General features: G+C 38.2%; 6 protein-coding genes, 4 long non-coding RNA genes and 6 pseudogenes across 16 annotated transcripts; 6 read left to right on the top strand and 10 right to left on the bottom strand.

The window, feature by feature from the left end:
* The first annotated feature begins 91,940 nt into the window (after nt 1-91,940).
* Nucleotides 91,941-94,599, top strand: LOC147476421 (uncharacterized; annotated as a pseudogene).
* A 2,683-nt stretch (nt 94,600-97,282) lies between these two features.
* Nucleotides 97,283-102,616, bottom strand: LOC147476420 (importin subunit alpha-1a-like; annotated as a pseudogene).
* Nucleotides 102,617-105,357: 2,741 nt separating this feature from the next.
* LOC147476417 (cinnamoyl-CoA reductase 1-like) lies at nt 105,358-148,162 on the bottom strand (annotated as a pseudogene).
* LOC147476419 (bifunctional aspartate aminotransferase and glutamate/aspartate-prephenate aminotransferase pseudogene) lies at nt 105,567-106,430 on the bottom strand (annotated as a pseudogene).
* Nucleotides 128,561-130,340, bottom strand: LOC147476418 (copper-transporting ATPase PAA2, chloroplastic-like). The gene is made up of 4 exons (XM_086583362.1): nt 130,211-130,340; nt 129,597-129,690; nt 128,731-128,824; nt 128,561-128,629 (listed from the first exon to the last, which is right to left on the bottom strand). Exons 1-4 carry the CDS (start codon nt 130,338-130,340, stop codon nt 128,561-128,563), a joined length of 387 nt encoding a protein of 128 aa, XP_086439488.1.
* Nucleotides 148,163-148,803: 641 nt separating the features above from the next.
* Nucleotides 148,804-200,833, top strand: LOC147476416 (4-coumarate--CoA ligase-like 9). The gene is made up of 9 exons (XM_086585722.1): nt 148,804-148,832; nt 149,105-149,207; nt 149,740-150,343; nt 154,867-155,309; nt 176,646-176,832; nt 177,253-177,398; nt 177,494-177,515; nt 187,822-187,867; nt 200,682-200,833. The coding sequence occupies exons 1-9, from the start codon at nt 148,804-148,806 to the stop codon at nt 200,800-200,802; spliced, it is 1,701 nt and encodes a 566-aa protein (XP_086441848.1). The 3' UTR covers nt 200,803-200,833.
* A 3,137-nt stretch (nt 200,834-203,970) lies between these two features.
* LOC147476415 (uncharacterized) lies at nt 203,971-205,326 on the bottom strand (annotated as a pseudogene).
* Nucleotides 205,327-209,215: 3,889 nt separating this feature from the next.
* Nucleotides 209,216-212,583, bottom strand: LOC147476414 (uncharacterized). Of its 3 annotated transcripts, XR_015208834.1 has the most exons (7): nt 211,366-211,403; nt 211,197-211,253; nt 210,983-211,042; nt 210,164-210,223; nt 210,018-210,067; nt 209,777-209,904; nt 209,216-209,386 (listed from the first exon to the last, which is right to left on the bottom strand). It is a non-coding gene; the product is annotated as an uncharacterized LOC147476414 (long non-coding RNA). The 3 variants fall into 3 exon arrangements; XR_015208832.1 differs by lacking the exons at nt 211,197-211,253; nt 211,366-211,403 and adding an exon at nt 212,484-212,583; XR_015208833.1 differs by lacking the exon at nt 211,366-211,403 and having other exon boundaries at nt 211,197-211,305.
* A 10,183-nt stretch (nt 212,584-222,766) lies between these two features.
* On the top strand, nt 222,767-223,258 carry LOC147476413 (uncharacterized). The gene has a single exon (XM_086585721.1). It carries the CDS (start codon nt 222,767-222,769, stop codon nt 223,256-223,258), a length of 492 nt encoding a protein of 163 aa, XP_086441847.1.
* An 807-nt stretch (nt 223,259-224,065) lies between these two features.
* LOC147476412 (uncharacterized) lies at nt 224,066-224,719 on the top strand. The gene is made up of 2 exons (XM_086585720.1): nt 224,066-224,194; nt 224,384-224,719. Exons 1-2 carry the CDS (start codon nt 224,066-224,068, stop codon nt 224,717-224,719), a joined length of 465 nt encoding a protein of 154 aa, XP_086441846.1.
* Nucleotides 224,720-226,966: 2,247 nt separating this feature from the next.
* Nucleotides 226,967-232,198, bottom strand: LOC147476411 (uncharacterized). 3 transcript variants are annotated; one of them, XR_015208773.1, is made up of 6 exons: nt 232,130-232,198; nt 231,581-231,701; nt 230,403-230,578; nt 229,658-229,901; nt 228,268-228,409; nt 226,967-227,287 (listed from the first exon to the last, which is right to left on the bottom strand). It is a non-coding gene; the product is annotated as an uncharacterized LOC147476411 (long non-coding RNA). The 3 variants fall into 3 exon arrangements; XR_015208772.1 differs by having other exon boundaries at nt 230,403-230,575; XR_015208774.1 differs by having other exon boundaries at nt 228,268-228,381; nt 230,403-230,575.
* A 13,503-nt stretch (nt 232,199-245,701) lies between these two features.
* Nucleotides 245,702-246,204, top strand: LOC147476410 (uncharacterized). The gene is made up of 3 exons (XR_015207580.1): nt 245,702-245,798; nt 245,908-245,975; nt 246,119-246,204. It is a non-coding gene; the product is annotated as an uncharacterized LOC147476410 (long non-coding RNA).
* A 19,536-nt stretch (nt 246,205-265,740) lies between these two features.
* LOC147476409 (cytochrome P450 76A2-like) lies at nt 265,741-267,006 on the top strand. Its single transcript, XM_086584504.1, has 2 exons — nt 265,741-266,111; nt 266,277-267,006. Exons 1-2 carry the CDS (start codon nt 265,743-265,745, stop codon nt 266,856-266,858), a joined length of 951 nt encoding a protein of 316 aa, XP_086440630.1. The 5' UTR covers nt 265,741-265,742; the 3' UTR covers nt 266,859-267,006.
* A 1,238-nt stretch (nt 267,007-268,244) lies between these two features.
* Nucleotides 268,245-273,537, bottom strand: LOC147476408 (cytochrome P450 76A2 pseudogene; annotated as a pseudogene). The gene is made up of 3 exons (XR_015209765.1): nt 273,419-273,537; nt 269,205-270,203; nt 268,245-269,016 (listed from the first exon to the last, which is right to left on the bottom strand). The product of XR_015209765.1 is annotated as a cytochrome P450 76A2 pseudogene (transcript).
* A 5,482-nt stretch (nt 273,538-279,019) lies between these two features.
* Nucleotides 279,020-287,861, bottom strand: LOC147476406 (ent-copalyl diphosphate synthase 1-like). 2 transcript variants are annotated; one of them, XM_086582620.1, is made up of 14 exons: nt 287,662-287,861; nt 284,093-284,178; nt 283,707-284,007; nt 283,443-283,626; nt 282,120-282,334; nt 281,917-282,037; nt 281,700-281,812; nt 281,382-281,608; nt 281,171-281,286; nt 280,874-280,972; nt 280,557-280,793; nt 280,349-280,472; nt 280,066-280,266; nt 279,020-279,539 (listed from the first exon to the last, which is right to left on the bottom strand). In XM_086582620.1, exons 1-14 carry the CDS (start codon nt 287,756-287,758, stop codon nt 279,318-279,320), a joined length of 2,343 nt encoding a protein of 780 aa, XP_086438746.1. In that variant the 5' UTR covers nt 287,759-287,861; the 3' UTR covers nt 279,020-279,317. The 2 variants fall into 2 exon arrangements, with proteins under 2 accessions (XP_086438746.1, XP_086438745.1); XM_086582619.1 differs by having other exon boundaries at nt 279,020-279,551; nt 287,662-287,859.
* LOC147476407 (uncharacterized) lies at nt 284,665-286,293 on the bottom strand. The gene is made up of 2 exons (XR_015207698.1): nt 286,256-286,293; nt 284,665-285,752 (listed from the first exon to the last, which is right to left on the bottom strand). It is a non-coding gene; the product is annotated as an uncharacterized LOC147476407 (long non-coding RNA).
* Nucleotides 287,862-288,358: the final 497 nt, after the last annotated feature.

Raw genomic sequence — 288,358 nt, 5'->3', positions numbered from 1 at the left:
GATAAATTAGAATAAGTGACCAAAAATGGAGTTCTAACTAATCTCGTTTTGCTGAGTGCGATTGCATTGACCATATGCAACAAGGCCTTAAACCACTAAGAATTCCCTAGTGAACGAGTTATAGCCTCATGAGAGATTTTCAGTGAAGGTACTCACAAACTTCATCTATACTACAATGACTGAGAAATAAAACTATTGTTTCCGTATTTATTCTCAAATATCTATATATCTCACTAGCAATGAATACAGAATAATCAAGTCGAAACCTAAACTAATATATGCATAATAATCAATCATCTACGAATAAACATATATACAATGAGTAATGCTATGTAATGCACTAACAGGTCCGTTTCTGAAACTTTGGAATAGCATCCTTAAGTAGGTCCTCACATAAATGTCAAGACAAAAACACTCTGATTTTTCCGCTCAAGTTTCGCTACTCCAGTGTACAGTGGGCACATTTTACCTTACAATCTCAATGACACACAAGGAAGCCGAAGTCGATCAAAAACATCTTCCACTTTCTATCACACTAACATATTCCTAATTGAGCTAGAGGTCTTTATTAGGTATTGCGGGGATTAGGTTATGGTTTAAGAATGAAGGAAATGGATATTCAAAAAGAACTAGTCTGAGATAATAGAGTCTTCATATTATGTAACTAGAGAAAACCTTGTTCTTTATTGTGCTTCTACACTTTGTTTCCATCCTTAGCCATTTTTTCTTTGGCTTTTGACTCATTTGATTCTGTTTTTGTAGTTCTAACTCTTTATTTTATTTATTTATTTTATTTTATTTGGATGGAAACTTTCTTTTCTTATTTGAAGCAACTTACAAATTCTTGATTTCAAAGGTCTTTCTCTTTTCTATTCTTCATCTCTATTCTCAAACTCATTCAAAGATGGATAGGCTGATTTTTATTTTTATTTTATTTTGTAAAAGGGTAAAGGATTTGCGGTTTATGAAAGGCTAAAGAAAGGCTTAGAGAGGCGACTAGCGGAAAATAATTTCATAAGGTTTGAATTTCTAGCTATATCGATCCAAAGAGGGCCTAAATTCTCGCTTAGGATATGGCATAGTGATCAAGCAAGTAGACGTGTGATTTCTCTAATCGGAATTTACTTCTCCCTTGTGTCATTTCTCAAATATTTCACTCATATAAGGCTTTAGGTTATATTCTCACAGGATTTGTAGAATAAGTATACTCGCCTAGATTTCATAAACTTACTGCCAGTACAACATAGATACTTATGCAATATATTTATAGAAAAATGCAAAAATTATTACCTACATATTAACCTAAGTTTCTAAAAACTATTCTAATGCAAAAGCTAACGTGAAACTTCTAGATTATTAAGAGTATAGAAAGAAAACAATATCAATATTCCTAAGTGTATAACATAAACTTTTTATTTATATTTTTGAATTTTTGAATTTCTTACTAGAAAACAAGTGCGTATTGTACATATCTATATCCTAACAGATGCCTTAATTTACACGTGTTTCTATGCCACTCCCAAACAAAAAGCATGCTTTTTTCCTCAAAGTATAGATATAAGAAGGGTAGAAAAATACCATGGAAACATGTGAAATTTTGGAACATCTACAAAACAAAGTTAAAACATACTAATATAGATAAATAAAAGCAGACGCAACTCTATATGAGTTCCACCCATTATGGGGTTACAAGAAAAAATTGCTTGGGACATAAGTAGACACGAACAAAAATAAAAACTTACCTCTTATCCAACATTTAGGCATTGTCGACCTCTTCTATAAAGAAATGAGGTTCCTTCACATCCTGCCACGCCATGATGATTTGCCAGGCTTCACGCCATTTACCATCTACGATCGCTAACCTGTTAAGTGCCATTTGGTCGGATGGGGTGTAGGGAGCAACCCAATGAGGTTGTAGCCTCCACCCCGGCGAAGTCATTGCACGGAAAGAGCGAATAATGAAGTTGGTGGGCCGCACAATGTCGACCCCAACCCAATCTGGGAAACGGGCATAAAAAGCGGGAAAGAAACATAGCATGATACGACAAACTAAAATAGGCATAAGAATGTACTTATGCCTCATACTCTGGGCTCGTGCTAAACTAGACATTAATGTCTCGAGAAGGTCATATAGCAGACGTCCCTCAACTAGAGAAAGGAAAACGTCGCAAGTGGCGTCATTCGCAGAAGAAAAACACCACTCCCCTAATATGTTTAGCATGATAAAGAACATTATCGTGCCCACGTTAAGGGACAAGCTACCAAGGGCTACATTATATGTCCCTTGGTCCTCTACACGGAAAATTCTGGCCCCATAAGTATCATGCAAAAGCTCATAGTTGTAGGCAGAGAAATTATCAACTATGTAGCCCCATGAGTCTTGAATCTCAGCAGGCATAGGAAGCTCAACAACAAAAGCCAACAGGAACTTGGTTATTTCCATTGTTTCGTCATCAATGGTGATGGAGAACACGGGTTCTCCATCCATCCGATAAAAGAATTTACAATGGTCATAAAAATACGAAATAAGTGCAGGAGACTAAAGTTCATCAGAACTTACCATTAAAGATTTCCATCATGCTTGTATGATTACTTTGCGGAACCAAGACCCGTATGTGTCGCTCGAGAACAAATCTTCGAAAGACTGCTCCAGTATGAGTGTAGGAGAGTTCATTTCAACAAATACACTCTAGAAGTGCTGCAAACAACCTTGGAAAAACTCACAAAAAATTAGAAAATTAAAGTGGCTGCGAAGGTCAAGGCGCGGGGTGCGCTTAGAAATGGCCTGTGAAGGGCGTTGGGTGCACTCCTATCTTGGACGAGGTCCAGAGAAGACAACGCAGGGTGCACTCTGAATTGGCCTTGGTAGGGAGCAGGGCGCGCTCTGGTCTTGCTAGATTTCCAGAGAAGACATCGCAGGGTGCGCTCTAAATTGGCCTTGGTAGGGCGCAGGGCGCGCTACGTGTACTCTGAGCAGGATGAAGTGAAAAACAAAAAAAAAAAATTTAGAGGTTCAAGGTGAGAGATGCAAGTTAGAGGTGTGGGTTGTGAGTGTAGAGTGAATCAAGTATATATAGGGTTTTAGTTTCTAAAACGAATATCAACAAGTTGCCAAAAATTTTTAAGGCAATTCCCAGAAACAAAATATTCTAAAACCAAAACGGAAACAAATTAGGTGCATATTCCGAATATAAACCAATAGCTTTTTGGTTAAATTCAAAATAGCAACTTCCTAATTCTATTCATTGAAATTCCATTCTACAACAATAACTAATCTTAGCCACACCAATATTGGAAACATTCTTAAACACTCGTATTTCCACAGTTTGCAAAATTAACGTCTAAAATGGTGGATAAGATAAAAGCAATGCTAAAAATAATAATACCACCCCCAAACAATTCGGGAAGGTGGGATTTACACAAAAATCATCGCATGCTTAGACAAAAACCAAATTAAATTCAAATAACAATTAACTACAGAATTTAAATTTAACTACTAAATTTAACAACTCAATATCCAATCTACTAAAAAACAATAAAAACAACATCAAAACAACAAATTTCCTAAACCACTAGCCACGAGATGAAGATGGGCCTGAGTCATCCATCCTTCGGCGACAACGCTCATGCCTCACAGACTCCTCTGAGGAAGAACCCCCCATGGGTGGCATGCGTTCTAGAATTTCCACTCGGAACCGGAGCTGTGCCTCCAAAAATTCCCTCATCTCTTCCCAACGCTCATCCTGGCGCTGGACGTTCGTCTCCACAGTCTTCTGTAGGTTCAAATTTTCATCATGAATGGCAACCTGCCTGTTTCGTAAGTCTTCACAAATATGGTTCAGGGAATGCAAGCCATGATGCAGCACTGACATGCGTTCCATATCCGAATTGCAATTCTCCAAGGCATTGACATCAAAACATGTCGTGTCCTCCTCGTCATCATCCGAATCATCATCTTCCACAACCCTTTCTCTAGACAATCTCCAAACCTTCTAAATACAGTCAGTATAAGCAATTGTATTTGCATGCAACTTCAACATAGTCTGCTCAGTTTTCGGTTTCTCACCAAAAGACATCATCATCTTAGTAATTAAAGCAGGAAAGGGTGCGATATTTACTCCAACTCCTCTAATCATAGTTAACAAGAAGTCAATGATACAAAAATTATACCTCTGTTGCTGTAATACCCAAAGTACGTGCAGACAGTTCAGACTGATGTCACTTAACTTCTCTTTCCCAATGACATTCTTAACAACCCACTGAGCACAGCCAGCTGGTTAGTCCTCAAAGATAACTGTCGGTCACAATGCAATTTTGGATTGTACTTTCCTTCAAACACAGTGTCTTTCATCAATGCCTCTACCCCCCCCCCCCCCATACTGGGATTCCTGCACGGTGGCTACAAGCTAGCGTTTTGGCATAATGCCCAGAACATGAGTCATCTCTGAAGCACATAATTCTCTCCTCACACCATTTGACTTCACAAAAATCTTCCTACCCACGATTTCCCGCTTCTTATATAAATTTTAAACCAAATCCTCATGGTAAAAATCATCCTCTGTATACCACAACCATTGCCAATCCCTTTGTTTCATCTCGTCATCGTAAAACGGTGCAAAATGTTCCATTTTGAAGACTTGTTCTGGAAGGATTTTTCGCTTTTGGGCCATTTAGTATTGGAATTCGAAATGTGGGTTTGAATAAGGTGGGGGAGAGTTTGTTGAAACAAGAAATCAAACTTTGGTTTGATTGGTCTTTTGATTTGGGAGAAATTTTTTGATTTTTTTTTTGATTTTTTCGAACTGTTGGAGAGAGAAAGGAACTGGAGGGGTGGAAATTTGGTGTGGGTGGGTTGATTTGAGGTGGTGAAAATTGGTGGTGGTGAAACCGGTGGTGTTTTTTTTTTTAGGTTTTGGTTCATTAATGGAGATGAAGAACGTGATTTTGGCCCAAGCCCAAACAATTTAAAAAATACTCATTTTGTCTCTATGCGCGCAAAATTAAAATTAAAATTCTCGACTCGTTACCGGTCCGATTTTTGCGAATGAGATATGAAAACGATCAGGAGAGAATTTCCAATCCAATGATTCATAAAACACTCTATTCTAACTGTAATTGACATATAAAAAGGTGGAAAACTCCTCGTAGTACTTGAATGACATAAGTTATGCAAACAAATAAAATCTAAATTCATAGATAATGTCAACCCGAATCAAAATACGATTAAATGGCATAAACAACAAAAATGGAAAGTTGAACAATCAAGGATGGAAAGACCAACACCCCACCCCCCAAACAAATTTTATAGAACAGAGTTTAGAAAATTTGTTTTAAACGTGGGCCTTTTAAAGTCAGATTCCCGAGACTTCCTAGATTACTATTTTTATGGTTTTAATATTTTTTACTTTTTATTAATAAGATTAATATAAGGAAAATAATAAACATTAAAGACGTAAATCACTCCATAGATAACATGACTCAAAAACCGAGAAAACATGTGAGAGTGGAAAGCGTGAATTACGTTAAACGTGGACTTAGGATCCGGTACTTACAGCCACACACTCTATAGGGAGGGCCCGGTTACCTGAATGGTGCACTTACCAGTATATGGAAGTGAAAGGAAGTACACCAAGCAACAAAATGAGTCGTTTATAGTTAGATACTCGAGACATTAACAAATAACTATATATATATATATACCCCTGTAGTTTGCCATATATCAACAACCAAAATAGTTGTGGATCTTGCTATAAATAATTTTCAGATAAAACACATGCAAACACCATCAAGCACTATGATTTTTCATGACGTGGCATAACGGAATGAGAGAGAATACTGATGAATCTAGAATCTAGCCTAGCATGCAAAGTCTTCTTGATTTTCCAACAAAAGGGTAGGCAAGTGAAAGATTGTGAGAAAATGGATGGTTGTGGAAGATATGGTAGATATGGATAAATTGTAGAAGTAAGAAATGGAAGAAATGAGCGAGTGGGTCTATCACAATATTCATTGGTGGAGTTGGTTGATATAATCACACAACTGAAAATGAAAGTATCTGGTGGCTATGTAGGTAGTAATTTCGTACTAGGAGAATTTAGAAAATCATGCAGCACAAGAGAAACGAGAGGGTCAAGTGCAAACTCAAGGTTCCTTTGAAAAGGTAGAGGGCAGGGAACATTGATGGAAGGTGAATGAGTGACAGGATAATGTGAGGTGGGTTAATGGTGTTCAGCTAGAGCTCTCAGGTCTATATCATCAGAAGTTTTTAGATATACAAGACATTCTTCAATAAGTGGGTTAGAAGAATCACTAGGATATTGTGTGAAATTTTTTTCTTCTGTCATGGCGTCAATGTTTGAACTTCCGAAGGAAAAAAATTGGTGCATCTGATTATCAGGAAACATGTTGTCGAAATTATCTTGAGCTAAGCTCTCGATCATGCTAACCTCTCCATTGACAGTCGTATTTGGGAACTGTTTCATCATTTTAAAAACATTTACCTCAACAGAAAGATTACCAAAGGACAAGGACATCGAACCATCGTGGCAGTAGCCAAAAAGGGACGCCCTAAGATTATCGGAACAGAGTCGTTAGCGACTTCTGTATCGAGGATAACAAAATCAGTAGGATAGTAGAAATCCTGAACCTTGACAAGCACGTTTTCAACCACACCCTTAGGATACTTAATAGTCCGATACGCTAATTGCAACGTCATTTTAGTAGGTTGCATCTCCTATAGACCTATTTGTCTATATAAATAATAAGGGAGTAAGTTAACACTTTCCCCCAGGTCTAATAGCACGGTCGTCGTGTGGGAATCTCTTAAGGTGCATTGTACAATAGGACGACCAGGGTCCTTGTACTTAACGATTCCATTATGTTCGGTTAAAGTTGGAAACTATTAAGTTAAAAATGCGTCTTTAGGAATATTTGTCTTACACCTAGTAGTGTACAACTCTTTAAGAAACTTAGCATGGTGAGGTAACTTTTTAATCGCTTAAAAAAAAGGTAGGTTTATCGTTAGATTTTTGAAAACTTCCCTAATCTCATCGAAATTTGTATCCTTGGTTAACATGGATAATCTTTGGGGAATGGTGGTTTCTCTCTATATTTAGCATATGGATCAACCGGATGTTTAACCTTGGCCTTTGTTTCTTAGATTGTGGTTTAACTGGTACTTCTACAGAGGTAGGTTCTTCAGTTACTACTTCGGTATCTAGTAAAATATCAGGTGTAGGGACTACTGGTGGCGTAACTACAGGCATAGTCACGGCGTTCTCAACCACTCTTCCAGAACGGAGAGTGGTGATGGCTTTTAGCTCACCTATGTTTCCATTTTCATTACTAGTATTACCGTTTACCTCGAAGGTTGTGTTTGGTGTTTTAGGATTAGGTATCGCTTGACCTGGAAACACACCTTTTGGTTGTACTTTCTCTTGTATTAACTACTGTAAGGAAAGTTGGATAGACTGTAAAATCTATTGTTGGGTTTACATAAAGGCGTCGAAATGATCCGGTTGTGGAGGAGTGTTTGTTACAGGTTGTGTTACAAGAACTATCTCACGTTGATTATTAACAGGTGGGTTGTGATAGTTATGATTAACCGGAACGATACCTCTATTAGCATTATAATTATTATTGTTATAATTATTATAATTACCTTGTACTTGTCTTTGTCTCGGTGGAGCTTGATTGTAATTGTTTCTTGGCCTAACATTTTGATTATTATACGCTGGAGGTGTAACTTATTGATTATTTCGCCAACCATAGTTGGGATTTTGCCTCCAAGGTATGTTAGGTTCACTATTAATGGAACAAACGTTGTTCGGCTGTGCAGATGGATGTTCATAGACTAAAGGACAATAGGAGTCGGGATGCACAGGACTCAAACAGAAATTATACGGAATAGAGTTGACATTCATGACAGGGGTAGGCTTTTGTTGAACAAAAATAGCTTCTACCTTTTTAGTGAGGGATTTAATTAGAGTTTTAAGCTCAAGATCGGATTTAACCTGAAACATACTGGTAGCCTTAACTGTTGAAGAAGAACTAGTGGAGCGGGGGATATCATCACTACCCCCAGTTTTTATTACGCTTTGTTTGATCTTCTAAAAGCTTATAAGCCTCTGAGGCTCCTTTACTGAGAAGCTACCCCCTTTCATTATATCAAGGACCTCTTTATGGTGGTTTAAAAGTCCCTTGAAAAAGGCACGAACTAGCGTGTCTTTCGTAAGGTTATGATGTGGACACTCTATAAGAAGGTCAGTGAAACAATTCCAAGCCTCTGAAAAAGATTCATGAGGATTCTGTCGAAAAAAATGAATCTTGGAAAATATTTCATCTGTCTTCAGTGGTGGGTAAAACTGTTCCATAAATAGTTGAACAAGTTTGGCCCATGAGTCCATAGAATTAGGCACTTGGGCAATTAACCAAGACGCCGCCTTATCGGCTAGGGTGAAAGGAAACACCCTCAATTTAATTGTTCCGCACCTACAGTAGAATGATGGAATGTGGTAAAGACTTGTTTAATCCTACGTATATGCTGATAAGGTTTTTCATGGTCAAACCCATGAAAAACGGGTAACAAATTAAATATATTTGGGGGGATTCGGAAATCCCCCACTGGGTCTACAAGAACGATGCAAGATTTTGGGCTATCGTTCAAGGCTTTGTAAAAATCAGAGAGAGGAAACTCTCTTTCTTCAGCCATTATTTCAGGTGTAGTGTGTGGTATACTAGATAGGTTTTTGTGTTGACGTTCACGATAGATTATGTTAGTCGTTTTTTCTCTACCTGGCCTTAATCTCATGCAAGTCTAAGTCCAATATTAAAGAGACACGATAACAGTCAAAACAACCCTGATATGCTAATATAAATCCTCTAACAGGAGATGCGAGGAGTGGAAGAAAGAAGTACCTGAATGCCTCCTTGCTTCGCTTATGAATAATATCTTGTATATGCAAGCTCAGTATATTTAACAAGTTAGATACACTGAATAACTTGAAGAAATGGAAGTTTGTACTAACCTGTGGAAATCGGGCTGTTTAGAAAAGGGCGGGTGGCGCGCTCAGATTTTGCCTTTCAAGGGCGCAGGGTGCGCTCTTGCATATCTCGAGTTCCAGGGGCTCCGGCACGGGTGCGCTCTGAAGTTGCCTTGGAAGGGCACAGGGTGCGCTCTTACCTATCTCGAGTTCCAGGGGCTTCTGCACAGGATGTGCTCTGAAACTAGGCCAATGAGGTGTGGGGCGCGTTCAGTGTATTTCTGCGAAAAAAAAATTAGTTCTGAAGCAAACAACCACAGTTAGAACCAAATAAGAGTAGGTGGGTTTAATGGGACTTTGGTAAGATTATCACTACTAAAGAAAATGTAACTAAACATAACTAAGATGGCAGCAATGCCATTTGATAGAAGGGAAAATGATAGTCTTACCTACAAATAAGCGATGAAACTCAAATGTAAGTAAAACTAAAACTATTTTCCGTTATTAAGTATCAAAGTTTTTACTCTCGTTATCAATGTCATACATTTAGAGTAGAGAATTTGTTCCACTCTTAGTTTGTTTAGGTGTAACGTGTCCTAGTTCGTGTAAGCTAACAAAGTCGTGAGAGTAATGGAATTAAAATTAACTACGATGGTAAATCAACTAATCAAGATGCGATAAATGAAATGACGACAATTCAATATTAAATTGACAATAAGAGAATGAATTAGGGGAATTTGATTCCACCTTGATTCGACTTAATAAACTAACGAAGAATTATCGTAATCCGAATTGCAATGCTTTCGCATAACAATTGGGTCTTTCTAATCCCTTATTGTTCATGGTAATCTCTACCAACTAACAATCAGCATGTGAAGCAATCAAACCCATTCTCATGGAGAACCAATTACTTTCTAGAATGGAATAGATTATTATGAACAATTCTACGCTAATATAATCAAGTTTCGTCAAGGCTTTCTCAAACCCCTCTAATGGAGGTTTTAGCCTTGAGTCATTAAACTATCATTTCTAACACAAGAACAATAAGAACAAGTCATGATTGAATAAGTGATTAAACTTATAAATCTAATTGAACAATAGTCTAAGATTCAAAATGAATTAAAACTGAATTTGAAACTAATTTAGAACTAAGATTATGAATAACTAATTATCAATTTAAGGCAAACTAAATCTATGAATTACATATTGAATTAGAACTAAAACTTGAATATAAACTAAGTATTTTATTCTAAAAAAAACTCAAATCTTGTTCTAACAACTAATTTTCTTCAACTAACTAGATTAATCTATATAAAAAACTAATTTTATGAAGTAAAACTAAGTATTTTGATCATTCACTAAGTAAAAACTAACTAACTTAAGAGCTAATCTTTTGTCTCTTGATATAGAAGAGACAAGATCCACAAATTTGTGCATGGGCTGAGGAGCCATGTTTTGGGCCGAAAAATCGAGCCCAAAACCTCATTACTTCAGTCCATAAAGGGGTTTTCAGCTGGAAATGACTTAAACAGCCTTTTTGTCCAGTTCAGCTCCTCTGATTGGGTCAAGGCTTGGACCATTAGAAAGCTCTGTCCGAGTCGGTTGGTTTGGCATAAGGTAGGTCCAATTCCGATGTCTGAGTCCAAATATACGGCCTTCGGAAGTTTAGTTGACTTTTGTGCGCTATTTCTGCCCGCGTTGACATTGACTTTTCAGCTTTGACCAGGCTTTAAAAAGGTTTTTTCTCCTTGAATCTTGGCCTTTAATCATAGAACTTCTTAGGAACTAACTCTTGCTCCTTTATCTTGCAAAAGAGATGCATTTCTGCACATATTCAACTCCAATGCCTGAAATACATAAGAACACGATAACAGTACGAACTCTTACTTATTAATCACATAATTGGTCAAAAAGCAATATTGTTAAGGGGTTAAAACTACAGTTTTGGGCTCTTATCATGCACCAACTGGTGAAGTAGCGATTTTGTCTCTTGACGCATGTAGTTCCCAAAATCCAGTTTCGCGCTCACTGTTAAATTCAAACAGGGCATAGTTTCTAATCTACAGACATTACATACAAACTTTTCAAAAACTTTAAAGCTACAAACTGTTTGAGCATCAAATACATTTGTGTGCGCATATAAGTAGATTCTATATAGTCTCGCAATCGTGCATGAGACTATGCTCAGGCTATACAAAGCTTAGCGCATTTAAAACTTACCCACGTAGGAGAGCACGTCAATCTCGACATACTTCTATTTCTCATCCCCCAACTACTAAGATGCCAGATGAAGTAGTTCAAGCTGAAGAGCCTCTCTCTAGTTTCTACACACCATTACAAAATGGCCCTCCATCTAGTATATGACTCACACAACTCAATAACGATTTTTGTATCCCACCGAACATGTTCAATCTCTTACCCGTCTTCCACGGTCTCGAACACGACTTACCATACGAACACCTACGCCGGATACATGAGGTCTACAGTACGTTCAATCATCCGGGTATTTCTGTTATTCAGGTTAGACTGAGAGTGTTTCCCTTCACTCTAGCTGGCAAGAGCGACGCATAGCTTCTATCGCAGAAGCCTGATTCTTTCAATACATGGGAAAAGGTAGTGTTCTCCTTCATGAAGAAGTACTTTCCATCGAAGAAAATAGAGGAGATAGTAAGCAAGATACAATTTTTCAGACATAGTCTAAGTGAGACATTCTCCGAAGCATGAGATAGATTCTCTGACTTGCTCCATTCATGTCCTCACCTTACACTATAAAAATCCACTCTTGTACAATGTTTTTTCAAAGGTTTTCTCCAAGAACACAAAGTCACACTGGATATCATGACTAATGGAAACTTTTTAGATAAAGGTGCTATAGAAGCTCTAACCTTTCTAGAAGACCAAGTAAAAAATAGTACTTATTGGGGTGGCACAAACAATTCCAGAACATCCCAGCCCAGTACTTCTAAAGCCAATGGTATCTTTGAGGTGAAATTCGATCCAGAGATGAAAACACTAATCAAAATCCTCACAAGAAAGATAGATGCCCTTGCAACCAAACAAAAATACCATACTCCCTAACCAGTCATGAACATTGATATAGCACCATGCACTTTCTGTCTATATCTAAATCATGTATCTACCTATTGTCCCTTGCTCAACAACATAGCATCACATTGAAACATAAGAGATCAAAGCAATCATAACTTTACATTCTGGCAAACTAGTTGACAATAGAGTAGTCTTGCCTAAAGATCTTGCACTGATAGAAATACCTGTTGCAGTACCTATATTACCATAATAAAAATCTAAAAAACTGATACCTCCTACTGTCCCTATAGCAATTCCAGTTCTTACACCATCATCTCCCACACCTGACCCAGTAAAGAAATACAAACCAAAGGCACCGTTTCCAGCACGCCTGATGACACCCAAGGATGATGAAAATTTTGATGAAATCAGAGAGACATTCAAGAATCTAACCATAAATCTCCCATTTATTGATTCCATCAAACATTTACCCAAACATGCCAAATTTCTCAAGGATATGTGCACAAACAAAAGAAGAACTAATATTCCAAAAGATGCTTTCCTTACAAAACAATTCCCATCCCTCACAAAAACCAATGGAATCGTCAAGTATAAAGATCCCAATTGTTCGACTATTCCTTGCATTATAGGTGATAAGTACACAGCTACTGCTCTGCTTGATCTTAGAGCAAGCATTAATATCCTTCCATACTTCCTATTCCAACAACTCGGTTTCCATAAGCTTGCACCTACAACTATGACATTACAATTAGCTGATCGCTCCATTAAATACCCAAAAGGCATAGTTGAAAATGTTTTAGTCAAAGTAAAAGTTTTTTACTACTATTTGGATTTTGTCATTCTTTACACCAAAGTAGCTCAGGATTCCATACCTATCATTCTAGGGCGTCCCTTTTTGGCAACAACTAATTCCCTTATCAATTGCTGTAATGGATCTATAACCATGTCTTTCGGAGATCTTTCAGTGGAAGTGAATGTTTTTAAGATGATGAAGCAGCATATGGAATAGGAATTAGAAGGAGAAGTGAGCATGATAGAGAATGTCGTCCAGGAATATTATGACAATACCTTCCCAGAAAATGATGTGCATCAATTTTTATCCTTTGGAGACTCTGATTTCGACATGAATTATTATACGGAAGAGACCAGTAACATCTTGGCATCCGTTCCCTTGTACAATTTAGATGATGATCTACCTAAACACAAAAAGAACTCACCAACCCAAGTGTTCATTGTGGAAGAACAAAACCCTGTGAAAACCCTGTTACCCAAATCACCCACATCTAACCTAAAAACTCTCCCTCCTGACTTAAAATACATTTATCTTGATTCTGATGGCACCCATCTGATCAGCTCCCAAATATGCATTTTAGTACCCCTTTATTAATGCATTACAGTCCCTCTTACGCTTAACGAAAATACAACTCATAGTTTTTACTGTCTTTTTCAGGTTAAGTAGTATTTCATACAACTTATCATAAAAGTTGTGTCTTAGCACCAAAAGGAGCATTAATCACGCTTATTATGAAGACCAGTAGCTACTATGGAAAAGTGCTAAAAAAGTCAAGTCAACCGGTCAAAGTCAATGATCAAAGTTAACAGTCAAAGTCAACAGTTAAATGACTCAAATCAGAAGACCAAAGATGGAGGCCCTTATCTCAAATTATAAAGACTTATCCCTAAACCTATCTAGGTGAAGAAGGTACCTATAAAGCAAAAGCAAAAGCAAAAGTGATAGGAGAGAATAAATGAGGTGTCTAGTTTAGAATGGATGAGGGCAAATATGTAATTGGCAAAAGGAGGGGTATATAATCAAAAAGCAAAGGAGAGAAAACTCATCCATTATATTAGGATCCAAACCATTTGGTTTGCTTTACTTTTGTAGTCTTGTTTTTCTATTCAAGTTTTACTTTATTGTTCTTTATTTTCTTGTATTTCAATCTTGTTATTTTATCTTGTTTATTTCAATCAATCAATATTTCCTTGTTATTCTTGTTTTAATCTTTCATTCAATCATTTGTTTCAATGTTTTGAGTCATTTCAATATTCAATAACTTGCTTTTCAATGTTTTCATTCACAACTAAAATAGCCAAGTCCTAAACTAAGAGTCTACCTTCTTCCCTAAACTCCCAATCTCTTCAACTCTAAACAATCTAAGGTGAACCTCAAATTCTTACAAATCTTTAAAGTATAATTTATACAATCTACAACTTTAAATGGTGTTGCCGTCATGGATTGAAGGAGGAGAAAAGCTTGGTTGAGCATCTAAGGAGGAAGCACCATTCTCACCTTTTCATTTTTATTTCTTTTATTTTTCATCATTTTATTTCACTATTATTTCATTACTAATCTATTTTCTTACAAATCAGGGTGTATATCCAAGAACATGAAGAGGAGCTGAAGAAGTAGCCGGAAGACGATCGACTTTTTCCAGAGTCAATCGGCGTCTGCGCGGGTGATCGCGGGCTAGCCAAGGGCCTATCACGAGTTCACCTCCAGTGGTGTGGGTCAAGTTTTTGGCTGCGTGGTTGGTTTGTGATGAACAGTGGTACACCGAGCCCAGATTGTGCAATAGAGTAGGATAAATCAGTGGAACTTGTTTGTAATAGTTAGAGATGAAAAGAAAAACGAATTATTTTTTAGGAAAAGTGGTTTTTGATTGATTTCTTATGATGAGCATGAGTAAAACTTGGTTTAAGTTATACACTTACCAAGGGGTTAGAGTTTTAATTGCCTTGGAAAATTCAATTGTGTGAGGCAAGTTGTGGATCATATCTCGCACACTATGGATCAATTTAGTAATCAACGCTCTAAGTCCATTTGACTCTAGTTAATCTAAGGGATTAATCTAAAACTAGTTAATTAGATTAGTATAATCTTAGTTTAGTTTTAAGTTTGAGCCCTTGAAGGCAAAGTTGTATAAATTATCAAAAACCCAACTTGTGGCCTTTTTAAGTGAGCCTTTATTGTAACTTAAAACAGGGTAAAGCTTGAAAGGTTAGGCCTGATTCTCAGATCAAGCGCAAACCAACGTCGCTTTCTCCTCAAACAGCGTGTAAGCATGGCTTGAGAGGTAAATTCTAAACCTCCTCGATGCCCAAGTAAGAGGATACTTGTGTGTTCAAGCATGCTTACATGATTGTTTGAAATTTACTTTCCGCACTGCAATTTACATTCACGAATAAGGCTGAACCCGAGCCATAACAACCATTGGGAAGTCATTACCCAATATAGGTAATTAGACGTTGCTTGATTCTTGAAAGCCCTAGACCAAAAAAATTAATTAAAATCAATCAACTAGAGCCCAAGTAGTCACACTGCTCCAAAAAAGGACAAAAATATAGCCATGAGGATTTAAAGTAATCAGTTATCAGATTCCTGTGGACCAACTACCTTCCTCACTCCCCTCTCTTAGATTCATCATGAGTGAGATTCTTGATAGCACACCACTTGGTGAAGTGACTGCCCACTCTTCTGAGACGTGTAGTAAAGCCATCCTAGTTACGTGCCCAACTGTTCCTCTGAACAGGGCATAGTAAAATATAGACCAAAGCAAAGTTTTCAAAAAAAAATTCAAAAAAATAAATTTCTACTGTTTGTGCATCATCATTGATTGAGCATGCATGTCTTATCAATATGCATTGCAACCATCATGGAATTACAATGTAAACACAGAACCTTGTTTTTTTTTGCGATAGTCTTTATCACTGGTTATCTCATTGTCCATCGTATACCGAATTCGAGTCTACTGCGGGAAATCCTTACATTTACGAACCTTAATTTTCAAACTTTCCTAGTACCCCATACACTCAAGAGTTTTCTAGTCATGTCGACAATTCATGGAGTTCCACCACAAATAGTCAACCACCATTCATATATCAAATTCATTACCATTACCATTCACATCGCCATCTATATCAAATTCATATTCCATTACACCACCAATCACAAACCAACTCTACCAGGAAATGGCCAAGCAAACAATACTAACTCAGCAAATAGCAACTACCTTATGTTTTCTCCAATCTAATTCAAAAGAGTCCACATCTAAGACTAATATCCTTCCACCCAGTCCAAAACCCATCCAACAATAGAAACAAGGTGTTACTATAACAATGCCCATTGGTAAAGCCCATCCTGATATTAATGACCAATTAAAATCACATCACCATCCTTCTGACTATCGTATGAATTCCAGATCTTATGACGATGACTATCTGCCTAAAGTCACAGTTTCCCTCACAGGCCTTAATGCATCATTACCTATAAATGAGTAAACTCCGACAAAAGAAACTCAAGAGCATGTATTGAACTCGACACATTTGGAAAATGGCATTGAGAAAATTTAGGAAGATCTAGGCAGATAGGATAAAGAAAATGAAGTGCTTGGAAAAGAGGGAGTAAATACTATGGTGGAAAGTGGATTTCAATTTAGTTTGGATGTTAAAGACTTATCGATGAAACAAATTTGTGACATCCTTACTATTGCAGATATGAACCACAATCTTGTGGAAAAGCCAAAACTAGATGAAGAATTCTCTGAGTCCTCGAGATCATGTGAAGAACCACCACCCAACTATCACCATCTTAATTTAACACCTCTTGAAATCCAACCTCCATTCATAAAAAATCCACCCATTTTTTAGGACTGCACCACTAAACCATTTCAAAGAAATCTCAAATTCGCACTTAAGCGAATTGCCTTTGAGATCCTTTATAATTTTCTAAACCTTCCCAATAAAGAGACTTTGCCTAACATACATACTCACAAGCCTATCATTCCAGTTGATGAGAACCCCGCTTTGATTGAAGTGCCAGAAAAAAAAGGAAACAAAATCTATATATGGTGGAATGTTGATCCCAATCTAGCGTGGTCATTGTGGACTTAACGATGGACGAAATCGATTATTTTCTTAAAGATGCCGACACTGACCCCGATTTTGTAGATACACCCAAGCTAGATGAAGAGTTCTTGGAGTTCTTGAAAGCATGTGATGATGAACCTATCATTCAAGTGGTTCAAAAGCCTAGTATATCATATTCCACATCATCTGAGCTTCTTGAAGAACATCCACTACCAACCTCATATTCTTTTGGACAATTCAAACATGACGAGTTATTGCATAAGTTCCATGATGGGTTGCATAAACTTTCTGTAATCATTCTGCATCTTACACTCCAAATGCATCATTTCATTCTGTTTGAGGGTGTATGCTTTTATATGTTTTTCTATAAAGATCCTCAACTGTTTAGATTATTAGTATATAGTTAATAACATATCATCCATCATATGCATATAGTCTTGGGGAATCTGACTTAAAATGATTCCACATATAGTCTTGACTATAAAAGACACATTGTGTTTTCTCGATGCATTCCATGGGAGTGCATTCTTAAGGTAACCAGACCACTCCAGTTGGAGTGCGTGGTTGTATGTGTTAGAGCCATAATCCATAGTATATCTCGCATATTCTTTGCAAAATACTTTTTACTCGTTGTTTGAGTAAGTGTTATCCTATGGAGCGAGTATATAATTTTCTTTTTCTTTATTTTACATTTCTTTTTCAAATAGTTGTTTTTCTCTGCTCTCACTATAAAAGATTTTTGATACATCAATTGTTCTGCGATTTTCCAAAAAAAAATAAAAAGGGCAATGGATTCCACATAGACCAACCCTTAGAAGTACACAATCTCCATTCTTCTAAGGGCAGTTTTAGGATTAGTTATGTGTTACTAAGGGTCGCTAATATCGCCATGCACTTTCTATCTTAACCTAAACCATATAAATACTGATTGTCCCTTGCTCACAAACCACCTCCACATTAAACCACCAAATACATTCAAACAAGGACAAGATACCTACAACAAATCAGAACAGAGCATTGGTTCCCATCCCATTTTAACTAGAACTACCAAAATCCACCAAAGAGACCTAGTTCCACCACCCACTAGTGTCTAATCAACTACACCATTCCATTATGTCTGGCACAATAAACCCCCAACACACATAACTGAAGCCACAGTCTGACTGGATTGGGTTCAATAAAGAGCCGAAAGTTGCCTAAGATCACCTGTTATGGTTTGCTTTAAAAATTTAGCATTAAGAATAACGGCTTTTGAGTACGAGTTTCTTAAAATATCTCTCCATAGTTTTCAAAACTAGAGGATATAAAAATGAAAATTATATGCCCCAGAGTAGCCAAAATGATACCGGATCCATATATAATTTTATTTTCTTGTCAAAACCTTTATATAGTTAGAGATACCTTTAGATTGAGAAAAACAATTATTCTTAAAAAAAGAAACCCCCACACACACACATTTCATGTGTATGTATAGATAGTTGTTTACATACTTTACATTTCACACTTTTTATTTCTTCACTTGTTAGTGTAATAATTATCATCTATGCATGTTACATCTTTTCTGCATTTCATATATGTTTTCAAAAATACAAAAACCAAAAAGATTTTATAGTAGAATAAATATCCCTAGTATAATAAACCATGTATTTCTCGTTCTATATCAAACAATCCACGCCCCAAACTTATTTGGGGGTGGCGTATTTTCATCATGAAGAACAGAATATAGGTGTATAGTCGTTTTTGCTCATGTTTCTATGGTAATCTCTTTCCTTATATCTTCATACTTTGAGGACAAACATAGTTCCATCATAGAGTTAGTATAGTAACATTTTGAAAAAATTAGGCATTTTCTATATAGTATATATAATAGTATATTTCTTCCTTTCAAAAAAATATTTTTCTGTTTAGTATTAAAAGTCTTGTTTCCTTTGTCTATGATGAATAAGTCTCATTATAGCAACGGAGTAAGGATTTGTTCTTCGAACTTAGACTAATATATGTACAATAGTTTCTGCATTTTTTCATGAATGACATGAATTAGCATTTGTATGTATATAGCAATGAGTTTCTGAGACCAAGGTTAGAACAATTAAGTTCCATATCCTGTGAGAATCTAGCCAAAAGCCTCATCTGAATGATTATTGAGTGATGACACAAAGGATGTCCGGATAGAAAGACCACACGCCCACTTGATTGATCACCACGCCATATTCTAGGAGAGAATTTAGGCCATTTTTAGATCGATATAGCCAAATAAACATTAAAAACCCAAAAAGATAGATTTTTCTTTTAGTTACCACTTTTTGAGCCTTCACCTTTTTCTAAAAGCCTATTTATTCTTCACCATAAAATCCTAACCCGTTACAAAATCCAATAAAAAGCTTACCCAGCTGATGAGTTGAGAACTGGATGGATATCGGAAAAAGAGAAGAGAAGATCTTGTACAAAAATAGAACAATTATTTGCTTCAGAAAGAAAAGAAAAGAAAGAGAAAGAAAAAAAAAGAAAGACCCATCCAAAATCAAAACTCCAAAAATCCAAAGGAGTAAAAAATATCGAATCTCCTAAAAGTTCAAAATCAAAAGGAGACGATATCAAAAACAAAAAGAAAGAAAAGAAAAGTTAGAACTCCCAAAATTCAAAATCATATGAAGTCACAAAGTCAAAGACCAAAAAGAATGTATCACCATTTGGAAGCAAAATAACAAAACGAGCAGGTACTTCTCCAGTTATAAGTACATTGAATGCCCAATTTTTCATCTTATTGGATTTTGTTTTTCCCTTCTTTTTTGTTTCTAGACCATACCTTAGCCCCGTAACTCCTAATAAAATACCTCTAGCTCAATTAGGAATATGATGGTGTGATAGTAAGTGGCAAGCGTGATCAATCGACCCCGGTTCCTTTGGACATCATTTGAGTATGTGAGGAATATAAGTGCCCACTATACTTGAGAGAACGAAACTTAAGTGAATCTATCAGAGAGTTGTGATTGCAATACACCCCTGTGAGAACCCACCTTAAAGACGCTCTCCAAAAGTCTCGAAAATAACTCTGCTTTTGCATTTCATTGCTCATGTTTTACACATTTATCTTTAAATGATTAAATTACTGTACATATGCTATTCTAAGTTCAAAGGAGCTTTTCCATATTCACCGCTAATGAGATGTATGGACATCTGAGAATAAATAAGGAAACAAGACTCTTTGTATTAATAAGAAGAAGTTTGTGAGTACCTTCACTGGAAAACTCTCACGAGGCTTAATGCTCGCCCAATAGGAAATTCCTAGTGGTTTAAGGTCTTGTTGCGTATGGTCAATGTAATTGCACTCTGCGTAACGAGATGCTTAGTTGATAATAAACCATACATTTGTGATCTTAGTTTCTTCTCTCATCCTTGCTTAAGGACAAACAAGATGTTATTTGGGGGTGGTGACCAGTTCCCAAATATCTATTTTATTACCCCTTTATTAATGCATTACAGTCCCTTTTACGCTTAACGAAAAGACAACTCATAGCTTTTACTGTCTTTTTCAGGTTAAGGAGTATTTCAGACCACTTATCATAAAATCTGCGTCTTAGAAACAAAAGGAGCATTAATCATGCTTATTATGAAGACTAGTAGCTGCTATAGAAAAGTGCTAAAAAAAGTAAAGTGAACCGATCAAAGTCAACAATCAAAGTCAGCAGTCAAAGGACTCAAATAAGAATACCAAAGATGGAAGCCTTTATCTCAAATTATGAAGACTTATCCCTAAACTTATCTTGGTCAAGTAGGCACCCATAAAGCAAAATCAAAAGCAAAAGTAAAAGGGGTGAGGTGTCTAGTTTAGAATGGATGAGGGCAAATCTGTAATTGGCAAAAGGAGGGGTATATAACCAAAAAGAAAAGGAAAGAAAACTCATCTATTGTATTAGGATCCAAACTATTTGGTTTGCTTTACTTTTCTAGTCTTGTTTTTCAATTCAAGTTTTACTTTATTGTTCTTTATTTTCTTGTATTTCAATCTTATTATTTTATCTTGTTTATTTCAATCAATCAATATTTCCTTGTTCTTCTTGTTGTAATCTTTCATTCAATCATTTGCTTTCAATGTTTTGAGTCATTTCAATCTTCAACAACTTGTTTTTCAATTTTTCATTTATAACTAAACTAGCCAAGTCCTAAACTATGAGTCTACCGTCTTTCCTAAACTCCCAATCTCTTCAACTCTAAACAATCTAGGATGAACCTCAACTTCATACAAATCTTTGAAGTATACTTTCTATAATCTGCAGCTTCACCATCCCATCATCATCTCATCCCAGTTAACAAAAAAAGAAGAAAAATGTCTGATTAGCTAAGTCTCTTGATGATAAAAAAAGAATTGATCCAAAGATTTGCACTCACATAATTCATCTAGAAGAGAATCCTAGGACTTCTAGAGAACCACAGCGTCATTTAAATCGAGCTATGAAAGAAGTAGTGCAGGAAGAGATCTTACGATTACTAGATGTCAGAATCATTTATCCTATATCTGACAGCAAATGGGTTAGTCCTATCCATGTAGTAACAAATAAATCTGGGATTACAATGGTCCGTAACGTAGATGGGGAGTTAATTCCAGAATGAATTCCTATCATGTGGTGGATTTGTATTGATTACAGGAAGCTGAACGCTGTCACAAGGAAAAATCATTTTCCCCTGCCGTTTATTGATCAGATGCTTGAACGCCTAGCAAGACATGCTTATTATTGTTTCTTGGATGGGTACTCAGGATATTTTTAGATTTTATTGATGAAACCGATCAAGAAAAGACCACCTTCACTTGCCATTTTGGAATCTATGCTTATGCACGTATGCCCTTCGGTCTCTGCAATGCATCTACCACATTTCAACGCTGCATGTTGCATATTTTCAGTGATATGGTGGAGAGATTCATGGAAGTTTTTATGAATGATTTTTGTCTCTATAGGGATTCTTTCGATGATTGTCTATCCAACCTTTCTAATGTATTGGCGCGTTGTCAGGAAAATAATAAAGTCCTTAATTAGGATAAGTATCACTTCATGGTAAAAAAAAAGAATAGTGTTAGGTCACATTGTGTCTAAAAATGGTATAGAGGTCGATAAAGTTAAAATAGATAAAATTTCTACTCTACCTAATCCGCAGACCATCCGTGATATACGAGCCTATTTAGGCCACGCTGGTTTTTATAGAAGATTCATTCAAAACTTCTCAAAAACTGCTAAGCCTTTAACCAATATTCTTATAAAAGATACACCCTTTGAGTTTAATTCAGATTGCATACAGGTTTTTGAAACTTTGAAAGCCGCCTTAATAACTACTCCTATAATTCAACCTCCTGATTGGTCAAAACTATTTGAGCTCATGTGTGACGCTAACGACTATGCTATTGGCGCCGTATTGGGTCAAAAACATGATAATGCATAGACAGTTATTTACTCTGCAAGTAAAACGTTAAATGAAGCTCAACAGAATTACATAACCACCGAAAACTATTTTTTAGCTATTTTCTATGCTTTAGACAAGTTTTGTCCTTATTTGGTAGGTTCAAACACCATAATTTACACCGATCATGCAGCACTTAAGTACCTTCTCGCGAAAAAGGATGCTGAGCAGAGATTAATCCGATGGATCCTTCTCCTACAGGAGTTCACATTAGGAATTAAAGATAAAAAAGGAGTTGAAAATGTGGTGGCTGACCACCTCTCTAAATTAACCAATGATAGCGACAGTGATTTCGAGTCCATTTCAGATTCTTTTCCTGATAAGCACCTTTATGCTATTCTGACCGCACCTTGGTATGCTGATATTGTTAAATATCTGGTAACTGAAGACACTCCACCTTGGTGGAATAGAAATCAGTGAAAGAAGTTTTTAGCATAAGTAAAGTACTATCATTGGGATGATCCTTACCTTTTCAAGTATTGTCCAGACCATATTATCCGACATTACATTCCTGATTGGGAACAATTTACCGTTCTCTCTTTTTGTCATGAACAGTCTTGTGGAGGACATTTTAGTGCTAACAAAATGACCAACCTCTTTTTGTGTGTTTAGATGGTTGAAAAAGCACGCAACACATAATTATTTGTATGTCGTTGTTTGTGTTACGTATCTTTTGCAAATCTTACTTAGCCTAATATATATTGATTAGTATAGTGGCTAGCAAAGTATCAATCCTACTCTAAATAACTAAGTGATGATAATAGAAATTCCTAATCTAAATTACTCTAATGGATGCAAGTAAAAGATGTGGCTAAGTAATAAGTAATATATGGTTGATTTGATTTGAGATTTAAACTATGCATAAAATAAACTAAATTAAATATATGAATATGAATCAAGAGAGAGAATATCTTGGGAGAGATGAATCCACCAAAATCATAGAATTAGTCTAATAGATCTACCTATCATGCTTAATATAAATCACCAATAGAAACTCACCATACCTACAAACCTGATGCTCATAACCATGATGATAATATGTGGATTTCAACGTGCTTTCTATCTTTCCATTAAATACTTCTTCAATCTCCAATGATATCTTCTATCTAACCAAATTGTGCTTTAAGTGACATTCAATATACAACTCTAGGTGCCATGGAAAATCCACATGTGGCATTAACCATACAACTAATTGAGGTGCCATAAAGAATCCAATCATCACACTAGAACACTAAAAACTAGAAGAAAAGAATCTAGGGTTTGTGGTATTTGGCTCTACACAATCTTGGATTACCCTAAGACCTCCTAACCTCCACAGGGGGCGTTAGATCAATGGATCTAATAAGAAGAAAAACTCAATGAGGGATTTAAACTAAAACATGATAGAAGAAGAACTAAACTAAAACATACGAAAAAGGCTTCATCTCCCCTCCCAAGAGAAGGGAGATTAGTTCCTCATACTATGCTATTAACACAATATGAAAAGGAATAATCTTTATAACTATTAATGGTGAAAAGGTCTGAACTTTCTCTCTTAATTCTAGATCTAAGATGCAAAACACTAAATTTCCTAGATGATTGTAAACTGAGGTTTTTGTGCCTTATATATTGGCTTACATGCTCGTCTGGATAAAGATCCGAATCCCATGTTTATTTGGTGTCAAACTCTCTGTAATCTTTCTAGAAGCAATCCTTATAAAGTTGGATTCGGTTGGGCCAAAGTTGGACGTGGCCCCACTTTGTTCTGAGGCTATTTCGTAAGCTGCAGCTTCTGATAGCTTTCAGTTCCTAATTCTTGTGAAACTCTGACTTCTTTTCCATGTTAATCTCATCTTCCTATGAAGTCGAAATTTAAGGCTTTGAGATCAGATTGAAGACTCTTCTAACTCAATTATTATCCTCTTTTAGAGTCCCATTAGGCTTGGCACTTATGGAGACAAATATGACATTTTGCCCCTAGGCCTTTTAGTCAGAATTCCCAAAGACTCCTTTTTGACTTGTTTGACTTCTTTTCCCTCCATATTTCACATTTAGGTTCTTTGACCTGCAAAAACTCAAATTGCATCATATTAGAATGTTTAAATATAAAATGGAGACTAACATACACATAATTGGGGTTATAAATCATTACTTTTGAGCACTTATCAATGGTGTATGGATGATGTAGATAGATGATGATCGTTGAACAAAAGAGAAGCGTATCAAAACCTAATTATCCCTCACTAAGTAAAGGATGAGTAGGGTATCGTTCCACTTTTAAGTGTATGTTATGTGAAGAACAGGACTGGAAAGGGGGTTTGAGGGATTAAAAACTAATATTGTAGAGATTGTAGATTCTAATGCTAAACTAAGCTAAATTAACTAAACTATTGAGAATTTATAAGAGAGAGAATTCAAGAGATTAGAATCCACCAATACTTTTAATCTATGACCTTCTGCTTCATGGTTGTTCTTACAAGTAGACTATAATTAGGCAATCGAGCGAGTGCCGATGCCCTTTTGGATGAAACATCGTTAACAATTAACTCTACTTAAGGTTGTTCTTATGTTTATGCTATTAATATCTTCTTTCCTTTTATGTAAGCTCGGGCAGCCATTCAATGTATTACCAAGAGCAACATCAAGGAGTACTTCCTAATAGGGTAGCCATTCAATGAATCACCACTTAAGGCAAACACAAAGAATACTTCCCTAGGCACCACCCTGAGCTACCCCTTCTAAGGCAACACAAAGAATACTTCCCTAACTCTAAAGAATTACACTACTAGAATAAAAGTAAAGAACACTAGCATGATATTAATATTGCAAAACATAAACCCTATTCTATACTTCCATCCCCTCGGTGTGGGCAATGGAACTAATAACTACAAACATAAAGAACTAACCCGATTGAAGAACACCATGAACCGTAAGAATCATTAAACCTTAAGATCGGCTTCATCTCCTCCCTTGAAGGAGAAGATTAGCCTTCCATATAGAAGGAAGAACACGAAGAACGAGAGAAGAAGAAGAGTTGAAGAACATAAGACTAGAAAGACTAATTTATTAAGACTTAGCTAGTTAAAACCCATCTTTTATTATTAATCTCTCTCTCACCTCAAGTTCGAGACAAGAATATAAGTGAATTGGCAAATTACATGAGGCACTTAGGTCCTCTATTTATAGAGGTTACAATGAGTTCTAGAAGCATTCCAAACCGTCATTTGTTTCCTAATACAAATAGGTTTCTTTTTCGTGAGTCCCACTTCGCCTTCAAAACCGGAAGGAATTGGCTACAAGAAATCGATTCATGCGTCTGACGCGCATTATCCATGCGTCCCAGACTTAATCAATGCATCCGATGCTTTCGATCTATCGTCCCAGCCCAACGAATCAATGGGCCTTTCCGATCCATGCATCCCGCACGATAAGCCGATTTTCTCTTTACGCTCTATCCTTCTATCCTCTTTTATGGCTTTGGTCCAAGCAACGAATCCTTTGGCCTTGGGCTTCCAAATAGACTTTAAAATAGGTCCAAGTCGCATATTTAATGTACCTCCAATTCCTTAGCCTTCTCCATGATTGTCCACGGACCTCCCATGTGATCATTAATGTCCAATTGCTTCGCTTTTACCCCATTTTCTCTAATATTCTACAAAACTCTCTTTTTCACCTGTAGAATCTTAAAACACAACTTATAAACACTATTAGTCCACTAAGATGGCTAAACAAGAGGCATAATCGAGGGTTAAATAGCACTTTTTGAGCACTTATCACAACTCCCAACTAGCCTTTTGCTAGTCTCTTTTAGCAAATAAGATAAAAATAGATAAGTGATCAAAATCACATCCTAATAACAAAAATAAAATCCTAACTCATTTTCGCAGGGTGGCATCGCATTGCATTTACCATATGCAACAAGGCTTTAAACCTTTAAGTTCCCCAAAAAAGGACGAAGTTATAGTCTCGTGAGGGTTTTCGTGTGATATACCCACAAAATCAATCAATAGCATGTTTAAGAATGATAGTATTTTTCAGAGAGAGAAATTCCTTACCCACTTAGTGCTTACCCCCATAGATACCCATTGCTAACTACATTTCTGCAAAGACTCATAGATTATGATGGGAGATAGTAAAAATTGACAAAATTCTCAATCAAGGCTTATGTGTGTACTTAGTCAATCTCCTATACTCTCCTATCCAAGAAACGGAATCCCTAGTTTACCATAGGTAGATAATCTCGACTTTCAATCCTCACCGGTCATACTCTTAGAAAAGAATCTCTCAGAAGATGGTCTACTATTTTACCTCATGTATGTGGGGAAAAGAATAATGCATACGAACATCCCACATACTACCTTGAAAAACATACTTCTGAATAAAATTAGTCTCATGGAAAGAATGTCAATCACATATGAAGTGTCGGGTCCTTCACTTTAGCATCCTCTCACCTATTCTAGACTTCGCACCATACTTGTAATGATAAGTCATGGGTTGTAACTTGGCTTGGGTATTGGTTTTACGAAGGAAAGGTAAAAAGGATTCTAAGGTTATTTCTGAAACACTAAGGGTTTTGCTTCTTTTTCTTTGGAAGATTTCTTCAAATTCGTAGATTGCAGAGAAAATTCTTCCTTTATCTTAGCTTTTCCATCCATTCTCGCTTAACTTTTTTTTTTTTTTTTTTTTTTTTTTAAAGCTCAGGGTATATCCTTGATTAGTAATCGATATGCTTGTTTTCCACTAGCTTCTTTCACTTTGAAATGAATGATGGGCTTCATTGTATCTCTCCTCGATATTTCCTTGTAATCTTCCTTTTGTGGTCTTTTTCTTCCTCCTTGTGCCCCTCGTATTCTCGTAAACATATGGGTATGGCTGATAAAGATTTTGGCTATACTCCTTGTCCGAGTCAGTGACGGGTAAAGGGTTTTATGAAAGAAAATGGTTTATTGTAAGGCTCAAAAGGGTTTAACATGATGGTCCTACTAGGTGGGATAAAGGCTGAATGGGTTCACTACTTGACTTATCAAGATGATACTGCTTTGAATAGACTACAAGACCTAATGGCTATCTCCCCAGTTGATGTCACTTCGTGATTAACCAAATTAAAGAATAATGAGACTATATTACAAATCGACATAAAGAACTCCAAAGATGATGAGTCACTAAGACTGGATTTTTCTTAAGAACTCTCCAAAAATGAGTATAAAGCTCAAGTCTCACTGCTAAGTCTAAAAAAATTCTACTTTCAGTTTACTAGGGGTTTAAATCTCTCTTCTAGCAAAAGTACACAAAACCCACCAAGTATTATGGTGGTGCCTTGATAAAGAATTCTATCAATAAGAACTATGTCCGAGCATAATAAATAGTCTAAGCGTAATGAAATCAATAATATCAACTATCTATCAAACTCACACTAAGCAAGATAGAATCTATATCCCGCACTCATCATTAAAATTCATTTTTCTCATGCTATCGATATAGAAACAAAAATATTTTTGTTTTGAAAACTAATTTTCAAATTCATTTCTCAAGTACACCCTCCCCTACTTATGCATGCATTGACCTCAATGTATAAAGAAGTATATGAAATGGATGAGAAAAAGGTAGGATATTACCATTGATGCCGAATATCGAATTAGTTCAAGAAACAAATTTTTAGGTCTTTTTACGCCGATCCCCAAGACATAATGTGAGTCTTTTAAAGTCGATCCTCAAGACTAGAATTCCCATTCCAAAACTGATCTCTCAACAACATGCTTACTTCCTATAAACATTTTATACTTTCGATCTACTAGAGTTATGAGACTTTGACTCTCGCTTGCAACTCCTCTCAGTAAAGGACAAAGTTATGAAAATCTGAGGGCCCGGCTATCAGTGACACTTATACTAATGAGATCCTAAGGAGTCAAGCTTACGAGGCTTGGCTTCCTCATGCAAAAAACTTAAACTAGACAGAGTAACAGGTTCAAAGAAGACATAGAATGTAATCTTTAAGGTGTGTAGGTAACTTACCCCAATTTTCCGCTTCAACAAAGGTCTAATAAACCGATCCTTGAGAAAAATGGCCTCCACGCTTTCCAAAAGAGGGGTAACTCCAGAAAAGGCTTTAGTCGATGAGCATTGACTTTGAAACGAGTCCTTCTCTTTATGTCTTCTACTTCAATAGCTCCAAAGGTGTGACATGTCTTACTATAAACGGTCCCGGCCCATCTAGATCTCAAATTTCCAGGGAAAATTTCTAGACGAGAGTTGTAGACCGTAACCTTCGTCTGTGTTCAAATTCTCTCTTCGTAATTCTTCTATCATGTAATGCTTTAGTCTTATCCTTGTAAATCCTCGACTTATCATAAGCATCACTTCTCAATTCCTCTAATTCACTAATCTAAAGCTTCCTCCTTTCTCCCCTTGATCTAGGTTGAAATTCATCTCTTTCACTGCCCAATAGGCTTTATGTTCTAACTCAACAGTAGATGACACGCTTTTCCATATACCAAGCGATAGGGCTTACATCCCTATGGGTGTTTTGAATGTCGTCAGATGCCCATAGTGCATCTTGGAGTCTAAGAGACCAGTCTTTCCTAGATGGATTTACCGCCTTCTCCGTAATACTCTTGATTTCCTATTCAAACTTCTCGCTTGACCATTAGTCCGAGGGATGATATGGTAAAGCTAGCTTGTGAATTACTCCATACTTTGCCATAAGATTCCCAAATACACGGTTACAGAAGTGAGAACCGTTATCACTGATGATGGCTCTCAGTGTTCCAAATCTTGGTAGAATGTTCTTCTTCAGAAAGTCCACGACGACTTTGTGATCGGCGGTCTTCATAGGAACTGCTTCAATCCATTTTGAAACATAGTCCACAGCAAGTAGAATGTAGGTGTAACCAAAAGAAGGAGGAAATGGTCCCATGAAATCTATACCCCATACATCAAAGATTTCTGAGATAAGGATCGGTTGTTGAGGCCACTCAAACCTTTTCGAGGTTTTACCCAGAAATTGGCATCTCGGACATGCTTTGCAATAAATATTTGCATCTTTAAAAAGAGTAGGCCAATAGAATCCAGCTTGTAATACCTTATCTGCAGTACGTTGCGGGCCAAAGTGTCCTCCGCAAGGCTGATCATGACAGAATGATAGAATGGATTCCTGTTCCAATTTTGGGATGCATCTTCGAATAATTTGATCCGAACACTTCTTGAATAAGTATGGATCATCCCAAAAATAATATCTGGCCTTTGAGTAGAATAAATCTTTTTCTTGCTTGCTCCAATGTGATGGTACCTTTGTCGGTCACAAGATAATTTGCAATGTGGGTATACCATGACACTTCGATATAATTGAACAACCGCTCATCGAAAAGTCTCACAGATTTGTAAATTGTCTTCCGTCCGATTCTCCACTAGTAATCTAGAAAGGTGATCAGAATCGACATTCTCTGTTCCTTTCTTATCACGTGATCTCCAAATCAAATTCTTGTAAAAGTAGTATCCATCGGATCAATCTTGGCTTGGCATCCCGCTTAGCGAGTAAAATGACGCAAGGCAAAGATGGTCGATATAGACAATCACCTTTGAACCTATCAGATATTGTCGAATTTGTCAAGAGAATAGACGACGGCTAAGAGTTCCTTCTCAGTGGTAGAATAATTAATCTGAGCTCCATTTAGAGTCTTGCTAGCATAGTAGATTGCATATGGCACTTTCTTGTCTCTTTGTCCTAGAACGGCTCCTATAGCATAATCAGATGCATCACACATGATTTCAAATGGCTGGCTCCAATCGGGCGCACGAATGATTGGTGCTGAAGTTAGTGCTTCCTTTAACTTCATAAAAGCTTCAACACATGATGTATCAAAATCAAAGACAATATCTTTCCCTAATAGATGTGACAAATGGGTCTTGCAATTCTCAATTGAAATCTTTGATAAATCGACGGTAGAATCCCGCGTGACCTAGGGAGGCACGGATATCTTTGACAGTTCTTGGTTTGGGTAGATCCTTTATAATATCAATCTTCGCTCGATCTACTAGAATTCCTTCCTTTGAAACTTGATGACCTAGCACTATCCCTTCTTTTACCATGAAGTGACACTTTTCCCAGCCTCGTAACTAAGTTGGTATCGCAACAACGCTTAAGGACTAAGGAGAGATGGTGTAGGCAATCCTCAAAAGATGATCCAAAACTGAAAAATCGTCCATAAAACTTCCATGTATTTCTCCACCATGTCGCCAAAAATACTCATCATGCATCGCTGAAAAGTGGCGGTGCATTGCATAGACCAAAAGGCATACGACGGTAGGCTTAATGTTCCGAATGGACATGTGAATGTGGTCTTCTCTTGGTCCTCGTGGTGAATATGGATTTGAAAATATCCCGAGTAACCATCAAGAAAGTAGTAGTAAGCTTGTCCAAATTAATATTTCTAACATCCGATCGATAAATGGCAATGGAAAATGGTCTTTCCTCGATCGCTATTCAAATTCACTGTAATCGATGCAAACTCTCCATCCAAATGAATCCTGGTTGAATCAACTCATTGTTCTCATTCTCAATCATCGTGGTTCCGGACTTCTTTGGCACAACTTGAACCGGACTAACCCATTGACTATCAGAAATAGGGTAGATAATGCCGGCGTCAAGGAGTTTGACGACCTCTTCTCTAACTACTTCCTTTATTTTTGGATTAAGCCTCCTCTGTGGTTGCTTAGAAGTCTTGGAATCCTCTTCCAGATGAATCCTATGTTGAACTATCATAGGGCTGATCCCCTTGATATCATAAATTGTCCAACCTATAGCTGACTTGTGTTCCTTTAAAAGTGCTACTAACCTGGATTCTTGCTCCGCAGTCAAATATGATGTAATGACTACTGGGTAGGTTCCCAAATCTCCCAAGAAAACATACTTGAGTGTAGACAGTAAAGGCTTCAATTCTAGCTTAGGTGGCTCCTTCTTAAGCTCTTTAGGTGGTCCATCAAGCATAGGCGATTCAAGTTTTTCTTTGAACTTGATGTCATCCATGACAGGTGATGAATCCAAAATCGCATTGATTGACTCAACACTAAGTTCCTCACAATCTGAGTCTGTCAGAGCTTTCAATAACTCGTCAGCAGGATATGAATGAGTCGATAATCCCGCTAACGCTTCAATCATGCATACCTCGCTCACAAAGACATACTTCATGGTTTCGTAACATATGGAAAAACATTGGTCTCAACTTTCATATTACCAAAGGATAACGCCATATTACCATTTCGACCAGGTTGATGAGTGCATTTGCAAAGGCCAAGAATGGTCCGCCTAGAATGATCGGTATCCGCCTACCGGATGTAGGTTCTCGTGGTCTAGTACTATGAAATCAACCGGATAATAGAAATCTTCGATCTTGACTATGACGCCTTCAATTAGTCCTCTAGGTATCTTCATCGATCTATCCGCCAACCGTAAAGTAACATCGATCCGGTTTTAGATCCTTCAAGACCAACTTCTCGTAGATCTAAATATGGTAGAAGATTCACACACCGGCACCCAAATCTAGTAAAGCTTGTTCCTCCAAAGAATCTCCACCTCGCATGTAACAGTTGGACTTCCGGGATCTTTCGGTTTCCACAACCGATAGATTCTCAGAGGGTAATGCGATGAACATCTTTTGGCGATAAAAGCTTCTTTCGAATGTTGGTCTTCTTCTTTACTAGATCTTTTCGGGAACTTGGCATACGAGGGAACTTGCTTGATGGCGGTCGAAATGGGATATTAATCTATAAATTCTGAAATACATCGCAAATCTCCTCAGACCGGTCATCTTTTCCGTATTCACTAGTTTTGAAGGAAACGGTCTTTGGCGGATTCTTCAAAATCGGTTCTCTTTCTTTAGAACGGTTGGCTTGGTAACAATTAGTGGAGTGACAAATTGGAGTCACTCGTGATGGCTTCTTCTTACTTACTTCCATAGTAGTTCCTTCAACTTCTTTGCAACAGGTTTCTTGGAAGTTTGCACAACACTAGATATATCCGAATGTTAGAACTGGGTGGGATGGTGGGGACATAAGTTACCTTAGGCTCCACGTAATCTTTTCCCCGGTTCATAGACAATCTTGTTATCAACTTTCTTGCCCGACCTCGAGTAGTGATGAGAAATTAACTTGGGCATTCGACCAATAATCTCCGTGTTATCCACCGCAAGACACCTCTTCCTTTCGGATTTGGCTCCGGCCGGGTAATGCTCCTTTTGATCTTTCGTCAAGGCGGCAGCGATTTGCCCTATCCGGCCTTGAATGACACTAAAGTTATTCTCCAACTTCGGTTCTTTTTGATTTGTCCGTTTCACTTCATTGACAATGGTGGTGATAGCTTCTTCCAGATGTGGGATAACTGCTTTACTCGACTGAGGCGTAGGGGCAATATATCCACTCATAAGATCTCGTACTAACTCTCTGTTTGTGTTGGGTTGGTATTGCTGGTTCTGGTATGACTGTTGATTTCTATATGGTTGCTGGCGGTTTTGGAACTGATACTGGTTATTCTGGAACTGATTTGACTGATTTTGGAATCCTGGAGGAAAATTCCTCGATTTGTATTTTGTGGTTTCCAATAATTTTGTCCCCTGATTGAACTGGTTATTTCTTCCTAAAGAGTTGATACTACATGCCTCTGCATTAGTATCCAGATAGTACGAACACTCTTCAGTGGTGTGGCCTTCATCGGAACATAGCTCACAAATGGTATAACAAGGCTTGGATGGCTGAGGTTTAGCTTGGAAATTGTTTGGTTTTGAGGATTCATGGAGAACCCATCAAACTTCCCGTTCAGATTTTCAAGTCCCGCTGATAGGCTTGCCATAATTGATAGCATTGCTTGATTTGGGTCTTCTTGAATTTGGTTTCCAAATTTCTTCTAACCCTCCACTCTAGCTACGCCCTCGCTGCTAGTACTCCATTGTTGAAAGTGTCTTCACTAAATTCTCGAGAAAGTTGTAAGCTTCCTCTCCATCCAATGATGTAAACTTACCTTGATGCATTGATCAGATCATCCGCTTGTTCATAGTAGAAAGTCCTCGAAAAAAAAAATGAGCCAGTGTGCTCTTATCATAACCATGATGTGGACATGAGACTAGCAGATTATTGAATTTCTCCCAGCTTTGATGATATTCTTCACCACCTTCCCTTTGAAATTGCCGATGGCTCACTGACATTGCATGCTCTTCAAAAGGGTAGAACTTGTTCATAAACTTTGTTCTTAACTTCTCCCAGTTGTTGATTGAATTGATCGGTCAGTGCAGCTTAACCATTCGGATGCTTTTACCTTCGAGTGAGAGTGGAAAAGGATTAACTTGATACTCTCATCCCCGATATTCTCGTTCTTGAAAGTTCGGTGGATCGATAGAAATTTGTTCATGTGAACATAAGGTCAACATTATGCGAACCATTGAACTTTGGAAGCATAGAGATTACCGATGCTCTAAGTTCAAACCGGGTTAGCTTCGCCTCTAGAAAAACAATCGCTTGGTGGGTCTCCAATGATTGGTGAATAGAAATCACTCGGCTTTTTCCTCTGTTGTGGCTTTGCATTGGAGGAATAGCTTCAAGATTATTGGTGTCCAAAACACCTCCATCATTGCTTGCGGCCATTGTATCAATCTCGCCTAGTATTCTTGTGAGTCGGTTGTTAAACCTTGTCCATTTGTTGTGTTCTTACCGGACGATGATATGGACGACGGGGGCATACACTAGAAAATTCTATGCAAAAAAATAAAAAAAAAAAAAAAAAAAAAAAATCCTACTATGCAACTATTCTAAATTATACTAGAATGTAAAACTACTTTTCTTCAACTGGGTTGGGCTTTGCAGCTAGTATCTCTCGCCCCGTTGTCTAAAAGTCGCCTCTTCTAGGGTTATGGTGAATCACTTGGATTGGTTAAGTACCACTTTGCCTACGCGATCGATAGTCCGCTTGTCAAGATTCGCAAAGAAACACTAGAGTCCGATATTTCACTGTGTTGGCTTACAACTTCAATTGTTGAAAAGATCCTAAATGCAATTATACTAGAAAGCAATAAAACTAAACTATGATGCAACTATACTAAGAAAGCAATAAAAGAATGAAGATTCACTAACCCGGATGGTAGATCTTGTCTTCTAGATGTCCTTCAAGCTTCTTTCTTTCTTAAAAGGATTGATGATCGCGGCTAAAATTACCTCAATATCCAAAATTCTAATCTTGAAAGAAAACGTTAAACATAAACAACTTAAACCGGCAGCGGCGCCATTTGACCAACCTCTTTTTGTGTGTTTAGATGGTGTATGGATGATGTAGATAGATGATGATCGTTGAACAAAAGAGAAGCAGATCAAAAACCTAATTATCCCTCACTAAGTAAAGGATGAGTAGGGGTATCGTTCCACTTTTAAGTGTATGTTATGTGAATAACAGGACTGGAAAGGGGGTTTGAGGGATTAAAAACTAATATTGTAGAGATTGTAGATTCTAATGCTAAACTAAGCTAAATTAACTAAACTATTGAGAATTTATAAGAGAAAGAATTCAAGAGATTAGAATCCACCAATACTTTTAATCTATGACCTTCTCGCTTCATGGTTGTTCTTACAAGTAGACTATAATTAGGCAATCGAAATGAGTGCCGATGCCCTTTGGATGAAACATCGTTAACAATTAACTCTACTTAAGGTTGTTCTTATGTTTATGCTATTAATATCTTCTTTCCTTTTATGTAAGCTCGGGCAGCCATTCAATGTATTACCAAGAGCAACATCAAGGAGTACTTCCTAATAGGGTAGCCATTCAATGAATCACCACTTAAGGCAAACACAAAGAATACTTCCCCTAGGCAGCCACTCCCTGAGCTACCCCTTCTAAGGCAACACAAAGAATACTTCCCTAACTCTAAAGAATTACACTACTAGAAGAAAAGTAAAGAACACTAACATGATATTAATATTGCAAAACATAAACCCTATTCTATACTTCCATCCCCTGGTGTGGGCAATGGAACTAATAACTACAAACATAAAGAACTAACCCGATTGAAGAACACCATGAACCGTAAGAATCATTAAACCTTAAGCAGCGGCTTCATCTCCCTCCCTTGAAGGAGAAGATTAGCCTTCCATATAGAAGGAAGAACACCTAAGAACGAGAAGAAGAAGAGTTGAAGAACATAAGACTAGAAAGACTAATTTATTAAGACTTAGCTAGTTAAAACCGATCTTTTATTATTAATCTCTCTCCCTCAAGTTCCGAGACAAGAATATAAGTGAATTGGCAAATTACATGAGGCACTTAGGTCCTCGATTTATAGGGGTTACAATGAGTTCTAGAAGCATTCCAAACCGCCATTTGTTTCCTAATACAAATAGGTTTTTTTCAGAGTCCGACTTCGTCTTCAAAACCGAGAAGGAATTGGCTACGATTAATCGATTCATGCGTCCCGGACGCGTTATCCATGCGTCCCAGACTTAATCAATACGCCTGATGCTTTCGATCTATCGTCCCGCACGCAATCAATGCATCTCGACGCCGATCCATGCGTCCCCAGCGATAAGCCGATTTTCTCTTTACGCTTCTATCCTTCTATCCTCTTTTGGGGCTTTGGTCCAAGCAACGAATCCTTTGGCCTTGGGCTTCCAAATACACTTTAAAATAGGTCCAAGTCGCATATTTAATAGCTCCAATTCCTTGGCCTTCTCCATTATTGTCCACGGACCTCCCATGTGATCATTAATGCTCCGAATTGCTTCGGTTTTACCCCATTTTCTCTAATATTCTACAAAACTCTCTTTTTCACCTGTAGAATCTTAAAACACAACTTATAAACACTATTAGTCCACTAAGATGGCTAAACAAGAGGCATAATCGAGGGTTAAATAGCACTTTTTGAGCACTTATCACAAAACCGCATCTAAAGTGTTGCAATGTGGATTCTATTGGTCAACACTCTTTTGTGATGCCTTTGATCATTATAAAGCTTGCCTTCGTTGCCAACATCTTGGTCATATTTCTAAACATAACATGATACCCTTAAATCCCATTCTCATAGTGGATATTTTGATGTATGGGGCATCGATTTCATGGGACCCTTTCCCATATCTCACGGTTTCATCTACATTCTAGTTGTCGTAGACTATGTATCCAAGTGGATCGAGGCCATACCATGTCGTAACAATGATAACAAAACTATAATGTCTTTTATAAAAGAAAATATTTTTTCAAGATTTGGTGTTCCAAAAGCCATCATTAGTGATGTCGAGTCACATTTTTGTAATCGAGTCTTTGAACATGTTATTAAACAATATAGAGTAACCCACAAGGTTGCAACTCCATATCATCCCCAAACAAGTGGTCAAGTGGAAGTCTCTAATCGAGAGATTAAACGTATCTTAGAAAAAACAGGTGATCAAAATAGGAAAGACTGGTCTCTCCGTCTAAATGATGCCTTATGGGCATACCGAACCGCTTTTAAAACACCTATAGGGATGTCACCCTACAGGGTTGTCTTTAGAAAACCTTGTCATTTGCCAATGGAACTAGAGCATCACTCCCTGTGGGCAATAAAAAAACCTTAATTACAATCTCGATGCGGCAGGTGAGAAGTGTAAGCTACAAATAAATGAACTCAAAGAAATTCAAAATGATGTGTATGATCTATCTAAAGATTACAAAACTAACATGAAATGAATTCATGACAAGCATATTTTATGAAAACATTTCAAAATTAGTTAAAATGTTTTGCTTTATAACTCAAGGTTACATCTGTTTCTAGGAAAACTAAATACTCAATGAATTGGTCCTTACATGATCACTGCAGTCACCCCACATGGGGCTATCACCTTGAAGGATCATAAGGATAACAACACCTTCCAAGTTAATGGTCAGCGCCTAAAACACTATCATGAGTTATAGTCTACGGATGTAGAAGAAACCATTCTCGAAGATCCTATCTATGAGGATTAAATCCTCTGTTTCATGATGTATTTCCAATTCTTTCATTCCCTTACATCTGTTCAATGGAATACATCAGAAAAGTTAACCGGACCACTCCACTTGGAGTGTGTGATTGTAAGTGTCGGAGCCTTGAGTCCATAAATACTTGCATATTTCTTGTTAGTACTTTTACTCACAGTTTGAGTAGTGTACCTCTATGGAGCAAGTATATAATTTTCTTTTTCTTTATTTTACACTCTTTTTGTTAAAAATAGCTTTTCTATTCCTGTCATTTACAATTCCTATTTTTATTTTTATTTTCCTATTTTCTATTTTTACATAAGCATTTTTCTTTCAATTTCACCTTTGACGCTGAGTAGTCTTTCCTTTATAAGGAAGAGATGTGAAACAAAGTATATGACGATGGGGATTGAGTGAAAGTGTCTTACGGTTGTCTCTCATGGTTGTTTAGCATCTCTCGTCTCCCATAGGCATGCCATACAGTAGGATGGTTGGCAATTGTAGCCTTTTTAATTCAAAAACTTTTTCCTTCTGTGGGTGATTTCTAGTTGTTTCGAGTTTCGTCTTACAATCTAGTTGGAATGGCTTTAAGAAAGGCTAACTAGAGAGTAGGAGAGGAGAGGCAAGATTATCCACAAATAGAGAGTCCTTTTCACTAGATTTGCTTACTTGCAAAATAAGAGGTGGAAGATCTAGGGAGACCAAACCATGGGATGGTCGCAATTTGAATCACTTAATTTCAAACATTTTTTCATTCTATTGGGAGGATCACTATCCTCATAGTGATTTTTCTTAGTAGTTTATTTGTTCTTTCTGTTATTGTTTTAAGTAATTTAGGAACAAAAACCCAAAAAGAAAAAACCCTTCTCTCACCCTTTCAAAAAAGTTCTTGGTTTTTCCAGTGTTTATAATTGAAGATTCTCGATACAACACTAGTCACGTGTTTTTTCCAAAGTGGGCAATGGATTCTACTCGGACCAATCCCTAGAAAAAAAGCAATCTAGGGGCGGTTTGAGATCAGTTTTGCTTATTAAGGGTCGCCTATATCACCACGCTATTCGCACGGGTCAGGACATTCCATGTCTTGTGCAGTAAATCCCCCAACTCATATAACTGAAGCTCTGTCTGTCTGGATGGGGTTCACTCGAACCAACATGAAAGCTGCCTAAGACAATCTATTATCGTATGTTTTTATCATAGCTTTTGTATGAATCCTTTGTATATATCTCTACATAGTTTTCAAAAACTTGAGGATATAAAAATTTAAAATCTTATGTCCCAGAGTAACCAAAATGATACTGGATAAACGTATGATTTTATCTTCTTACAAAAACCCTATATCTTATTAGAGATATCTTTTAAGAAAAATAAGAAGCAAAAAAAACAACTTGACGAGAAGTCGAATTCTAAAATTAAACAAATGGTGTAACCCAAAGTGAAACCATGATCAGTTTAATTCTATCATACACCTCTCTATTATTGTCTCAAGAATCTGACGTTAAAAGACTCACTTTGTATAAATTTTCAAAAAAAAATCCTCTATTTTCTAAAACTCTACAAAATTCCTATTTGCCAACAATTTCAAAAACTTCTTCCCCCCCCCCCCCCCCCTTTCTACAAACCTTTCAAAATATCTAAAGACAGTTCTTCTCCACCGAGCAAGGCTCAATAGAGACGTGTACCCTCTGATTCTGAAGTTTTTGCATCTCTTCCAATTGATAGAAAACATGATATCTGGAAGAGAATTCACACCATCACACCTAGTGCAGGAAAAAGTTTATACACTTGTAGACGGCGTGGAGTCAGGGAGAACACCAGACTGCCTTCTAGGCTTCAGCAAATATGCAAGGGCTCAGTATTTACAGTCTACATGTGTCATACACCAAAACACAAAGCCCATCTTCATAGAGTAATCAAACCATATGGTTGGGATTGTGTCAAGTCTTGGGGATTTGACTAAAAATGACCCACATTTTTACAGTTTTTCAAAAATATAATCCAAAAAAATTAATTAGTCTTTAATTTCAAGTTTGTATATTCTTTCCACCATCCGTTACCTTTGCTCTCGTAACACTCTTTTTTATTCATTCCGCTATTCGTGTGCTTTGTTTTCAAGTTGGCATACTCTATTCTTTTTAGAGCTCATTCGTGTATACAACTTATGTCATCTTCACGCTTCAAGGCGTTCATCTATCATCTTGTGTGTCATACAACCTTGGATCAAAGCATGTGATATACCGTTGTATAAGATTTTTCACTCTAATCGGTTAGACAGTTAGTTTGTTTGAATCGGACTGGTAACGAAGGGGGGATTTGCTTTTTATGAGTTATGAGACGGAACGGGACCTTTTCAGTATTTCCTCATTTCATATGGGCTTGGGCCAAAAATTTAAAAACCTAAAAACCCAACAATTGACGGTCGCACGCGGGTTTAAATTATAACCACGCGACCGCCCGACGTACCGTCTGCTTCACAAAAAACCCTAGCTCACGAAATTGAAGACGACATACACCTGCGCCGCGCCTCGATTTTCTCCAAATAAAAAACAGTTCCTACTGCCACTAGAAAACCTTTACCCCACCTCATATCCACTTTCAATTTAACCAAAATATCCTCCCATGGCTACCAATCGAAAGATTATACCCGAAATGGATTTTTTAAATCTATTTGAATCGGGGGTTTTTTATGTTTTCTTCAAGGGCCAGATCCTTAGAAGCGGTTGGAGGCCACTCTTGCTAGAACCGACAGCTCATTACTCCCCTTCTCTTGTTCAAGCTTTCTGTCACAGCTTAGCTCGCGATAACGAAGGCTTGGTTACCATTTCGTTTGGGGGAGACACTCATGTGTTGACTAGGCATGCAGTTAGTTTTGGATATCGAAGCTCGACAGGAGGTACCCGAGAGTCAGCAGTTCTATGGCATGGTGTTCGATTTGATGGATGCGACTGTGTTAGAAGGCGAGTATGTTAATGGTTCAACCTGTGCGAGGCAGACTTCTTTGAGGAAGAACCAGTTGGTAGTGGCAACTTAGATTGCGGACAACCTAGTGGGGACAACGAAACCTTCGGATATAAGTAAGTCTATCCTTCACATTCTTTGGATTTTACAGACCCAGAACAACGGGTTCTGTATTAATTCTTTCTGGTGGGACCAGCTTTCTCAGTCTAGACGGAGTACTGCTCCTCTTCTTACCCTTGTAACAAAGCTCATGCTTAGTTAAGGAGCAGCAGTTTCGAGTGACTTTGTAGTAGTAAAGTTTGCCACATTCACTCATGTCTACCATTATTGCGTTTAGCATGATTGGTCCCCAGAGGCTGTACAACAGATCGAGCACGGTCTCGATGATGATGAAGCTCAACCTCCACCTCCTGTCGACTACTTTGCTCCAGGAGCCCTATCTCAGTCCACGGGTCCCTTGGATGCTTTTCGATTCATGCATGAGGGTTAGCGTCAACTACATCAGCAATTGAGTTCAATTCAGCACGAGCAGCACACTTTTTACGTCGGCACTCTCCAGAGTCTTCAGGAGCTGCGAGACAAGTTAGTTCCACAGGCTTCTACCCCTAAGAAAGCCCGACAAGAGGGAAGAGACAGGAGTAGCTCGAGTTTGTATTGACGTCGTTAGTTATCCCACGTGGAATCTGACTAGGCAACTCCCTAGTGTCTGCATAGTTATATGTAATTTGTTTTAGTTGTAGTACATGTCTTTACTTCCTGCACTTCTAGTTTTCTTAGTATTATCTGTTATGTATGTCTGTGTTTTGTGGAATGTATAAGGATTTGTGGTATATGAGTAGAAGGAAATACAAATACATCATGCCCAAATTTTCGTATTTTCTACACTATGCATGTTTTTACAAATAAAATTAAAAAAAAAAAAAAAAAAAAAAAAAAAAAAAAAAATTTCATGCTATAATAATTACGTTTTTTACCTTTTAGATAAACCTTGTATTTCTCATTCTATATCTATCAACCCACGCTCCAAACTTGTTTGGGGGTGGTAAATTTTTATAACGAAGAACGGAGTGTAGGTTACTACCGTTTTTGCTCATGTTCCTATGGTAATCTCTTTCATTTTCTTCATACTTTGAGGACAAAATATATTTTTGTTTGGAGGTGATATAGTAACATTCTGTAAAAACTAAGCATTTATTATATAACATTTCTTATATTTCTATATTTCTTTCTTTCTTAAAATATTTCAAAAAGACCAAAAATATATTTTTTGTTTAGTACCAAAAGTCTTGTTTTCCTTTTTCTATGATGAATAAATGGTTTAGAAGTTTCATTACAGCAATAGAGTAAAGATTCGTTCTTCGAACTTAGACTAATATACATACAATAGTTTTTGCATATTTTCATGAATGGCATGCATCAGCATTTGATTGTATATAGCAGTGAGTTTCCGAGACCAAGGTTAGAATAGTTATGTTCCATATTCTGCGAGAATCTAGTTAAAAGTCTCATCTGAATGATTATTGACTAATGACACAAGGATATCCAGATAGAAAGATAACACGTCCATTTGCTTGATCATGACGTCATATCCTAGGAGATAATTTAGGCCATTTTTGGATCAATATAGCCAAATAAACATTAAAACCCCAAAATGATAGTTTTTTCCTCTAGTTACCCCCCTTGAGCTTGCACCAATTTTTAAAAGCATTTTTATTTCTTCACCATCAATCCCTGCTACACACAATAAAAAGCTTACCCAACTGACGAGTTGAGAATTGGATGAATAGTAAAAAGAGAAGAGAAGGCCTTGTACAAAAACAGAATAGTTAGAAGCTTCAAAATAAAAGAAAGAAAAGATTCAAAAATCAAAATCTCACAAAAGTTCAAAATCAATCAAAATGAGTCAAATTCAAAAGAAACAAAAGAAAAGTTAGAACTCCCAAAAACCAAAATCATATAAAGTCATAAAGCCAAAGGGCTAAAGAATGAATCACAATTTCGGAAGCAAAGAACAAAACGAGGTTCTTCTCTAGTTACAAATATCTTGAAGACCCAATTTTTCAACTTATCAGAGCTTGTTTTCCCTTCCCTTTATTTCTAAACCACTACCTTAACCCAGTAATTCCTAATAAAATACCTCTAGCTCAACTTGGAATAGGATGGTGTGATAGTAAGTGGTTATTGTGATCAATCGACCCCGGTTTCCTTGGACATCATTCGAGTATGTGAGGAATATAAGTGCCCTCTGCACTTGAGAAAATGAAACTTGATTGAATCTATCAGAGAGTTGTGATTGCAACACACCCCTGTGAGAACCCAACTTAAGGACGCTCTCCAAAAGTTTCATAAACGACTCTGCTTTTGCATTTCACCGCTTATGTTTTGTACGTTTATCTTTAGATGATTAAATTACTGTATATATATTATTCTGAGTTCAAAGGAGCTTTTCTTTATTCCCCCGCTAATGAGATGTATAAACCTCTGAGAATAAATAAGGAAACGAGACCCTTTGTACTAAATAGAGGAAGTTTGTGAGTACCTTCTCTAGAAAACTCTCATGAGGCTTAAGCTCGTCCACTAGAGAATTCCTAGTGATTTAAGGCCTTGTTGTATATAGTCAATGCAATCGCACTTCGCGAAACAAGGCTAGTATAATAAATCACACATTTGTGATCTTAATTTTTTTTTCTCTGATCTTTGCTTGAGGACAAGCAAAATGCTATTTTGGGGTAGTTGATCAGTCCCCAAATGTGCATTTTATTACATTTACAATACTTCAATTATGCCCTTCTTATGCTTAATGAACAGACAACTTATAGCTTTTTCTACAATTTGCAGGATATAGGCCATTTAGGACGTATATTCCTTAAACGTGCACTTCAGCACGAGAAGGATTACTATGGATGCTGCTTGGGAAGATTCTAGCTTAGGAGTAAAAATGCCAGAAAGTCAAAGTCAACTGTCAAAGTCAAAGACTCAAGGACTCAAAGCTGAAAGCTATGGACTCAGGGACTTAAAGCCAAAATCAAGAATTCTATTGTATGGGCTTAGGTCAAAAGCCCACAAGGTTGTTTCTAGAATAAAAGGCAAAGATGTAATTGGTGTCCTATATAAACCAAATTTGTAGAGAAGGAACATTACCTTAGAACTAATCTTTGGTCATTAGGAGTAGATTAAATGTTTTAATTTAATAGTGTAATTTGTTATTTCCTTGTTTTCCATTTGTATGTTCTACAAGCTTTAGTGTTAAACCAAGTTCTTAATATTTTCAATACAAGTTTTCATTACATCTTCTCTTTAATACAAGTTTCATTACTTATCTCTAAGTTGATTCCATCCCACAAACACAAGTCATACTCATTTGAAAATTTAACAAGTTCAAATGAGTATAACTTTTGAGCAAGATAATCATCCAATCCATTTTCATACATGTTTCTCTATTAAATCCATAAGTGTGTTTAAGATTTCAACAAGTCTAGATAATGAAGTAGTGTTTCCACCATTAATACTTAAGAACAAGAGCAAGAGAGACTAGAAAATAGTAGAGAGAGATTTTTCCAACCATCCAACCATTCCTCTAACCTAAGAATTTAAGATGAACAACAACAAAACCCACACCACTATTCTAAAATCTTCAGATATCCGACACCTAGAGCGATAGATCCAAGGGTCTCAGGTTCCCAATATTCCTGCCCTAGTCCAGGTAATCTAATCCATACAAGAGCATGGGACTGTCTTTGGCTATCTGGATTAAAGTTTGGCGTCCATTGACTGATTCTCATGGGAATTTGATCAAACTCCCAAGAGCCTTTTGACCAGACTTTGTTGAGATCCTCTAAATTCGAAAATCTCAGGAAGATATATCCTTTACCAAATAGGTGTGATGAGCCATCACCTGTTGGTTTCCATATTTGTTTCGCTAGTACCTGAACTCTGTCTAAAGTCACCTTCAGTAAATCTATTTTGCCGACCAAACAATGTTTACAAAAGAGTAAACCTTTCTCATAAGCTTGTTTAGGAATGGTGATAGCAGGATACTCACCCATTTTTTCTGGAGAGGGAAGCTCCTGGCATTCCATTGGTTGTCGAACATGTTGAGTTGTAGCTTCCATATAAGAGCGTCTAGTTGTATCAACTGTTAGGGTTGTATCAATAATGGGCTTGGGAAGGATCACTTGTGAACCTGGAGCCTCCTTGTTTTTGTTAAGTGGTTGTTCGAACTCATATAAATCCATTTTGTTATCTTCCTAACGAACTCTTGATAAGTGCTCAAAAAGTGCTATTTAACCCTCGATTATGCCTTTTGTTTAGCCATCTTAGTGGACTAATATTGTTTGTAAGTTATGTTTTATGATTCTACAGGTCAAAGAGAGAGTTTTGTAGAATATTAGAGAAAAAGGGGTAAAACATAGCAATTCGGAGCATTAAGGATCACATGGGAAGCCCGTGGACAATCATGGAGAAGGCCAAGGAATTTGAGCTATTAAAGATACGACTTGGACCTATTTTAAAGCCTATTTGGAAGCCCAAGGCCAAAGGATTCGTTGCTTGGACCAAAGCCCGCAAAAAAGGATAGAAGGATAGAGCAGAAGAGACAAAATCGGCTAACGCGTCTGGGACGCATGGATTGAGCGTCCAGACGCATTGCTTGCGTTTGAGACACATGAATAGTGCTTCCAGACGTATGGATCGACACTGTAGCCAATTTCTTCTCAGTTTTGGAGACGAAGTTGGACTCTGAAAGAAGTCTATTAGTATTAGGAAACAAATGACGGTTTGGAATGCTTCTAGAGCTTATTGTAACCTCTATAAATAGAGGACCTAAGTGCCTCATGTAATTTGCCAATTCACTTATATTCTTGTCTCCAGAACTTGAGGCAGAGAGAGATTAATAATAAAAGATCGGTTTTAACTAGCTGAGTCTTAATAAATTAGTCTTTCTAGTCTTATGTTCTTCGACTATTCTTCTTCTCGTTCTTCGTGTTCTTCCTTCTTTATGGAAGGCTAATCTTCTACTTCAAGGGAGAACATGAAGTCGGTGCTTAAGGTTTAATGATTCTTATGGTTCATGGTGTTCTTCAATCAGGTTAGTTTTTTATGTTTTTAGTTATTAGTTCCATTGCCCAGACCAGGGGATGGAAGTATAGATTAAGGTTTTTATTTATTGCAATCAAATATCATGATAGTTTAGGGTTGTATTTATTGCAATTGAATATTTGTTAGTAACATGCTTTTATTTATTGCAATTGAATACAATGCTAGAATAGGGTTTTATTTATTGTAATTGAATATTATACTATTATTCTCTACTTTTCTCCTAGTTGTGTATTGTTTTAGAGTAAGGGAAGTATTCCTTGTGTTTGCCTTAGATGGTGATTCATTGAATAGCTGCCCAAGCTCACATAAAAGAAAAGAAGATACTAGTAACATGAACATAGGAACAACCTTAAGTAGAGTTATTTGTTAACGATATTTCGTCCAAGAGGGCTTCGGCACTCGCTCGATTGCCTATTTGTAGTCTACTTGTGAGAACAACCATGAAGCAAAAGGTCATTGAATCAAAAGTATTGGTGGATTCTAATCTCTTGAATTCTCTTTTTTATAAATTATCAATAGTTTAGTTTAGTTTAATTTAGTTTAGTTTAGCATTAGAATCTAAAATCTCTACAATCATAGTTTTTAATCCCTCAAACCCCCTTTTCAGTCCTATCCTTCATATAAACATACACTTAAAAGTAGAACGATACCCTACTCATCCTTTACTTATTGAGGGATAATTAGGTTTTGATACGCTTCTATTTTGTTCAACGACCATCATCTATCTACATTATCCATATACCATCTCACACACATAAAGAGGCTTGTCAAATGCCATTTTTTAAGTTTTAAGTTTTTATGTTTAACGTTTTCTTTCAAGATTAGAATTTTGGATCTTGAGGTAATTTTAGCCACATCATCCATCCTTTTAAGAAAGAAAGAAGCTTGAAGGACATCTCGAAGACAAGATCTACCATCCAGGTTAGTTGAATCTTCATTCATTTTATTTCATTCTTAGTATAGTTGCATTGTAGTTTAGTTTTATTGCTTTCTTAGTATAGTTGCATCATAGTTTAGTTTTATTGCTTTCTAGTATAATTGCATTTAGGACCTTTTCAACAATTGAAGTTGTAAGCCAACACAGCGAAACATCAAACTCTAGTGTTTCTTGTCTGAATCTTGACAAACGGGCTATCATCTGTGGGCAGTGGTACTTAAGCAATCCAAGTGATTCACCATAACCCTAGAAGAGACAGATTTAGACAACGGGCGAGATACTAACTGCAAAGCCCAACCCAGTTGAAGGAAAGTAGTTTTACATTTTAGTATAATTTAGAATAGTTGCATATTAGCTTAATTGCATTCAAGCATAGTAGGATCGTTTTCATCATTTTCGCATAACAAGAATACTAGACAGGATTGATACAATGGCCGCACACAATGATGGAGGTGTTGTGGACACCAATAATCATGAAGCTATCCCACCCATGCAAGCACAACAGAGGAAGAAGCTGAGCGATTTCTATTCGCCAATCATTGGAGACCCACCCAGTAGTATTGTTTTTCCAGAGATAGAATCTAACCAGTTTGAACTTAGACCATCAGTAATCTCTATGCTTCCAAAGTTCAATGGTTCAGACAATGTTCAGCCTTATGTCCACATGAACAAATTTCTATCAGTCCTTAGAACTTTCAAGAAACAGAATATCAGGGATAAGAGTATCAAGTTAATTCTATTCCTACTCTCACTCGAAGGTAAAGCATCTGAATGGTTAACTGCATAGCCAATCAATTCAATAGGCAAATGGGAGAAGTTGAGAACAAAGTTTATGAACAAGTTCTACCCACCCCAGAAGACAGATGCCATGCAGCAAGCCATTTGCAATTTCAAAGGGAAGGTGATTGAAGAATATCATCAAAGCTGGGAGAAATTCAATAATCTGCTAGTCTCGTGTCCACATCATGGATAAGACAAGAGCACATTGTCTCATTTTTTCTATCGAGGACTCTCGATGACGAACAAGTAGATGATACAGTCAATGCACAAAGGCAAGTTTACATCAATGGATGGAAAGGAAGCTTACAACTTTCTCGAGAATTTAGCTGAAGAAACACAACAATGGACTACTAGCAACGAGGATATAGCTAGAATGGAGGGGGAGCCAAAGCAATTTGGTTACCATGCACATGAACAATTAGATCAAGAACTGAAGTCTACATTGGCCAGCTTGGGCACCAGCATTGAAACTTTGAGTAAGAAATTCAATCAGTTCTCCATGAATCCCTCCAAGATCAACAAGTCTCAAGCTAAATCTCTCCTAGTCATGCAAGCTAGCCGATACTGTGAAGTTTGTTCAGACACTTCCCATGCAACTCTAGAATGTCCTAGTTACTATCAACATGCATTAGACGGAGAGTACAATATAAACTCATTTCAGAGGCCCAACCAAGGTGGTAATAACTTTTAAGGCAATTATTGGAGACAGAACCCTAGACCCCCAGGTTCTCAAGATCAAAGTTATATTCCACAGACAAGTCAAGCTTCACAATTGGTCCCTCAACAACAATTATACTCTCAACAGAATTCCAATACAAGTGGAGAGTTAGTGCATGATCCTAGGAGAAATTATGATGCACCTGCTAACCTGGAGAATGCTATTACTTTGCTATCACAGAAAAATCAGAAGTTTGAAAGTGTTCTAGAGCTTCTTGCATAGTCTCAGCTCAATCTCCAACAATCTCAGGCAAGCCAATGTTCTAGAATGGAGTATCTAGAGGCTAAGGTCGACCAACTCACTACTGCTTTGTCTGTAAAGACACAAGTCATTCAACCTAGCTTATTGGAACCAATATCGAAGAGTGAAGATGTATGCCACATTGGGACAACTTCTAATACTGATCATCTCCATGATTATGTCAGCTCAGTTACTACTCTCAGATCAGGATTAAAGATAGACAACAAGGTTGACTTACCTTCTCATGATGACATTGCTACAGAGCAATCGGTTAAGATTTCAAATGAAGTTCAAAAGGAAGTGGGGAAAATCCTTTCCACTCCCATTTGTCAAGATGACCAAGACAAGATATGGAAGAATGCCGAAGAGAAAGAAGAGTAGACACATGCTGATGTGTTTATACCAAAGGCACCTTTTCCTATGTTTTTTGCTCAAAGCAAAAAGGACAAGCAATTTTTAGAGATGAAGGAGGCATTTGAGAAAGATAACATCAATATCCCCTTTCTAAAAGCAATCAAGCAGTTGCCATCATATGCCAAATTCTTGAAGGATGCATGCAACATAAAGAGAAGTACTCATGTTCCAAAGCGAGCGTTTCTAGCTGGACAAACAACATTTATTATCCATCAGCAAGCTCCAATCAAGCTCAAAGATCCAGGAAGTCCTACAATATCATGCAAGATAGGAAAAAAATTCACGGGTAATGCTATTTTAGACCTTGGTGCTAGTGTTAATCTCTTGCCATATCATGTGTACCAAGCGTTGGGCCTGGAGAACCTAAAGCCTACAAAAGTCAAATTGAAGTTAGCCGACCGTTCTACCAAGATTCCCAGAGGCATAGTTGAGGATGTTCTTATTCAAGTAGATGATTTCTACTATCCAGTGGATATCATTGTGATAGACACCCAAGAAGCCTTTGATAAAATACCAATTATTCTAGGCCGACCTTTCCTCGCTACCGCAAAAGCTTTGATAAATTGTCACAATGGTGAAATGAAGATCAACTTTGGTAAGATGTCCATGGACATAAATATCTTTCACCTGTTGCATAAGGATTGTGATGACACCGAAGGTGGAGAGGTGTACTTCCTTGATAGCATGATATAAGAATCCTTCCCATTCGAAGATACAATTGAGCGTGCTCAATCTATAGAAAACTGTGATGAACCTGAGAACCCCACCACAGAGGCGTTGCTAGCCATGTTCTTGGAATCTCTGCAGAAAATTCAGGATTTAAGTGAGCATAATGGAAAATTGGCAGAGAGAGTATCATACCTTGAGAAGATGAACTTTACATTTCAGGATGAACCAACATACTACGCCTTGAAAAAATCGGTTACTAGAGAATCGGCTTAAAGAAGTTTTGGAAAAACAAATGAAATCTAAATCTTGAAATGAGTCTTCAAGCGAAAAGTGGACCATATTGATAAGAAGAATTGCACTGCTGAAGCTTCTTCTACACCATCATTGTCTGAACGAGAGAAGTATGTGAACCAGTCTACCGCCCACCTTGAGCACAGTCAGCCAGATATCTATTATCATTACTGTGGTGGTAAAGGGCACATCAGATATTATTGTCCTATTAGAAAGAAAGATTTTCGCCAATCTTCTACACAGAGGAACCACAAGGCCTATCACACAATCATCAGACCTGAAATAGTTCAAGGTAGAGAAGCAACTTCACCAGCAATCTTTCTAGCATATCAAGGAGTATTTTTGACAACCCACAAGGTGAGACCTCCTCGTCCTCCAAACATTCGTCAGATTTGGGTAAGAAAATATGATCTCCTCACTCCAAATTGATAATGCATGATATATACTCTTAGGGATCTGACTTAAAAAGACCTAACAAAAAAAAAAAAAAATCTTGGTAAAAGGAAATGTTCTTATTTTTTGGATTAATTTTGATATTCGGCATCAATGGTAATATCTTCCCTTTTTCTCATTCATTTCATTTACTTAATTTCTATACATTGAGGACAATGCATATGTTAAGTTGGGGGAGGGTGTACTTGAGAAATGAATTTCTAAAATTAGTTTTCAAAAACAAAAATATTTTTGTTTCTATATCAGTAGCATGAGAAAATTGAATTTTAATTATGAGTCTGGGATATAGATTCTATACTGCTTAGTGTTGAGTTTGATAGATAGTTGATATTGTTGATTTCATTACCACTTAGACTATTTATTATGCTCGGACTTAATCCTTGTTAATAGAATTCTTTATTAAGGCACCACCATAGTACTTGGTCAGTTTTGTGTACTTTTGCTAGAAGAGGGATTTAAACCCCTAGTAAACTGGAAGTAGAATTTTTAGACTTAGCCCGTGAGACTTGAGCTTTATACCCATTCTTTGGAGAGTTCTTACGAAAAATCTGAGTCTTAGTGACTCAACATCTTTCAGTTCTTTATGTCGTTGTAATATAGTCTCATTATTTGTTAATTTGGTTAATCACAAAGTGACATCAACTGGGGAGATAGCCATTAGGTCTTGTAGTCTATTTGAAACAGAGTATCATACTGATAAGTCAAGTAGTGAACCTATTCAACCTTTATCCCACCTAGTAGGACCATCATGTTAAACCCTTTTGAGCCTTACAATAAGCCATTTTCTTTCATAAAACCCTTTACCTTTTACCCAACTCCAGACAAGGAGTATAGGCAAAATATTTATCAGCCATACCCATATATTTTTGAGAATACGAGGGGCATAAAGAGGAAGAAAGAGCATAAAAGGAAGATTACAAGGAAATGCCAGAGAGATACAATGAAGACCATAATTATATTCTAAGTGAAAGAAGCTAGTGGAAAACAAGCATATCCAGTACTAATCAAGGATATACTACTGAGCTTAAAAAAAAAAAAAGTTGAACAGAATGGATGGAAAAGCTAAGACAAAGGAATAATTTTCTCTGTAATACAGAATTTGAAGAAATCTTCCAAAGAATGAAGCAAAACCCTTAGTATTTTCAAAAACAACCTTTAAATCCTTTTTACCTTTCCTTCATAAACCAATACCCAAGCCAAGTTACAGCCCATGACTTATCACTACAGTATGGTACAAAGTCTAGAATAGGTGAGAGAATGCTAAAGTGAAGGACCCGACACTTCATATGTGATTGACATTTTTTCCATGAGACTACTTTCATCCAGAAGTCCATTTTTCAAGGTAGTATGTGGGATGTTTGTATTCATTATTTTTTTACCCACATACATGAGGTAAAATAGTAAACCATCTTCTGAGAGATTCTTTTCTGAGAGTATGACCGGTGAGGATTGAAAGTCTAGATTATCTGTCTAAAGGTAAATTAGGGATTCCGTTTTTTGGATAGGAGAGTATAGGAGATTGAATAAGTACACACATAAGCCTTGATTAAGAATTTTGTCAATTTTTACTATCTCCCATCATAATCTATGAGTCTTTGCAGCAATGTAGTTAGCAATGGAGACCTTCTGTTGGAGTAAACACTAAGTGGGTAAGGAATTTCTCTCTTTGAAAAATACTATCATTCTTGAACATGCTATTGATTGATTTTGTGGGTATATCACCTGAAAACCCTCACGAGACTATAACTCGTCCTTTTTGGGGAACTTAAAGGTTTAAAGCCTTGTTGCATATGGTAAATACAATCACGATGCCTGCAAAAATGAGTTAGGATTTTATTTTTGTTATTAGGATGTCATTTTGATCACTTATCTATTTTTTTATGTTATTTGCTAAGAGACTAGCAAAAGGCTAGTTGGGAGTTGTGATAAGTGCTCAAAAAGTGCTATTTAACCCCCGATTATGCCTCTTGTTTAGCCATCTTAGTGGACTAATAGTGTTTGAAAGTTATGTTTTATGATTCTACAGGTCAAAGAGAGAGTTTTGTAGAATATTAGAGAAAAGGGGGTAAAACGGAGCAATTCGGAGCATTAAGGATCATATGGGAAGCCCGTGGACAATCATGGAGAAGGCCAAGGAATTGGAGCTATTAAAGATGCGACTTGAACCTATTTTAAAGCCTATTTGGAAGTCCAAGGCCAAAGGATTCGTTGCTTGGACCAAAACCCGCAAAAGAGGATAGAAGGATAGAGCAGAAGAGACAAAATCGGCTAACGCGTCTAGGACACATGGATCGAGCGTCCAGACGCATTGCTTGCATCTGAGATGCATGAATAGTGCGTCCAGACGCATGGATAGACACTGTAGCCAATTTCTTCTCAGTTTTGGAGATGAAGTTGGACTCTGAAAGAAGTTTATTTGTATTAGGAAACAAATGACGGTTTGGAATGCTTCTAGAGCTCATTGTAACCTCTATAAATAGAGGACCTAAGTGCCTCATGTAATTTGCCAATTCATTTATATTCTTGTCTCCATAACTTGAGGCAGAGAGATATTAATAATAAAAGATCGGTTTTAACTAGCTGAGTCTTAATAAATTAGTCTTTCTAGTCTTATGTTCTTCGACTCTTCTTCTTCTCGTTTTTCATGTTCTTCCTTCTTTATGGAAGGGTAATCTTCTCCTTCAAGGGAGAAGATGAAGCCGGTGCTTAAGGTTTAATGATTCTTCTAGTTCATGGTGTTCTTCAATCAGGTTAGTTCTTTATGTTTTTAATTATTAGTTCCATTGCCCAGACTAGGGGATGGAAGTATAGATTAAGGTTTTTATTTATTGCAATCGAATATCATGCTAGTTTAGGGTTGTATTTATTGCAATTGAATATTTGTTAGTAACATGCTTTTATTTATTGCAATTGAATACAATGCTAGAATAGGGTTTTATTTATTGTAATTGAATATTATACTATTATTCTCTACTTTTCTTCTAGTTGTGTATTGTTTTAGAGTAAGGGAAGTATTCCTTGTGTTTGCCTTAGATGGTGATTCATTGAATAGCTGCCCAAGCTCACATAAAAGGAAAGAAGATACTAGTAACATGAACATAGGAACAACCTTAAGTAGAGTTATTTGTTAATGATGTTTCGTCCAAGAGGGCATCGGCACTCGCTCGATTGCCTAATTGTAGTCTACTTGTAAGAACAACCATGAAGCAAAAGGTTATTGAATCAAAAGTATTGGTGGATTCTAATCTCTTGAATTCTCTTTCTTATAAATTATCAATAGTTTAGTTTAGCATTAGAATCTAAAATCTCGACAATCATAGTTTTTAATCCCTCAAACCCCTTTCCAGTCCTGTCCTTCATATAAACATACACTTTAAGTGGAACAATACCCTACTCATCCTTTACTTATGGAGGGATAATTAGGTTTTGATATGCCATCTCACACACAAAAGGAGGCTTGTCAACTCTCACTTTCTAGAATTGAAAGATTTTACCATTAAAGGAGACCAAAAGTGTTAACTGTCTTGAGCGAACTCGCACTGTAGCTCAGTGGAGGATTTTACCAACTAAATATAGCTAAACAGGAAATAGTCTTTCCTGAACTCACACTCTCAGGCAATGTAGGATTTCACCAGGAAAAAACCAAAAAAACGCAAATAATAAGGAGAAGAGCTTAGTTTCCTTGCCAAGCTCAACACTGGTCACAATGGAGTTTTTGTCTAAAATGGGAGGAAACCAAGATGTTGAAAGGATAAGATCTATTCACCAACTAAATTTTGCTAAAGGCGGTAAAAAAAAATGGAGCATTGGATCACCAGATTAGGTAAGGTTATCTCACTCCCGTTCACCCCTATTTTGGTCCCCATTGTTAAAATCAGAACCCCTCACCGAATGTCACAGTAGCTTTAGAATAGCTAATACATGTTATTTTCAACCTTGCATTGTTTTGTGTATTTTCTCTAGAGTCAAGTCGTGAGCATCTTACAACACCGTAAAGTCCCCAATCTCAGCCCATTTCATCGTATTCGCGTTAATTCCTGTAAAACCAATGAAACAGACTAATCAAAGGAACTAACTTATATTAATTAACTAGCCAACATAATGAAAATATGGACATAATTGTGTAGTTATGTTAGTATGGAGTGGTGAGTGGGTGTGTTGTTCATCTTAGATCATTTGTTAAGAGGAATGGTTTTGATGGTTAGAAAATCTCTTTCTAAACCTTTCTAATCTTTCTTTAACTTGTTCTTGATGTTTAAATGGTGGAAACACAATTAAAACTATTGATTGAATAGAGAAAACATGTATGGAAAGGGTTTAGTAAGGATAGTTGCTCACAAAGTTATACTCATTTGAACATGTCAAATGAGTATGACTAGTGTTTTAAGGGTTGATGCAAGATTAGAAGAAGTAATGAAAACTTTGTATTGAAGACAATCAAAACTTGATTTATTAACTAAGCTTAAGAACATGAAAATGGAAAACAAGTAAATAACAAATAAAACTCTTAATTAAAACTTGTTAATCTAAAGATTAATTCAAGGGTATGAAAAATAAACTACAAACCAAATAGTTTGGATCCTAAACACATTGGATGCCTAATTCTCTACATCTCTTTGGTTTATATAGGACACCAATTACATAATTGCCCCTTATTCTAGAAACACCTTGAGGATAAGATTAAGCTTTGTTGGTTTTTGACTTAAGCCCATATATTTGAATTCTTGATTTGGCTTTAAGTCTTTGAGTCCATAGCTTTTAGCTTTGAGTCCTTGAGTCTTCAACTTTTAGCTTTAAGTCTTTAAGAGTTGACTTTGACAGTTGACCTAAACTGTTGATTTTTACTTTTTCTTGGACTTTTCCATAGCATCTTGAATCCTTATAAGAAGCATCAATAAAGTATATTTAGGTGCTAGAATGCATCTTTCATGATAAATGGCCTGTAACCTGCAAAAGGCAGTAAAAACCTTAAGTTGTCTGTTCATTGAGCATAAGAAGGGCATAATTGCAATAATGTAAAGAGAATAAAACGCACATTTGGGGACTGATCAACTACCCCCAAACAGCATTTTTCTTGTCCTCAAGCAAAGATGAGAGAGAAAAGAAAAAACTAAGATCACAAATGTGTGAATTATTATACTAGTCTCGTTTCGTGGAGTGTGATTGCATTGACCATATGCAACAAGGTCTTAAACCACTAGGAATTCCCTAGTGGACGAGCTTAAGCCTCATGAGAGTTTTCCATAGAAGGTACTAACAAACTTCCTCTATCTAGCACAAAGGGTCATGTCACCTTATTTATTCTCAGAAGTCTATACATCTCATTAGCGGGTGAATAAAGAAAAGCTCCTTTGAACTCAGAATAACATTTACACAGTAATTTCATCATCTAAAGATAAATGTGCAAAATATGAGCAGTGAAATGCAGAAGCAGAGTCTTTTCTGAAACTTTTGGATAACGTCCTTAAGGTGAGATCTCACAGGGGTGTGTTACAATCACAACACTCTGATAGATTCACTCAAGTTTCATTCCAAGTGCAGAGGGCACTTATATTCCTCATATACACAAATGACATCCAAAGAAATTGGGGTCGATTGATCACAATATCAACTTACTATCACACCATTCTATTCCTAGTTGAGCTAGAGGTCTTTTATTAGGAATTACAGGGCTAAGGTAGTGGTTAAGAAATAAAAATGAAGGGAAAAGAAACTCTGATAAGTTGAGAAATTGGGTCTTCAAGATATTTGTAACTAGAGAAGAATCTCGTTTTGTTCTTTTGCTTCCGAAATTGTGATTCATTCTTTAGCCCTTTGGCTTTGTGATTCCATATGATTTTGATTTTTGGGAGTTCTAACTTTGCTTTTGTTTCTTTTGAAATCGTCTCCTTTTGATTTTGAACTTTTGGGAGATTTCGATTTTTGAATCTTTTCTTTTTTTTCTTTTTGAAGCTTCTATCTATTCTGTTTTTGTACAAGGCCTTCTCTTCTCTTCTTACTATTCATCCAATTCTTAACTCGTCTACTGGGTATGTTTTTTATTGTGTGTAGTAACGGTTCAGGGATTGATGGCAAAGAAATAAAAAGGTTTTTAGAAATTGGTGAAGGCTCAAGGGTTGACACTGCCTCTTTTTGTGTGTGAGATGTGGTATATGGATGATGTAGATAGATGATGGTCGTTGAACAAAAGAGAAGCGTATCAAAACCTAATTATCCCTCAATAAGTAAAGGATGAGTAGGGTATCGTTCCACTTTTAAGTGTATGTTTATATGAAGGACAGGACTGGAAAGGGGGTTTGAGGGATTAAAAACTATAATTGTAGAGATTTTAGATTCTAATGCTAAACTAAACTAAACTAACTAAACTTATACTAAAGCTAAGAATTGAAAATAGGGAGAGAATATAAGAGAGATAGATTCAAGAGATTCAAATCCACCAATGCTTTTGATTCAATGACCTTTTGCTTCATGTTGTTCTCCAAGTAGACTATAATCGGGCAATCGAGCGAGTGCTGATGCCCTATTGGATGAAACATCGTTAACAATTAAGTCTACTCAAGGTTGTTCCTATGTTCATGTTACTAGTATCTTCTTTCCTTTTATGTGAGCTTGGGTAGCTATTCAATGAATCACCATCTAAGGCAAACACAAGGAATACTTCCCTTACTCTAAAACACTACACAACTAGAAGAAAAGTAGAGAATAATATTATAATATTCAATTACAATAAATAAAACTCTATTCTAGCATTATATTCAATTGCAATAAATAAAAGCATGTTACTAGCAAATATTCAATTGCAATAAATAAAACCCTAAACTAGCATTATATTCAATTGTAATAAATAAAAACCTTAATCTATACTTCCATCCCCCTCAAAAGGGCAATGGAACTAATAACTAAAAACATAAAGAACTAACCTGATTGAAGAATACCATGAACCAGAAGAATCATTAAACCTTAAACACTGGCTTCATCTCCTCCCTTAAAGGAGAAGATTAGCCTTCCATAAAGAAGGAAAAACACGAAGAACGAGAAGAAGAATAGTTGAAGAACATAAGACTAGAAAGACTAATTTATTAAGACTCTCTGCCTCAAGTTCTAGAGACAATAATATAAGTGAATTGGCCAATTACATGAGGCACTTAGGTCCTCTATTTATAGGGGTTACAATGAGCTCTAGAAGCATTCCAAACCGTCATTTGTTTCCTAATACAAATAGACTTCTTTCAGAGTCCAACTTCGTCTCCAAAACTGAGAAGGAATTGGCTACAGTGTCGATTCATGCATCTGGACTCATTATCCATGCGTCTCAGACTCAAGCAATGCGTCTGGACTCACGATCTATCGTCCCCAGATCTGAGCATTGAGTCTAGACTCACGATCCATGAGTCTCGGACTTAAGTCTATTTTCCCTCTTTTGCTCCATCCTTCTATCCTCTTTTTGGGATTTGGTCCAAGCAACGAATCCTTTGGCCTTGGGCTTCCAAATAGGCTTTAAAATAGGTCCAAGTCACATCTTTAATAGCTCCAATTCCTTGGCCTTCTCCATGATTGTCCACGGGCTTCCCATGTGATCCTTAATGCTCTGAATTGCTCTGTTTTACCCCATTTTCTCTAATATTCTACAAAACTCTCTTTTTTACTTGTAGAATCTTAAAACACAACTTATAAACACTATTAGTCCACTAAAATAGCTAAACAAGAGGCATAATCGAGGGTTAAATAGCACTTTTTTAGCACTTATCAAGGGTAACTAGAGAAAAACTATCTTTTTGGGTTTTTAACGTTTATTTGACTATATCGATGCAAAAAGGGCCTAAATTCTCTTCTAGGATATGGCGGACATCCTTTGTGTCATCACTCAATAATCCTTCAAATGATGTTTTTGGCTAGATTCTCATAGGATATAGAACTTAATTATTCTAACCTCGGCTTCGGAAACTTACTGTTATATACAATCAATGATGATGATGCATACCATTCATGTAAAGATGCAGAAACTATTGGATATATATTAGTCTGAGTTTGAAGAACGAATCTTTACGCTATTGCTATAATGAGACTTCTAAACCATTTGTTCATCATAGAAAAAGGAAAACAAGACTTTTAGTACTAAACAAAAAAATATTTTTGGTCTTTTCAAAAAAAATTTATAGAAAGAAAGAAAGAAATATAGAAATATACTTAATATATATAATATAAGAATTGCTATATAATAAATGCCTAGTTTTTGCAGAATGTTACTATACCACCCCCAAACAAAAATATGTTTTGTCCTCAAAGTATGAAGAAAAGGAAAGAGATTACCATAGGAACATGAGCAAAAATGGCAGTAACCTGTACTCTGTTCTTTGTGATGAGAATATATCACCCCCAAACAAGTTTGGAGCGTGGTTTGATAGATATAGAACAAGAATCTCAAGGTTTATCTAAAAAGTATATTACGTAATTATTCTGAGAATATATCACCCCCAAACAAGTTTGGAGCGTGGTTTGATAGATATAGAACAAGAATCTCAAGGTTTATCTAAAAAGTATATTATGTAATTATTCTAACATGAAATTTTTGGGTTTTTGGAATTATTTGTAAAAACATGCATAGTGCAGAAAATAAGAAAATTTTGGCATGATGCATTTGTATCTCCTTCTGCTCATATACCAGAAATCCTTATACATTCCTCAAAACACAGGCATACATAACAGATAATACTAATAAAAACTAGAAGTGCATAACGTAAAGGCATGTACTAATATGAAAACAAATTATATCTATTTATGCAGATACTAGGGAACTGCCTAGTCAGAATCCGCTCGGGGTAACTAACGACGTCTAGAAGAACTCGAACTACTCCTATCTCTTCCCTCTCGTCGAGCTCTCTCAAGAGAAGGAGTCTATGGAACTATCTCATCTTTCAGCTCCTGAACAATTCGAAGAGTGCTGCCCTGAAAGTCGCGTTGCTCTTGCTGAATTGTACTCAACTGCTGATGTAGTTGGTGCTGACCCTCATGCATGAATCTCAGAGCTACTGGATTAAAGTAGTCAACAGGAGGTGGAGGTGGAGTGGCATCATCATTGAGATCGTCCTCGATCTTTTCTACAACATCTGGGGACCAATCGTGTAGAATGTAGTGAAGGTAGACAGGAGTGAATGTGGCAGACTTCACTGCCACAAAGTCACATGGAACTGCTGCTCCCCAACTAAGCATTAGCTTAGTTACAAGGGTAGGAAGGGGACCAGTACTCCATCTAGACTGAGAACGTTGGTCCCACAAGAAAGAACAAATACAGAACCCGTTGTTCTGATTCTGTAAGATTCAAAGAATGTGAAGGATTGACTTACCTATATCTGAAGGTTTTGTTGTCCCCACTAGGTTGTGTGCAATCCAAGTTGCCACTACCATCTGGTTCTTCCTCAAGGAAGTCTGCCTCGTGCAGGTGGAACCATTGACGTAATCGCCCTCTAACACAGTTGCATGCATCAAATCAAACACTGTGCCATATAACTGCTAACTCTCAGGGACCACGTGTTGTGCTTTAATACCCAAAACCGACCCAATTGACTGCCTTGTCAACTCATGCAAGCCTCCCCCAAACAAAATGGTAACCAAACCTTCATTATTGCGAGCTAAGCCGTGATAGAAAGCTTGAACAAGAGAAGGGGAGTAATGAGCAGAGGGTTCTAACAAGAGTGGCCTCCAACCTCTTCTAAGGATGTGTCCCTTGAAGAAAACATCAAAACCCCTTAATCAAAGAGATTTGAAAATTCCATTTTGGGTGCAATCTTTCGATTGGCAACCATGGGTGGATGGTTTGTTAAATTGAGTGTGGATATGAGGTGGGCTGAAAGTTTGCTAGAGTATGTAGGAAGTTTTTTGAATTTGGTGAAGTAAGAGGTGCGGTGCGAGTTAATCAGGCGCGGGTGCGGGTCGAGTTGATCTTTGTGAGTTAGGGTTTTGTGTGTAAGAGAAGGTGACTTGAGCGGTCACGTGGGTAGATTTTAAACCCGCGTACGACCGTCGGTTGCTGGGTTTTTAGGGTTTGAAATTTTGGCCCAAGCCCATATGGAATTCGAAAATACCGAAAAGGTCTTGTTCCTTCTCGTAACTCATAAAATGTAAATCCCCACTTTGTTACTAGTCCGATTTGGACAATCGAACTGTCTAAACGATCAACACGAGGAATCTTATCCAATGGTATATCACAAGCTTTGATCCAAAGGTGTATGACACACAACCTGATAGATGAATGCCTTGAAGCATGGAGATGACATAAGCTATATACACGAATGAGCACTAAAAAGAATAGAGTGTGCCAACTTGAAAGCAATGTGCACAAATAGCGGAATGAATAAAAAGAGTGTTACAAGAGCAAAGGGAACAGATGGTGGAAAGAATATACAAATGTGAAATTAAAATCTAATTAATTTTTTTGGATTAAATTTTGAAAAACTGTAAAAATGTGGGTCGTTTTCAGTCAGAATCCCAAAACTCGAGTCAATCCCAACCAGATGGTTTGATTACTCTATGAAGCTGGACTCTGTGTTTTAGTGTAAGACACATGTAGACTAAATATTGATCCCTCGCTAATCGGTTGAATTCCAGGGCAGTCTCGTGTTTGACATCTCAAACACCAGTTCTCCCTGACTACACGTCGTCTGTGCTTGTAGGAACTATTTTTTACACCAGGTGTGATGGTGTGAATTCTCTTCTAGATATCAAGTTTAATATCAATCAGAAGAGATACAAAAAATTCATAATCAGAGGGTACACGTCTGCATTGAGCATTGCTTGGTGGAGAAGAATTGTTTTTAAGCATTTTGAAAGGTTTGCAGAAAAGGGGGGAGAAAAGAAGTTTTTAAAATTTTTGCAATTTTGGCAGCTGAAAATTTGGTAGAGTTTTTAGAAAGGAAATTTTTTTTGAAATTTTTGTACAAAATGAGTCTTTTAACGTCAGATTCTCGAGACAATAATAGAGAGGTGCATAAGATAGAATTAAATAGATCATGGTTTCACTTTGGGTTACACCATTTGCTTAATTCTAGAATTCGACGCCTCGTCGAGTTGTTTTTTTTTTTTTTTTTTTTTTGGTTCTTGTTTTTCTTAATAGGTAACTCTAACAAAATAGAGGGTTTTTTGCAAGAAGATAAAATCATACGTTTATCCAGTATCATTTTGGTTACTCTGGGACATAAGATTTTAAATTTTTATATCCTCAAGTTTTTTAAAACTATGTAGAGATATATACAAAGAACTCGTACAAAAGCAGTGATTAAAAACATACCATAACAGATTGTCTTAGGCAACTTTCATGTCGATTCAGGTGAAACCAATCCAGACAGACAGAGTTTCAGTTATACGAGTTGGGGGATTTACTGCACAAGACATGATATGTCCTGACCCGTGAGAATAGCGCAATGATATATGCAACCCTTAATAAGCAAAAATGATCTCAAACTGCCCCTAGATTGTGTTTTTCTAGGGGTTGGTCCATGTAGAATCCATTGCCCGTTTCGAAACGAAATCACATTACTAGTGTTGTATCGAGAATCCTCTATTATAAGCACTAGAAAAACCAAGAATTTTTTGTAAAAACAATAAGGAAAAGAATGTAAAATAAAGAAAAAGAAAATTGTATAATTGCTCCATAGAGGTACACTACTCAAACTATGAGTAAAAGTGCTAACAAGGAATATGCAAGGTATACGTGGACTCAAGGCTCTAGCTTTTACAACCACACACTCCAAGTAGAGGGTCCGGTTACCTTTAATGATGTATTCCTTAGAAGTAGATGTAAGAGAATGAATGGATTGGAAATACATCACAGAAAAGAGGATTTAATCCTAATAGATAGGATCGTGGAGAAGGGTTTCTTCTACATTCGTAGACCGTAACTTATGATAGTGTTTTAGGCGCTTGTAGCTTCCAAGGATGAGTTAGCTTGTTTAGGATTGGGAACTGCTTGTCGTGGGAACACACCTTTTTGGGCTTTCTCTTGAGTTAGGAGGTTTAGAGATTGTTGTATGGACCCCAAGGTTTGAGATTATTATTGCATCAAAGATAGCATCATCTCGGATGTTTTATCTAATGGGACATTAGTAGGTTGAGCAACTGGAACTAGATCTCTTTGGTTGTTGATTTCTAGATTTTGGTAGTTCTAGTTAAAGTTGGACGGAACCATCACTCTATTTTGATTGTTGTAGGTACCTTGTCCTTGTCTGAATTGATTGAATATATTTTGTAGTTTAACATGATTTGTGAACCCTAGAGGTGGTCGGGGTTGTGGATTAGTATTCCATTTAAAATTTAGGTGTTACCTCCGTGGTGCATTTGGTACATTGAAAGCACAAACTTCTTCTATTTGAAGTGATACTATATTGTTGAGCAAGGGACAATGGGTAGATACGACGTGATTTAAATCGAAACAGAAAGTGCATGGTACTATATCTATTTTCATGACTGGTTGAGGAGTATGGTCTTTTTGTTTGGTTGCAAGGGCATCTATCTTTCTTGTGAGGGTTTTGATTAGTGTTTTAATCTCTGGATCAGATTTTACCTCAAAGATACCATTTTCTTTAAAAGAATTGTGCTTCAATGTCCAGGAATTATTTGTGTCGCCCTAACGAGTACTATTTTCTTCTTGGTCGTCAAGAAAGGTTAGAGCTTCTGTAGCACCTATATCTAAAAAGTTTTCATTACCTATTGATAAGCACCTAAAAGTGTAGATTAAATCCCTTAATAGTATTCTATTTAGGCTAACTATATTTATAATAAATAAGAGTTAGTAATGTTTACGTGTTTGTGTGTATTTCAGGTCTTGAAGCTATTTATGTGCTTAAAGACCCCATTTGTATGGAAAACGAGTCAAGATGATTGCTAGAAGAGTTTTATGTTTAAAACCCAAGAATCAAGAAGAAAAAGTATTTTCAAGCCCAGTCAAAGCTGGGAAGTCAAAGTTAATTCGGGTAGAAAAAGGACAAAAAGCCAACAGAACTTCAGAAGGACGTATCTTTGGACTTGGGCCTTGGAATTGGGCCTACTTTATGTCAAAACAACCGGCTAGGAAGAAGCTTTCCAATGGACCCAGTTTTTCCCCAATCATAGCTATATGGGCAGACGAAAAAGGCACTAAAGTAATTTCTAGCAGCTTTGGCTCCTTTAGACTTAACCTAATGGACTTTGGGCTCACTTTAGAGGCCCAAAGTCTAATCTTCATGTCTATGTACAAAAATGTAACCCTAACCCTCTCCTATATAAAGAGGGTTAAAGCTAAACTTATTCTCTCCTTCTTCTCCTCTCCCTCTTTAGTTTAGTTTAGTATAGTTTAGGTTTAGTTAAGTAATTAGGGTTTGTAGTGTAGCCACCATTAAACCATTCAATAAAAATCCTTTATTTCGATTCTTGTCTTTTATATTATGTGTTATATTATTGTCTTAGTTAATTCCAATCCGATGACACAAGGCTAAACCTCCAATAGAGGGGATTTATGAAGCCACATGAGGATGGTTAGTATTTAGTTTCTTTATTGTTTTGCAAAGAACTTCAAGTCCTTTGTTGTGAGTTTATAGAGATAGAACTCATAACAAAGGGCTAGAGATTAGAAACCCCATCAAAGAGATTTGTGGGGGTGCTAATCTCTCATGCTAGTTAGACAATGACTATAGAGATGTAGGTTGTCTACTAAGGATCAAGGAAAAGCGATTCGATGACTAACTAATAGCCCATCGAATCGCATGGTGGATTGAATCTTCTCTATTCCCTTTCTCATCATTTAATCTTCTATTTTAGCATATTATTTTTACTGTTTTCATAGCATAACAATTACTCTCTCATTAGTGCAATAGTTGTTTGGTCTAAACTCGTGTCAAGTACGTGCAAGTAAGAGTGGTTCTAACACGACTACTCCTCTATAACAACATGTTTAGAGTGTATTAATATAGATTGATTAGAATAATTTTAGCATGTTAGTTTGCATACAATGTTTATAGATTAGAAACTATGCCCTGTTTGAATTTTAATAGTGGGCGCAAAACTGGGTTTTGGGAACTACATGCATCAAGGAAGAAGATTTCTACTTCACCAAATGGTGTGCCACCAAGAATCTCACTTATGATGAATCTAAGGGAAGGGAGTGAGTAAGGTGGTTGGTCCACTGAAATCTGGCAGCTCACTACTCTCTTTGTTCGTGCTAGATTGGTTTTGTTTGATTATTTTACCTTTTTAGTTTGGTTTATGTAACAAACAGTTCATGCAATGTCCGTTCTAAAGTGGGGCTTAATCCCACTTTTTGTTCCTTTTGGGATCAGGTTTAGCCTTAGCTTTAATGTAAAGACGAGACTGAAACGTAAATCACACAATCATGCACGCATGCTTAGTAACACATAAGTATCCTCTTACACTTTATAGCGAGGAGGTTTAGAAAATATTGTCCAAGGTGTGAGTACACGACCCTTGGGGTGAAGGAGACGTGGTGGGATTGACGAAGTGTTTGGTGTCTTACGTATCAACTCACCATTCGAGCGTTTCCTTATGGTTACAAGTTTAATCTATCTAAGACCCACAAGTCAGGTCAAAATGTGGCAAAGCCAATAAGATAAAATTGGTTGCCTTCGTGGGCCTAAAACTAAATTACCTTCGTGGGCTTAAAACTATGAAAATGGTAAACACAAAAAGTAACTACGTTTAGCTAATTAAATATTCACTAATGATTAATTAAACAAAATATGTAAAAGCTTAGAAAGTGTTCAATTCGTCAAAGATTGGAACTTCAACCCCCAACTTGGGTTGAGATGCGCGAGCGTGATATTACACTACTCGCCTCGCACATCCAACCGATCCAAGTTGGTTGAATCCCAACTCTTTGTAAGTAAACTTAAACCAAAAGTCTAAACTTTCAAACTTAAACTATTTTGTATTTATCTTAACTAATTTTTTTTGTATTTTGACTTAATTATATGATATTATCTTAATTTAACATACATAAACAATAATTAATAGAAAATAAAACCTAAACATGCTACTAAACTAATTTTAATATTTAATTTTACTGATGGATTACTAATTCATTTAAATTAATAAAAAAATTTAATTTTTAAATTCTTTTTTAATTGAATTTTTGGTTTTGGAAACTCAAAACTTTGCAAATCTATCTACTTTTTATCTACTCACAGTTGAATTAAAATGACCAGGGGGAATTAAAGCTAACTTACATACGAAGATTCTGATCCAACAGAATCTTTACTGGAAGAAAACAAGGTGCTGCTTGGGTCTGATAGGTGAGGGAGCGGGCGCATGGTTGGCAGGCGCAAGTGCGTCAAGGGCGTGGGCGCGTGGTTGGCAGGCGCGGCGCGGGTTGATTTGCACCGTTTTGGTTCGTTTTTCTCCAACAGTCTTTGGTGAACCTTCTCGTGCTATATTCAGGCTCCGTTTTCTCAGAAGTTTACTGGAAGTACACAAAAAAGAATCATCAGTAACAAAAGTAAAGAAAAAAAATTGAAAAACTTGAAAATAAGATTGAGAAGAAGAGTTTAAAGAGTGATTTTTTTCTCCATCTTCCTCCTTGTGCTTAGATCCATGACGGCGGTGCCATTTTAGGCTAGTATGGAGTGGTGAGTGGGTGTGTTGTTCATCTTAGATCATTTGTTAGGAGGAATGGTTTTGATGGTAGGAAAATCTCTTTCTAAATTTTTCTAATCTTTCTTTAACTTGTTCTTGATGTTTAAATGGTGGAAACACAAATAATTAAAACTATTGATTGAATAAAGAAAACATGTATGGAAAGGGTTTAGTAAGGATAGCTTGCTCACAAAGTTATACTCATTTGAACATGTCAAATGAGTATGACTAGCGTTTTGAGGGTTGATGCAAGATTAGAAGAAGTAATGAAAACTTTGTATTGAAGACAATCAAAACTTGATTCATTAACTAAGCTTGAGAATATGAAAATGGAAAACAAGTAAATAACAAATAAAACACTTAATTAAAACTTGTTAATCTAAAGATTAATTCAAGGGTATGAAAAATAAACTACAAACCAAATGGTTTGGATCCTAAACATATTGGATGCCTAATTCTCTACATCTCTTTGGTTTATATAGGACACCAGTTACATATTTACCCCTTCTTCTAGAAACACCTTGAGGATAAGATTAAGCTTTGTGGGCTTTTAACTTAAGCCTATATATTTGAATTCTTGATTTAGCGTTAAGTCCTTGAGTCTTCAGCTTTTAGCTTTGAGTCCTTGAGTCTTCAGCTTTTATCTTTGAGTTCTTAAGAGTTGACTTTGACAGTTGATTTGGACCGTTGACTTTTACTTTTTCTTGAACTTTTCCATAGCATCTTGAATCCTTATAAGAAGCATCAGTAAAGTATATTTAGGTGCTAGAATGCATCTTTCATGATAAATGGCATGTAACCTGCAAAAGACAATAAAAGCCATAAGTTGTCTGTTTATTGAGCATAAGAATGGCATAATTATAATAATGTAAAGGGAATAAAACACACATTTGGGGACTTATCATGTAGCATTTATGTGATTATCAAATACCCCCAAACTTACATTTTGCTAGTCCTTGAGCAAAGCTAAAACTAAACTAATAAAAAAAAAATCATAACTCAATGTCGTAATAATCACGATTACACTTAGCATGTGTAACAAGCCTTTTAAACCCCTAGGTTACCCTAGTGGACGAGTTTAGTCTCATGAGAGTTTTCAAAGAAGATATTGATTAGCTCCCAAATGTGCGTTTTATTAATTTTATATGACTACATTACAACTCTTCTTACGCATAATAAATAGACAACTCATAGCTTTTACTACTTTTTGCAGGTTACAGACCATTTCAGAGCAATTATCATAAATGATGCATTTTAGTACCAAAAGGAGCTTTATTAACTCTTTTTATGAAGACTCAAGTTGCTATGAAAAAGTGCTGAAAAAGTCAAAGTTAAAGGTTAAGGACTCAAACCTAGAAGACTAAAAGGCATGTCCTTAACTCAGAAGATTGGAGATGGATGGCCTTCTCACAAAGGAAGATTTGCTCAAAATGTAGCTTGCTCATGAAGAAAGAGAAAAAAACAAAAAGGAAAAGGAAAAGTAAAAAGCAAAGGAGTTAGGTGTCTTGATTGTAGAGGGAGAAGGCAAATCAATCAATGTAAAAGTAGGAGTATAAAAGAAAAAAGTATAAAGAGAAAGCATTACTGAATTTTTGGTTTGACAACCCAAAAATTGAGATCAATTTTATCATGTTTTCTTAGGTACATTAACATTATTGCATTTAATTTTCTTGTAGTGTTATTTCCTTATTTCAATCTATCTTGTTTTCTTGTTTCATTTCATTTAAATACTTGTTTCAAATCCTTGTTTTCAATACTTGTTTTCAATCTTTTAATTCCAATCACTTGTCTCTACATTTCTTGTCATTCAATATCAAGAACACTAGTTGCACTCATTGAAGTTATCAATGAGTGTAACTTGGTTATAAAGTTATCTCCTTTCCTCTTCATTCTTCATGGTTTAATCTTACAACTTTTTGTTTTCAATGCTTTCTTCTCTTTAAACACTGGTCTTTCTATACTCATTAGAAATAGAAGAAAAAGATGAATAAGAAAAGTTAAAAAGTTTTTGTTTTCACTTATCAATTATTCCTCCCATCTTAAGATTTAGGATAGAAACTTCAAAACTCAACCGCTACCAACAACTTCAAATGGCACCACCGTCATGGATCTAAGCTTAGGAAGAAGATGAACAAAAACAACCATTTCTAAACTCTTCTCCTTCATTTTTTTCATTTACTATCAATTTTTTGTCAAAGTTTATTGTTTTAATATTTACTTACTCGTGTTTTCTTGCTTTACTGCAGATTCAATCAAACGGAACCCACCATTGGAACACGGCGAAGGAGAAGTAAACGGGAAAAATCGCACACCCGCGCCCCACCCGCACCCGCATCCGCGCCACCTCACTCCTCTGACTGTGCCTCCTCTTTCAGGGAACATGATTCCATAGGTACAAGTTTTTTTTCGAGTTTGGAGATTAATTTCGTAAGATTTTTTTAATCAAATTGTTAGCCATTTGAAACTAGTTAGGTTTTAAATGTTTAATGTTTTGAAAAAAAAAATGTGGATATAAATATTTTAAAAATACAAAAAAAATTAGTTATTTTCAGTCTTAGATAAATAATAGTTTTAGGATAATATCATGTTTTTACTTTACCATTATTATTTTTTTAAAATATAAAAAAATTAGGATAATATCAACTTAGATAAGGTTTAGGATAATACCAACCTTTGTTCTAAAGTGAAAAGTCACTTGTCTTTTGGTTGAAGTTAATAACTTACCAAGTGTTAGAAGTTTGATCTACTTGGACCATTTGGGTACGTGAGGCGAGTAGTGCAACAATACGCTCACGCATCTCATATCAACTTGGAGATTAAATTTCTAATCATTGACATTGTTCTTTACATCAATCTTGTCAAGTAGTTATATAGTTATGTAGCTATATAGTTAATTAGTTAGTTTTTTATTTACATTGTGCCAGTTAAGCCCACGAAGGCAAAGTTGTAAATTATTGGTTGTGCCACATTTTCAACCCGACTTGTGGGTTTAGATAGTCAAAATTTGTAACCGAACAAAAACGCACAAACGGTTGGGCTTGATTCTTAGATTACACACTAACTAACGTCGACTACACCTCAAGTAGTGTGTACGTACGACTTGAGAGGTAAAACTCTCAGCCTCCTCGCAACTCCCAGTTAGAGGATACTTGGTGTTTACAAAAGCATTCTTGTGTGACTTTGTGTTTAACTTTTGCACTGTATTTACTTTAATGCGCATAAGGCTAAACCCGAGCCACATAACAACTATTGGGAAGTCATTACCTAATGTAGATAAACCAGACAATGCTTGTTACTTGAGGCCCAACCAAACAAATAATTAAAATCAACCAACTAAAGCCAAAAGTAGTCACGCTCCTCCAGAAAAAGACAAAAATATAGCCATGAGGATTTAGAGTAATCAGTTATCATATTCTGGTGGACCAACTACCTTCCTTACTCCCCTCCCCAGATTCACCATGAGTAAGTTTCCTGGTAGCACACTACTTGGTGAAGTGATTGCTTACTTTTCTGAGCCATGTAGTATATCCCACCTAGTTTTGCGCCCAACTGTTCTTTTGAACATGGCATAGTAATCTATAGACCAAGCAAAGATTTTCAAACTCCAAATTGCAAAAACAAATTTTGATTGTATGAGCATCCACTGCATCATTTGCGCATTTTTAAGTAGTTTTGCTAGTCTTGCTAAAGTGCATGATACTGTGTTTAGGCACTACAAGGTTTAGCGAGCATAAAACTTACTCACGTAGGAGAGCACGTCATCCTAGGTAACCTCCTATTTCTCATCCTCCATCTTCCAAGATGGCTGACAAAGTCGTGCAAGCTGAAGAGCCTCTCTCCAACCTCTACACACCATTACAAGATAGACCTTCCACGGGTTTGAACACGAATTATTGTACGAACATCTACGCCGGATACATAAATATGCAATATTTTCCACCATCTGGGTGTCATCGCTGATCAAGTAAAGCAATGAGTGTTTCCTTTCACTCTAGCTGGTAAAAGTCATGCATGCCTTCTGTCTCAAAATCCTGATTCTTTCGATACATGGGAAAAGGTTGTGTTCTCCTTCTTGAAGAAGTACTTTCCACCGAAGAAAACATAAGAGATAATAAGCAAGATACAGTTCTTCAGAGAGTGTCTGAGTGAGACATTCTCCGAAGCATGGGATAGATTCTCTGGCCTACTCCATTCATGTCCTCACCATAAACTAGAAAAATCCACTCTTGTATAATGTTTCTTCAAAGGTCTTCTCTAAGAATACAAAGTAACCCTCGATATCATGAGTAATTGTAATTTTTTGGATAGAGGTGCAACCAAAGCTTTAACCTTTCTTGAAAACCAAGTTGAAAAGAGTACCCATTGGGGCGATATAACCAATTCTAAAACAACTCAACCTAGTACATCTAAGGCTAGTGGTATTTTTTAGGTGAAATCTGATCTAGAAATCAAAACATTTATTGAATCCCTCACAAAAAAAAAAAATAGATGCCCTCACAACCATACAAAAAGACCAAACTCCTCAACCTGTCATGAACATAAATACCTCACCATGCAATTTCTGTCTAAGCCTAAATCATATAGATACCAATTGTCCCTTGCCCACCAGCATATCATCACTTCCACTAGAAAAAGTAAGTGATTTCAATATACCCAATGCACTATAGAGGCAACACCCTAATTTCGCATGGACTAATAATCCACTAACGCAAACACCTCCAAGTTTCACTAACCACATCAAGCCACCAAATACATTCAGACAAGGACAAGGTACCTCTAACAATTAGAACAGAACATTAGTTCCATCCCATTTTAACCAGAACTACCAAAATCCACCAATCAACAACCAAATAGTCATAGTTCCAGTTACACCACCAACTATTGTCCAATCAGATTAGCCAACCGAGATAATGCTATCAGTAATTCAACAACAAACTCAAATCCTCACATCCATGCAACAATCTCTAAACTTGTTAGCCCAAGACAAAACCCAGAAAAGGTGTGTTCCAAGGATAAGCAATTCCAAATCTTAAACCAACAAACACAGTCTTTGAAGCAATAAGTGATGTTAACGAAGCTGGAGCGCTAAAACTTCTTTCTGGAGTAGTTCTGTCTATGAGGATTAAATCCTATTTTCTATGATGCATTCCGTCTCGTTTCCCTTTCATTCCATCTTTTTCTTAAAAGGAGTACATCATTAACGTAAGCGGACCCTCCGTTTGGAGTGGGTGGTTATAACTGTTAGAGCCTTAGTCCACGTATAAGTCACATGTTCTTTTTAAAATAGTTTTTTACTCATCGTTTGAGTAAGTGTGACCCTGTAGAGCAAGTATACAACTTTCCTTTTCTTTATTTTATATTTCTTTTTCAAAATAGTTGTTTTCTCCGTTCTCTTAATGCAAGATTATCGATACATCAATAGTTATGTGATTTTTCCAAAAACAAAATGATCAATGGATTCTACACAGACCAACCCTTAGAAAAATGCAATCTAGGTGCGGTTTGAAATTAGTTTTGCTTATTAAGGGTCGCCTATATCACCGCATTATTCTCACGTGTCTAACATTCTATGTCTTGTGCAGTAAATCTCCCAACTAGCGTAGTTGAAGCTCTGTCTGTCTAGATTGGGTTCGCCCTAGAGCTAACACGAAAGTTGTCTATGATTACCTATTATGATTTGTTTTCAAAATTAGAGTTAAGAATCACAGCTTTTGAGTACGTGTATCTTATAACATCTCTTCATAGTTTTCAAAACTAGAGGATATAAAAATGAAAAGTATACGCCCCGGAGTAACCAAAATGATACCGGATTCACGTATAATTTTATCTTCTTGTCAAAACCTTTATATAGTTAGAGATATCTTTTGTTTGGGAAAACAAACTAAAAAAGAGAATTAAACAAATAATGTAGCCCAAAGTGATACTATTTTCTGTTTAATTCTATCTTTTGTCTCCACCTCTCTTTATTTGTCTCGAGAATCTGACGTTAAAAGACTCAACCTTGTACAAAGTTTCAAAAATTTCCCCTTCTTTTGAAATCTTAAAATCTTTTCCCCTTCTCAACCTCTTTTTCAAAACTTTCCCAATTTCCAAAAATGTCTTCTGTTCAGAACAAAAACCCTCCACCTAGCAAGACTAGATGGATTAGTTTCAATGATCGTGTACAAGCACTTCATGGAGAACTACAACTGAAGATATGGACACATATACCAAAAACCATTCCTGGTTTGGGTAAAAGTTCATACGCATGTAAGAGACGCACTATGAGAGAAGGCTGGTGCTCGGACTGTCAAACACCAACTTGCCTCGGTCTTCAACCTCATAATGAAAATTCAGTTTTCAAAGTTTTAATTTCATGTGTCATACACTTGCCCACTGTGCGCAGCTTAATAGAGTAATCCAACCATCTGGTTGGGATTGACTCAAAGTTTTAAAAAACTTCCACAAGTCTTGGGAATCTGACTAAAAACGATCCACTTTATTTTTTTTTTATAGTTTTCATCATTCCCAAAAAAATTAATTAGTCTTTATCTTTCAGTTTGTAAATACAAAATAAAGATCTTCCTTCCCTTGCCCTCGTAACATTCTTTTTGTATAATCACTCCATTCGTACATAGACTTGAAGGTTAGACTTTGGGCCTCTAAAGTGAGCCCAGTCTATTAGGATAAGTCTAAAAGGGCCAATTATGCTGAAAATTACTTCGGTACTCTTTTCATCCACTTTTACAGCTCTAATTAGTGCAAGTCTGGATCCATTGGAAAGCGTATTCCGAGCCGGTCGTTTCAACATAAAGTAGGCCCAATTTGGAGGCCTGAGTCCAAAGATATTCCTATTTGAAGTTTTGTTGACTTTTTTATTCTTTTTCTACCCAAATTGACTTTGACTTCCCAGCTTTGACTGGGCTTGAAAAAGGCTTTTCTTCATAATTCTTGGACTTTAAATATAAAACTCTTCTAGCAATCATCTTGATTTTTTTTTCCATGTAAAATGGCATCTTTAAGCATATAAACAGCTTCAAGACATGAAATACACAAAAACACGTAAACAATAATACTAACTCTTATTTATTATATACATAATTGGCCCAAATGTAATACTATTAAGGGGTTTAAACTACACTTTTGGGTGCTTATCACACCAACCCCAAACAGCATTTTTTTGTCCTCAAGCAAAAATGAGAAATAAAAATAGATAAGTGGCAAAAAATGTGGTCCTAATTAATCTCGTTTTGCAAAGTGCGATTGCATTGACCATATGCAATAAGGCCTTAAACCACTAGGAATTCCCTAGTAGATGAGTTATAGCCTCGTGAGAGGTTTTTAGAGAAGATACTCACAAACTTAATTTATACTAAAACAACTAAGAAATAAAAGTAATTGTCCCTTAATTTTATCTCAAAATCTATACATCTCACTAGCAATTAAACAAGGATTATCAATCTAACTCCTAAATTAATTCATGCATAATAATCAAATCATCTTAAGATAAACAACTATACAATAAACTATGCTATAAAATGCAATGGCAGGTCCGTTTCTGAAACTTTTAGATAGCGTGCCTTAAGTAGGTCCTCACAAGGAATGTGTCAAGACACATAACACTTTGATTTTTCCACTCAAGTGTTTGCTAAGTCCAGTGTGCAGTGGGCACACATTTTCTCAAAATCTCAATGACAATCCAAGAAAACCGAGGTCGATCAAACACATTTAGCACTTACTATCACACCAACCTATTCCTAATTGAGCTACAGGTCTTTATTAGGTGATATGGGGCGTAGGTGTTAGTTTAAGAAAGAAGAAAATGGATATTCAAAAAGACAAGTCTGAGATAATAGAGTCTTCAAAATATATAACTAAAGAAAATATTGTTCTAACTTTGCTTCTACACTTTGTTTCCATCCTTAGCCCTTTTGTTTTGGCTTTTAACTCCTTTGATTATGTTTTTGGAGTTTTCACTTTTTATTTTATTTTTCTTTTCTTTGGATGGAAACTTTCTTTTCTTTTCCTGTTCTATTGAAACAACTAACTAATTTTTGTTTACACAGTTTTTTTTTTTCTCTTTTCTTCACTCATCCTATTTCTCAGACTTATCCAGATAGGTAGGCTGATTTTATTTTTTTATTTTGTTCTATCGGGTAAAAGATTTGTGGTTTGTGAAAAGGCTCAGTGGGGCAACTAACGGATAAATTTCATATAGGTGTGAATTTTTAGCTATATCGATCCAAAGAGGGCCTAATTAAATTCTCACTTAGGATATGGTATGGTGATCAAGCAAGTGGATATGTGATTTCTCTACTCGGATGTTACTTCTCCCTTACGTTATCACTCAGATATTTCACTCTTATGAGCCTTTTTAGTCTAGATGCTCACAGGATATGTATTAAGTACTCTAACTTAGCAGGTCTCAGAAAAATACTGCCAAGTACAATCAAAGATGCTCATGCAAGATGTTCATAAAAAGATGCAATGACTATTACCTATATATTAATCTAAGTTTCAAAAATTAAATTCTAATTCAAGTACTATGTGAGATTTCGAGACTAATATCATCATGGAGAATGGAACAATACTATTATCACTAAGTGCATAGTATAAACTATTTTTATGATTATTATACTTTTATACTTTTTATACGATAATTAATACGTAATATACAACCTAATATGTGCTTAAACATTTACAACATGTTTCTATACCACCCCCAAATAGAATTATGCTTTGTCCCCAAAGTATGGAATGAAAATAAAGGATAGAGAGTAGTACCATAGAAATGTGCTTGTAAATGGGAGCACCTAAAAAAGAAAATTAATTTATACTAATATATAGAAATAAAAGCATACACAACTCCCTATATGAGTTCCTCCCATTATGGGGATAACATGAAATAGTAAATAGCGCTTGGGACATAAACGGACTCTAACATAAATAAAATAATATCATACGTTCACAAATCAAGCATGTGCATATCGTGGTTCCTATATAATTAGCTTATGAAATTCTGTGAAATAGAGAAATTTTACAAAATAAAGGCACCTAATTACATTATGCATCCCAATTAAATCAACAAGGCCCATGGGGTCTATATTTCGATATTCATACATGCAATTTTAATACGTGAACGTACAATGTGCTAAAATTAAATATACCACCCACAACCAATTTGGGAGAAGGGGTTCATGAAATAATTCAAAATTACCTAACTAACTAACCTAGACTCTGCAAGAGTAAACATGACAGGCAAAATGTGGGAAAAAGTTTTGAAATGAAAGACCAAAATAAGCTACCCCCAAACAAAATTTGAAAACTCGTTTTAAGTTTGAAAATTTTTGTGGCCTAGATACTCCATAAAGGTGGTATTTTACAAAAAGTTATATGGGTCATTTAAAGTCAGATTCCCTAGACTGACTATCTAATTTATCTAATTTTTATGTGTTTTATTTTTGGAAAAACAAAATTACGATGAAGAAATAAAAATGGAACTCATGGTGTACTCCCATAATATAATATTGGAATGGAGTACACCGAATAATGCTATAAGTCTTTTATAGTCAGATACTCGAGACTTTATTTAATATATATTAGCATGCAGTTTACCATATATCAACAGTCTAAAGAGTTGTGGGTCTTTTCATAAATAATTAACACAGAAAGCACCCCCAAACAAAATTAAGCACCAAGATTTCTTATGACATAGCTTATCAGAATGAGAGTGAAGTCTAATGGACCTAGAACCTAATCGAGAATGTACTCTCTTCTTTTTCCTCCAACGAAAGGTGTCTTAGTGAATAATCGTGAGAAAATGGATGGTTGTGGAAGATACGTGGAATCTGGATAAGTGTTAAAAGGAAGAGATGGAAAAAATGTGAAAGTGTTAGGTGACTTATCCTTGGGTATTACTTCTTCACCAGATGGGTTTAGAAAGTCATGAAGCACAGGAGAAACAAGAAGGTTTAGTGCAAAATCAAGGTTCTTTTGAAAAGGTGGAGGGAGGGGAATCGAGGTGGTGGTAAATGATTTGTATTTATTAGGGATTAGCTTAGGTGGATGGTGGTCGGGTGGTGCTCTAGATAGTTCTTGAGAGGGTGGATTATCAAAGTCATAGAAACTCATAGAATTCCTCATCTAGATTGTTTTCATCCACATAATTGTGGTATTCATCTACATCTTGGAGAAAGTCATCTATCTCGTCCATTGTGAGGGTGACTTTATCTACCATAGGTTCGAAAGGCAGGGTGGAAAATTCTTTCTCTAATTTAGTTATGTTCAAGTAGTAAAAATTGTGATATTTATCTTCGTCCATAAGAGGGGCATCTACTAGGGTGGGGACTAAAGCGTCGACCACACTAATAGGAGATACAAAACTCTCAATGTACTTTACTTCACATTCTATAGGCAAACTTAGTTGTCCCTGCTTGAGTCTAAACATGTTAACCTCCACAGAAATATTGCCAAAGGAAAAAGCCATTGATCCATCCCGACAATTGATTTGGGCATTGACAATTGCTAAGACAGGACGCCCTAAGATGATGGGAATAGAATCATGAGCAACTTCTGTGTCAAGAATAACGAAGTCGGCTGGATAGTAAAAATCCTAAACTTTAACTAGAATGTTTTCAACTATGCCTTTGGGATACTTAATAGAACGATCGGCTAACTGCAAAGTTATTTTTGTTGGTTTAAGTTGATGGAGACCTAATTGTTTATATAAATAGAAAGGGAGTAAGTTAACACTTGCCCCTAGGTCTAATAGTGTATTTGTTATGAAGTTATCGCCTAAGGTGCATTGTATAGTAAGACTACCAGGGTCCTTGTACTTAACGATTCCATTATGTTCAGATAAGGAAAGATACTGTTCAGTTAAGAAGGTTTCTTGGGGTATGTTGGTTTTCCTCTTTGTGGTACACAACTCTTTTAGAAACTTAGCATGTCCAGATAGACTTTTTATAGCATCTAGAAAATGTAGGTTTATAGTTAGATTTTTAAATACTTCCCTAATCTCATCAAAATTCTCGTCCTTTTTAGACATGGCCAGTCTCTGGGGAAACTGTGGTTTTTCTCTATACTTAACATAAGGGTCAACAGTAGTGTTAACCTTATTTTTATCTTTTTCCATTTTCCAACTAAGTTTCCATATTGGAACCTCTGCATGTGTAGGATCATCAATTTCTATTATGGAGTCTTGTAAGGTTTTACCTTTTGGTTGTGGTTGGACTAGAACTTTTACAGTTGTAGGGTCTTCAATTTCTATGACAGTATTTGGTATGGTTTCATGCTTAGTTTGTGGGTGATCTTTAGGCATATATAGTCACTTGGTTATCAACTATTTTACCTGAATGAAGGGCAGTAACTGCCTGTAGGCCCCTTTAGTTTATATTACCATTATATTGAATATTGTTTACTTCGAAGGCAGTGTTTGTTAGGATTAGGCACAACTTAACTTGGAAACACGCCTGTTTGATTATGATTTTGGTTAGGAGACAACTCAAGTACCTTTTGGCATAATGCATGTATAATATTATTCTGTTGTTGTTGGTTTTGTATCATGGTTAATAATAAGTCATCTTTTGTTGCAGCAGCAGCTAAACCGACACAGCAAAAAGTTTTAAAAATGGGGACTGGGTTGGGGGCGACTAGTAGAGACATAACTTAAGTTGCATTTTGATCCTTTGTCCATTTTATTTCCTCTATTAGCAAACAATAGTAGGTAAAGATAGCTTATCTTCTTTCTCCCTCTTTTCTTTCCTATTTTTGGTAAAATCCTCCATTGGAAAACAGTGGGAGTTCGAAACGGAAAGGAAGTCTCTTTCTGTTCATTCGTTTGTTAAGTCTGCTTCCATTAATGGCTTCTCCTCCGTCTACTTCTACCATTAATGACCCTCGGTGCTGGGTGAACAGGGCTCCTGGCGGTCTTTGTTCTCAAGAGATTATAGCTCAAGTAGCACTTCATTGAGAAGATTTGAAACACATCAGGTGGATGGGATAGCGGAAATTCCAGCAAGCATATTAGAGAAAGGAGTCTCTATGTGGAGTGATTATGTGGTCGGTTTCTTTGTAGAGAAACGATTAGCATTTCCACTAGTTACAGCTACTCTGGCTCGACTTTGGAAGATTAAAGGCAGCTATACTATATCCACTGATAGAGAGCTTTAATACTTCAAGTTTAACCTTGATGAAGATAGAAAACAAGTGTTGGATGCAGATCCAATTTTTATAGCAGGTAGACTCTTTGTGGTTCGTCAATGGACTCGAGAAGTCGAAGCTCAAAAGAACAAGATAACTAGTATCCTAATCTGGGTAAAACCTATGGATTTGCCAAAGGAACTGTGGACTGATGAAAGGTTTGATAGGGTTATATACTAAAAGCATTACTTATGTATTAACTCTAATTCTTTATATTTTGAATGAGAATCATATGGGCAAATGTTATACATATTATATATGTTATTAGTTATATGCATGCATCTAATACTTTATGTTGTAGATGATATGGTGTGTGGTGACACACAGAAGATCATACCATCAGTACCTTATAAAGTATAAGTAAACGTTCACAACCTAAATGGATTTGGACAAACCATTGGTATGGTTGTAGTATAATCTAGTATTAGTCTATCTTGACTACAGGATTACACTAGTACGCTTTGTGTGTATTGAACAAGACCAAGTAAAGTTGTTTCTCTTTATACTAACTATATAAGAGAACAAACACCTCTGTTATTATGGATGTTTGTCCTCTTAATCCGGATATAATAACGGGTACTTACGTGCATTGTACATTGCTTTAAATCATCAATGAGTGAGATTCATTTGTGAATCAACAAACTCGATGGATTGGGTAATGACATTATATGTAAGGTGTGTTGTTGATTATAGAAGGAATCCGTGACCCACAGGAAGTCGGGTTGATGATGTCCCCTTGAGGAGCTCATAAGGATTGTCATGTAAACCTGTAGGTGGATTTAATCCGACATGACAATGAGGTTGAGTGGTACTACTCAAGGACATAAGAAGTTGATTAATGTAGTTGTCAGTAACTTGACTTAATCAATGGGCATTCGATATCTTAACACGAGGAGATCAACGAGCATATAATATGGAGCCCATAAACATAATACACATAATTTGGGATTAGGGCGGTAGTGCAACAATGGCCTTTAGTGGAATAAGCCATTTGTTGACGGACTTGGGCCGTGTGTTCTAGGCGAACATGGGAAGCTCAAGCCTGTCAGGAGACCTAACCCTAATTTCTCCTTATGGTCCCTGTTGTAACCTATATAAAGAAGCCCTTCTTTTCTGGCCAAAATACTGATGGATTGCTCAAGAAAAGTGAGTTCCAAAATTCGGTTCCAACTTTGTAAGTGAGAGAGGCCAATAGAGAAAGAAGGGGCTGGTAGATCGTTGCCTACACAACGTCCATTCTAAGCATAGGAATACAACAGAAGATCAAGAGGTTGCTGATTTGTAGAGCTTGGATTCTCAGAGATATCACATCTGATCAAATGTATGATTTCTAAACAAAATCGTGAACACCCTTTATTCTGCTGCGCATGGGTTTTCTCGGTTTGTAGTCGATGACATGCAACCATAACGGTTCCTACAGGGTTGGGCTATATTGCAAGTTTATTTGGCAATCCCTTGCGAATGGATGAGGCAACCATAGAAAGAACCAGACTGACGTTTGCTAAGATCTGTGTAGTTGTACCAATAGACTACGACTACAAGAGTTTGATTCCAATTAAAATGGGGGATGATATAATTGATATAACCCTTGAATATCCCTAGGTCCCTATGTCATGCACTAGGTGTAAAATGTTTGGGCATAAGTTTTCAAGTTGCCCCTCTCGTCTAAAACAAGTTTGGAGAGCAAAGACTGTTAACCCACCTGAGGAAGCTCAAGGGCAATATGATGCTACTGATGGTGGCTCAAATTACGCAGAATGTGAGGAAGAGGGGGGCAGTGGAGGTGCAAGGAAATGGATTTGAATTGATTAACTTTGTTCCACCTTCTGAAGAAGGGACTGGCTGTACTCTGCAAGTGGCCCTGCAAAGTTTTATGCTTGATGCTCCTAGAAGGGACATTTTTTCTCCAGTACAGAGGGGATTAGATATTGAGATTCATCAAGATTCACCAGTTACTTCTGATCAGCTCCATCAGACAAATTTGGGAAAGAGTCACAAGGAACAGTTTCTAAAGGAACAAAACACATTTTAGGTTTTGGCAGATAGTGAAGAAGAGATTGAGGATGACATCTCTGAAGGAACTCCTATAGAATTTTTCATTGACCACGAGCCAGATAAGGAAATGGTGGTGAAAGCTAAAACGAGGGCACAGAAAAGAGTAGAAAACAATGAGATAAATAACGAGGCTGGAAGAACAGATCAAAGTAAGCAAGCTTAGGTCTCTGAGAAGAAGAAGAAAGGTAGACCTAAGGGGTCAGGCAGTAAGAAACATTAATCTTAATGATTAAGTTTGATACATGGAATATTAGGGGTCTTAATGACTTAAAAAAAGCGAAGGAAATAAATAAATTCATTTTGAAGAATAATCTTTGCTTGTTGGGTCTTCTGGAAACGAAAGTCAAGGAGGTTAAGAGGAAAAGCATTAGTGATATATGTGCTCCGAATTGGAATTTTGAAAGTAATTATAGTAGTAATCTTGGGGGTAGAATATGGATCCTTTGGAACCCAAATTTTGTGGATGTGAGTAAGATTCAAGAAACTGCTCAGTTTGTACATTACAGGGTGATGATACTTCTTAACTCAACAAGTTTTTTATCTACGATTATCTATGCAGGTAATAATAGCCAGGAGAGATTGGGGCTTTGGCAGGATTTGCGTCATCTTCACCGTAATATTACAGGACCATAGTGTGTGCATGGAGACTTCAACAATGTTCTTTACTCTCATGAAAGGATAGGGGAGCCGGTCCACCCTAGAGAAATAGTTCCTTTTAGCGATTGCCTAGCTGGTACAGGGTTGTTTGATCTGAAAGCTTCTGGGTGTTATTTTACGTGGACAAATTACAGAGTAGGAGCTAACAGGAAATGGTCAAAGATTGATAGAGTTCTTATAAATATCCTTTGGTCATCTTTGTTTGTTCATGCTTCAGTTGAATTCCTTCTGCAAGGAATTTCTGATCATTCTCCCATGCTAGTTTGTTTGGTTGATGCTAAAAAAGGAAGAGTTCCCTTTCGCTTTTGTAATTCCTGGGCCCTTCACGATAATTTCAAAGAGGTGGTTAAGTAAGTGTGAGCAACAGAAGTGACGGGTAGTTGTCTCTATATTCTGGTCCAAAAGTTGAAGATACTTAAGTCAAAACTGAGAGGTTGGGCAAGGGTACATATGTCTGATATCCATATTAAAACCGAGGCAGCTAGGGAGGATCTTCATAGTCTACAAATTGAGCTACAGAATAACCCTACAGATTCCCAGTTATGTGATAAGGAAAGAGAAGCAAGAAATCTCTTGTGTAAACTGATCGAGATAGAGTTTATGGAACTCAAGGCTAAAGCTAAAAATGATTGGCTTGACTATGGCGATAAAGGAAATGTATTCTTTCATCAAGCAATAAAAGAAAGGAGGAATCGTAATTTTGTGTGGTCTGTATCAGATTTGAATGGAGTTAAACATGAAGGGGTAACACAAGTTTCAAATTCTTTCATTAGTTTCTTTCAAGAGCTTTTGGGAGTTGAGTCTCAGACGACGAGTACTGATTTGTTGTTAGACGAGATTTCAGTAAGGGGTGTTGTGGACTCTGAATTAACAGTAAAACTTTCTGAAGAGGTCACAAATGCAGAAATAACATAAGCATTGTTTGCTATGGATGACTTTAAATCCCCAGGCCCCAAGCTATACAGCTTTCTTCTTCAAAAATTCATGGGACATTGTTGGTGGCGATTTCCTAAGAGCTGTAAAGGAAGTATTCTATCACAACAAAATTCATAAAGGTATTAATGCAACATTTCTATGTCTAGTTCCTAAAAAGCCTGTTGTGTCCCAAGTTGATGAATTTCGTCCGATTGTTTGTTGTAATATTACTTACAAATGTATTGCCAAGATTCTAAGTAGCAGGATGAAGCCTTACATGGACCAGTTGATCGCTCCGAACCAATCAGCATTCGTTCCTGGAAGATGTATACAGGACAATCTTCTACTAGCTCATGAACTGCTCAGATGGTACAACAGAAAGCATGGGCCACAGAGATGTACTATCAAAGTTGATATCCAAAAAGCTTATGACATTGTCAGTTGGGACTCTCTCTTACTGGTGCTCAAGAGATTCAGGTTCCCCGACAAGTTTATCAGTTAGCTATATATGTGCTTCACATCTCCTTGTTATTCGGTCCTCATCAATGGTAGTCTGTATGGTTTCTTTGAAGGGAAAAGAGGGTTAAGGCAAGGTGATCCTCTGCTTCCGTATCTGTTTGTGCTGGTAATGGAACTGTTAGGTGGTTTGCTAATGCAAGGTCTATAAATGAAAAGCATCCATCCTCATGAGGCTTTTCATTGATAAATACTGTTAGGCGGTCATTGATAATTTCACTTCTCTCATGAGGCTGAAGATAAATACTCTAAAGACGACCATCCTCACTGGCAGTATGACTAAAGATGATGGGCTAGCTCTTGCAGGCTTATTGGGGGTGCAGCTAGTCTCCCCTCCCATTAAATATTTGGGGTTACCTCTCACTGTAACTAGATTTAGTTCCAAGGACTGCCTGCCGCTGATTGAAAAAATCACCATGAGAATGTCAAACTGGAAGAACAGGTCCTTATCTTATGCGGGTAGGTTACAGCTCATACAGTCTATTCTCTCGTCTTTCCATATTTATTTGGCGAAGACTTTTATCCTTCCAGTAGGTGTATTGGACAAGGTTGCTAAACTCTATAACAGAATTCTGTGGGCTGGTAATTCTCTTTAAGTGAAGATGCATAAAGCTAGCCATATGTGAAACTTTGAGGTTGCACAAAGAGGACGGTGGGCTGAGTATAATTGACCCTAGGGTATGGAACAAGTAGCCTACTACGGGTTGGTGTTCAAGGTTGCAACTAAGGATGAAACTCTTTGGACACAACGGACTTAGGAGTACCACATTCGACAGAAACATTTCTGGACTATGAAGATTCCTTCAGATTGTTCGTGGGTTTGGAGGAGTATCCTGAAACATAGGAAGATTGCTCGAAAGTATATCAGATGCTTGATTGCGAACGGGGAAGGTACAAGTTTATGGCATGATCCTTGGATATCCTCTATGTTACTTCTTCATAATGCACAGGCTAGAAATCTCCTTCATGTCCCAGATGATGCCAAAGTGAGTGCTCTGATCACTAACGGATCATGGAATTATATTGTTCTTAATTTGCCAGACGGTGAGTTAAAAACTAAAATCCTACAAACTTCATCCTACAGACTTCCATAAATGTCAACATGGCCCAGGACTTGGTAGTGTGGACTGCTACAAGCTCAAGTAGGTTCTCCACAAAGTTAGCTTATATGTCCATCAAAAAGATGAGAGAAAAGGTTGTATGGTACAAATTGGTGTGGGGTAAGTACAATGTTCCAAAACATTCATTCACCACCTGGCAACTGTTTTCGGGCTGCCTTGCTACCCAAGATCGACTTATCCACAGGAAGGTTCTTTCTCATTCAGAGTGTTGTCTGTGTGACGATCATCACCTAGAAAACTCGAAGCATCTCTTCTTCAACTGTGCATTCACAAAAAAGATATCGGCTGTAGTAAAAGACATATTGGGGCTGGGAGTGGTACGTGAGTCCTCTTTTGAGTGGTAGTTTCTTCTGCGCTTAACTAGGTCGAACTCGATATCGAGTGAGATAGTCAGAACTATGATATGTGCAACTGTGTATGTGATCTGGAACGAGCGTAATAGCAGGAGGTTCAGGAACAAAGCTCACAATGTTGAGTCGATAAGCAGGTATGTCATAGAGAAGATGAGAACTTATCTCCAGCAAGTAATCAAGGATACTGATGACTCCTTTCCTACGACTAGAAGAATGATTGCTAGGCTCGGTATTGAAATCAAGTTTAAGCAAAAAGTGCACGAACTAGTTCAGTGGACTAAGCCACCACTTGGGTTTGTCAAAATAAATGATGATGGGTCGGTGACTGATGACTGTGCTGAATATGGCAGTATATTGAGGAACCATGAGGGTATTCCCATACTCTTATACATGGGTAATGCAAATCTACGATTAGTGATTATCTAAGAATTAAAAGGTATAGAGACGGGTCTTCTGGCAGCCCTCATGTGAATTGTACTATGATTTGGGTTGAGTCTGATTCCATGAGAGTTGTCCAAGTGATTAACAGAAAGGAGGTAAGTCCTTGGTACTGTCTCGATACAGTTGAAGCCATCTAGAGGCTCATGAGCCAGTTTGATTCGGTTAGTGTGTCCCATGTTTATAGGGAAAAGAATAGAGCGGCAGATTTGTTGCCTAAGTCTAGTAATACTCCTAGATAGAATTATAAATCCAGGAGTTACCTTGGTTAGCGTTCCCCCACTCACGTATGAGCTTAATGTAATAGTGGAGGAAGGTGCTATTGGTAATTAAGTTGTACCAAAGAGTTTGATTTATACAGGTTGGGGTCTGCCTAACCCCAAATAATCGTTTCAAAAAAAATAAAAATCTTTTGATGGGTTAGCCGGTTGTGCGATAATAGGAGGGGTGACTGGGACTAAGGTTTGTTGAGTGTTTATGTTATGATTTTGATAGTACTGAGGTACGTGCATTAAACTTCTGTTCTGGTCACCTAAATATCCTTGTCCTAGATGTTGGCTAAATTGGTGAAAATTTATAGTGGACCTAACGTTTTGATATTTAAAGCATGGAGGTGTAGGTTGTTGTTTTTTATTATAATTAGTGTTCTGCATCCATTCTGTGTTAGGGTTGGTGAAAGCATAATTATCTACGGGTTGTGGTGGAGTTGAACCATAGAGTAAGGGACAAAAGGAATTTGTATGGTTGGGATTAAAACAGATATTACATGGATCAGTGTTTATGTTCATGACAGGAGTGAGTTTCGCTTCTTGTTTATGGACAGAGAGGGCATCGACCTTTCGAGTGAGAGATACAATTAAAGTTCTAAGTTCTGGATCTGGTTTTACCTCAAACATACTGGTGGCCTTAACTGCTAAAGAAGAAGTATTGGAGCGGGAGTAATCGTTACCTCCCCAGTTGTTGCTTTTCTTGGATTGAGTGTTTGAAAAATTATAAGCATCTGTGGCTCCTTTACTTGAGAAATTACCTCCAATCATGATATATAAAGTCTCCTTATGATGTTAGGATAGGCCTTTGAAGAAGGCACGAAACTAGTGTTTCTTTACCAAGATTATGATGGGGACATTCTACTCAAAGATCAGTGAAACGATTCCAAGCCTTAGAAAAGGATTCTTGAGGCTTTTGGCAAAAGAAATGAATATGTGATAGCATCTCATTAGTCTTCTGTGGTGGGTAAAATTGTTCCATAAATAATTCAACTAGTTTTTCCCATGTGTTAATAGAGTTTGGCTTTTATGCTGTTAGCCAAGCAGCCGCTTTGTCAGCTAGGGTGAAAGGAAACACCCTTAGCTTTATTTGTTCAGGTGTTACGTTAGGATGATGGAATATAATAATAACTTGTTGTATCTTACGTAAGTGTTGATAAGGCTTCTCATGGTCTAACCCATGGAAAACAGGTAGCTGATTAAATATATTGGAGGAGATTCTAAAATCTCCCGTAGTATCTACAAGAATTATGCAAGACTCATGTCCATCATTCAAAGCCTTATAAAAATTAGATAGGGGTCTCTCTGCTATTTCATCACCCATTGCTACAAATGTAGTTGGGGTGGGTGTAGATGGTGTGTGAATTTCTAGATAGGCGATTATTTTTGCTTCTATGAGAAACTAATATGGCAAGTTTATGCGTACCAGATATTAATCTCATGCAAGTTTTAAGTCTAATATGCAATTCCTAAATAGAATCCTCTTACAATAGATTCGAGGATGTAGAGAGGTGTTACCTGGAGCGTCCTTGCAACGCGTATAAATAGCGCCTTCAACAGCCTTGAAGCACGTCTACTAAACCCTTTTCAAACCAATGGCCAGGCTACTAAAGAATTGAGGGAGGTTGTCCATGCGTGCACGTTCCTTAATTAGATAACCCAATTCATTGAGTTTTCTAGACACCGTAAAATATGAAAAAAAAAATTATGCAATTACTGGAGTGGTTGGGCATACGAGTATTGTACTATACTCGCGATGTAATATTGCAGTTAGTATAAAAAAATAAATCTATTCTACTTCAAATAGGGTGCGGGCGCGCTAAAAAATAGGCTAAATTGGGCATGGGTCGTGATTTGTACTATTTTTTTTTCATAAATTTAAGGAGAACGGGCGCGCTTAAGAATAAGTCAAATTGGGCGCGGGTCGCCCCTAGGGATTAATGTGCGTTAAGGGCAAAATGAGGGCGCGTGCGCTCTCTCAAGTAAATACAGGAGGGTGAACTTTTTAGGGTCAGGTCACGAGAGGGCAGGGAGTTGGTTTCTCAACTCATATGCACTCAACCTGTAGCAAAAAAAATTCGGAAAATCATGAACAGTGAAACAGGTGTTTTGTGAATAGTGAAAACAGTTTTGTTATTCTAAACACGCTATACGTAAGAAAGCAAGATGGCAAGCGACACCATTTGACAAGTAAAGTTTAATAGATGTAAAAACATTGTTTCTACAATACTAAATCATGTTAATCAATATATAATAATACTCTCTAAAACATGTGTTGAAGAGGAAAGTAGTCATGTTCGAACCACTCTTGCTTGTACGTATTTAACATGAATCTAGACAAACAACTATTACACTAATGAGAGAGTAATTCTTATGCTAAGAAAATAAGATGCTAAAACAGTAGATTAAATGATGAGAAAGGGTATAGAGAAGATTTAATCCACCACGCGACTCGATTGGCTATTAGTTAGTCATTGAATCGCTTTTCCTTGATCCCTAGTAGACAACCTATATCTCTATAGTCATCGTCTAACTAGCATGAGAGTAGCACCCCCACAAATCTCTTTGATGGGGATTCTAATTTCTAGCCATTTGTTATGAGTTATATCTCTAGAAACTCACAACAAATGACTTTAAGTTCTTCGCAAAACAATAAAGAAACTAAATACTAACCATCCTCACGTGGCTTCATAAACCCCCTCTAATGGAGGTTTAGCCTTGTGTCATCGGATTGGAATTAACTAAGACAATAATATAAGACATAATGTAAAAGACAAGAATCGAAATAAAGGCTTTTTATTGACTGGTTTAATGGTGGCTACACTACAAACCCTAATTACTTAACTAAACCTAAACTATAATATACTAAACTAAACTAATGAGGGAGAGGAGAAGAAAGACTGAATAAGTTTAGCATTAACCCTCTTTATATATGAGAGGGTTAGGGTTACATTTTCGTGCATAGACCTGAAGGTTATACTTTGGGCCTCTAAAGTGACTCCAAAGTTCATTAAGTTAAGTCTAAAAGGGTTAATTCTGTTTTAAATTACTTCAATACCCTTTTCGTTCACTTTTATAGATTTGATTGGGGCAAGGACAGATCCATTGGAAAGCTTATTCCGATCTGGTCGTTTTGACATAAAGTAGACCCAATTCTAAGGCCCGAGTCCAAAGATATGTCTATTTGAAGCTATGTTGATTTTTCTGTTATTTTTCTACCCGAATTGACTTTGACTTCCCAGCTTTGACTAGGCTTAGAAAAGGCTTTTCTTCATGATTCTTGATCTTTAAACATAAACCTCTTCTAGCAATCATCTTGACTCATTTTCCATACAAAATGGCTACAAAATGGCGTCTTTAAGCACATAAACAATTTCAAGACCTGAAATACACAAACACTTTAAGCACATAAACAATTTCAAGACCTGAAATACACAAACACACGTAAACAATACTAACTCATTTATTATAAATATAATTGACCTAAGTATAATACTATTAAGGGATTTAAACTACACTTTTTGGTGCTTATCATCTCCAGACCGGTGTGGCCTTGTAGGTGCGTGAACACCCTTATATCTCTCTACACCACTACACCTATGGAAAGCCATAAGCCATATAAACATAAGAACCTAAAGTTCTTTCTCCAATGTGGGACTAAAATCTCACACTTAAATGTAGTAAAAGAGAAAAGGTCATGGGTTTAATTCCAACCAAAGACATGTTTTATACATATTAAAAACTAAATAATGTTTTTATAACAACTTTTGTGGTGGCAACGTAGTGAGAAAGATTAAAAACACTTAGGTTATGTTTGGTTTGTTGAAATTTGATTCTAAAAGAAATCGGATTATTCTTGGATTTGTTTTTCCATGTATTGATTTTCCAAGAATTTGGATTTTGTGTGTTTGGTTGGAAATCAGAAAGTATGTTGTAGTTGAGTGTAGTTTGGGAGCATTAATTGGATCAAGGCTAATAAAATTTGGTGTAGGGAATCAAAATCTTTTGAAACCTGCAATCTCTAAAATCTCTCTCTCTCTCTCCTTGGAGCCGTCGGCGGAAGAAAATATAAAACAACTTCATTTTTATTAAAATGGAGCTTTTCTCCTTTTAAACCCATTTGAAGAATCCATTTTCTACGTTTTCACTTTTCATTGTGAACCAAACGCCCCAGAGTTTTCAATTTCATTGAAAACACTTTCTTTTCCTCATTTTTCCTTGAACCAAATACTACCTTACAGTCTACTATTGTTAACAATAGTAAGAACTTTCTCTGTTTCGGTAGGGATATGCAGATGACCCTTTTCTTGCAAGCTCTTAAGTGTTTCATACTAAGACTGCTTTATTGTTGTGAAATTCAAGCATAAGTACTTGAGCTTCTGATTCGAAAAGTTGTATGGCTTTGCCCTTGGCTTCACCTCATCTGTGCATCTGTAGTCACCCGTACATATCAAAAAGAGTATACAAAAAATGAAAGATCACAACTTATCTAGGACATTTCAAAGATATATAAATAGCTAAAGATTAAGCACACTTTCAAGCACTTAAATTGGAAACTTAACCTTGAAATTTGGTAGGTCAAATTACAGTACCTAATTCTCAAGTGAATTGAATAGGAAACTTAAATCCAGATTTCATGATCAGGGCCGGCCCCGGGCCTATGCTGTCTAAGCCCTTGCATAGGCCCCCTAAATTAAACCGAAACTAAAGGTCCCATTAAGCTATACAAAGCCCACTATGATATTAAAACCACAAACAATAGCCCATGTTATGGACTTTGTATTGGGCCTTTCGAAACTTAGGGTCAGCCTTGTTCATGATATTTGAGAGAATCTATCGCTCAAAGATTCTGGTCGCAGCTATGTACGTAGGTGTGTGTATAAAACCGACCGAACCAATCGGTTTCAGGTCAGCTATGTTTATGAGTCGGTTCGGTTCAGTTAAATATATTTGAAAACTGATAGGGTCGGTTTGGTCATTGGTTTAGTTCCAAACCCAACCCGATATATATATATATATATATATATATATATATATATATATATATATATATTTTGATTTAATTTTAAAATATGTAAAAACCGGTCGGTTCGGATTGGTTAACATCGGTTAAACTGTAATCCAGTCGATTCGGTTTAGGTATCGGTTCGGCTGGAAATTAGTTCAGTTAGGTTCGGCTCAAAAAAATATAAACAAATAGAATCGGTTCAGTTATCAGTTTAGACCCAAACCGACCCGTGCACACCCCTATATGTACGTGTAAGAGGCTTCAAATGTGGCTCTAAAATAGACTTTATTTTCCAAGAACACATTAGTACATTATTATCTTAAGAGAACCAGATTTTGGCCCGAGCATAGGTCTATTTGAGTTATTTTGCATGATAATAATGATAATAATAGAACGATTTTTTTCTAATCCAATTACATTTCAAATTTTTTGCACTCTGCAGTCTCTAAACAATCTATTATCTATGCCCTCAGTTGGCTCTACGTATTTTAGTATACATTATATATACTAGCAAGATGCACGTGCTATGCACGCAATGTTAAACAAAATTTGCCGAAAAGTGTAAACATAATTTGGGTGAGCACACTTACAATACACTGGCAGCCATTTAAATTTTGAATTGAATGGAATTCCATTCCTATTTGATTTCCAGACATACCTAAACAATAACTTTTAAGTATAGCTCCAAATAACATGTACTTTGAGCCTCTCATCCTAGCAAGTACATGTTGCAAATGACAAAGATAAAAGGACAAAGATAAAGGTTAGTGCATCAAAAGCATCTATGTAACGCTATTCACTGAAATCAGTATCCAGCCCTTAGGCAAATAGGTAATATGCAACCGTAGGTATTGAATTAGAAGAATGGGACATACACTCCAGAGCTGAGTCATTTGGTTTGTTAATCAATCATCCAAAATGGAGTTACAATGGCATATGCGGCACAGTGGTATACTCAGTCTACATAGGATATTACATCAATATAAGAATTAAAGTACATCAATAACTAAAAAAAGTAGGTTGCTCTGACTTGTCTTCCACTATAATTGCTGGTATGTTGCAACCATCTACTCGCAAGAAGCTACTCGCAGGTAGAGTGAGACGGGTGGGGAATCTATAGAAGTACGTTCTTCTTCTTATGAGTGTTCATGCATTGGGTGTTGCTGATTTTAAAGAACACCAGTGACGTAAACTAAAGCGTAGCCGATGTTATAGTTGTTGCTACTCTTTATAGTAGCCGATGTTATAGTTGTTGCTACTCTTTATAGCATTGCTGATAAATTTTATCAATTTCGACGATTAAAAGCGTAGCTACTGAACTTAAACATAATATAAAAGAATTTATATTGAAAATAAAACATGAAATATTTTTACCAACCCTTAAAAGCGTAGCAATTAGTGTCCCACAACACACACTACCAAGAATAATTTGCTACCCTTAAAAGCGTTGTTGTTGCTATATATTGGCAACGGTTTAAAAGTGTCGCTAAAAATATAGTCGCAAAAGGTCCCTTCTCTTGTGGTGACAATACCAAACACATCTTAAATCTGTTACAAATTTAGACAACTATTGAAATGTTTAAACAACCAACATATCAAACGCTCGCCTTAAGCGGGCCATCAACATAACTTCAACACCCACCCTGTATGATCTTCTTCTCCATAAGAATCTGAGATAAGGGGTCCTCACTCACCTTAACCTTGTAGCACAAAAATTATCAGTTATATAACTAACTTAAGATAACTGGCCTTTTAATAACAAAGGCTTATCTTTTCTACTCGATAAATAATTAACACTACCACTTGGTTGGTCTCTCTAAGCAGGTAAAAAACTCTATTGAGGAGTGGTACTTAAAATTCAGAGTGTGCATAAGTAGCTCCACTAAATCCGAGATCATTAGAAATATAGTGTGAAGTAGTCCATGGCGTATGGGTTGAGAGAGGTAAAAGAACCAAGAACAGGTGTATGAATGCCCCACATTTCAGCTTAAACATTTTTAACTCTATGAATCTATACTTTGGTAAAAATCTAACTGGAAGTCCAAGATTCTGTTAAGATGCATGTTGTAGAATATAAGTTTTGAGGTCAATTCTAAGCAAAGTATCTCTAAGTGGTGCAACTGATGAGACCATAAACTGATACTCAATACTGATGGATCAATGAAGGAGTGAAATGCAAGGTCTGAAGGAGTACTAAGGGATGTACGCAGAGCAGTTAATGTAGTGAATATATATAGTTCCTGTGAACCACCAGATACAATGGCGGAGCCAGGGGGCCCAGTATACACCCTAGCATACCCTCATTTTGACCCAAACCAAAAAAAAAAATTATTAGTTATGCAAACTGCCCGCAAGTGCTAAGTGCTATAGGTAAAAGACAAAAAAAATAAAGAAAAGTATGCACGTGCTGATGAGAAAGGAAACAAAATGATGTGCTGATGTCATGTGTACAAATAGATTCGGTTAAATTTGGTTAAAAGGATGTGCTGATATCATGTGTACAAAAGGATGTATGTTTTCGGTTAAAGCAAATATTACAAAAAAAAAAAATAGAAAAGTCAATAGTACTTGTGTTCCTTGCGTTTCTCTTTGTCTCGTATTTATCCACCCATATATAAACCCAAACAGAAACTATCTTGTATCTATTAAAAAAAAATAGAAAGAAAAAAAAAAACCCTCACCCACTCTACTTCTCTTCTCCTCCATTCTCTATTATCATATATTAAAATTTAAGTCTTCTACTTTTCTACTCAAACAAACAACTTTACACCTACCGGTTTTGTGAAGGTAACTAGGTAACTCTTATATTATTTAATTTTTTGTCATCTTTTTGTACTTTTTCCTAAACCATATTATTTAGATTTTTATATGTTTGTGAGTATTATTTTATTTTGTGAACATTATTGGTGGTTTATTTTAATTCGTGCAATTTCAATTAAATTGATTGGTGGTTTATTTTAATTGTTTAAATAGCTATGCTAAAGTATTTGATCAAAGAAAAGTCGTTGCTCGCTCAACCAAGTAGTAACACAGACCATGTTGTTAGTGTTGAAGTAGGATCCTCTTCAAATCGAAGTCACCAAGAAACTGAGGATGGTGGTGTTGAACAACCTACGTCAAAGCTGGTTCAACATGAAAATCGTGAAGAACTTGACTTGTCTAGTCTTCCGGGAGACCCTGGATTGAGGAACAAGATTTCAGATTATCATCCTAATGATCGTGACTGAGTGAGAAGAACATATTTGCTTAGGGGTCCTTGCCAGCCTAATCATACTTTTCCTCCAAGGACAATAGGCAAGAGGAACCATCGCTTTCGGAAAGAGTGGTATGAAGAGTTTAGTTGGTTGGAATATAGTATTCACAAAGATGCTGCGTTTTGTCACTATTGTTATCTCTTTAAATCTGATCAGGGGGCACAAGGAGGCGGAGATGTTTTCTCTTACAAGGGGTTTACTAATTAGGAAAGGAAAACCAAATTAAAAGAGCATGTTGGAGGACCAAATAGTGCTCATAATATTGCTTACAGGGCAGCACAGGCATTGCTAAATCAAGAGCAGCATATCGAAACATTTCTTGAGAGACAATCTGACCAAGTTCGAAGGGATTATCGAATACATCTAACTGCAATAACTGATTGTATTAGGTTTCTTTTGAGACAAGGTTTAGCTTTCCGTGGCCATGATGAATCAGAGGAGTCGATCAGTAAAGGCAATTTTCTTGAACTTATACGATTTTTGAAAGATCATAACGAAGTCATTAAGAACGTTCTTGATAATGCTTCTAAAAATCGGAAATTGACCTCGCCTGATATACAAAAAGAGATTGTGAATGCAGCTGCTGTGGAAACTACAAATGCTATTTTAAAGGATTATGGAAATTCATTGTTTGCTATTTTAGTCGATGAAGCACGTGATATATCAATTAAAGAGAAAATGGCAGTTGTTTTGCGTTATATCGACAAGAAAGGTTGCGTGATTGAGAGATTTTTTGGAGTTGTGCATGTTAAGGAAACTAGTGCAGTAACACTTAAAAAGGCAATTGATGAGTTGTTCTCTAAGCATGGGTTAAGCATATCTAGACTGCGTGGACAAGGGTATGATGGGGCCAGCAATATGCAAGGTGATTTGAATGGCCTAAAAACACTTATAATGAAAGAGAATGAGTATGCATTTTATGTTCATTGTTTCACTCATCAGCTTCAGTTAGCCCTTTGTATCAGTTGCAAAGAACCATGAGTCAATTGCTAACCTTTTTAGTGTTCTCTCTAATGTGGTAAATACTGTCGGAGCATCATGTAAGCGACGAGATATGTTACGTGAAGCAATGAAGACTAGAGTTATTGCAGCCTTACAAAGCAAAGAAATTTCAAATGGTAAAGGGTTGAATCAAGAGACTAGTCTTAAACGATCTGGTGACACTCGATGGGGCTCACACTATTATACACTTCTTGGCATGATAAACAGTTATGGTTCAGTACTTGATGTGCTTGATAATATAGCGGAAGATGGTTCAAGCTCGGAACAAAGAGGTGAGGCTTACGGATTATTGAGTTCAGTGCAGTTTTTTGAATTTATCTTAAATTTGCATTTGATGAAAGCGATACTAGGAATTAGCAATGATTTATCAAAGGCTTTGCAGCGTGAAGACCAAGACATTGTCAATGCTATGGCTCTTGTTAAAATAGCAAAGGTACGCTTACAGACGATGAGAGATGATGGGTGGGATAGTCTCCTGATTGAAGTTTCTTCACTATGTGCCAAACATGATGTGGTTGTTCCAAATATGGAAGAGAGGTATGTGGCTCGAGGGAGGTCTCGACGAAGAGCGGAAGGAAGCACCAATTTACATTACTATTGTGTTGGATTATTCTATCACTGTATTGATTTGCAACTTCAAGAGTTAAACGACCGGTTTAATGAAGCAAACACAGAATTACTTCTTTGCATGGCATGTCTTGATCCTTGAGAGTCATTTGCTGCTTTCGATAAGCAAAAATTGATCCATTTTGCTCGACTTTATCCCGATGATTTTTCAGAGATAGATCAGATGGAATTAGCGGATCAGCTTGAGAATTATATCATTGATGTGCGTTCCGATACTAAGTTTGGTAAAGTAAACGGAATTAACAGCCTAGCCAAAATAATGGTTGAGACAAAGAAAGACATTGTGTACCCACTTGTGTATTTGTTGATTAAGTTGGCGCTGATTTTACCTGTTGCTACTGCTACTGTGGAGAGGGCATTTTCTGCTATGAATATTATAAAGAATCGTCTACGCAATCGGATGGCGGATGAATGGTTAAATGATTGTTTAATAACATACATTGAAAAAGAAGTTTTTGATAGCATTGATACCGAGTTGATCTTGCAACGCTTCCAAAAGATGAAGAAGGGTGACAAAAAAGAAGGGCGCCGAAGACAACTATGAATAAGTATTTGTTTAGATTGAATTATTTTTTTTCTTTTCTTATTTTTTTTATATTACATTTATTGCAATTATTTTATATGATTTTTTTATGTTCGAAATATACTTGTTTTGTGATCGGGTTTGAATTTTTAGTTAAAAAAAAATTAGTGTGTTTTTTTTTTATGCTTGGTTTATGAGTGGCTCACCCTCACTTACATTCCTGGCTCCGCCACTGACCAGATGCCTCATATATATAGATGTCACCTACTTAGTGTAGTGAACATAGTTGCGTGTTAATTATACATCCCTTTAGGGATGAATGGCAGCTCAAGTAAGGACTTAGTCTTATATCACGAACTAATGGCGGTAGCTACTGGTATGGAAGGAGCAGGCTCAAAGTGGTCCCTGATTCTCTAATGTCTGTGAACATTATATTATGCACATGCCATAACTTATTTATTATATTATTACTATTTATTTACTTTTTTATTATCATTATTATTAATTTTCTAAAAAACATTACGTTGTATTAAAATGTAAATGATGAAGAAATATTATCCATAATAACAACAATGTCATGAGTAAGATTAGCTTGTAGAGAAAATAGCTTATCTATTCTCCAAGTGGTAGACATAAGAGTTAGATGTAAATCATGTGTAATATGCTCGATCTTGACCTGCCAAGGACACAATCAATGGGTGAGAATGGTATTATTGACAACCACCATGCCACGTAAAAACATAAATCAAGCAAAATGGATGTATCGCCTTTTCTCAATATATTTCATTGAGTACCCTATTTCAAAATGCAATAGATTAAACAAAGATAGACAAAAACACTTTGCACCTTTCATCAAAGTAGATTACTTCAAGATAATTAAATTTGCAATTAAAAAACATAGAATGAAGAAAAAAAAATAGATTGAAACCAATAACCACTACTAAGTCAAATTGACTTCATCAATGTTAACATTCATGTGAAATAAGTGAAACAAACGTAACAGTATTGTGATAAAGCAAATAAATGTCTTACTAATAAACAAATAATGCCTTCATTCACATTGATAATAACAACTCTTTCAGCAAATGTTGTGAACTAATCACCAAAGTAAGCCATAAGCCATAAACATTAACATAGACTCTAGCGTGACAATGTCAAGCTTACATTTCGCAACTAATTAATCTATTGAAAAATTCTTGCTATGATCTTGCAACTACAATGAGAAGGAAAATAGATTTTTACTAAAGTTACACTACCCATAGAGGGGTAATCATTCAAAATATTCAATAACAAAATGAAGGAGCAGGGATTATATACACTGTCATACCTAGTCAGCCACTGAAGTAGTATTAAAAATAACTGGAGTTGCATGACCTAGTTCGAATTCCTTATATTTGCACCTGTGCAAATCAAAATGAAACCATTCCACTATGAAGTTGCAGAGCCCAGTATATATATGTACAATGACATGGGAAAACAAACCTGTTTTGCAAAAAATTTAACCACTTCATTAGTTATTCTCAAGTAGGTTGCAAACGAAAGAACGTATCAAACAGATTAAGGTTACAATGCTTAAGTTAACTCATTTACTTAGTTTGTGTAATGGCATACCCAAAACCTTGACTTGTGTTCCATATCAACCAAAAAAATTAAAATAATACGTTGAAGCCGGAAACAAAAGTAACCTAATGCAACGGCGCGTGGATTTATTAAATAGAGAGAAAAAAATAATTGGGTTTGAAAATTTAGTGCAAAGTTGTTGGCTAAATTGTAATAGCCAATCAACAAACTATGTGTGTCCTCGACTTTCATTAATCTATCGAATTTTTTTGATGGAATTGAAAAATGGCAAACAAAAGTAAAGCAATTAGATCCAATGGCGCTAGATGGATGTCTTTCGACTGAATCATCGAAATATTGAATATATATTGTGGAGTGAAAGCGTACCCAACCCAGCAAGAACAACCTCAATGTTTCTTAGAAATCACAAATCCGACACTACATATATATCTACCCCAACTAAACAATAGCATGTGAATGCTATATATATATCTCAATTATAAGCAATGGTGTCCATGATATAGCGCAAACCTTAAATAATAGGATACACTATTTTGTGCTATAACTTAAGGATCAATAAAATAGTGTGTGGCCTCGAACGATAAATTTTAAGGTTAAAAGACGACAGATTTCAAAATTTTAAATTCAAAAAAAATTTCAAAAGGAAGAAAAAGTAGATGGAAGAAACCTTTTAACAGTGTACAACCATTAATCAATACTTGTGTAAGGGCCCCAATAATTAAAAAAAGAATAATAAGGCCCCAGATACGACCATAAACTTAGCAATCGTCAAAGAGAATGATTCTCGTATAGTAACTGCATTATGAAATAGAATGCATCATACTCATATATATGCAAGAAATCATCAAGAATACAACCCATTGAATCCATTGATACTCCAATATTAACCGAGTATCTTTGGGATGAACTTAATTCAGATAGAAAATATTTCTTTACTCATTTAAAGATATTAAATTTCAGATTGTTATAGTTATCTAGAATTATAATTGGATGGCCTTTTTATAATTCATTAAATTAGATATTTCCTATTCTAACATGGATATTTTAGGCGTTGGATTTATCGCCAACTTTCTCCAATAAGCACCACCAAATATAGTAATATACCATAATTTTTTTTTATTGTACATTATTAGGATATATTTATTAACGGAATCATCCCTGTATGAGAGGTACCTTTGATGCGGATCTTCAAGTTGAGTATAAAGCAAAAGGGATTAGGGGAAGTATACAACGTAAAAGTAAATCTTCAGTAAGAACTACCAAGTTTTGAATTCTCATAACCAAAATTGCATGTATTTAAGTTTAAAATATGTTTTTGGATATATTGGTCTTACTTGTCCAACACAACCCGGTTAGCTTGAGCACCCTTAGGTTCCATAGTAAATGCTCCACATGGTGTTCCAGAAACAATCTTGATCTTGATATTTATCTGATGAACAGTACTATTCGGAAAAGAATTAGTAGCTAAGTAAGCACATCTGCACATATACGCATTCAAAGTTACTAAACCCCTAACCTTGTTTGGGTCATAAACATCATGAAGCTGGAGCATCATTTGAAAGCAAGAACCTGTAATATCAATATTTTGGGCTCAATTGGTTCCCAACTTCAACCTATGAGTAAAGTTCTTGGATAAATCCTTGGCGATGGTGTTGCGCCGAGACCATACTTTTGTTTTTGGGTATCTCTAGCCAGTCCATGGAAGCAACCACCAATAATAGATAACATTTTAAATATGGAAGGATGTGGGTAACACATTAGCAAGTACAGGTACAAAAGAGCTACTTACAGCTGCAATAGAAGGGCTAGAATATGCCCCAGGAGTCCAGGAATGGAGTGAGTAACATCAGCACCAAAATGTCATTTGTAGTGGCAGGCCCGCATCAATGGCAGTTACCAATTAAGTTGGAAAAACTACTGGAGCCATGTTTGTGAATTTATGCTCAGCACATTAACATTAGAACATTTTGAAAGAACAATTGTGCCTGTTTTACCCTAGATGCATTCTATGAATATACAGAATGTTGGAACTTTAAAGCTACATGAAGTAAATGAAATAAATGTGTCAATTAGTTTCAATCAACACGATAACATTTGAATTCAAGCTGTGTTTATTCATATGACACCAACGGAGGTAGGTGATAGCTGAGTAACTTGGACATATAAAGCTATATTGAACAATGTTGAGTACCACAAAGCCTAAGCTGATGGACATACACACATCAGTATATCTCAAAGGGAGCGCAATACCTCATACCAGAACCAATACATGCATATTTTAAACTATAATGAAGTTAAGTTCCTAAATCAATACACAAGGCCTGCCTCCTAGACAAACTTCTGGTCACTTGAACTATACCAGAACAAAGACGTTCATATGTTGACCTATAATGAAGTTAAGTTCCTAAATCAATACAAGTTATGTTCATAAATCAATACACAAGGCCTGCCTACATAACAAACGTTTGGTCACTTGCCAACATCACATTTACTGCACTTGCTTATGAAGACGGACTGTCCAATTGTTGATCCAGAGAATAGATTTACTTCAAACAAAGTTCATGCTAACTATTTGACAAAGACAAACCATGAAATGAACTCACAATAAGTGAAAATGAAAATACTAAGTTACAGCCCATAATGTTCAGATGTAGAAGCTCAAAAGAGCAAGATTTGACACCTGGGAGCAAAGAAGAGATCTTTAATTGAATTTGTTCGGTGATTTAACTAAAGCAAGTAGGTATAACAATCCTAATATAATTAATAAAATTAGTTCTGACCAAGCTTCGGTCATAACCAATAAATGGAATCGATGAAACCACGAGCTAAATCAAGAACACCCCATATTCAATAAGCATGAATTAAGAGCATACCCAACAATCTAAAGGTTTTGCTAGGAAATTTTTTGAGAGCACAGCTTTGAAGTGAAGACCATAATCTTTATAACTATTATAATCATGCTAAAGTAGTGATGTTGCAACCTTAATCCTCCGTATATATTGTCATATAAACTGAAAAACAGCATAACAACCTTGCTCGTTATTATTTTTTGTATGCAACACATAAGCTTAAATTTCCAATGTAAACAATCAATATGATAAAATCCACTTACGGGCAAAAAAAAAACCATAGTTATCATACTCAGATTCCAACACACTTCAAACCACATGTGCATCCAAAGCAATTATCCATTGGTACAAAAGATTAAACAGTAGTTGTGCTGCATAAAGTAGGAAGATATGTATGAAGAACTAACTTTGAGTTCCAAGAGACTACACCTTGATAGTGCTTGATCTTTATGAAGAACTAACATTCAGTTCCTAGAACTAACCTTGTCCAAGGGGGGTATGGATTGCTTGCGCTTTAGTCCCATACTTGTGAAACACTTTTTTCTTCAACTCTGGGACGTGTTCATGAAAAATGACGCCTGCTAAACATAATATAAAAAGCAAATCAGCAGACCTATTAACTCATTTAATAGCAGAAAATCTAAGAAAGTTCACATTAGAATTGTATTATAAATCAGCATGGAGGTAATTAGAAAAAAAAAATTAAAAAAAAACAATCCATTAATATACTTTAAACTTTTAAGCTGCAAAAACTAAAACTCGTTGATGGCATGACCATATTAATTCTTCATAGATAGTGCTTTGTCTGCTACCAATGAGAGGGTTGACTTCAATTTTGTTTTCTGCTTCTTTGAATCCAATGAAGCTAAACCAGTGCCCAATCCAGCAGGAGCCTTATCTTCTCGACCCGTGACAACTCCATATTCTTTAACATCACCCTGTTTATATGAAGGACCAGCTATCTTGTTCTTAGGTTCCTCTGACTCTGCATTGCTCGGAGATTCTGCGGTTACCCCAGAATTGATGATATTGAGAATTTGTGTGAGTGGAGGCACAACTTAAACTGGAACACCATGTGGGCGTACAGGAAGGCCCTTTGCTGCCGCTTTCTTCCTAACCTCTGATGTAGCACGGGCAGCCCATTCATTGACACCCCATTATTGATGTACCAAAGAGTTTGTTGGCTGTTAATCCAGCATTTCGAGACCCTCTAGCTGCAGCAGCTTGGAAATCTTGAATCAACTCCAGATTGGCCTCCTATCCAAAATACATTTCTTCAATACCTCGCATATATTTTCAAAATTTTCATATGAAGCTATCTTATCAAGATAATAATAATCAGCAAGTACCTTCAATATATCAAAAGCCTTCTGAGCAAGCAACATTGGTTGCGTGCCTTTTTGCTTTTGTGCAGTTGCCTGTATAAGGTAAATCAACCAAGGGAGGGGGGAAACAAACAGCTTTCTGTTAATTGACAAACTCTAATATAGCACTTAAAAGGTAACACTTGTAACTTTAAGATGTCTTTTTACCTAATTAAAGATCACGCATCTTAAAAGTCTTGATCCAGTTCTGAGAATCCCGCGTCCTTGAATCCTCTTCACCAAGCTGCTTCACAAGTATGTTGTATGTCCTCTTTTGGTGCTACAAACAAAAAACTCCGTATGATTTTACAAACATTCAATTTCCTGAGCATACTACCCTATACATGAAACAATCCTTACAAAGACTTATCTGGAGAGAAAGTTTGAAAGCCCCCATATAATTTCCATGTTTTCCAAGACGTCCTGATGACTTCTTCAAGCTCTTCATCTGGAATGCTCGTGTTTCCATCCAATGTTTCAACCCATTGCTTCCATGGAGGATTCAAAGGGTCTAAGAACTTTGATACTTGAGGCAGCATAAAGGACTCATAAAACTCATTCACCGCCTTAAGTCTTAGAATAAACAAAAAAACAATGAAAGAAAAATGCCTTTGAACAGAACAGAAAGCAAATTATAATAAAGGGCAAAGATCAAACAGATTTACACCATGATTCGATACATCATACATGCCTTCCACTAATACAAACACAGAGAAGTGGAGTCAGATATCAAACAAATTAACAACGCTTAACTACTGTCTTCAGTCGTCAAATAGCAAAGCATTGATATATAAGTTGTAAACAAATCCATTTTTTGCAAACTTCCTAAACATTCCTTGGTACTGGGATAATTCCATAGATAATCCACTTCAAATATCCAAACTTCTTGCACCACCAGTATCAATGATACCACAGCTCTGGAGAGGTAGGCATTCCTGCAGCAGCGTGAATAATAATAACATTGTTATGAGGTAAAATTGTCGTTAGTCGACTAAGACTACATTTCAAGTAAGGTCTAAATAATGGTGTTTTTAAGAACACAGACCAACTATGGTTAACATTAATCACCTCACAGGTTATGGAATTCCCTTATATTAAGAGTAGTGTCTAGGACTATAGGAGTGTGTCATAATCCAATTCAGCAAAAGGAATATGTCATCAACTGGAGCAAAAGAGAACAAAGCATAAATTAAGATATTTAATGCTACCTGAGTTTGAAGATCATCTCCAGTAACTATATTTCCAACCGTCTCGAAGAGGCGAGGAATGAGCACCGAGGGAGACGGATGCCTAAAACAATATAAGTTGCAAATTAGGTCTCGAAAGTATAAAGCATGGTAGGAAACCGAACTTAATTGAAAATTACTTAATTTAATCAAATTCAATTACTCACGCCAAGAATGCTCCACAAGTCTAGGGCAAACTCCCACTTCAATAACAGCTTGGATTTTATCGTTTGTACCATCAAAAGGTAAGATAATGCACAAAGACGATCGGTTAAGACTTCTTCATCATTTGAATGAATCCCACGCTCAAGCTGGAAGTGCAGGTTTTGTCCGCCATATTGTTTTCGAAAGGAACATAACATCGTTAGTAATCCCAACCTCTTAATAACCCCACAAATAAATAAAATGCAACTCATCACTAACCTGTTCAAATGGAGGTTGTGGTTTGCCTCTGCAGAAATTGGATAGAGTCCATGTTGCATTTCTCAACATAGAGAATTTGGCATGCTCATTCAACTGTGCCCGGTGAGAGGAATTAATGCCCCATGTCCAAGGACAAGGTCCTAACATTTGGGAGAATCACCGGCAACATTACCAAGTGCCCAAAAATGACCTACATTTGCCAAAACAAAATAGTCATCGGCATGCTAAGTTTCTACAAAAATGCACAACCTCTGTTTTCAGTTATCAAACACACAATTGAATAGGAAACACAAATGCAAAGTCCATGTTATATATACCTGCTCTCTCACATCATCACTCGGAGAACCAAGAAGTTGCACAAAGATAGGAACAGCCCCATGATCAATTACAATCCTGGTGTTCTTAGACGTTCCAGAAGCAATATTGGTAAGTGCCCAAGCTACCTCAAACTGCTCAAACCAAAATAAACCAAAACAACATTATAATCAACACAAATACTACTCACTACTCAAACACTGTAAAAACAGCATTTAACAAACCTGAAGTTGTGTAAAGTCCTCCCTCCTAAGAAACTCCACAAAACGTGAAACCACCCCCGATTGAATCACTTCCTCAATTGGCAGGCTTCGCTCTATACATAAACAATTCACAACACAACACAGTCACAAACTGCACCAAAATAAATAAAAACTAATAACAAAACACTGACCAATGGAAAACAACTTCCGAAACTGCGTAGTCGATTCAAGCTGCAAAGCATTATCATCCATCTACACTCCCGCAACCATCGATGGTAAACTCTCCAACTGCACTATCAAATAAAAAAAACCCCAATTTTCTCATCAATATTTTGTGGACTTAAAGGTTCTTCTTTTGGTTCTCTAGTAGGCGAGAAGAGAGGAATAAGATCAATTCAACCGATTGAAATCCGAAGTCAGGAAGGAGGAATTTTGACATTTTCTATATAACCGGAAAGATAAAGAGAGGGGTCTTCCTCCATGGCACTTTCTTCTCCGAGCTTTTTTCTAATGGTTTTACACTCAACTTTTTGGTTATTTTTTATTTCCTTTTGTCTTACAGGAAAAAACTCAAAATTAAAAGAAAAATTAAATGAATGAGAGTAGTAGTTTTCATTGTGAGAAAAAAAAAAATGAGAAATAGAAGAGATGGGAGAGAAGAGAAAAGAATTGGTTCGTATTCTCTGATTAGACTTTTCCTTTTCTTAATCTCTTATTAAATAATCTAATTAATTATTGCTAATTAAATGGCATTTATAGTAATCCGTACAATTGAGAATGGCGTAGATTTGGTTTTCTAATATACTACCACATGAAAAGCCTGATTGCTCCTATTAAAAGTATTAAACAATATTTTTATTTAAGGACGATATCGGGACTGAAAATTTATAAAAGCATAAAAAGACAAAGTAGTCCTTATTAATAAATATCTAGGCATCTGATTTTAATATTCAACAAGAGTATTATGCGTCAGAAAAATACCCGGATGAATTTAAGAGGCCACGATCATTATAGGCTATACTAATAGTATATATATATATATATAATAGAAAGAGTACGCGTCCGGCTATGTAATAACCGGTTCCCGAAATTGCAACCCGCTAACATTTGCAATAAGCAACCCACGTGTCCCCCCACTTAACCCCATTATTTTTCCATTTCCAACAATTTTATGTATTTATATTCCCTTTTTATTCCTCATTAACCAGCAAAAAAAGAAGGAAAATAATGGTCTCTATTTGTAAAACGATGAGACATGATCACGACGGAATGAAATGCTATCAAGGAATTCAAGGATTCCAGATTCGTATTGTGAAGATCGAGGTTGATTTCTTTTTTCAATTTTGTTCAAACTATAATTTCTGGAACATGAAATGATCCATTTATTCAATTAAATGCTTACGTGACCATTATGAGCATAAAAAGGAAAAAAGAAACATAATCATGGCATTCAATCTTAAATATTGATGGGATTTACAGGAAAACAAAATTGAGAGAGAGAGTTGGGTTTTCGAATGGAAGATGGAGAGAGTGGGGGAGTTTTAGTTGTTTATTTTTTTTATTTTTTATTTTTTGGTTTACTATCTGAAAGAAAAACAAATGAGAAAAAGAAAATATAAATTCAAAACCGACAAAATTGACGGAGTTAGTTGTAGGTTTAAAATTGGACAAGTGGCATTAAAATTGTAAATTCGCTCCTTAGCGCTTAGGAGCGAAAAATCTCCTAAACACTCATCAACCACACATATCCACCATCTCGATCTTTTAACTAGTGATTAACTGTAGTTAATTAAAATATAAACAAATTTTTATTTGATTCTCTCTCCAAATCATTATATATTTTTTTTTCCATAAATCTTTCATTTTTTTTGTGTTTCTACAAAATAAAAAGAAAATAAATTATTAACTAAAATTAAAATTTAAAAATTTGCAAATAAATTTTTAATTATGTATTGTAGATTTTCCAAGGGGTTCTCTTACATTCAATTACATTGCGAATTTCTCAATTTTATTTTGTATTAGTTATTATCGTCAATATTTTGGATTGTAATAAAGTAGCAATTTGTAATTTCATTTACATTTCTTTAAGAATTATGATAAAATTTATTTAAGAGTTTTTTCATAAATATTAGTGTAGCTTTCATTTTATTATTATTTTATTATTATTATTATTATAAAAAATAGAATAATTTGGAGAAAGAATAAAATAAATATTTAATTAGATTTTAATTAATTAGAATTAATTAATAATTAAAAAGTAATTGATGTGTGGTGGATGGGTGCTTAGGAGACTTTTCTCCGCTAAACCCCTAAACCCCTATGAGGGAATTTTTTCACCTTGCTTCAAGCTGGACTCTAATAGAAATAGATAAGAGAAAGGATAGAAAAAGTTTGGGGGTGGTCCACCTTTTCCATAACTTTGGGATGTTGATGGAAAAAAAAAACCTTTTCTACTAAAACAAAACTACGGAAAGAAAATAGTTTTGCCATAGTTTTTTATTTCTGGCTCAAGGCATAGCAAACGTAAATTGGAATAGTTCCAACACCTTCAACCGACATCAGTTGACAAAAGGAATATGAAACTACCACTACCATCAGTTGACAACGCATAGCATAATTTTTTTTTTTTTTGAGACATACTTCTGGCACTAGATTAGTTTCCAGCAAACGCAGAAAAAATAATTCTGACACATACTAAAACAACCTTAAAAAAAAACACAAACAAACAAAAACAAAACTGGCAATGCATGATACTCTACAAAAAACATAATTAAGACTCCATAGACTTGGTAAGCGTCAATTGATATTCTATCGTAAGTAAGTAGAAAAAAAAGTTAACACGAATTACTTGAGATCAAATGTCTCTTTAAACGGAGTAACAATCCCTTGGTTTCGTCGGTGAGCCTCTCCATTAGCACAATGAGGCATGCCTAGTGGAACTTGGGTAACTAACTTACTATGACTTAATATTTTAAGACAAGTTCGTTACTGATTAATCAGTAATGTACATAATTACATTCGATACTTACTTGGTAGGGATCGGGTATTCTGGGAAGCAGAGGCGGATCTAGGATCGCCACTCAAAGGGGCTGCTACAACTAATATGCACTACAATTTTTTTTTTTAGATGAATTATATACTATTATAACTAGTATCCCTCCCTCTTGCCTGTGCGGCTGTGCCTACCTGCCATATACAATTATTAAGAAATACAATTATTAAGAAATGTGTGGTTTAATATATTGCATATCCAAGTCCTAAAGCAGCAATTTTAGCTTTTTTGTGAAATACTACTAGCACCTGAAGTAGCTTGATTTTGAATCTTCCCACAAGCTTGAACAAAATGTGTTGGACCAGCAAGGTACCCAAGTCTCCAACCAGTCATTACAAACGCCTTCGAAAACCCATTAACAGTCAATGTTCTCTCCCACATTCCAGGCAAAGAAGCAAAAATCTAATATGAGTAGCTGGTGCATAAACAATATCTTCATAAATCTCATTTGATAACACTAATAGCCTAGGATGTTTCGCGACTATTTTAGCAACCTCCTCCATAAGCTTTATAGGATAAACAGATCCAGTTGGATTCGAATGCGAACATAGAATAAGTACCCTCGACTTCTCATTAAGTTTTGATTCTAAGACTTTAGGATCCAACAAAAAGTTATTATTCAAAGATGTTTCTACAATCACCGGATTTGCATAAGGCATTCTAGCCATTTCAGGATAACTAACATAAAACAGACCAAAAATTATAACATCATCACCCAACGAACAAACATCAAACAATCCTTGAAGTACACTTTGTTTAGCACCATTACTAACTAAAATCTGATCAGGTGTATAACTAATACCATTCTCTTATTCAAGTTTATGACATATTGCTTTACGTAACTCAAAAGTACTAGCATAAGGAGTATATCTTGTATGCCCTTCACGTATCGCATTAATCCCCGCTTGAATCAATCGATGGGGTATCGAAATCGGGTTCTTCACCGCTAAATGGATAACAGTACACACCAAATTGAACTAGTGCGATAGCTTATCGCTTATCGTTACGGTTCTCGACGGTTTAACGTAATTCACTCTAGGACTCAAAATAGTGTTTATACTATTTTTTTTTTGAAGTTTGGGGTGTAGCCCCGGTCACCAACCTCAGATCCGCCTGAAGAAGAACTTGGCCAATATCTCAACAATATCACCACGATGCAGTACGCTTTCGACGCATAGATACCTTCCACATGCTGATAGCGTCTCATAAACTAAAATGTGGGCCGAAGCGACCTCTCTAACATCGACGTAAGCCTGTACCGAGTTGGCGTAGGATTTAGCAAATCCGGTGAGGTACTTGAGTATGTGAAACATGCTAAAGTTAACCATTTGTTGAAGTGATGGACCCATTACCAATACTGGGATCACCACCACCAAATCCACTCCTTTCTCTTTCGCCCTCTCCCACGCCGCCTGCTCCGCAACTGATTTTCCATAACAATACCAGTTCTGCTAATTCAATTAATCAATTATATTAATAATGTTAGATAACTATTTCATCATTACAAAAAATAAAATGAAGTTACTATATTTTGATATGGCAAATAATATACCTTAGTGATCTTGCAAAAGTCCAGATCGCTCCAGCAAGACTCGTCTACAACAACATCACCCCCTGTTAGGATCCATAGTGACCGCACCCATAGAAGAAGTGAAAACAACCCGACGAACGCCAGCTTCAGCGGACTGCATTGATTACGTACTTAGCTCCATTAACGGCTGGATCCACCATACGTACAGGATCGTTTGTAACAGGAGAAGCGGGGTGGAAAACTCCATGGCAACCTTGGATAGTGTACGGGAGTAATATCTTCATTAAGGAATATCACGCACGCGTGAAGCATAAGCGAACTCAGGACATCGACCTCCAAGACCGATCTGTGAGCAGCTCCCTTGTGAAGACATACGCGCGCAAAATAGGCGAACCCAAGACATCGACCTCCAAGACCGATCTGTGAGCAGCTACTTTCATGTAGGTGGTACGAACAAGGATGTTTCAGTACGAACAAACGGCCAGAGACAGAACGCTTCAGATAAAGTCACCACCAGGGGTAATCATTACCAAAATCTTACTTGTACTTCCCACCACCGGAAAATAGGGACTACCGCCAACTCCCAATCAGCACATGACTTATACTAAAACCAACCCAACACTCATTCACAATCTCCACCTTACACGTGTGCAAGAGACACACGTGTCTCTAGGATTGACACTTCCACAAGCCTATAAATACCACCTATTTGAACTACATGTGACCTGATTCCTCTCTCCCCTAAAAAAAAACCAAAAGAGGATACGTAGGCAGCTCGCTCATCAGCGAACTCGGTCTCTCCAGAAAACTTCAACCCATTCCCCTTTCTTCGCTACATCTAAAGGAAAACCAAAACGCCCCTTTACATTGGCGCCGTCTGTGGTTTCGATTACTTGAGAAATCACCTTAACCCAACTCAAAAACCTACAATTCTCAAGCCCACAAAGCATGGTCAGCCTCGAAGCTCAAGTTCAAAACCTCGCAGACCAGCTGGGTTTAACAAACGAGAGCATTTCCTTGCTTGCTCAGGCAAGAAAATGCTGCTTTACGAGCACAAGTAGACGCTTACCAACAGCAGCCAGTCGGTAACGTTGCTGAGAACGACATCAACAAGGTTAATCAACAGATTAACGAATTATCACATAGGATAGGCCAGAGTGCAGTCAGAAAAGATGCGACCCAGATTGTTCAAAAGATGCTCAAGACATACCACGCGTCTCCGTTCAGTGCTGAGATTCTCAATAAACCCTCTCCTCAAGATTTTATCCAGCCACGTTTCCCAATGTATGATGGCAGCACATGCCCCGGTCAGCATGTGGCTCGATACATTCAAAGTATGGCCCTCTACAGTTCTCCTGAGTTTGATCATCTTCACTGTCCACTATTTCCAGCCAGTCTCAAGGATGGCGCACTTGATTGGTTCTTCTCTCTTGAACCTGATTCTATTAAAACTTTTGAACATCTTACTGATATGTTTGCTAGCCAATACGTGCATAACAGACGAAAGAAGGCGGATCTTGATTCGCTGTTCCAGCTCTTATTCAGGGAAGATGAAACCATTCGCCAATTCTTAGGACGGTTCAAGGTTGAACTGTTGTGTATGGAAAGCGGACTGAAAGAGTCTTTTGCCACACTGGCATATTCTCACGCCTGTCGAGTGCATAATACCGACCTTTCCAAATCACTGATGAAAGAGCGCCCAGAAACGCTGTTCGAACTGTATGCCCGGGTCGACAAGTATATCAAGTTGCAAGAAAGTTTGAAGTCCAGTGGTTAGCTGAGGTCCAGGAGGTGGCAGCGATCTCTGATCATACCCCACGTGCCAAAAAGCGATCCAGGTCGCTGGCACCAAAGGCAGGTACCCGGCAGGATAACAACAGAGAGTTCACTATCTTGACACGCTCCCCTAGTTACATACTGGACAAGATCCAGCACGCCTCATACTTCTGACCAAATGTGAGGCAGCCAATAGATCGACTTGACAAGCCCTACTGCGCATTCCACAAAGCAAAATGCCATGAAACCAATGCATGCTGGGGGCTTAAGCACTATCTCCAGGACCTCGTCGAAGCTAGTCATATTAAACAGTACACCAACATTCCTGACGGTGATTTGCGACATAAACTCATGGCTCGCCGAGTACGCAGTCGATCTCTACCTTGCCGTCACCACCAAGAGTTTCAAGCTCGCCCCACGATGAGGGCGTCCCAAAACCGTTCTGCGAACGGCGAACAACACTCCTCAGATCGTGACAATGCTAGAACCATTCACATGATTACCTTCCCCGATGATTCCGTCACCTCATCTAGAGAGAAAAGACGTCGTGTCGGCGCTCTTCAGGAAGTGTATCATTTTACTTCCCAGGCGACTGCGCTCCAAGCGGCTTTCAGTCGCCATTCAGCAGATATCATTTTCACAGAGTCCAACCTCAACAAGGTCTGCCTTCCTCACAACGACGCATTGGTCGTCCACGTCAAGATTAGCGACTGGATAGTAAAGCGCGTCCTGATCGACCCGGGTTAGTTCTTATAGATCTGATTGCTCCCCTTTATGGGTTTAATGGCTCCAGGGCCAACCCTATCGGTGATATCATCCTTCCAGTATCAGTAGGGTCTAAAGAGGACAAAGTCAGCTGCAATACACGCTTTAGCGTCCTGGACATCAAGTCGTCCTATAATGCCATACTAGGACAACGATGGATCCACCAAATGCAAGCTGTACCGTCAACATTGCATCAAGTTCTCCGTTTCCCAGGCCCCAGAGGAATGATAGAGCTGAGAAGCAATCAACTGGAAGCATATCATTGTAACCAAATCTTGTCAGCAGGTAGGATCGACAGTGGACCAATCCACACAAGCAATGAGCCCACCAGTTATACCATGGTCAAAGCCCTGCTTGCCAAGGTCAGAGCCCACGCATCAAAACAGCATGCTGGGGGCTCCAGTAAGAAGATGCAGTCGTCTGTTTCCACTCCAGAAGTTAGCCTAACCATTGTCGATCCATCAGGACGGATCCCAGACGTCGCGTCAGCTGTTGTCAATACAGCAATCACGACCCCAGAGGTCACCCCCACTGTTGTTGCCCCTCCCGTTAGCATCCCAACCGCCTCACCGCCATATGTCGCACAACAAATCTCAATTCCGCAGTCACTCCAGCCCCTTTTGTCATGATCATAGAGGCCATTCCAGCCCCTGTTCTTGTTACCACAGACACCGATCCAGCTCGGGCGACTACTTTCACTCTCCCTCAGATCACTAAAGTATCACCATATGAAGAAGCATCGCCGCCCAAGCCAACACCAACAGTCCTCAACTTTAGGTCGATGATGATCCCAAGTTTGTATATGTGAACTTAGGAACTTGTAATGATGAATAAAGATGTTTTCCCAAGTTTGTATAATGATCCCAGGGGCTAACCTTGAAACCCCATTGCTAGACCACTCAAGGCCCAACTTGTTTCAAAAGCTTTTAGGCCATGAATAAAGATGTTTTCGCGACTATCCAGTATATCAATTGTCGCGGTCCCTAAATAGATCCCAACGTAGCATGTCATAGATTAAATGTAAACCCCATTGCTAGATCAGTTCACCAACGACGACATCCTCCCGTTTGGCCTTAAGAACGCCCAAGAGAAAACATATTACCGAGCAAGGAATTTATTGTTACAACATCCCCCGTAACTGACATGTTCCAGGACATGTTAGGTGAGACCATGGAGGTTTACATCGACGACATGGTCGTCAAAAGCAAGAAAGCAGGCGACCACATCACTGACCTTGAGCAAGCGTTCTCCAGGTTGCACTGCACTCGAATGAAGTTGAACCCAGAGAAATGCCTCTTTGGAGCGTCCTCTGGTAAGTTTCTCGGATATCAGGTGTCACAACGAGGGATCGAAGCAAATCCAGACCAAATCCGAGCCTTCTTAGACATGCCTGATCCACAAACAAAGAAACAGATATAGAAGTTGTCAGGCATGGTCGCTGCACTCAACCGATTCATATCCAGGGCGTCAGATAAGTGTCGCCCGTTCCTACAACTCCTCAAAAAAGGCGAACCGTTCTCATGGAATGCTCAATGCCACCAAGCATTCGCCACTCTCAAAGAATACCTCACCACGCCTCCCGTCTTAGCCAAACCAATAAATGGAGAGACACTAGGGCTATATCTGGCAATATCAGACTTCGCCATTAGCTCAGTTCTCTTCAAAGAGGAGCACAACTCTGAAAAGCCGATCTACTTTACAAGTAAGACGCTCAAGCCAGCTGAAAGAAATTATTCTTTCCTTGAAAGAGCCGTACTTGCTTTGTTGTATTCGACCAGAAAATTCAGGCCGTACTTTCAAGCACATCCGATCAAAGTACTGACCGACCTCCCCTTGAAGAAGATGTTCCACAAAGAAAACAAGACTACTCGTATGGCAGTATGGGCCGAAGAGCTCGGCGAACACTACATGGAGTTTGTGCCTCGCACTTCTCAGAAAGGTCAAGTCGTCGCCAATTTCCTAGCAGATTTCCCTGTTGAAGACCCGCATTGGGAACCAGAAATGGAGCTCGCCGACGCAAAGGACCGTGACAAATCAATCTGGTCTCTCTTTGTAGATGGCTCTAGCAACCCTGGAGGGAGTGGCATCTGGGTCGTCTTAGTGTCACCCGATGGAACTATGATCGAAAAGTCCGTTCGACTCGACTTCGCATCTTCCAACAACGAAGCGGAGTACGAAGCGTTGATCATGGGACTTCGGATGGCGCTATAGCTAGGGGTTCTAGAACTTCAAGTCTTTAGTGACTCGCAACTGGTCGTTCGCCAGATTGCAAAAGAGTACACTACCCATGAAGGTAACCTTTCGAAATATCTTCAGGTCGTTCATTATTTATTGCCTTTTTTTAAGAAAGCTACCATACATCATTTTTTGCGTGATGAGAACCGCCATCACTACTAAAAAAATGACTTGTGATGACGGCTTTTAGCCGTCATAAAACAGGTTTAATGACATTTTTTCATTAAAAAAACCACCGTCATTATAGACCCGTCATAAAAGTTAACCAAAAGCGTCATAATTTTGATGACGGTTCTAGAGAAGCTGACATCAAAGCTCGAATTTAATATGACAAAAACTCATTTATAAACGTCATAACTGGATCCTTTTGCATGACATGTTTTACTTAACCGTCATAATTTATTAGAAAAAGTGTCAAAAAATAAACCTTCATTTTTTACTGTTTTTATTTAAGTGTCATCCTGATAAACAAAAGCGTCAAGAAATTAACACTAAAAACTGTCAAGAATTGGTATGCCACACGACAGTTCTTTGGAAGCTGTCATAACTCCTTTTTTTTTTTTTTCCGTAAATCTGAAAAAATCCTATAAACCAATACATTCCGACACCACCAATACATTCAGACACTTGACAGCTAGAGTCCATTACGGAAACAAGAATCATACTTTTATTACTAACATAAATCATTCCAAGAACTTGTTCATATTACATGATTTATTCACGGAGAAAAAAAATTAAATAACTTAAGCACTTGATTCAAAATCAAGTCTCATAATCCAACAATAATGTAATTTACATAACCCATCCAACAAATTGCTAATCAACCGATCCATCTCAAACAAACTTAATTGAGCTACCGTGTTATCTCACTTATAACCTAAAAAACAATATGAAAAAGAATGTGTTAGTTTGTTTAATAAATAAACTAAAAATATAATCATATAACAACTTTTACACAGTATTAAAAAAAATACACAAACAATGTGTTAGCACACTAAGTCAATAACTACTAAACGAAAGAGATACAATCAACTATAACAGAGAATCATATTGGTTAAGCCCCAAATAACGTACACCACTGTAGGATATATCTGATATGTACTAACTAGCCGAAGCACTAAAAGGTATAGGCGCTACCACTCGAAAAAGGGAACTCAATCGCTAAAGCAAAGAATATAGGCAAAACCCGGAGGATACTTAAACATGAACCTCATTCTCCTATCTTAGGCCTTTAGGTGGCATAAAAGCCTTGGAACGGCTGCCGCGCCTGATTCGACTCACCATTATTAGATTAGGCCTCTTTGTATGTGCATTACCCTACTTCCTTAATCCAAATAGCCATAGGAGAAGCTGAGCTAGCTAACCTAAGTCCGTAGCTAAAGTTCTCAAACAAGAGTTCCATTCCCTTACTTTTCATTATTGCGAGCAAATCCGTTACTAGTAGTTCGGGTTAGACCACTTGCTCTTGGAACAGTTAATCCGTGCCTTTCACTCATATCAACTACCTTAGGTGCTACCTCATTACCATTGGATGGTATACTCCAATCAAAGCCCTGGATCAACAAAGCCAACAACAGAGTAGGAACAACTTGAACAGACCAATGCCACTGGACACCCCCTTCTTCCGGATCCAAATGGCAAAATATTAAAATGTTGGCCTCTAACATCAACCATACTTGCATTTTCATTACACGGGCCTTGAGACATGAACCTTTCAGGTTGGAACTTAAGTGGGTTTTCCAAGTTTTAGGATCTCTACAAATAGACCAATTATTTATGAAAAGAATGGACTTTCTTTGGTATGTCATAGCCAAAGAACTTTGCAATCTTCGTTGATTCTCTTTCAAATATAGGAATTGGTGGGTGAAGTCTAAGTGTTTCTTTGAATATTGCTTAAAATAAGGTAAATTTGCAATATCGATTCCTTAACCAACTGTTTTTTGCCCACAACCGAATCTATCTCTTCTTTTGCTTTTTCCATAAGTGCGAGGGATTATTAACTAGTTCGACATTGCCCATTCCACAACAATCCCGGATGTATCGGTTGCGGTATGTAAGAAAGTCCTACAGAAAAAAAAACACATAAAACAAAGATTGAGTTAAGGGACCGTAAAGTAAATTGCAGTGTTAAAGGAGGTTACACACATTACTTTGACCAAACACTAACAAAGCCCATTATCAGTTGCATTTACCATACTTGTGATAACAAGTTGGACAATTTTACCTAGCGAAGCAACAAACAATATTGCTGCTAAAACAACTAAAATCTAGTAGATTAGTAATATACCATGTACAAGTGATTGATGTTGGAGTTATGGAGTGTGTATATTGGATTATTGGTACATGTTGAAGTGATTAATTATTATGAGAATGAGAATGCTTATGTAAAAAAAACAATGAAAATGAAGAAAGGTCGAGTAACTACGAACATGAACGCCTTAATATTAGCTCGGTCAATTTGATTTTCGAGCTCTCATCCTCCTCGATAGATCAAGTAACATGTCTAGAAAATCCTTGCTACTCTTCTCCACTTTCGTCCTTCTAACTTGTTCACGCTCCTTGATAATTTTTTCAAGTAAAGTATCAAATCTGAACTGAATATTCATGGCTCTCTTTTTAATTCCTTGCACATCAATATGTCGAAAAAACCAAATAAAATCGGATAAGTTAAACGTCGCAATGATCTCCGTGGCCTCTCGGACTACACTTCTAATCCCTTTGCCCCATTCATCCTCTCCGGAACACCTAAAGCCCAACATCATCCTAGAAATTATATTGTTCAAACTTTGGCAACTTCTTTTCAGGGATGCACGCACGGGGCGGTCATCTCGAGGAGTGTCTTGATTCGATCTCGGGCCATTCTGCGGAGGATGGTGAATCATCGAAATTACAAAGGGAACTTGGTTGGGAAACGCTTCGCCATGGTCTGATGGGCTGACGGAGTGCTCCCCTGCAAGCGTGATCGTATCTTTACGCTAAAGCACGATAAGCTCGGTAGAACTCTTCGACCGGTTTCATTAGCTCGACGCGTTTCTTGTAGTACATCTCGCCCCTTCGCAAAAAGAATCTGCATCTTCTTCAATGAGCTTGAACATTGTTTTGACCTTGGAATCCATATCATTACGGTGAACATCATTGATCGAAATCCATTACGTGCATCATTTATCGAAATCCATATCTATTACGTTGAACATTACTAACCCATTATAGTTTCAGATTGGATTAGTCTACGATATGCCTTTATGGTGCAACCGAGCAAGTATATAAAACCAAAATGTGTTTTTGAACCTTGATACAAAAGAATACAAATTTCCAAGAGGTACCAATTTCATGATAAAAATGACTTAAGAACACAACAACCGGTTTTGATGATGAGAGAAGCGATGGAAAGGACTGACAATGGATAAAGATAGACAAACTAATGCATTTGAAACCTCTGCGGCTAAACCTTTGTATCATATAATCCTTTAGCAAGGAAAAACCTCGCGACTTTCGCTCATTAGAAAAACGGACAAATGCACTTTTTTTTTTTATATATATGAACGTAACAAGGATCGAAACACGCAACATTCTCAAACGAAATGTAGCCAAACTGGTAATGGGAAAGCAATACACGTAAGATTTTCCTCAAGCCATTTTGAATTCTTTGGTATATGGCTGTCCCACCACCATGAATACTTGCGTCTTGAGTCAAGATATTGAAGGAGTGCGGTTGGCTCTGCACGTATTGAAGGAGCGGGCATCCATCCAATCTTCACTTATAGACATCAAATGGCCTTATTTCCGTTCGTTAACTACTTCTAACGAGCAAGTTAGTAGCCTACCTCGGCCGGATGTTGGGACAAACAAAGAATAACCGTGTTTATCCTTCTAATAAAAACTAAGCCTAATAACCTAAGAAACCGATTCACCCACTACTGCTACTACTAGTATAGAAGAAGATCTATTAACACGCACGGCTACCTATATAACAAGTTGCCTCTGACCTCTGTCTCACGACCGCAAATAGAACCTCAGAGCTTCATGCCCCGACCTAACCTCGACCGACCTACTACTCGCCTTTAGCTGCCTAGCTACTAATAACTTGGCGGTCCCCGCCAATATAGTAGAAAAAGAGTATAACTTGGCACACTTGTTAGCTACAGTTCCCATCTGTCTTGTAAAGAACTCGAACTCCCCGCAGTTACGGGACTAGCTCCCCTGCCTTGTAAAGAACTTGGCACACTTGTTAGCTACAGTTTCCTTTTTCATTAATGTAATCTTTTATCACTGATTTGCTCTTGTGGATTCAACTGATAGAAGCAGCAATATATTGCAAGAAGAAAAACTATGTGAGCATATACCTGTTCCTCACTGGGGCGGTAAATCCTAGAGCATTGGAGGTCATAAATCTATCAATGGGAAGACCAGTACCCGCCAGAGCACATGCACCTAGAGGGCAAAAGTTCAAGCGCCCCTCTGCACTGTAAGGCATCCAAAGATCACACTCAAGCTACAAAACATTTATATTACTAAAGTTAACTTCGTGGAAGCTAAATGAACAGAAAAGACAACATTTGACTCACCTGTAAAACATGGTAAACTACCCCACATTTTCCAAGCATTTTCAAAAACTGAATGTTGTAGGAAAAGGGCAGAGACAGATCTGAATGCAAGATCCATGCATTCATTTTCTTGTTAACTTTAGCAATGAGAAACACTCTCATCGATTAGGATGCACGACATTGTGGTGAGGCAAGCATCTGAAGCTATTGATTAAATTATTTACTACACTAGCGTTCTAGCTAAGCTATGTGGATTAGTTCCTTGTAAGCATTTCAAGTCTCAAGCAAACAAAATAATTGTTAATTGATAAAGACAACGATAAAGTCAACTGGTACCTTAAAAAGAATACAACAAACAAGGTACTTGAATCAAGATTTTAGTTTCAACTAGCGATGTATAGCTATCTTTTTGCTCTCGTCCTCCGAACGCACAAGTGGACCCATTTCACATTTTGTTTCAAAACAAGTGGAAAAGATGCTAAACTTCGTTTGTGAAGAGAGTCTCGAATGTTCTCCACCATTTGTTGTACCATGGTCATGTGACTGAAATCATAGAGCAAGACGCCAAACTTTTATGCAAAACAGGACGATATGTCAATATATATAGGAAATTCGACTCACCAATACCAACATTCACTGACAATGCCATGGAAGTGAAAACAAGTGGCAAGATACTAAGCTCAATTACAATAAGAGTTTGTGTGTAACTCTAGTCTGAGTGGGGGTGTTGTATCATTTAAACTAGTAAAAAGGCAACAAATGCCAAGAACTTCCGCGACATATTACAAACTATATTGATGCCCACACATTATATAATATATGCATGGCAAAGAAACCTCCCCTTACCTGCTCAACATAAGACAAGATTAGTGGCAAGAGAATCGGTTGGGCCCTTTGCATATGTGTATACCCAGGAACAATAAAGCCTTCATTTTTCTTAGCCAAATTAACAAGTGCGACCTGCAGATTACATAATATGAGTTTTTAATGAATGGCTTAGAAAAAAACTTATTTATTCTGAGTAAAAATGCAGGTCCTTTACAACCCAAAAAAAAACAGTACTACAACAGGAACCAAAGGAAGATAGGTTGGTTGGCATCTTGTTCTATGAGGTGGCATTGACTCGAGCACTATGTTGAAACACATTCTCTGCTTAATTCTGGGGAATGACCTAAAGTAAATATATGATTGATATCTTAATTCTGGAGTGAGACATACGTGCTAGTGTGTGTGTGTACGCGGGCAGAAAGAGCTCCAATTATATCCTCTGGATCCTTAACTCCATAAGGGAATGTATTATAGAAGACGTACAACGGAGATGTGCCCAAGTCTCCATAGACTACTCCGAGACTCTGGAACGTAAGTCATAAAAGCAATAACGATGAAAATGCCGCATACAAAAATTATCAATTGTACATATTCTCACTACTCAATCACACATTAATTGCATACTTCAAACAAACTCATAATCCATGATCCAACATATGATCCAATACTTCTTTGACAATGAAACAGTTTATAAGTACAAGCATGGGGTACAACTCAAGGTAACGCAAAATCTGATCATATAAATAACTTGAATAAAAATGAAAAAGTAATGTTGCATTATCTAACCTCTTCCCTGTTCAAATCTTTGACCCTCCCAGCTTCCTCCTCTTCCATATTAAACCAAATATAAGTACATAATTGTAATAGCTAGCTAGGCGTCTGTGTTGAAGGGCCAGTGGTGGATAGCTTCTGATTTTAGTGTGTTACTACTTATACTATTTCTACAGAGTTTGAAGGAAATCTCCAGCCATTGTAAATTTGTAGTACATTTGTTTTAGCAGTGCGACTTTCAGAAGTCTGAAGTGTTCTTTTAGCTAGAATTAGATCAAAGGAAGGAAATCATATTGTCATTGTTACGCACAATCAAAGACTATAGATATTTAATACTTGTGCGACACAAAACTGCCGAGAAGTCATCTTGATTCATGAACCGGAAGGTCTTCCCATGTTGTGTAAAAGTTGGAAGAAAACATTCTGAATTGCTTAATTTCCTACCATTTTATTATCCGACATTCTGAAATGAACACACCTAATTTATCACCACCACGAAACTTTAATCCTAGTTTCGCTTTGTGAACTTGTGTACATACAATATGATACAACCAACCAAGGCCCAAAAAAAAATAGGAGAAAAGAGTAAAGGATAATTCAATTCGAGAGTGTTACAGTAGATCTGAAATTCCAGTGAACTAGATACAAAATAATAGGGAGAATCACGTTTGGATAAGAGAACTCCCATTCAGTAAATTTGAAGAATTAAAATTGAAAACGTGCTTCTTCCAATTTTAAAATAAAACCCTATAAAAAAAATCGGTGCTTTAAATAAAATTTTTACTTTACTTACCTTGTTGAGGTGAGAGATAGAAGGAAAAAGAATAAAAAGGTAAGTGGCGGTGGGAGACGAAGCTAGGTGGTGGTGGGAAGGAGGGACCGGCCCGATTTTTTTTTTTTTTTAAGATTGGGGAAGGCAAAGTGTTGAGTGTTCCACGGTATTGTCAAGCCCTAACCCCACGGTCAAAACTCGTGATAAAGCTGTTTCCATAATTGAGGAGTCTATTGACGGTTCAATAATTAGTGAGGAGTATATTGATTTTGGTATTATTTCTTTTGGTTAAATTGTTAACGGTTTAATTGAAATCCAAAATGGACCAAAGCTAGTGCCCAAAAAATTGTAAGAAGGTTGACGGTTTATTCTATTTTAATTTGGCTGTTTTAAGAAATGTCATCATATTTTCTTGACACTTGTGTCATACACGACATAATATTGCAATATCCGTCATAAAATTATTATATTTTCTTGACGCTTGTGTCATACACGACATAATGTTGCAACAACCGTCATAAATTTATTATATTTTCTTGACGCTTGTGTCATACACGACATAATATTGTAACAGCCGTCATAAATTTATTATATTTTTTTGACGCTTGTGTCATACATGACATAATATTGCAATAGCCGTCATAAATTTATTATAATTTCGTGACGCTTGTGTCATACACGACATAATATTGCAATAGCCGTCATAAAAATATTACTAAAACACCTATCTTGACGGTTTTTCGCAAAACCGTCAAGATAGACGAAAAACAAGCGTCATAATATGTCATTTTTTTAGTAGTGCATGCAGACAGTTTAGCTTATTTAGCCACTCAAACACCGAGTTGTGTTCCAAGACAACTCCTCATTGAAATGGTCGACCGACCTGCGTACCAGGTCGAGCATGCCCTAGTTATAACCGATATGTTCCCCCTCTCTGAAGACCAGTTGAGCCAGACCTGGATGCAGCCCATCATGGACTACATCCACCATGGCGCGCTCCCTACAGAACGTGCCAAAGCTAGACAAGTCCCATATCAAGCACGTCGTTATTGCTTATTGCATAATAAGTTATTCAGGAAATCTGCTAGTGGACCACACTTGTGATGCATTACTCCAGAGCAGGGCCAAATGATATTTGTGGAAATCCATGAAGGAGAATGCGGAAACCATGCCGGAGGTTGCTCTTTAGCCCACAAGGCAATTTCTCAAGGATACTTTTGGCCCCGTATGCAGATCGATGCCAAAGCATACGTCCTCAAGTGCATAAAATGTCAAACATTCGGCCACAACATCATCCAGCCCGCTCGCGAGCTGATCAATATAACGAGCCCATGGCCATTTCACATGTGGGGTATGGACATTATGGGACCATTCATCCTACAGAAAAGCACTAGTTTTCGCTTCGTCTTAGCTGCAATAGACTATTTCACTAAGTGGGTCGAGGCCATTCCTTTAGCACATGTCAAAGAATCACATGTCAGAAACTTCATCTGGACTCACATTATCACCAGATTTGGTTTGCCACATACACTAGTAATGGACAATGGACCCCAATTCAAAGGCAGAACAGTTAAAGAATTTCTTGCCAAGTGGAAGATAGTTCATGCATTTTCTACTCCACAATACGCTCAGAGTAATGGTCAAGCATAAGCTAGCAACAAGGCCATCTTAGAAAATTTGAAGAAAAAGATTGAAAAGATAAAGAGCCAATGGCCGAACCAATTGGAGAACATCTTGTGGGCTCATCGCACCACAGCTCGGTCTAGTACAGGCGAATCTCCATTCTCCTTGTGTTATGGCACAGAAGCTGTCATTCCCACCGAGCTGACAGTCACTACGACTCGGTCCGAGCTTGTCGAGAGTCGCATCTTATTAGCAAACTCTGAAGAACTCCTACAATAAACGAGTGCATCCTCGATCCTTCTAACCTGGCGATCTAGTGCTAAAAAAGACGCAAGACGACTCCAAATTAGCCCCTACATGGGAAGGCCCATACATCGTAGAACATGTTGTAGGCAACGGAGCATACTGGATAAAAACTCAAGAAGGGAAATTGTTACCTCGTCCTTGGAATACTTATCTGCTGAAAAGATTTTATCAATAAAACCATTGTTGTTGTATATTCCGTTTTTCAAGAACTGTAATTTCAAGGTTGAATTTCTTATGTTCCCTAGTACAAGGTATTCCATTTACTTGCATCCAAAAGTCATACGGTTCAGACGTAAGCGACCCGGTATACTTACTTATCCATCCAACACGCTCCGCGAGCCATACGCTCTCATAAACATGAACGCTCTCCGTGAGCAGACAGCTCTCTGGAGCTTACAGGCTCTATAGCCTCTCTAATTCTTGTCACGTTGAGGACCTATATTTCTAGGACCGACTAATCGAGAACGCTCTCCGTGAGCAGACAGCTCTCTGGAGCTTACAGGCTCCATAGCCTCTCCAATTCTTGTCACGTCGAGGACCTATATTTCTATGATCGACTAAACGAGAACGCTCTCCATGAGCAGACAACTCTCTGGAGCTTACAGGCTCTATAGCCTCTCCAATTCTTGTCACATTGAGGACCTATATTTCTAGGATCGACTAAACGAGAACGCTCTCCGTGAGCAGACTGCTCTCTGGAGCTCACCGGCTCCACAGCCTCCCCGAACCTCGTTCGTCGATGATAAGAGCCCAAAACTGTAGTTTTAACCCCTTAATAATCATACTGTTAGACCAATTATGTGAATAATAAGTAAGAGTTAATACTGATTACGTGTTTTTATGCATTTCACGCTTCAAAGTCCATTATGTGCAGAAATGTGTCACTTTAGCGAGATAAAGGAGCAAAAGTCGCAGAACTTCCAATGCCATATCTTTGGACTCGGACCTCGGATTGAGGCCTACCTTATGTCAAAACGACCGCTCGGAAAGAGATTTGCAATGGTCCAAGCCTTGACCCAATCAGAGGAGCAGAAGTGGACGAAAAGTCTGTGGAAGCCAACTACACCAAGAGGCCTTTTGGATTTGAAGAATTGGGTTTTGGGCCTGATTCTCTGGCCCAAAATATGGCTCCAAGCCCATGCACGATTTTTGGATCTGAATGTATAAAAAAACAAAAGCTTAGCTCTTTGTGAATGGCAGTTAGGTTAGGTAGCTAGTTAGACCTAAAATAAGATAGATAATTATATATCTAGATTTAATTGTTTTAATTAAGTTTAGTTCCATTTAAATTATTGTATTAGATTAAACCTTTGAATCTTGTTCTTCATTTGATTAGATCAATAAAGTAGTATTTTTTATCAATTTCGATTTTGTCATTTCCATTTCTAGATCTAATTTCAATTCTTGTTCTTATTTCATTTTAGTCATTAATTTAGATTTCATTATTGTTTAATTAAGTAAATTTCAATGCTTTATATTATGTTTAGATTTAATTTAAATGGAAATGATTATGAATGATTCAAGGCTAAACCTCCATTAGAGGGGGTTGAGAAACCTTGATGAAAGCTTGATTCCAATTATCTGGAGATTGTCGTAATTTCCTTTCCACTCTAGAAACGCGTTTAGTTCACCATGAGAATGGGTTTAATCGTTCACATGCTAATTATTAATTGGTAGAAATGCCATGTGTAGTTAGGGATTAGGAAGAACCGATTGTTCTCACAGCGTGCGATTCAATTGGATTACTGACGACTTCGTCAGCTAGTGGATTAAGTTGAGTTAAGGTGGAATCAACCCCCTCTAACTCCTTATCATCGAATCAACGTAGCATTCCCTTAGTTGTTTGATAATCGACTAGTTGCATTTAGGTGGGTAGTTGCATCTTAGTCTAGTTGCCTTTTCAGAAATCTCTCATAGACTTGAAGAAGATACTCATACTTAGAAAACACAAAGATCGGAAGGACTAAGAGTGGAACGAATCACTCTACTCCACTATATCTCATAGGATTGAGAGTAGAAAACTTTTGATAAACTTATAGAAACAAAATAGTTGTTAGTTTACTTACGTTGTGAATTCATCGTTCATTTCGTAGGTAAACTACATCATTTCACGTTTATCAAATGGCGCCGCTGCCATCTTAGTTTCACTTTCGTATTGTTTTCATAGTGTTAGTACTGTTTTTAAAGTCCCATTTCACCCACCCACCCTTGTTTGATTCATACTGTGGTTGTCCATTTCAGAGTTGAAAAATTCGGGCAAAATTACAGATCGAAGGCCAAGGCTCTCCTTGAGCGACCGCCCTAACTTCTCGGACACCGAGCGACCAGCCTAAAAACACTGTAATTTGAAAATTACTTTCGAGCGACCACGCTTCTATGCTGAAGCGAAAGCCCATTTTTAAATTTTTCGGTTTCGGCGGTTTGATTCAACTTTGCTCTTTCATATTTTTCGGTGTTCTAACCTCTATATACACGAACAAGCGTAAACAAGACGCTATTCATAAGCGAAGCAAGGACGCATTCAGGTATTCCTTTCTTCCACACCTCGCATCTCCTGTTAGAGGTTTATACTAGTATATCCACTACACCATAATAGCCATTTTGTAACAGCTATATCCGTTACTTATATTTTTACTAACGCTTATATCTGTTAGCTCTGGGGTGTTACAGTCACTTAGGCTAAATTTAGTAACGGATATAACCGTTACTTAAAGTAATCTTAGTAACACTTATATCCGTTACTATAATTCTTTGTAACGGATAGCCAATTGTTAAATCTATTCATTTCTAACGGATGTAAGTGTTAGTAACGTTTTACTTTTTTAGTTACTTTTTTAGCGGGAAATCAATTTTTATATGTCACGGATATATCCGTTAGTAATAGATGTGCCACTTGCTATTAATATCGATTAGTGTAACGGATATATCCGTTAGTAATAGATGTGCAACTTACTATTTATATCGATATTTGTAACGGATATATCCGTTAGTAACATATGTGCCACTTGCTATTTATATCGATGTTTGTAACGAATATATCTGTTACTAAAGTTTTGTTAGTAAAAAAAAAATATATTTATTATATTTTGCATATCAAAATGTCTAAAAAAATTCACCTTGCACATCTAACTCTAGCACATATGAATATTCCATCTTATAGAGATATCACATTCCACAAACTTAATCAACATATAATAACAAAAAACAAAACCACTAATCAATTAAACATTAATTAGTATAAAAATATAGACACCAATCCAAATCAAACTTATATAGAAATGACTTCACCTAACCTAATTTTGGGATGTCTAATATGCCGTCATAGAATATCCCATTGTATTGGTCGTCACTGCTCGCCTGCTATTGCTCTCTCAAGTGTTCCCCCATCAGTTTCAGGCTTTCAGCGGTGCACATTTGCAATTCCCATAACTTCTCCCACGATATCACCACTTATTTGACAAAGCCTGGCAAGAACTGAAAAAAGTGAGAGAAACATTACAAAATTTCTTAAGAAACTTTTCATCGGGTTGTGAGAACTGAAGAAACTATGAGTAGGTTAGTGTGGTGGGCTAATGTCAGCTCTTGCAGTAGCACTTCCTCAGCTATTAGACCACTATTTGAATAAAGCTTATGGATAAGAACAACTAATTTCTATGGACGAAGGCATACTTTAAGCCCATACAAATCACTTCAAGCTGACCCACAATGGTTTTTGTGACTTTACTAGCTCTAGTAAAATGTTTTTTGACAAAGGCATTAGGATAGAATACTGGTTAAAAAATGTCATAGAAGTTAACTAAACGGATAGTATTAGACAAAGATAAACACCTGGAAGAGAAGAGACTGCTGCTTTGTCTCCAGATCAAATTGCTTAGTTACCCGGTAGCGCCGTCCGTCCAATTTTGACTGCAAGTGAAAGAAATAAGTCAAGATTATGTTAAGGATACAAATTAATAAAGGTTTATTCATGAACCACACAAGGGTTACAAGTAGACACCTACTTATGCCGACCAATTTTTTTTTGCCTTTGGGATTATGACCTATAATCTCATTATTGTCACCGAAAGCACGTTACTCTGATTTGAATGGTGCCTCGGTAGCTCCAATAATAGTCTTTGAAAGCAATATCTTGAAAAGACCACGCTGATGAGGTCATTTTTTATATAAAACGTGGCTCGGAAAGCAATAAGATACTCACGGTCCATCATAAACAACTTTCATCGATGCTATCTCACCGGGCCGGTGACGCGGCCCCCTCGGTGACTATTTAATCTAAGACATAGAAAATGCACTCACCTTTAAGATCCCCAAAGAAGAAGAAAACGACTCTGCAAACTATGGACAAACTTAAGGCAATCAACAGTCTTTGATGCTTTGCAGCCCAAGGCCTGCAAATCGCTTGAGAACATTTTAGAGATACGAAGCATTAAGAATTCTCGCGAAAAAAACTATCTATTAATAAAACATCAACTAGATATTAATGTATTGGTAGCGTTGATCACTTAGGCAAATTCATTTGAGAAATTATCACTGCCATGTGCACCTTATGCAAAGAATCACTAAATCTACTCATCGCTCACTATAGTTTACTAGATCTGATAGTATTCTTCTTCTATTTTAAGGATCTCTTTGTTTCTGCCAAAATTAATTAGATTGTGGTTTTTTTTGTATCCTCTCCTAATACCGAGATGGTAAAAGAATCGAATAATGAAACTTACGTCTATTGGCTCCAACTGCAGTAAATGTTCCAACATTGAGCATAGTGTATCATCAACATTCCATATCGATTTTGGCTTCATTAAAGAACTGTATCTATTAGGCAGCACCAAGCAGGTGAGCTGCCATCATCAAATTACAATGCATCAGAATCTAATCTATCTCGTCCTTGCTTTTCAGTGTGTGCATGTGTTGGTGGGGGGTGTAAATATCAGGCAGTCAGGATGCCCAATTAATAAATACAAGGGACACAAAACGGTAAGGAGAAAAACAACCATACAGGATCACCATGGTTCAAAGTTGCTATAGTCAGTGGTTAGAGAAATGAACCAACATTAGAGTTTGTTTCATAGTGTTAGAATCCTAGGGCACATTTGCGGAGGGCATCTAAGGGTCGGGCAGTTACGTTGCTTGTGGACGGTCCATTGGGGGTTCTGACTTCAGAGGCCTTTACCTGAACTTTTTAGGATGTTAGTAAACCCTCCTACTTTCTTATATATAGACGTGTGGGAGAAGGCCAAAACCAATTAAAGCCATGTAGTCTTTTCTCTCTCCTTCTCTTATTCAATAACTAAATATGACTTTACATTTAACCGATTTTTTAGGATTTTTTATTATGTAAACCCTTACTAGTTTCTTATATATAAATGTGTGAGAGAAGGTTAAAACCTATTAAAGCCATATATTCTTTTCTCTCTTCTTCTCCAAACTTTCTTCTTCTCTTATTCAATAACTAAAAAGAAAATTACTGATAACATTACCCATAGTTGAATATTTCCAAGATGTTAACAAGCAATACTTAATTTTTCCAGGCAAATTATGAAGTAATAATTTCGTGCTAAAAGATATGAAAAAAGTCACAAAGAAAAGAACTTACAGACAAGTTGTGAACGACAACTTTTTTCACATCCTGCATCTTTAATTCAGCACGGGAATAATTAGACAAATTGTTCCATCAAACTTTACTAGAGCTCGAAAAGAGGAGAGGAGAAACCCCTACTAAGGCTTAATACAGACTTGTAATGACTTTGTTAGATGCACCACACTACGGCTTTGTCGCCTCCATAAGCAAATAACCCGAAAACAAAAAATAAGGCAAAAACGAACCTGATTTTACCTCTTAAAATCATAAAAATCAGAAAAACATTTAGGACACGACAGAGCTAAATAATCTTGATGCTAGTCTCATCAGTCAAAAGTTTTAAAGATTACAATATGCAAAGGAAGAATATAAGGGGCAGAAACACATGATACCTAGGAGTCGGTCTTCCATCCGAACCCAGCTCCATCCATGTTGAAAACATGACCACCTCGATCTTTGGTTCAACATCATATTTATTGCCTGCAGATCATTATCACCCATAAACCAGTGTCGGACTTTGGTGGAACTTACAAATTCACTAAACGATAGATAACCGCATATATATTCACCTCGCGACAACATATCATCAAGCCAAGGGTATTCGTGGTAACAACTTCACTACACAAGAAAATTACTTCAGAAACAATAAATGATTGAAGAGGGTGAATCAAGAGATAAATATTTCCAATGGTTTTAACTTTTTACTACACTGTCATATTCCATGTCATGTTCCAATAATTTATTGGTTAGACATCACATATGATGATACAGTTACTTTGAGCATCACGAAAAGAAGACCAATAACTCAGAAAGAAATACATCCCAGAAGAAAATTCTCACAGAAACTCACATAAGATCTTCATCCAAGTTTTACGCCAATGGCCTCAGAAGTCATGCATTTGATCCTGCGTTATTGATCTGCATCCTTTCCCAAAGTGCAGTGAAAAATGGAAGTGAGGCAAAAAGTTGAGATCACAAAACACTGAGCCCCAATATGAAAGAACGATATAAGTTGAATAGACAACTTAATTGTCAGTTGAAAAAAGTTTTAACTTACAGCATTTAAATAGGACATAACCAAATGGACTATAATAAGTATGGTGCATAAGACTACAATACCCAAAAGACAAACGGATGAGACCTATATCCACAAGATAATTTCAACCATAAACCGCCTTTGTAATAATCGGACTTAAGCTTGTTTTTATCTAACCACATAATGACTTAAGTGTGATGCAGCCAATTTTAGTGAAATTTCAAATCGGTCGATGACTTTGAGTCTTCACTAGTTGGCTGCAAAACATTCACAAGATAGTCAAGTTCTTGATGTCTTTGTTTGAGGCTTCATTCTATAATGACTACCGTGAGCTGATTTGACAAATTATAACCGAGGCACAATTTTCATCTTCTATTAATCCCCCTCGGTGACCCTCCCACTCTCCCCACCCGCCCCAAACTAACTGGGACAAAGAAACAAACAAACAAACATATCAGTTCACTATGGTCGCAGCCTTATAACTAATAGCCGTAGTAGCGGGTAGAAAACAGTATTCATTTTATACTAATATCATCAGTAAGATAGGACTGTAGGAGAAAACAGTTCTAACTAACATACCCATATATCGATATGTTTGAGCTTGTCGTGTGCAAAAGCAACTAGTGCCTTCACATCCTTCCCTTCTTTAACATCACGTAGTACCCTACGATAAAAAATGGTACTCATGACAATAGCACAGGCCCAACTACATTAGAATGATAATATGAAACGAAAAAACAAAAAAAGAAAAAGCTAAGTACCCACACACGCTGCTCCCCGAACTCCTCTCTTAAGTTCTGAATTGCAGATTGCACCCGCTCAGCTGTAATATGGCAGGTGAATATGTGTAAGAACAGATAATGACTTTCAAAATTTGCACTTAACTCTAGCACTCTTTCCACGTGAGTCGGACTTAGCATCACCTTAAGCAATATGTCCAGGTTTAGAACCTAGAGTTAGATAATCGAGCACCATGGTATATTTCACCCAAAGATCCTACGAAAAACATCATTTTAAACCCAGATTCCACTTTATACTTGACTAACGTTTTGAACCTTTAATAAGTCGATAGCTCTAAAGCTTACGCAAGCATACCCAATTCTTTCGTTCAAATTGAAACCGCAAAGCCCTTTTCTTTATACACGGGAAGAGATTCTCCTGTAAGCATAGACTCATCAACAACACCTCCACCGCCATAACCTTTCCCCGAAATGGGTAGTCAAAAGACAGTTATAGTACACATAAGCAAGTCACCGGCCAACGAAGAAATGGTCGAGCTCATAGGAAATGTAAAAGCTTGCTTAAATGGCTCACATCTACAGGAATGGTTTCCCCGTAAAACTAAGACTGAATCTCCGACGCCAGCACATCATCGGAGGGAACTTCTATGCAGATTGAATCGGAACCGAGTCTACATGATCGCCAGATAGGTCACCTTCAACGAGGTAATCACTAATCGTGATTGAGAAGATACTAGTGACTGCAGAAAATTCAGAGTTAGTTCTCAAACTCGGACATAGAGAAATCTATATTTTTTATTAGAATGCTATTAATTAAAGTCTGAAAAATAGTTGCACTTACTAAGAGTTCATTCATGTCACTAGAAGCACTAAGTCTCGCTTTTTCTTCAAGAGAGCGTCCAAGAAGAACAAAACCAAGAAGCATGACCTGCATACTAAAAAACCACAGCTTATCTTGAGAACTATATTCAAGGGATACACTGTTCATCTTTTTCATACATAATATTGCCATGAGTAGTTGACAATTTGTCCATTTGGGAGCTGCAAAAAAAGTTTTTCCGGTCTCATTGTTTTGAACATATTTTGATATTGTTCGTGATATTCAACAAAACCTTTTCCCTATCAATATATTTTAGTGTAACTACTTCAAATCTAAGTCGCAGGCGAGATCAGACCTACAAGTTAAGTATATCGATTGGCAAGGATTAGCAAGGAGAACGTATTACAATGTAGTGAAATTAGCGATGAACGAAGTTCAATCGATTAATAATATGATGCATATTAGTAATGCACTCTTCCTATAGCATATCTTGAAGAACAAAACAATTGTCTCATCTACGATTGCCCGATCAAGAAAGCTTCTTATATCTAGATTTCTATAGGTGTTTTATATCACAAAGAGTGGACCATGGAAACTAAGGAAAAAAAAAACATGCCTCTAATACTTTCATACTTCTAAGGTTACTCTTGTTGATTAACTAAGATTGGGCATGCAAACAAGTACATGAGTACATTCAGAAACCAAATGAGTTTAAAAGATTAAGATTATAAAAAGTCACCGGTTCATCGAAGAATGATGCATCCCATCCAAGCCGGGGTTTAGCAATGACACCTACTAGGAGAGACAACTTATAAGAAACGGATAAACCAAATCACTCAAAAACTATTTATATAAGAAACGCTACTTTTCAAAGAACCTTACCGCACTTATAAGAAATGCAAAGAATAGATCCAAATCCCACAAGAGAGTTCATATTTGGTGAACCCTTGCCAAATGCTAACAGACCATCAAAAAGCAAGTCTGCGGCAAATGAAACCACCAAAAACTGTCAATGACTCAATCTAAGCACAAGCATTTTTCAAATTTCAGCACCTAAATCCAAATCTTGTTGAAAAACTGTAACTAGTAAATTAATTAGCACACCAAAACTAACCTCGGCCGGGCCCAACAGAGCTCCCAAAGCAAGACCACCTTTCACATAAAGAGTTATGCAATATATCGAAAAAAATGATCCTACACCAACAAATCAAATAAGCGGATTATCGTAACACATTTACAAAACCTACAATTCTTCCATATCAAAGATTGGATAACTAACCCGAAGTAATTAAAGATAAAAGTCGTGTTCTTTCCAATTAGTTCCATAACTTGTGATAAACATGATGTTATTACATATCAAGTACTTCAACAATTTTTTCTTCAAGATGCATCTTTTTCAACATTTAACATTTTGAGCTCGATGTGCATTAGATTAAATTCTTAGGCATTGTTTCATTTCAAGTACTACACTATAAACAGATAAAAAGTAAGAAATTCATACCGTGGGCAATATGAATACCAAGAGAATGCAAAATATGTGAACCATGAGAACCACAACACAAAGCAACCAAAGTCCAAGCAAACGCGAACCCGTTCCTACTCTTTACACTCAACAAAGATTTCTCCAACATTATGAACCTCGCATGCATCAAAAAATTACACATTTATTAGTGATATAAATGAAAATAAGAACTTCATATTAAAATAGCTAATAGAAAGAAGAAGAAGAAAATAAACAAAAACTATCTGATCTCCCAATTGTTAGGTAGAGGAAGAAGGGGGTGGATAATTGATTTTAAGGCTTCAGTTTGTAATGAGTGTGGATGCATATGGGCTTCCTTAGAGAGTAAATGATTGATTTCCTATTTAACCAAATAAAGTATGCCACGTTTGCAATTTGCAAACAAACATATTGCTTTTATAAATTCTGACTTAAGCTTGCATTAAGTTTAAATCGTCTGAACAATATCAAAGATACCAGCTAAGGCCCTAACTCAAAACTCTCGGGTCTCCAAGTAAAGGGGGAAGCAAACCATAACCAAACACAGGAGAACAAGGAGACCATCAATAAAACAAGACACTGGAGTTGCAGATGCTCGAAATCATCAATCACTATCGCATTATTTGCAAAGAAAGCGAGAACTATATAAATCTTAATCTCTACAACTATTTTTTCATCACCAAGAATGAAATAACGATGACAGAGAATGCCCTCTCAGATAGCGACCACGACCCTCACGAAAAAACAGATCCTAATGAAGTCCGTTCGTGTATGTGGCAAAGCGGAGCATTATGTGTTTACAGAGACAAATCCTATAATCACTGGAAATTGGGACTACATCCATAAGTTATACAAACAACCAAGAGTAGTAGAGAGAGAGAGAGACAAAAAACTAACCTTTTAAATCAAGAATCTATGAAGAGATTGACTTGGTTCGTCGAGAATGAGAAATCGTAGAAGATGCTTAATAGAAACTAGGGGTTCTTCGTGAGAGAGAGAGAGGTGGTTTTTTTTCCTCCCCGCATCTGAAAAAAAAGAGGCTAGATTATAATTCCTTTTCTAATTGTTAGCGAAAAAAATAAGAAAAAAAAGAAGGGGAAATGTGACCGCGTTACCAAATTTGTCTCCCAGGATATTTTTATTTATTTTTCAATTTATTATGCATATTTGTTTCCTTTTCTAACGGATATAAATGTTAGCATATCCCAAAATAACCGTAAAACATTATTAAATATTAATTCAAGATTTTAAGTAACACTTGTTGTAGTAAGTAACGGATATAATCATTCGTGCATCGATGCTGCTTATATCCGTTACCTATTGAAAATTTGCACTGTTACAAAATGGCTATTATGGTGTAGTGATCAGAATTGTTTGGAGTGTTGCATGTTTAGTTAAGCTCGACTTAGTCTTGCATGAGATTAAGGTCTGGTCGAACAAAAACACCTAACGTAAATACACAACAACAACAACAAACAAGTCTATCTAGTATACCACACACTACACCTCTAGCTACTATTTCACACACACCACCTGATATAATGGGGGAAGAAAGAGAGACTCCTCTCTCGGACTTCTACAAAGCCTTGAGCGATAGCCCCAAATCTTGCATCGTTCTAGCAGACCCAGCGGGGGATTTCAGAATCCCTCCAAATATTTTTAATTTGTTACCCGTTTTTCATGGTTTAGACCATGAAAAACCTTATCAGCACATGCGTAGGATTGAACAAGTCTTAACAACATTCCACCATCCTACGGTTGGTACGGAACAAATTAAATTAAGGGGTATTCCCTTTCACCTTAGCCGATAAGGCGGCGTCTTGTTTAACCCAAAGCCTAATTCAATGGACTCGTGGGCTAAACTTGTTCAGCTGTTTATGGAACATTTTTACCCACCCCTAAAGACGGATGAGATGCTTTCCAAGATTCATTTCTTTTGACAAAATCCTCATGAATCATTTTCATGAGGCTTGGAATCGTTTCACCGATCTGCTTATAGAGACCTAGCAAAAGACACGTTAGTTCGTGCCTTTTCAAAGGACTTCAACATCACCATAAAGAAGTCCTTGACATAATGAATGGGGTAGTTTCTTAAGTAAAGGAGCCTCGGAGGCTTATAAATTTTTAGAGGACCAAACTAAGCGAAATAATAATTGGGGGTAGTGATGATATCCCCGCCCGCCTAGTTCTACTAATACGCTTAAGGCTGCGGTATGTTTGAAATTAAACACGCGATTCGAGCTTAAAACTCTAATCGAATCACTCACTAAAAAGGTCGAGGCCATTTCTGTACAACAAAAGCCTATCCCCGTCATGAATGTAAATTCAAACCCATGTAGTTTCTGTTGGAGTCCTGAGCATCCCGACTCCCACTGTCCTATAGCCTATGAACAGGCTTGTTCCATTAATAGTGAACCTAACGCCCCTTGGAGACAAAATCCCAACTCCGGTTGGAGAAATAACCAACAAGTCACACCTCAAGGGTACAATAATCAATATGTTAGGCCAACGCACAGCTTTAACCAAGCTCCACTACGACAAGGACAGGGTCAGGGTAATTTTAATAATTATAACAACCAAGTGCAACCTCGACAAGGTCAAGCACAAGGTCAAGGTAATTATAATAATTATAATGCTAATAGAGGTATCGTTCCGATAAATAATAATTATCAGAATCCACCTATAAATAATTCACGTGAAATAGTTCCAGTCACACCACCCGTGACTACTACACCCACACAACCGGATCGCCTTGACACCTTCATACAAGTGAGCCAAAAACTTTTCCAAACCATGGCTCAATCTAACCAACAGCTTCTACAATCCGTTAATAATTTAACCCAACAATGACTCAAGATAAAGCCCAAACCAAAGGTGTGTTGCCAGTCACGCAATACCTAATCCTAAAACAACAAACACAGCCTTTGAGGTAACCCGATAATACTATTAATGAATATGAAAATGTAGGTGAGATAAATGCCATCACCACTCTCCATTCTCGCAGAGTGGTTGATAACAAGGTAACTATGCCTATAGTTACCCCCACCAAGAGCCCCTACACCTACTATTTTTTACTAGATACCGCAATAGAAACCTAAGAGCCTACCATCGTAGAGGTACCGTTACAACACAACCTAAGAAACAGAAAGCCACGGTTAAACATCCAGTGATACCATTGCTAAATATAGACGAAACCACCGCTTTCCACAAAAATTAGCCATGTTAACTAGGGATACAAATTACGAGGAGATTAGGGACATTTTCAAGAATCTAACTATAAACCTTCCCTTCCTCGCTATTAAAAAGCTACCACATCATGCTAAGTTTCTTAAGGAATTGTGTACTACTAGGCTAAGACAAATATACCAAAAGACGCTTTTTAACGTAACAATTCCCAACCTTATCGCACATAATGGAATTGTTAAGTACAAGGACCCCGGTCGCCCCATCAGACAATGCACCTTAGAGATTCCTATACGACGACCCGCGTTATTAGACACGGGGGCTAGTGTTAACTTACTCCCATTTTATTTGTATAGACAAATAGGTCTAGACAAGATGCAACCCACTAAAATGACGCGTTGCAATTAGCTGATCGGGTCTATTAAGTATCCTAAGGGTGTAGTCGAAAATGTGCCGTAAAAAGTTCAGATTTCTACTATCCGGCTGATTTTGTAGTCCTCGATACGTAAGTCGCTAACGACTCTGGTCCCATCATTTTAGGGCCCCTTTCCCGGCAACCGCCAATGCGCCATTAATTGCCGTGATGGTTCAATGTCCATGTCTTTTGGCCATCTTGTCATTGAAGTCAATGTTTTAAAACAAGGACACAAGCACCCGATTCGCCTATGGATGGAGAGGTTAGCATGATCGAAAGCGTTGTTCGAGATTATTTCAACAACACGCCCCCCGATAGTCATATGCCCAAAAAATTTTCCTTTGGAAAGTCAGACTCCAACATTTTCATTCCCTACACTAGTCGATACACATATTATTGATGAGGAAGGGATAGATGATTTTCTCAAAGATGTAGAGGACTACCATAGTAATGTGGATATGACCAATCTAGATGAGGAATTGATGAGTTTTTTCGGTAGGTGACAATTCACCCTATCAAGAACTAACTTGCACAACATCCACCTCGATTCCCTCCTTCCACCCTTTCAAAGGAATCTCGAAGTTTGCACTCGATCCTTTTGTTTCTCCCCCCGGCGGCTTCATAATTTTTTAAATCCTCCTAGCAAACGATACTTGAAGGGACAAACTATTTGACACCTTCATTTTCAGAATTGAGACGGCCCTACACACACAATGAATGAGTTCGGTGCTAAAACCACATCCTCATTGTGGTACAGTGCTGTTTTCTACAACTTATACATATCCACCATATTCTCCACAACCATTCACTTTTCCACACTTATTTACTAGAACACCCACTCATTCAAAAATTAAAAAGAAGGTGCATGATAGGTTACACAATAGGGTAATCCGACTTCGTTTTCATTCCACTAGGTTGCGTCGTAGAAAATCTTGGTGCTTGATTGTGTTTGGATATGTTTTCTATGATATTTATTTATGGAATGATCCACAACTATTTCGGTTGTTGATATATGATCAACTGCATGTTCATACATATGTTTTAGATAAAGTCTCAAGTATCTGACTATAAACGACTCAAATTCTATGTTTGGTGCACTTCCTTTCACTTTAATATATTGGTGAGTGCACCATTAAGGTAACCGGGCCCTCCCTATGGAGTGTGTGGCTGTAAGTACCGGATCCTAAGTCCACGGTTCACATAGTTCACGTTTTCCACTCTTGCATGTTTTTCTCGGATTTTTGAGTCATGTTTCTCTATGGTGTGAATTATGTCTTTATTGCTTATTGTTTTTCCTTCTAAAAATAATATAAAAAAAAAATTAAAAAAAAAAAAAAAAAAAAAAAAAATACACATAGTAATCTAGGAAGTCTCGAATCGACTTTTAAAAGACCTTATCGCTAAAACAAATTTTCTAAGCTTCGTTGTAAAAATTTGTTTGGGGTGGGGTGTTCGTGTTTCCGCATTTCTAAAATATTTTATGTCCCATTAGAGTTGCTTAGGCCGTTTTATTGTATTACGATTCGGATTGACATAATCTATTAATTTAGAGTTCATTCGTTCGCATAACTTACGTCATGCACACACTTCGAGGCGTTTTCTACTATCTCGTATGTCATCCGAAGTCGGAATAGAGTGTTTTATGGATCATTGGATAGGAAATTCTCTCCTGATCATTTCCATATCTCATTCGCAAAAATCGGACCGGTAACGAAGCGGCAATTTTGAATTGAAATTTGCGAAAAAATCAAAAAAATAAAAAATTTCGATTTTGGGCTTGGGCCCAACCCGCGCCCAACCCGCGCCCACGGCCAGCGCGCTCGTGCCCTTACCTTCTCACCATCAGTTCATCGTTTTCATCTTCCATTCCGCCATTAACAAAGCTCCAAAACCTAAAACAAAATAAAAATTAAAAAGAAAATACAATAAACCCACGCCCAAAATCAAATCCTAACCCCAAATCTTCTCTAAAACCAAACCACCACAACCCCCACCGATTTAAATCACTAAAAACCACCGATTTAAATCACTAAAATTTGAATTGAAATTTACAAATTTTGGTGCTGCGCCGCCACCACTCCACCACCACCACTGCTCTTTCAGTCGGTCAATTTAAACCACCACCACCACATCATATTTAAACCCTCACTCCATTCCAAACACTAGATGGCTCAACAACGCCGGAATTATACCGAGCAAGTTTTCATCGCCGACCACTTCGCTACCGCTTTTACGGTGACGAAATGGCTAGTAGAGACTGGGGTAGTTTGTGGTACTCGATCGAAGCCTTCTACCATGAAGACTTGGTCCGACGGTTCTACAACACCGTGGAGTTGGAGGGGAGTAGGATTTTGTGATGGTAAGGAAGAAGAGGAGGAGTTGACTCATCGATCGTTGTTGGCTGAGATTCTAGGCATTCCGCCTAGAATCCATCTGATGCCACTCTGCAGAGCCCCAGTTTGACGGGTAGAGCCTCCGATGGGCGTGGATCGCCATCAATGGGAGCTACAATCCAAACTCCCATTGTGTTCGCCAGGCATCCTCAGACCAACCACCGGCTGACCCGGTGGATTGGTCGGAATGTCCTAGGGAAGGACAAGGTCACGACATCGGTCCGACTGCCTCCATCGCCTTTATGGGTACTCCAGAGCGTAAAGTACGATTTCTGTATCTTGGAGTTTTTGCTGAGCATGATTAGGGGGGTCGGAAAGTCTTTGGCACCTCTTCCTGTGTTAATCACCAAGATCATGCTGAAGATGAAAGCAGCTCCGCGGCGAGATAGGATTTACATTACCCTGCACCGTAACACGCGTATCTATAGGGAGTGTGTCCAACAAGTTTGGAGGAGGGCTGAGGATAGAGAAGAAGAAGAAGAGGATGGTGGAGCTGAGAATGAAGAGGAGGCTGGGGGACATGAGGATGATTCGGAGGAGGATGAGGAGGACGTGACTTGCTTTGATACGGATGCCTTCCAGAGGTGTTGGTCAGATGCAGAACGCATGGCTATGCTTCATATAGGGCATCGCGTTCCCTAAAACACTATCTCTGGACCTCCGGACTCGACAGCGACTATTCATCACAACTTCGAGATCCGCACCCGCAGAGAGATGAGAGATGGGAACAAAGCGGGGCTGAGATGGAAGCCCAAAGCCGGTTTAGAGTGGATATGCTTGCCACGCTTCCCACCTCATACGACTCGCCTCGAGGACACAGCTATGAGGCATGAGCGTGCCGTCGACGAGGACGCGACTGCTGGCCGGACCTTCGAGCCCGTGAGCCACCACTAGAGAGTGTGCCCTCCGCCACCGCTGGCGCAGGTATTTAGAGAGTGTGAGGATTGATAGTGGTTGTTGTTTTATTTATTTTTTGTTTTATTGTAATGTAACTTTTATTTTCGTAATTTGAATTTTGTAGTGAAAGGTACTCAATGAAAATTTTTAATATAAGGGGTTATTTTCAGTATGTGTGGTTGTTTCATATTGATCCCACCTTCCCAACTTGTTTGGGGTGGTTTTATCAATTCAAGCTTTATTTTTATATAACCCTACTCTTAGAATTTATTTATGGAGTCAAGGTGAAAATATGGTTGTTTAGGCAGAATATGATTAAGTATCATTGTAGGATGAAATCTAGATTAAATAGGTACATTCAATCATATAATCAACCTAAAAGATAATTGGGTTTGAATTAGAATCAAGAAAATGAGTTGTTTCCGTTTTCGGTTTGGAAATTTTAGGATTTCCGAAACTGCCGTAATTAGTTTTGGCAACTTTCCCACCCATTTTAGCAACTTAAAACCTATATAAACTTGATACAATCTATCCTCACAACTCACACTACACCTAAACTCCATCACGCACCTTTCACACCCGCGATTCCCACGCTTAGCCTCCATTTTTGCAAATCAAACTTCGGGCCACGCCTGCAGGAGGCTCTCGCCTACACTTCTAACAAAAAATTTTACTCGAGGCGCCGCCACGCCAAGGCAAAGCGCGACGACTCGCTAAAACACCGGAATTCCAAAATACAAAGAGCGACTTCGCGCTCTAGTTGCCGCTCGGCGCCGACTGACTTCCGGGACCAGAAATTTTCCAGTTTTTCGCCAGAGTACCCGGTTGTTTTGCAGCTGTTCCAGAGCGTAGTTTTGAGATGACATCTCCTATAATAATACCGAACAGTCTTTCAAGATTTGTTCCAAAGCACTACTTACGGTGCTTGGTTTCATGAGGTGATCACATACGTTGGCCGGGGAACCTCTTATGGTAAGACCGGCTGAACTTTATTCTCCAAAGACTTGCATCTTATTTTTATAATAACTGCATTTTCTTTGAGAGACCGGATGGAGAACAAGTGTTCTCCATCAACATTGACGATGAACCAATGGAAATTACCGTGTTCTTGCTAGCATTTGTTCTTGGACTTGCTATGCCCGGCCGAGATACAAGACCCATGGTGCTATTGGGTCGATAATATGCATGTCTACACTTATGAGTTTTTGCACGAGGCTTAGGGGCGGGCATTTTCCAGATTGAGGACCAAGGGACTATAACGTTGTTCTTTGGTAGCCCCTGTCCATGAACATAGGAACTGTTATGTTTTGGATTATGCTAAACATTTTAGGGAATGGCATTTTTCTTACGTGAATGACGCCACTTGCAGCGTTTTCCTTGCTTTAGCCACGGGGCGGGTTCTATGACCTTCCCGAACTTTGATGTCTAGTTTAGCACGAGCCCATACCATGAGGCATAAGTACCTTCTTATGCCCGTTCTAATTTCACGATTATGCTATGTTTCTTTCCTGTTTTTTGTACACGCTTCACGGATTGGATTAGGGTAGACACGCGCGACCCCACCAATAGTCTTATTCGATCTTTCCGCAATGATGACTTGGCAAGGGTGGCGGATACAACCTCACCAAAGTTGCACCCTACACCCCATCAGACCAAGTGGCACTTAATAGGTTAGCAACCATAGATGATAAATGGCGTGAAGCCTGGCAAATTATCATAGCATGGCAGGACGCGAAGGAGCCTCACTTCTTTATAGAAGTAGAGGATGACGAATATGACGAATAACAGCGGGAGTGGAGGTAAGTTTTTAGTTTCTGTTAGTGTCTGCTTATGTCCCAAGCAATTTCATTCTTTTAACCCCATAATGGGTAGAACTCGTATAGAGTTGAGTCAGTTTGTATTTCCTATATTAGTACGTTCTAAGTTTGTTTTGCAGATGTTCCTGAATTTCACGCGTTTCAATGGTATTTTTACTACCCTCTTTATTTAAATGCTTTGAGGACAAAGCATGCTTCTTGTTTGGGGGCATAGAAACACGGTAATTAAGACATCTGCTAGGATATAAATATATATAATATGCATTTGTTTTCTAGTTAAAATTTCAAAAATTTAAAAATATAAATAAATAAGTTATGCTATACACTTAGGAATATTGGTATTGTTTCTTTCTCCATGCTCTTAACAATCTAGAAGTCTCAATGTAGTTGTTATACGTAATAATTGTTAGAAACTTAGGTTAATATATAGGTAATAATCTTTACATCTATCTATAAATATATTACATGAGTATCTATGATTGTTAGCAATAAAGTTTCAAAAATCTAGGCTAGAGTACTTATTCTACAAATCCTGTGAGAATATAGCCTAAAGCCTTATATGAGCGAAACATTTGAGAAATGACACAAGGGAGAAGTAAAATCCGGATAGAGAAATCACACGTCCACTTGCTTGATCACTAAACCATATCCTAAGCGAGAATTTAGGCCCTTTTTGGATCGATATAGCCAGAAATTCAAACCTATGAATTATTTTTCGCTAGTCGCCCCACTGAGCCTTTCATTAGCCCTTCCATAAACCACAATTCCTTTACCCTGTTACAAAAACAAAACAAAAAAAAAATAATAAATCAACCTACCCAATTTAGAATAAGTCTGAGAATAGAATGAATGAAGAAAGAAGAAGAGAAAAACCTATGTAAACAAAAATTAGTTAGTGGCTTCAGAAAATAAAGAAAAGAAGTTTCCATCCAAAGAAAAGAAAAATAGAAATAAAATAAAAACTCCAAAAATAGAATAAAGGGAGTCAAAAGCCAAAGAAAAGAAAAAGAAAAATATGGCTAAGGATGGAAACAAAGTGTAGAAGCAAAAGTAAATAACAAGGTTTTCTCTAGTTACATAATATGAAGACTCTATTATCTCAGACTTGTCCTTTAGAATATCCATTTCCTTCCTTCTTAAACCATCTCCTAATCCCCGCAACACCTAATAAAGACCTTTAGCTCAATTAGGAATAGGTTAGTGTGATAGTAAGTGGCAGATGTGTTTGATCGACTCCGGCTTCCTGTGTGTCATTGAGATTGTAAGGTAAAGTGTGCCCACTGTACACTGGAGTAGCGAAACTTGAGTGGAAAAATCAGAGTGTTGTTTCTTGACTATTATTGTGAGAACCTACTTAAGGGGCCGCTTATTCCGAAGTTCTCGAAAACAAACCTCGCTAAACATTTTATAGTACTACTCATTGTGTATATGTTTATTGTAGATGATAGATTATTATGCATATATTAGCTTAGGTTTCTGACTTGGTTATTCTTATTCAATTGCTAGAGAGATGTATAGATAGTTGAGCATGAATAAGGAAACAATAGTTTTATTTTCTTAGTCGTTGTAGTATAGATGAAGTTTGTGAGTACCTTCATCGAAAAACTCTCACGAGGCTATAACTCGTCCACTAGGGAATTCCTAGTGGTTTAAGGCCTTGTTGCATATGGTCAATGCAATCGCACTCAGCGAAACGAGAGTAGTTAGAACTCCATTTTTGGTCACTTATTCTAATTTCTCATCTTTGCTTGAGGACAAGCAAAATGCTGTTTGGGGGTGGTTTGATAAGAGCCCAAAACTGTAGTTTTAACCCCTTAATAATCATACCGTTAGACCAATTATGTGAATAATAAGTAAGAGTTAATACTTGATTACGTGTTTTTATGCATTTCAGGCTTCAAAGTCCATTATGTGCGCGAAAATGTGCCACTTTAGCGAGATAAAGGAGCAAAAAAGTCAGCAGAACTTCCGAATGCCATATCTTTGGACTCAGACCTCGGATTGAGGCCTACCTTATGTCAAAACGACCGGCTCGGAAAGAGCTTTGCAATGGTCCAAGCCTTGACCCAATCAGAGGAGCAGAAGTAGACGAAAAGTCTGTGGAAGCCAACTGCAGCTGAAGAGGCCTTTTTGGACTGAAAGAATTGGGTTTTGGGCCTGATTCTCTGGCCCAAAACATGGCTCCAAGCCCATGCACGATTTTTGGATCTGAATGTATAAAAAAACAAAAGCTTAGCTCTTTGTGAATGGCAGTTAGGTTAGGTAGCTAGTTAGACCTAAAATAAGATAGATAATTCTAGATCTAGATTTAATTATTTTAATTAAGTTTAGTTCCATTTAAATTATTGTATTAGATTAAACCTTTGAATCTTGTTCTTCATTTGATTAGATCAATAAAATAGTATTTTTTATCAATTTCGATTTTGTCATTTCCATTTCTAGATCTAATTTCAATTCTTGTTCTTATTTCATTTTAGTCATTAATTTAGATTTCATTATTGTTTAATTAAGTAAATTTCAATGCTTTATATTATGGTTAGATTTAATTTAAATGGAAATGATTGCGGAATGATTCAAGGCTAAACCTCCATTAGAGGGGGTTGAGAAACCTTGATGAAAGCTTGATTCCAATTATCGGAGATTGTCGTAATTTCCTTTCCACTCTAGAAACGTTTAGTTCACCATGAGAATGGGTTTAATCGTTCACATGCTAATTATTAATTGGTAGAAATGCCATGTGTAATTAGGGATTAGGAAGAACCGATTGTTCTCACAGCGCGCTCAATTCGATTACGGCGACTTCGTCAAGCTAGTGGATTAAGTTGAGTTAAGGTGGAATCAACCCCCTCTAACTCCTTTATCATCGAATCAACGTAGCATTCCCTTAGTTGTCTGATAATCAACTAGTTGCATTTCGTGGGTAGTTGCATCTTAGTCTAGTTGCCTTTTCGTAAATCTCTCATAGACTTTAAGAAGATACTCATACTTAGAAAACACAGCATGCGGAAGGACTAAGAGTGGAACGAATCACTCTACTCCACTATATCTCATAGGATTGAGAGTAGAAAACTTTTGATAAACTTATAGAAACAAAATAGTTTTAGTTTACTTACGTTGTGAATTCATCGTTCATTTCGTAGGTAAACTACATCATTTCACGTTTATCAGTCGACAACCATATACTCCTAGAGTCGACCATACGAGAACGTTCTCCATGAGCGTCACGCTTCTATAAGCCCACACGCCCTACCTGAACAGAGCATTCCTTTGAGTTTTACTCCTATGCTCAGAGCACTGCACTTAGTGTAGAACTCTTAATTCTAGACTTAGATTATAAAACATACTCCTAACGTTTCTTCTCTTATAACATGATAAACAAGGAAGAACGCGCTAATCACAGGCAAATCATGTTTCTAATCTACGTCTCAAGCTACTCAGTTATTTCACGCCACATGCATAATAAGAAGGATGCTAGCTATCAACAATTCAGCAGAACCATGCATTCTGAGCACAACTAGTAACAATACTTTACCACAGCCACAACAATTACATCCACCGATCTGCTGGGAGTACCCAGAAAATCCAGATCGGTGTCTATTACACAGTTAACAAAGTATCAAACTGCCACTTCCATGGAAACCAGTTCTCTGTACCAAAATGGCGAACTGCTCAGGCAAGCCTGAAGACACAGCTCTATTGTTAACTCTCATATAAGAGAGGAGAACGCAAACAATACTTACAATATTTTGCTGACTTGGACAAAGGTAGATCGCATCATCAAATATCGGTCAAGATATGCTTATCTTCTGGTGCCGCGCTGGTAGAAGCAGTGTGCCGCGGAGATCTCAGCATCACGCGCATACCTTGCCCCTGTTCCTCGCTTGCAGTTGCTTTCTTCAGGGCGTCATACTTCTCGTCCAAAGCGGCATATGAGACACAGGCTTTGGTATACGCCTCCTGTGCTTTGCGCGCCACCTTTTGGCATTTTTTAGCATAAGCAGTCACTTCAGCTAATTTCCTTTCTAGCATAGTCATATCAGTCGCTAATGCAGTATTCTCAGCAGCAATATTCTGGTACTTGGTGGTCATCACTTCTAGCTTCCCCTTGTCAGCCCCCCACGCAGCTCGCATACACCCCAGCTCGACGTGAGGGTTATCATCAGTCTCGGTGTTTTGCACAACATCTTTCAATTTATCATACCCTGCAAGAAACTGCACGAACGAAGTTAAAGAACCAGACTGCCCTGGAAACAGACATAACAATTTAGCGTGTCATGAACTCACTAAACAAGCGGCCATGTCCATCGTCCCAAACAGCGTCTCCATGTCCTCATCTTTCACCTCTGCCTTGTCACCATCCAACACGATCTCCTTCAGAACGCTAGTCGCAATGGGCGCCGAGTGGAAGCTACAGTCCGAGCGTTTCACCATACGCTTCTTCCCCGTCTTCCCCATGTAGTAAAATTCGCTCCCCACATCCCCACATCTCGGGGACGAACTCTCACCAGCGACTTGGCGACCTTGCCCCAGGTCACTACGCTCTGCAGCATGACGAGCTCTCTCGCCTACCCGCTGTGGTGACCTAAACACAATGCCGCCAGCTGGAGCCAGCTCTCCTAGGTCGTTTGTGACCCTTGGCTCCTATAGCAGTAACCTTCCTCTTACCACGATCACCATGCACATGAGGATCAAATTCCATCTCCTCCATTATCAGAGGCGACATCTCCCTCATACTCCCTTCTCCTCTCACATATGGGCGACACCTTGCCATGCTCAAAGCTAGGAACAGAGATACTACTGAATGAGTTACAGTTATACACCAAATCCTTCTCAACGGAGTAGCACTCACAACGGAAAATAAACGTACCTGTAGAAGCAGCGACGAGGGTAGTGCACAGCGATAGGGCAGAGAAGAGCTAAGACAAGAAGCCAAGCAAATGCCTTTTGGTGTTCTGCGAACAGTTTATTATTTAATATAAAATGTCTTTTCCCTAAGCGCCTCATAATTACCTTGAGACGCCAAACGCCATCTGCCCGCCATCATTATGTCCTTTGAACCGCTCGTTTTCTTACACGTGTCACGCACATGAGGGAATACTGCCGTCTGCGGCACTGAATACAACACAATTCGTCCTGCTCTATGTACGAGAGCCCAGCGATCTGGTGGCATCATTCCGAGCATCACCAAACAGCCGAAGACAAGTTAACAACAGGACGCTCATACAAGCTTACCAGTTATTGGCAAAGCAGTTATTACCGCAACGCAACTGCCACGCATAGTTATAGCAGTATCATCATTCGTAAACACAATCAAGCAAGCGGCACACACGCATAGTTGAGAAACAACAATAAACATGGCATATAAGCATACAATGACTTGTTCTAACAGACATGAACTACCATTCGTTCTTTAGCCGAGTTGCTGAGACTACTCAGGAAATCCAACCCGGCTAAACAATATTCGTCATCACATGGTTACCCCAAACCAGAACGGGGTACCAGATCGTTCACAGTAATAGCACATAAACACAAGAAGACGAACTGCCCAGGTTACCCCAGGAAACCAGCTCTATTGTATCACAGCTTATAAGCTGACAGCATAACAACACAAATTTACAGCTCGTCTTCTCTAGGCACAACAGTTAATTCTCCAAGCACAAGCGATTCATCAATTTCAGCATCCCTCCCATCCACCACAACCGACACTCCATCAAAGTTCAAACTCATTAGCACATCAGACGCAACAGCTTCAGCTCGCGGTACCACGGCTTCTGGAATGATCACTGAATAAGCGAGCACACTACTGACATCTCCCTTCACCTGTTCTACCACGGTGCAAGACGTACAGCGTGCATGTTCCTCCTTCAAAGCGTTATAGTCCGCTTCCAGTTCAACAAAGTCCGCATCCAAAACGTCATAGGCCTTGGTAGCGTCCTGAGCAACCTTCTTGCAGTGTAAGGTATACTCATTCAGCCTACCAATTTCCACAGTCGCTGCCAGAACATTCTCTTCCGCTCCCTGTAGTTTTTGCCTCAGCTCTTCTGCTTCGGTATCTTTCAACATCTTGGCCAGACTCAAAGCTTGATGTGCTTTCTTCAGGTCTTCCAGCTCATCACGCTCCATCTTCGCGGCCTCCTGAACATTTTTTAGCTCGTCGGACAGCTTCACCACAGCTTCTCTATCTGCCTCTGCGAACTGAGCAATCTCCTTCAATTTCTGAAACCCACTTACCAGCTGCAATTACACACATATGTTACTAACCAAGTCACAACAACATGCATAGGTGAACAGTTACATCAAAAGAAGACAAACTCACGTACTAGACATTGCGCGATTTCCATTCACTTCAGGTTATCAGCCAGCCCTCTCTCATTCAGCTCCTTACGGTTGCCGTCCAGAGCTATATGTTCTAACAGACAGGCCGATACCTTACTCGACCTGAAGCTACAATCACTTCGCTTCCGCGGTTCGTTTAAGCCCATTGTCGTCCGGATACAAAAACGTGCCTCTAGGTTATCAGCAACCACAACAGCTTTTCCACTCGCTTTGCGGGGAGCCTTCGCTTTCGCCAGCAGACTGGGTTCACGCCCCAGTCGAGACGTACTAGACCCTCCCCCAAAAGTGGCCAAGTCCATGACTCCGCTCGGTCGCGCCACTCCGCGTATAATCAGAAGCACCAACCGCTCACCACCGGACCCGCCCCAGCTACCGGAGCTTTCCCCAAGAGCGTGCCGCGCTATTTTGGCAACTCGGGCAACGTCTTGCTCAGAGGAGTCATGTCGTCTCTTCTCCGACCTGCTCCTTGCACGAGGATTGAAGACCACCGTCTCCAGCTCCACAGGCACATCGATCGACCCCCCTTCAGGTCGGGAGCTCGACCCACCAATCCCTGAGGCACCAACTCTAGCGGGGTCGTCTCAAGCCACCACGAGCCCGATTCCTATCTTCCCGCATTACCAAGTCACTCGTACGCGTCTCCATCACCTCTTGCCTTGTCTGACCTCGAGCTCGGTCTTTTTGAGTTTTTATTTTTTCCCGGATTGCAGGCCCACCCGTTTCCACAAAAAAATGCGCAACCTCGGGCAACTTCGCTTGTTTTTCTGCTCGAGTCAGCTACGCGAACCTCTCTATCTCCCCATGATCGGGCTTCGGCGTCTTCACGAAAAAATCTACGACAAAAAGCAAAACCATGGGCCTGTTAGCATAACTGTCAATCATTAAGTAAAGCGACAAAAGAAAAATATTCCTACCCACCGGATATGTTATAAATCCTAGTTTGCAACTTACATCCGTTAGCACAGTAGTTGCCAACTAGCAGCAACGGCCTCTTTGTCTAGGCCTCGTTGTTTACACCGTCGATCACAGCAGAACGCGTCATCATCGTTTGCAAGCTAAAGTTCAAATTACCAGATCGCCTCACAACATAATGCTCAACTATGTTAGATACCCCTACGTCGTATTCCCCACTCGCATTCAACAGGTCAAACACCTTAAACAATCGCCAGGTGTTGCCAACGAACTGACAAGGAGACTTCCAACAATGAGCCAAGAAGTCACACACCAGTTTCGAGAACGGTCGGAAAGTTGATCTCATAAGCTACCCTCAGTTCGGGGAACGAGCTTGCCGCACGACGATCTACCTCTCCAAGGGGCAACTCACTTGATGACGACATCTCCCCTCGACCTGACGTACTGGCCACGGCACCTTCTGACCCAGATCGAGTGTTACCCTCATCTACCCTAATTTCCTCATCTAACTCAGTCTGAATGCCAACACTCATCGATTCTTCGTTATCATCCTCATACTCTCCACAACTTAATGAAACCTCATGGACCTCTTCTGATCGAGTGTCATCAGAATCAGACATTATAACGTTTCCTTTTTTATCAATTACTCAAGTTTAAACCCTACAACCTAACACTGGCCTACCTACTTAACAAATCGCACTTGAGCGAGAGGAAAGCAAATTGAAAATGCAAAAGTAACAGCAGTAGAAGCACTCACCTGAGAAACCCTAGCTTGCGTTTTTGCGGAGAAGGAAACAAGAAATACCTTTTTGATTGTCCCAAATTTGATTTTGTACAAACCGCCCTTTCAGTTACCAAGAAGTTATGATTACAGCCTATGCCCTAGCCCGCACACGTGTTCCAAGGACCTGTCTTTTCAAGAGTTCCGAATAATGCGGCGACACGTCTCTTTACCAACTGCTACGATTCTGTCACGTGCCAATCACGGACTACCTTCCCTTTCCCGCCAAATCAACTTGTCGCATGATTCAAAATTTACGGCATCCCAGTCGGATCGCCCACCACAGCTCGCTCATGCTCCACACGTTCTTCCGTTTTTCTCTCAGCAGATCGTTTCCGGGACATAAATAATCTACTGAGAGGGGGCTGTGTAGGGGAGTAATATCCTCATTAAGGAATATCACGCATGCGTGAAGCATAAGCGAACTCAGGACATCAACCTCCAAGACCGATCTGTGAGAAGCTCCCTTGTGAAGACATACGCACGCAGCATAGGCGAACCCAAGACATCGACCTCCAAGACCGATCTGTGAGAAGCTCCTTTCATGTAGGTGGTACGAACAAGGATGTCTCAATACGAACAAATGGCCAGAGACAGAACGCCTCAGATAAAGTCACCACCAGGGGTAATCATTACCAAAATCTTACTTGTACTTCCCACCACCGGGAAATAGGGACTACCGCGCCAACTCCCAATCAGCACAGAACTTATACTAAAGCCAGCCCAACATTCATTCACAATCTCCACCTTACACGTGTGTAAGAGACACACGTGTCTCTAGGATTGACACTTCCACAAGCCTATAAATACCACCTATTTGAACTACGTGGGACCTGATTCCTCTCTCTTGGAAAAAAACCAAAAGAGGATACGTAGGCAGCTCGCTCATCAGCGAACTCGGTCTCTCCAAAAAACTTCAACCCATTCCCCTTTCTTCGCTACATCTAAAGGAAAACCAAAAAGCCCCTTTACAGATAACTTCGAGAAGGCTCTCGTAATCAAGAAGATCAGCCTTGCATAAAATTAGCCTATCTTTAGCACCTTCAAACTCCTTCAAATGTGAGTTTTTGGGATCATCCAGATTTCTAACAGTTCCTTTAACAGTATAACCTTTTTCCAGCAGAACTTTTACCATCCATGAACCAATGAAACCGCCGGCACCCGTCAGGCCGTCACACATATGGTTTCACCGGAAACTGATGAACCATTGACCGGCATCGTTTTGTTTTGTTTTGCTTTTGTTTTTGTTTTTTTATGTGTAGCTGTATATATTTGAAAGTACCAAACACACAAAGGTATCAATTGTAGGAGAATCCGATATTCGATCCGATGTCTTTCTTTTATGTGTTACTGTTACCCCTTGGTCTTAGACTCTTCGCCAATAATTTAGGACTCCTTAGTTGTAGGCCTTTCCAAGAAGAACGAAGGAAATTCATACTATATAGTATATACAAACATATATATATTTATATCTATATCTATTTTTTTATTTTTCCTATTAAAAGCTTCTTAATCTTAAGACTGTTTGACGAAGTACACAAATGCAAAATAGTTGGGAAACTGGCTAGCTCAATCCTTCATATACATAAACTAAAAATACCCGTCCCTATGAGCCTTTACTACACTTGTTGCTGCTTATTCACTACATCAGATTGGGAATTATAATTAAGATACATTTAACACGCTGCGCATCTGTCTTTCTTAACGATTCATAAAAGAACGCGTCTTAATTTATTTATTCAACAAATGTGAGTCGTTTTTCACTTCTCATACACGCGCACCTCACCTGATATGGGTTCAAAAGGCTTTACAACTGAATGAAGAGCGCTTAAATAAAGTCATAACTCATAAAGACTATGATGGAACCAGGGGTGTGGGTGTGGGTGTGGTGTGGTCGCACCACCTAAAGATTTGGAACACTTACCTAATGTGATAGTAGTACATTTGCTAGAAAATTGGCTAGAGTGCTAGACTATAAGGATTTGTACCCTCAAGTTTTTTACATAAGCTCCACCACTGCATTCCTAGTTCAATTACTGGGTTGCATATACTTTTGCACCTCCAAACATTGAATCCTAGTTCTGTCCCGGGTTTATAGGCTAACAAGTGAAATCCCTGACTTGTTTATTAATTACTTTCATTCATTATTACTATCTCTAGCTTGGCTTTGCTTATATTTGATATTGGTTATTGGGTTAATTGCTTGCTTGGGTTAGTTGCATGTTGGAACATTGTGGTTTTGGAACATTGTTGTCTTGAGTTGGTACGTAAAAACTTTGTGTTTGATCTTGTAATTGTTTGCAACTTGCAAGCTCACAGATTAATCAAGAAACAGGAACTCCATAGTTCCTCCTATTGTCTTTGTGATCTGGCAAATGAAAATTCAGCCCTTACTTTTTAAATCCACTGGAACTTTTTACAACATGTGCACATGTGATGTTTTCTACATATATTTGCGATCCATGGTTCTTTCTTATGATACATCACTTACATTACATGGGTCTCTAAAACTGCCCACCAGTTGTCCACCTTGTTTAATTATCATAGTTCTCCAGGTCAAGTGGTCAACAGGCAGCATAAAACTATAAAATGCTTCTATACGTGAGATAGATTTAAACTAGTGACACACTGACACTCACATATATTTCATTTACGTCATTACTACTGTTCAACTTTCTCAAATTCTCCATTACTTATTACAATAATCTTCGTTATGATCTTGGTTTTGTTGGCCACACTTTAAGATTCACTAGCTAGTCTTTCAGCCCTTAATCAAACTTTGATACATACCTTAGTTAATTAATGTCGGAAAACGTTACTCTACATCTTACATTGATTCAAAGAGTGGTTTTTGCTCCACAACTAAAATCTTCCACAGCCTCAGACCTCCAGTTCCTCTTCCACCAACAAATCTTCCAATCTCTGCCGCACAATACGCGTTTTCTATCCTCACCAAGGGTGTTTCCTTTTCCCCAGATAGTACCATTGCTCTCATTGACTCCTCTACCGGTACTCGTCTCTTGTATTCAGATTTTCTTGCACAAATAGAAGCCTTAGCTACATCTCTCCGTAATCAATATGGTCTCAAGAGCAGAGATGTTGCATTCGTGCTTTCTCCAACCTCTTTACATGTTCCAATTCTCTACTTGGCTCTTCTCTCCCTCTGTGTGATCGTCTCTCCCGCCAATCCAACCAGCACAGTCTCTGAACTTTCTCGCCTAGTTAGTCTCTCTAAACCAGTTATCGCTTTCGCCACTTCTGACACTGCAGACAAGCTTCCATCTCTCCACCATGGAACTATTCTCCTCTACTCTACCCATTTTTATTACATGTTGACTATTCCAGTAACCGGAAAACTAAACCAAGTGGAGGTGCCAGTGCAACAAAATGACACAGCGGTGATTCTTGATAAGATTTAGTTTGTTAATAAAGTCCTAGTCTTTAGGAACTGCTGTCATTTGATTTAGTCAAGTTTGTTACCACGATTCTAGGAAGAACGTGAGTGTAGTTTGTTCTAGTCAGTCTGTAAAGGCTATTTATATGCTGCTTCTCAGACTCAATAATCAAGTTATTACAGATTTGTTCTTTGCATTCTAACAATCTGGTATCAGAGCATAACTTGAGAGATTAAAAGAGTGAGTTAGAGAGACAACAAGGGAGTGTGCACGAGATGGGGTCAGAAACAAACAGTAACTTTGCTCAACCTTCTATTCCGAAGTTTGATGGTGACTATGATCACTGGAGCATGATCATGGAGAATCTTCTCCGATCCAAGGAATACTGGACTGTTGTGGAATCGGGTTATTCACAACTTGATGATGAAGAGGAGTCGACACGCACCTGAGAAAAAACTCTAGAGGAGATGAAGCTGAAAGATCTAAAGGCCAAGAATTACTTGTTTCAATCCCTTGACAAGTCAATTCTAAAGACAATCACACAGAAGGAGACGTCTAAACAACTTTGGGAGTCCATGAAGATGAAGTGTCAAGGCAATGCACGCGTACAGAGGGCCCAACTCAATTGTCTTCGCAGAGATTTTGAGATTCTGACAATGAAACAAGGTGAATCGATCACTGACTACTTTGGTCGAGTGATGGTGGTTGCAAACGACATGAGGAATTGTGGGGAAGACATGACTGATGTCAAGATCGTCGAGAAGATTATGAGAACTCTCACTGAGAAATGGAATTACATTGTTTGTTCCATAAAAGAAGCAAAGGATATCGATCAACTCTCCGTCGATGCGTTGCAGAGTTCACTGCTTGTTCATGAGCAGAAGTTCAAAAGAGGTGGAGAAGAGGAACAAGCACTCACGGTGTCACATGTTGAAGGTTATGGAGGTTATGGTGGACGAGGACGTGGGAGAGCTACTTTCCGAGGAGGAAGAGGTAGAGGCAGAGGTCGCCAAAACTTCAATAAGGCAACTGTTGAGTGCTACCGATGTCATCAACTCGGACACTTCCAATACGAGTGTCCAAGTTCGAAGGAAGCAAATTATCTGCGAAACTAGATGAGTCAGAGGAGACGATACTCATGGCCTTTGTTGAATTACATGGAGTAAACCGAGATGATGTGTGGTTCCTTGATTCAAGTTGCAGCAACCATATGTGTGGTGATTCATCTCTTTTCTGTGAGTTGAAGGAGGGGTTCAAAAAGGTGGTCAGATTGGGCAATCATACAAGGCTGAACGTTGTTGGCAAAGGAAGTGTGCGCTTGTTTTTGGATGGTGTCAGTCATCTTGTAAAAGATGTATTTTATGTACCAGAATTGAAGAGTCACCTTCTCAGTGTCGGGCAATTGCAAGAAAAGGGCCTAGCCGTTCTAATGCAGTCCAATCAGTGCCGAATCTACCATCCCACGAAGGGCTTAATCATTCAAACCAACATGACAAACTAACATCAGATGTTTGTATTGCTATCAAACTCGCATGAACTAATCAAGAAGGAACCAAAGGAGGTATGTCTCCAAGCAACTACTCATGACCTAGCTCATCTTTGGCACCGTAGATATGGTCACCTCAGCTACAAAGGACTTCAGACTCTGCAAAGCAAAGGAATGGTGAGGGGTTTGCCAAGTATCCCCGAATCTAAGTTTGTCCGCGACCGATTGCTTGAAGGGGGAAACAACACCGAGATGTTATTCAAGAAAAGCACATGGAGAGCATCGAGAAGTTGGAGCTAGTTCATGCGGATATTTGCGCCCAATATCTCCTAATTCTAGCAGTCACAAGCGGTACCTCATTTGTTTTATCGATGACTTTAGTAGGAAGGCTTGGGTACAATTTCTTGTTTATAAGGCAGATGCATTTGCTTCGTTTAAGTTATTTAAGAGTTGTGTGGAAAAAGAAACTGGTTTGTCAATTAAATGTTTAAGAACAGATCGTGGAGGAGAATTCACATCAAGTGAGTTCAACGATTATTGTAGACAAAATGGAATCAAGCGACAATTAACCACTGCCCATACACCGCAGCAAAATGGTGTCGCCGAACGGAAGAACAGGACGGTGATGAATATGGTGAGGAGTATATTGATTGAGAACAATGTTCCAAAGATATTCTGGCCGGAAGCGGTAAATTGGGCATTTTATGTTCTTAATAGATGCCCAACGTCTTCAGTAAAAGACATGACACCAGAGGAAGGTTGGAGCGGGGTGAAGCCTTCTGTTGGCCACTTAAGAGTTTTTGGTTGTATAGCACATGCTCATGTGCCTGATGCTCGACGAACAAAGCTTGAAGATAAGAGTCGCAGCTGTGTTTTATTTGGAATGAGCAAGGAATCAAAGGGATACAGACTGTATGATCCGGTATCGAAACAGATTGTGATTAGCAGAGACGTCATTTTCGAGGAAGACAAGACATGGAATTGGGATGCAAGCTATGAAGAACAGATTCAACTCAACTTAGAATGGAGAGATGAAGAACACAGTAGTGAAGAGGAAGAGAATGAAGATACGGAAGGGAGCGAAGAAACTATGTCGAGCTCGGGAAATCTTGATGTTCCTGTTGTGCCAAGTTCGGGAAATCTTGATGTTCCTGAAATTCGCAATAGAAGAGCACCAGTATAGATGGCTGACTATTTTAGTGGTGATGACCTGAACAATGAAGATGTGCAAGCTCATTTGGCTTTGGTCGCTAGCTCAGACCTGACCAATTCTGACCCGACCAGTTTTGATGAAGCAGTAAAAGATGAAAAATGGAGGCAAGCTATGGATTCAGAAATGAGCTCAATTAAGAAGAATGGGACGTGGTTTCTAATTGACTTGCCAAAGGGAGCTAAAAGGATAGGAGTCAAATGGGTTTATAAAACAAAATTGAATGAACTTGGAGAAGTGGAGAAGCACAAGGCCCGCTTAGTCGCAAAAGGTTATGCCCAGGAACACGGAGTTGACTACGAAGAAGTGTATGCACCTGTAGCTCGTATGGACACAGTGCGAATGATCTTAGCTCTTGCAGCTCAGAAAGGTTGGAATGTATTCCAACTCGATGTGAAATCGGCTTTCCTTCATGGTGAATTAATCGAAGACATTTATGTTGAGCAGCCGAGGGGTTATGAGATGAAGAATGAAGTGGAAAAGGTATACAAACTCAACAAAGCTTTATACGGACTCAAGCAGGCACCAAGAGCATGGTTCAGCCGAATTGAGTCATACTTCAAGAAAGAAGGCTTTGAGAAGGATGACAGTGAACAGACTTTGTTTACTAAAATCAACAAACAAGGTAAACGTTTGATCATTAGTTTGTATGTTGATGATTTACTTTATACAGGAGACGATGAGGTTATGATGTGTGAGTTTAAAGATTCCATGATGAAGGAATTTGATATGTCGGATTTGGGCAAGATGAGGTATTTTCTTGGTATTGAAGTAGTGCAGTTTGCTGGAGGGATATTTATTAATCAGAAGAAATATGTGATGGAAATGTTAAAGAAGTTTGGAATGGAGGATAGTAATTCTGTTCAAAATCCAATCATTCCAGGGTTCAAAATTTCTAAAGATGAAAATGGTGTAGAGGTGAATGGTTCATTCTACAAGCAGCTGGTTGGAAGCATGATGTATTTAGCAGCCACAAGGCCGGATATAATATATGCAGTTAGCCTAATTAGCAGGTATATGTCAAAGCCAACTGAGTTACATCTTTCAGCAGCCAAGAGAGTTCTGCGGTACTTGCAAGGAACCATTGGATTTGGTATTCTTTATCAGAAAGGAGGACATAAGGAATTGGTTGGCTTCACTGATAGTGATTATGCGGGATGTGTGGAAGATAGAAAGAGCACGTCAGGGTATGCTTTTATTTTAAGTGGAGCAGCAGTGGCGTGGTCTTCTCGGAAGCAACCGATAGTTACACTAAGTACAACAGAAGCAGAGTTTGTTGCTGCTGCAGCATGCACTTGTCAGTTGGTTTGGATGAAAAGGGTGTTAAAGAAGATTGGTTATAATGGCAGTGAGAGTCCTGTCATCTTTTGTGACAATAGCTCAACAATAAAGTTATCAAGGAATCCTGTGATGCACGGCAGGAGCAAGCACATTGATGTGCGTTTCCATTTCTTACGTGATCTGGTAAATGAAGGAGTTGTGCAGATCAAGTATTGTTGTACACAGCAGCAAATAGCAGACATATTTACCAAACCACTCAAGCTAGAGACATTTCAGGAGCTCAGAAAGAAACTGGGAGTTTGTGATGCGCCAAAGATAAACTAGATGCCTGTCTAGGCAGTTTAGTTTAAGGGAGGAAATGATAAGATTTAGTTTGTTAATAAAGTCCTAGTCTTTAGGAACTGCTGTCATTTGATTTAGTCAAGTTTGTTACCACGATTCTAGGAAGAACGTGAGTGTAGTTTGTTCTAGTCAGTCTGTAAAGGCTATTTATATGCTGCTTCTCAGACTCAATAATCAAGTTATTACAGATTTGTTCTTTGCATTCTAACAATTCTCTACTCATCGGGAACGACTGGGCTAGTTAAGGGTGTGGAATTGACTCACCGAACCTTTATAGCATTTCTGGCAGGGGAGCACGCAACAATCCAGGCGAAACCTGTTGCGGATCATGCACTACAGGAAGTTGGTTTGCTCACCGTGCCGTTGTTTCATACATATGGATTCTTCATGTGCGTGAGAGCGATTGCATTGGGAGAAACATCAGTGTATATGCAGACATTTGACTTTGAGGGAATGTTGAAGGCTTTGGAAGCTCATTGCGTGACTTATATGACTGCGTCTCCGCCTATTATGGTGGCTTTGACCAAGTTAGCTGTGGTGGAGAAGTATGATCTCAGCTCACTTTTGATGGTGCAATGTGGTGGTGCGCCACTCGGGAAGGAGGCAGCCGTCAAATTTGTTGCTCGCTTTCCACATGTTCAGCTACTGCCAGTATGTATCGTTTTTTACTGCACTTATATTTCACGAATGCACACTAACATACTTGATTTTGTTAAACTAATTTATCTCCTAAGCGTCTGAAAGCCACTAGTTACTGCATTGAATGCACATGCATCTCCGGTTGATATTCTTTTTTTTGGCTAAAAAACTCAAATGTACTTGGGCATTTAGTTCGTTCTAAACGCAGTCTCCTTTGCAGAATTGCACTGGACGTGGGTCAATGGGGCGTCATTGGAATTAAACTTTCACAATTTAAAAAGAACAAAAAACAAAATACTAAAAAACAAAAATCAAATTCAGTTTCTTATTTGCATTGAACTTTCCTTGCTCAATCTCTTTGCATATATTGTAACTTTGTAATGCCAAATCTTGCATTAGAAGTTCCAGTGTATAAATGCTCCCACATGGCCACATGGTTAATCCGTTCCTCTTTTTTGCGTAATCCAAAATCTGCATGTCCTTAAACGCTGAATGGTGGGATTTTGGCCCGTTTTAGGCTGAATATACATTTCAAAAGTGCACGAACTGTAGGTCTGACTCTGTAGTCCAGCCGAACTTGCTGCAATCCAAATTTGAAGTACGTGGAAATGCGACAGAAATTCCCCTCCCCTTTAACTGGTTTTGTTACAGGGAATTGAAATTTTATCACCAATCAAGATCGAGGTACTCTTTGCTTCTTTCCAATTTGTCATTAAGCAGAAATACTGTGGTTTTATAATATTACTTTTGTCCTCATGTAAATGTGAAAATAGAATGAATTTAATTGTGAAATGGCTAAATAGAAAAAGATATTGAAATGTGTGCAGGTGCTTGATTATCCCATTTCGTAATTTTTTAATATATCCCCTTTTGTTTTCTTTTTTTTTTTTTGGTTGAGAAGATTTTTATGGAATATTTTATACACGCATAATATATCAAGTACGTGCACTTATATAGATATTATCATGTCAAGTTTATTAGTTAATATATACAGTATATTAATTAATTTATTGTATATGTGCATGTAGTTGTTGAAATTATTATTAATATTTATAATATGCATGTTCAATGTAATATTACAAAACGTGCATTTAATAACATACATTCACTATTATGCTACTCCTATATGTTCAGTAAACTTTTACACCTAAAAAATAAATAAAAACTATATATATATATATATATATATATAATATAATGTTCGGGTTTGCATTTATTTAGTGTAATATAATACTAAATTTTATATATCAAAATCATAATAATCGGTTCCGGTTTCGGTTCGGGTACCCACTGGGTTTTTACTATTCAGTTCTAACGGGTTCAGATCTTTATCGGTTCGGTTCTTGAACACCCATTATGGATCAAACATTTTAGGACCCATAACCAGTTCCAGTTCCAGTTCCGATTTGGTTTCGGGTAATCGGATACCCATGCACACCCCTATTTATTGAATAACATAATAACTTATATCAATATTCAAAAACTGACTCGTTTGTGCAGTATTTTTGTGTTTTTAGTACACATTTTTTCATAAGACTAATAAAAAATGTGTAAATAGTGAATTTCTTAATAACCAAAATGAAAAACCGGAACCGGAAATACCCACTAGGAACTAGTAGTTATGGATAAAGTTCCACAATTTTAAGAACCGGAACCGCAAAATTAAATGGTTCTTGGTTCTTATAACACTAAGAACCGGACCATTGACACCCATAGTATATTTGTATATGTATATATATGATTTGAATACGTGCAATGCTAACAATTGTAGTACATGTACTTATTCTACATGTTAAAATTTAGTGTGTGATATATTTATATAGGACGTATATATATAAATATAGTATAATGTACACGGTGTTCGATTTGAAATGCAAGTTAATACACACGTACATATAATTTATGAGATGTATTTAAAGTTTGTAGAAAATTTTCAAAAATTATTGAATTTAGGACCATTACAAATGTTATTGTTGCACTAAAAAACTAACTTTTATATCGGCTACGTAATTAAAAACGTAACTTTAGTAATAATAATGTATAACTCGAGAAGGAACCGAAACCCAAATTGAAACCGACTTAATTAATGGGTATGGTTCCGTGTTTTCTATATATATATATATAACCCGAAAGAACCAAATCCAATAAGAACCGTTAAAAATAGAACCGAATCCGAAACCGTAAAAACAAATTGGAACCGACCCATGAACACCCGTATTATTATGGATCATGGGCGACCTTGTATCCAAAATCCCATTACTCTGGCTCCATTTAACTCCATCTTAAATATACCCCCAAAGTTTGGACCCCCTTTTGTGAAACCCCATTTTCGAAATCATTAGTTGCCCCCTACTCCGTCAATTTTGTGTGTACTAGACATTGAAGTGGTATTTTGTATATTGACAAATTTGCCCTAATTCAAAATTGTAAAAACCACCCATTTTTAACATTCAAATTTGTAAAAAGAACCTCATTCAAATTTGCCCCATTTTTCAATCTCCCCTTCATTTTTTTTCTCCAATCAAATTCAACAACTTAGTAGGCTTTATACTATCTTGCTTATCTTCATCAGACCATTGAAAAATTAAAACAATTTTAATAGCTAAATGAACTTCAAGAACCATCTTATGACAAGTCGAAATACCCAAACAAAATCTCTTAGAAACAAGTCTAAGTGGCTCACCTATAGCTAATTTCTATATACAAACTGCGACTCTCTGTCGAACAAGTGTCACAACGCAAAACATAGTATCCTCCTTTGCCATAACCTAATTCAATTCTTCACAAATCATGTCAAATGTAGCTGGACTCATTTGAAATGCTTGACGAAACTCCGATTTGGAGAATTGAGAATCATTACCGTAGGGGGGATTTCTTATCACTAACTAAATGACACGTGGGAGGGAAATGACCCAGGACTATAGATGTCCAGAATGAGACGAGAGTCATCGGATTAGTTCTATGAATAAGTGATCTCATGTTTATCATGAGTGTTTAGTAAGCATGTATTAGGCACATGACTAACCGCCTCTAAGCATAACAGTTCTCCAAGTCGTTAGGAATTGATATGCACAATTCCTAAATAGAAGGAAACTTAAGAGGGCGATCTTTGATGATAAGGAAGGAATCGTAATGACATATCTTTAAGAGTTACCTTTTAGATATAATCTTCCCATATACGATGGGATATTATGATCAACAAGGAAACCTACCTCTAATAAGATATGGTATAGATTCAGACTTCCATAAGGAGAGGATTCCTGATAGGAAGGTAGAGTCCAAAGATGGAAGGGAACTCACAAATGGTGAGATTAATCCTAACCCTAGGATTCTCAAAGCTCTTCCTATATAAACCATAGGGATTCTCTCTTAGGAACTACGCAAAATAGGGTTTGATTCTTCTAAATAAACAAGGAGATACGTAGGCAGCCGCCCGGTGGTTCAACCCTGAACTCTAAATCATCTCATCCTTTCTCTGTCAAGAAAAATTAAAGGTTCCGAATCACAAGGCACAAAGGAAGATTAGGGGATACTTAGAAAATCCCCTATATCTTTTGACGCCGTCTGTGGGGATGATAGCAGGTAAACATTCGTTTTGAACGACTAATTTAGTTTAAAAACTCTTACTGTTGTGATGGCAGGAGCAAAGAAAACAAAGGATGGCGCTACCACCTACAGCATCGCTGTCAGAGAAGAAGAGCACGAGATGCCTGAAAGTGGGGACAATGTCGATCACCATGATGTGAGTAATCCCCTTCAAGGACAGGTAACTAGCATCGACGGGCCAGTTGCTCCCGGTGTAGGCCCTGGAAATGACGCTCAAGGAGAGCGCCAAAATGGTGAGAATGCTTTTCTTACTAACCCGAGTCTGTTCAGGCAAGCCAGACTGTACAGAGTCTGGAACAGCAAAGAAACAATCTTAAGCGATAGGTACAGCTGCTGAGGCATTTGTATCAATCTGACATAGGGAAGGAGCCGCCCATTGATCTCGATGGAAACAGCCTTCCATAGGGCGGTCAAGCTAGGAACCCAAGGCGTGGGGATCCAGTTCGGCACGAACCATCAGAATCAGAGTACAGTAATTCAGATGAGAACTCGAATATGACATCAGAATCAAAGTCAACTGACCAGGATCGTGATGTGAACCCCTGACACCGAAAAAGAATCCATAATAAGAGACTTACTACTGAAGAATGCGCATGGGAGACTGAGAAAAATGACCTGATCCGTTAGATGCATAGGATGACCGGTAAAGGAAGAAAAATGTAAGACTCCCTTGTTCAATCCGCTATAATGGGGGCAAGCAGATCTCTTTTCGTATCACGAGTAATGAGAAAGCCATATCCGCGTGGTTATAGACAATCGAAGTTCAGTATCTTTAGTGGCAAGTCAGATTCGGTTGATCACGTATTCAGATACCGTGCCACCACGGGACAATATGAAAGGTATGACCACGTCATGTGTCAAGAGTTCAAAGCTTCCCTGTCTGGATCCACTCTAGTGGTATCACAGGTTACCTGAGCGGCAGATCAGGTCCTCAGAGGAACTGTTTAGGACCTTCATAGACAGGTATACTCGTGCAATAAGCACCAACCAAAACGGATCGATGCACTGTTTAACATCAAGAAAAAGGACAGAGAGGCATTGAGGTCCTACATGCAACGGTTTATGGAAATTTCAATCCAGATAGAGTCCTGTGACGAATAGACTGCTATAATAGCTTTAAACAAGGGTTGAATGAAAACAATGCCTTATTCGGGTCCCTCTCTAGGAAACCACCCTGGGATTTGGAGGAACTCCTAGACATGGTTGAAACTTATACAGGGTGGGAAGAGGATGTCCTGATTAGACGATAAGAAGCAAAGAAGACTAATCGGACAGCCCCTGTGGCCCATAAAAGGGGAACGGGAACTTTTCACCTCAAAAGCCAAAGAAAGACCGTCATCGTGGTTGCCAAAGGGCTGAATCCCCATCAAAGGGATGAATGCCCAGAGGTCAGTACCAAAATGTAGCCAGTAATGGAGATGGAAAACCACAAAAGAAGCCACGAATGGAAGGAGCTGAAGAAGCTCTTCCCTCGATGGACAGAAACTTTGCCCTTCTGAACAAAATGTCAGACGAGGTCCTGGACTCGATCAAGAACCAGAGCTATCTCAAATGGCCAACTCCACTCAGGCCAGGCTCCCTAGTTACCAGAGACCAAAGGACCTACTGCAAGTTCCACAAGAGTAAGGGTCACTATAATAGAGCATGTATGACCCTGAAGAATGAACTACAAGACCTGATTGAAAGAGGGTATTTGAAGCAGTTCATAGCACATAACACAGGCGAACGCAGTACAACCTGAGGAGATCAGCACGTCAGTTCAGGATCCCCCAGGTACTGAGCCACTCAATGGTCGGGTCTAGATAAACATGATTTCAAGAAAGACAAGCAAGAGAAGTGGACAAGCTACAAAAAGGGTGTGCGATACCAAATGCGCATTACCAAGTAAATGAGAATCATGAACAGGGAATTGACTCCGGATTGTGCTCAAGTCAACACGTTACCTCACAAATATCCACTCATCCTTTTCACTGAGCCAACTATCACAATATCAAGAGTCCACATGAGGATGCACTAGTTCTTACACTTCCTTTTGGAGATTATGATTTGCATCGCATATTGGTTGATCCAGGAAGTTTAGCAGATGTGTTATACTATGGCGCATTCAAAAAACTGCAGATTCTTGACTCTGAGATGGTCGCCACCAACTCCAACTTATATGGATTCAGCGGAGACAAAGCTCTAACAGTTGGGGAGGTCCAGCTACCCGTAGCTACTGGTCTGGTAACCCTCATTATAAATTTTGTTGTGGTAAAAGCTAACACACTCTATCATATGACTTTGGGCAGGACCTAGCTACACAGAGTACGCACTGTTCCCAACACCTATCACCAATGTCTAAAATTTACACATAATGGAAAAATTGAGACAATCAGAGGAGATCAGGTGGTTGCTAAAACATGCTACGCTCTGGTGACAAAGCAGTCCCCACTCCCTTTTGAAACAATAGAGGTGGGGCAACCTGCCAAATAGCAATTACAGTTGGATCCCCCTCTCCCGGACCTAGTCCCAAGAGAGAGGGAAGATCCCCCCTCACTGGAGCCGTTAGAGGAAGTTAAAATTGGGGGAGGGAGCTCACCTAAAACCACTTTCATCGTCATCTTATTGAGTTCTGAAGAGCGCTAGGCTCTAATACACTTCCTCCGAGAACACAAAGACGTGTTTTCTTGGTCATTTGAAGAAATGCCAGGAATTGACCACCATGTGACATGCCACTGGCTCAATGTCTGCAGTGATGCAGTAGTAGTCAAACAGATTGAAATCGAGAAAAATAGGTGCTGACAGATCTAAAGCAGTAAAAGCCAAAGTTGAAAAGCTAAAGGCAGCTAATTTTGTTAGGAAAATCAATTTCCCCACCTGGATTTCTAATATTGTCCCAGTACGTAAGAAGAATGGGTCATGGAGAATCTATATTGACTTCACAAATCTAAACCGCACGTGTCCAAAAGACAGTTACCCTCTGCCACGGATTGACAAATTGGTGGATGTGACGGCTAGACATGAATTGTTATCTTTCACAGATGGGTAGTCTAGCTACAACCAGATCCCATTGCATGAGGAAGACCACAAGCATGCTAGTTTCACAACCGAGGATGGTCTGTACTGTTATCAGGTCATGCCGTTCGGACTGAAAAATGCGGGAGCTACTTACCAACGTTTGGTAAACAAGATGTTTGCAGGATTGATAGGCGACATTGTGGAGGTGTATGTAGACGATCTCTTGATCAAAAGCCTAAGACATGGAGATCATCTCTCCCACCTGAAACGTGTATTCGACATTCTCCGGTAGTATCACATGAAACTCAACCCGGCGAAATGTGTTTTTGCTGTCTCATCAGGGAAGTTTTTAGGGTATCTGGCTACTAAGAGAGGAATCGAGGCAAACCCAAATCAAATCTGGGCGCTCATAGAAATGCATTCACCTAAAAACATGAAAGAGGTTCAAAAAGTTATAGGCAGGTTAGCAGCTCTGAACAGGTTCATCTCCAAGAGTTCAGACAAGTGCAAACCTTTTTTTTCAATTACTACGAAAACATACCTCATTTGCATGGACGACAGAATTCCAAAAAGCATCTGATCAACTCAAAACATACCTGGGAGCACCACCAATCCTTTCCAAACCAGTTGAGGGAGAAGTGTTGGGTCTTTATCTCTCTTTATCTGACTACGGTATTAGTTATGTACTGATACGTTTGGATGAAAAGAAGGTTGAAAAGCCTGTCTATTTCTTGAGTCGAACGTGCCTACCGGCATAAACAAGGTACCCTAAACTCGAAAGAGTCGCTTTAGCCCTTGTTTTTGCGGCAGAGAAATTATGACCATACTTCCAGTACCACACTATCAGAGTAATCACAGAATACCAATTACGATCAGTTCTGGAAAGGCCGAACAGATCAGGAAGGTTAGCTAAATAGTCCGTGCAACTCTCAAACTTTGATATTATCTACGTCCCATGAATCTCAGATATGGGTCAGGCACTAGCAGAATTCTTGGGAGATTTCCCAATGACCTACATTGGGTATGACTCAACAATCCCCAGTTCAGATGATCACATCCTACCTAAATCTCCAAATACCTATCCAAACCCTTTGGAGTCGTACTCTGGATGCTAACTGTTTGTGGATGGATCTTCAAATGACATAGGCACAGGCGTTGGAGCTGTGTTAGTTAGTCCTGACAACATGTGACTGGAGAAATCCATTTGGTTAGGTTGGAATGCCTCTAACAATGAAGCAGAGTATGAGGCAACACTTGCTTGCCTCATAATGGCTCTCGACCTGGGCTTAACACACCTCACAGTTTTTAGTGACTCACAGCTGGTTCTGTTTCAAGTTAATGGAGGTTTTGAGGCTAGGGATGAACGAATGGCTAAATACCTGGAACTGGTCAGGGGTTTTCAGAGCAAGTTCGAGAATATTCAGTTTTATTAGCTGCCTCAATTAGAAAATCGACACACAAATGCTTTGGCATATGTTGCCTTAATGTTGGGCAACAGGGAGTCTCGCTCCATACCTATAGAGTTCCAGAACAAACCTAGCATCCAAGCACCCACTGTTACAACAATTTGTGTTATTCCAGCTACCACACCAAACTAGATGGATCTATACAAGTCTTATCTCAAGGACGGGACACTCCCAGAGGATAAGAACACAGCAAGGCGTCTGCTTACAGAGGTACCAAGATTCACCCTTATTAAAGATGATCTTTACAAGAAGTCCTTCCTGGGACCTCATCTCCGATGTCTCTCCCCAGACTTTGCTGAATAGGTCATGTGAGGGGTTCACAAAGGAATTTATGGTAACCACGCTGGGGGCAGAACACTCGCTCTCAAGATCCTATGGCAAGGCAACTTTTGGCCTTACATGCAAAAGGATGCACAATTTTTTTCCCGCAAATGTGAAAAGTGTCAGTGACATGCTTTGCTTATCCATGCTCTAGCGACAGAGTTGCACCTATTGGCCAGCCCATGGCCATTTGCACAATGGGGAACTGACATTGTGGGACCCTTGCCACCCACTCCAAAAAATATCAGATTCTTACTAGTCGCGATGGACTACTTCACCAAGTGGATAGAAGCAGTTCCCCTCCTCTTCATTCGAGAACAAGACGTCAGAAAGTTCATTTGGAACAACATTGTCTGTAGGTTTGGCATACCCAAAGTTAGGGGTGTAATACTGGGCAGGCCGGGTCAACTGTGGGTCAAATAATGATGGGTCGGGTCAGGGCGGGTCTAGGGGATACAAATCTTGTGGTCCTGGATGGGGCGGGGAGGGGTGGGTTGAAGTGTCATGTCTTAGTACCATCACCCGACCTATTGGGTCAGCTTACGGGGTAGGTCATCCGGGTCGGGTGGAAATTATCATTTTAACCCAATTTCACCCAAAAAAAACTTTCTAATTCTGCAAGTAATATATTTCTAATTCACAACATAGAGGAAAAAAAAAATGGAATCAATCGATAAAAAATAAACAAAAAAATAAACTTCAACTTGAATCCAAAACCATATATGTAAATTTGAAATTTTTTTCTCGTGATTTACCATCCATTTGTAAATTGATTATTTTCCATAACATGATAAAATGAAGATGGGAGCGAAGATCTATGGTACAAAATAATAAAATATAAACTAAAAGAATTCGAAATTAATACAAGGATGAATAATTCATCTTCTCAAAAATTCGAAAGTTGAATTTAAACTTTTGATATTTACCCAATGTTCAAACTTGAATATTTGAAATTGATGTTGAACTCATAAGTTTGTATTCATATCTCTCAAATTCCTACAAAAGTTAAAAGAAAATATACACAAAATACAAAAATATTAGAGTTAAAGTCTTGAAATTGTTCAGGTCAACGGGGTTGGGTCAACAACTTTTGACACGGTACGGGTCGGGTTTGAGCATAGAACCTACAACCATAGCCCGACCGCGTAAAAACAGTGGCGGGGCGGGGCGGGTTTGTTTTCGGGTCGGTGCAGGTTTGGATGGCGGGTGAAGACCGGGTACCCTACCGGATGATGGGTCAACGGTTTTTTTTTTATACTCCTACCCAAAGTCATCATCTCAGATAATGGGCAACAGTTCGCTGGCGGACTGGTCGCTAAACTCTGTGAAGAGTTACAAATCACCCATCTTTTCTCAACTCCAAGGTATCCCAAGGTAATGGCCAGGCTGAGGCCTCCAATAGGGTTATTTTGGATAACATGAAGCGCAAACTAGATGACGCAAAGGGTTTATGGGTCAAGGAACTACCTATGGTCCTATGGGCATACCGAACTACAACTAGACGATCGACTGATGAGTCCCCATTTTTCCCTGACCTTCGAAACTGAAGTTATCATACCTCCCGAACTGATAGCTCCCACTTAGAAGTCGAACGCTGTGCACACCCTAGACAATGATGAATTGTTATGCAAAGAAATGGATCTCCTGGATGAAAAACGAGAAGGTGCTGCATTGCGTTTAACTGCCAACCAGCAGATTCTGAAAAGATCATACGACAAGAGGGTCCGAGTTCTAGCTTTCAAATCTGGCGATCTAGTTTTGCGTGAGATCCTAGAGCATAATGACAAGCTTGGGCCCAACTAGGAAGGACCATACATCATTGACAAGGTTGGTCGAACTGATTTTTACTATTTACGTACTGTTGAAGGGGACATTCTTGTCAAACCATGGAACGCAGAGCACCTTCGCAAGTACTATCAGTAAATTGTTATTTCATGCTTCTTTATGCATTGTTTATTCCCTCCAGTTATCAATAAAGTTCCTCACCTTGCAATCGAATTTATTCCTTGCGTCAGCTCTTTATTTATTATCCACAATGGACTAAACCTTTAGGGAATTATCTTCTCACTATCTGTTCAAGAATATTGTATGCCAATTTGCTTTGGAACCAGTGATACTGAGTTTGGGGAAGCTGAACTATATGCCAATTCCTTTCTCATCAACATGCAGCCTGAACTGTACACCAGTTCTTTCATACTGAGATTATGCTCAATAGGTTAAGCTTTTAGGGAATCTAACCACACTAATTGTTCAGTAAATTGTATGCCAGTTTGACTTTGAACCAGAGATAGTATTCTTGGGAGCCCAAACTGTATACCAGTTCCTTGCACTCTTATAACATCACAAATGGGGGTTGCTGGGAAGATCTAGGTTGGATCGAAATCCTAGCACACAATCATTGGCCTGAAATTATATTGACATGATTGTGCTGAGGAAGACTCCCCCACTATTGTTCTGGCGTTAACCTATTTATTTTTTAAATAAACAGGACCTATCATTATTAAACACAGTGTTGTGCTCAAGGTACCCAGTTACCTTCGCATAGACACATGGCTCCTTTATGGTGATGTTTCTCTATTACAATCGAACTCTCAGTTACGGTTAAACTTGGACGGCTCCCATGATATCCTGATCAGATTCTGGTTATGCCTCATTTTAACCTATTTAGCCTATTAAGGTCACCTATTATTGTTCCAAATGAACTTTGGAGGCATCAGGGGTAGAATATACATAGTAGTTCATGTCATTATATGTTATATAACATAGAATGTTTTAAATGCATGCATAAACTAGAAGAGCTGCAAAGCTCAATAAGTAAATAGTATGTGAACAACATAGCTCAATATTACAGGCACATAGAAAAATTGTTTCAAAATAAATATTTTCTAAATCATGAACTGAATAGCTAAGTCTTTACTTAGCATGTTAAGTAGGGGTAGAATCGAACTTTGGTTCAGCGTCAGTACTTGCTGCTGCACCAGCATCAAGAACTCCTGGACCACTTTCAGGAAATGACTGTGTGGTTGGACTGGTTGAAGGCTGAACAAACATTCAACTAAAACGAGCACATGCAAAAAAGGAAGCTGAATGAGAGGCATGTCATCATCGGTGTCTTCTTCAAAAGATGAGGAGGCATCGGGCATAAGTTCATTATGAATCACTGAGATACTGGTATTTAGGTCAAGAAATAAGATGAAAGGGTTGGTCACCCGCCCCTGATCACCCACATGAGAAACATACCCAATAGCCTCAATTGCCTCCTCAAACTTAACTTATCTGGCTGCATGGAAGGAGTTTTCAGAAACATCAAGTACTCTCAGAGAAATATGAATAACATTCTCAGCTGACCTCTTCTTTACCTCCTGGACCACGAATATAACTCAAAGGTCTCTGCCAAGAGATCACCAGCCTTCTTTTCAGAACGTAGATGCTTCTCCTTGAGTGCCCTCTCATAGTTTGTCATGACTTCATTTGCATGAGTAATAGCTTGCCAAGGGTTCTCATCTCAGTATTCCTATGGTGAAGCTCCCCCTGGAGTTGTTCATGCTTTGCTTGTAGAGTGCATGGTGAATTGGGAATGCAGTTCCAAGAATTTCACTTTCCAAGAAGCAGCCTCGGCAGCTCCCTTTTGGGCTTTGTCTAGAGAGTTTCAGAGGTTGGCAATCGTCTCTCTCATGTTCCTGAAACCAGGGTCTGACTTCTTCTCTCTAGCCAAAAGTCGATCTACCTAGGTTTGCAGTTCCTCAGCCCTTTTCTCACCAGCCTCTCCTGCCTAGTTTAGCTCTCCAGTGGCCATGTCATCCGCAGCTGTACTAGCTGAGGTCACAAAGATTGGTTCTTTCATAGCCAAGAAGTTATTCACTAACTGAAAAAGAATACAGGATGTGTAAGTAACACAATGAGGGAAACAGAACATTGTACAGAGAAGGAAGTCTTACCTTGGCAAGATAAACGACAGATCTGTGAAATGACAGATCCAGACTACCAACCATATTGGCTTCAGCATTATCACCAGGAAGTTGCACAACTTACAGAACTCCAAACGCGATATTAACATCATTAATTGAGTGTTTGTTGGTAATGGGAAGCTTATCAGTTCGACCCCAATGCCTCAACTCCACGATCATCTCCCTTTCAAGAGAATCTGGAGATTGTGGCGAGAAGGGAATGTCGTTACTCACCCTCCTCCTATCTCCAAATCAAGGAGGGGGGAGAGCAACAGTTATAGGAGTTGTCTTAGTGACGCCCTTCCCCTTTCGGTCATCGGGGAGGGAAGGATCAATAGTCAAAGGTACATCATTGCCAGCCTGTTCAAAACGTATGGGAGGGTCTGGAACTGGTAGGGGTACAACTACTTTCTTAAAAGACTTACCAAAATGGGGAATAGTTATAGGAACCTTGAAAAGTGTTTCTTCATCCACAGATGGAGAGTGAAATTTCGTTATCTTACCTGGTGGGGCAACATCAAAAGCAAGAGCAGGATCAGCTTTCTTCAACTTTGAACGATTGGACGCACGTACTTCTCTCTTAAAATTGCTACCGCAGACAGAAGTTCATGAGGCAGTTCAGGGCCCTTCCTGCCAGTGATCACACAATTATCACTGACATCAGGCTCCTGAACTGAACCCGATGTCGCAGCATCACTAGAAGTTGCCACAGAACTCTTCTCTTTGCATCTTCCTCTCCTTCTAGTACTCAAAGAGGATTCATCCTGAATTGGAGGACGAAGAAGACCAGCATCCTAATCCACATGAGGAGGAAGTACTGTGCGCCTAGAATTCACAATATTTATCCTAAAAGGGGAAAAGCCAGGGGCAAGTGCCAGCAGTTCTTCAGCAGACATGTTGAAATATTCAAAGAGATGGGTGGGGGTCAGGAACTATCACCCAGGGCATCCTCTGATTCTTGGGGATCTTCTTGATGAAGTCCACCGTAGCAGCATCAGTTGCAGTTAATTAATTGGTTCCAGGAAGAAGAGTCATCTAAGGAATAACATCAAAGGAACTTAGTCGAAAAACTCTTATGATGATTGTAAAATTCATAAGAAAATAGACTTATTGGTCGGAGCATGAGTGTGTTTTCTAGGAACTGGAATCCCCACTAGCTCACCATCACCATCTGGAGGACGAACGTCCAACGCATCACCCAACACTCGAAGGTGGTGATCAGCCCAACCCTTGTCCTGCTTCCCTTAAAAAAAGACGATAGGAGAATTCTTTTCTCTGGTCATGAGGTAATAGTAAGATTGGTCCCAAATACGGCGGACCTCATAAAAATACCCAAACACCCAATGATTCAGAATGAATCCATATTTTTTTGCCAGTATGGCGGAGTACATGACAGTTCTGTAGAACAGGGGTGCTGCTTGACCAAGAGCAAGATTGAAGTGGATCAAACATTCTCTTAACAGTGGGTGGAGGGGAAGGGTGAGTCTGGCCCTAAGTTGACCGATTGTGATGAGCGCTACTTCTCTGTAGGCCAACTCATCAGACAATCTCCCCCACTCAAAACCAATATCAGTAAAGATGTGAAATTTCTCTCAGATCAGTTCCAAGGAAGAGAGATCCCTAAAGTTTATAAGTGACTAGTTGGGATTCATGATCAGAAAATAGAGAAAGTTTGGAGTTTTGGTTAAACCCTAACGAGGGATCAAGGGATTCAGTATACTAGGAAAAGATAGCGGAAGAGATAATGAGGGCTCTCTCACCAGGTCCTTTATATACAGATAAGATGGATGGTTATGATTAGCCCAAGCATTGTGTCTTTTCAAAATAGAACTGTCATCATTACTTTTTTTGGGAAACGACGTGCTTGTTCCAGCCGTCTTTTCAGAAGCCTTACTTAATTGAGCACATAAGCAGTTCCGACAACTGTTTAAGAAAAAGATTCTCGCGCTAAAAGCAATGTCGCTTCAAGCGCCCACGTGCTAGATGGCACAAGAGGGGGCATCTGTAGGGGGGATTTCCCGTTACTAACTAAATGACACGTGGGAAGGAAATGACCCAAGACTATAGATGTCCAGAATGAGATGAGAGCCATCGGATCAAAACTATGAATAAGTGATCTCGTGTTTATCACGAGTGTTTAGTAAGCATGTGCCAGGCACGTGACTAACTGCCTCTAAGCATAACAGTTTTCCAAGTCGTTAGGAATTGATATGGACAGTTCCTGAACAGAAGAAAACTGAAGATGGTGATCTTTGATGATAAAGGAGGAATTGTAATGACATATCTTTAAGAGTTACCTTTTAGATATAATCTTCCCATATACGATGGGATATTATGATCAACATGGAAACCTACCTCTAATAAGATATGGTCTAGATTCAGACTTCCATAAGGAGAGGATTCCTGATAGGAAGGCAGAGTCTAAAGATGAAAGGGAACTCGTAAGCGGTGAGATTAACCCTAACCCTAGGACTCTCAAAGATCTTCCCTATATAAACTATAGGGATTATCTCTTAGGAACTATGCAAAATAGGGTTTGATTCTTCTAAATAAACAAGGAGATACGTAGGCAGCCACCAGGCGGTTCAACCCTGAACTATAAATCATCTCATCCCTTCTCTTTCAAGAAAAAGTTTCCAAATCACAAGGCATAGAGGAAGATCAGGGGATACTCAGAAAATCCCCTACAATTACATCGATCCCACCAAGCTGTGGAACGATCTTTGACCCAAAGCCTCTTTATTGACCACTTCTAGTAGGTGTTTGATTTAATGGCACAGAGAGAGATGCAGTTGAAACATCTTTTGTAGTTGTTGAAATACATGGTTGTTTTTCACGTAACTGATAAGTTTTGTCTAAATCAGAGTAATCGGTTTATAAATCTGAGTATAAGTCAAAATTACCATTTCTTAAGTACTAGAACACGATGAAGAAAACCAAGTTTGCAAGCCCAAAGGAAGATTGTCAAGTTGAAAGTTCTGGAACAACAATCCCATCATCATATGAGAAGAACACCCCATTGATTAACCTCAGCCTTCATGGAAAGGCTTCCAGAAGAATCATCACCAGCTCCCTCCAGTAGTTCTCTGTGGAAGAATTACAGGGTCATCAGTGCCCATCATGGACCAGTGAGGCCTATTGCTATTGATCCAAACAATTCATGGTTTTGTACAAGTTTTACGGATCGCACAATAAAAATATGGGATCTAGGAATTGGAGTATTGAAGCACACATTAACTGGCCATATTGGACAGGTACGTGTCCTTGTTGTTAGCCCCCACCACACCTACATGTTCTCTGTTGGCAACGACAAACAAGTTAAAGTGTTGGGGTTTAGAGCAAAACAAGTTAAGGTTATTCGGTCCTATCATAGACACCCTAGTGTTGTTCATTGTCTAGCACTTCATCTGACAATTAATGTTTTACTTACGGGTGGGCGTGATGCTGTGTGCCGGGTCTGGGACATTTGTAGCAAGAGTCAGCTTACTGAGTTGTTGAATTTGATTGGTGAGAAAAATGAAGGGGAGATTAGAAAATTGGGCAAATTTGCCAATATACAAAATACCAATGTCTATTACATTGAAAATTGAGGAAGTGGGGCAATCACTAATGATTTCGAAAATGGGGGGTTTTCACAAATGGGGTACAAACTTTGGGGAGTTAAGTAAGAAAAACCCAAAAAAATATATCGAGTAGTGTTATTTTGATTTCCTTTTTTCACTAATTTAGAATCACCTTCCTACAATTTAGAACCATCTCCACCACGACACCATACCACTGAAATTCAGAACCACCTCCTACCTTCCTAATAATTTAGAACCATCTCTCTCATGCTCACTGAAATTTCGAAGTAACTCACTAATAATTTAGAACAAGGCTCTTAACTTCTATGCTTCATTTTGTTTTATTTTGAATCATTTGAACAAAATTAGCTTTTCAATCTCATTCTCAATCATTTCGATTTTAATTTTTTGGCTAACGTCTGTCCTTAAAAATTCTTCTTCTTTCTTCCTCCCATCCTCTTATCTTCTCCTTTCATCCCCGACTTCTTCCTGTACTGAAGATGGGCATCTAACTTAAAAACCAATTAGAAATAAATAGAGACGCCCCAAGACTTAAGTATTTTTATGTGTCTTAACTTAGCACATGTGGGACTAAACAACTCAACAGCCTGAAACCCTAGTTTCATTCCCTTTTTCTTTTCTCTACTAAGTTTTCGATTTTTAGATAAGTAATCAATAACAATTCTGAATTGAGTAAAAACCGGTGACAATTGGTGAGTTTGTTCACTACCGCACGGTATACTAGTATAGTTCAACTTCATGACCCCCTCAAAATAAAATCCTGGTTCCACCCCTACTAGTGTGATCTCCAGTCATAGAGTCATCCACAATTGTCTTCACGCATCCTTCTAGTGCTTTTGTCCGGCCATAACATCTATGAATTTTCTGATTGTAACGTGTGACAATTCCCAACTTTTCAGGCATAGTTCTAGTTTCTGGCATGTCAGGAACTTCTTTTAAAGCTTGATAGAAGTATGTTTTCATCTTCTTTAGAATATCATATGAAACAGACTGAGAAGTGTGGGTTTTGTTCCTTAGGTTCCTACTGTTCTTCTCATTCCATATGGCATAGACTGTTTCAAGACATCACATGAACATGGAGAGAAAAAAAATTCGTGGAAGATTCTTTGGCAAAGGAGGGTTGCAGGCTAGCAAGCGGTGATCAGAGATGATGGACACCAAGACGAGCCTTCGATCATTCATGCACGTGATGAGGAACCGAATGCAACATATTATAGGTTTATCCAGTAGGATCTACAACCACGCTAACTTCCCAATATCTATATATATATATATATATATATATATATAGCACCTAGGAAGGTTACCCCGAAAGAGAAAAATGTAAACAGCAAAACAGGAGTTGCACCAAGACATTAAACACAACCCATATGAAATACTTGTGACTCATTTCTCACAAGCCCATGTTGTAAAGAAACCCGAGACTTCCATAGTTCCAGTTCAAAACAGTAGAAAAGAAAACATAAAAAATAGCACTCAAACTTTTTAGTTTTCACTTTTCACAAAAACAATAAATTCTTGTCTTCTTCCGCCAAGGTGCCCAATCCATTTATCCACTATTCATTTACTAAGGTAAATTGCATCTCTCTTATTTTTATTAAAGTGGGCAAGTTCACTTGTAAATAAGCATAGAAGAATTTAATAATTAAACCTAAAAAACCCTATATTTTTTATTTCATTTTTGTTTTCCAATTTTCAAGTACTAATGTGTTATCTACTTGACTTATTGCCTTGTTAACTTGTAGTTTATGTTGGAGAATTTTAATATATTTATTAGATTCTCCAATAATCCAATTGACCAATTGAGATGTTGCATTTATTATTGTGACATTTTATTTATTTTATTTAGTATAGAGCAAACTATTGATTACGAAATTATTATGATCTATCTTAGGTAAGAATGTTTGAACATCAACCTCGCAGGAAAAATGAAAACCATGCTTTCCTTCTTTAAACCCAAATATGCCACCCCGGGAAATGATGTAACTTCTACATCTAGTCTTAATTAATATTTCAAGACTTGGTGGAGATAGCCAACCTCCTCCACAAGTTCAAGTTGCTGAATTTGAGCAAGTTGAACCTTCTCCTCAAGCCCAAAGAGTTAATGTTGAAGAAGTTGACTCCATATCTCTATTTGAACGTGATCCGGGTAAACGTACTCCAATATATAATTACCCATTTAATCAACAAGATGATGTTCGACTAGCTTTTCTTAGAAAGGGGCGTTGGCTACTTAAACTCAATGAGAAAGAGTATCCATCGACCATATTCGAAAAACAAACTCGCCGGTTTAACTCCTCTTGGTTCACACTTTTTTCTTGGCTAGAGTACTCACTCTATATGGATAGAGCTTATTATTTTCCATGTTTTATATTTGAAACAAATCCGCTGAAGCATCCTGCATTCACCGTTGAAGGTTTTAAATGTTGGAAGATGGTTAATAATGGAAAGAAGTGTTCCTTTTTGCAACATGAAGGAGGTCCATGCTCACCTCATAGATCGGCGATGATAGCTTGTGAAAATTTTATGAATCCTTCTCGACATATAGATAATATGTTAAATACACTATCTGAAGAAGAGGTTGTTAAGAATTGTTTGCTAGTCAAAGTTATTATTCAGTGTATTCAATTTCTTGCACTATAAGGGATTTATTTTAGAGGCCATGATGAGTCTAAAAAGTCAAAAAATGGTGAAAATTTCAAAGGAGTATTGGGATTTGCAGAGATGTTGAATGACAATGTTGCAGAATTATTAAAAGATGCTCCGAGAAATGCCACATATACCTCACATTCAATTCAAAAGGAACTTTTGCATATCTATGCTGATAAAGTAAGAGGGTATAATTCGTGAGGAAGTTGGTGATTCAAAGTTTTGTGTCCTTGTTGATGAAGTACAAGATAATTCAAACAAGGAGCAAATGGCGATTGTCTTAAGATTTGTTGATAGAGGTGGTTTTGTTAGAGGGTATTTTCTTGGAATTGTTGGTGTTAAAGACGCTTGTGCTTTAATTTTGAAAAAAGATATATGCAATATCCTTGCTCGCCACAATTTGCATATTATAAATATGAGAGGTCAAGGTTATGATGGTGCTAGCAATATGCGTGGTCAATGGAATGGATTACAGGCATTGTTTCTGAGGGGAGTATCCATATGCATATAATGTACATTGTTTTGCACATCGTCTACAACTTGCTCTAGTTGTGGGTTCTAAAGATATTTATGATGTTTGGTTGTTTTTTTTCAAGTTGGCTTCTATTGTTATTCTTCATGTTGCACCTAAACGTAAACAGGAGTTGGAAGATACACGGAAAAATGAAATTGAGAAGCTGGTAGCTAGTGGTGAACTTGTTACTGGAAAAGGAGCTAATCAAGTTTCTACTTTGCAACGAGCGGGAGATACTCGATGGAGTTCTCATTTTGCTTCTGTTTGTAGCCTGAAAGAGATGTTTGATTCAATTTGTATAGTTCTTGAAAGCGACATGAAGAACGGGTCAAGCAACTCTATGCGTGGGGAAGCTAAAGGTGCTATTCTTGAAATGAAAAGTTTTGAGTTTGTCTTTCTTTTTCATTTATTGCATAAGACTATATGAATTACTAATGTCTTGTCTAAAGCTCTACAAGAAGAGTCCCAAGACATCTTAAATGCTATCAACTTAGTCTCAAATACGAAATCACTTCTTCAAAAATTAATTAAGATAATCTTCTTGGGACGTTTTCCTTAGCGATGTGATTTCATTTTGCAAAAAAACATGTCATTGATATGCCTGATATGGGTGGTCGACACATGGAGGGTACATGTCATTCTTGCCAGTAAAAAGATTACATTACAGTTGAGCATCATTACCGCGTTGAGTTATTTAATGCTATAATAGATTACCAGTTAGTGGAATTAAAGAATAGATTTCCAGAATAAACAATAGAGCTTCTTTCTCTTAGTTCCGCTTTGGATCCGAAATATGCTTTTAAGTTCCTCTGTATTGATGACATTTGCAAACTCACTGAAAATTTTTATTGTGGAGACTTCACGAAGCAAGAGATACATCATTTGAGAAGTCAACTACAACATTACAAACTTGATGTGCTCAAGCATCCTCAGCTCTTTTTCAAAAATTGTTTATCATCTCTGAATTATGTCAAAGACTAGCTAGCTGAAACAAGAAAGACAAAGATCTATTATTTGATTGATAGATTGATTCGTCTTGTCTTGACACTTCATGTTTCTATGACAACTATAGAACGAGCATGCTCAACTATGAAATTGCTCAAATTAAAACACGACTTCGTAATAAGATGGGGGATGAATTTCTTGCAGATTGCATGGTTGTCTACATTGAACGAGATTTTGCTAAAGAAGTTGATTTGGATGAAATAATAGATGTATTTGATAAGAATCCACGCAGGTCAAAACTTCACTAGTGCGATGCTAATGTGTTATGTTATTATTGCACATTTCTTTGTTATGCTTGTCTAGGTCTATAGTGAAAACACTTTTTTATCCATTTTGGGTAAGGTAATAAAAACGATAACTTTTTTGTTTATCAAGGCTAGCTAATTATGAACTCAAATAGACACTCGCATAATTTTTCGAAGACATTGATTATTGGTTACTAAAAAAATCTTTAGAGGTTAACTCTATGGCAGGCCCCCCCCCCCCAAAGTAAATGACCACATATGATATACTGTTAACCTTACATTTCTCGTATCATTTTTTCCTAATTATAAAATTATCCTTTAGCAAAACAAATAAATAAAAAAAATAGAATAGAATAATGATCATTAAATAACACTTACAACAAATTAGGATTCCTGGTTAAGTAACGAGCTTCATCACCAATTGGATAGTATTGTTCGTCTTTCTTCACATTTTTCTATTGTCCTTTTACACTATTGTGCCTATTATTGTTTTCTTTAAAAAAAATTCTTTTATAGTCGTATTTGATGTGTTGAGATGTTTGCTATAGTCCTACATGAGACGTGAAGCCTTACAGTATAGAATAAAAATTCTATTATCAAAGGAGGCTATTGTATTTAGCCCAAAGGACCCGTTTACTCCATATCACCCAAGTGGGGTGTCCACGTGTTAGGCTCAAGTAATGTTGTCTGTGAGGTGGTGTGTTTAAGATGTTTATTATAGTCCCACTTAGTATGTGAAGCAGTATAGTATAAATGTTCTTGAGCCACTCTACTTATCACCCATTAGATGCTCTTAAGTCATGATGTTTAACATGGTGGCTTTTTAAATAAAAATACATGGCGATGAATTTGAATATACACGGAAGCAAGTATCTTTAGGAAAATGCAAGGAATACACAATGCTAAAGAATGGTAAAGGTGGTCACTGGTCAGGATTCAAGAACATATATATGCAAAGTTAGTCACAAAATGTTTCCATGTATGATAAGATGGCACTTCTTTTATTCTTAATAGGGATATGGTATGACTGAGGCAGCTGGCGTTTCATGGCCGTTAGGGTCTGATAAGACTAAGAAGTATAGATCTGTTGGGAACTTTTCTCACAACATGGAAGCAATGATAGTTGATCATATCACTAATGAGGCCTTGCCTCCAGGCAAGAAAGGGGAGTTATGGTTGAGAGGGCCAATCATTATGAAAGGTAATGTTTATACTCACTAATCTACCAACACAAGTTGAATTTTTGTTTTGTTAATTTCAACAGTCTTCTAAAATGCTAATTTATACTCAAGGGGACTTAAGGCTCGTTATTCCCCCTCCTCCCCCTCCGTTGTTTTGTTTTATATTTACTTAAACTCCAGTAGGGTCCGTCGAAGTGTCGAACCCCTTTTACATTTTGTTATTTGAACAACTAAAAATTTTAACTTTGATTTGGGCAGTAAAAAATGATGTACTAAGATGGTTACCTCTCAACGCAATATGCATGGAGTAAAGTAATAAGCTATGCATACATGTTGAATGTTGTATTTTGTTTGCTGATCAAATTGAAAACTAGTTTCATATTTTACCAAGTTAGGACAAAAACAATTGTTCCTTATTATTTCTGGGTAGTGATGTACAGGTTATGTTGGGGATGACAAGGCGACTGCTTATACGTTGAATTCAGACGGATGGTTAAAAACTGGTGATCTTTGCTATATTGACTCAGAAGGCTTCCTCTATATTGTTGATAGGTTGAAGGAATTAATAAAATACAAAGGATATCAGGTAATCTTCTATCTGAGATAAATCTTGTGATCATGTCAGATTTGTATCTACCTTGATTTGTACTATTATCTAATATCTATTTGGAAAAGTTACAGGTTCCTCCAGCTAATCTTACTCGTTCTAATCTTACTCGTCTCTTCTAATCTTACTCGTATCTCGTTCTTTTCTTTTTTTCTTTTCCTCTCTTCTTTTTCTCTCTCTCTCTCTCTTATATATCTCCTCTCCTTCCACGTACCGCAGCGGTTATCTTGCGGTTCTGGTTCCGCTCTCCCACTCTCCACGTTTCGCCGCAGTTCTAGAGCGGTTGGGATACCGCGAATCTGATCCTGTGCAACATGTCTTCCCACGCTATACCGCATCCGGTCGATCCCTTTTTGTCACCACTAACCTCCTAGGTCATGTGTACGTCCTATACAGATGCCCTCTCTCGGCCCTATTGTTGGTCCACGACTGGCAATGGTGCCGAGAACTACTCTTTCTCTTTCCGTACACCCTCTGCTGAATACTTCTTGTCAGACCCTCCCACTCTGTCCCTTTATCTCTTTCTCCCAGCACGTGTTCCACGTGCTTCCTCTGTACTGCCACCTGGAAATACGGCGAATCACGGGCGCGCAGACGCCTCTCAGATCTTCGCCCTTTCAAAATCGAGATTACACGCGTCCCTATTCCTTTGGTTCTCTGCCGGTCAGTTACCCTTTTGTCCCTGCCCCCTCAAATCCCGCTTAAATCTCTCTCCTCTCTCACAACCCTCAAAACCCTCAAAACAGTAAACCCTCACCATTTTTCTTTTCAACTTCACCTTCTTCAACCTCTTCCCCTTTTCCTGTCGTCACTTTCTTCGCGCAACCTCCGGCATGTTTTGGTTACGCCCTCCATTGCTTTAGCCCTCTTGCTACAGGTTTGTCTTAAATTGTTTTCCTTTCCTTTCCTCTCGTTATTTGTGCATTCATTGTTTATTTTGGGGGTTGCTTCCTCATTATCTTCCTCTCCTAGATTGCGCATCTATCTTTTTCTGAATTTCCCTCCTTGCACTGTTTCCATTATGACTTCATCGGAATGTGAGGTCATCTCCTCCACCACCACATCAGGTAAATCTGGATCCTCTACCCCTAGATCTAGTCATCAATCCGTGCGGACGGATCTGAATCCCCGGCTTCAAACTCTACCGATCCCACCGCCGTTCCATCTACCGGTAGGACACCTTCTCTGCCATCACGGCCGTCCTATTACCGCAGACCCAATCTAGATGCCGTTAAGGCCGCTTACGGCATTCCTGGTGACATTATTCTCGAACATGTGTCTGGCGTCACCCACTTTCCTCACTTAGTATCATCGCGCCCTGGTTATCTAGTAGCTACTGTAGGACAGATAGCAGCCGGCTTACGTTTCCCTTTAACTCCCCTTGACGTCGAGGTCTGTAACCATTTCAACATTCCTCCGTGTGAGGGCATAGGTAACTTCTGGCGTGTTATGTATGCCGCCAACCACTACAATGAGACTCACTCCCCTAAAATACAACTCCGTGATATCCTTGCCCACTTCTATATAAAGAAAAGCACTAAACTGGGGGGTGTGAGATATCAATCCTTCTGCACTCATCCTCAAAAAAAGTCTTTCCTTCTTCACATTACCACCTCTGACAAGGTGTGGCATCGATTACCGTTGTATGTGTCCGTAATTTTTATCCAGCGGACCTCCCTCCGGAGTTTCTCCGAGGCATCTCCATTTCTAACAAGTGGTAAGTAAGCCGTTAGAGTCGCGGTATTTATCTCTCACCTGTCATTAATTTGTCTTTGTTTTGGTGATGTAGGTTGGAGACCAGATTCGCGATCCCAAATATACAACGGTGTTTACTCGAAATTTTCCAATCCTCTCCGCGAACTTCGGGGAGTTCACGCGATTAATGAAGTCCTTGGCATTGATCCGGAAAAAGCCACTCCTCTGTTATTGACCCTTCTCTAAAAACATTGGCAAATCCCAAGGCCCCCTCTATCGTCTGCCGCCCCCCAAAGAAAGAAAGCCCAAACCATCCCCACCTCAAAAAAGAAAACGTTCGTCTTACAAGTCTTTCAACTATACCAAAAAAATCTCCCATTCACGAGCTGTTGCTCAACGTGCGTTGCTACTAAAAACAAGACTACTACCGCGAAACCCTTCCCCTTCCTACTCTCGTGTGGCTGAGTGGGAGGACGATTTTGCTGCTAATACCGCTCCCCCTTCTGCCACCGCCATGGATGTGAACAAGTACAAGCTTTGGGACAGCGACTCTGATGGGGATGCTCCTGTTGTCGTGTCAAATAAGAGCCCTCCCACCAAAAGGGCCAAAACTTCTGCCGCTGTTCCTTCCCCAGCTACTGGCCACAATGAACCTCTGCGGTCCGTGATATCTTCACGCCGCCCTAGACATGATTCTTCTTCGGCTGGTCCTTTAACCTCTGGGCCTGTCGAGGTGTGGCATCCTAAGTTCAAGGCTAGGGACCGCGATGTGACTACACGAGACTCAGCTTTGGAAAACCCAGCCATTCCCGCCTCCTTATTTTTCAGCTCTCACCTGCCTCGGGATCAAGCATATGGAGATGCTGGTACCGTTGCTTCCCACAGGGCCTCCATTTACACTGGATGGGAAAAGGTATGTCTTGGGCTAGTGGGTAGTGGCTTACCAATTGTCTATGATATCTCTCCATTCTTTGTGCTACTCTTATACCCCATATGTGTAATGCGGTGAGTCTAGACATCGGCTATGTGTGCTGCGTGGCGACCCGACACCGTGGAGAACTTGGGCCGCTGGCGAGGAGATACACGCCCCGGCGGCCGGAAAGCAAAGATGCGCCAAGCTGGAGAAGGAGAGGGACGAGAACCGGATCAAGGCAGTCAAGCTTCATAAGGAGCTCCGGTAGGCGAGGGGCGGACACAGCGATTACGTGGCGGGTGTCAATTCAAAATGGACCTCCTCAGAGAGGGAGAGGCTTGCCACTCAAGCTGCCGTGGATAAGGCTGTCCAAGAGGCCGCGGATCGATTTCGGGGGCTTGCTACGAAAAAGATCGCACGCGAACTGCAACAACAACTTGATCAGCTTAGCGTTGCCGGCCGACTGCTTCCACCGCCTCCTCTTGTTGTAGGGATGTCGACCCCTGTAGAACCAAGTGTGCAGTCTGAAGCCGTTGAGATGCCTACCACTGGTGTAACGACTCCCATCCCCAGCGGTCCCTTCTCCAGTACCGGCGAACGAAGATGCCAGCATCCCAGTCAGTGAAGATGAAAATACTTCTCTTGAAGAACCGACTACTGATCCTCAGTAGTAACACATGTCGGCTTACTTTCTTTGCAGATAGCCTTGGTTTTGTAACAGTTAAACGATTATCTTTGTGTTTGTGAAAAACAATGGCTTTTGTAGCTAGTACCTTTGTGCTCCTTTTGCAATGTAATTCACTATTAAATTGGCGTTTAGATTACAACGTATTTTAACCGTTATGCATGGAGCCATTGATCAATATGTTACTTTGACTTAATCCCTTTTCATTTGCATCTCCAAACTCCGTTAGCTGGACATTAGCTATGATTGTCCCTTGTTATTTGGACGCACTGTTGGTGAAGGGCTCTCTTCCTCCTGCCTTATCTATTTGTATAGTTTTTACCCAAGTTAGGGTTGCCCCGATTCGATTCGGACAAAGGAGTCCAGCGAAGGGATCTTTCCCCAGCTTCGCTTTTGTATAGCTGTGAAGCTAGTCCCGGTTGCCCCGGTTTGATTAGGACTTACAGTCCGCGAAAGGCTCGTCCCCAGCTTGCTTTGTACAGCTGTGAAGCTAGTCAGGGTTGCCCCCAGTTTGATTCGGACTTACAGTCCGTGAAGGGCTCATCCCCCCCGCTCTCTTCCAACGGCTATGAAGTCTTATAGGGGCAGCTCATTTTGCCCCCAGTTGGATTCGGACGTTAGTCCGCGAAGGGCTCGTTCCCCCCGCTGTCTTTGAACGGCTGTGAAGCCTGATAGTGGCAGCTCATTTTGCCCCTATTTTGATTCGGACGTATAGTCCGAAGAACTCGTCCCCCCTTCGCTTTGTGCGGTTGTGAAGCTAGTCGGGGTTGCCCCAGTTTGATTCGGACTTCACGATCCGCCAAGGGGCTCGTCCCCCCGCTCTCTTCCAACGGCTGTGAAGCCTTATAGGGGCAGCTCATTTTGCCCCCAGTTGTATTCGGACGTTAGTCCGAAGGGGCTCATCCCCATTTGTCTTTGAATGGTGTGAAGCCCGATAGGGGCGACTCATTTTGCCCCAACTTGGATTCGGACGTATAGTCCGCGAAGGGCTCGTCCCCCCCGCTGTCTTTGAATGGTTGTGAAGCCTGATAGGGACATCTCATTTTGTCCCTATTTAGTTTTGGACGTATAGTCCGCGAAGGGCTCGTCCCCCACCGCTGTCTTTGATTAATCCCTATGCATGCTATTGAGCCAGGAATGCAATCTTTGTTTCATTGACTTAGAATTCCGCACATAACATATATACATTACACAAAATATGCTTGTTTCATCGAAAGCTACACACTGCTCCTCTCATGGAATTTTTTCAGCATTCTTATATTCCATTGTTTCTCCACCGTTACCCCTCCCGGGGTCTCTATTTTGTAAGTGCCCGAATTTCCCTTTGCTGTCACGACATACGGTCCTTCCCAGTTGGGTCCTAGTTTGTCGTCATTCTCCTTTTTAGTGGCCGGAGTAACCCTTCGCAGCACCAAGTCCCCAACCTTGAATCCCCGCGGCTTTACTCGTTTATCATCTTTGTCGGTTGTAACCTTCTATGATACTCCTCGATCATTATCGCGAGCCATTATCTCTTTTTTCCTCCATTATATCCAACTCAGTTGGCTAATATATTTTCATTAAGACCCATTTCCACGGCCCTGGTTCTTGTCATTTTCTCTATCATTTCCACCGGTATGACAGCCTCTACTCCATATGCCATTGCGAATGGTGATTCATTCGTCGAAGTCCGCGGTGTAGTACGATAAGCCCATAAAACATGATTCAATTCATCAGCCCACGCTCCTTTTCAATCAAAACAAAAGCTAGCCTAGTTGGTTTAGAGAGTTAGCTTTCACAGGAGGTACCTGGGTTCGAGCTGTGATGAAGCTGAAATAGGTAGAACTAGGTTTGTCTACCACAGTCTGATTTCATGAAGACAATTCACATCTGAGCTCCTTTTCGGTCTTCCAATTTTCTCTTTAAATTGTCCATGATGATTTTGTTTAATGCCTCGGCTTGGCCATTCCCCTCCGGATTATATGGCGTCGAGAACTTCTGTTTCACTTTGTAGGCTTGAAGAAATTGACGTACCTTTCCACCAGTAAATTGTGTTCCATTATCTGCAATGATTGTATGGGGTAAACCGAATCTGCATATTATGTTCTCCCAGAGGAACTTCTTCACATTCTCTTCTTTGACTTGCTGTAGTGCCACTCCCTCCACCCACTTGGTGAAATAATCAGTGGCGGCCAACATAAATCTTCTCTTGCCGCTGGCCGTGGGCAAAGGCCCCACTATATCGAGTGCCCACATGGCGAACGGCCACGGACTAAACACATTATGCAGTGGCTCTGCCGGGGAATTGATTAGTTGTGCGAACCTTTGGCATTTCTCACAAGTTGTTGCATACTCTGTTGCATCCTTCTTCATATGAGGCCAAAAATATCCCTGCGATATCAATCTATGGGTCGTGGTTCGACCCGCTGAGTGACTTCCACAATCACCTTCATGTACTTCGGCCAACACTTCTTGCACCTGCTGTGGCCCTATGCATCTCAATAGTGGTCCGCTGAAACTCTTTTTGTACAAATCCCCATCTAACAAAACGTATCTTTGGCTAACCTGCTCCATCTGGCGTCTCTCCTTGGTATTTTCTATCTCTGCTCCCATAAGAAAAGTTTTAATGGGCGTCATCCATCCTATCTCCTTTTCAACGGTGAGACACACACTCTCAGTTTCTGATGTACTAGGCCTGCTCAAAACTCTTACCTCAATAGAACGACCCTCTGTTCCTGGAAGCACCGCGGCAACAAATGCTAACGCGTCGGCATGTCTGTTCTCACCGCGGCCCAAATGAGCAAATTGAATTCTTTTGAACTTACTAGCTTTTTGTCGTAGAACCTCTAAATATCGTGCCATCCTTGGACAACGCGCCACAAACCCCCCATTCATCTGACAAATAACCAAGTTAAAGTCCGAGAACACCGATAACTCGTTTACTCCCAGATCCTGTGCCATATTCAAACCTGCTATCACTGCTTCATATTCTGACTCATTATTAGAAGCCGCAGATCCTAGTTTCATCGATAACTCCAGCCTTGTGTTGTCGAGGGAGTCACCAAAACCACGCCAATCCCATTTCGATTAATGCGTAGGCGATCCGTCATGAATACTCTCCAACCATTCTTGGCGTATCCCAAGGGTCCAGGGATCGCGACCATTCTTCCTCCCCCGATCCATAACCATTTCCTCTCCCCAAGTGGGATCCTCGGCTGGAAATTCTGCTTTAGGAACTCTCTGCCATGGCTTGCGCTTTTTCCGCATTTGTTCTAACCTCGATATTTGATTTAAGTAACAACTAAGCATCACCGCCCATTTCAAAGCATTCTCCTCGACTTTTACGCCTTCAACGCTTGCTTGAGGCAGATTTGTTATCACTACCAGCGAGTGCGCATCGAAATAGGGTTTCAACTTTAATCTGAGAGAACATCAACGAAAGCAGCTTCATACTTCTCGATTCTCATCGTATCGGCGTCTGCTAGCATAGGGTTTTACTCTAAAATAAACCGGCTTCTATCTCTTCTACAATACGCACAAGAACTGAACTTATCGCGTACAAATAGAGATACAATATCTCTCCTTCCTCTGGCCGTGATAGCAAAGGGGCTTTCCCTAAATAAACCTTCAACTCCTGAAAGGCTTCCTCACACTCAGTGGTCCATCGAAAATCTGGCGTTTTCCTCAGCAAGCGATACAACGGTCTGCATTTGTCCGATGATTTAGATATAAATCTGTTCAATGCTGCGACTCTTCCTGCCAACCGTTGCACTTCTTTTACATTCTGAGGGGACGGCATCTCCACTAGGGATCTGATCTGCTCGGGATTGGCCTCTATTCCACGATACGTGACTATATAACCCAAGAACTTCCCCGACGATACCCCGAATGTGCATTTCTCTGGGTTCAGTTTCAGACTATGCTTCCGCAGTATGTGAAAGGTTTCCTGGAGACCCTTCAAATGTTCCTCTTCTGACATGCTTTTCTCCACCATATCATCAATATATATTTCCATGCCCTTTCTAATCTTGTCCTCGAACATTTTTTTTCCCAACCGCTGAAATGTAGCCCCCGTATTCTTCAACCCAAAAGGCATTCTTGTATAACAATAAGTACCTCCTTCCACCACGAATGTAGTCTTTTCTTGATCTGGGGCAAAACATCGCGACTGGTTATATCCCATGGAAGCATCCATGAAAGAGAATACCTTGAAACCAGCTGTTCTATCTACTAACTCATCCACCCGCGGCATAGGATAACAGTCTTTAGGACACTCTTTATTTACATCTTTAAAGTCCACACACATTCGAACCTTGCCGTTCTTTTTTGGAACCGCGACCACGTTGGACAGCCATTCCGTACATCCTACGTCCCTGATTATACCCGCATCCCTAAGCCGTATAACTTCTTCGCGAATCCCTTCCGCGTATTTGGGTCTTACGCTTCTCATCTTCTGTCTTATAGGCTTCGCACCCTCCTTCATGTGTAAGTGATGGCAAGCGAACTCTGGATCTATTCCTGTGATATCTTCAATCGCCCAAGCAAATACGTCAACATTCTCTGCTAACAATTGTGTCAGTTTGAATTTCCACTCTTTTGGCAAGTCCGACCCAACTGAAGTAAACTTTTCTTCCTCTCCCACCCCCAGGTTCACGATCTCAATTTCATCCAGAGTTTTTGGCCTCTGATGAAAGTCGCATCCTTCAGTGAGTACTGCTTCCTGTAATTGCTACGCTTCTCCCTTATCATTCATCGGCTTTTCACCCCCTATTCCACGGACCATACTTTTTACCATCACTTGGTGTATATTCTGAGCCGCGACCTGATCCCCCTTTATTTCGTACACCCCCCCCCCCTTCGCGGGGAAGCGGATCACCTGATAATAGGTCGACGGAATAGCCTTCATTTCATGAATCCATCTTCTCCCTAGAATGGCATTATACTGGGACCCCGTATCTACCACCATAAATCTGGTGAATACCGTCGTCGGACCTGCTATTACTGGCAACGCTATTTCCCCCATAGGCTTTGTCATGCTTCCATTGAAGCCATACAAATTTGTCTGAGAAACCCTCAACTGATCCCTATCTATACTCATCTCTTCCATGGCCCTTATAAACAACATGTCTACTGAACTTCCGCAGTCTATCAACACTCGCTTCACTAGATAATTACCCATTGCTATGGTAATCACCAACGCATCTTCATGCGGCGAAATCACTGATTCCAAGTCTTTCGGAGTGAAAGTTATGTTCCCTTCGGCAATCGCGGTTCCTGAAACTAACCGCGTCATGCTTGTCACCTCATTAACCTATTGTAAGCTCGCTGTCCTTCTCATCTTGTCACGGTGGGCATTCCTCCCGAGTGTCTCTCCACTGTAAATGACATTTATTGTTCCCAAGATCCTAGCGGGAGCCTGTCCTCTCTCCGCATGACGAACCTCCGCGACATACTCTCTAAAGCATCCCTTCTCAATCATTCTTTCCACCAGCCACTTCAAAGCATAACATTCCGTTAGTGGCGTGGTTTCTAATCGATGATAGGCATAGAAAGGTTTTCCCTCAATCTCTCGGGTGTATTCCGCGATCCTTCATAATCTTTGCACCCCTTGATAAGTGGCAAGATTTCCTCTAATGGCCTATTAAGAGGTGTTTGTTCTATCTCACGATGCGACTTTCTTTCCGCGAATATCTCTCTGTTCCGATCTCGATCCCGACCTCCGGGTCCACGTCTTTCCCTCATTGGATCCCCTTCTCTCTTCTCTCTCCCTATCTCTTCTCTCTTACTCTTTATCCATCCTTATCCGCTGACCTTTGCCTTCCCGATCTCTTTTGTTCCCTCGCATTTCTTTGCATTATATCTTCGTACCGAATATACTTTTCTACCTTTGGGTACAGAGCGTGCAGAGTGGTGATTTCGATTTTGGACACTGATTCGTGCACCCTAATCCCTTGCTTCAAGCCGTGCTGAAATGCAATGACCGTGGTATGCTCCTCCAGATTTTCCACCCTCAGGGTCTCTTCTTTGAATCTGCACAGAAACTCCCTTAACGACTCCGCTGACCTCTGTTTGATGTTAAACAATGCCGCGATATCCACTACCCTCCGTTTCTGGTGGATGAAATGGTCCACGAAGGCTCGCTCTAGTTCTTCAAACCTACTGATGCTCCGCGAAGATAGGCGGTAATACCAATCCAAAGCGCCCCCCTTAAGGCTTGCAGGGAACATCATGCAGCGCAGTCCGTCATACTTATTTTCCTACCACAATGGCATCTGTTGTCTAAAATGATGCAAATGATCAGTTAGATTAGCCTTTCCCATCATACCTTCGAATCTTGGTTGGTGAATCTCTTAGGTACCTCTGAATTCGGATCGAATCCGCCCGATGGATTGTTCTTGTTGAGGTTAGCAACCTCCTTTTGAGCGGCACTTTGGTTCATTTTTTCTACCGCCGCTTAGGTTCTCTATCTTTCGATCATGGCTGTACCACTTCCAAATAATGGATGCCCTCTACCGTATCTACTCCCCTAGGCGATATACCTCATTCTCCCCTTCCATCTCATCATCCGGCGATCCCCATGTTCCATGTCATCTTGTGCGGTGTCTCTTTCCTTTCTCAACTCATCGTTCTCGTTTCTTAACCTGACTATTTCTTCTTGCATAAGTCTGGTGGCGTCTGCCGCCACATCAGATATGTCTTCCTCTCTACCCACCTCTCTTTCTTCACTCACTTCTTCCTCTACTACCTCTCGAACAACTTCTTTTCTAGGTCTTCCTACTCCCTTTTTTGTTACGGTGGCCATTTTATCTCGCTATTCCCCACAGACGGCGCCAAAATGTATAGACTGTGATCACTCCTTTTAATCTTACTCGTCTCTCGTTCTTTTCTTTTTTTCTTTTCCTCTCTTCTTTTTTTCTCTCTCTCTCTCTTATATATCTTCTCTCCTTCCACGTACCGCAACGGTTATCTTGCGGTTCTGGTTCCGCTCTCCCACTCTCCACGTTTCGCAGCAGTTCTAGAGCAGTTGGGATACCGCGAATCTGATCCTGTGCAACCTGTCTTCCCACGCTATACCGCATCCGGTCCCTTTGTCACCACTAACCTCCTAGGTCATGTGGACGTCCTATACAATATACTTCAATCTCACGCAGAAATTGTTGATGCTGCTGTGATACCGTATGTATTTGACATGTATACCAAACAATATAGTTCATGTTTTCTTAAGAGCAAAGTTTTTTTTCAGGGGTTAGGTGTAGTGGCCTAATAGTGGATAGTGGACTGGGTCAGCGGAGAAGAAAGGGGAGCAGTGTAGTAAAGGAAGTCGGGGAGTATGGGATCGAGTCTGCGGAACCATAGGCAACGGACGTGGCATATGTACGGTTGGAAAGTGAACCGAGGGATGAAGGGAGAGATGGACGATCTAGATTGGGGTGACCCAGTAAAGGAAAGGAGACTAAGCCAGCGGGACACAGAATGGAAGGGTTAAGGTAGATTAATAAGATAACCTGGGTAGCATGAGAACACAACTGCAGAACCCTAGATTGCGGACGTGGACTAGGTATGGTAAAAAAGAGGGCCATAGATGGGGGACAGGTGGATGATCCGGATACGAGGGAAAGGGGTATAAAAAGAAGGGGAGGGAAACAGAGAAGAGAGGGCCGCACAGTAAGAAGTAGAGAGAAAGAGAAAAGAGTGTGAAAGAGAGAAGAGTTAGTGGGTGTTTGAAATCTTATTACGTTTTTCACCAATTTAATTTGTTTAGATTTTAGGTTCTTACATTTGGCGCCGTCTGTGGGGACATAAAAGCAAGATAGAAATGGCACCTAAGAAGCAAGTAGGTAGACCGAAGAGGGTGGCGGTGTAGGAACCGATGCCAGAGGCGGTGATTGATGAAGAAGGAGCCAGAAGAGAGGAGCAAGAAGCAGAAGAGACGCGGCTCATGAGAGAGGAGATCAGGAGGTTAAAAGAGGTGAATGACGAGTTGAGAAGGGAGATGGAAAGGGAAGAAGAAAAGACAGGCGGAGAGGCAAGTGAGGACACAGAGGAGGAAGAGGATGGGCCAAATCTTGTGGAAAACCCAGTAACCGGCTTGATAGTTGAACAGGTGCAAGAGATGATAAATAATAACAGGGAAGCCAACCGACAGCAGACGAAGGGTCGAGGGGGAGCAGCTAGTCAGGTGGTGGCCGGACTAAACCGCAACCCATTAGCGGACGACATCTGGGCGTCGGAGGTCCCAAAGCGTTTCAACCAGCCTAGGTTCGAGAGGTACGACGGGAAAGGAGATCCAACGGATCACATTCTCCATTTCCGACAGCAAATGCTGCATGGGAAGAATCTCGATATGATGGGCTGCGATGTATGATGTTCCCGGCTAGTCTAAAGGGAGGGGCATCGAACTGGTATTATCGGTTACTAGTGGGAAGTATAAGAAACTTTCAGGAATTGAAACAAGCGTTTATAGATCACTTCATACACCAGAAAAAGCGGGTGGTGGATATCGCGGCACCGTTCAATGTTCGACAAAGATCAATGGAGTCAGTGAGGGAGTATCTGTGTCGATTCAAGGCTGAGACATTGAAGGTCGAGAACCTGGATGAGAGAACTACAGTGATCGCTTTTGAAAGAGGGTTGCGGCCAGGAACAGGAGTACACCAGTCGGTGGCGAAGAATGAGATTGCAACCTTGCATGAACTATATCCGCGAGTGGAAAAATATATCAGATATGAGGATAATATGCAGAAGGAGTCTAAGAGAGCCGGGAAGGCAGTACTATCGTTGGAGAAAGACAGGGGACAGAGAAAGGCGGACGTGACTGAAAAAGAAAGCGGTGGGTACCGCGGATACCTATCACGGGCAGAGAGGAGCCGGGAAGGGATTTGAAGGGAAAACAGGGGAAAGAAGCCATACCGCAAGATAGAAGTGACACCGCTGAATAGGTCCCTTAGTGAAATATTGGCGTTGATTAAGAACTTGCAGGGATATGAAGGGTTGCGGAACACCCCAGGAGACCTACCTGATAAGCCTTTCTGCGCCTATCATCAAATACGCAATTATGAGACCGACGACTGTTATGCACTAAAGTGGATGGTTCAACTATTAGTGGAAAAATGGAGGATGAGAGAGTTTGTAAGGGGAGCACAAAATGAGGAGCGTGGGCTGCGGCAGGATCGAATACTTGGAACTATTAATGTGATTTTCAGTGGCGAAGTGTTGAGTCATAACGCTCATAGAGACAGGGTGAGAAGAACCATGAGCATCCAACAAGTTAATGAGGGGACAGACAGACCGAGAGCAAGAGTAAGGGGTAGCAAAGGACAGAGACAGGATCGTCTTTAGCAGTGCGGACTTATAGGCGGTGGATTCTCCCCATGAAGACGCGTTGGTCATCATAGTAGCAATGAGCAATTACATGGTGAAGAGGGTGTTGATAGATTGTGGCAGTGCAGTGGACTTGTTGTTTAAAGGAGCATTGGAAGAAATGGGGATTGATCATAGGCAGTTGAGGCCACCGCGAACTAATTTATACAGGTTCAATGGGAGCATGACGGAGCCTATGGGAGAACTCTTGTTGCCTGTAACCACAGGTCCGGTGACAGTATTTGCACGATTTATGGTGGTAGATTCTTTTTCTCATTACAATGCAATTTTAGGGAGACAGTGGATTCATGAGATGAAGGTTGTCCCATCAACATACTATCAAGTGATACGGTTTCCCACCCCAACGGATATGTATGAGGTTCGCGGAGATCAAGTGACGCCAAGAGCAGTCACAGGGGTACAGCGAAACAGTTGATCTATAAACCGGAAGAAGAGAACTCGAACCCGAGGAAGCGGCAGGCATAACAATTACAGTGCGCCGCAGTGGAGGAAAAGGGGGAGGCAACTACGGGGCCAAAGACACTGGACGAGGTTGAAGTAGTGAATATTGGAGGGGAGGACGAGAGGTTTACTGCGGTAAGATCCATCTTGTCGGAGGAATGGAAAAGTAAATTAATACAATTCTTGTCAGAAAACAAAGACGTGTTTGCATGGTCAATTGAGGAGGTTACGGGATTGGATCTGGAGTTCGCGTGTCATCGGTTGCACATGAAAGAGGATGCAAAACCGGTGAGGCAGAGGATGCGGACCATTAGACTAAAGCATGCAGAGAGCATTCGCGAGGAGGTTACACGGTTAAAAGGAGCCAGAATAATACGAGAAGTGGAGTTCACAAATTGGCTATCAAATGTGGTTGTGGTACCTAAAAAGAATGGCAAGGTGCGTATGTGCATCGATTTTACGGATGTGAATGTCGAGTGTCCGAAGGATAGCTATCCCATGCCGCGGGTAGATGAGCTGGTGGATAGGACAACAGGATACAAAATATTCTCATTTATGGATGCCTCCATGGGGTATAACCAGGTCACGATGTATGGACTGGATCAGGAGAAAACAGCCTTCGTGGTAGAAGGTGGCACATACTGCTATACAAGGATGCTGTTTGGGCTGAAGAATGCCAGAGCCACTTTTCAAAGGTTAGGAGAGAAAATGTTTGAGAGCAAGATCCGAAAGGGGATTGAAGTATACATAGATGATATGGTTGAAAAAAGCATGTCGGAGGAGGAGCATTTAGAGGGCTTAAGGGAGAATCGGGATACTGCAAAAGTACAATTTGAAGTTGAATCTAGAGAAATGCACCTTTGGAGTGACCACAGGGAAATTCTTAGGCTACATTGTTACTCATCGGGGAATAGAGGCAAATAATGAACAGATAAGAGCTTTGATAGAGATGCCTTCTCCGCAGAATGTCAAAGAGGTACAGCGGCTTGCGGGCAGGGTAGCGGCTTTGAATAGGTTCATTTCCAAGTCATCTGATAAATGTAGACCATTGTATTGGTTATTGAGAAGCACCCTTGACTTCTCGTGGACATCGGAATGCAAGGAGGCGTTTTAGGAGTTGAAGAGGTACTTGGGCAAAGTTCCATTGTTGTCTCGACCAAAATAGGGGGAGAAGTTGTACTTGTACTTGGGGGCTACCGATTATGCAATTAGTTAAGTGCTTGTCCATCTGGTCGACAGGGTGGAGAAGCCGGTGTATTTTTAGAGCAAAACATTGCTGGACGTGGAGACGTAGAATTGAAAGGTATGCCTTGGCGTTGATCTTCTCGGCTCTAAAACTGAAGCCCTACTTCGAGTCACACTCAGTAGTGGTGGTGACAAACTTGCCACTCAAACAGGCATTAAGGACAGAAAAGTCAGGAAGAATGTTGAAATGGGTCGTGATGCTTAGTGCATACGAGATACTGTAGGAACCGTTATTTCATAATGCAAATTTCTACAAACTGCAAAAACCCACGCGCAGTGGAATTAATGGGGTTCACGGTTTTGGATAGGAAAATATACTTGTAAATCCGGCTTAGTGATAACTCTAAGAATCCAATAGCTATGAATCTGAATCAACAATCAACCCCTTGATCTTCTGTTGTATTCCTTTAGAATAGATTGGACATTGTGTGGGCAACGATCTACCAACCCCCTTCATTCTCACAAAGCTAGATCCAATTTTGGATTTATCTTTCCTTGCCTCTCTTTTCAATCCAGTGAAATGTTATTTCGGCCAAGAGAAAAAGGATTCTATTTATAGGCTACAACAGGGACCAAAAGGAGAAATTAGGGTTGGGCCTCCTGACGGGCTTAGGCTTCCCATGTTCGGCCAGAACACACGGCCCAAGTCCATCAACAAATGGCTTATTCCACTAAAGGCCATTGTTGCACTACCGCCCTAATCCCAAATTACGTGTCAGCATTTATGGGCTCCATATTATATGCTCGTTGATCTCCCCATGTTTAAGATATCGAATGTCCGTTGATTAAGTCAAGTTACTGACAACTACATTAATCAACTTCTTATGTCCTTGAGTAATACCACTCAACCTCATTGTCATGTCGGAATAAATCCACCTGCAGGGTTTACATGACAATCTTTTTGAGCTCCTCAAGGGGACATCATCAACCCAACTTCCTGTGGGTCACGGATTCCTTCTATAATCAACAGCACACCTTACATACAATGTCATTACCCAATCCATCGAGTTTGTTGATTTACAAATGAATCTCACTCATTGATGATTTAAAGTAATGTACAATGTACATAAGTGCCCGTTATTATATCCGGATTAAGAGGACAAACATCCATAATAACAGAGGCTTTTGTTCTCTTATATAGTCAGTATAAAGAGAAACAACCTCACTTGGTCCTGTTCAATACACACAAAGTGTACTAATGTAATCATATAGTCAAGATAGACTAATACCAGATTATACTACAACCGTACCAATGGTTTGTCCAAATCCATCTAGGTTGTGAACGATTACTTATACTTTATAAGGTACTGATGATATGATCTTCTGTGTTCACACCATATCATCTACAACATAAAGTATTAGACACATGCATATAACTAATAACATATATAATATGCATAACATTTGCCTATATGATTCTCATTCAAAATATAAATAATTAGAGTTAATACAAAAGTAATGCTTTTAGTGTATAACCCTATCAAATACAATATCAGGTAAGGACAGCGGAGAAGGCGAAGGCGGTGGCGGAGTTTCTAGCGGAGTTCCCTGTGGAGGATCCCACGTGGGGAGAAGAGATGGTCATGGAGCCGGAGGGGGATGGGGAGCCTGACTTACTAGACCCTTGGGATAAGAAGAATGGATGGAGAGTGTTCGCAGATGGATCTGCCACTGACGCATGCAGCGGCATAGGAGTTATGTTGGTTACACCTGATAATAACAGAATATAACAGACCATGAAACTGGGGTTCGCGGCATCCAGTAACAAAGCCGAGTATGAGGCGGTGATAGCGGGATTGAGAATGGCCAAGGATTTGGGAGTAAAGGAACTGACTGTGTATTCAGACTCAAATCTAGTGGTGTGTCAGACTAATGGAGGGTTTGCAGCTCGGTGTCCACGAATGGCTAAGTATTTGAAGGTGGTGCGCGAAAGGTCCAGCAAGTTTGAGAAGCTTCGGTTTGTACATCTAGGTCGTGGTGAGAATACGCATGCGGATGCCCTGGCGTACGTGGCTGCAGCCATACCTGGGTTAGAAGAAAGAACGATACGGGTAGGAAGATTGGAGAAGCCAAGCACCGAGGAGTTGGTAGAGGTGTGCCAGGTTATAGAAGAAGAGGGGGGATGGATGGATCCCATTAAATATTTCTTGGAGGGAAATGAGGTGACAGACAAGAAAGAAAAAAGAAGATTGAAATGCAGGCCCGCAGATATATGTTACATTTGGAAGGGAATTTGTCTTCGGAATAGCTTCAATGGGCCCTTGTTGAAATGCATAGGCCCGCGGCTAGCGTCAGAGGTGCTAGCAGAACTGCATGAAGGGGATTGTGGGAGCCATTATGCGGGAAGGACTACTGCACACCGACTCTTGACGCAGGGCTACTTCTGGCCCCATATGAAGAAGGATTCGGTGGAATTCGCTAAGAAATGTGATAAGTGCCAAAGATTTTCACAGTTGATCTTCGCCCCAGCGGAACCCCTACATAACATCTCAAGTCCGTGGCCTTTTGCTATGTGGGCGATGGATATCGTGGGACCATTGTCCATGGATAGCGGCAAAAGGAGATACATGTTGGCAGCCACAAACTACTTCACTAAATGGATAGAAGTTGTCCCTTTGCAGCAGGTGAAAGAGACGCAAGTGATTAAGTTTCTATGGGAGAACATCATATGTCGGTTTGGGTTACCGTATGCCATCATTGCGGACAATGGGACACAGCTCACAGGATCTAAGGTGGCGGCGTTTCTGCAAGCATACAAGGTGAAACAATGGTTCTCGGCCCCTTACCACCCCGAGGGTAACGGACAGGCTAAATCTTCCAACAAAACGATACTGAACAACCTGAAGAGGAAGTTGGAAGATAAGAAGGGAGTGTGGGCCGACGATTTGAACCATGTTCTCTGGGCTTATCGAACCACACCATGGACAACCACCAAGGAGACCCCATTTGCCTTAGCATATGGCGTCGAGGCTATGATTCCTTCAAAAATGGTGGCAACTACCATGAGAACCAAGGCTGTGGAGGAGGGATCGAATTGGCGCATCTTGGCAGGGGACTTGAATTTGGCAGAGGAAAAAAAAGACTCAGCTTGCATTCGGTTGGAAGAGTATCACAGGAGGTTACAGAGGCAATACAACAAGCGGGTCAAGCCGCGTCAATTCAAGATAGGAGAATGGGTGCTCCGCCGGGTGACTCCGAGCATGAAGGAAGAAAGGGATGGGAAGTTGGGCCCAAACTGGAAGTGGTCGTACACCGTGGTGGTAGTAGGAGGGTCTGAAACTTATAAGCTACAAACAATGAAGGGCAAGCTAATATAAAAGCTTTGGAATATAAGAATGTTGAAAAAAATTTACAACGGAATGTACTGAAATTACAAAGCAATGTAAGGAAAGTCCAGAGCAGAGGACTAGGGCTGTTTGTAAATGTATAAAACCATAGCACTTTTGTGAACAGAAATGTGTTTGCTATGTATGATGTCTTAATGAGAATGGGAATTGTATACCAGATATATGAGAGATGCATGGGGCAAGGAGAGTGGCCCTCCCAGTGGGAGTCAACGCTTACTGGAGGGGGAAGTAGCGGAGGGGATGAGCCTTTCGCTTATACTAGAGAGGGGAAGAACCTAGAATAAGAGGAGTTGTTCCAACAGGCTTGAGAGCCCGATCAAGCCTGCGGAGTGGGATGAGCCCTCCACGGATAAGAGATACAAGAGACACATGGGGCAAAGAAAGTGGCCCCAATGGGCGCCGACGTTTATCGGAGGGAGAGGCAGCGGAGGGGATGATCCCTTCGCTGACACTAGAGATGGTGTGAGCCTAGAACAAGAGGAGTTGATCCAACAGACTTGAGAGCCTGATCGAGCTCGCCGAGTGGGATGAGCCCTTCGTGGATCAGAGATGCAAGAGGCATATGAGGCAAAGAGAGTGGCCCCAGCAAGCTTCAGTGATTAACAAAGAGAGAGACAGCGGAGTGGATGAGCCCTTCGCTGACACTAGGGATGGAGAGAGCTTGGAACAAGAAGAGTTGTTCCAACGGGCTTGAGTGCCAGATCGAGCCCACGGAGTGGGATGCGCCCTCCGCAGATCAGAGATGCACAGCGGAGGGGATGAACCCTTTGCTGACACTAGGGATGGGGAGAGCCTGGAACAAGAGGAGTTGTTTAAATAGGCTTGAGAGCCTGATCGAGCCCACGGAGTGGGATAAGCCCTCCACGGATCATGGATGCAAGAGATACAAGGGGCAAAGAAGCTGGCCTACATCGGACCGCACCACATGACCGGGCACACCACACAACTCAATAGAGACGGCGAAGTGGCCTAGTGAGATGAGGAAAGCTTCGGGGGTGAAAATTGTAAGAGTGCTCTAAGGAGCGCGCAAAGGACTAACTAGAGATATGTGGATGTACATATACAGATACTTTGCAAATCAGACAAGTAGATAAAGCAAGAAGATAAAAAGATAGCGTGCATGATAAGCATAATCAAACATTAAAATCACTCAACATGGGCGAAGCAAATCGCGAGTTAATAACCAATTTTTTACTACAAAGAGATCTAGGGCATTCCCTAGTTGGACTCATCAACCATCGTCTCCTCGGTAGTGTGTTCAACAGTTGCAGCGATGGGTTCCTCAGGGACAGCTGCAGGGGAGGTATTTTCGCCTATCACAGGGCCCTCGGGAGTGACAGTAGGGGCCGAGGCTCCTTCTACGACGGCTTTGGGGTAGTCGATCACCGGGGTGGCAGGTCTTTCAGGAAGAAGGCGGCCTTCCTGTGTGAGCCGCTCAAACTCTTCCTGGATCTTCCTGGTCACCCTCTTGTCAGCCAGGGCCTTGAAGCGGTCGCGAAGAATCATCATATTAGATTGATGCTGCTCCAGCAGCTTGGAGGTAGCATCCTTATGGGCCTGGCTGAGGGCGGTTGTGGTCTGCTGGTGCTGAAGGGTGAGGGCGTCTAAATCAAGATGGTGTTGGTGGAGGAGCACTTCCCTTTGACGGCTCAGGCGCTTGTTGACCGTGTCCATGTACCATTGATGAGAGGACTCCCCAGACGTAAGTTCATCCTATGCCTTGACTTTGGCCAAATTGGCAGCTGCCAGATCAGATTGAAGTCCGACATAGGTGGCTCTTAAGCCAATGGGGCCGTTAAGTTCTTGCTCCAAGGCGGTCACCTTCGTCTTGGCATTGAACAGGCCGCGGATCATAAAAGAGATGTCCAGGCTCACCTGGGATAAAAAAAAAAGGAAGATGGATAAAAATAAATAAATAAATAAATAAAGTTGTACCCTTTCCCAGTTGGTGTACAACGAGGTGCGGTGTTGGTCGAACGACCCCCCATCCGCATAGGCTATGTCCTTGGGCAAGTGAGCATTATAGAACAAGGAGGAGGCCACGACAGCATTGTCCAGAGCGGAGTCCGACATGCTTACCATACGGTTGCACACCTTGAAAATAGGACGGAAGTCCTCTGCAACGGCAAGTTCGAAGGAGTGGGCGGTAGGCGGAACCAGTTCTTTGCCATGCTGGCGTGTGCGGGGTGAGGAGACAACAGGGTGAAGAGGCCGGAGCTTGTTCTGTGGAGGCAGAGTCCCGCTAAGTGTTGTGGGTAGGCTCTTCAGATGTAGTGGTCCGCTGCCTCTTGGAAGGAGGCTGGTCAACAGGAGCTGGAACTCCGCTGGAGGGAACTTCCATCACCTCATCCTCATCAGATTCACTATCAAACAACTTTTGCTTATGAACATCCATGTTAGCGGAAGGGGAGGGAGGAGAAGTATATTGATCGTCCCAGGCGGAGATGGAATGGTATGATGGGATATGTTCTTGTGCCGAAGGGCGGGGTGGATCGGAAGATTCAAGGGGTGCGGGGGAGTGAGAGGAAGTTCGAAGAGGCTGACGGCGTGAAGTATGGGGGCGGGGCCTAGACCTTGGAGGTGGAGAGGATTGGGGCTTCCGCTCCTTAGGAGGGGAGGATGGTAAAAGGGTGCGGATAGATCGCTGATACGCCGCAGGTCGGGGATGGGCAGTAATGGAGTCGCGGTAGTGGGATGGATACCTAGCTAATCAGCTTGGGCAGAGCCTAGGTCGCGAAGTTTTTGGAAAACAGGGCAAGTGATCTGAGTGTAAATTTGGGATTTGGAGTCTGATCGCCAACCTGCAAACAAGAGAGACTGTGGGTTAGCAGATAACTTGAATAGCGCAACAGGGAAGGTGGAAAGATCTAGGATACCCACCACTGGTGATGAAGGCGAGATTGTTAAGTGTTAAGTTAGAAGGAAGGTCCGCGGATAGAAAGTTACCCGATACATATAGAGGGTAGTGATGTCACACCTTGTCGGAAGTGGTGACACGGAGGAGGAATGTTTGTTTCATAGGATGTACGCAAAAGGACTGGTACCCGACACCTACATCTTTAGTACTCTTCTTGAGGTAGTATTGAGAGAAGATATCACGGCTACTTATCTTGGGTTCGCCAGTTTTGTTATATGAGTTCGCGGCATACATAATCCGCCAAAAATTACCGATGCCTTGGCAGGGGGGAATGTTGAGATGGTTACACACCTCGACATCAAGACGAGTGAGGGGAAGCCATAGACCGGCAACGATTTAGCCTACAGTAACAACAAGATTTTTTGAACCAAGTGAGAGTAGTGGGTGACGGAGGGCATATGCTCCAATTCTATGTCAGCTGGGATCCCATAGGTAGCCCTAATAGCGCCCAAATTAGGTCTACGATATCTAGATGGCGGTGGTAGCAGAGTGCCCTAGCGGCCAGAGGTAGAGAGGGCCGCAGCAGGATCAAGAGGGGGGAGAAGCTACCTCAGTAGAATGAGAAGAGGATGAGGCACCGAACCGGGGCCCGACATAGGAAAAGAAGATGAATAGATTCTAGATGTGGAACCAGCACAAAAATAGTACAAACTAAAGAAGACAAAGCTTAGAAAACTTACCAAGCGAAGGGAAGAGTGAGATGATGAGCCTGGAGGAAGAACCCGGACGGAAAGATAGCACACCACTGGTGATATCGCTAGGGAGAAGCAAGTGAACCAGTGAGGGATCGAGAGAAGAATGTAAAATAGGGAGGAAGGCTAAGAGAAAGGGGAAAACTGAAAATAGAGTGGGGAAGGAAGAAGAAAGAGCGAAGTTTAAATAGAATGGAGGGCAAAAGAGTAAATTCTAAGGCAGTGAGGAAATCGAAGAGTTGGCAGAAGTTCTAGCCAAAGGCTGAAACGTGGAAGTTCGAGAAACGAGGCGCCGCAGAAAACACGCGTGATGATGACCCATCCCATCACACACATCTCGAAGGGAAATGACCTCGTTTGGAAAAGAAATGTAGTAATGGGAATTCTGCCACGGAGTCGAGAAGGGGCATTTGTAGTGGCCTAATAGTGGATAGTGGACTGGGTCAGCGGAGAAGAAAGAGGAGCAGTGTAGTAAAGGAAGTAGGGGAGTACGGGATCGAGTCCGCGGAACCATAAGCAGCGGACGTTGCATATGTACGGTTGGAAAGTGAACCGAGGGATGTAGGGAGAGATGGACGATCTAGATTGGGGTGACCCAGTAAAGGAAAGGAGACTAAGCCAGCGGGACATAGAATGGAAGGTAGATTAATAAGATAACCTAGGTAGCATGAGAACACAGCCGCGGAACCCTAGATTGCGGACGTGGACTATGTACGGTAAAAAGGAGGGCCATAGATGGGGGGACAGGTGGACGATCCGAATACGAGGGAAAGGGGTATAAAAAGAAGGGGAGGGGAACAGAGAAGAGAGGGCCGCACAGTAAGAAGAAGAGAGAAAGAGAAAAGAGTGTAAAAGAGAGAAGAGTGAGTGGGTGTTTGTAATCTTACATTTTTCACCAATTTAATTTGTTTAGATTTTAGGTTCTTACATTAGGCAAACTCCGACCTATATTGATCTAATTTAGCAAACACATATTTCCTTTAGCATCGTCCACTACTATATATTACATGATTTTTCTTCCAAATGCAGCCACTAGTGTTTTAAATCTATTTAATTGTGAATATTACACACACACAGGGTTGTACAAGGACCCATTGGGCGAACCTAAAACAAAGGGAATTCTTAAATTTGGCGAGAATGATCTCCCAACCGTGGAGAACATCCTGACAAAAATTTAGATAATTTCTGTTGACATATATGAGCATCTAATATTTTAATAGAATTGACTTTTCACAGAAGCTCAAGCTTACGGAGAAATTGACAATTTAACATGGTATCAGAGCCACTGGTTTCTGAGAGGTCTCGGGTTCAACTCCTACCAGGTAAAGATATCCAGTCCTCCTACCTGTGTATTTCCAGTAGGATTGAAGATGTCCAGTCCTTCTACCTGTGTCCCGCTGAGGGGTCTGAAGATGTCCAGTCCGTCTAGTCTTTCTATCTGTATCCCGCTAAGGGGAAGTGTTGACACATATGAGCCTCTAATATATTAATAGAATTGACCATTCACATAACTTCGAACTTATAAAGAAATCGGCAATTTAACATGGTATGTCCAGTCATTCTATTTGGTCCAGCGAGACCGTTGAGGGGGAGTGTTGACATATATGAGCCTCTAATATATTAATAGAATTGATCTTTAACATAAATTCGAGCTTATTGAGAAATTAGCAATTTAATAATTTCCACATTCTAAACTTTAAAAAATAAGAGGGTTGAATTAATCAATATATAACTTTAAGCAGAGATAACTTAGCGCTGGAGTAGGTTAGTTCGAGTTAATATCATAGTTGGTCAATCTATTATTTTCTTTTAGTTAAACATGTTTATGAAGGTCCTTAGCGAGATGATAATGCCTTGTCCATGCATCACTGTGCAAATTGTGATTATTGAACCCAGTTTGCTTTGATTTACGTTTATTTGTTATTTTGGTTATTTACTGACTCGTATGTGTGCATTGCTTATGATAGGTACCCTGATGAAGATGCAGGGCAAATTCCCATGGCATTTGTTGTGAGAAAACCTAGCAACAATCTGACTGAAGCTGAAGTCATGGATTTCATGGCTAAAAAAGCAAGGCAACTTTCCTAGATCACATTCATTGCTTATTTGCTTAGGACCAAGGGTGCTAATGGATACTGGTATTTTGCATCCAACTAATCATCATAGATAATGAATTAAAATTTATTTCATATTTACTTACATTATAGATTCGGTTTGACATGTTAAACGTCAGTCTAATGGATACCACATTAATAGGGATTATCCCTACAACTAAATTAGTGGCTCTGGCACTACTGACCTGGCTCCCACTAAAAAGGTATTTGCATATCAGATAACCTCCTACTTCGAATATATAAACTTTTAAAGTAAAAACTGAAAACAAGGTGGAGGAAAATTATGCAACCCCACCCCCACCCCCACCCCCACCCCACCCCATATACAGTGTACCCACACCATTCTGGGAATTCCGATCAGTTTTTAAATGGGATCCTCTGAAAAGCCCTCTTTCTGGAGATGTGGATACAAATGAAACTAGTTATCATAAAGGCTCAGGTCCAAATGAAGTAGCAATGCAAGTGCAGTGAAGAAGGGTAGCAATGTTGACAAAATGTGATGCTGATGTTGCTAAACCGAAGTAGCTAGGATAGGAACATTGACTCCTTGTCGTTATCAGTCCCATGGAAGCAAGTGAGGTGATAGTCAGAAATCTTTGTATTTTATTGAAAACCAACAAAATTCTCCAAAATAACCTTTCCATTCAGGGTTGTAGTGTTTTTTAGCAATTGTTATGCCTTTTCGTGTTTTTAACGAACTTTGCATTGCATGTTGCTTTCTTCCCTCTTGTTGGTTACTACATCCCTATGCAAGAAAAAGTCTACCGGATTGTTTTGTTGCATTTTGATCTGTAGTATCATCCATCGCTTCGTTGGGATTTTGATCAATTTATGGACAAGAAACAATTTGTATATTTGTTCACACAGTACGTATTAGTTATTTATATGGGTGTCGTCGCTCAGAAAATCAGCAGAAAGATAGGTCTCTCTAGGTAAGACAACCGCTACACCTCAGCTTCCTTAGGAATTTAGAACATTGTTAAAATTCCAAGACACACACCAAAGCTCGTTTACGGACGTGTAAGTATCCTTTATCTCCTCGGATAGTGCTAATCTTTCTGTTCTAGACTTGTAGGATGAATAGCGTAAGTAACTGTTAAGAAAAAGCATTTGGAGCGAGCTAAAAGATTAGCTTCGCAATGGATTAGTTGGTCTGATCTTGGTAAATGCTACAAAAGATGGATCCTAGGCTAACCAGATAGGATCACTGCCCACTAGTATTGCTTCCATATTTATTCACAAAATTCCAATTGGACAGCAAAGAAAATGGTCGTTCTTCGGTATAGCATCAGGTAAGCTCATTAGAAGTAGGTTATTTTCACTTCATTACTTTTCAATTTCCCTGGCTTTTTATGGGGTATTAATCTCTCTCACAATCAATATATATATATATATAGAATTAAACAACTAATTAAGAGACAACACACAAGAATTATAGTGGTTCGGTGCCAATGCGGCAACCTACGTCCACGGGAGAAGAAAGGTTTTGCTTAATTGAGTTTGGTTTGTGTTACAGAGGTGTTTATATAGCACAACATGAGTGCATATTCGTGTCTCATGTTTCTAAAAGGATTTGAGACTTTCATTTATAGAAAACATACGAATCTGACAAATCTCTGTCAAAACCGACTAGGGCGCGCCCCGCGCTCATATTAGTCTTGGTCAAGGCGTGACCCGTGCTCTTGTCTTGACGAACCTCTAGGAGATTGAGCGTGCCCCGCCCTCGACTTTGCTTGGCCAAGGGCGCAACTCGCACCTTCTCTTTCTTCTTCCACACTCCCCCTCCAGTCAGGGGCGGATCTAGGATTTTAGATAAGGGGGGGCTGCCATGGAGTTAATCTTTAAAGATTTTTTTAGGAACCAATAAGCTAGCATTGATAAACAAAAGAATTATCGCTTTTATTACATTACCCAAAATGGACAAAATAGTGTTTTCACTATAAACCTAGACAAATATAATAAAGAAATGTGCAAAGAATAACATAGCACATTAGCATCACACTAGTGAAGTTTTGACCTGCGTGGATTCTTATCAAATACATCTATTATTGCATCCAAATCAACTTCTTTAGCAAATTCCCGTTCAATGTAAATAGTCATGCAATCTGCAAGAAATTCATCCCCCATCTTGTTACGAAGTCGTGTTTTGAGCAATTTCATAGCTGAGAATGCTCGTTCTGTAGTTGTCGTGGAAACAGGAAGTGTCAAGACAAGACGAATCAATCTATCAATCAAATAATAGATATTGATCTTTCTTGTTTCAACTAGTCTTTGACATAATTCGGAGATGGTAGACAACTTCTGAAAAAGAGGATGCTTGAGCACATCAAGTTTGTAATGTTGCAGTTGACTTCTCAAATGATGTATCTCTTGTTTCGTGAAGTCTCCACAATAAAACTTTTCTGCGAGTTTGCAAATGTCATCAATGCTGAAGGACTTAAAAGCATCTTTCGGATCCAAAGCAGAACTAAGATAAAGAAGCTCTATTGTTTCTTCTGGAAATCTGTTATTTAATTCCACCAACTGGTAATCTATTACAGCATTAAATAACTCGACGCGGTAGTGGTGCTCAACTGTAATGTAATCTTTCTACTGGCAAGAACGACCTGTACCCGCCATGTGTCGAGCACCCATATCAGGCATATCAATGTCATGTTTTTTGCAAAACAAAATCACATCACTAAGGAAAGCGTCCCAAGAAGATCCTCTTAATTCTTGAAGAAGTGCTTTCGTACTAGAGACTAAGCTTATAGCATTTAAAATGTCTTAGGACTTTTCTTGCAGGGCTTTACATAAGACATTAGTAATTCTCATAGTCTTATGCAATAAATGAAAAAGAAAGACAAACTCAAAACTTTTCATTGCAAGAATAGCACCTTTAGCTTCTCCACGCATAGAGTTAGTTGCTTGACCCGTTCTTCATGACGCTTTCAAGAACTATACAAATTGAATCAAACATCTCTTTCAGGCTACAAACCGAAGCAAAATGAGAACTCCATCTAGTATCTCCTACTCGTTGCGAAGTAGAAACTTGATTAGCTCCTTTTCCAAAGAACAAGTTCACCACTAGCTACCAAAGATATCAATTTCATTTTTCCGAAAGTATCTTCCAACTCCCCGCTTACGGCAGGCAATATGAAGATTAACAATAGAAGCCAACTTGGAAAAAACAACCAAACATCGAAACATCTTTAGAAGCCGCAACTAGAGCAAGTTGTAGACGATGTGCAAAGCAATGCACATAATATGCATATGGACACTCCTTCAGAAACAATGCCTGTAATCCATTCCATTGACCACGCATATTGCTAGCACCATCATAACCTTGACCTCTCATATTTATAATATGCAAATTATGGCGAGCAAGGATATTGCATATAGCTTCTTTCAAAGTTAAAGCACAAGTGTCTTTAACACCAACAATACCAAGAAAATACTCTCTAACAAAACCACCTCTATCAACAAATCTTAGGACAATCGCCATTTGCTCCTTGTTTGAATTATCTTGTGCTTCATCAACAAGGACACAAAATTTTGCATCACCAATTTCCTCACGAATTCTCTCTCTCACTTTATCGGCATAGATATGCAAAAGTGCCTTTTGAATTGAATGTGAGGTATATGTAGCATTTCTCGGAGCATCTTTTAATAATTCTGCAACCTTGTCATTCAACATCGCTGCAAATCCCAACACTCCCTTGAAATTTCCACCATTTTTTGACTTTTTGGACTCGTCATGGCCTCTAAAAGAAATCCCTTGTAGTGCAAGAAATTGAATACACTAAAGAATAGTTTTGACTAGCAAACGGTTCTTAACAACCTCTTCTTTAGATAATGTATTTAACACATTATCTATATGTCGAGAAGGATTCATGAAATTTTCACAAGCTATCATCGCCGACCTATGAGGTGAGCATGGACCTCCTTCATGTTGCAAAAAGGAACACTTCTTTCCATTATTAATCTTCTTCCAACATTTAAAACCTTCAACAGTGAATGCAGGATGCTTCGGCGGATTTGTTTCAAATATAAAACATGGTAAACAATAAGCTCTATCCGTATGGAGTGAGTACTCTAGCCAAGGAAATAGTGTGAACCAAGAGGAGTTGAACCGGCGAGTTTGCCTTCCGAATATGGTGGATGGATACTCTTTCTCACTGAGTTCAAGTAACCAACGCCCCTTTCCAAGAAAAGCTCGTCGAACATCATCTTGTTGATTAACCGGGTAATTATATATTGGAGTACGTTTACCCAGATCACGTTCAAATAAAGATGTGGATTCAACTTCTCCAACACTAACTCTTTGGGCTTGAGGAGAAGGTTCAACTTGCTCAATTTCAACAACTTGAACTTGTGAAGGAGGTTGGCCATCTCTATCAAGTCTTGAAATATCAAGACTAGATGATGTAGAAGTTACATCATTTTTCGGGGTGACATCTTTGGGTTTAAAGAAGGAAAACATGGTTTTCATTTTCTTACGAGCTTGATGTTCAGACATTCTTACCTAAGATAGATCATAATAATTTCGTAATCAATAGTTTGCTCTATACTAAAAACAAAATATATATATATATATATATATCACAATAATAACTACAATAATATTCAACTAATTAAATAAGACAAAAAATTAAATGACAATCTAATACTCCAATATAAACTATAAGTTAACAAGACAATAAGTCAAGTAGAGAATACATTAGTATTTGAAAATTAAAAAACAAAAACGAAATAAAAAATATAGGAATAATACAAAACAATTTACCTTAGCCCTTAGCTAATGAATAACCGAATATGAAATAAAATGATAAATAGGTTAGGCGCTGAATTGGAACCCCATTTGGAAGAAGATAATAATAGAGAACAAAATTTTCTTTTTATGAACAAGCATCACGAAAGTGTAATACGACCGCAGTGCGTTCAGTTTTTTTGTTGACCTTTCTGTTTTTTTTTCTTCGGTGTTACTTTTTTTGAGAATCTTGGATTGTGAGTTGTGAGAAACTGTGATAGAGAGATAGTGACTTGTGGGCCCCTATTGTGAGTTGTGATTTTTTTTTTTTTTTTTTTTTAATAGAGTAATAGGAAGTTAGAAACAGCAAACGTGACAAGACCAAACTATAATTGATTGTGACTTGTGGGCCTATCATCTATGGGCTACTGTGCATACTACTATTTTTTTTTTGGGGGGAAAGTTTGGGGGCAGAGCCCGGTCACCAACCTTTTACATCCACCCCTGCCTCCAGTTGGTGCGAAGATATCCAGCGAACCCAACTTGGAGAGAATATCATGGAACTTGGAAGGTGGAAGTCCCTTGGAAAAAAATGTCTGCAAGCTGTTGATCACTTCGAACAAAGGAGGTAGTGACAATGTTAGACTGTACTTTTTCACGCACAAAATGACAGTCAACTTCAATATGCTTAGTTATCTCATGAAACACCGGATTTGCAGCAGTATGCATAACAGCTTGATTATCACAGTAAAGTGTAGTTGGCAGATTCAACCCAAAACACAAATCCTTCAGAAGAACGCGAAGCCATATGATTTCACTGGTGGTGGAAGTAATAGCCATGTACTCAGCTTCTTCACTGGAACGAGCCACTACATTATGTTTCTTGCTCTTCCAAGTGACTAAATTTCCTCCCACAAAGGTACAATAACCGAAAGTAGACCTTCGATCAACTGGACATCCTGCCCAATCAGCATCTGTATAAGCAGTAATAAATGTATGCCCATTTTTCCGCATCCAAATACCTCTGCCTGGTGACCCTTTCAGATACTGCAGTAGTCTAGAAACTACATTCATATGTGGAGTCCTTGGAGCCTACATAAAACGACTAACTAAGCTTACTGCATAAAAAATATCTGGTCAAGTAATAGTTAAATATATTGGTTTACCAACTAATCGCTGATACTGACCAATGTCAATAAGAAGATCACCGGTGTTGTCTAACTTGGCTCCACTGTCAGTTGGAGAATCAGATAGTTTTACCCCCAACTTTCCTGCTTCACTCAAAAGATCCAACACATACTTTCTTTGATTTAGAAATATACCTCTTTTTGAATAAGCAATTTTGATCCCAAGAGAGTACTTCATAATACCCAGATCCTTTATGGAAAATTTCTTGTGCAGTAACTCCTTGACCTTAGAAATCTCGATATGCTCATCACCTGTGATAACTATGTCATCAACATAAATAAGAACAATAACCAAGCCTGGCCTGCTATATTTAACAAATATGGAAAGATCAACATCACTTCGCTTAAGGTTGGTCATAGCTAGAACATAACTGAGCTTGGCATGCCACGCTCGTGGAGATTGTTTAAGTCCATAGATAGCCTTTTTTAACTTGCATACTAATCCAACCTTAGTCTCCTTTGGATGTCCAGGTGGGATGCTCATATACACTTTTCTTTAAGATCTCCATGTAAGAATGCATTTTTCACATCCATCTGAAATAATTTCCAGTCTTGATTTACAGCTAGTGATACAAGAACTCTAAACGTGATCATCTTTGCAACTGGTGCAAAAGTCTCCTTGTAGTCCTGACCATAAGTTTGGGTGAATCCCCTTGCAACAAGTCGAGCTTTAGATCTCTCTAAGGAACCATCACTGTTAAACTTGTTTCTGAACACCCACTGACAATCAACAATTTTCTTTCCATACGATAACATAACAATATCCCAAGTTTTATTCTCGTCTAGAACACGAAGTTCTTCTTGCATCGCCTTTCTCCATACTGTACGAGACACTACAAGAATGCAGACTTTTAGCCACGACCCAAATCCGTGGGCAAAAACCTTTAGCCACGGATATCGACTGTCGCAAGACAATGCGGTTTCGACCTGTCGCCAAAAGTTTAGCTACAGCATAAAACCGTGGGTAAATGCTATGGTCCACGCGACAACTCAAGCCGTAGCAACTTCCCACTGATAATGGTCGTGGGGAAAGCCGTGGCAGTTGCCATTGAAAATGGCCGTGGAAATAGTTGTAGCAAAAGTTGCTTTGCCACGCACATTGTTTGTACAATAGCTACAGACATTGGCCGTAGCTAAAACATTTTAGATTAAAAAAAAAAAAAAAAAAAAAAAAAAAAAAAAAAATATATATATATATATATATATATATATATATATATATATATATATATATATATATAATTATTGTTTTATATACAACCACCAGTCATCTATAATACTAAACCAAAACTTCTTTTACCAACAAATAGTATTTCGAGTGCAAATCCAAAACAAACAAACATAACAATACAAAACCAAAAAGCAACATCTTGATGACACTAGATACAAGTCATTCAATTAAAAAATCATGAGTTATGCCTGACTTCAAAATACAAATGACTGAATGTACATGAAAAATTTAAAATGATACTTCCCAATCCATAAGATAATATCACAATCCAATAGAAAAAAAAAACATCCCAATCCCGGCCTGCCAAAGTCGCATGTATGTCAACAAGCTTAAGGTTCGTCTTCAGGATAGTGGCTTCAATTTGAATACCGACATGGCCTAACACTTGGCAAGTACTCAGCTTGGAAGCAAGGCTTTCTTCACAATCAGCTGGGAAAGAAACAAGAAATTTTTAGAAACAAACACTTTATTTGTTCTTAGAATTTGACGTGGTCTGAACTCAAGCAACTAAAACTTAATACTAACTGAATTCCGTTAAAGAAAGAACTACAAAGGTAATTGTCATAAATAAGTTGAATCCTTCAAGCTAGAATCCAATCCTAATTGAAAACCCATGTAAATCATTAGAAGAAAGTAAAAAATGAAATTTCAATTCTATCAAGTGTTGGTGGATCAATACCATCTCCAAATAGGCATCGTGTAATTCCATTTATATATATATATATATATATATATATATATATATATATAAAATGAATTATTACATCGATGCCTATTTGGAGATTATATATATATATATATATATATATATATATATATATATATATATATATATATATAACAACTTTAAGGGAAGAACCTCATCAAGGACCGTTGTAACTCAAAGCACCATTACAACAACAACAACAACTGTACTACTCTTAGAAACGTAGATGCACAACAACATTATTGTGTAATCTTATCAACGAGCAATATGTGTACTTAAGTTCTATAACACAAGTGAACCTAAGCAACAACAAAGCATCTGAAAGTTGATGTGAGATAATAATAAGGGAAATATCCGTACAATTGGACTAATATGCTAAAAAAGATGCCATGGTATAAGGGTCTGTAGTAAGCATATGTTTCCCTTGTAGAATTTTAATACATAGTAAACTACACAGAGGTATCTTATAGTTAGCATCAAAAGTGAATGGCTTAAAATTTATATTAAAATGTTGGAGTAGGAAACTTACGAGTGGGAACCGCTGTTGCCTCTTGCTTTTCCTGCTGGGATTGATATTCCTGTTTCTCCAAGTCTCCAAGTCCTTAACAAACTGAGCAGCTTCACTTAACGATCGACGTCTTTCCTCGTCCAGAAGCAGAGGGCTACAGCTACCAGTTTCCGTGTGATCTATGCTGGAAAGATTCCCTACACAAGATTGCTTCATCATCAAATCTTTAATCCAAGTAACATCAAATATTGTTTGACTACTCTTAGAAGCTTTAGATGTATGTACAACTACGTACATAATTGGTTAATCTCATCAACCATCTACATATGTATTAGAGTATATAAAACAAGTGAATCTAAGAAGCCAAAAAACATCTAAAGTAACTATAAGAGAATATTTAGGCAAATATGCGTACATCTAATAAGCCAAAAAATGAGACAAGCCATGGTATAAGGATCTGCATTGAGCAGATAATATGACTCTTCTTGTTAAATTTCAATATAAATAAACTACATTTAGGGATCTTACAGTTAGCATAAAGTGAATGGCTTGAAATTTATAAAAAAATGTTGGAGCAGGAAGCTTACGAGTGGGAATTACTGCTCCCTCTTTTAATTCCAGTTGGTATGGCCCTCCCAGTTAGTCCAAGTCCTCGCCGGGCAATGCTCCTACACTCCCAAGATCTGTATGACTATCTGAAGCAACTGAAGAACGACTGTAGGAAAATACATGAAACTACATCATATAAAAAACAAAGTAGTACAAGAGTGAATTTGTGCATTAAAACTTGTGCGTGATGTGCCATGTAAATGTGAGGGATGTACATACTCTTGCTCTGAAGTTCCATGGAGGGGCAATCAATTGTTGGCATCAAAAGTCTGGAATTATGAAAAGTACCCCAAGTGATGTACCAATCAATAATATGACAATATCCCCATCAAAAGAAAATGCACAAGAACTAAAACTCTTACGACCTTTAGCCCCGAAGTTCTTCTGCCTCTCTTACGACTGCACCAGTTACCAGTTTCTACGAGCTTCATAATAAGAGCATAGAGATGTTAGAATTAAACCGTTTCACCTTAAGAAATTAAGTACCATATCATGTCCCAAATTAAGTACCTTATGTATACCTTGAAAAAACTACAACACCTTTGGTATACCTTGATACATAAGACCATAGCTTATTGCTTATTGGGCACTACCTTTACCGTAAAGAACAAACAAAATCATACAATAAAATTTCAAATAAGACAATTAGGGTCACTACACTAGTGTCCTATAACAAGTATTAAACGAGAAGTTAATTAATGGTAGTCTGAAAATCTGTGATACGAAGAAAACAAACTGCGTCAAAGCTAGGATGCTGCCTATTTGCCAAAAGCAACACCACTTATGAACCTAATAGCTCTCTTAAGTATTTAGTGGCAAAAAACAGATTACAATTCAATACTCTATGGTAGTAATTTACAGGAGAAGCAACAACATCAATTCCACAAACAGAGAATCACTACAAGGCCACTGTCTAGTTGGAAAGAGTTTATGTGATAAGAAGCTTCTCTAAGAAAATTGACTAGCCAACAAAGCTTTAATTTCACAGGGATAGAAATCTAAGCAACAAGTAGAAACAAAGCATTTATACAAGCTACCAAAGCAATCAAATATTGAACAATTAAATATACAAGACCCATTATTATATGTATATATCAATCACAAATAAAAGTAGCATTGACAGTGTGTATCGTCTAAGGAAAAATGAATGACAAATAGAAAAAAGGTTCCAACTTCTAACTCACCGAGTATAGAAACCCAAAGTTCACATAAAGAATTATCCTCAACTAAAGAACCAATCTAACCTGAAGAAGAAAAAAAATATACACATTGCTATGAACCAATTGAAAGTAACAGTTAACATGTCCTTTCAAGCAAAAAAAATTTTTAACAGGTCCTTCCTGTGACAAATTATCATAAAAGCTGAAAAATACAGCCTTTCTTTGTTTGACGAATTACCAGTGGAGGCGTCAGCGACCGTGCAATTCGGGAAGCAGAGGCGGCACTAAATGCAAACTGACTTGGCACAAACAAATGGACAAAGCCTTAAGTTTTTCAAAGATTGATGGCAGTATATAAATTAACAATTTTACAGTTATAATAAATAGAGTTAGCCAATTCCCAGCACCTTTAGGACTACCCATGTTACTTAGTAGTGAGTACCAATCCTTAACTCGAAATACTCAATTCTAGAACATTGTTATACCTAACTCCACCTTCCATTTAAGTACCAAGCGAGATCTACTGTTACTGGTGATAAGGCTAGCAGAATATATATATATATATATATATATATATATATATATATATATATATATATATATATATATATATATATATAAGTAGGTTATAAACAAATCTGGAGTACTTACCCCTCAAAATCGTACTCAACAAATTCATATTTGTACTCTTTCATAAACCTATATACACAAGGAATTAGGGATACAAGAACAAAACCGCTTACAAATGAACGAAGGTTTAAAACAAACTGTAGGCTCATAAGAATATAAACAAAACTAATAAGGACATTCAAGTCTTCAAATCAAAACAATAAAACCAATCTGCAAAATTTATATGAGAAGAACAAAAAGGAATTTTTTTTTTACCTTTGAATTTATGGTAACTTAACACAAAAACCCAAGTTGAATACGACCTGAAAACCATTTCACTACCCCAAGAGTACCTATTTTTTTTTATAATAATAATAGTAATTAATTTTTTCTTTGATATTCTAGTCACTAATTCAGTTCTAAAATAAGGGTTTTGAGGGACACATGAATATTAAAGAGGGCATACCATTCAATTCGAACAAAGACAAAGTTGAGAAAGAGAAGTTCGTCAATTTCTAATTGACCAAGCTCGCACATTTCTACAACATCAAAAAAGTGTTACAAACTCAAGTTAATCTCCCCACTACAATTGTTTTCTAATTGAGAATCCTTGTTCAGAAGCCAGATAGCGCAGCTCATATTTATGAGCTCCATTTCTTTTATTCTTTAATTTCTAAAATAAACATTTTGAAAATTTATAAGAAATTCGACCAGTAACATTTTTGAAAGTCGGATTTCCCTTCTCAAATCCTATATTGTCAAGAAATTAGCGGCCTTTTAAGATAAAGCAACACTTTTCATGAACTAGGGTTTCAGTTTCGGGAAAACATAGAATCATAATGAATATTGAAAACCCAGAGTGAATCTATAGAACTACCATGATAAAGAACAAAGGATATCATTTCTAATTTCTTACCTTTGAGAATCGTTAGAAGAAGACACCCGAGTGCGTCCCCAACTTCAAACAGCAAGATATTTTAACTTTTTTTTTTTTTTTCTACAATACAAGATATTTTAACTCTTGTCTCATAATCTCAAGAGAAAGTGTTGATTGATCGAGTTCATCTTCGTTGGGCTAAACATTTCTTTTTCGTTAGTTTTAGATGAGATTAATGTTATATATACGGTACATCTTTGCCTACGATTCACGACAACATGCAAAAGAAGATCTTAAGCCGTTGGAACACATTCACACAAGTATCCAATGGTGAAGACCGTGGCGCCAGCCACGCCCTTAAATGTAGCTCAACAGTGGCTAAACGCAGCAGAAACTTGTCATGGACCTTTGTCAACTAGCTACGGTCCCTGTCTGTTGCCAAACAAGTGAGGGTTTTGGTCCATGGCTAAAAATCCGGGACATCCGTGGCATAAAGTCTATTTTCTTGTAGTGAGAGTTAGCTTCTCTAAAGTTCTTGGGTTCTTGCACGTCATCGACTGTACCTAAGAAAGCATGATGAGATGAAGTGATATTGGCATACTTTATATACTCCTGTAAAGGATATGAAACATCATGCAAAATATAAAAATTCTTGTGAGTCACTGGAGGATGCAGTTCTCTATCAGATTTATAGTAATCCTTAAGAATTGCTGAAGGTCGTCTCTCTTGTTCAGATTGTCTAGAAACTGGAGGAGCTGGAGGAGCTAGAGGAGCACCAAAGCGCGCCCCGCCCTCAGTTTGATCAATCTGGGAGCGCGCCCACGCCCTCGCTTCAATAGCTCCCAATTCTTCAGTGGCAGGAACTATACCTTCACCAACTGTTGGGACAGGAACAATGCCTTCACCAACTGCTAGGAGAGGAGCCAAATCAGCCATAAAAGCTGGGAGAGGTGCCAAATCTGCCAAACACTCCCCCTGGGACCGATTCCCAGGCACAGCTGAATCCTGAAAGAAACCTTCAGATTCCACAAATCAGACATCACGAGAGATAACCAGTTTCCTTGTCGCCGGATTGTAACATATGTAGCCTTTCTGTGTGGTAGAATAACCAACAAACACACATTGAGTAGCCCGAGCATCAAATTTATCTCGATGAATAGCTTGCTGATACACATAACAAACACACCCAAACACTTTATAACACCCCGTGTTTTATTTCTTTTATTTTCCTAATAATAATAATAATAAAGATAATAATGAAAATAGATAATAGATAAAACAGATATAGGATATCTATCAGATACGGATAAAAGCTCGTAGATAAATGGATAAGTGTTGTCCTTGTTTTTCAGGGAGTTTTCTCACGTAGAGTTTTTGGGAAAAAAACACAGCAAGGGTTTTAGAAAAAAAATTGGAGTTTTACTGAAAAGAAAAAAGGAAAGGTTTTTCTAGTAGCTGGCTGATAATCGGAGAGCGCTATAGGTGAGTAGAGTTAACTCTCACCACTACTAGAACTATGATTTTCGTCTGTTTAGAATTTTCGAATTTACTGTTCATATAAACTGTTATTGTGAGTAGTTTAGTTTCATTTTTAGTCGATACCCGGGAATAACTTTAACCTTACTGTATCAAAGTGTTGCCGTCCGTTTTCTGCTCATTCCACTGTGGTTATTCTGCGTATTGTCTGTCGTATGGTAAAGAAAACTTGGAGTATTGTTAAAACCGGTCGGTTATAGGGTGTTTGTTCATAATTACTAAAATCTATTGAACTGTTGGAGCTCTAAAGAAACTGTTAATGGCGGCCCAAATAAAATCGCCAGTCTACATTTTTGGAATTTATATTAGTTGGATTATGATGTTGTATTATTGTTGTTTGATTGAGGTTGGAATATCGATTTGGGCTGTTGGTTTACTGGACTGATAAAAGCTTGGAATAACTGTGTTAATGGCGCATCTTGGATAATCGGGATTGGTTTTTATGCATTTTTAAAATAGTTTAAACTGTTTTTGTTTGATTTGGTGGGTTGTTGATGTATGTTTAAATGTTGGAATGTGGATGGGGGCTGTTGAAAGCTTGTAGCAGCCATTAATGGCGGTCCGAAATTGTAGATCTAGTTTTGAGGATGGGTTATCGAGTAGGTGGATGGAGTTTTTGCCTTTGTTAATGTTGTTTGGTTTTGATGTGGATCACAACCGATTTGATGAAGTGAGGAGTGGGTGACCGGTGCGTTTTGGTGGTGGTGGAGGCTGTGAGGGAGGAAGGAGGTGAACAGTGCGTTTTTGGTTTGTAGTTGGGCTTGGGCCGAACTCAGTTATGGGCTTTAGTTTAGATTTTCAAATTTGGATTTTTGTATTAGACTTTGGGCCTTTGACTTTGGGCTTTTGGGTTAGAGGAGTTTGGGGTTGGTTGACTGCTGTTGACCCTTGGCAGGTTGATTTTGACTTTGACCAGAGTTGACTTTTGACTATGGTTGACTTTGACCAGTTAACCCAAATTTTGACCTTTTAACTCGGATTATGATTTGGGCTATTAGGATAGGTCTAGGGCTATTAGCATGCTTGGCTTTAGGCTAAGACCTATATATATACGTGTATATGTGTATTAACTACTATGTGATATTTCAGTTTTTATGATATGCAACGATATGACACTTAGACATCCCTATAATTAATAACGCGTAAACTAATAATACATGAATCAAGATACTCTTTCGTTCTCTAAAATAATATATGTAATAAATTTCAATAATGCGTAAACCAATTTACCACTTCTTTTAGAACTCTCCACGCCTCAAGTTTTGGAATTGAGTTTTATGACTGTTGATGTCATATGTTAGGTGGGCATTTATTGAATGTGCCATAAATGGCCCGTTAGCGTTATATATGGGTATTCATTGAATGTGCCATGAATGACCAGATTGTTTGGACTGCCCTAGAGAGGAACTAAGGTATTCGCCTTGCGGGTTAGTTGTATTCTTTGATTATGCGAGTGTTTGGGTTTACTTTTGAATGCCTAATATAATATCTACAAAGGTTATATAGAAGTTCTAACTTTCTTTTGCAGGAGGGTAGGACTTAATAACATTTTGTGCAGGGACGCGGTCCTACCCTTATACAGCAGTGGATATCGGTAAGTTTTAATTCAATGGTTTAGATATTAAAACGAGTTATTATAATGAGTTATATAATGGAAGTCTTGCTTGGGAAGAAATTATGCCGGTTAAAATGACGGAACTACCTGTCTTCCAAGCTGTGAATGATTAAGTTAGGGGATAATATAAAGTGATTGTTTGAATAATTAAAGTATGATAATGGTCTTATGTGGTTAGTCTACTCATACCAGCAAATTCCATTTTGCTGACCCATGTTTGTTTTGTTTTGGCAACGTGGGTGTGTTCTTGGGAACATAGGTGGAACCGCGGCGTTTGATTTGGGATTCTTGCCTGAAGCAGTCCGTTAGTTTTCTTTTAGGTCTGATTCTTATTGGAAGGATGTAATAACGTAGTTTTCTTTTCATATGACATGAGAATACGATGTTGAGGACCTGTTATTCTTAGAATGTTATATTGATGATTTTTGATGGAAGATAGACTTGCATAAAGTAATAAAGAGAATTTTTGGAGATTATTTTTGTTGTTAAGATTCTTTTATGATGTGGGTTTTAGGTTTTGACATGTGTTGTATCCCCCGTCATAGCCTGAGTTTTTAGACAATTGAACCGAGTGATGTTTGAGATATTTATATTTCAAATATTCATTTTTTTTAATTGTTTAGAAATTCGGGCTGTGACACACTCGTAGATGAGAAAGATCTAGCGGCCTAGATTTGAGCACTTCCAAAGGGGATTTAAAACCAAGAGATTGACTGGGGAGACGATTAATCAAATAGGCAGCAGTTAAGACGCCATGAGACCAGTATTGCTTAGGAACATTCATGCCCAACATATGAGCACGAGTGGTCTCCAAAAGGTGTCTGTTATTTCTTTCAGCCATGCCATTCTGCTGAGGTGTGCTAACATAGCTAGTTTGATGAATTATCCCCTGGCTACGAAGATACTCAGGTAACTGACCTTTACAAAACTCAGTGCCATTGTCAGATCTAAACATCTTGATGTTTGCACCAAACTGATTAGTAATCATAGTATGAAAATCCTTGAATACAGTCACAACCTCAGTTTTCGATTTCAACAAATATAACCATGTAGCACGAGATTTATCATTAATAAACAACACAAAATACTTATAGCCATCATAAGAATTAACGGGAGGAGGTCCCTATAAATCAGAGTGAATTAACTCAAACAACTTATTTGATACAGAATTCGAGTTTGGAAAAGATAAACGAGTTTGTTTAGAAAATTGACAAACATGACAAACATCATCAGAGTTTAAAGAAACATACGGAAACAAATTTGACAGGACATGACTAGATGGATGCCCAAGTCTTTTATGCAAACTTTGACTCTCAAGTAAACCACTAGCTTGACACGCCTTCTTATGCGACTTCAACAAATAGAGTCCATTAGAATAAATTCCTTCGGATCCTTAAAGACGACAGAGTTAGGAGAAAAAATGACATCACAATTTAAAGAATTGGTAAGTTTTCCAACAGATAGAAGTTGAACAGAGAATGAAGGAACAACTAGAGCATCACTCTTGAGACTTTAATAAAAAAAAAATCCACTTGACCACTACCTAGATTGGGAACAGTGGAGCCATTGGCTATGGAAATATTATGTTTTTCGGTTTTGGACATAAAATTATGGACAGAGGCAGGACAATTAGCCATATGATTTGTAGCCCCCGAATCAATTATCCATGAGTTACTATTTTCTGGCATAGTAAAATAGGCATGTAAATTACCTAACACATGAGTTGAGGCAAACTGACCTTTGCTAGATGACATGGACTTAGTGAATTACGTTGTTGGAGAATTTGACTCAACTGATGACTAATATCTGAGTTGGACATTAATGTCTCGGCAATAGCGGCATGCTTTTTCTTGGATAGTTCATTTTCCTTTTTAAGATGAGGATATAATTCCCAACAGTGGTCCTTGGTGTGCCAGTTCTTTCAACAATGATCACAGTGAGACAGTTCTCTTTTTCCCTTACCTTTTTCGAACCCCTGTGACTTATTTTGAAAATTGTCTTCTGCAAATAATACAGTAGATTCAAAGATTGAGGACTTTACCTCGGAGTTCATGGTTTTCTTCCTTGTTTCCTCTCTCTGAATAGTTGCACAAACAACAACAAGTGATGAAAGAGTGTTTTCCATTAGAATATCATTTTCTAGATTTTCATATTTTGGTTTAAGACTGCAAAATACTGTGAAGATTTTATCCTCTTCAGCCCATTCCAAAAGAGTCTTAGCATCTGTGGTGTGTGGACGATATATGTTTAACTCATCCCATAATTTCTTCAAATTCCCAAGGTGTTCTGTAAAAGTCTTCTCATCTTGTTGCAAAACACCGATTGCGAGTTGAAGTTCAAACACACGGGCAGAATTGTTCTGGTTTCTGTATAAATCTTCAATTGAATCCCACATCTTCTTTGCAGAATCAAAGAAAGTAAAAATTCCAGTAATAGTAGACTCTATAGAATTGAGTAACCAAGATCGAACAAGCTGATCATTGGAAACCCAATTCTCATATTCGGCATCATCAATGGCAGGACACATCTTTGCACCATTAATGAACCCTAATTTCCTCTTGCTACCAAGCGATAGCGAAACAGCCCTAGACCAAGGTATATAGTTTGTTCCATTTAAGAGAATTGATGACAGCTTCCAACCAGGATTAGAATCAGTCTCTGTTGTAACAGCAGACTTTGGGTTGATTTTGGATCTGACATAGTGTATTATGTTTATCTAGATTGATTTAGAGGAGAAATTAAGTGCTCCTCTCTGATACCATGTAGAATTAAACAATTAATTAAGAGACAACACACAAGAATTATAGTAGTTTGATGCCAATGGGGCAACCTACGTCCACGGGAGAAGAAAAGTTTTGTTTAATTGAGTTTGGTTTATGTTACAGAGGTGTTTATATAGCACAACATGAGTGGATATTCGTGTCTCATGTTTCTAAAAGGATTGGAGACTTTCCTATATAGAAAACATACGAATCTGACAAATCTCTATCAAAACCGACTAGGGTGCGCCCCGCGCTTATATTAGTCTTGGTCAAGGCGCGACCCGCGCTCTTGTCTTGATGAACCTCTAGGCAATTGAGCGCGCCCCGTCCTCGACTTTGCCTGGCCAAGAGCGCAACCCACGCCTTTTCTTTCTTCTCCTAAAAGGACCTTAAATAAGTACAAAGTCTAAAACACCCACAACTTCACCTACAAAATGATTTAAACCCTAATCTTTTGTGCATATGATCTACTAACCATAAAGAGCATCTCTACAAAAATTCAACTCGTTTGATATCCTCTAACTTAGATAAAATTGTTTTTCACTTTTGAATATATATATAAAGGTCCAGAAATGTCTAGTTTTTGCATTCATCTTTTGCCAATGTTAAAAATTGTCGAACGAGTTGAATTTTTGTAGAGATGTTCTTTATAGTTAGCAGATCATATGTACAAAAAATTAGGATTTAAATCATTTTGTAGGTAAAGTTGTGGGTGTTTTAGATTTGGTACTTATTTAAAGTTCTTATAGGTTCATCTTGGTCAGCTGTTGTATTGGTTTCCTCTTGCCCCTTTAGGCCATCTATTGTTCGTCCTATGTGACCTCTGTTAACTCTGTTGCACCTGTTTTTGCTCGTCTTCTTACTGATTTCTTCTTTGTAGCGTGTTTGAAGTCCTCTAAGCTGCTTTCTCATTTGAGATAGTCATTTTCCAGATAGTTATCATTTATTGCTTCTCCTTGTAGTTGTTAAACTGCCATGTGCTTCAACAGTTGGTGTTTCTGGATCTTTTCCTACCACTCAATTCAAGGACTATGTTCACACTTGTCAGATTAACATCCTCATTGGCGTTTGTCTAAGCTTGATTGTGTTACCCCTTCACTTAACTTATCTGACCAATAAAGTAGATGTTGTAAGATTTAGAAGGTTACAATTTTTATGTGTATGTGAGTCTGTGTTTCTGTTTTCTTTGAGTACGTAAATTTAAGGGTTAATCAATATTATCCCCCCACTAGATGAGCCAATTAGAATTTCTCCCCACTAAGAGTCAATTAGGATCTCTTCTCTAAATACACACAAAAAAATCAAATTGGGTTGACCAATTTTTTTTTTGTGTATTTAGGAGGAGAACCTAATTTTTCATCTAGTGTGGGGAAATCCTAATTGACCCATCTAGTGGGGTAACACTAATTCACCCTAAATTTAATCTAAGGATTCATTATATTAGGATGATATTTTACTTAGGTATGCTTGTAAAAACTTACTTATAACCTAAATTTAATCTAAGGATTCATTATATTAAGATGATATTTTACTTAGGTATGCTTGTAAAAACTTACTTATAAGTCGCGCGACCTATACAGGGAGACCTGTTACTGGGACGGTAAATTGTTTATATTGTCATATTGTTTCTTTCTTTTGTTAATTCCAAAAGGGGTTTTTTGAGTTAAACCCCCACGGATGTATCCCCTTTTGAGATAACCCCCCATTTTGAGAATCATTATTGATTGCCCCCCATATCAGAGTAAATTTTTCATATTGGCAATTTTACCCTTATGTCAAATTTGTAAAACCCCCATTTTTAACATACGTCTTTGAAAAATTTGAAAATTCAAAAATAAATAAATAAATAAAAATATGAAACTCAAAAAATCTAGAAAATTGAAAAATAAAAAAATGACAAAATGACAAAAAAAAAAACTCGAAAACAAATTAAAAAATATTTGATAAAAGGAAAATTCAAAAAAAATCCGAAATTTTCCAAAAATTTTTAAAAAAAAACAAATCAGGAAAAAAATTCGAAAAAATTTAAAATAAAATTGAAAAATGCATAAAAATTTGAAAAAATAATAAAACAACTCAAAAATTTTGAAAAAAATAATAAAATTCATTTGTTTTCCTATATTTTGAGTTGTTTATTATTTTTTTTTCAAATTTTACGATTTTTTTATGTTATTTTTTTATTTTGCCAAAAAAAAAAATTAATTTTTTTTCCGATTTGCTTTTTCAATTTTTGGAAAATTTCGGATTTTTTTTTGAATTTTCCTTTTATCGAATATTTTTTAATTTGTTTTCGAGTTTTTGTTATTTTTTTCATTTTTTTTTTTTTGTCAATTTTCTGGATTTTTTGAGTTTTCCGATTTTTATTTATTTATTTTTTTGAATTTTCGAATTTTTCAAAGACGTATGTTAAAAATAGAGGGTTTTTACAAATTTGACATAAGGGCAAAATTGTCAATTTGAAAAATTAACTCTTAAATAGGGGGCAATCAATAATGATTTTAAAAATGAGGGGTTATCTCAAAAAGGGGTACATTCTTGGGGGGTTAAGTCAAAAAACCCCATTCCAAAATGACATGGTTATTTCTTTTTTATATGTTAAAAGAATGACATAACTTTGTGCACAACAGTATTAGTGCTTCGGAAATTCACAGTTTTGAAAAGTAGTTGCATAAAAAATAAGATTTTGACGAAAAGGATGTTATTTTTTAGTCTGAGTGACATGACTCAAATACTAGTTCGGTTGGTGGGTACAAGATGGCAAAGTGGCAAACTACCTCAACTTTCTTATTGATCGAGATCTGAAGTGAAAAGGTATAAACTTTAGAAAGGAAACAACTTTGCAATTTTTTCCCGTTTTTTCTCAGTGTGACGGCGGTGCCTGCCTAAGGTGGTAGAGAATCCCAAAGTTATGGCCCTTCAGAGGTTTTTCCGGAGAGTTTCAGGCCAACTCTGTTTAGATTCCGGCCGTCCAGTGTCTGCTTCTCTTTTGCAGTATTTGTGGTGTGGTGATGATGTAGGTGCCAATTAGCAAATAAATACACAATTGAAGTTAGGAATTCAGAGAGCCAACTCCAATCAGATCCAAGCCAACTCTGATCAGATCCAGGCCAACTCCGATTAGTCTATATAAGAAAAATATGCTTTCTGCTCCGATCAACTAATTAACTCAATCACTTTCTTTCACCATCGTGAAGGTCTCTTGAATTGTCTATTTCTATTGATTTTCCAGCTTCTCCTCTTTTCTGACTATGTTTGCAGTGGAGGTGTATCTATTGTTTGTGTGTGATGGCATCAGCAGTATTTTGGGGAGAAAAGTAACGGGTTCTGACGAGATACAAATTGCTTTGTAGAAAGGAATTTATGCCTTAATTAATCGATTTCCTGCTTGTTTGTGGGGGATGAATCGATGAAGCGAGGGGATTTCCATTAATAGCTGAGATTTTTCTGGTCATCCAAAGTAAGTTTTTTCCGGGTCTATTGTCTGAGCTCATGAAACACCAATTTTGGATGATGTTGATGCAGTATTGATCAGAGACAGAGACAGTGCTTAACTTTTAGTTTCAATCAATTTGCAAATAGCGTTTTGATGAGCATTCCGGATGGTGGTAAGAAAGTGATTGAAGTTTTATTCCTTCTGAGTTTCGAGAAGTCGGTTGTGACCTATGTTTTGATTCCTTCTGAGTTTCAATCGGTTTAGGTTTTGTGGTTTCTTGTTCAAGGCTTTGAGATGTATAGTTGCAGGTTTGAGTTTGTCTTGGTGGATTTACTTGTTGCAAGACCAGTGGGTTAGTGGGGTGTACGCAGTTGGCACAGAGAAGATTTCGGTTGCTCAATAATTGTCTATGCTACTAAGACTATACCTGAGTAACCATTTGATACCTACTGAGACGGTGGCTGTGAATGATACTGATGAGCAAATGACTGATGACACTCATAATCTATCCACACAAGGTGTTGTTACTTTGAATGGGTTCGTGACTTCTGTCCCTTCACAACAACCTTTGGTGCAATTATTATATCCTGGAATTGCCGGGGGATGGGCTCTAAGGAAACAGTTTTGAACCTTAGAAGCCTTGTGAAGCAGTTTAATCCCGATGTTTTATTTCTAGTAGAAACTAAACTTATGTATGGAAAAAAATCTCTTAAATATTCTCAAGTTTTTGCTGTAGATCCAGTAGGGCAGAGTGGTGGTATTGCAGTGCTCTATAAGGATAACATATCCTTTCAAGTGATTGATGGCTGTAAACATGCAATATCGGGCACTTTTATCAATTACCTCTCTAATGTATTTTGGCATGTATCTTTCATCTATGGGGATCCGATAGCCCACAAAAGACGTGTTGTATGGGGTTATCTTAGAGCCTATAAAAGGATTTTCTCTAGCCCGTGGCTCATTTTGGGTGATTTCAATGCTGTTGTGTGCTCTGCTGAGAAGGAAGGGGGGGAATCCTATACCCCCTAGACATTTGGATGATTTTGTTAGCCTCATTAATGATCTTGATATGACTGATTTTGGGTTCTCTGGACCATCTTTCACTTGGTCGAATCATAAAATAGGTGAAGCCAACATTAGAGAAAGACTGGATCGAGTTATTGCGAATGTGGAATGGCTAGATATTTTCCCTATGGCATGTGTTTCACATATTGCAACTTCTTCGTCTGATCATGTTGCTCTTGTTCTTCATATGACTGGTGTGGTTGATAGTGGCCTAAAGCCTTTCAGATTCCATGACATGTGGAGCAAAGATGTTTCATGTGAAGGCGTGATCGAAAACTGCTGGAGTCACCCATTCTTGGGGTCGCCATCTTTCATTCTTAATTCTAAGTTCAAGCTTCTCAGAACCTCTCTTCGGACATGGAATAGGGAAGTGTTTGGGAACATTTTTACCCAGATTAAATAATCAGAAACGAAGTTAACTTCACTTCTCTCAGAACCTGTTACTGATGTCAATCTTCTGGAGATCAAGGAAATAAGAAACAATATAATGGACCTATATCAGAAAGAGTAGTTATACTGGAAACACATCTCTCACTCAGCCTCTGTGCTGGATGCGGACAACAATACAAAAAATTTTCACTCCTTTGCTAGCTTTCGGTGGAGAAGGAATTGTATTGATAAAATTCAGAGAAGGGATGGCACATGGCTTACCTCCAGACAAACTATTGCCAATAAATTCCTCACTTCCTTTGAGGATATTTTCAGACCACCATCTAACCCGACTCTTCCTATTTCTCTGAATACAATCGTCAATCTCTTTGACCCTTGTATAACTGATATAGAAAACACGTCTATCATCAGATGTCCTTCTATTACAGAGATTTGAAAAGTTGTTAAATCCATGGGGAGTCACAAAGCACCAAGGCCTGATGGCTTTCCAGCCATGTTTTATTAAAGATTTTGGAGGATTGTGGGTACTGACCTTGTTAAGATGGTCTAGAATTTTTTCACTGAAGGATAATTTAGAAAATATCGTAATCAAACTTTCATTTCTCTCATCCCCAAGATAGACAACCCTTGTTACACTTCACACTATAGACCCATCAGCCTATGTAATGTTTTCTACAAGGTTATCTCCAAACTCCTTGCGAATAGGTTAAGAGGGTTGTTGCCTAAGTTTATCTCTCCCAACCAAGGTGCCTTTGCACCTAACTATGCAATTAGAGATAATATTGGAGTAGTACATAAAGTCATCCATAAAATAAAAAAAATGGCGAAGAGCAAACTGGGTCTTTTTGCTTTGAAGATGGACATGTCAAAGGCTTACGATAGAGTTGAATGGGTTTCTCTCCTTGCTATCATGAGTAAGCTAGGTTTCTTTGACAGAGTTATTGCGCTGGTTCGTTTTTTGCATCTCTACTATGAAGTATATTGTTTGCTGAATGGCTCCCCACTGAAGACCATCACACCGATTAGGGGGCTTCGGCAAGGGGACGCCCTGTCTCCATACCTTTTCATCATACTCTCTGAAGCTTTATCCAGACTTCTTCTACAAGCTTAAGTTGCACAAGCCATTTATGGCATCAAGATCTCAAGGAAGGCTCCTAGTATCTCTTATATGCTATATGTGGATGATTTGATTATATTTGGGAAAATTTTACCGAATGAAGCTCACAATATCGATAAGATTTTGAGACTCTATTGTGATGCTACTGGTCAAATGATAAATAGAGACAAATCATCTATTCTTTTCAGTCAGAGAACAAGTCCTTATATACAGGAGTCGGTGAAGCACACTTTGGAGGTGGCATGGATGACTGGGTCTGATATGTATCTTGGCTCACCTATCATCTTTTCAAAATCTAAAGTCCAGGACTTTCGCTTTTTGCTAGATAGGGTGAGAAGTGCAGTGGCGAATTGGTAGGGGAAACTTCTTTCCCAGGCAGGCCGGACAACTCTCATTAAAGTTGTTGCTCAAGCAAAGCCAGTTTATACTATGTCTGCGTTCCATATTCCCATCTCCGCTACCTCTAAGATGGACAAGGCATGTCGGGATTTCGGATGGAATAGCCCGAATAGTAATGCCATTCACCTCTGTAAATGGAGTAGCTTGTGCAAAACTAAAGCCGAAGGGGGTTTGGGTTTCAGGGATGCTCATTTTTTTAACTTGGCACTCCTTTGCAAACTTTTCTAGAGAGCTATGACAGAAAAGTCGCTCTGGAGTGAACTCATGAGGTCTAAGTATACCAAAACTCTTACCCTACATAATTTCACTATAGATACTTCTGATGTTTTTCCTATCTGCCAAGGTTTGAAAAAAGTTAAGTCTTTTGTGGAATTAGGTGCGCTTTGAAGGATTGGGATAGTGCATCGGTGAAATTTTGGACTGACCAATGGGTGATGGTGATGAACAAAACATGGGCTCTTCTGGATCTTGTCACCCCTCTTCCACCATGTGTGGACCTTGAACTTACAGTGGATGATTTTATAAATCCTGACCGCTCTTGCGATTGTGTGCGCCTCTCTTCTCTGGTTCCTCCTATAGTTCTTAATTCTATCAAGAGAGTGCAAGCTCGGCCATCTTCTTATGATAAGTTGTTGTGGAATCCGGCTCCAAATGGGAATTTTTCAGTAAAGTCTGCCTATGATTTTATTTGCTCTCTTAACAGGTCAGAAGGTCAATGCTCAACTAATCCACAAAATAAGGATTTGATGGGAATATGGAAGCTCAAAATTCCAGCAAGAGTGAAACTTTTCTTATGGAAACTTGCCAAAAAATTACTACCCACTGGTAGTGCTTTGGTGGAACATCACATCAATGTAAAGAATTTTTGCATTTTTTGCAATGATTGACCGGAAGATTTGGATAATTTGTTCTTTGAATGCCCTTGGAACAAAAGACTTTGGTTTTCTTCTTGGCTCGGGCTCAGAGTGGAGAGTGGAGCTTTTATGTCTCAAAGATGGTTTAACTTTTTTAAAGGTAGAGATAGTTCTTCTGAGAATGTTTCCCTATATGCCTTTACTTTGTTGTACCACCTTTGGTGGCATATAAATGATTGTCGATTTAGGTTTGTTCGACCTAACCATGAACAAGTTCTTGCCAAGGCTTTGGCTGATTGGCAGAAATGGACTAGTGTGGATAGCCCCTTGGTTATCTTTACACAACAGATAGAACCTTCTGAAAGTGAGGGGGAATGGATTGCTCCTCCTTTTGGTCAGTTCAAAGTGAACTACTATGGTTTGTTTACGAAATCTAAGCTCTCTAGTGTTTCTGCAGCAATTATCAGAGACTGGAATGGAGTGTATGTTGCCGCTGCAACCCAACACATGCGGTCCCTCTCTCGCACTGAAGCTAGCCTTTTTGCCACAGAATTTGCGGTTGATCTCATCAGACAAAAGGGAGTGGTGAATGCGATCTTTGAAAAAACTGATCAATAAGTGATCAAAATCATCACTAATCCATCAAGGAGCTCAAATAGGGATCGTAGCGCTACTGTAGAAGAGATGAACAGGAGGAAGCTAACATATATGACAGAATTTTCGTTTAGGGACACTTCTATAACAAGGAATGAATGGGCTATAAAGCTAGCAGAGTGGGCTAGTTCTGATGGTCCTAAACAATTTTATTTGTACTGCCCTAGGGATATTTTACTTATTTTAATATAATGTATGAAAGTTTTATAAAAAAGAAGAAGAACATGCTATGTTATGAAATGTTGTACATTCACTACACCATAACGGCTTATTTGTAACAGATATACATTCGTTACAAAAAATATTAGTAACGGTTATCTTGCGTTGGCACAATTGCGTGACAAATATTAGTATCGGATATTAGTGACGGTTATAAAGTGTTAGAAAATTTAGTAACGGTTATCAAGTGTTACTGAAATTAATTTTAGCAACACGTATCAACAAATTTAGTAACGGTTATTAATTTTGTTCTTGATTTATTCCCACAAAAATAATTATGCCTTTGTAACACTTGCACTTCCGTTACTATCACTTGTGCTTTGTAACAGTTATATATCCATTAGTAATAATTCATTATTTTTTTAAAAAAATTATTGGAATTTTCTGGTCTGTTTTTTCACAAGCCACCTATAGTATTAACTCCCAAATTTACAAATATTTACATTCACAAATATTGTCATTCATGTAAAACAATTGATTATCAAACAACACTTCATTAAATAATTACAACTTAAGTCTAGAACTATCATATGTTTATAGCTTAAGAAAATAAAACTTAAGTAAAAATAGAACTGCACCACCTAAGTACAAGCTACATAATTATCCGAGTAAACAATCCTTACGCATCAAAATGAAAGATCTCATCTTCTCCTACATAACTATTTTAAGTACAATTTTTACAACACCTTGCGAACTATGATTCAATATCTCCAAATTAAGCATGTAGTCCTTCACTCTTCCATATGACATCTTGATTATGCACTTGTGACTCGTAAACATATGGTGAATGTCACCTTCCCTGCAACCAATATTTGAAAATAGTGTAAGCGAAGACCCGTGCAACCAAAGATAAACATCATATTACTAAGAAGAGGATGAATAGGACGACAAAAACTAACTTAATAAGGTCTTTAAACCATAAACTGAGGTAGGTAATGAAAATTAATCTAGGGAAACTATTTACAATTAACCTTCTAAGAGTTCTCCTGCAAAGAATACACTTGAATTAAATCCAGTAAGTAGACAAAAGTTTTAAGCTAAAGTCCTATAGCGCATTGGCAACTAGGGCTGGTCATCGAGCTACCTGAGTCGAGTATTGGTATGCTCAAGCTCGACTCGCACATTTAGCAAGCATGCTCGAGCTCGACTCGAACTTGACTTCGAGCTTTAATATAGGGCTCAAGCTCAAATTCGAGTTCGACTCGACTCGTTCAGTACGAGCTCAAATAGTTCATTTCAAACTAAACAAAAGAAGAAAGAGACTCACAGTTTACATTTCAAACTAAAAATAGTTCATTCACCATACCTAAAAACACAAGTTCCAACTAATAAAACAAAACCCCATCTTGCAAAATGATTTTAAACTAGCTATTTGGGAAGAAGACTAGACTCACATCTAAACTAATTAAACGGAAGTCGACCGAACTCAATCTCGCCTTGTCGCGATAATAAAAGAAAACCCGATAGCCACACCTAGGTCATATTTTGAATTTTCACACTTAACTTTAGTGTTTACAAGAGATGGGTCATAAATTTTTTTAAGGTGGATAGATGGTTAATTAGTAAACTTTGATTTCTCTTAAGTAGCTTGTATAAGCTATTGGCGAGAAAGTGAAGGGAGAAAAAAAAATGGGTCTGTAATTGTTTTATTCTAACCTTGTACGCACTTTCAACTAACAAAGAAAGCAATAATGTGAAAAGGTATACGTAAAGTGACATATTGATCAAGCACACCAACAAACAAAAAACAGGGAAATATGAAAAGGGGTGCTTAATTACCTTAGCTGTATTAGACTGTATTCCCTATTCTACATGCATCCTTTCCTGGCTATTCCTAAGGTTCCTTTTGCCTCCCTTGCTTCAGCGTGCTCCTTCTGAAACAGGTTGTAGCAGCTTACAAGTAGAGTCTTAATCAGTTAATCTACACAGTGAGGAAAAAAACTGCAGCAAATAACTATGACATCCTAACACCTTAATATCTAAAGTAAACAGTGAATGCATTGAAACCTTACCAAAGAATCAAACAGGAAAGTCATGAGAGAAAAATAATATTTGGAGATTTTTTCTAGCAGTGGTTTCACTTACCATGTTCAAGCAGATTTCAAGTAGCGGTTTCACTGAACCAGTACAAGCAAACAAGAGTTAAGACCTAAGAGTTAACCCCTAATTCAGATTGGTCCAAGGGCTGCCTCTAGTGTAAAAATATGTGGCATACTTATCAAATCCAACTACTCACCAGCCTAAGAGAATAAACACGAAACTATGCTGACATACACTAGCCGTACTAGAAAGTAAAGTGTCCCTACTAGTTTGATAATTCAATCATTAAAAGATAAATCCAAAAATCCATACTCAAACATCATAGGTACCAAATTGAAAAACCCCTTGTTGACTGTTGTAAAATATACACTTTTTTTTTCTCAGTGAAAATAGAAATCTCATCAATAACCAAACACGGGTCAGAGAAGATTGCAATATGTAAAAGAAGAGAACAATACAATCAAGGAAAATACAGCAAAAGTAACCACCATTGACAACCCAAAAGTAACAATTTATCCCATCTAATAACGAAGTACTCAAATGAACAATCTCCTGAAGACTTCGGTCCACCAAGAGAGGAACTCCTCAATGATAAGCAGAAGACACTCCCCCCAACACACATGGATGCGGAGACACAGTCAAACTATGGAAGGTTTAGTTCAAGCCACGTACCGCTTGTCCTCCACTATTTGATTGATCTATGATCTACAATGATATGGAGACAAACATGAATGTTACTCCTATTACCTTCTCCTGATCCTTCCAAAGACAGAAAGTGTTGCTAATCCTAGTGCGTCAGTCTTACTCCCTATCTTAGTTGTTCAATCAACTCCAACAAAAATGAGAATCATCATTGCTTACCTAGCCCATTACCTCAACCAAAAACTATGAACTATATGTTTAATAGAATCTTTCAGTCTTTGCACATAAGCGATATCTCTCAAGAACAAATGCAACAACTAAACAGGCATTATTTGTCCTTAGTGTTTCTTGCAAAGCAAAAACGCAGAATCAAAGAATCTGCGAGAAAGGTATATATTCTCAAATTTTATATCCCTTGGAAATAAATGCTCGTCAATTGAAAAGAGAAGGATGAAGTCCTAAAAGGAAAAACTCATAATAGACTCACCTGCCTATGCCTAGCATTTTCGACATCCTCTGCCTCGTGCTGTTCTTTGGTTAATTTTATGATCTCATCATGGAACTTTTGTGTCAAACCTTCAAATGACTGTTGCGAAGCATTGTCCTCATAACCAACTTCCATGTCCTGTTCATGAGGCTGGGCTCTGGGGTCCTTGTTTCCATGTTTGTCTAATCCCATTTTCGGATCCGGCCTTTGACCATGATAAAATGTTCGAGACATGTCAACCCCTCTACCTAGATAACCACACTTTACATTCTAAATAAGAAACACATCAAATTACTAAAAAAAAAACGACAAACTTGCTTTACCAAAAAAAAACATGCGATGAACAAGAAACTGCATATTTGCATGGGTAAGTGTGGCTTCCCCACTCCCTCGCTCCTTGGTAGGAGTGTAGGAGAAAATGCACAGGTAAGTCTGATGTATGATTCCAAAAACTTTCCAGGTACCACACACCTTTTATGCAACATCTAAAAGTTATAAATACATTTAGTAGATTTGACACGGGTACAGAAAGAGTTGGTTATAAGCTAGACAATAGATGAGAGATTGTAACAAGATCGTTAGATAAGACACATACTATGTGCTAACGCATATAGATTCCTAAGAAAATAGATAAGGGATCTTCGAACAGTAATGAGGAAGTTCTACAAAAAGAAAAGCCTTTGACATGGTCACATGGCTGAAAACAAATTGATCAATATTGTTTGATATACGTTGAAAGAAGCACTTGCCTTCATTATAGATTTGAGAAGATAATGGATTTGATCCTTTTGTTCCATCTCTATCCCGTTGCCACTATGCTTCTGCTTTTGAAGATATATATGGATTCACTTCCTCACTGGGTAAAGTATCAGGTCTTCTTGCAAAATGGTTCATTCCGTACTAGAAAGTAAAGTGTACCTACTAAGGCATCTCGCTGTAAATAGGTTATAGAAGAAGACCTACTAGTTCAACACCAAGGGCCCTTTTATAACCTAGTTCACAAATGACATCTAGACACAGACTACAAAACTCCATGTCGTCGATCTCTTCGACCATCTAGACGTATCTTACCAAAATGAATAGAAACCCAATTAACATTGCTTTTTATTAGCGAAACAACACACATATAATTAAACAAAGCATATGGCCAGATGACCAAGGACAAGTATCCAAAATTTCAGGTTGATACTAAACCATAACCTGTACGTGCTAGATACAAGGGGCATCACCAATCACAAGTACATCTACACTAAAATATAGACCATCTACCTGCAATTCAACCTTTATAAATCTCTTAAAGGAGAACCAACGACGAAGCTAAAATAGTAATTGACAAATGTCATCGTACCTTTGTCCAACTAAGATATCAAACCTATATCTGCAAACAGGTTGCAGATCGGGGGTGGGGGTTGGGAACTCTCATTTACTTCCTAGTGTAAGCCATTTCTTAATTGACGACTAGTAATTACATGACCTGGATTCAACGAACCCTTTACTCGGTGGTCAGGGATTCACCAAGAATGCACATGATTTGTATCTAAACAACACTATGAGGGCAAGGGTTAGTAACTAACTACTTTCTTATGCTAAAAGCTTAGACTGATACAGTAGTACCTTCTCAAAAGCCCAATAATCATAAACTTGTTCATTAGCTTCACCACCCCACATACCGCCCGCCCCGCCCCGCCCCCGAGATTTGCCACTGCCACAACATGTGATGATCCCACCAATTCATCAAAATAGAGACACTAAATTGGCATATGGCACATCTACGCATTAGCAAAAAAAAAAAAACTAGCATAGCAATGAGTGTACCTTCAACAACAAAAAAAGGTCTGGCAAGCATCACAACCAGAATACCAACATTACCTTGATATATAAAGTATTCAATGCAGTTACCTAAGCCTAATAATAACACGATACCTAGTGCTTGCTACATTGTTCATCCGTCGAGCAAAGAACATGAGTAACAATACTTCCAGAATCAACAATAAGAGCAAACTCTTGAGGAGGTGTTCCGATCAAGAGTTGAGTTGTACAAAACCTGCACAAACAAATCAAGCCCAACCCAAATCTTAATTCAATCCAAAAAACACGACTGGGCCTTAAATTAAGAAAATAAAAAATAAGAATTGGGGGGGTTATAAAGATCCCAAAAAATCATACTAAAGTAACAATATCACCAAAAAAAAAAAACACTTAAATGGTTCTTGTTTGATTTGTTTCTGAGTTTTAGATTTGCTTGTTGTTCATAGATTTGGAAGAACCCACACTTCTTGGAGCAAAAACGCATTTTCCATTCTACTCTTGATGCATTTTTCATCCACTTATCAAAGTTTGCTTCCATAGTTATATAGAGCATTAACATAGGTTGCCCGCAGTGAAAGCGTGACTAAACTTATAGATATTTTCACTGCATAAGCCTAGTTATAAAAACAGAATTCAAAATCATATACTTAAAGCACTATATACCTTAGACACTTGTGTAGGCTAGGCCGCAAAGAAATGCACCATTGTTAAACAAGCATACAACCTCCACTACTAAAAAAAAAAGACTTATAATGACTGCTAAAAGTCATCATGAAACAGGTTTAACGACGTGTTTTCATTAAAAAAACAACCGACATTATAAAGCCCGTCATAAAAGTTTACCAAAACTGTCATTAAATTTATGACGGTTTTATAAAAACAATTATGTACTTCAAAGCATTTATGTAAAAAATAGGGCTAAAACCGTCATAATATGCAATGAAATATTGAGTGTTACATAGTAACCGTCATTAATTTTCTAAAAACCATCAAGAAACCTGTTCAATTTGTGATGGTTTTGGCAAAGCCATCATAAAAATATACATTTTATGGAAAAAAAATTATTTATTAAAAATTATTTTATACCCAGAAAATTAAATAAATCATTTAGCACGTATACAATCAAACTCCACTGCAAACAACTTAACATGATTACAAATGTAACGAATTAGCCAGTTCATGATCTATTCACAAAAAAAAAAATCCATTACATTCCACCATCTCAAAAAATTACACACATTTAACCAAACATATCCACAAAATATGTCTCAAAAAGAATGGTTTACATGGTTTGAGTTTCATTCATCGAACCTTGTCCCAACTTAACCTGCAAAAAATCAAAGTCCAAAAAGAAAATAAGAAGAGTATCATTCGAAGAAAACAACGACATGAAAAAAAAAACGTTACTTTTGACAAGACGAAAGTGATAACACTAGTTCAATGGAATTGCTAAACAATTGCGACAACAAGACTAGGGTGCTAAATAGTATTTCTAACCACTAGCTGGATCACCTTATGGGGCAGCAAGTAGGCAACTAACTAATAAATCCACTCAAATGTATAAACCTAGCTACTGGTCATAAGACAAGGACTTTTACGTCGGTCACTTTGTAACCGAGTTGGAGACCAAGTCATATGGTATTCTGTGCAATTTTAAGTCAATCGCTTGAACATGCAAGAGAGGTAGCTTACCTGACCAAAATACCATAGCACTTCAGTTAGTGCATTGTAAAATGCAGATGCTGTTGAAGCATCCATGCGTTTCGCTTCATCAAAGAAAGTTTAAGCTTGAATCCATACATTTTCCCTACTCCCCATTAGAAGTCTATGAGCAACACCATACACCTAATTATTAAATAATCGTAGTTCCTCTAGTAATATGGAAGTCTTCAAATGAGTTGCAATGGCTGCAAGAAAACACCACTATTACTGCCAACATAGAAATTTAAACTGAAAAAGTGTGTAATCATCTTGATCATGCCTTGACATAAATGTTGGAGTCAGTAACAGGACGTTTATTTCTCCGATTAATTCTATCTCGTGAAATATTTTTCTTCATGCATATTCTGATACCATATAAACTACACTTCAATGAATGACACGTCTAAGTGAAAAAGAAAAGAACCGAGTGCCACGAGAAAATATGAGAAATAGCAAGAGGTACCCAGAAATGAATCCCAGCTAATAAGCAAGTGCTAGAGAAAAAAAGTCTACCAGTTCACCAATTAAAGCACAGGGCATGTTCATGGTGCGTGGTATATAAAATGAGTTATTTGCATGTTATCATGTGGCGTAAAAACATAGGCTTAACCTCAATTTATCAGTAAAGTTACGACTTCAATTATGTTAGGCATAAGCTTCTATAAGTCTATAAGACATGCCATGATTTCATATTGGAGGACATGTCTAGACAATACAAAATAGATAGAATGTAAAATTGTAACTAGCATACATAGTCTCAATTCCCCTGCTACAGTCACATCAAGCTCATAATCTCGAGAAAAAAAGAAGGAAGCATAGCATGACATAAAATATAACAACTTTCTTTCCATGAAATGACAATAATATTTAACAGTACAAAACTAACCTTATTAGCATATTCATAGTTGGTAGTACATGCAACTGAGAAAGAAGACAAGAAAAAGATGTCAGCACACATGCTAATAATTGAGAGGCCATAATCAAATGTAATCTTCCTTGGCCTATTCATCACATTTATATTATGCTTGTCACTGAAATTCTGCGTGTGTAAATATATACTCATAAATGTGCTAGACTACTATATTGAAACAAGTAAAAACCAAGCAAAGATTACAACGTAAGTACCTCACAGTAACATAGAGATGAATTTGAAGACCACTATATTTGTGTAGTACACATTATCCTGGTCAAAAAAGTTATGGTAGAGTTTGTTTATGGATTTGCCAATATGTGGTAACTCCTTAGGTGGGAAGTTAAACCAACCAATTTAGATGGTCTTAGGCTTCTGTAATGCGTGTAAAAACAGCATCAAGACCATTAAGTTAATATGATATTATGATATCATCTAAGTATGAATAGATAGAATTCTATTAACTATATACTTAATTAAGTAGGCATTGAATTACGACAAATGTACTATCAGAAATTACATTATAGAGAGCTTCTTAAGTCAAGAACGGACTTTGAAATTAGAATAGGACGGAGCAAGGTACAACCTACACTCCGAAACAAACCGCACATTGAGCATAATCTTTCCTTTCTTTTCATGGAATCAAGATAACAGGTAACAAGCAACAAGACATAATCAGTAGACCACATTTCCACAAGACCAAGAACATACCGCTAGCTAAATTCAAATCGCTTTCCGCCAGGCCACTTCATTACGTTGGAAATATAGTCTAAAATGGTATAGTCCAATAAGGAATGCATTAACGTAATAACCCACTTTTGTGAAAGTTAAAGTTTTGATAAAAGTACCAACCTTTTTAATCCAATCACTCAAATTCAGGATAACTAGATTCACATTTAATATCAAAACATTAATAAACGAGACTGAAAATAAGGCAATGGAAAAATGACTCACTAGGTTGCAACAAGTTGGACAAAAACCGAATCTTTAATCGTCTTTATCGTTTAAGTTCCAATTCAATTTGCAGCGGAAATTGTAGCTAAAGGAGCAAACTTTGTACATGCAAACAAAAAATACAATAAAAAACTTATCTTCTAAAACCATTTTCATGGCGGTAGTTCTCGATGTTAAGAATGGCTTTTTGTTGTGAGAAGGGCAGTGAAGAAAAGAGATAATGGAAAGGAGAAAACCAACCGAGGAGATCAAACACCAAGACATATTTGCGCTGGAAGAGTTAATGAAACAGTAGGTTTTGAAGGAGATAATGGAGCGTACATGAGATGTTCAAGGTTTTTCTTTTTCTGTTTCACGATTTTCCTTTTACTAAAGTTGTCTAACCTCTTGATGGTTCAATTGAACATCATGGAGTAACTCTCAAGGACACCTTTTTATTTTTGTAACTCTCAAGGACCGGGTAGATGAAAGGTCAAGTATACCCTTGACGCGAAATAAAAAACGGATCGGGTAGATGAAATGTCAAGTATACCCCTGACGCGAAATAATTAACGGCCCGGCCCAGACAAAACGACTTGGTGTATTTAGTATGAACATTGAATGTTCACAGTCATTGGGTATGAATATTGATTGGGTATGAATATTCAATGTTCATAGTCTTTTGGGTATGAACATTCAATGTTCACAGTCCTTGGGTATGAATATTGATTGGGTATGAACATTCAATGTTTATAGTGAACATTCAATGTTCATAGTCCTTGGGTATGAACATTGATTGAGTGTGAACATTGAATGTTCATAGTCCTTTGGGTATGAACATTCGATGTTCATAGTCCTTGGTCCTTTGGGTATGAACATTCAATGTTCATAGTCTTTGGGTATGAACATTCAATGTTCCTACATCAATATATTGTATAAGGTACATTCACCTATTTGGATATGAACAATCATTGTTCATACACCAGTAGAATGTATGAACACTCATTGTTCATAGTAAAATGACAGAAAGGGTAAAATTGGAAAATATTTATTTTAAATCCGGGCCATTTGTCCTTGAAGGTTATTTTCACGAAAGGGTATAACTGGCATTTAAAAAAAGTAAAATGGCCGGGCCAACTTATTTTGTCCTTGAGGGTTACAAAATTTGAAATCGTGGGTTCGTGAGTTACTATTTTCTAAAATTTGTCCTTGTGAGTTACTCACCAAAAAGTGTGTCCTCTAGACTTCATTTTCTCAAAAATTGGGTGTTAGGCCCAATTTCTTGATTGAACATATGGAGTGTGTCTCAACTATTGATGCTTTTAGCTTGTCAAAAGCCCCAATTAAGTGTTCTACATCTGATTGGTCTTGACGGTTTATTTAGTTTCCTAAGTTGACAGTTCATTAAAATTAAAAGCGCATAAGTCAGGGAATTTGTAGACGTTCTCAACAGACCAAAAAACATGCCAAAACAGGATATTAGTAACGTTCACTTTTTTTCATTAGTAACATTTTTTAAGCGTAAGAGAGTTCCTCTCACTTTAATACCGTGAGCAATTATGAAAAACCGTTACAATGATTTTTCATTAAAATTGAATTAATTTCTAACATTTTGTTTTAATTTTCTTACGAAACTTATGCGCTGCCAAAACCGTGAACATTAAAAAAACACACAAAAAAATTAGAAATTTGGGAAATAGAGGGAAACTGCTAAAAACTTGCGCTCTCTTTGAGTTTCCCCCGTATCACAACTCTTTAACTATGGAAACAAACTATCTTTATATCTCTCAAATTTCTTTCAATCTCTCTCAAATCTGTTTCATTCTTAAGTTGTTTGCTGCCACCGCTTGTAAGTATGCCTTCCCCTTCCTCTTCCTTTCAATTACGTAGGGTTTGGTAATTAACTTCTCTCTCTCTCTCTCTCTCTCTCTCTCTCTCTCTCTCTCTCTCTCTCTTTCTTCAGTTGGATTAATTCTTCAGTGAGGGATTTGCTCGGTTCAGTCCAAGTTCGATTTGAGTTGCTGCAAAAGGTACGATTTTTGTGTTTGCTGTTAGTGCAAAGGTGTTGATGATGGTGAGCAAGATGTTATCAAATGAAAGAAGAGTAAACTACAACTAAGTTTGATTTAGTAAGCCACCAAGTCCAAAATCTAATTAACAACTTTCTTCATTGTCCTCGTCATTTACTACACAGTCCTCTTCATCTTGAGCATAGTTTTCTTTAGCCAGTTTCTGGTAGTAAGCCTGCAAGTGTGTGAATTATTGTATTCACATTTACCTGATAACTTTGACGTTTTTCCTGTACCAAAACTTTATGGTGGAAGTTTCGGTGAAAAGCGCAAGCTTCACAATACATTCCATTAGGTTTTGAATCATCGCGAATGTACTCGTAACATCCATCTGTTGCCTGCTTACCTAATCCAATAGCATGATTCTTCTGGCATTCCTTGTATACCTCTACATTAATTCCATTGATCGCTATGTTTGCTTTCTTGATTATTATGCCTCTATCTCTCTTCTTCAGGTTTTCCTTTTTGTATGTTTTCTAAAAGTTGTGTTGGACCAGATTTCCTATTTGAAAACAAAATTGCTCAATCAAAGATTAAAACTCTTCCTAAAAATCAGTTGTCAAATTGATCTTGGATAACACGCCACCCGAAAGTGGCGTACTCTGTATTCAACGTAAGTCCTAGATTGACGTTGGTGTGATGGGGAGAAAACAGAATGGGGTTTTATGTCTAAGGAATCATAAAATGGGGGGTCTAAACATGTATATAAAATGGGGGGTTTAGTCTAATTAACCCATGAAAGAATGATTAGATACAATTATGCAAAGGAATGTTAATCTCTATTTCGAAATAGGAACCATATCATGATGTGCAATGAAAATGACACTTATCTGTTTTAACTATATAAGATTGTTCAAACTTGTTTACGTATCAAAAAAACAGAACTATCATATTAAAACATAAGAAATCCCTAACATGCCATGAGCCCAAAGACCACATCATACTTGCCATAAAAATGCAACCCCTTAAAACACATCCAAAAACGATTGGAAATATACAATATAAAATTCAAAGCCCATTAGAAACTCACGCAAATAAGTTTGTAACCAAGAAAAACGCAAATTACATAACAATCAGGCATATAAAACAATTGTTTTTGGGAGTTGTTAGTTCTCTGTTTCAGTTTGTTGGTTTAATCAGGCATGTAATGGGTATGCTCTATTAGTACTATTCAATTTATGAATACTATGCTGTTTGAACTCTTCTTTTGAGTCTCTGGATTGTTTGTGGAAATGCATCTTTGTGGTTATTATCTGTTTACATGTTATTATCGTTGTTTTATCTTATGGTTTTTTTTCAAGTAAAATGATTGTGGTAAGTAAACTAATCAATGGTGTTAAAACTGACTTTGAGGGATCTTTTCTTATATGTCATTATTTGGACAAATATCTTGTCGTCATTGTCATGAGTGAACTCGAGTGTTTGTATTTTTCTTTAGTGTTTCCTTGTCAAATCTGTTATGGTGACTGGATTAAAATATTGAGTATACTTACCTCAGTGATTTGATACTTTGCCGATAATTCTACCGAAAAAAAAATGATAATCTGCTATTACCTATACTAAACTTGCATATTGAAGGAACTCCCTGATTTGGTATAATGAAGTTAAGTAAATAGTTGTGTCTGTATATGTCATATTGCAAGCTCGAAGTCACTTCCATCCTTTTGTCTCTAAACTATTTTGCGTAGATTTTATTTTATTCTAAACGGTGTAGTGTAAGGAGTTATTTTGCTGTATGTTTCAACCAATTCCAAAGGATTGGATGAATGAAATTGACAAATTTGGGATTGTATACAAGCAAGGGGTGTCGGATTTTATTCAATTTGCTAGTGACAAGGACCCTACATTGACCACGTGTCCTTGCCCTTGTAATAAGTCCCGAAATAGGAAAAGGTTTCCGTTTGATATAGTGAGAAAACATTTGATTTTGCATGGTATAGAATCAACATACCGTGTATGGGTTTTACATGGTGAGAACCCATATAAGGATCGAATGGTAGACCGAGATCTGTAAAAAAAAGATGAGGTCAAGGACTCGAAATGGGGAATCTTGTTGACGTTGCTTATGACATACATGAAGGGCTAGCGAGGATTTGAATGGAGGCGATGAAAGTGAGGGTGGAGATTTGGAACCACCATATGTTCTTGAACCAGATTTGGGTAAAAGGTATAATGAATATAAACAAAAAGTGGAAGAAAAATTATACCCTTCATGTGAGGCTCCTATAACAACTCTCTCGGCAGTGGTGGACCTACAAAACTTGAAGAAGCAATATAATTGGTCGTGAAACAAGTGTGACCGCTCTTGTCCATGTTAAGAAAATGGTTGCGGAAGGAAACACGTTGCCTTTAAAGTATCCCCAGAATGAAGGCAATGTTAAAAGATTTGGGAATGAAAGTCAAGTGTATAGATGCATGCGAAAACAACTGTATGTTATATTGGAAGACTGAAGCTGACTTAACGGTATGTCCTCAATGTGAAACACCTAGATACAAAGTGAAGGAGGGGAAAACGGGAAGAAAGAAACAAAAGAGGCGAAAAAGTATTGAGACATTTTCCTTTGATTCCAAGACTCAAGAGGTTGTACACAATAGCATGGTTAGCGCCAAGTGAAATGACATGGCACGATAGAGCGACACCTTCTTGGAATTATATCGCGACACCCAATCGATTCACTTCAGTGGAAGACATGTAAAGATGACTAGCCGACTTTGCTAAGGAAGGGCGTAATGTTTGGCTTGGGATTGCAACCGATGGATTCAATCCACGTGGAGTTCAATCCACCGGTTACGATTGTTGGCTTTGTTTACATAGTTCCTTATAATCTCCCTCCGCCTTTGTGCATGAAATCTGAGTTCCATATGATGTCATTATTAATACCGTGGTCGAAGGCACCGAGTCAAAACATTGATGTATTTCTTCAACCACTAGTTGATGAGTTACAACAGTTATGGAAAGAAGGGGTGGCAGCTTACATGTGTACAAAAGAGAGCACTTTACTTTGAGGGCTATGTTGATGTGGGGATTCATGATTTACACTCGCATTATGGTAACTTATCGGTAACAACACATGGTTACAAAGCTTGTCCTATTTGTGGTGATGAAACTCCGTCTATGCATCTTGGGAATGCAAGGAAGATCGTTTATACAAATTACTGGATGTTTCTTAAATCTGATCACCCATTTAGGCAGGGCAAGTACTTAGGACTTAAGACAAAAGAGTTAAACCCCCCTCCACCAAGGTTAAAGGGAGAAGTAATTGAGAAAATGCTAAGTCGTGTCCATTATGTACCTGGTAAAGTATTAAAAGGTGCCAAACGGAGTGTAGATGTGGTTGCTATTGGAGATGATGAAGATTATGAAGATTATGAAGTTACTGAAGCATGGTATAAGAGGTCTATTCTCTTTGAACTGGAATATTGGCCGAAACATAAGATTCGACATGTTATTGATGTGATGCACGATGAGAAGAATGTGGCAGAACACATAATAAATGTGATTCTTGACAAGAAAGAGAAAACAAAGGATACAGTACAGGCGCGAGAGGATTTGAAGAAAATGGGGATTCATAGTAGTCAGTGGATGCAAACAGACCCAATCACAGGGAGATCTATTAAACCAATGGCCCCATTTGTCTTGAATAAAGATGAGAAACTTGAGTTTTGCACAATTTTGAAGAACTTGAAGCTTCCTTTAAGTTTTTCGTCGAATTTAAAAAATGTTGTCACTTTGAGTCCTCCTGGTTTGCTTACAATGAAATCACACGACTATCACGTGATTATGTGTTACTTGCTTCCAGTTTTGCTTCAACACGCTTTTCCAAAACATCGTGATTTGCGTAGAGCTATTCACCAGATTAGCTTATTCTTTAATCTCCTATGTTCGAAAGTCTTAATCCGAAAGAAAATCCAAGTTGCCAAATACATGGTAGCAAAGGCATTGTGTGTGCTGGAAAAGTATTTCCCAACCGCTTTTTTTGATATCAGCATCCACCTCTTGGTGCATTTGGCTGATGAAGGGCTGATTTGTGGACCCGTGTATCCTAGGTGGATGTTTCCATTTGAACGGTATGTACAATTTTACCTTTATTTCATATTTAATGGCAATTATCATCGAAACTACTAAGTACAATTTTGGATTTGTTTATTTTAATAGGGCAATGAAGGAGTGTAAAAATATTCCTAGCAATAAACGCTATGTTGAAGGCTCTATTGCGGAGTCCTATATTGTTTATGAATCTGTTAGGTATGCTATGGAGTACATGCCAAATTCACGGGATGGAAATCACAAAGCTACTCGTGAGGTGTTTCTAGATGAAGATGGAGAGTATTGTGATGAGGGGCCTATACTTGAGGGTAAAACTGTGACCCTAGGCAAGGAACAATGGATACAAATCCGTAGATGGATTCTTTTTCGACTAGACGTCGAAAAGCTTGATGAACATTATAATTTTGATTTCTTTTTTTGACACATTTGACTTGAAATTACTAGTCTAGAAAGTCGTAATAAATAGTCATGTCAAACTGCATAAACAAATTGCAGTGAGTATCGTGCCTTGCAAGCAAGTGCACGTGGTAGAAGAAAAGGGATAGCAAAGACAGAAGTGGAGATACAGACTGAGTTCATTGTGTGGTTATATGACAAGGTATTGTTTTCTTCTATTCATGTATTTAGTTTACTAGGATATTACAATTTGTACTTTTAACTTTCTAATTGTCGTTTTTTTTTTCACTTCACAGTTGTTGGCTGAAAAAGACACAAATTGTGACTTATGGCGATTTGTCTAAGGACCATTATTCAAAGCTAAAACATATAAAAAGTATCATGTTAATGGTTTTGTGTTCTCTACTAGGTCGCATGATGAAACAGTTGCTACACAAGACAGTGGTGTTTGCATGAATGCAATCACTACATTTACGTCAAGTAGGAAGGACAAAAATCCCATTGATGCATCGACTAAGTGGTATGGGGTTATCGAACAGATAATAGAGCTGGACTATACGACCTTCTAGCATGTTGTCTTTTACTGTAATTGGGTGAAGGTGGAGGACAAGACCAATGGTTGTAAACTTTGTCCAGATTCTAATTTAGTGATGGTTAATCTCAATAGGCTAAAGAGTGTTTATCAAGATATTGATGAGATGAGGGCGATTCTTGCTTCCGAGGCTAGTCAAGTATTTTACTCAAAGGATTTGAGAAATCCTAATTGGTGGGTAGTGATAAATTCACCTAGGCGATTGACAAGTCGAGTTGATGAGCTAGATGCACCAACCGACTTCCAATCTATTCTTGAGGACCAACCTAATTTGCAGCCTTTGATGCAAAGTCTAACCTGATTGTAATAGTTGCATTATCACATTTTTAAGATTCTTAGATATTTTTAAGATTCTTAGTTAGATCACGAACTTCTCATTTTCTACTTTTTTTCTATTTTGAAGTTTGTTTGTGCAATTAGGTGAGAGTTATGTTTTTTATTATCAAGAGTGGTCTTTATAAATGTATACTTTTGAACTTTGTCATTTTTTGTGGTATCCTAGTTTTACCTCTCTGTTCTAACAATTTTTTTTTTGTCATATTAGGCTATTTAATAATGTCATCAGTCAATCATAACATACTACTTCCCAGCCTTCCCAGTCCCACTTCCATCTCATAATTTAACTTCCGACTCACATACATCTCAACCTTCAAAAGCCTTACCAACGATTACCAAGTTACCTATAGAGTTCAATGAGGATGGCGTCGCTGTGGGTCCTAACCATGCCAAATGGAATACCCAGGTTAGAGTTTATGTTCGAGCTCGTATTCCAATTCATTACAAAGATTAGAGAAAAATAGATGGAAGCTTCAAGGATAATGTTTGGAACAAATTAATGGTATGGTTTACATGTACTTTAATTTCAATGATAGCATCCATTATTCTTGATAATTAGTATGTTTTTCCAATCCTATATCTACATGTTGTCCAGCCCTATGTGTGGAAATTTACTTAATATGAAATGAACAAACATCACTTTGTTCATGTAGGAAGAATTTGAGCCTAATGTTCCCCAAACAACGCATGCCGAAAGTTGAAAAGGACTTTCCCCAAAAGTTCAGATCATCAAAGTATGCCTTTCGAAAAGAGATTTTTGCGTAAGTGCGGGAGCGCGTGGAAGAAGCTATTGCAAAGATGCCCAGATGGCAAGGATCCAAATAATTGGGCTGCGTTTGTCAGAAATGAGAATACCGCTGAAGTGAGAGCTAGAAACGCAAAGAATGCCGAGAATGCCAAAAAGGACATATATCGACATACTAATGGGCGGGGCACATATGCCCATAAATTGGATAAAATGGTAGGTGTCTATTCTTGTACTAACGTTTTCTTATCACCTTATGCTAACAACTATTAATAATTATTTTTGTAGGATAAAGAAGATCCTAGTAGAAAGCATGGACGGGTAGATAGTTGGAAAAAAGGACATGAGCGTCATGATGGAACTATATTAGCGAGCGCTCAAACCCATTATGTAAGTTCTAATAACATTGAAGCTTAAACTTACCTGTGTGTTGGTATTGTATATAGACTATGTTGCATACTTGCATACCATTCTCATAATTTATGCATGTATAACTCATATAGGAACAAGTGGATGCTTCTAATAAAAGAAGAAAAGAAGCAAGTGCAGGTGGTGAGGGCAGTGTAATGGAAGTAGACTTCGATAATGATGAGTTGTCTAAAGTCTTTGGACCTGACAAAGGGAGTAGAACTCGTGGAATCAGCTCCAACAAGTCTAAGAAGCAATTGCAACGTACAGGTATTGCCAAGGCATTATTGCAACAAGCAAGCTCTTCATCCAATTCTGAGTTGAAGGGGGAAATGAATGAGATGAAGTTTTCCTTATCTAATGTCATAGGCGTGTTAAAGGTGAGTTTGCAGTTTGCACTTGTGCTTTCTTGCATACAATTTCATTATGTATGACCAATTGTTACTATAAATTGTGTCAGGATGTACTTAAGGCTGTTAAAAACAATGAAACATCAACTACTCAACAACCGTGCGGCCTAACACCAGAAACTGAAGTCGGTTCCAGTTCTGTTCGTCACTCGACTCAACAAAACTTGATGAATATGTTTGCAAATTTGAATCCTCCTTCTGGGACGTTTGGTTCTTCACCAAATGTATCCTTATTAGATAGGGATGGTGTAGTGGTTGCTAAGGGGTATGTCATGACAGAGACAGCTGGAGATTGCAATGGCAGAAAAGTTCTCGCAAGTGAAAAAAAGGTCTACATAGAGGAAGTCTTGGTTGGTGATGCTCTTGTTTACGATGGGCCCCAAGATGGAGTTAGATTTTGGATGGCTTTAGTCTTTGGAGGTCCTTTAATTTGGCTCGAGTCAAGGATGCGTTTTCTTAATAAGTTGTTTGGGATATGCAAACTTTCCTCGAACTTAGGATTTTTAGTATGGTTTGGCTTCTTTATGTTTTGAATGCCGTTTGTTTTTTGTTTAATATGGATGTCATAGTGACTTGACAAACTTATGGTCTTTTTTTGGTATGGATGAGTATTAACTTTAATTTGTTCGTACTATATCTATTTATTAAATTTGATTGTAGTGTATGTATGCTTGTTTGCTTAGTAAGTTGAAGAAAGCCCTAACCCATTTTTAACTCCGCCTGTGCAAATTAATATAATTGGTTTGCATTGCCGGTCCCAAGCCCGGATAAAAGAGGAGGGAGGATGGTGGAGCCTTGGACTGTTTTTCCATTGAATGTTGGGATTCTCGAACTAAAGGTGAGTACTATTCTTTGCTTAACATGTTGTAACTTAGTTTAGTTTCTCTTGTTGGTGTTTCTGTAGCCTGTCGAATAATGTAAAAGCTGCCTGTGCCTAGCTTAGTTAAGACGGTTATCACTTACACTCTTCTTGTTTCACTGGTATATAGATTGCGTTAGCATTACTTGATTTTGTTGCTATATTCCATGCCTGATTGTACACATGTTGAGAATCAGATGCAGAATATATCAGATGCTTTGAATCTATTTGATCGGCTTGCGACTGGGATTGATGTGAATGTTCAGTTTAGAAAGTAGGTGTTTATGTTTATTATAGGTTTTGATAAGTTTTGTTTGGGTGTGATTATTGGTTTTTGGATTGAAATAAGGATTTTGGTTTTATTTGCAGGATGGATGATTTTGAATATTGTTGTCTTTGACCGCCGCTTGTCTTTGCGATCCGCATAGTCACCGCTTGTCTTTGTGATCCGGGATTTTGGCGGCATAGTTAGTCGTTACATACCTTATCAAGTATCAACTGTTACATGATGTGTCCTTAACCCGGACCAAAGTATAGTCAAGCAGGTAAACTTTGTTTCTGGTTTGAATATTGTTGTTTGTGGATTTTGGCGGCATAGTCAGTTGCTTGTGCTGCGATCTGCAGACTGCTCTGTGCCATACCCTTGTATGCAATGTACTTCGGCTATTGGCCTATTGGTCGGACTTTTTCATTTGTATGGAGAAATGAGAACTTGAGATGTCATTGTCACATACCCTATCAATCGTTACATGATGTGTCCTTAACCTGACCAAAGTATAGTCATCTACCGTCATATGAATTTGCATTGGTATTAAACCTTATTTATCACTCCCAGACGAGTATAGTTTTCTCTTTAGAGGAGGGGCCTGGTGTACTTTTCAAGGCACTTGCTGTTTTTGCAATGAGGCAAATTAATCTGACAAAGGTAAACACCTTTTATTTTTCCTTTTATAACCACTTTTTTGGAGTTTTCATCTTAGTTTCATGCATGAGAGATGATACTGATTTTCATGGATTTTGCCTCTTTTGACCAGATTGAAAGCCGTCCTCGGCGTAAGCAACCTATGCGAGCATCTGATGACAACGATAATGGATCTCCAAAGTGATTACTACAAAGACTCTAAATTTTGCACTATTTTAAGTTCTACAGAACATTGTACTCCCAATTGTGTGTAGAATCCCTGTTAGAACAATGCTTTGCACGAGACACTACTCTGATTCAAAGTCTTTATTCTGACTATCCAGGTACTTCGACTATCTCTTTTACGTGGACTTTGAAGCCTCAATGGCTGATCCCAATTCTCAAAATGCACTTAGGCATTTAGAGGTATGGTTTCTTCCAATTCGTCCTTTGTTCAGGTGAGTGATACAAGTAAAAGCTATTAAAATGCTAGTTCTTTGACAGAATTTGCTACATTCTTGAGAGTTCTTGGAAGCTACCCCAAGCAGATAATAGTCAACCTTAAATAACCTAAAACAAGGTAAGAATTCAAAACCGGATTACTAGCTTTTAGAGTCGAGGTTAGGTTTTAATCACAGTGAAAATTATTGTTTCATCCTTTATAATCATGATGGATGTCGATATTAAGGCCAATATATTTACTTATTATTTGTCATAAATTACTTGATTGAGTTATATATTTGAAAGTGAACACAAGTGTCATCTCAAGGGGAATGAACTAATTAAAAGACTGGATGGATTGATCTTTATGTAATGTGCAATACCTACATAATGCATTCAGTTCACACTGTTTGCGGGATATATGTTAGTGGCATCAAGTGGTCAATCATCGGGATGTAGACACCTCATTCAGTCAAACAACACTATCTTTTGGTAAGGCAGAAAAATTTGCTTGTTTTGGTGTCCACTAAAGACACTGCTATGCAAAATTTGCAACCCGCTTAGGGCATTTTATTGGAGTAGCCATTCAATTGAGTTATGCATGCTTGTGATTCTACGCATCCAAGTGCTTGCGAGTTCTTCATATCATCCCTTAGCAAATTAAAATTTTGGTTCTAGTGTTGAGGTTATTTAAATACAGGCGCTTTTACATCGCGGATTGTTGTTGTTTTTTTCTTGGGCTGCTTAGAGCATGACTTGTGGAGATTAGGATCTTATTATCCACTTTTAATATATAAATTAGTCGGTATGTAAAATTGTTATTTGTGGGGATTTAGATGTAATATGTACGAAAAAGTGTGCGGGCATGTAAGCTCTCCCGGTCAATCACACTCTACTATTATGACTTTTTGTGAAAAGAGTTGTTTGTGGCCTTGTGACCCGACTTTTGTTTGATGGATGTGAAAGAGTTGGATATTGTATAGGACTTAAGCATATAAGGTGCAGTAACACTCTATCTGGAGTTGGAACATTGATGGTTTGCCAACAATTTGGAGGAATAAATGGAGTATGTTTCTATACGAGCTGAATTTTTGCTACTGCAGGTAAATATATACCTCCTAAACTTTGTTATAAGTAGATCCCTTCATTGTAATACCCATACCCATACCATTCTTTATCTTCAAAGTTGATGTGTGTCTAATACTGATTTACAGGTCGTAGTAACTGCAATTGGTGCAAGTTTAGTCGATAGAGCTGGAAAACGATTCGTTCTTGTGGTACGTGGTAGTAATAGCCTCTAGCTCAAATTTTAAAGTATCACTCTTTGATGAATATAAGGCCCGATGATTTGCACTTGTAGACTTCTAGAACAGGGGTGGTCCTCTCGCTATTTGATAGTCGCTCTTTCCTTCTATTTGAAGGTGCCGGTGCTAAAATTATTTATGTTCTAACTTTTTTGCCTTTGAGATCCCTAATATAATGCATCATAATTATGTGGAACGAGCCATGAGTTATCACTTGAAGTAGTCCCTCGCACTTGCTGTGACTAGCACCGTAATCGAACTATACTATGTCTAGATAAGTTCATTTCCACAAGTCAAAATTCAACTTAATAGTACACCAAAACCTTTTCTTTGAACTCAAAGCAGCTCTATATATTGGTTCATTCTCCATAGGAATGGGAGCAGTTCATTGGGTTGTAATGTCTAAGGGAACTCTACGATGATCGTTCCTCACTTTCAACTATCTCACGCCTCCCTCCCGGTGCTCCGTGTCTTCTCTCCACTCTCAAGGTACGTTCTTACACTCCTTTTTTTCTTCTTCTTCTCCAGCCTCTCCACTCTCTTCTTCACTTCTTCTCCTCTAGTCCTCTCATACTTCTTTTTTTTTTCTTCACCAACCTCTCTACTCTCTACTCTCTTCTTCTGTTCTTCACTTCACTTCTCCTCTCCTACTTTTTTTTTACTTCTCTTGCCTCTCTCCACTCTCTTCTTCAATTCTGCCTCTCTCCACTCTATTCTTCTCCTGCCTCTCTCCACTCTCTTCTCCAGTTTTGCCTCTCCTCTTTTTTTTTTTATTATTTTTTTAAAAGTTTTAACAGAAGGGTGGAAGAATGTGAGTAGTATGATTTCAACACAAGTTGTAAATTTGTGTGATTGTGTCTAAATGTTTTCTCATTTGCCGGACCCTCTTCTTGGTTCACTTGTTAGCAAATTTATTTGTGTAATAATGTCGTAAGGGCGAGATGCTAACTGTCCCAATGATTACAATTTTGTTAGAAGAGGGAGTGTTATGTGCAGGAGTGCATTTTTAAGAGTTGAAGTACTCAAGCCCGCTTAATCGTTTTCACTCAATGAAGATGGAGGAAATAAACAAGATTATAAGGAACCGTGGCGCAGTGATACATCTGAGGGACAAGATATAGATTATATAAGCATTCATTCTGATTCTCGAGAGTGTTGGGACTTGATCCTATAGCTCAGATGCGCATTGAAAATCTCTTTAGACTTAAAACCTCTTTTAGACTTAATCTGGTTTCCTTTTAATGAACTTTGGTGTTGTTTCTCCCTCTACTTTGTAGTGCTCATGCAAACCCGGTGATGCAAAGCCGAAATGTCGCTGAAGGTGCAAAGGTTTGGTAAGAAGGTGAGAAAGTGCAACTCTCTAGTATTTTATATGAAAAGAATGGAAGAAGTCTTCTTTGATTAGTTTTTGGTTTTTCCTTAGATTATATGTAAGGGGACAAAGCTCACTAGAATTGCTATTTTTTTATTAGAAACTTTTGACTTAGTTTTTGATGCCGAACCGGGAAAACAATTCTTAATAATTAATAGAAAATAAATAAATAAAGCAGCTAATTCAAAGAGCATTGGCCACATTAAGGGCTTGATGTAAATGTGTTAATAACAAAGTCGTGGCTTAGTGGTATGTCAACATGCATATTGGTCTATACATAAACAATTATGCATAAGTTTTAGGGACTTGAGAGCGTAACAAGGGATGGGTTTGCAAGTAGCTAGAAATATGGTCCTGCAGTGACTGTCGAGCTTAGAACTGGCCTAGGGTAGCTTTGCGTGGGCCCAACAGGTGGCCTATAGCAGCCTAGGACTTGAAATTGTATGAAGTGTGAAGCTTGGGTATTTTGTACCATTCTTAAATTATTGTTTGGAAAATGTAGTCATATAGGTTTTGTCTTGCAAAAAATCATTTGGCTGGAAAGTTTTTGAGGTAGTTGGGTAATATTTGGAATTAGACTTGAAATTAGCATTCACTGAATTCAGGTATGGATGTTTCTTTCATTTTGCCTGTCTTACGTATTTTAATTTATCTTATTATCAGGACTTAAGATTTATGGAGTGTCGAGGCCTAGATAGTCAAAGAAAAAGAGGATGAGTTCCCTGACAAATCTAAAATGTTTATTTCCTTGTGCATCAAATTTACGAATTGCATGTTCTTTATGTATATGACAAATCTAAATTGCATGTTCTCTATGCCGTACATGACATAATGTTGCAATAGCCATCCTAAAATCATCATATTTTCTTGACGCCTATGTCGTACATGACATAATGTTGCAATAGCCATCATAAAATCATCATATTTTCTTAACGCCTGTGTCGTACATGACATAATGTTGCAATAGCCATCATAAAAAAATCACCAAGACACCTATATTGACGGTTTTCAACAAAACTGTCGAGATAGATAAAAAACAAGCATCATAATATGTCTTTTTTTAGTAATGCTCTAAGTGCATCCATAAAACCTGGTATATGAACCAACAAAATCAACACCAAAATTAAAATCCCTAACACCAATAAACGATACTAAACACAAGGTGATATATTCCCAAATCAAACCTTCCTCAAACAAGCATGTCAACTTTATTACCCCACCCCCCTCTTTTATCTTCAGCTGCAAAACATGGGGATTTTCAAGTTTCATCAGTATCAATTGGTAGGAAGAGCATTACCAATTGAAAAAGATGAGCACCCTAAGATTTTCCGAACGAAACTTTGGGCTACTAATGAAGTTCGTGTCAAATCCAAGTTTTGGTATTTTTTTGAGGAAGCTTAAGAAGGTTAAGAAGAGTAATGGGCAAGTTCTGGCTATCAATGAGATATTTGAGAAGAATCCCACAAAAATCAAGAACTATGGTACAAAAATCAGACTGTTGTACATGTATAGATTCTCAAAATTATTTTGAGTCGACATATTTAATTTATGTGCAAATGATCCATACTTTTGGTTCTACCTTAACTATAACTAACAACACCAAACCATTATGCACAAGTAGCTAGATGTAGTCATGTAGTTGTGTTGTGAAACTATGTGGAACAGGCCATATTAATTAATGCATATGACAAATTATAATATCAACTCATAGCATGTTAGTAACCTAGATTGAAGAACCACAAAATATCCAAGACCTTCTTTAATACTAATTCCATCAAATGAGTTAGTTGTTGTTGACACTAGAATTAAAAATATGTAAGAGCTGGAAGCTAAGGTTATATAGAGGTTTAAAGATTGAATGAAGAAGTGAGAGATCAATTGTACGCATGTTGTTTATGACTAGCTAGCTTGTTTCATGGTAATAGACTCAAAAACTTAGAGCATCTTTACGAGTAATATCAACCTAACATCAAACACCAAATTTTCAACAATTTGGTATTTTTCAACTTCGAGAGAGTCACATGTTGATGAAAACATCAAAAACACCAAACCAAACACCAAATCGCCAATATTTGGTTCCGTGTTTGATGTCAGATCAAATCACTTTCAAGAGCTTTTGGCAAAACCACTGTTTTTCCAACACCGCTGGGCTCAGGCTGCTAAATGGGCTTCTATGGCACGATTTTGCCAAAACCGCATGGGATTGGGCTTCTATGGGCGCGGTTTTGCCAACACCGCGTGTGTTTTTTCTGAAAATTAAAACTGTGGTGCTTAGAACTTGAAAAATTATGAATTGTGCATAGAAGTTGAGAAATTTATAATTGTGCAATTGAAAAAATTAAGAATTGTGATTCAAAATTGAAAAAATTAAAGAAATTATAAACCTATGATTATGATTATGATTATGCAGTCCATAATCTATGATTATGATATAATCATATAATATCCAAAATGATCCAAAACCTATCATATTACATCAAATTTATTTAGCTCTCTTCTTACGCCCCTTACCACTCGATCCCTCTCCTCTCTCTATTTGGATATTCCTAAGCTGCTCCTCTAAGTTCCTAACCCGAGAACCAAGATCTTCTCTATCCGCACGGTTAACTTAACTACCTCACCAAGTTCCTCATATCCCCGATTGTTAAGCGTGTACACCTCTTGAATATCCTTATACGCTTTTCGAAGTCTCACATAATGACTGATTGTCGATATGTTTGAGAATATGTCTCCTCCCTTTCTTGGCTATAATGATACACCGAGTCCTCATCCCATCAAACATACAAATCTGGTTCTCATATCTTTTCCGAATCTCACTGAAAATCCAAGAAAATACATTGTGAGTACACATTATATATATAATGAATAAAAAAAAAAAAAAAAAACAAAACTCAATCGCGGGTATATCGATCAACTGTGGCTCTAACTCATGGCAATGAGCACGAGGCACCTCAGGAATGGAAATGTAAGTAGCCTCCCCATCAGGTCCACACACGGCAAACATCTGAGGATTACTGGCAGACACAAGAGCTGGATGATATGCATTCAGAGGTTGTAGGTTGTAAACAGGCTGTGGCGGATAAGAAATACGTAGCTCACGTCTCATCCCTTCCAGGCCCACAAACTCGAAGTTGCTAGCCCGACCAACAGGGGGCAACAACGGACCCATGAAGACACGGTTCCACTATCTATAATATTGATCAGTAGTCTGCTCAACAACAAAAGAAGACGCATCTGGCCAAGGACCACCACTAGCATGAACTTCATGAACTTGAATTCTACCCCACGACTTCGTATCACTAACATCCGCATGGGAGCACATGGAACTCCATAACGCCCAGTCATCCGCTCCAACATCTATCGCCACAAGTACCAAACCATATAGTCACGTGTGGCAAACATTAACTCTCTGTGATGTGACAACACACAAGCATGCTGCAATAACCGATTGTCAAAGGCAGTAGTCAAATGCCAAGGTCTCCACTCAATAGATGACAATGATCTAATATCAAGTGAGGCCCTGACCAACTACTAAATCTAAGGCGAGTATCAGCAATCATGTCTATGTTAGGACAAATAGTTCGAAGTACTCATAAAACCAAATCTCTAAAAGTCCCGAATCCTACAATCTTAGGACTTCTACTCAATGTCCGTGAAGTTTTATCTAACGCCGCTATCAATGTGGCATATAATCGAGCTACCAAGGTCATAATCTCTCATAGCATGCAAATAAGATATATAATCATAATATCTCAATCGTACTGTAGAATGACCATTGGGAAATAGAACATGCCCAATAAAAAACATCAAAAACCCTAACATATACATCAAGACTCTCACTACCGTAAAAAGCAAATCAAAGCTAACTCCGCCGTATCAGATCTAAGAGGGGTTCCATATATGCAGCCTTAATATGAGATAGCTTAATACCGAAGAATCATAAGCATCCGCATCCAAGCGAGGAAAACTTCATAAGCATACTATCCATATTTTCATAATTTGTATGAAAAGATATCGGTCAGGCCTATACCGATACTCAACCCAGAAATCATAGTGAAGTCTAGTGGTGTGAACCCTAACTCCGACAAGGGGAAATAAAATGTATGAGTTATACTCCACCATCTTTCTACTAAAGCTATGATCACTGCCCAATCAGCCTTCTTATAATCCACATCAACCGAAAGACCCAAAGGTGTATACAAAATACTATCTCTAATATGTACAAACTCATCCAAACTCTTAATAACCTTCCACCACTCTATAACACCATGTAAAACCGATCTAACTCGGTAGTCAATAACATGTTGATATTATGAAAAAAAAACAATGCGTATAAGATAAATAATTAATTGGTCTAACTCAACTAATTAATATTCAAAATATTTAATCAAAACTAATTAATTACCTGAGTATTAGCCACTGCACTCGACACGTGTTTTGTATCACGTGTAGAAGAAACAACTTCCATATCAAGTGTTTCACCGGGTGCAAATTGCCAATCGAAGTCGCTCATCCGATACTCCAAAGACATAGGGATGTCTATCACGGCACACGACATCCTCGCTCTTCTCCCCACTGTCTTCTCCCCTACCATATTCTACTTCCTCGGGTTGTTCTCCCTTATCGTCAATGTCTTCTGTGTACTACCAATCATAACCGTCGAAAGGTTCAAAAGGATCCATATCAAATTTTAAGAGTTTAGGTAGGTTTTTGTTTTTTTTTTTTAACTAAGGAGAGGATTTATAATTGAGAGAAGAGTTAAAAGTGATTGAACAGCACGGCTTTGGTCCTGATTATATAGAAATAGAAATAGCACGCGGTGTTCTGAACACCGCGCGGGCTTGGGCCTGTCAGTTGGGCTTCTATGGCGCTGTTTTGGAAAAACCGCATGGGCTATATGGCGCGGTTTATCCAAAACCGCGTAGTTTGATGTTGAAAATTTGATGTTGCTCCTAAAGTTGCTTGGTGTTTTTTTGGTTTGGGTTTTTTTTTTTCAAAATTTTAGTGTTTTTTTTATAGCTCTCCTAAAGAGGCTCTTAATCAATAAATTAACAGTACAACTACTATAGGTGAATCATATCTCATTCCATTTGGCTATTCCCATATTGGCCACATAAGAAAACACTAATTGAATCATATTACTGTGAATTAAACCTTCCTCCAAAACTATATTGGCTACAACACTCATGTTTAAATTTAAATAGGGTCTAAAGTGTCCAAGCTTAGATTCACCTCATACTTACCTGACCATGAAAAATGAAAGTGGCAAGATACTTCAACTTGAATGAAGTTGGGGCAGATTCCTTCTAACACCCCCACCCTTCCTCGTTCTTATTATTTTTTCTACTCATACCGGAAAACAAACTTATCAACTAACCACGGTAGTGGTGGGGTATTATATCAAACTTACCAAAATATTTGAACAGGTGACCTTAGTCCAAGGACACCTAGCATCTTCATTATCTAATAAACATGAATGGAAGAATAAACCACAAGTCACCTCATGGAAAACTAATCCTACCATTAAAACCAAAAAATCAAACATTGAAAAGCACAATAACAATTATCAATTCTCTATTAAAAAAATTCATACATTATCAATTTATCATGTATCAAAAACATTGGATAAAGCTCACTTTTATTTTGTAATTACTTGTTGTGAAAAAGTGAAGCCCGGGTTAGTAATTTTATAATTACTTGTTATGGTTACTTATTAGCTATGATGAGTTGACGACTAGATATGGAAACTAAGACACGGAAACAATGATAACACAATATCGAAATTGCATTCTAGCTTCACATTCACTTTCGGTTTTGTTGTTAATTTTTCAATTCTAAAATCGCCAACGGCATGACCCCTCGAAAGCTAAATTCAGTGAAATTAACCTCAAAATTAAATTAAGGGTGTGTTTGTTATGATGGAAACATTATGGAAAGGAAAGGAAAATAAGAGTGGTCCACCTTTTCCATAGTTTTTAAAATGTTTGTTTACCTATGGAAAGAAAATGGGCTTTTCCATATGGAAACAAAATCATGGAAATGGAAAAGGTTTTGTGTCCTTAGCTAACCCCCGAAAATTTTGTGGAAAGGAAAGGAAAAAAAATAGATAGCTAGGGACTTACTACTAACACACCTATGACCCAACAATACAATTATTCATTTCCATAGTTTTTGCAAACAAACATGATTATTCATTTCTCCAGCTTTTTTACTTTCCTTTCCCCGTTTACCAAACACATACCATTTAAAATTATTTCCTTTCCATTCCATTCCATGGACCACCCATTTTATTTCCTTTCCTTTCCATAAGTTAAAATTTAACTCATGGAAAGGAAAGGAAATAAACGGGTGGTCCACTATGGAATAGAATGGAATGGGAAATGTTTTGTTAAATTTTACAAGAAAAACATCAAAGATCATAGTATAAACTAACTAAGTTTCAATCTTTCAATAAGTAATCAAACAAACTAATCAATATAAGTAACAAGTAAGTGAAAAAGTAACAAAATTTCGAGGTTAACAATGTCTCAAACTTTATAATAAATAACCGAAATTTAAGTTAAACAACCACAACAAATAACTCAAGAAAATGAATAGATAACACACTTTTTACGCTTTAGTGAAAACCCAAATTACTTGTTACCTTTTAAAGCAAGCTTTCTTCCCTAGATCGGGCCGATTTTCGTTGGAATAATGAATAAAGGTTTGTCCTTTGGGTACCAAAGCAACTAACTTGAAAACCTTAGAAGATCGACCAATAAACAAATTATCATCAGTAATGAATTAGAATTGAGAAAGATAGAGATGAAAAGGAAGAAGAAATACCTTATCTGAACCCGGAAAGCCAACAACACTTACGCTTTTGTTTCCCCACTTTGCTTACTCTTTTTTACTTTCGACTCATGGGGTATGTTGACCACTTGACCTGATGAGCGCGAGGTGAAATAATCCCGCTTAAACTTTCCCCTTTTTCTTTTTGTGTTTTTTTTTTTGTTAATTGGTCTCACTTTCTCAATTTCATTTTAGCATCGGTCATAGTTGACTATCCCTTAGTTAATATCTCGATAAACGTCACAAAGTAATCCCGATAATTCAGTAGAACGGTTAAAGTAACTTTGTAACGAATACTAACCGTTATTAATTTACTAACGGATGTATATATGTGTTACAGACGCGGAAATTGCAATTGTTAGAAAATCCTTGGTGTAGTGATTGTAAATCTGGTTGGGGATGTATATAATTATTACATACGCCCATATGTTATAGCCTTATGGGTTATATTTGTTGTCATAGACAATATTGGCTATGCAAAATGTACAAATCAAAACTATGCTATCATCACTTACGTTGCCATAGATGCTTTGTTACATTATTTTCGTGGTTCGCCATACAAGAAAATACATCAAGTTGCTTTCATCAACTTTGATTCCAAAATCTCCCGTGGGGAAAGATTCTAAGGAAGAAATTTCATTGATCGTGGTCTCTCTACTCCTTCGCAGACTATGATCCCATACATCCATTTATTTAATTAGTGAAAGATGTCAACACAAAATAAATGGCATGAATGCTCAAGTTGCTTATATACTAAGAATTGGAATAAAAGGTTATGGAACCCTCAGAATTGTTAATTTTATGTTCGGTATGTTTGCTACTAGTGGTTCAATTTTTCATGGTTCCCGAATGTAGTGGGCGTGCGAATGTGGTACTCTTTTAGATTTTATTCTCCATTCCTAATTTTTTCTTGAGCGGTTTTAGAGGAGTAAGAGTCATGCTCATAGGGCATTGCCACAGGCTCACAAATATATATTTTAACCGATGGACACCAAGAAAAAAAAAGATGGAACTTTTATCTCTTCCTAGTTATCACGCATACGCGCCGATGTGATCCCTATTCTAGGCCCTTTAAGGGCATTACCAATGCAGGCCCCTAAAACCCAGGCCCACATCATTTTTTAAAGAGCCATGTTGGATTAATCAGTCATTTAAAGGAGCTAAAACTCTAAAAAGATGCAGTGTTCCAATGCTAGAGCTAAACACCCTTCAAAACACATTACCGAATTCATTCTCGTTAAGTAAAAATACCCAAAGAACTTGATTGTGGTGGGAGCTCTTCCTGAAGTTCCATTATTGGTCTCTTTTCACTAAAAGCAACTCAAACTTCTGTAAGCACTTCTTCTTCTCCCCTTCTTCACATATATTTATTTATATTTGTGTTCACTTTGGGATGAAGTGGCTTCGATTTGGGTACTAGAATGTGGAATATTGAATCAATATGGACAAATTTAGATATTGTATCACATTGAATGTGAAACTTGTTTCTGTTGTTGTTGGTACGGTCATCCTTTAATTTGAGTAGTTCCATATCAAGTTAATGCTAATGTTGTTTTGATTCAAGATTATTGTTGGTGCTTACGATTTTGTTTTTTATTTAGTTTATGGGTATTTGTGGTTTAAAGTTATTGCAATGAGAATATACTATGAACTCTAGCTATGAATTGGAATCACTAGGCTTAAAAGAATGTTGTTTTGTGGAATGTCGCGATTTATGTGTATGTGCTTAACTGAATGTCCTTTGAAGTTTTTGAAGTTTATTTTCAAAATTAGTTATCTTGCTTTTTGTTGGTTATGAACTATTATGTGCTATTATGATTTCTATACTTATTTCTTTCTTATCTATTTGCATTTGATGTCGTGTGTTTTGCATAGCAAGTGATTGAGTCCAAACACCTTCCCATGGCACTTTACCATGGTTCCTCTTCTCTCTCTCTCTCTCATTTCTTTTCCTCTTCCTTGATGATGAGTTTGATGAATATCAAAAATATTCTCAACCAAGCTGAGTTTCGAGTGTTGGCCCTACAAAGAACATGTAAGAACCAATGCATGCTTCATGGAGATGCAAAACCGTAAGGGTGAACATGGTGGGTCTACTGTTGGGAGGATTTATAAACGCCGCGGTGCGGTTTCTACTACTTATCAATTGAGCAGACTACTTTGTTGAGAATTAAACATACTTGATGCTGATTTTCGTGATTTGTTATCGAATGAGCAAAAAACTTTTCTTCGCATTCTTGCCGATGTTGAAAAGCAAGACCAATATTTTGTTCGTAAAAATGATGTTATAGATCTAATCGGCCCGACATCGAAGATCAAGGTGAGTAACGTGTATTATCAATTAGTTTAAGCAACTAAATTATTAAGACTTAAATTAGTTAGTTGTGTTTCTTTGTATGCTTTTCAACTCCCCCGGTGCACTGAATCAAGTGATTTGTTTAATATATCTCTTTTATCTTTGTATTTCAAAAAATTCACTCTTGTGTTAATTAGGTGATGTCGCCATCCAATGCTTTGCTTTTTTGGAAGTCTAGCAAATCATATAGATGAACAATTCAAAATTGGAAAGAGTACTATCTTGGAGAGCCTTAAGTGATTTTGCTCTCGACTATAATTGAGCTTTATGTAGAAGAATATATGAGAGCACCAAATGTATTGATATTCAACGCCTTACTAAAAAGAAGGGAGGAGAGGGATTTCCCCGAATGCTTCGGCAATTTGATCAGATGCGATTGACATGGCGCGTAGCTTGTCCAACTGCTTGGCGGGTACCCACGCCGGTCACAAGCAAGAAACTACTCGATATTAGAGGCAGTAGCTTCCAAAGATTTATGGATATGGCACGCCTTTTTTGGCATGCCCGATCTCATAATGACATTAATGTCTTGAACTGTTCTCCACTTTTCAATGATGTTATCAATGGGAGAGCTCCCCGCTGCAACTTTGTGCTTAATGATCATGCATACCACATGGGATATTACCCATCGCCGTATATATCTTGAATATACAACCTTGATCCAAAGCATATCTCAACCCGGGGCTTGGGAATAAACAAAAATATTTTGCAAGAAAGCAAGAGGTTATTCGAAGCGATGTTGAATGAAGCTTGGGTGCTTCAATGTCGCTGGGCAATCATCGGAATCCAAAGGCGCTTTATGGAGTAAAGAAGACCTAGCTTTGATCATTAAAACTTGCATTATCTTGCATAATATGATCATAGAAGATCAACGGAATCAAATACTTAGGTTTGTTGCTAGGGACCCACGACTACACTAGTCTCAATCAATTTAAGGGCTTTGGGCAAAATCGAGAGCTTGTTTTGGGTCAATTCTTATCTCGCCTCAAGCAACAATTTCCGCAACAAGGCAACACGGAACAATTAAAGAATGACCTTATTGAGCTTCTATGGCGAGGAGGTGTGACATTTCCTCGACGATGATGATGAGAACGATATTTGATTGTAGAGGGAATAGTATCTACAGGTTTTAACCGCCAATTATCCTCCCCTCCTCGATAAAAGATTTTGCAGTTCGGTGACGCCCTACGCTTATGATATTGGGCTTAGCCTTTGTCGTCCAACACTTCACCAAAAAGAGGATTAGCCAAAGGGTTGCCGTAAGATGCAAAGTAAATCAAGAGGCTCAAGGCCAGTCGAGTTGCTCCAAAACAATATATTTGTTGCTTATTAATTTAGAGAAACCGCCCCACTAAGTAAATAAGAGTTGTTTTCTTTTTCTTATGTAAATTAAAGTAAAACAGAAAAGGAAATTTTATAATATTTTATTAGACAACATATAATTACCACTAGAGATCCGATTGTGGTTTGTGGTTATTGCTAGCGAAATAGGACCATATATTTAGTGGTTAAATTCAATGATTATACATGTTGCCGATTGTATCCCTCTGCTATAGACAAGAATAGTGAAAAGTGAGCCATGTTTCTTTTAGGTGCGTCCAATACGATATGACAACTCCCGTGGAGGAAATTTTACTTATTGTTGTCTAATAATCTTCGCAAGCCTTTTTTCATTTCATTCCTTCATTGTGCAAAAAGAGGGGTATCTTATTTTTGCTATAAGATATTTGGTCTTCAAGTAGTTTTGCTCTCAATTGATATGTTCTAGACAACCGTTGAATATCCTGCATTGACAAGTATTTTTGAAATCCATGTTGTTCCTAGTTGTATTTTATATAGTTCAATTATTCTTATGTATGTATATCTTTGTAGAATTGTTTGATCAACTTCTATGTCAAAGACTAGTATATCTTTAAGGAATTCTATTCCACTCGATATTGAGTCCAACAACACAATGATACCGCATGCATGTATGCATAAAGTATTTCTTAATTCTAATTGTGGTTATTCTCGAAGTCCGACTATCCACTTAGCCGGAAGATCGCTACTACCACAAATTCTATGTACTATTTCAAAGAATTTAAGTTCAAAGAATTGGAGAAACCGCAAACAAAAAAGTAAATGATAACAAAAGTAAAGCACTTATGAAGATTAAGGTTCATCCAGAGGATGGCTTAGTTCGTGTCTCCCCGCAAGCATGCAAAGAACCCCGCCCCGCTGATTTTCCACTGCCAATAAAAACTAAAAAAATAAGCGTATATACCGACAATCAAAAAAGAACTCCCTCAAGTATATACTAACACTTTACGCCTACCAGCCAACCAAAGAACTCAAGAAGTATATACTAACATTCCGACAAATTTTACCAAAATTTCAACCAAAGAACTCAAAGAAGTATATACCGACAACTTCAAACACAGAATACCACATTTGTTCTCCAACCGCCTTCAAGGAAAACAAAGAACATACAAAGACAATTGATTCGATAGTAAACCAAACGAATAAGAACATAAACAAAAAAATAGTATAATTGTTTTCTTAGAATCATGAAAGGAACTCCGATCCTAGAATCATGAGAGGAACTATATCCTAGAATAATGAGAGCAACACAACAACGCTCCCCTTTAATCACAACACAACAACATCATATCTCTCGACATGAAGACAAATTCTAATCGATGAGAATCCCATATACTCTAACTTTCCCCACCACGCATTCCCCATGCTATATACTCTTTTTCCACCTTTGAAGAATTTCCCTCAGTTTGTTGAAGTTGGTACCATTCTCGCCACGCTAAAGTCATGTCATCCAACTTTGGTGTCCATAAATCATCTTTTCATTCATTATTAGCTGAATGTGATGCATTTTTCTCTTCAATTGCAAATTTTCCATTTTGCATTTTTTTTCCGATCTTCATGTCTTTCATCAAGGAAGATGCGAAACTTTTCATTATTGCATTAGACCGAGCAGGTTTCAAATTGTGGCGGCATGTTTCTTCCTTCGATCTTTTCTCCTCGCTTTTACATTCGATTGGGTCTCTTTGTCAGCCGACGCTTTGTACTAGCATTGGATCAAAGCAAAGAGTCCGTGGATCCCTTTCGAGTAGTGGATCGATGATGAAGAATCTCCACCATTTGGTTCAATGGTAACTCTCAACTTCTTTTGATTTGTTGGTACTTCCATTCTTCATCATCAACTTATTCCATTTTTGAGTAGTTTTCAAAATCTCCCCAACAAGTAACGAATCTTGAATTGTGTTCCTTGAATAGTAGCTGCAGAAACACGCTTTGGCTCCATGATCTAGATAGTATGAAAACACAAAAGAATTGTCTAATTATTAATATCAGCCTTGATGAAAAGCAAAACAAACTACCATAATGACAAAAAATACATTATGAGGTTCGAATTAACTCAAGATCGCGAATGACAAGAAAACAATAACTCATCAAATGATAATCAAGCATATATAAGAAATTATAAATACCTCTAACACCGAATCATGCTACCATATCCTACTTTGGATAATTATAACTTCCTATCGCTTTTAATTTGAACTTGGAAAGCAAATTACTAGTACAAAGGTCTAAATGAAATCAAATGCATGACACCAATGCACTTTCTCCCTTTCCAACACAAACCATACACAATAATATAAAAGGGTGTGTCATTCCTTACAAAAATCATGTCACACATATCACGCCCGAGATTATTGTTGATCCTAACAAACAAATATAGATTGCTCCCATTGAGTGAATATCTCTTGTTGGACATTTCATCAAAGACATATACACATACGTTAGGTGGATTCTTGATTCCGATGTTCCTATCATATGTGCCCGAATAGAAAGTGGTTTACTTCTTATGAGAGCATTGATGGCGGTTCTGTTTTAATGGGTAATGACGTTGTTTGTAAGACGGTAGGAATTGGAACTATAATGGGTCAAGATGTATGATGGTGTAGTGAGGACTCTAACCGATGTGAGACATGTTCCCGAAGCCAAAGAAAAGTCTTATTTCTCTTGGTACCTTTGATTCCAAAGGCCACAAGTTTGTGGGCTTAAGGTGGAGTCCTAAATATTGTTCATGGCTCTTCAGCTTGTTATGAAGCGGTCAAAAATATGGAACCTTGTATACCTCGATTGGTAGTAACGGTGATAGGCTTATGATGTAGCAAAGGTGCATGTAGTAATGATTCCGAGTGCACTAAGATGTGGCATACGCGTTTAGGGCATATGAGTGAAAAGGGTTTGTCCGAATCCAGTGCAAGTGGTTCTTGAAGAACTGAAGAAGCCAAGTATGGGGTTCCGCGGAGCATCAAGGCCTATGGGAAGCGGTCAGAGTCAAGTTCAAGTCAAGCAAGCACACGACAACAGGCATCCTTGATTATGTGCATACGGATGTTTGGGGACCTCCGTGGTGGCTTCCAAGGGAGGTAACCGCTATTATGTCTCATTCATTGATGATCATACTCGCCATGTGTGGGTGTATATGATGAAATCGAAAGATGAAGTGTTTGAGACATTTAAGAAGTGGAAGGCAAGGGTTGAGAATCGCACGATAGGAAGGTAAAGACATTACGGTCCGACAATGGTAATCGTATACCTATGGACCTTTCCAAGAGTTCCTCGCGGCGCAATGTGGAATTGCCGCATTAATCGATAAATAAAGGGCACGCCACAATGAGAATGGAATGGCAGAGAGGATGAATAGAACTTTGCTTGAAAGAGCAAGATGTTTATTGTCTAATGCGGTCCCAGGTAAAAGAGTATTGGGCGGAATCACGGTGTCCATGGCGTGTTACCCGTACAATAGGTCACCGCATTCAGCTATAGATTGCGGGACACCTTATGAGGTGTGGTCGTAACCCGGTGATTATAGTATCTTTATGAGTGTTTGGATCGACGCCTTACTACCATGTGAGGGACGCCACAAGCTAGATCCTAGAGCTAAGAAGGCCATATTCTTAGGCTTCGCGAAATGGGGTAAAGGGATACAGATTGTGGTGTCTAGAAGCCCACAAGTTCCCGGGTCGCCAGAGATGTTACTTTTGATGAGACTCCGTGTTATCTTTGATGGAAGTCGGAAGTAGCAGAAGCGAATGGTGAAGTCCATAGAAGTTCAAGCTCTTGAGCTTGAGTTGTTCGATGCCAGATGACCGGGTTAGATCATGATGAGGTACCACATCATGGAACCACACAAAGAACAGGAAGAAGAGCAAAGCATCCGCGAACTTTAGTGGTGACCGCACAGGCCACGAGACAAGTTAAAGAAGTGCACAAGTATGGGCACGAAGCCGGGTGAAACACTATGGTCGTGGATTTAGTGGCATATGCTTTGAATATCGAAGATGATGAGCCAGATAGCTTCAAGGAAGCTGTTAGAGATGCTCATTACAGAGATTGGTTGGTAGCTATGCAAGCAGAGATGGAATCTCTTGATAAAAATCACACATGGGACCTAGTTTTATTGCCAAAGGGCAAAAGGACTATCGGCAGTAAATGGGTGTTCAGAAAGAAAGAGGTCCTTCCTGAGTCCGACAGTACTGGGTACAAGGCAAGAGTGGTAGCAAAGGGTTTTTCACAGAAGGAAGGAGTTGACTACAATGAGGTATTTTCCCCGGTGGTCAAACATACGTCCATTCGTGTGTTATTAAGTTTAGTTGCTCACTTCAACTGGGAGTTAGAGCAACTTGATGTGAAAACTGCTTTCTTGCATGGGGACTTGGAAGAAGAGATCTATATGAGACAACCTGAAGGGTTTGTCGTTGCTGAGAAAGAAGATTATGTATGCAAATTGAATCGGTCACTGTACGGGTTAAAGCAATCGCCCAGGCAATGGTACAAGCGCTTTGACACATTCATGATGCAACATGAGTACACCCGAAGTAAGTATGACTGCTGTGTCTACTTTAGAAGGCTTCGTGGTAATGACTTCATCTATCTCCTGCTTTATGTGGATGACATGCTTATTGCTTCCAAAAGCATGGTGGAGATAGACAAGTTGAAATCTCAACTTAGCTCTGAGTTTGAGATGAAAGACTTAGGTGGAGCCAAGAAGATACTGGGCATGGAGATTGACAGAGATAGGAAGAAGCGACGGATAGTTGTATCTCAGAAGAAATACATTCAGAAAGTAATTTCTCGATTTGGTATGGAGAATGCAAAGTCGGTTTCTACTCCTTTAATTTGGGCATTTTAGGCTTTCAACCCAAGTTCTCTCCTAGTTCGGTGGAGGAACAAAAGCATATGGCTAATGTTCCTTATGCAAGTGCGTGGGTAGTTTGATGTATGCTATGGTGTACTGCGCCCGGACATTTCCTGTGCAGTTAGTGTTGTGGAGCGGTATATGGCAAATCGGGGAAGCAAACATTGGGAGGCGATGAAATGGGTACTAAGGTACTTGAAGGGTACTTTGGATGTGGGATTAGCTTATGGTGGAGGCACTTGTTATGTCGGTGGGTTTGTGGATTCCGATTATGCGGTGATCTAGATAGACGACGATCGACTCACTCGGTTATGTGTTTATGATGCATGGTGCAATACGGTTAGTTGGAGGTCTATGCTCACAGTTACTGATTGCTCTATCTACTAACCGAGGCAGAGTATATGGCGAAGGGGAGAGGCGATGAGGAAAGAGGCACTATGGCTTCGAGGTCTTCTAGATGATTTGGGTATTGAAAGCGAAACGGTGTTTTTTGTATTGTGATAGTCGAGTGCTATTCATTTGGCGAAGAACCAAGTTCATCATGGTCGGACCAAGCATATTGATGTCCGATATCACTTTATACGGGATGTCGTTGAGGATGGTGATGTAGCACTTGAGAAAGTAGACACCCATGACAACCCCTGCCGATATCTTGTGAAAGTTGTCACCGGAGTTAAGTTCCAACAATTGTTTGGACTTGCTCCAAATCCTACATGTTTGAAAGAGCCCCGGCATAGGCATAGCCCCAGGCGCTTATTTCGCGAAGTCTTCCTTCTTTGGAGGTGTTCCTCTTTGGATGTGATCTTGTGGATGTGTTCGGCTTGGTTTTATGTGTTAAAACCCACCGAGGTGGAGAATGTAGAAAATTCTGTTTCTCACGGTCGAGGCGCCAGGCCAGAGTGAAGCGACTTCGCTTCACTACTCCAGTGTTTTAGCCCACCGCCAGCGGCCAAAAAAGCGCCAGCTCATGTTTTTAATACGGTAGCGCCAGGCCAGAGAAGCGCGCCAGCCAGTCTTTTGCGGGCCTCGCTACAGTAACCGCGATTTTTGGTTTTTTGGTATAAAAACAAAATCAGTTTTTTGGAAAACCTAACTTTTCCAAAACCAAGAAAGAGAGTGATTACAAGAGAACAATTCTTTGTGAGTTGAGTGTTCATTCTTTGTGAGTGAATTGAGAGAGACTTGTAGTCTGTTACTCCGGACATCTATTAAAGCTTGGAACTCGCAGTGTGGATGTAGGCAAATTCGAACCACGATATATAAATCTTGTGGTTTGTTCCTCTTTTTACATTGATTGTTTTATTTCATATGCTTGTTATTTGATATTGAGAAGTGTTGGGATATTGCTTGGAGGGTGTTGAAGTCTTGTCTATTGAGAAAGATCAATCTTTGTGTAGGATTGATCCGTTTGGTGTGGGTAACGTTGTTTCCGCAGTTAATTATTCACAACATCACCCTTATGAGCTTCAATGTCATTGGTAATGTCATGCTTTCTGAAGACCTTGTTGATCCACAGTCCAAAGAAGGGGATGAATTCTTCAAATCGATTTCTAGAATTGTAGAGTGGCTTGGAAAGCCTAATGTGGCTGATTTCTTTCCCTTTTTGCAAAGGCTTGATCCACAGCGTATAAAGAAAAATATGACACGGGATATGGAGAATTCACTTGGCTTTGCTTATCGATTTGTTAAGCAACGAATTCTAGATAGGCAAAACAAGAAAAAGAGCACAAAGGTAGATTTCCTCGATGCGATGTTAGACTTTCAAGGCAATCAGAAAGATGGTGAACCTGCAGATATCTCTGAGAAGAACATCAACATAATGATACTGGTAAGAAGAGCTCAATTCAGATGCCTTCACAATATGCACTTGCACATTTTACATGTCACATATACAGAGCACCCTGTTCCTATACTGTTCTGTTCATTTTTTATTTATTTTTATTTATTTTTTCAAATCTTTATATACCTCTAACTAGTTGCCTGGATGATGTAGGAATTATTTGCAGCCTCTACAGACACAACTACTAGCACTATAGAGTGGGTGATGACAGAGCTCCTTCGCAACCCTGGTGTAATGAGAAAGGTTCAGGAAGAGCTAGACCAAGTCGTGGGTCAGAACAAATGTATCGAAGAGAGTAAAATAGGAGACCTACACTATTTACAGGCAGTATTGAAGGAAACACTGAGGTTGCATCCTCCAGTACCATTACTAGTACCTCATAGAGCCATGGAAGATACCAAATTCATGTCATATTCAATACCTAAGGACACACAGATTCTTGTAAACGTTTGGGCAATAGGAAGAGATCCGGTTTGCTGGGATGATCCTTGGTCCTTTAAGCCGGAGAGGTTCTTTAGGTCTAACACCGATTATAAGGGACACCATTTTCAGTTTATCCCATTTGGAGCAGGACGTCCGATGTGTGTAGGCCTACCACTGGTGCATCGCATGCTTCACCTTGCCCTAGGTTCATTGATTCATTCTTTCGAATGGGCTCTTGAGGATGGTATTACACCAGAGGTGATGGATATGACTTATGAGGGAGAGGCTGGGTATAACATTGAGAAAGGCTGATCCACTGAAGGTGGTACTAAAACTTCGTTTGGTGCAGGAAAACCATGATTCAGTCAATTAGATGAAGCAACAGACTTGGACCTGCAGTCTTCCAGATTGTACTTGGTTAGTTGCACATTTCCTTGTAGTAAAATTTTAGTAAATGCATGTAATCCCATCTGGATAGTTTTCTCTTGAGTTCGTAAACTAGAAAATCCTACATTATTGTCGTCCTAGGATCTATCCAATCCACTAATCCACTTAAAGCAGTTCAAATTGTCCGATATCTCGAAATTACCACAATCAATCTAAAAGCACACAAGCCAAAAAAAATTAACCATAAAAAGTTGAAAAATTAAAATGCTGGTGATGTATAAGTTGAAGCAAGACAGCTTAACCACTCTACCGCAAGGCGGCCAGGGATTAGGGATTACTTTAATCAATCAGAACTTCCTTTCATCTATGGAATGATTTCGAGAGTACAGTGAAACATTTAGAATTCTGACAATGTGTTCCCATGCATTTTTAACATATTTTAACCTTACTGCAGTCTACAGGATATATCGCCTACAGGCCGGACAATAAATTTAACAAAATTTTCACTTCTTAAAATAATATTTTAACCTTACTACATGCATTTTTTCGCATGAAAAGGACTAATACAGGATAAACAGTATTCGGTATTATATATATAGTATATGCTTTGAGACAAGTATTCTGCTAGTGCATTGTTTATATATGAAGAAAAAAAAGATTAATATGACAGAGACTGTAAACAGGTGATTCTTCACACCGAAACCAAAAATATTTTAGAAACCATAGTCAAACAAGAAGCTGGTTATATGTTCCACATCAACGACGTACAAAACAGTAGTATTTTGGACGTAGAATCCAATGAGAACCTCATCTCTTGATTGGATAATCCTAGTAGGCTAGTAGCGAACTGGCGTGGCAGGAAAGGTACGGTTCAGGTTCCTACAGTTTTTCCAGCAGCTAGATTTTAAAGCTGTGTTCTCTGTTATATTCCTCCAACAATTCTATCCGTTTTATTGGATTTAATTGGTCTAAGCTGTGGTTGGCTTGGAGCAAAAGTTTGGACACTACAATCAGGGGTAGAGGAGTGATTTGATGGGTTTTATTGCGTCTCAACTTAACAAAGAAAGCCTTCTACCAAATGAGAGCATGATGGTGCAAAACTCCATCAAATTAAACTTTTTATCCCTTACATAGCAAAAAAAAAAAAAATCCTAACAGAAATTCACCAACGTACATTATTATTTGATTTGATATTGTAGAGGCCTAGTGGGAATTCTAACTGGAGATCGATAAACAAATCAACCTGGCCCTCTAGTTCGTAGAGATTTCTTCCTGCACAATGGGAAACCTTAACTTTGGTCCTTCACAAAATGGTTAATATATCAGATGCATTACTATTCAATGAGCCAGATCCAATGAGTAAATGCGAACAAGGCCAATAATTAGAAGTAGATTATTAGTAAACGAGGTTTACTGAAAGAAATTGAGCAACTAAACCAAACAGTGCTGATAGTTAGTCGTTCCTTCCCTTGTATTTCCCCACACGGAGTTTTAATACTGTCTTCAACGGATCAGCCTTTCTCAGTGCTACACCCAACCTCTCCGTCATGTCCATATTTTCTGGCGTTACACCATCTTCAAGTGCCCATTCAAAAGATTGAATCAGTGAACCCAGTGCAAGGTGAAGCGTACGATGTGCCAATGACATGCCTACACATATCCGCCGCCCTGCTCCAAATGGGATGAATTGAAAATGCCGTCCCTTGTAATCAATATTCGAACTTAGGAACCTCTCTGGTTTGAAGGACAAAGGATCATCCCAAAAAACTGGATCCCTTCCAATTGCCCAAACATTAACAAGAATCTGTGTGTCTTTGGGTACTGAATATCCCATAAACTTTGTATCATCCATAGCCCTCCGAGGTATTAATAGAGGTACTGGAGGATGCAACCTTAGAGTTTCCTTCACCACAGCCTGCAAATAGCGTAGGCTTCCAACGTCAACTTCTTCCATCTTGTTCTGAACCAATACCTGGTCTAGTTCAGCTTGGACATTTCTCATTATACTGGGGTTACGAAGAAGCTCCGTCAATGCCCATTCAATGGTGCTGGTGGTTGTATCTGTAGACGCTGCAAACAGTTCCTACATCATTAAGGTGTATCCAGTTAGAAAAACTAATGAAGAAGAATGGGACTATAACAATGCATTTTTTTAAAACAAAATTGCTCTGTATTAAACCGTAAAATAGGCAGACTGAAAGCATGATCTCATGCATCCAGATTATATAAATCTGGAACGAGTATTACTGAATGTTATCCTTAAATACGTACATGCCAATTGGAGTAAATATTGTGGAAGGAAAGAGCTAGAAGACTTCTACCCAGCCACCCAGGCTTAGATGATCTGAATAACTGAAACATCGACAATAGCCTAATTTTGCTACAAGTGTTCGCAACACTCACCAGTATCATATTATACCGATGTTTTTTCCGAGATATTTTCTGGTTCACCATCTCGCTGATTGCCTTGAAAGTCCAACAACACGTCCAAAAGTCCTTTTTTGTTTTTTTCCCGTTCTTTCTCTCTAGAATTCGCTCTTCCACAAAACCATAAGCAAATTTATGTGTATACGCCATGTCACATCTCATCTTCCTCTTTATACCTTGTGGGTCAAGCCACCGCAAGAAGGGAAAGAAATCGGCTATATTAGGCCGTCCACCCAACTCTATAGCTTTGGCAATTGATGTAAAGAACTCAGCATCTTTTTGGATTCTGGATCGACAAGGTCTTTGGAAAGCATGACATTACTAGTGACATTGAAGCTCATAAGGGACACAAACCGAGCTACTTCTACACTACCTTTGTTATTTTTAGCTTCATCCCATATCCACCTTATCATGTTGTCAATGCACTTCATACGTAGACTTTCAGTGCCATTGATTCGACTATTAGTGAAGAGCTCTGTCGTGCAGATACGTCGAAGCATGCGCCAGTATGGCCCATATTGGCCTAAAGCCATAGAGCCTTCATCATAGCAGTGCACCCTCAATGCTTCATTGGTGGTGCGACCAGCGAAAGAGAGGTCATGGTTCTTAAACATGTCCATTGCTGCCTCAGCTGAGGATACCACCATAGTGTTGACCGCCCCCAGTCGAAGCCATACAATGGGACCATATTTGTTACTAATCTTAGCTAAAGTATGGTGAGCTGCTGCATCCAAATCGAATATGTTGCCAATTAGTGGCCATCCTGGTGGTCCTGGAGGCAGTCTTCCTGAATTTTTTTCATAAATTTTGTGAGGAGAAGCGAAACAACTGCTAAGTAGAAGCCTGACCAAACCACCAAAGGCCAAGCCAATTCCATCATTATTTACTATTCAACTAAACTTTGTTTTCAATCTCAATCTTGCCGTCTTATAGAATTCCAATATGCTCAATGGCAAGTAGAGATACATACATGAGATAATCTCATTGCTACTACTGTATGTTATATTTTAATCATCTGTCAGTCTCGATTCATTAGATAAAATAAAAATAACTGAGGTGAGTTATTTTTAGGTACTAAAAACGTGTTCTAATGCCTCAAGGGAAAAACCACACCATGGTATGTAGAGCACGGTCCTAATTTGACTCCAAGAGTGTGCTCTATTACATTTTATCACAGTTAAAAATGTGATCTACTGGCTTTTATGTAGTAGTGTAAATCACTAAATTGTTTAGACTTTGGAACTAATTAATCACCTGATCTCGAGCCAACGTGGTGTGGTATATGGAGTAGATTTAATTAGGGGAATTTTGACTTAACCCCCCAAAGTTTGGTAGCGTTTTGACTAAACCCTCCATTTTAAAATCATTTGAGTTTGCCCCCACCGTCAATTTTGTGTGTAGCAGGGCGTTGGCATTTTAGCTATTGACCATTTTACCCTTAAGAAATAGACGTTGCATTGCCCCCCACACACATTAACACGTTAAACCCAGCTTTGCGAAAACCCCCCAAAAGTTGCCATTATTTAATTCTTGTACTCTCTCTCTTGTATTTTACATATTGGCCATTTTGCCTTTATGTTGGGTTTCCTGCAGCATTAAAACGTAATACCCATTTGGGAAAACCACCCAAATATTGCCCTGATCTAATTCTTTTACTCTCTCTCTCTCGATTCTCTCTCTCTTTCTCTCGAATCACCCAAATATTTGCTATTAGAGCTTTTGGTATTCTTGAATCCATTCACGATTCTTTGCTACTACTGGCGATGATAGGAAGTTTGAGGAGGTGGTGGTGGGGTTGAATTTGTGGGGCTCATGAGATTGTCCAGGTTATGAGTATCAGAATAGTTTGCTAAGGGAGATGCCCATGAAGCCGAAGAAGGGGAGAGATTGCTGAGCAATCTTGAAGAAGAAAAATAAGAAGAATTCTGTCTAGAGTGGGAATTAGAGTTGTTGTTCGCAAGGAAAGGGAGGGGAAGAAGGGGTGGAAGGAGAAAGAGCAAAGGTCTTTTGCGTGCTTTGAGGATGACGGATTGAACGAGGGTTTAGGGACCAAAAGCAAGGCGAATCATCTCCTTCTCGCCATGGTCTTGGATGAGGAGGAGACCCATGATCTTAGATGCATTTTACGGGTCTAAATTTTGAATCCTTGAGAACACTATCCTTGTTTCTTCATAGGCATCCATGGGTTTGGTTGCAACAACCCCCCTCGGCACATGCACATGCACACACTCTCTCGAGCTCTTCTTCACAAGCTCACACACAAAACACCCCATTGTTGTGTTATTTTGAATAAAACAAGAGGTGAACTTGGGCTTGGGCTTGGGCTCTCTTTTGATCCCTTTATCTTCTTTTGGTAGACCATTTTTTCTTTAAAATTTGTTCCGGATAAGTTTGGAAACAGAATTGGATATGGATTGGGAAGCGGATGTGATAGACTTGTAGAATCCAATTCTTATCGGAAACCGGATCGATTACCTATCCGGATCTTGGGTGCTCCACGTTTTCCTCTATAAATACTCCTACGTTGACTAATAATGTGTGCAAAACTATTTTCTATACTAAGTTGAGGGCTTTCATAAGATCGAGAATCGTGGTTTTTCTTTTCTTCTTTGGTTTATCTCAAGTAATAAACAAAGGAGAGTCTATCTGGCTGTTGTATCCGGAGGTTGACGCTTTATGCGATAAAGAGGAAAAGCGCCAAAACAACCTTAAAGAAAGCGTTTGATCCGTGCCTCAGCCAGCCTTCTTATTCACAGTTTGTTCTTGTTGGCGGTTTTCGTTTATGGATTAAGCGATTAAAAGGTACGTTATTGCGTTATGATTACAGTATTATCTAGTATATTTTTGTCAAGATTGCTCTACTAACAGTTAGTATGTGGAGCCGAAGGTGACAACAAAAGTATATTGGTTTAATGCTAATCATGTTTTTTTTAGTGGAAACAATAATCGCCTTGACTCTAGAATTAACACGTCTTGATTCTTGGTTAAAAGGTTTTATTGTTGTTCACTATATGGGGTATAAAGTAGGCCACGGGCTAGAAAATTTGTGTTTGACAATTGATGAGTTATATTGGGTTATGCTCTCGGTTTTGATTAATTTCATTAAAAGATGAATTGTTTAAGTGAAAGAACGTAAAAGGTTTACATCTGCTTTGCTTGAATTGTTTATCATCTTTGTGAACTTTGGATGTAATTGGGCATGACTTTAACGCATGTGCAATTCTTGCTTATGCCACTAAAAAAGATCGAGAAAGGGAAACACGTTGAGGATGTGTTTTTTTTTTCATGAGATATCGATCAGACGTAAAGCGTTATCTATTTAGAATCACATGTGCAAGACATGTTCTATTCTATTTTATTAATGGTATTGATTACCATATATGAAACTCATTTGGTTTTGGTCCATGAACAATATCTGAGTTTGGAATTTGGAATTTGAATTCGAGATTGTTAAAAAAAGAAGAAATAGTTCGAAATTCGGAATGGTGGGACAGTTCTGACTAAAACGGCTATAATTTATTGTTCGATGATCGGATTCACAATCCGCTTTTGTGTTAGAAAGCTAACTCAGAGATGTTTCCAACGGTGTATGGCTTGAAGCCTAATTCGTCCAGAACTGATTTAGTTTTTACAGTTCTTTATGGGCCAATTTCGTCAAATGGCAAACGCGTGAAAATCCGAATTTTCAATCGGGATAGGTATCGTATTCCTTACCAAATCTATGAAATTCTTTGTTTTATATTGTGAGATGGATTAAAACATAGAATTACATGCTAGGGTTTTTAATTTAAGGAAATTTAAAACCTAAGTCTATATGTTCTGGTTTTTTATCTAGTAAATATGTTGTGGCACTGGGTGTTGGTTAACATGCTTTGAAAGTTTTTTCATTGACTAGATATAATTGTTTGAGATTAATTTCTCTTTTGTACATATACGACCACCAAGGTTGGTGTCTTTGTTGGTAAGGGATATGCATGTAAGGAGATATTGAAGTTTGTTGATCCCACATCTAGTAGTAATGGAGCTACGTACACTTCTATTGATATAGAAACTCACACCTTAAATAAGGTTCAACTGAGGTTTGGGCCAAGTGATGGCTAAGGTTGGGGACAGTATCAGTCTTGGGTGAGACATCTGTGAGAGTACCATGGATGGTCCCTAGACTTGGCCCAGTCATGCATTTGGTGAGACAAAGCCGGTGGTTCGGTTAGACCAGTTTCGGTCCAAGGTGGAGATTGTTAGGTGTATGGACCGAATTGGATGTTGCTGATCTTAATAATATTTTACTTCTACTTACATGATTTCTTGTTCTGTTAATGTTGGCATGGTAGATTATGTCATATTAATAGAAAATATGTTAAGAACATGAGCATACTTGGTTTAATTCCTAATTTGGATAGTGATGATTTTGTACGCGGTGGATCTTGCACTAAGGCCAAAATCACAAAGGAGCGTCACAAGTCAGTTGAAAGAAATACAAATCTGCTAGACTTGGTATACACTGATATTTGTGAGCTTGAAGGTGTTCTAACTAGAGCTGCTCCTTGTTCATATGGAATGAATGGGGTAGATAAACGTAAGAACAGAACACTTAAAGGGATTAATTGTTGCTATGTTGCTTAGTTCTGGAGCACCCTCAAATTTTTGGAGGAAGTTTTGTTTTGATTATTAGCTATATATGTGTTGGATAGAATTGCTAATTCTAATACAAAGATTACACTTTATGAGCTATTGAAGAATAGGAAACCTAATTTGAGTTACTTCAGAATATGGGGATGTTTGGCTTTTGTAAGGAAGCATGATCCCAAGATCTCAAAGCTTGAGAGAAAAGCTTATGAGTGTGTCGTTTTAGGCAATGCTATGGAGAGCAATGCCTATGTTTTTCTAGATATGAAGAGTAATGTTTTTGTTGATCATCTTATATTGAGTTTCTTGAAGATAGATTTCCATATTTATCTAGAAATAGTGGGGGTGCTAGTGGGAGTAGTATCCTCCAAGGCCCCTAATAATGATGTTTCTGACACTGACATATCTAGATTGCATGATAGGATCATGGACACAACAGATAAACCAAAGAAGATGAACCTAGAAGATATAAAAGAGCTTAGGGTCACTAAGGTTTTGGGACCCGACTTTGTCACTGTAATTTGGAAGGAGATCCCTCCTCCATTGAAGAAGCTCTCATATCTTTTTGATTTCAAGTTTTGAAGAGAAGTCATTCGAGTGAGATTGATTCTCTCATGGAAAACAAAACTTGGAAACTTGTTTATTTGCCTATTGGTTTGTAAAACTATAGGAATCAAATGGGTTTTAAGAAGGAAGTTTAAAACCGATGGTTCGGTGGATAAGTTTAAAGCAAGACTTGTTATCAAGGGCTTTAGGCAGAGAGAACTTGGTTTCTTTGACACATATTCACATTACACGGATAACATCCATTAGAGTATTATTTTCTGTTGATCTTTGTTCGTAATCTTGTTATTCATCGATGGATGTTAAGACAACCTTTCTAAATGGGATTTAGAAGAGGAGATTTACATGGATCACCCAACAAGGTTATGTGAACGGGTAATGGTAAAAGGTACGCAGATTACTTAAGTCACTTTATGGGTTGAAACAGGCACCTAAATAGTGGCATGAGAAGTTTGATAACTTTATAATTACCAGTGGGTTCAAGATAAATGAAAGTGACAAGTGCATTTATCATAAGTATTCTGATGGGATATGTGTTATTATATGCTTATATGTTGATGATCTACTAATCTTTAGTTCCAATTTACATGTTGTAAAAGAAACCAAGAACCTGTTGTCTTCTAACTTTGATATGAAGGACTTAGGTGAGGCTGATGTAATGTTGGAAATCAAAATTACAAGATCGCCTAATGGCATATAAATTTGGATCGGTCACACTACATTGAGAAAATGTTGAAGAAGTATAACTACTTTGATTAGCGTGATTTTGAGTACTCTTTTTAATTTCGTGTTAAATTATTTTAAGAATAATGGTGAACCTGTGAATCGAAGGAATATGCAAGTATCATTGGTAGTTTGAGATATGCTCTGATTGTTTAAGACTGACATTGCCTATGTAGTAGGTGTTATTTGCAGGTATACTAGCAAGCAATAGATTCAATTGGAACATCCTTTGAGAAAACTCGAGGTCACCGGTGGCTATGTGTTTAGCATTGGTGGAGGTGTTGTATCTTGGAAGTCCAAGAAACAGACCATGATATACGCTTTGCTATGGAGTATGAGATTATTGCTTTGGCTAGTAATGCAGTGAAGAAGCTAGTTGAGTACAAGGCCTTCTTACTCATATACTAGTCTAAGATAGGCGGTATTAATTACAATGATACTTTGTTGATAGCATTACTGACTATTCTTTGGGAGAGTCCATATTATTTTGATTTTGTGAGATCAAGATAATCTTGCGATTCACAAACCAAAGCTTCGGCGAGAGATACAATGTGGATTTGCTCTACTAGCATGGGACTGAAGCCAATTGAAAGGTGAACATCTATGATGGTAACCCAACCTAGGAATTTGGAGATCCCAAGAACTAGGTTCAAAGGGAAGAACAAGTCATAGAATGTTGGTTGTGAGACATACATTATTACTTATCTGTCAAAAGTAGTTGGATAGTAAAATGTATGAAATCTGCGGTGATAAATAGAGGTTGAGGTTTTACGGGGAAAAACTCTTAATGAAGTTCTATGGTCCTTATGGGCGAGTGTATAGCTCTGAGGAGCACTCTTGATAGACTCACCTAGTGAATGTGAAAGTAGAGGCCGCTTTCTATGAGAATGAGGGTGATTCTCTAGATCATTCACGAATCCGAGGAGGAAACCTGGAGGGCCTTTAATGTGCAGAACATGAAAGGAGAACACTTGGATATGTTGTGCGTGATTATAACTTATTGTATACTCAAGACCTAAGTTTAAGACTTAGTCACTTATGGTTCTTATACTTTGAGTAATTTTCACTACGTAAAAGGTTTAAGTCTTGGACACCTTTATGTGCATAATATGTTGATCTTGATATTGATTGCCCTTAAGTATATTTTCTATTTTGTTTTATCAAAAATAAGTGGGGGATTGTTGTGTTATTTTGAATAAAACAAAGAGGTGAACTTGGGCTTGGGCTTGGGCTCTCTTTGATCCCTTATCTTCTTTTGGTAGACCATTTTCTTTAAAAACTGTTTTAGGATAAGTTTGGAAGCAATTGGATATGGATTGGGAAACAGATGTGATAGACTTGTAGAATCCAATTCTTATCGGAAACTGGATCGATACCCTATCCGGATCTCTTGGGTGCTCCACGTTTTCCTCTATAAATACTCCTACAAGAAACTAATAATGTGTGCAAAACTATTTTTCTATACTAAGTTGAGGGCTTTCATAAGATCGAGAATCATGGTTTTTTCTTTTCTTCTTTGGTTTATCTGCGATAAACAAAGGAGAGTCTATCTGGGCTGTTGTATCACGGAGGTTGACGCAGCTTTGTATGCATAAAGAGGAACAGACTTGAAACAACCTTAAAAAAGCGTTTGATCCGTGCCTCGGCCAGGCCTTCTTATTCGCAGTTTGTTCTTGTTGCAGCAATTGTTACCAACACCTACTCAGCAGTGAGGAGAGTGCATCAGAGAGGGAGTAAGTCAAGTGATAAGTAGAAGCTAACATCTATGTATTTATCTTGAGATATCTCAAATCCCACCTAACATCCTCTCCTTTTGCAGCACTGCAAAAGAAAAGGAGAGAGGGGCAAAAAAAAATAGAGAGAGAAAAGAAATGATAAAAGAGGAGATGAAAATAGTTTTATGATAGAGTATTCTCGTGTGTGAAATGGGAAATACAAAAAGGTGATGAACTGATGATTATGATTTTTATCTTGTTAAATTGCTCAGAGAAAGGGAAGTTCCAAAAATACACTTCATGTCCTTTCTTGTTCTGCGTGGAGTACTACTGCTGAGATGCTTAAGGTGATTCTCATTTCTCTCACTAATAATTCCATGATTCTATATAAACTTAGCTGGCGAGACCGCTGTGGGGTTGTGGAATGCAATAGGCTTAATAGGAGTAATGAGAACTGGGGTTCTAGACATGCCTGTTGCCTCTTGGACCTGTGCTAGAGGAGGAGGGGTTTCCCATAATCTATATTGTGGAGGGGGAGGAGGAGCTGGTGGAGGATTTGAAACACTACTAGTACCAAGATTACTAGTTCTCTCTCTCGATTTCTCCCCTCTTGGCTCAAGAGAGATCGAGAGAGAAAGTGAAAGAATTAGATCGAGGGGCAATATTTGGGTGGTTTTTCCAAATGGGTATTACGTTTTAATCTGGCGGAAGCCCAACATAAGGGCAAAATGGCTAATATGTAAAAGAGAGAGTGCAAGAATTAAATAATGATAATTTTTGGGGGATTTTTCGCAAAAGCTAGGTTTAGCGATGTTAATGTGGGGGCAATACAACGTCTATTTCATAAGGGTAAAATGGCCAATAGCTAAAATACCAACGTCTCATTATACACAAAATTGACGAGTGAGGGGCAAACTCAAATAATTTTTAAAATGGGGGTTTAGTCAAAACGCTACCAAACTTTGGAGAGTTAAGTCAAAATTCCCCATTTAATTATTATGGTCCTGGGATCAGGCTCTTATAAGAAAGAGTCCAAACTTCACAAAAATTTCTACTACAAAAAATATTCAATTTGTCTCCAATAATTGCTTACAGTGATCGATCTATTGGAAGGATAAAAATGCTTTTTTTTTTTTTGAAATTATTAAGCTGGGGTTAAGACAGACCCCAATGTGCTATATTGCAAATAGTTAAACTTTACAAAACATCCCTAAGAGTAGATCATTAAAAGGAGACACACAAAGACACAACAATAACGATAGGCTTCAAGCCTAACATACTTAAGATAACACATTGACGATGTTACATTTGAACCTATGAAAGTAGAGATAGTAATCCTACTTCATAATCATGATGTCCTTAACAATATTTGAATGATCCTTCCTTCCTAAGATAAATATGCACTTTCTCCTTAACAATATTTGAATAATCCTTCCTTCCTAAAATAAATATGTGCTTTCTCATAGTTACAAAAGAATCCTTCGGTTTAATTGCACAAATGCACAATAGTACGTCCAACAAAATGCACACACTCTTGATAAATGAATACAAGATTAGTAGGCTTTTGAAAAATATTTATGTCTTATGTTTTGGCATTACTTGGTAAAGATAGATTCAGAATTTCTTCAAACTTTTTGTTTTCAGTTAAATGGAATCTTCTAAACATGCACTTTGATAAGGTCGTCCACACCAAATTAAATTTATAGTACGTTATATTCTGAGTCAGGCTTGGAACTTACTTAGTGTTCCCAATACATTATTCATGCCACCATGTTTTAATAAAATTTCCTTTTGGTTATATATCAAGTCGATTAATATATAAAACTAAATCGAGCCAAGTTTACAGCCTTACAAAAATATACACAGTTCTAGCTTTCAGTGGGAAGAGAGTAGGTTGATTTACATTTTGAACATACAACAGAAGTAAGCAAAATGTACAATCCATCTTGTTTTCATTCTTCAACAAAATATACCTTTAGCATATATAATATAAAGATTTTGGCAACAACCAAAATAAAAGAAAAAATAAACTAAAAGAGAATAAAAAAAATTCAATTTCCTGGTAAAGTACATTGAGGGGCAGGACAATTCTTGCTCATAACCCAAGATCTTGGAAAGGATATCCTCAAAACTTTGCAGCTAGTGGTAATTTTAAATTTCTTATGGAGTCTGCTTCCACTATTACAGAATTTGATAATGAGGATTATATTCTGCTGCTAGTACAAAATAAATTTATTGTAACACTTTACAGTTTACTCACATTACACCCTGCTATCAAGTACAACCAAAACCTTTGAATTAGTTTACCTTGAACTGTTGAGTAACAACATCACAGTACTGCGTCAAATAGTACTTTAGAAATATGGCGGTTGATGGTCGTAGGCTCACAGTGGGCAGTGTAGTAGTAGCTCTTTGCGACAGTTAAAAATGTCTGTTTAATCTCCGGATGTATTCCACCATCTCTCTTCAGTACATGTTGTAAAAGTTGTTGCATATCTAGTTGTACTGATTCCATTGGTTGGTGGATAGTTATTTCCACGTTGTTGTTTTCCTTCCATCCAGCCTAGGAGTGCAAAGTAATTTTAATCATACGGGTCCAAAATTTTCCTTTACATAAATATATAATATGCAAAAAAATAATAAATAGGCTGAACGAAAAACGATTAAAAAAGTATTGAACTTTACAAATTTTGACAATATTAGGACTAAATTTTTTTTCCGGTCAAATTGAGGACCAAAATTTTTAATTTTTGCAATGTAGGGACTAGTTACACATGTAGTCTAAATTTCTCACACGATGTTTTATAATTTACAAGTTATATACATTGTTATACACTTTCTTATCAAAGTATATCCATACTACAACCTCATGACCATATAAATTAATTCGAATTGTGACACGGTGTGAGAAATTTAGATGTCATGTTACACATGTCCCCACATTACAAAAATTAATAAGTTTGGTCTCCAATTTGACGGAAAAAAAAGTTTAGTCTCTATATTGTCAAAACTTGTAAGGTTCGATACTCTTTTTAGTCGTTTTCGTAAGCAGAATAAGATATAGTAGAAGTTCTAACCTTGAAGTTTTGGTTTTGATGAAGGCGGTTGCATATTTTATTGGTTAAGCTTGTGAAGTAGACATACTCGGGTTGAGATGTGAGATCTAATGAGTACAGGTCAGCGCACAACGCCAGAGTACACACTAAGAGCTCTGCTTCATTGTTAGGGATAAGGTACCTGTCTTCTTGAGTTTGCGAATTCCGCAGCCATGCATTCCACTGTAAATTGAAGGAAAAAGGAGGTTAGATAAATAATCATAATAGCCTTGGGTTGCTGTCAAGGGACAGTACATGCACTTACAAAATTCTTAAGAATGTGGTCTACTTCTGTCCCGTGCACCTCTTGGATTTTGAATCCGATATCACTCAAGGTTTTGAGTATGACCTCTACAAGTTCATTCCTAATTCCATTGGTATCCAATTTCCTGCAACCAAAACTAGTTTAGTATCTCCAAGTGTTATCCTTGAAATTGTGGTAAGATGATAAGAGCACCTTATAATTGATGTACCTGTCGTTACTATGGACACTACTATAATGAAAAGCTTCTATGAAAGTTCTTTGTTGCTCAATCGAGATTGCCTTGAAGTAAAAGGAAACAGCTTTCACCAGTACTGTGGACCGAGCCCAGGCAAGTCGATCAGTTGCTCGCTCTGGCTCAAATATACTAGACACTGCTTGGAAGTAGGCTTTGAGTAGTTCATCTTTACTAATCCCGAAATCTCTCAGATTGAACTCTTCATACCATCTGCATGAAGTTTGTAATTTTTTTTTTTTTACATTTTAGCATTGTTTATTCATTGACAAAATGATGGTAAAGTGACTTACTCTTGGATATCAACCCACTCCATTTGATGCATCTTTTGGCAATGATTATAATCCAATTTGGCAAGCTCAAGGTATTGCTTGTTGCTTACATTATACATCCTTCAACAAGTCAATATGATCACTTTAGTTCTATTGATCGATTATCTTAATGAAGTCAAAAAATCCCACATTGTTTTAAAATTAAGTCTGTAGTGAAATTTTATGGATGGTTGGAGTCAGCCTTAGCCCATGCATCCTTCAGAAATTATTACATCAACTGGCCGAGCTACACATAATGTATATGAAAATATCAATTACCTGTATAGTACTTTTGCAATCCAAACATCATCGTCTCCACCATACTGGTCAAGGTAGTACCTTGTCTCTATACGAGGTAAGTTTGCATACCATGGAACACACATATTATAATCTACCTGATAGATTCAATGAAAAATTACTCTAGTCTGTTAGATGTCTTCTTGTCTAGAAATAACCAATCAATTAGGCAAAAGATCTTTTTCTTGATTACCTCTCCTACTAAGTCCTTTGTGATTATCCATCTATCTGAAACTTGTCCAAGACTCTGTTTCTCTCTTAGAAACTTAGACGCAAACTCCTTTGCTTCTTGAAGAATCTGCTCTTTAGGAAATAGAACTTGAGAAGCTCTGTATAAGCTTAACATTTCTGTAATTCCTTGGCTTGTTTGTCCAACGAAACAAAAGAATTGGCCGTCTCTCTCAAAATGTTGAAATGCATCTGCAACAAATACAGAAAACTTAATCGTCATTGCACAAATCAAAATCAATTATTATTCTCTAATACTTATGAAAACTGTTTGTCAACTTACTTGCATTAACATCATAACCATGTAAGCGTAACATCCTAAAACCCATAGACGTGTCATCAATATCAAATTCGATAGTATCTCGAGACCAACTAATTCCATTAGGTGTCCAATTTCTGCCAAATAGTGATGTCAGGAAAGTAGGGACATGAACTAGCACAAAGCCAATCCAAAGTAGTTTGTACACTTTATATACTCATCAGGTAAATAATTACCATACCGGTACACATAGTCAAGGCACTCTTTGATTTCTGACTTGAAATATCGTGATATTCCTAGGCGCTCCAAGCGGTCAACAATCCAAAGACGTTCAAATAATTCAATTGGGTAGCAATGTGGTGCTATACAATGAAATCCTTCGTCAAAATCCAAAGGAGCAATATAAAACAGAAAATTAATTTAACGGTAGCAGTTAAAGTTTACCTCCTCCTTTAAATCTCTCAACTACTTCTGTTAGATATTTCAGACACTTCTTATCTTTAGTTTGCATGAGAGCATAAGCCGTTGAGGATGTTGAACATAGGAATGAACCATTTGGGTGTTGCAGCTTGACAAGCTTTTCCCAGTCTAAATCAGGGATTCCTTCAAGACTATGTAGTAGCGTTGTAGGTACCTTGTGCAGCACTTCCATTGGTATCCTACATCACACTCAAGGACTAAAATATCGATATCGGTGAATGTATCAGTATACTCAAAAACCGATATATATCAGATATATCTATTTTTTTTGTGACCAGTCCAAACTATTTAAAATATCAGAAATATCAGATATATTGGAAATATAATATCAGAATATCAGAAATATTGGATTTATATTAAAAAAATTGTCAAAAAGTCAAACGATATATATCAATTATATCGGTGATATAAAGTTTTATATCAAAAATTTCCGATATATATCGGAAAAAAAATTCAATATTCGGTGGATATATATCGGAAATATCGATATCGGTATACCAAAAAACGATATATATCGGTGATATATCAAATATATCGGCGATATTTTGGTCCTTGATCATAATATATAAAACGTGAAATGCTTGTAAAATATATATATAAATCTGTGATGGTAGTTTTTGAAGCACAAGAAGAAGGCGTCCTTTCCTGATGATCTAACTTAACTTTGATTAAGATATCTGTCGTCCTCCTAAGCACTATTACTTTGATATGGAAAAAAACAGGGGAAGGAACTTTTATAATGAACACTTACGGTGCAGTTTTAATAAATGTACAGGAAATCAAGAAATTATTGATCTGAAATATGTAGTTCTGTTTTTGCTCCTTTTTCTTTCTGCCACTAGCTAGCTAAGGTGGTGGTAGCCGGTAGGATCTTTGGCTCTTCTCGAAGGTCAGAACAGATGTTCAGCTAAGAATAGTGGTGCCTTGGTTTCTAGGGACTAGGGAGAGCAGTTTTTGAAATAAAAAAATTGCATTTCAATATTAATGCACCTATTTCTCATGTGTTTCGAGAAGGTAAATATGGTTGCAAATGCGCTAGTTAATAATATAATCAAACGTCTTTAAAGGTGGATTGCTGGCCTAATTTTACTAGATGAAGAGGGTCTTTGTATTCAGAGCTAAATTTTGGTTTTGACAGTGAATATAGTTTCATGTTTTGTAGTACAGTTTAAACTATTTTGTTTTGCACATATTAATATAGAAGGCATTTCCCCTTCTATTTCCCATTCTACAATACTTAGAAAAATGTTGTTGATGAGAGTAGGATATACAAATAAAAATGCTTACCTTTTCAATTTAAGTTCCCTTTTTGCATATAAATCTTGCAAAACAGTAGGATCCTGTAAAACTTCTAATCCCAATTTCTGAGCCATCTCAATGAGAGTAGGAAATGCAACTTCAAAACCACTCGGCTGGTGCTCAGGATCTTCATCATTAAGCTTATGCAAATATTGTCCAAGAAAGGACATTCCTAGTAAAAGAGTAAAATAGTGTGAAAAAACCAGATTGGATATTTCCAATGAAGCCATGTGTGATATTCCTTTTTGTTACCTTTTTCCCATTTCTCTTGGTCACAGTTCCAAGTTTTGAGTGCAAGTACGCAAGCCAAAGTGCATCTTAAACGGTCATAAGCAGAGAAAAAACTATCGCCCCATGAACCATCAGGAAATTGATTATTGACTATCCATTCCAGACTAGAAGGAAATTGAGGAGCATCATTTCCATTTATATCTTTGACTAGTGCCACCCAAGCTGTGTCATAAGCCGAGATACTTAGTTCTCCATCGTCAAGAGATTGTAACCTCGCTCTAATGACCCCTACTTGTTCGCCAATGTTGTTGAACTCAGAAACCTTCAACCACGGCATCAGTTTAGTTTACCGGGTAGTTAAGACAATGCAAAATCATATGTATTTTGTATGAAAATATATTAATGACCTGTTGAGCTATTCCATTTTCCTTGTTTGCTTTGAAATCCTTTTCTGGCAGTTGGGTGGGTTGTACGTAAGTATATTGTGAGGAACCTGTTACGATGGAAGTTCATTTATGCTTAAGTGAAGGAAAATTATTCTTATAGCATGCTTATACACATTGGGCTTTCTTTCATCCAAAAATAAGAATAAAAGATATACTAGATAACTGCAATGCAGCGGGGCGTGAGCCGAGGGTGGAGAAGAGAGAGAGAGATGGGTTTCGGGGGAGAGAGAGTTGGGTTTAGTTGAGGAGGGTTATGGGTGAAGGAGAGTCATGAGAGAAGGAGCAAGTGAAGAAGAAGAAGGAAGATAATTTTTCACCAGTTTCCTATTTCCTACTAAAAAAACGTAAAAAGTCTTCAATTGAATCGGTAAAAGTCTCCTAATTCTCGATGGTTTACCCATTTTTTCCGTTTTTTATAATGACAGATAGTTTTCTGTATATTTACTTTAATATTTTATTTTCTAAATTGTAAATATTTGTAGGATATTGTAAGAAATATAAGACTTTGCAAATTGGAAATATTTTCTAATCTGAATTGTAAATATTTTATCTTACACCAGTTTCCTATTTCCTACTAAAAAACGTAAAAAATCTCCAATTGAATCGATAAAACTCTCCTAATTCTCGATGGTTTACCGAATTTTTCCGTTTTTTATAATAACGGATAGCTTTCTGTATATTTACTTTAATATTTTATTTTCTAAATTGTAAATATTTGTAGGATATTGTAAGAAATATAAGACTTTGCAAATTGTAAATATTTTCTAATCTGAATTGTAAATATTTGTAGGATATTTTATATATATATTTGCAAATTTTGAATTTGATATATGCTCAAAGTAACCATAGCATGATGCAAAATCACACATTGCATATTATTTTATGTCTTAATTATTTATGGATTTCCCAATTTTTTTCGAATTGTTTGACGAATTAACGATTTCATCCTTGCCGAATTGATGTCGAATTCCGAATTTGTGACTATGCACGTGCTACACACCAATGCGTACCATTTATTTCAGCAGATTGTTCACAAAGCATTGTTTACAATATTTGTATATTATAAAGCATAAATGTATTTGCATGTCAAGGTGGTGAAAGCAAAGTTGCGTGAGAAACTTAGATGGCATTCTAGAGTTTGAATAATTTAACTTTTTATGTTTTGCACCCTCTTCTTCGTTTTGATAGTGAGAGATCTAGTTTTGTCAAATTCTTCTAATAGAGTTATTTCCACAAAACCTAAACCATCGGTAAAATTTAGAGTGATTAAAATAGATAATTCTAATTATTCCACGAGATAGTTGATATAAATTTAGAAAAGTTAGGGAAGTGCTTCTAAATTATGAGAAAAGAGATAACATAAATACATTCCTTGAAAGTTGAGGTGGGTTTTAGAGAAGGTCGGCAATCCAATAGTGTAGAGATTGATTCTTATCTTTCTTTGTTTAATTAAGAGCTATAGGCGGAACACACCAATTTATAGTCTCTTTTAGTCATGTGGAAGTGATACCTCTTCTAACCTAACCTTTGATACCATATTGAATTGCTCATTTCTCCATAGAGCAAATTTCGGCCATGAATATAAAGAGGATGCCCAGGGATAGACATAGGTGGGACACACCTGTTGTAAATAGGGGTTAGAAATTGAAAAGATGTAAAGGACAGATGGATCACGAACTATCAAGGCATGTGAATACACTGTGCTTAAGAAGAGATTTTGCTCCCTCAAATGGTGTAAGAGGTTTCATAGGCATCTCTACTCTTGGGAATTCAATAAGAAATAGACTAAGATACACTTCAACAGGCTACTCTCAAGAACATCAATACAACTCTCTTTGGTGGATTAAGGGAGATGAGAATTCCAACAACACCTAGACATGGGGAGAAATAATTTTAACAACATCTTATTACTTACAGTCTCACTCATATATGTATAGCTTGTAGAGGAAAAAAAATGTATAAATGTGATAACCACTAGTTTTGATGAGTATCTAGTTGAAGGGCCGAGAATTACTATTTAGAAAGAGCTGGGCAACTTGTAGCACACTTGTCCCCCTGCTACCTTTTATATGTTTTATTTTTAAACATACTCAATAAAAATGGGAAATGATAAAAAATCATTACCACTATCACAACTTATATGAAAGCCTGTATTTATTGTTTGCTTCCCTGGGTGATACCCTAGAGATACGATAAAAAGAAAATAAGAAAATTGTAATGCTCGGTGAAACACGTAACTCTTTTCTTAAGAAAGTATAAGAAGGTGTATATATTATATATCGAACAAGTTCCGTTTACCATATTTTTATATACCGGTTTATACCACACCCCTACAAGATGAATTAAATGCTTAATAATTTGTGGATATGATTTACTAACCACGATAAAATCTCCACAAAAATTCATCTCATTTGAAATCTCTAACTTAGTTAAAAGTAGTTGTAAACTTTGATTTTTATTTTAACAGTTTAGATTTTTTGATTTTGTAATCATTGTTTGACATAGTTAAACATTATCAAATGAGGTGAAATTTAATAGAGGTGATCTTCATAGTTAGTTGAATACATCCACAAAAAACTAGGTTATAATTCATGTTATAGATAACGTTATTGTGGGGTATGGTATAAACTATAGTATAAAAAATATGGTAAACGGAATCTGCACGATTATATATAGATGTTATATAACAAAAAGAAATAAAATCTATGAATTAAAATATTTGTACTGAAATGAGTACGAAAGTATTGAAATTGAAGCTTTTGTAGTCGGCATATTTAGAAGTTAGGAATTGATAGTGTACGTATTGATATTGCGAATTTACAACTCCCCCTCTCGTCACATGCTTCCTTAAGTTGTGTAATGGGGCAAGCCAATCGACTAGCCATAGTCGAAAATAAAACCAAAAATAAAGATTAGAAGTATACACATATTTTTTGAAAATGTGAAATTCTTTTCCCTAGGGGCGGACCTAAAGCATGACTAACAGAGGCTATAGCCCCAACTTTCTCAAAAATAAAATTTGTACTATAGCAAATTATGGGCCTATACATATGGAAGGGCAGCCGGCAGGTATCCATCGATCGATATTTAAGTTATGGGCCTAATCAAACCCAATCAAACATCCTTGATCTAGGCCCCCCTATATATACGCCTACCTACAGGCTACATCCAGAAAAGCAACGGAAGAATCCAAATCAGGCGTTTTCTACAAAATCAAAAAAACGGCCGAACATCGTCCACGAACCAACCCGACCCTTATATTCAGCTTCTCCAGCAGCTAGCATACAATCTCAAACCCGGCCTCGATGCCCGCAGCTGAATATATATATATATATAATGATGAAGTCTACATTATGCTATCGTTAAGCGTAGACTTCAGAGTACGTTGAAAAAAATGCAACAGACAAGCAGATTAAGGCAGAAAACAACATATATAGAGAGGTGTGTATATCATATTATCATGTCGATCACAAAACGGTATGAACTGAAATTTGATTTTCGAAACAGTTTAAATCTGTATAGATATGTACCATTAAAGAAGGAAGTTGGAGTCCTTAACGGAAGAAAGAGTGTTGATGGCTTGGGAACATATTGTGGGGAGCTGAGTAGTGTTAGCTGGGATATCATTCTGTCTCAGTTGCTTGTTCCGCGACAAAGGACTGCATGAAATTGAGACACCTCGCACCATTTATATAGACTCCTAATTAACAAGGCTCGACGAGCATTAATGTTTCAAACAGTTACCACATGAATTATGACTTTGGAAGAATTATTCAGTGCAAGTGTATCATTCATTGTGCGTTAGCTGTACATAAATTCAAGTCAAGATAAGGCCACGGTTAGACTTTGAATTTTTTTTTGGACATAAATTATAGTCTTATATTAGACTTGAATTCTGCAAATGCTTAGACTTTCCCCACTGAAATACATTATATATTCTACTAATTCTTTGTCAGCAAATCATTGTGTCGGTACGTGGAGTCGTGGACTACAGTTTTGGATCCACATCCCAAGTCGTGGATAAATATCAAACATAGACTATTCTTCTTCTGTTTTTAACATAGACTCTTCTTTTCTTTTGAAATTGAAACTAGGCCCATTGGTGTTGTAGATATTTAGATGTTGATGGCATCTGGTTGAGAGTTGCACCCAATTTCCGGGATTTTTACGACGGGTGGGTTTCTTATGATTTGTAATAAGTTGTAACCTTTGGCTTCCAAAATTCGA

The sequence above is a fragment of the Coptis chinensis genome, chromosome 9 (genome assembly GCF_015680905.1).
Source record: "Coptis chinensis isolate HL-2020 chromosome 9, ASM1568090v1, whole genome shotgun sequence".
NCBI classification, from domain to species: domain Eukaryota; kingdom Viridiplantae; phylum Streptophyta; class Magnoliopsida; order Ranunculales; family Ranunculaceae; genus Coptis; species Coptis chinensis.
The sequence above is the reverse complement of the archived record's forward strand: the minus strand, read 5'-3'. Positions and strand labels throughout refer to the sequence as shown.

Coding starts and splice junctions, on each gene's coding strand:
- LOC147476418 (XM_086583362.1), bottom strand. CDS start 130,340: ATGTTGGAGAAATCTTTGTTGAGTGTAAAGAGTAGGAACGGGTTCGCG. Junction 129,691..130,210: donor TGGTATTCATATTGCCCACG/GTATGAATTTCT, acceptor CATTTGCCGCAG/ACTTGCTTTTTGATGGTCTG. Junction 128,630..128,730: donor GTGACATGAATGAACTCTTA/GTAAGTGCAACT, acceptor AATTTTCTGCAG/TCACTAGTATCTTCTCAATC.
- LOC147476416 (XM_086585722.1), top strand. CDS start 148,804: ATGGAACCAGGGGTGTGGGTGTGGGTGTG. Junction 148,833..149,104: donor GGGGTGTGGGTGTGGGTGTG/GTGTGGTCGCAC, acceptor TACTATCTCTAG/CTTGGCTTTGCTTATATTTG. Junction 177,516..187,821: donor TCCTCCAGCTAATCTTACTC/GTTCTAATCTTA, acceptor ACGTCCTATACA/ATATACTTCAATCTCACGCA.
- LOC147476413 (XM_086585721.1), top strand. CDS start 222,767: ATGCTGTTGTGTGCTCTGCTGAGAAGGAAGGGGGGGAATCCTATACCC.
- LOC147476412 (XM_086585720.1), top strand. CDS start 224,066: ATGGCGAAGAGCAAACTGGGTCTTTTTGCTTTGAAGATGGACATGTCA. Junction 224,195..224,383: donor TTGACAGAGTTATTGCGCTG/GTTCGTTTTTTG, acceptor TATGGCATCAAG/ATCTCAAGGAAGGCTCCTAG.
- LOC147476409 (XM_086584504.1), top strand. CDS start 265,743: ATGAGCTTCAATGTCATTGGTAATGTCATGCTTTCTGAAGACCTTGTT. Junction 266,112..266,276: donor ACATCAACATAATGATACTG/GTAAGAAGAGCT, acceptor TGGATGATGTAG/GAATTATTTGCAGCCTCTAC.
- LOC147476406 (XM_086582619.1), bottom strand. CDS start 287,758: ATGATATCCCAGCTAACACTACTCAGCTCCCCACAATATGTTCCCAAG. Junction 283,627..283,706: donor CCAAGAGAAATGGGAAAAAG/GTAACAAAAAGG, acceptor CTCTTTTACTAG/GAATGTCCTTTCTTGGACAA. Junction 281,287..281,381: donor CAAAGGACTTAGTAGGAGAG/GTAATCAAGAAA, acceptor TGAATCTATCAG/GTAGATTATAATATGTGTGT.